The sequence below is a fragment of the Peromyscus eremicus genome, chromosome 15 (genome assembly GCF_949786415.1).
Source record: "Peromyscus eremicus chromosome 15, PerEre_H2_v1, whole genome shotgun sequence".
Taxonomy (NCBI): Eukaryota; Metazoa; Chordata; class Mammalia; order Rodentia; family Cricetidae; genus Peromyscus; species Peromyscus eremicus.
In genome coordinates this window covers 15,163,552-15,451,909 of record NC_081431.1, presented here as the reverse complement: position 1 = coordinate 15,451,909, position 288,358 = coordinate 15,163,552, and the positions used below count along the sequence as shown (strand labels likewise).

Sequence of the window (288,358 nt, the reverse complement as noted above, 5' to 3'; positions counted from 1 at the left end):
ACTTCGCTTTTAATGACAATATACCACAAGGATAAAATGGGATTCTCCATGCTTCCGCTTGAAACACTGCAAAAGGTCCACAGGAAATACATTTTGTTTTATTGAGACAGGTTCTCCTGTATCCAAGGCTGGCCTTGAACTTGCTGTGAGTAGAGGCTGGCTGGCTGGAACTTCATCCGGCTGCCTCCACCTGGGATTACAGGAATGTGCTACCATGCTTGGCTAGGGGACAATTTTAATAGGAAAAGAAGTAGCAATCTGTACGTTACTCAATTAAGATGCACAAAGTTTATCTCTTTGCAGGACTTCTTTCATTAGTGTGATCAATTTTTTATTGTTTTCAGATGTGGTATGACCAACTGTCCTGCTCCCTATGGCCACATTCCTGTTCCTGAAGGACATCTGCCTGAATCTTCTGGATCCCCCACAGGCCTGCTAGATTTAAGGAACTTGTGATGGGTGCCGGGATTTGTACTAGGCATGCCAGTCCACTTTGAGGATCTGGTCTCATCACATTCTTCTGCAGACCAGAAAGAGCTGTAGCAAACAAAAGTCGGAGATGAACTAATTGGTCTACGGTAGACTTAGACTCCACCTAACGTGTTTCCATAGGGAAAGGCAAGCTGGAGACACCCACATAAGCATGCTGCCTGCCTTTCTTTCCTGGAAATTTTCAGTTTTCTTACCTGGCCATTTTCAACTAAATCTCCAGGTTATGGAAAAATAAAGATCTTCCCTGGCAGAAACTCATTTGAATGGAGGAAGCCTCCTAATGAGCACATGTAAATCAGGGTTTGAGATGTTTGAATAACCAGATGGTGGAAACAAGGACGCCGGCATTTCCTGATAAACACAGGTGGTCCGCTGCTAGCAGAGGCCGTTTGGAATTTGGACATGGATGTGACCATGGCACTTGGGCACAACTTGGTATCCCCTAGTTGGCAAGTCCCTAAGAGAAAGGAGGATGGGATATGTGGAGTCCTTGTCCTGGACTAGGATGCTGCGCCTGTGCATAGAGCTTAATATTTTAATGTTTTCAATGGTTGAGGTTGTTGTTCCCTATGAACACACTGATGTGGATTTCCACAGTGTCATCTCCCAAAGAAGAGGGGCACGATGGCCCTATGAGTCTTTCTGTTAGAAAAGCCACAGATGGGCAAGAGAGACTGGCATGGTAAGGATGGACCAGCAGTGAATAGAGAGCCACACAGATGGGCATCAAAGAACCAGAGTTTTCATTTCTGGAATGGCAAATCCAAAAGGGTTGGTCCAGAGCTTCTGCAACGTCCCTCCGTCCCTCTGTGTGTGCCAGCAGTCTGAGGAGCTCAGTGTGCGGCAGGGGAGGTGAAGTGGGTTTTGTTATTCGCCTTGTAACTGAAGCCGGCCACACCCGCTGGCATCTGACTGAGTAGGAAAAAGGCCTCAGGGTGTCCTGTGCTGGGGACACCAGGTGACTGTACAGAGTCCATGCCAGCTAGGAGATCCCAGCAGGTGCAGGGCTGACGAAATGCGCAAGCGTGGAGGGTTTTCCTGCCTGGGTGGGGCTTCCAGGTGAGTCACCTCTCCCTTGGCAGGGAGGAGAGCTACGTGTTCTCCTCCACTCCTGCTGTTTTGCTGGCTATTTCTGGCTTCCTCTAGGATAGCTAACTAACTGTACCGGGAAACCTTGCCTTTGCTCTTATTCTTCTTACAGATTCCAGATCTAAAAATAATGGCCAAATGGCAAACAGACTGTGTCCCCACCAGCAGGCTACTACTATTTACTAACCCAAGCTACTAGTCAAGGATTTTTAAAACCAAAACACAAGGAGGGGTGTAGGAGTCCAGGGCCAGTGCGGTTACAGAGCTTCTCTACGTTTAGTACTTTTGCTGGCTGAGAAATGATATGCCTTAACGATGACCTTCAAACAGATCTTCAGACATGTTCAGAAATCATTCTCAAATTGTTATCCATATCTCATTTGTATGTCACCTCAGTTCAGGTGGGGATGGAACAAGGCCCCAATAATAACAAGTGCTTGTGTTTATTTTGCTTTCACGGACATTGTGTCTTTGTCTTCTTGCAGGTTACTGAGCTGGTAGGGTCTTGAGGTGGGGGACTTCTGTTTTGGGGGACTTGTATGAATCTGCAAGGTCAGTTTGGACATGTGTATCATCATCAAAGGGGCAGGTGGGTGTGCCTGGCCTGGCCTGCAGATGTCTGGCTGACTCTGTTGGTGGATATCTTCTGATGAGACTTTAGGGAAACCATATTCAACTTCAAGCACCAGAAATGCAGCTTTGGTGGCTAGGGATATTTTTCAGGTCACTATGAAGGTGAAGTTTTCTTTTGAACTCTTTCTTACAGTCACAAGCCACAGACACCTCTTAATGGACTCAAGTAGATGTGACATCACATCGGGAGGCTCTGGTGTCTCAGGGAACCCAAGGGCCAAGGGGCACTGAAGTGAGCAAGGCTCATACAAACACACATATCAAAGGCATGTCACATTTCTGGATCTGAGCAGGGACTCCTGTGACCAGCAGCAGTGGCAAGGGTCTGCCCTGTCCAGTCAAATGGCGCAGCCCCAACTTGAAAGGCACTTGGAAACCAGAAAAACAGCCTTTTAAGAATTGAACGTGCAACCAAGAAAACGTAATACACGGCACAATGGTCAATCGATGCTGCCAATACCCTTTTTATTCAACATGCCAAAGTAATGCCAATCTAACCAAAAGACGAGCGTTTGCATTTTTAAATGGTTTTTAAAAGTATACCCTAAAAACTAAACCAGACTATAATATTAAGGGTCTGGCAAACAGAAGGGAGTAACTTCTAGGTCCAGAGAACATAGGAGAAAACATCAAGAAAACACTGAATGAGTTTGCTCCTTAAAAAAAACGACAAAAACAACAACAACAAAAAAAACCAAACTGTGTTTGTTTCTGTGTATGAAGATGCACACACGTGTGCAGGTACCTGAATAGGCCAGAAGAGGGTGTGGATCACTTGGAGCTGGAGTTGGAGATGGTTGTGAGCAGTCCGATGTCGGTGCTGAGAATTGAACTCTGGTCAATCAACAAGAGTGGATCCATCTAGCCAGCTTTCCAGGCCTGAGTTTGTGTCTTTTTTATTTTATTTTTATTTTTATTTTTATTTTTTGGTTTTTCGAGACAGGGTTTCTCTGTGTAGCTTTGCACCGTTCCTGGAGCTCGCTCTGTAGACCAGGCTGGCCTCGAACTCACAAAGATCCGCCTGCCTCTGCTTCCCAAGTGCTGGGATTAAAGGTGTGCGCCACCACCGCCCGGCCGAGTTTGTGTCTTTAAACTTTGACATACTATATCATGAACTTTGCTCATACTATCTAAAGCATCTTCCAAACTTATGAAGATGGTACTATTCTCTCTCTCTCTCTCTCTCTCTCTCTCTCTCGCTCGCTCTCGCTCTCTCTCCTCTCTCTTCCCTTCTCTCTCTCCTCTTTCTCTCTTCTCTCCCCTGAACCAGGCTTTTTCTTTTAGGCCACCAACCAGCTCTCAAATCATGACACAGAGACTTATTATTAGTTATAAATGCTTGCTTGGCCTTGTCTTATGCTCGTTCCACTGTTTTTATAACTTAACCTGTTTTTCTTCATCTGTATTTTGCCTCAGGGCCTTTCACCTTTCTGTCTGTATACCTGAATTTTACTGCTTCTCGTGTCTGGCTGGCTGGTGGCCGCCTGGCTTCTGGCCCCGGTGTGACCCTCTCTTTCTCCCTTGTTCTCTCCTCCTTCTTCTCTCTCAGCCTAGATCTCTCCTCCTGCTTATTCTCTCTGCCTGGCAGCCCTGCCTATCCCTCTCCTGCCTCGCTATTGGCTGTTCAGCTTCTCATTAGACCAATCAGGTGCCTTAAGCAGGCAAGGTGGAAATAAATGCCACACATCCTTACATTATTAAACAAATGCAGCATAAACAACTGTAACACACCTTTACATAGTTACAGTAATATTCCACACCATAAACAAGTATAACATATCTTTACATAGTTAAAACAATATTCCACAACACTCCCCTCCTCTCCCCACTCTCCCCCCCCCCCACTTTCTCTCTCTGCACAGGGGATACGATTTAATCTAGAGCCTTGTGGATGCTAGGTAAGCACTACCCTGCTGGACCATCCCTCGGCACTGTTCTCACCGATAAAAGCACGGGGCTGTCAAATGACTTGGCAGATCCAACAGGAAATGGTAGAGCCCTCGTGCTCCCTAAGACCATGGATTCCCCAAGCCCTGCTCTTGCCTTCTGTACCGCTCACCTCCCATTGGCAAACTTAAGTTAACGCTGGCAGTGGTGGCGCACGCCTTTAATCTCAGCACTCGGGAGACAAAGGCAGGCGGATCTCTGTGAGTTCAAGGCCAGCCTGGTCTACAGAGCTAGTTCCAGAACAACTAGGGCTGTTACACAGAGAAACTCTGTCTTGAAAAACTAAAACGAACAAACAAACAAACAAATAAATAAATAAACTTAGGTTAAAAGGGGGGAAAGTATTCTGGGCAGTGGTAGCTCACACCTTTAAGACCAGCACTCAGGAGGCAGAGGCAAGCAAATCATTGAGTTCAAGGCCAGCCTGGTCCAGGATGGCCAGAGCTACACAGAGAAACCCTGTCTCAAAAAACCAAAAGAAAAAAACAAAACAAAAAAACCCAACATGTTTAACCAAAAAACAGGGGGTGGGGGCAGTCCATCCACTCACTCCTGAGCGTGTGCAGATGATCCTGGGCTTGATGTTCAATACTGTAATAATAAAAATAAAGAAATGATGATGATCGTAATAATAATAAATATTGTAGAGCCAGATGAAACAGGTACCCTTATGCACTGAAGACATTATAAAATGACATAAATACTTTGGGAAGTAATTTGGCATGTATCATAAACTTTTATCATGCTTGACCTACTTTTTTGACTTTGAAACTTCGAGTATCAGAAAAAGATACTGTGTGACCTTGATGTTTACTCAGGGTGCACCAATGTTGAGATTTAAAGAAGCAGTGGTAAGTAGCCGGACATGGTGGCACACACCTTTAATCTCAGTACTTAGGAGGCAGAGGTAGGTGGATCTCTGTGAGTTCGGGGTCCAGCCTGGTCTACATAGCCAACACAGCAGAGTTAGATAGTGAGATCCTGTCTCAAAACAAACTAACAAACAATGAAATAAAAATTTAGAAATAAGAAAAAGAACAGAGTGACCAGGGAAGTGGTCACATACATATCGATAACATCAGTTCCAATCAAATGTCATGTGGTCACATCACCTACGATGACTTTTTTACCCCCAGTAACTACCTAGGTTCTAGACTATTCTATCCCCAGCCCCCAGCAGAGTGTCTAGATTGGTCCTAATGGGAGCTGAGGGGCTCGAGGAAGAGCCTGTCTCCAGTCTCTTACAGAATTCAGGCCTGGCTGAGGGGACAGGTCAAGCTTTGTCCCCTGAGGAAGGAAGTATGGCGGCCCTTGGCACTAACTGGAGTCTCTGAGATGCTCTGGTAAGTTGAGGAGGGAAAGTCCTGACTTTACCTTAAGCTGTGGGATTTCTGACTGTGACCCTTGTGGGCCATACTGGCCTCTCTGACATCTGGAGCCTGTGCGGCCTCCGTAGGGAGCAAGGCAGTGGCCAGGAAGTGGCGCCCCCTGCTGCTGACCTTGTCCCACTGTTCGTTTCTCTTAACATCTGCTTGGCGAGGATTTTCTCTTCAAAGCATCTGAAATCACAAGCCAAGTGGCTCAAGGTCATCATCTCCAATCCCCACTCAGCTGCTTCGGGAGTATTCAAATGAAGGGTGCTCAGGGAAGGGCACGGTCAGGCAGCTGCCCGTTACCAAGCAATTTCTGTGACTGCGCTAAAGCCGGCTTGGAATGCACGCCGTCTTCGGCGGTTAGCTGGGATCAGCCGCCTTCACAGAGGGGTATTTTGTGGAGTCAAATGACCTCCTAGATTTTCCATCTGTGTAAGCAGGAGTGAGCTCAGCCACCTCCCCAACCGCCTTTGTTAGCACAGCCTCAGGACCCCTTGGGGCCGCGCTAGCCAGGCCCTTCGGTGAGGCCAAGGGAACAGAGGCAACTCCAGAGAGTACTTCCACCACACCACGGAAAATCAGAGATCCCAGACTCATTTCACACTCCTGCTGTGACTCCCCCCGGAGAGACTACTGTATCCAAATACAACAGCAGTAGCGTACCTCCCTGGGTCCGGACCAGGGTGAAGCTGCATTCCTGGGGCGCCAGCAGCCCGGCCACGCCTGTCTCCCTGCGCACCAGGCCACAGTAAGCAGTCCTCTGCCCTCCGTCCTGGGCTAGGGCAGTGCGAGCAAGACCTCCATCCTCGGTTTCCTCCTGACTTCTTGCTAACAGCCTTCACACTCCAGGTAGCCACACATCTGCAGCCATCTGCCTGGCACGATGTAGAGACTGGGCACTTGACCCAAAACTCTGGGCGAGTCTCTGATCCGTAAATACGACAGCCCCCAAACCCACACCCAACCCAATGAAAGAATTTTAAATATATCTGGTGTGTTAGTCTCTTCACCTTAAGCGCCCACCACGGGGCCACCTGTGGAGTCCTTGTGGGAGTACACTATCATGTCCACGGCTCTGCTAAGGGGGATCTGCCCCCCACGAACCCTCCTACAGGGACTGGACAAGAAGAGGGAGGAGGAGAAACAAGCAAGGAAGAGAAAATATGGAAGTATGGGCAAGGCAAGCTGGTGGAAGACAACGAAGGAGATGGGCAGGGCGGGTGAAGGTTCTCTACCAACCAAGAAAGAAAGAGGGAGGGAGAGGGGGAGGGAAGAGGGGGGAGAGGAAGGGGAGAGGGAGAGAGAGAATTTGTGTTTTGAGGCTGGGCTCTGGAGCTCTTCCTGTGTTTGGGTTCCCATAAAATCCCCATAATGGCTCCTGTTTCTGGAACCAATCAGACTTGAGCGGGACGGTTCCCAGCCGCTCCGAATGCCATCTCCAGATGCGACTCAGTCTTTCCGCCGGCCAGGAGCGTCCTTCCTCACCTGCGTTATCTGAAGAGCCGGCATGGGTTTCCCTGATTTGTTCAGGAAGAACATCAACCAGCTGTTAGCTCTGCAAGGGAGCTGACAGGGCCCCGACCTGCTGATCCTCGGACAGCAGGAGCAGTGCCTGGTCCCTCCCGAGAGCCCCTCATTCCTGGGGAGCAGCACGCAGGCCTGCAGTGGGAACACAGCTATGCCCAGAGGTGCTCCCTCATGGGGAGGACCATCCTGAAAAGCTGGGCTCTGGGAGGGCTGTGAGTCACCTGGGTACCAGGAAGGCTGCCAAAAGGGCAACAGTGCTGCCCTGGGACGCAGAAGGAAGCAGCTGTTTTCCAGGCAAATCAGTGGTCAGCCAGGGGGAGGAGAAGCCCTTTTGGAAGTGTTTTGAAGTGACCGGGTCCTTGCAGTTCACAATGCACTCTTTCCCAAGGCTCCGGACAAAAGGGTATCCCAGCCAGAGAACCTTTCACCTAGACAGATGGATCCCATGGGCCCCTAGGCTCCTGGAGATGCAGCTCAGGAACAGCCCCACGGGTGGGCCTGGCTTTTTTTCAGACCCCAGGAAGAGGAGGTGGAGCTTCCTGTTATTCATTCTTGGTCTCTGTCAGGTCCGGGATTGCCCACTGGACCTTCTCCAAGGGGAACAACCACCGCCATGCCATGCTGAGGCCTCTGCTGAAAAACCAAAGGGAGACCCCCAAATAAGATGCCTTAAGACAGCCACGGAAGCCTGATTCTTCAGGCCCATCACAAGCATAGGTGGAGGTGAGGACAGGGAATTCTGGTATTTATTTAGCCATTGCTGGGAGCTGAGCCCAGGGCACATCCCATTTATCCCTTCCTCTATGGAGATAAAAATATAAACATGTTTTATTTAATTGTTGTTTATTGTGATATTGGAGATGGAACCCGGGGACCCACTCATGCTAGGCAAGCACTTTACTGAGCCACACCCCAGCACTTTACATTTTTAAGATTACATTTATTTATTTATGTGTGTCTGCGTGCGAATGCATGCATGCATGCATGCCATGGTGTGCCTTTGGAACCCAGAGGACAACTTGCAAAAGTTGGTTCTCTCCTTCTACCACATGCGTTCAGGTTGTCAGGCTTGGCAACAGCCTTTACTCATGGGACCGACCATCTTGTCTGTTTCTTAGCCCCTTTATGTGGGCAACACACACACACACACACACACACACACACACACACACACACACTCGCAGGCACACATTCTAAAAAGCTTTTTACTAGGGAATAGGGAAGACAGAAAATATACTGCTTAGAATTTTCCTTCTTGGTTAACAGACAAGAGCCTATTGAGAGATTCTTGGTTCTCTCTTGACACACCCCTCCCCCTCCCCCCTACAAGGCAAAGACAGCTACACAGACGAAAAGTGTCCATTGAGAGAAGAACTTAAATAACTTGGCAACTATAAAATCTGGCATTGGACACAGTGAATATACACAGTTCAACCTCCCAGTTAAACATGTATTGTGTGCATGGGAGAGGAGACGTTGGTGTGGAGGCCAGAGGACAAGCTCAGTCTTGATCCTCAGGCACCTTTTATAAAGACAGGCCCTTTCATTGGACTGGAAGTGACCAAGTATGCTAGGCTGGCTGACCAGCAAGCCCCAGGGACCCACCTGCCTCCTCCTCCCAAGCTGGGATTGCAAGTGTAAGTTACCGCATTCGGTTTGTACATGGGTCCTGGGGATCAGGTGTAAGTTATCGCATTCGGTTTGTACATGGGTCCTGGGGATCAGGTGTAAGTTATCGCATTCGGTTTGTACATGGGTCCTGGGGATCAGGTGTAAGTTACCGCATTCGGTTTGTACATGGGTCCTGGGGATCAGGTGTAAGTTATCGCATTCGGTTTGTACATGGGTCCTGGGGATCAGGTGTAAGTTACCGCATTCGGTTTGTACATGGGTCCTGGGGATCAGGTGTAAGTTACCGCATTCGGTTTGTACATGGGTCCTGGGGATCTAGCTCAGGTCCATGTGCCCACAGAGCAAGCACTTAACTTACTGAGCCGTCTCCCAGCCCTAAACATATTTTTAAAAGACGAACAGCTTATTTTACCCCCAGCCCCTGAATGGAATAACACACAGAACAAAACTGGACGGTCCTGGTGAACTCCCAAGGACAGAGTCAGGTCTCCTTGTTTACCGCTTTGTGAGTACCGTTGTCAGGTGTACGCTGGCACTCACTAAATATTGGCAAACAAATCAAACCCAGAGCTGCCTATGGTGCCTATCAACCTGGTTTCAAATCATCGACCCTCTTGGCCTCTGAATTTCTGGGGTCCTGTGAAGCAGGAGGGTCCCCGGGAGACCCTGTAAGAGCCTGCCTGGGTCGATACTGTTTGCTGCCGATTTCCACCTTCTCTTGCTCTACATGAGAAGGGCTGTCACCACTGCCCATTCCAGGGACAGAGGAGGGGACAGAACGCACAGCTGCAGACCATGCCTGCCTGCCTTCTGTGCACTCCTCAGCTCTCTCACGAGCAGCCTCAGTGACTGCTCACTCCTCCTGCCTCTGCCAGCCCCCTCACAGGGTGACGGAGTTCACTGCTTTCTGCTGTCCAGTCCCCTCCTCGGGATGCGGACCTCAGCCTGAGGGGTGTAAAGTCAACTGTCTCTAATGATGGATGGTTCTCAGGTGGAAAACCAGAGCGAGAAGAGAATAATGACGCCAGCTATTCCAAAACCTCCTCCGCTTTTTTCATTTTGGGGAAATGTCATATGTACAACAGAAGGAAGCAAGATTTCACCATAAAACGCATTTTCCCAAGCAGCTGTTCTGTGGAGTGGTCAAGGCCTGGACTGCCGAGCTAGATAGAAACTGAGTAGATAGACAGTTGACAATGAAGAAGAGAATCCATTCCTCACCTTAGAGTCCTCTACGAAACCTATAAGGATGTTCTGAGGTGAGGCATGGATCCTTCAGATGGAGTGGGTGGCCAACAGGAGCTTCTCTCAGCAGGAAGTTCCAGTTGGAAGGGACTAGCCTGATCAGCTGGTCTTCAAAGGGGACATGGGACAGCCAATTGTTCTTAGGTAGGACTCTGGCCGCTGAGGTCAAGGTCCTGTCTTTGGATCTCTGAGAATAATGCTGAGCTCTATCCTGTGGTCCCAGGTAAGAACTGTGTCTGGTCACCTGCTGTGGTCCTGATACAGGTGGAAGGGAGCATCTGCTGTTGCCGGCAAGTGGCTGGCTTTTGCTCCCAGATCTCACACCAGCTCAACCCTCCACAGCTCCAGATGGGGTCAACCAATGCTGACCTTGATAAGAGACTGAGAAGCTAAATGGGGTAAGAGACAAAAAATGACCAGCATAGTATCTAAAATGTGCTAGACATTTGGTAATTGCTGGAGCAGTAGCTGAGGTTCATACCTTCATCCATAAGCATGAGGCAGAGAGAGCTAACTGGGAATGGTGTAAACTTTTGAAGCCTCAAAGCTTACCCCAGTGACATGCCTCCTCCTCCAACAAGGCCACACCTCCTAATCCTTCCCAAACAGTTCCACCCAATGGGGACCAAGTATTAAAAACATGCGCCTATGGGACCATTCTCATTCAACAGTGTGTGAGATGGGTATGCTTCTACTTTGACATCTACCCACTGAGTCTGAAGCTGAAGTTTTCCTGGTCCTACCCAGCTCCTGCAGCCCCACGGTCCTGCTCAGACCCAAATAAACACACAGAGGCTTATATTCATTAAAACTGCTCAGCCATTAGCTCAGGCCTACTGCCGACTAGCTCCTACACTTAAACTCAGCCCATTTCTGTTAATCTATATATTGCCACATATTCTGTGGCTTTACCTGCATCCCATTACATGTGGCTCCTTGGGTGGCTCCTTGGTGTCTCCCGACTCAGCCTTCTTCTTCCTGGAATTCTCCTTGTCTGTTTATCCCACCCATACTTCCTGCCTGGCTACTGGCCAATCAGCTTTTTATTTATCAACCAATCAGAGCAACACATTCACAGCATACAGAACATCCCACATCATGAGTCTGGTGTCCTGGGATGAGTATTTAGGAGAATAAGTAAGGATGGCACCAATGGGGGAAGCAGACATACAGACAGGCTGCCAAAGCCTTGAAAGATCCACTGACTAGACTTCTGTCTTAGTTAGGGTTTCAATTGCTATAAAGAGACACCATGACTACGGCAACTCTTATGAAGGAAAACATTTATTTGGGTTGGCTTGTTTACAGTTTCAGAAGTTCAGTTCATTATCATTATGGTGGGACATGGCAGTGTGCAAGCAGACATGGTGCTGGAGAAGGAGCGGCAGGACATTTCACCTCCCTGGATCTGTTTTCCCCTCTGGAAAGCCGATCACGGTGAGCCACGAAGCTGTTTATAAAATAATCATACAGGCTGTGTAGAGGTGGTGCACGCCTTTAATCCCAGCACTCGGGAGGCAGAGCCAGGCAGATCTCTGTGAGTTCGAGGCCAGCCTGGGCTACAGAGCGAGATCCAGGACAGGCACCAAAAACCACACAGAGAAACCCTGTCTCGAAAAACCAAAATAATAACAATAATAATAATAATCATAATCATACAGGATTATGTATGCTACAAACTGTATGGCCTATGGCTCTGGCTTATATTAGCTAGCTCGGGTGGGAGAGATTCGTCTGGACTGTGGGGCTAGGTGGGACCGAGAAACTTCCCCTACACACCTGTCCCTTCAAGGGATTCAGGATCAACAACAATTGCGTCACACTCCATGCTGGTGTCACTACAGCCACACTCCATCTTGCCTCTTCTCACCTACTCCATGCCAAGCCAAGGAGGGGCCTCTGCTGGCCTGCCTGCTCTCAGCCCATGCCCGAAAGCCACCCGAGGGTAGGGTGGACATTGCAAACTCCGAGCATCCCTCACCCCTTAGGGCCCTAAAGAATTATATGATGAGCAGCAGGGCCCTGTGAACTGTCTACCAACCAAAGGTCCAAAGAGTGCTGCTGCAGTGTGAGTGACAGGCCTGGGAATGGCCGCCAGGGCTGAGTGCTAGGGAAACTGAGGCAGAGCAGACAGATAATCTCGGATTGCTGCAGGTCAGAGTGGGCAGCCTGAGTGCTGGTACAGACCAGGCACATGTAAAGTATCCACTCTGACTCTCCACAGGGACCCAGCATCTATAAAGTGATCATGTTTGGTGACCCAAACTGAAACACATAGTTAAACAGATCTTGTGTAGACAAAGGAATCCAAATCAAAACTGCCCTAGGAAACCCGGGGCCTGCTGCAGGGGAGCAGGCTTTGGGCCAAACTCCACCTAACAGTCACTCAGGCGGCAGACGGAGCCCAGGAAGGATGCCACGCTTGGGAAAGGGTGCAATCAGAGCAGCGGGCCCCAGACCCTCACATTTCCGGTGGTGAACCTGGACTCAGAATGAAGATCTACCACCTTCTCCTCCTCCTTGCTCTCCAGTATTGGCTTTATCCTCACCACTGAAGTGCCAAGGGACCTGGCTGGTGCTCTCTCTCTCCCCTGCTCCCCTGTGAACACACAAGCACGAGCATCTCCCACCCCAGCGCGCAGCTGCTGGAGCAATAGAGGCATTGGGGGCTGGGAAAGATTCTACCGTTTAAATACAGGTCACCTGGATGTATCAATCCCCACAGAGTTGAGCGCAGGGTCCACAAAACTGCAAAAAGGTGCCAATTACTGGGCAAGAGGCATGGAGTCGTCACGTGAAGTGAAGCAGGAGCACGAAGAGAGGGTCTGAAATGCAGGGCTCTGTCCTGTGCTCAGGTGGTTGGTTAGAAGCCCCCTTTTGAAAACTCACAGTAAAGGGGCTGTGTGGGCTAGCGGGGAACCAGGAAGTCCCCCAGAATGTCAAGCTACACAAAGCACTTCATGTTGAGAAAATCCTCAATAGGGAATGCCATGGAGCTCCTGAGTACAGAAGGCAGCCTCCCCAAGGTAGCCGGGATTGGGGGAGATGCTGAGGGATGAACCGGGAGCTCCCCAAGGGTAGCTGGGGTATGGTGGACCCCTATCCAGTCGCAGCCAGTGCAGAGACAATGGGAGTGGCCCAGAGCTGATTGACTGGTCTGAAGTCACCTCTTTACCCAACCAGGCAATCAGCGCCACTGCGCCCCCACTGCGCCCCCACAGCTGTCCTTCAGCACAGGGCTGGGTTGTGACCACTGGCATGGTCACCTGGCAAATGTCGGCCTCTGCAGAAATGACTGAGGGAAGAAAGGAAGGATGGTGAGAAGGCAGGGGAGGGACCTCGGTGAGCTTTTGGCAGTAGTGGGAATTGAACCCAGGGCTCTGGGGCTGGCCCCGTTGGATACTCACTTCCACTTTCCAGTTCCTGTGCAAAGGTAGAATTTGTTTCCTTTCCCTCCCCCAGTGGTAAAGATTAGAGTAAGCATGTCACCCAATGAGCAGATTGTAGGGCTGGGCTGGGACTTGCTGGAAATCCACCTGCCTCACTCTAGATTCCATGTTCAGGTCTGAAAAAAGAAAGGAAGAAGAAAAAAAAAAGACTAGAAAAGAAAAAACTCTTTCCTCCTTTTCTTTCTTCTGTTCTTCCTTCCTTCCTTCTCTCCCCCCTCTCTCTTCCCGCTGTCTTTCCCTCTCTTCCCCTCTTTCCCTGCCCTTTTCACTTTCCTTTCACATAATGGATTTCTGCTGAAAAGCTGAGTAAGGATCAAAGTCAAATAATACATGCTAAAGTGGATCATTAGAGCTGGATGTGATGGCACGCCTGTAATCCTAGCACTCGGGAGGCAGAGGCAGGGGGATTGCTACAAGTTCCTGGACAACATAGCAGAGCTTCATCTCAAACATTTTAATTAACAGTAAATGGGTAATAAAGTATGTGTTATTTTAGGCGTTACCCCCATGTGGGGAAGGGACAAAATGGCTGTTAGCACAGTGCCCGAGACTGTCAAATTAAAAAGAAGAAAGGTCTATTGAGGTCATGGTTTAGGGCCTTTCGGGTCATGGTTAGTCAGTCCTGTTGGTTTGGAGTCTGTGGTGTGGCAGCATATTATGGTGGCAGTCTGTGGCAGAGGAAACTGCTTACCTCCTGGTGGCCAGGAAGCGTCCCCAACACCCAGGGTGTTGGTCATGCAAAGATCAACCTTTTGTATTAAAAATACATATTGTGGGTTTTTAAATATATACATGCTCATAAAAATATACATTCGCGCCCAAGGAGAAATGTCCAATGTTAATGGGGCAGGTAACCTAATAACTCCATTGAGGATCCTTTTCCAACAGCCCAACTTCCTCCTACTAGAGCCTACCTCCAAAAGATTCTGCCCTCTTCCAGAAGTGCTGGGATGAAAGTCTAGCCTTCAACTAATGTGCTTTGGGGAACATCATTGCCCATGGCAACTGCTCACCTTCATCAGCTGAACGGCCTCCATTTTAAGTGGTGAGTGTATGAAGGCCCCTCTTTATCAGACCAATTAGAGAACCGTTTGAGAGGCAGGAGCTTATCTCTTCCTGCATCTGTCATAACCCACCGCACAGAGGTGGGTTCCAACAGGCATTCAGTGATTGCTCAGTGGGTGAATAAAACCGTAATGACGTGGCTCTTTCTTCTGTGTGTGTGTGTGTGTTCCTGTTTGTGTGTATGTACGTGCACACAGAGGTCAAAAGTCATGGATGTCTTCCTCAGCCTCTCTCCACTTTATATTCTAAGGATCTCTTTGCTGAGTCTGGAATTCATTGTTTTAGCAAGAGGTGACCCAAGTGTTCCATGGATCCCTTGCCCAGCTTTTTATGTGGGTCCTGGGAACCCAAACTCAGCCCTCCTGCTGGTGTGGCCTGCAGGTTTCTAACTGAGCCATCTCCCCAGCCCCTGAGAGGTTTTGCTATGTCAAGCTTCAGGGGCTGATAATCGTCCTCCTGCTTCTAGACAATTCAAGGAATTCTTGACGTTGGGTATTCAAACCTCAAAGCCTTTGGCACTACAACCAGACCCATATTTCAATATGATCCGGTTGCCTTGCAGTCTCATGCACTTTATTTTATTGATTTCAGAACTTCACTCTGAGAGAGAGATGCTGGGGACATTGGTGCCCAAAACTCATGAAGACGGGAGTTCCCAGGCCCTCCTGACACGTGTAGGTGTATAGAAGTGACTGTCTCATCAGAGAGGCCTCACAAAGAGGCAGGCTCTCTCTCTCGTTTGTCCTTTCTGCTTCCTGGACTACAGATGTGATGGCTGGAATGTCACCGCTCTTTGGGGCCTTAGAAATGGAAAGCACAGTATAACGAGATCGTAGCTGTGGCTTCTGGCTGGCGGGGTGATGCCCAGCCCTGAGCTGACCACTTCCAAACTCCCAACGCAGAGGAGGAAACACACTCGCAGCTTGCTGGGGCCACGGCTGCCTCTCTGAGCTTCTCCAGGGCTTGCTGTCAGGCCGAAAGCAGCCAGATGTTCTGAAGACCAGCTGAAAACAGGGTTAATAAGCCAGGCATGGTGGCGCACGCCTTTTATCCCAGAACTAGAGGCAGAGGCAGGTGGATCTCTGTGTGTTCGAGGCCAGCCTGGTCTACAGAGTGAGTTCTAGGACAGCCAGGGCTACACAGAGAAACCCTGTCTCAAACAAATGAAAGGAAGGAAGGAAGGAAGGAAAGAAGGAAGGAAGGAAGGAAGGAAGAGAAGGATGAAAGAAAGAAAATGGTGTTATTCAAAGAGTCTTCTGAACCCACCCTTCATTCTCTAGAAAAAAAAATATATGTATATACATATATATATATGTATATGTATATACATATATATCATCTCCAACCTAGAAACTGGATTTTTCAGTGCCCGGCCTTGTACCTACTATTTAAACAGAAGTGAATTATGTGGTACATATTTTATTCTGCTTCCATTTTTGATACAACACATGAACTTGATGTCTCTGCAAGTTTCAGTGTGTGTGTGTTTGTGTGTGTATGTGTGTGTATGTGTGCCCACGCGCCTTTGGTCTTCCTCGTGTGTGAATCTCCTGGCTGTGTAACCACCACCCCCAATTTATAACAGTGACTCTGTTAAGAAAGCATCTTAAAAATTTTTAAATTAAGTCGTAAAGACTATCCTGACAGACCCATTATAGAACCAATGGATTCAATATATGAAATCATAATCATCAATAACACATCTTTTAAATGTTTTGAAACAGTCGTGTTTTGTCACCTAGACTGGCCTCAAACTTGATTCTTCTACTTTGGTGATCTGGTGCCGGGATTACAGGTATGTGCCAACATTCCTGGCTGACATCACTTTTTAATTTTATTTGCTTATTTTTAATTTTAAAACCATATTTTACGCCGGGCGGTGGTGGCACACGCCTTTAATCCCAGCACTCGGGAGGCAGAGCCAGGCGGATCCCTGTGAGTTTGAGGCCAGCCTAGGCTACCAAGTGAGTTCCAGGAAAGGCACAAAGCTACACAGAGAAACCCTGTCTCTGGGCTGGAGAGATGGCTCAGCCGTTAAAGGCTAGGCTCACAACCAAAAATATAAGAAACCCTGTCTCAAAAAAACCAAAAAAAAAAAAAAAAACAAAAAAAAAATCATACTTTACATGCAGCAATACCATTTATACATTTAAAATAATATAATAGAATGATTATATATTGTTTTAAACAGAAGAAAAGGGGGAATTATAGAAATTGGACTCTATTTAATTCTGTTGACTATCCAGTGCACTGAATATATTTGTCACATTGACTCACTTACACAAAGTGGGTTTTTTTGTTGTTGTTTTTTGTTTTTTAGTTTTTGTTTTTTGTTTTTTTGAGACAGGTTTTCCCTGTGTAGCTTTGGAACATTTCCCGGAACTCACTCTGCAGCCCAGGCTGGCGTCGAACTCACAGAGATCCACCTGCCTCTGCCTCCGAGTGCTGGGATTAAAGGTGTGCACCACCACTGCCCGGCCACAAAGTGTTTTTTTATTTTTTATTTATTTATTTTTGTTTTTAGGGAGGGGCTTTGTCTTAGTTACTTTTCTACTGCTGTGATAAAATACCACAACCAAGGCAACATATAAAAGAAAATGTGTAATGTGTGGTTTCAGATGGTGGATTGAAGGACCAGCTGAGAGCTTACATCTTGAGCCACAACTCCCAGGCAGAGAGAGCACTGGGAATCACAGGAATCTTTCGAAACCACCAGACCCTGTGACATACCTCCTCGATCAAGGCCACACCTCCCAATCCTTCCCAAACAGTTCCACCAACTAGTGAACAACTATTTAAAAATCTGAGCCTGGGTTGGGGGAGAATTCTCATTCAAACCACCACAGGTCTGTAACTTAAGATAATATCACCTTTTAGATGCCATTCTAGCTGTGCTCGATGGTGCATGCCTTTAATCCCAGCACTCGGGAGGCAGAGTCAGGCAGATCTCTGTGAATTCGAGGACAGCCTGGACTACAGAGTAAGTTCTAGGACAGCCAGAGCTGCATAGTGAGACCCTGTCTCAAAAAAATAACAAAACAACAACAACAAAAAAGTCAAAGATGCCATGCTTACTGCAGCTATAGCACAGCAGCTATTGTCCTTAGGCAAGACTCAGCTCTTCGCTGAGGGTGGTCTATGTGTGGAAGGGTTTGTAGCATCCAACACAGAGCACAGAAACAATGTCGTTAGCAGATGACATGAGATTCGTAAGAAGGAACCATCAGGTCCTTGGTAGGGAGGACAGGACTGTGATGAACAGCTCTTCTTCAGTGAAGGAGCCACAGCGAGACTGGAGGACCAATATGAGCTTGGCTGGTGTCTTCAGTAAAATTCTTCCTGGTTCCTCAAGGTGGCATCCAGACAGCCCTCCCTCATGCTTTCATACAGCTTTGTGACAGCTTCTAACGCTCCATGTGTCCCAGGAGAGGTCACTTCCTCCCATGAGGGCAGGGCCATCCTCCATTTTGTGTCCCTCATAGTTAGTTACCAGAGTCCCAGAAAGGATGATTCCTGGGCTACTCAAGCTCCCTTGGATGGAAATTATTTCTTGCTTGTGTCTGTTATCCCCAAGCAAGCTACCTTCACCTGGCATTTCTTTAAATTGACGTGAAGAGGACCAGAGCATAGCTCAGTTGGTAGAGTGCCTAGAGCTCAGGGATCCCTGGGTTTGATCCCCAGCACCACGTGAAACAGCATGGTGGTGCAGATCTATAATTCTAGGGGAAGTAGAGGCAGGAGGATCACAAAGTCAAGGTCATCCTACATAGTCAGTGTGTGGTGTTCTTGGGCTAGACCCTGGAATACATAAATCATTCTGGTCCATTTTCAGTATGAGGTGCACTTAGAGTTCAGCAGAGTCACCGGTAAGCAGGAGGCACTAGACTCCTGTCTTCCCCAGGAGGCAGCTAGTGCCTGCTTGTCCACACTAGTCATAGGGCTGAAAAGTTACAGGCAGCCTCTATGAGACTGAGCCCAGCACCAGGAAGGGAGGGGATCTCAAGCCCCAGACTAGACATTAGATAAGGCTTTGCACCTTGAACCAATAGCATAGGGAACCTGGGGAGAGGCAATGTTCAGAAGATTGTATCATCTCCCTGAAGAACCCAGCCGAGGAGGACCAGAAGGCAGAGAAATGCAACTAGGAATATAAAAATATGTGTTTTGCACCAAACTGACACTTTTGGGGATTTTGTCTTTTCTATAGGCTGATTCTCAACTTTGTAAGGCTTTAAAATAAATTGCCTTAATTTTAATACTCTAGTTTCCAGTTCTCTTATAAAGCTGTGAAGAATATGTGCTGTATTGTTTCTCACATCCCTGTTCGAAGATTCAGAGATAGATAGACAAAGATAGATAGAATTCCATACGTAAAAGCCAAGTGTAGGGTCTCACTTTTTTTTTAATCCTAGCATTTAGGAGGAGGGGGGTCTATCAAAAGTTCAGGGCTGCCTGGTTTACATAGTGAGTTCCTGACCACCAGAGCTACATAATGAGATTTTGTCTCGAAACCACAAAATAAATAAATAGGTTTACCTAAAGGGCTTGGTAAAGAATATGTGCTATGCATGCATGAGGCCTTGGGATCCATCAGCAAAATTAAAATCATATGAAAATCACATTTATTGTGGAGTGGTTTTTAAATACCAGGCAAACATTTACAAAGAAAGCTAATTTATCATCACTAATACCACCATCCAAAAGTCCTGGACATTTCAGTGTGCATCCTCATAAAGACACATACAAGTGCTATGTTTTTTGAGTCTTGAAAAGCTGTATTTAAAGCTGGGCATGTTGGTCCATGCCTTTAATACAGTGGTTCTCAACCTGTGGGTCATGACCCCATCGGGGTGAATGACTCTTTCACAGGAGTCGCTTAGGACCACGGAAAAACACAGACATTTACATTATGATTCATAACAGTAGCAAAATTATAGTTATGAAGTAGCAATGAAAATAATTTTATGGTCAGGGGTCACCACAGCAGGGGGAAGAACTGTATTAAAAGGGGGTTGGAGATTTAGCTCAGTGGTAGAGCACTTGCTAGGCAAGGCCCTGGGTTCGGTCCTCAGCTCTGAAAAAAAAAAAAAAGAACTGTATTAAAGGGTCGCAGCATTAGGAAGGCTGAGAACCACTGCTTTAATCCCAGCACTTGGGAGGCAGAGGCAAGTAGATCTCTGTAAGTTCAAAGCCAGCCTGGTCTACAGAGTGAGTTCCAGGACATCCAGGGCTACATAGAGAAACCTTGTCTCAAAAAACAAAAAAACAAACAAACAAAAAAAAAAAGAAAGAAAGAAAAAAGAAAAATAAAAGAAAACTTGTATTTAAGTGGCTAGCTTCTCATCCATAGGAGGCAGCGTGTGTGTGTGTGTGTGTGTGTGTGTGTGTGTGTGTGTGTGTGTATGTGTGTGTGTGTATGTATGTGTGTGTGTGTGTGTGTGTAATATACATACAGATATGTGTATATACACCTATCTGTACTTCAGTGCTTGGACTTATAAGCTGAGGCAGGCATCAGTGGGTGACACTGGTCGAGTTCTAGGTGGATAGAAGTAATGATGGCCACAAGAGTAGCTAGTACTTTACAAGCAGTTGGAGGGCCCTAAGTAGAAGAGTGAGAATGTTTCGGAACCCAAAACTCATGGTGGGACTCCCTGGCAGCCAAGCTCGAGTATACTTAAAACAATACTGTTCAGTTGACTCCCTTTATCTAGTCACATTTTACTCTGTGTGTGTGTGTGTGTGTGTGTGTGTGTGTGTGTGTGTGTGAGAGAGAGAGAGAGAGAGAGAGAGAGAGAGAGAGAGAGAGAGAGAGAGAGAGAGAGAAGCATGGGTATGAAAGTCAGATGGGAATCCTCAGGAATCTGTTCTCTTTTCCACAAGTCCTGGAAATTGAGCTCAGGTTGTCAGCTTGGCAGCAAGCATTTTTATGCACTGAGCCATCTTGCTTATCCCAATTTTCTTTATTTTAAAGAAAAAAAATTAAGGTGAAATTCACATAACATAAAATTATTTTTTTCACTTTATTTTTTTTCATTTTATTTCTTTCTATGGAGTTGAGGACCAAACTCAGGCCCTTGCACATAGGCAAGCAAGCCCCCACTCTTGACCTACATGCACAGCCCCAAATGACCATTTTGGAGTGAGTGCCTTAATGCTCTCTAGTAGTTCATGATGCTGTGCAAACATTGGCTATACTTAATTTCTGAATTTATTGACCACTTCACAGCAACACCGAGTCCCTATTAAATCACGTCTTAATTCCCTGTGTCTGCAGCCTCTGGCACCCATTCATCTGAGTTATGCCTCTATGGATTTACCTTTAAATATTTCCTGTAAAAGATGCAGCCTTTTGTGTCTGGCTTTTTTTTTTTTAATGTGGCATGTTTTAAAGATCAGTCCATGTTACAGCATGTATCAGATCTTCCATTTTTAAGATCAGCATATATTCCACCATGTGAAGCACACTCCTGGGTGTGTCTGTGAGGGTGTGTCCATGACATCAGATCTGCAGAGCTCATCGGTGGTCTCAACTATTGACAGATTCAGAATTTGAATAGACAGTTGGTGGGTGCTGGAACTGTGGAAGGTAGGGGTGTGGGTCACGGGGTCTTTGAAGAATGTTAACTTGCTGGCCCCTTCCTCTTCGCTCACCTGGAGGTGAGCAGCTCCACTCTAGGATAATTGTCTACCATGATCCTCTGTCTTACACAGGCCCAGGAACAATGGTGGCAGCTTCCACGGACTGAGACTTCTAAAACTGAGAGTCTGTGGTAATTTGAATGAGAATGGCATACCATTGAATGGTATGTTTGAATGTTGGTCCCTCACTAGTGGAACTGTTTGGGAAGAATTAGGAGGCGTGTCCTTGTTGAAGGAGGTATGTCCCTGTTGGTGGAGGTGTGTCACTGGGAGTAGACTTTAAGGTTTCAAAGGCCCATGCCAGCCCAGTCAGTGTCTCTCTCTTCCTGCTGCCTGAGGATCAGGATGTAAAGCTCTCAGCTACTGCTCTAGCACCATGCCTGTCTGCTCCTGTCATGATGATCATGGACTAACCCTCTAAAACTGTAAACAAGCCCCTAATTAATGCTTCCTTTTATAAGAGCTGCCTTGTCTCTTCATAGCAATAGAACAGTAACTGAGACAGAGCCCTAATAAATCTTCCTCTCTTTACATTGCTTCTCTCAGGTATTCAAGTGAGGAAAGAGGTGACTAATATACCACATATGTATAATATACCTTGTCCTTTCATCATGTCCTGATGAATATTTGGGCTAACTCTGTACTTCTAGTAAGAGCTCTGTAAAGGAAATATGAAAAGATCTGGACTTTTATTGAAAAGGTCTCACGGTTAGAGGCAGAGGTTCACCTGAGCTTATACTATTAGGCTACATCACCCTCAGTTAGGGAGTACCTAGTACCTTCAAGTGCCCCACATTATAAATGTTACCACCGGGGACAGCTGGTTATAATTACACTCCACAGAGTCAGGCATAGGGGTGCAATGCCAGCACTTGGGAGGCAGAGGCAGGAAGATCACTCACAAGTTCAAGATCACCCTGGACTACATAGTGAGTTCCAAGTCAGCCAGGACCACATAGTAAGACCCTGTTGCAAAAAAACAAAACAATTACACTTTGCTTTCCAGTCTCACATAGTAAGACAGAGAGTTGGGGGTGTAACTCAGTGGAAGGGCCCTTGCCTTGTGTGCATCATACCCTAGGAAACACACACACACACACACACACACACACACACACACACACACACACCAAACTATACAGCCAATTAGAACAGGAGACAGGCCCATGTTTCAGAATTGTTCTGAATGCCAGTGATCAGAAGTCACATGCTCTGGGCAGGAGAAGAGAAGATTCTGGAAGCACATCCCACACATTACAAATCTAGCCCTGCCTCTTTTAGACAGCCATTACTGACAAGACCTCAGGGAAAGAGGGACTGTGATAAACAGCTGCAAGTTTGTGTCCACAGGAACAAGCCTGGTCCTCGGGCTTGTTTTCACTCTCAAACTCCACTGTCACTGTTCCCAGACCATGCCTACGCTACAGAGCATCTGACTAACCATTCCAGTGTCTTCTCTGTGGAGCCTGTGTCCTGCAAGGTGGCTTTCCTGGCCATGGCGGGCATGGAATGTTTGCCGGGGAAGGCTGGCAGCCTTCTGCACCACGGAGCCACTTTGGCAAGGACTAAAGGAGAATGTAACAAGAAGGCTGTCCTATTCACACCCAGAGCCCAGGCAAAGGCTCCCTGCTGTGATCCTCTGTCTTTGCTGCCTCTGCTCCAGGAGAGGAAGAGGAGGCTTACTTCCTGCCTTCCTCACACCCAGAAGTGAGACCACATTTCTCTCAGTCATACCTACAGTTCCAGTGATTCTAAAGACCAACCCTAGAGATCAGAGCCTCTTCAGGACTTCGAAGTCCCACAGAGGGGGCTCCTGACTCCTGCACTTCACCTCAGCGGCTCAGCAGCCCCCACAGCGGGGATTTTGACTGCGTTCCATGTAGTTCCCTGTTCATCTCATCCCTAAGAAGGGAGCGGCTTATCTCAACATCCTCAAGATGGGAAATACATTCTTTTTGTGCAAGCCAAGACCAAAAGCACAGGGGCTCGGGTGGGGCTGGGGCTGTGGAGAGAAGGGGGAAATGGGAAGTCCGAAGCTGACACACTGCAGGCCAGAGAAACAGCTTTAGCTCTTTTCCGGCCCTAAGAATAAAAACGCGCTGATAGGACTGCGTTCTTCTTCCCTATTATGGACATGTGGTTTGGACCCGGAGAACAATTGCTCCCTATAAACAGAGGTGGGCAGCCCAGCTTTCTTTTCCTTTTCCTTTGAGAGTCATAGAGGCTGATGTGGCCCTAGACACCCTCCAACTGCAGATTACACTTTGTTTGCATTAATAAAACCTTGTTGGGTTTATTGCTGGTTTTAGGGCTCAGTCCCTTATTTGGCTTTGGTAAAGGACGTGTCTCTGCTGATTCACAGCTCCCCTATTGTACTGGGCACATGGAGGAGATAAGGACACCCGGAGGCTGGCAGTGAGGGGACAGAAGACTCAAACAACAAGGTGAAAACGTGGGAGCCACTTGACGCTACCCTACCCCTGTCCCGGGTGCCTAAGTACAAACGCTTATTGATTGACACTTTGACAAGCAGGAGCTCCTGGGGACTGTGAGATTATCCAGGTAGATGTTGCTAACATACAGAGAGGTCCGGAATGTAGGGCTTGGTGGTCGCATAATGGTGGGCTCAACCGCTGGCTCTTTGTACCCCAGGGCATGACTGTCCCCTCCGAACCCGAGTTTTCTCACTTGCAAAGCCAGATGAAGAACACAGAGGCAGGGGATGGTCGGTGGAACACAGCAATACAGAGAGGGGGTCCTTGAGGGAGGCTGGCTGGGTGGCCAGCAAGGGGTCTGTCCCTCAGGGTCACAGTTAACCCGGCAAGAGACACCACGGGTTAGATGCAGTCACACAGGCTTCGTAATCCGATTTTACACCCTCTCAGGACACTTAGCCTTTTTCAAAGGTCAATTAATGTTAGCCCGCTTCACAGATGTGAGTATGTCCCACCACTGATGCAAAAATGAGACATTTCAGCCACTTGAGGACCACGGGCTTTGAGTGCTCTTAGTTGAAGGGTGAGTATGTGGGAGATGTGGTTGGGGAACAATGGGAAGAGATGGTACTAACGAAACTAAATGATCTGGTAGCTGCTTTCTCCACAGTCCTCTTCAGTCATACTGAGCAGCTTTGCTTTCCTGTGGCTGACACTTGGTGACACTCTTCCCTCCTGACCGAGCTTCTTAACAATGCTCAAATTTTTTATCCAAGAATCTTAGGCACACTCACTCACCCAGGAGTGTCTGTGAGACTAACCCCACCTGCAGCTCTGTTCTACTCCAACCATAGTTGACCACACACACACACACACACACACACACACACACACACACACATGCACACACACACACACACACACACACACACACACACACACACACACACCAATAATTATCCCAGAACCCAGGCAAACCACCAGTTAGGGCAGATATGTGACTTCATCTGACCCAGCTGGATCTCAGAAATCTCGCTGGAAGTATACAGGCACCATGTTTTCCTTCTGTCAGGCCTCTGTGTCTGAACCTGGTCTACGGTTAGCAACCAGCTTGCCTCCCTGACGATGTAGCTGATACTCGGAGGAAGGCAGAGCCCAGAAAACCATGGGCAATGGGCCTGGAGTCCTGGTCAAGGTGTCTCTGATGTCAGCTTCCTCTACAGCAGTGGTTCTCAACCTTCGTAATGCTTGGACCCTTTCATCCAGTTCCTCATGCTGTGTTCACCCCAAACCATAAAACTATTTTCACTGCTGCCTCATAACTGTAATTTTGCTACTGTTATGAATCATAGTACAAATATCTGATACACAGGAGATTGCCTCCAAGGGGGTCGCAACCCACAGGTTGAGAACCACTTATCTAGACAAATCCCAAAGAGGGACAGAGTGGGGTGAAATCTGCTACCCACCCCTGTCTTCAACCCTGTGGACTTAGCCTAGGTGTGGACCTCAAACCCTGCTTCTTCAGCTTGATAGAATTTGCCCACTCTGCCCTCCCAGGGCCACCTGCTTCACTTCAGGTCTTAGGGCTTCTGGACCTTTGTGGTCATGAGAACTAAGCCCTGATAATAAGTCTGTGCCTCCCTAAAGATCTGCCTCCCTGCCGCTGAGCTTATATGGACAGCTGTCCTCTGGAGAACTCTGACCCACACAGGATGGGGCGGGGAAGGAGAAAGGTTGCTAGCTGCTGGGACTCTGTCCCCTGGAGAGAGGAGGCAGTGGCATTTCTCCACAGCTCCTGTGGGCTGTGTATGTGCTGGTCAGTGAGCTCCACGGGCTTCCAGACTAGGAAAAGCCCAGGATTCATAACCAAGATGTCTGGACTGTGCTTGAAAGGGCAGAGAGGAGTTGGAATCACTTTGTATCAACAGCTGAACATAGGGTCTGGTAGGCAAAAGATTATAGCCTGGAGGGCATCCAGGTCCTTATTCCCACCCAGCCTGGAGGGTATCCATGGCCTATCCCAGACCCTGGCTGTGTTTGTCAGCTTTCTATTGCTGTGTCAAAATACCTGAGAAGATCAATTAGAGGAAGAAGTGTAGGCAGACTTTTCTGTGTCCCACCAGTCAGCTCTGTCCTGCCAGCAACCTCCCAAATAATCATAAAGAGACTTATTATTAATTATAAATGTTTGGTTGACAGCTTAGGCTTGTTACTAACTAGCCTTTACAACTTAAATTAACCCATATTTCTTATCTATGCTCTACCACGTGGCAGTATCCTTTTTCAGCATGGCATGCTCATCTCCTGCTTCCTCTGCATCTTGCTGGTGACTCCCCCTGACTCTGCCCTTCTCCTTCCCATTGTCCTCTTAGTTTGACTCTGCCGCCTAACCTCTTTCTGCCTAGCTGTTGGCCAGTCAGCCTTTTATTAAACCAATCAGAAGGCGCCTTGGCAAAGACACATCTTCACAGTGTACAAAAAGATTATTCCATAACAAAGAAGGGTTTATTTAGACTCACAGTTTCAAAAGTTTTAGTTTGTGGCCTTGTTGCTTTGGGCCTATGGTGAGGGAGAATATCACAGCAAAATCCAGCAATTGAAGTATCCTGCTTACCTCATGACAGCCAAAGAAAGAAGCAAAGAATGTCATCCTATACTAAAAATACACTGTAGGCTTAAAAAAAAAATACACTAGGCAACTGAGGAGAACTGTCTTTGGCTAAAAAGGACAGGTATCTCAAGGGATGTGCCCTGTAGTGGCCCAACTTCTTCCTACTGAGTAAAAGTTTTCACTTCTTCCCCAGAGTGCCATAGGTTAAACACAAAATCCTCACTAAGACAGCTTTAGGGAGTCAGTCGAGATCCAAACTACAGTAACAGCAGGAGGGCTTTGCAGGCGTGCTTAAGGGGTTTGAGACACAGATGGCCCCAGATTATTTACTCGGGCCAGACATAATCACAGGTCTTACAAAAGGGATCAGAGTCAGGGTCAGAGAAGGGGGTGTGATGGAAGTGGGGGAGCACAGAAGAGGCCACAGGCCAAGGGTGGCCTGAGATCAGGAAGTGGATCATCGCCTCCCAGCCCCTGCAAGGAGGCCTCCGAGAGACCACTGAGCCCAGAAACAAAGCTCTCAGAAATGTGTTTGTAGTGTTGTAAGCTGCTCAGTTGTGTGGAATTCCATGAGGGGGCCACAGGCGACTAACACACAAAGGTATGCCTGAAGGAATGTGAGGCAGCTGGGACACATGACTTTCATTAACAGAGGCTGGACCCTAACTCCATCACACCCACACACCCACAGTGTTTTTTCCCTAAAGAAGCCATGTTTTCTAGGGAAGACTGGGCTTCATTACAAGTCCTTCTCACTTCAGAAACTCGCCCAGACTGTGGCAGAACCTCAGTGTGTTCCTCAAGCCGCCATCAGTATGTCTGTGCTAGCCTGTGTTATCACCGCCGTGTTTAAAGGGATTCTTCTTATGGACGGCACCATCTCACCCCTTAAGATGTCTCCTAGGGCAGCTATGCCCAGGGATTCCATAGTGGTCAGTCAGCTGTCACAAAGCACTTAAGATAAGCAGCCCAAGGGAGGGAAGAGTTGTTAGGGCCCCTGGTGTCAGAGGTCTGAGTCCAGGGCCACTTGGCCCTGTTACCTTGGGTCTATGACAGCATGGGAATGTCTTGTCAGGAGTACCTACTGGGGGACGAGACTGCTCAATTCATGGGACACCACATGGCAGGTGTCCCACAAGCCCTTCAATGGCACACCTCCAGTGCCCTAACTGCCACTCCCCTGATAGACAGGCTGGACACATGTGGGACACTGAAGATCCAAACTACAACACATCAAGATATTTTTTTTTTCATTTTTATTGCCTCTATCTGACCTCTACTGACCTAACTAGCCCTTCATATTGCTCTTCTAGGGGGTGAAATCTCTGTGCATGTGGGTTATATCATGCACTAAAGGAAACATAAACTATTAGTTAGAGAAAGGAACCTTAGATTCACAGCTTTTAATCATTGTCCGTATGAGTATGTGTTGTCTATCTATGGGGCTACATCTTCCCTGAAGACTGTCACTCTTGCCTCTAAGGTGGGGATGGTGGGCAGGTACAGCCTATCCAACCAGGCCCACCCCTCACCTACAGACATTGTGAGTTCCATATGGCTCCATTGCGTTCTGTGCTGTGACTTAGTCAATGGAGGGCCCTCAGTGCGATAACCATGGACTGGAATCAGTGTGTCAAGCCAGAGGGCCAGATCTTTATGTACAGTGTCCTTGTCTTCTCCAGGCCAGGAGGCACTCCCTTAGACTCCTCCGTGTGCATTGCGTGGGTGGCAGATCCCACACTCTCTTCCTGCAGCTGCTGTCCAATTTTATTTGTGGTTTGTTTTGTTTTTGTTGAGACAGGGTCTCTCTCTGTGTAGTCCTGGCTGTCCTGGAGCTCAGTATGTAGACCAGGTTGGCCATGACTTTGCAGAGATCTGCTTGCTTCTGCCCCCAGTGCTGGGATGAAAGGCATGCACCACCACCGCCCGGCATCTGTTTAGTTTTTTTTAAATGTCTCTTTGCTTCTCCCACTACAGCACTTCTCTGTGAGCGCAGGGGCTCTGGCGAGGCCCCAGGGCTCCATGTGGAGTCTGGAAGGTAGTGGGAGCACAGTCATTTTCTATGAAAGTCAGTAGACAGAGGGACACACTGACAACTGCCCTCCCTCACCATTTAGGTGTGTTAGTGAGGGTGTCCGTCTGCAGGGGGTGGAAGTCTCGCAGTGAATATGTATTCCTTTGGCGGCCATGCTGCTGGAGGAGTCCCAGGACAGATGGGAAGAGGGAGAGCTGACAGGAGGGAGAACCCAGGAAAAGCTCTTACCCAGGATTTCAGATCTAGAGGAAAAGACCCACAAATATCCTAAGAAGGTAAGGAGGTGTCAGAGGACAGTGTGACAGTCATGAATGTGCAGGGTGACCTCACAGATGTCCCTAGAGAAGGGAGTCTTGACTAAGCCATGTCTTCTCTGGGCTAGTCTGAGCCTGATTCTTCAGTTCCTGAGAACCCATGTCCCTTTCCGAGGAATCTCATCCTGCCAACTACCTCACTTTCTGCCCCTTTCTGGAATCTCACGGCCTCCTGCTCTGTTCTTCCCTAACCCTCCCCTCCCTGCCCACCCTCCCCACCCTCCCCAGCACTCTGCAGGCATCCTCCATGACATCCTCTAGAAGTCCCATACTTCTAGACTTCTGAGCCACAGCCGTGACCCTGAACCTCCACTCCACGGACAGCACTGTTCAGACCCCAGGGAACTGTTTCTCCCTTTCTCTTCCTTGTGTCTTCAAAACCCAAAGTGACCGCTTCTGGTTATCACAAAATTTGCACGTGGTATCCATGCCAGCATTGGGAACCACAAGGTTTTTGGAGAGCTGGGAGATCTGATCAGTGGAAGAACTAAGACGAAAACAGGAAAACCCAAGCTGAGCCCAGGGCTGTCATCTCAGCTACTCTGGAGGCCGAGGCAGGACGATGGAAGGTTCCGGGGAGGGAGGCCTGGGCCACAGAGGGAGTTCAAGGCTAGTCTGGACAGTTGAGTGAGATTGTGTCTCAGAGTCAAAAAGTGAGAAAAGGCTTAGTGGTATAGCTCGGTGCTGGAGTGCTTGCTTAGCATGAAGGAGGCCCTGAGTTCCAGACCCATGACGGTGTGAGAACAAGTACATGAACTTGCTAAGTCCCGCGTAGCGTGGATGTAGCAGATACTGGCAGAGCGAGTCACTTGTCTCTGGACTCCCACCGACATCCCAGAGGCCCTCCTCACCAGCACAGCCGCAGTGCCGACCTTGGAATAGCTAGCAATATTACACATCACTCTTAAGTTCGTATATACTCCAGCTCTCATTCTTCACCGTAGTTAGGTTCTATGGAGAGCCACCAGAAGCCTTGTATGAGTGACTACGGAACCATTGTTTGGGGGTGGGGTGTGGTGGGGAGGGGGAGTATGGGCCTTCCTGTGAACCACAGGTCCCGTTTTATCAGCTGTGTGGACCTGCTTAGTCGCCTTTCAAATACATGTTATTGGTTCAGCATTATAACCCAGGTCTGAATGAGGCTGACCAAAAGCTCAATCATTTCTCTAGGACACACCTCTCAACATTAGCCTATGCTTTGAACCATTGTAATAAGAAAAAAGGAGGCGGGCAAGAGAAAACCATGTCTCTAAGTAGGTTGCTGAGTAGAGGAAAGGAAACTGTGTGGGGCAGGAGTTGAGTCAGGAAAGCTGGTTTCCTTCCAGCTGGGAATGGACGACGGTCCACAGTTTCCACTGCATCGGATCCGACTGAGGTGGCAAAGGGCAGTGAGCAGCCACATTCCCCAACATGTCCTTGCTGAATAGCAAGGTCAATGGTGTACGGCTCCAGATGTAGCCGGTGTGAGGTGCAATACTCATGTTTTATGTTATAGTAACTATTGGGGAGTGAAATGCTGAAATTGTCATTAACTTGATATTTTAGAAGCTGCAATAAGATTTAACTGTCTCTTCAATAAAGTAGACAATTTTGATCTAAAATGTTCACATTCTTTAATCATATGTAACTTAGAATTGAGCTTTTAGTTTTAACGTGCAGGTCTAGGGGCTGGGGGCACAGCTCAGTGCTAGTGTACACCTTTTAGTAGTTACCAGATTCCAGGTTCAATCCTCAGTACCACCATAACTAAATAATGAACTTGTTAGAAGGAATTACTTTTTTAAAATAGGATTTAAATTTTAGCATTTCCTTTATAAATTCTATAAAAAACATATTGTCAGGTTCTTTGTATATTGCTGCTTTGGGTATTTTAATTACTTAGATTGTTACTGTAATGGGAAACAAATTATGTGACCATCTGTACTATAATCATATAATAAGAAAAATTGCTAAAGTGAATTCAGGAAAATTAGCTTTATAGATGTGTCTATATATGAATTATTAATGCCTTTTTAACATGTGTAGCTATTTGAATTAATATTTAACTGGTAAGTAAAATGTAAAAATTGTATATACCAGTGGGGTACTACACAAATAGTTCAGAACATGTATGAAATTCTAAATCTGAGTATGGAAACACATACCTGCCAGCCCAGTATTTGGGAGGCAGAGGCAGGAGGATCTCCGTGAGTTCAAAAACAGCCTGGCCTACAGATTGAGCTCAAGGTCACCCAGGATCACATAGCAAGATTCTGCCTCAGAAACAACGTAAAACAAAACAAAGCCAGCACAGATAGCTTGTACAATGTTTGAAACAGTTTAAACATATTTGCGCCCTCGCTTTCAAAGATCTTTTCATGAGACGGCTCAGCAGGTGAAGGGTCCTTCCTTGGCACTGAAACGATGTCTTGAATTCAATCCCCGGGACCCACGTGGTGGAGAAAGAGAGTGGACTTCTGTAAACAGCGGAGCAGAGTCGCCAGGCTGATAAGGTCAAGTCGTTTGTTTGCCGAACAGAAGCAGCTTTCAGCATGCTTTACTACCCACTCTGGGGGAAACGCAAGGAGCCTCTCCAGCGGGAACCCATCCATATCAGGGCGCCACACTCTGCTGGCATCATTTTGAGCATGGAATGTTCTAGAAAAGACAGCACATGTCCATTCTGAAGCTCTTACCTTTGACTGACCCCCAAACCAAGGCTAAAGACAAACACTGGGGCCAACCTGCTGGAGTCGAGCCCTCCCACCTTTGGAAGCTGGAGTGGGAAGTTATGCTGAGCAGGGGCGAAGCCTCAGCCATGTGAGCAGGGAGGGACCCAGGTCTGCACGAGCTATCAACTCCCTGTGACCTTGCACCGTTTCCCTCACCTCTAAGGCCTCGGTTTCCTCCTGTCGGAGACAAAAGCCATCTCAGGTGATTCTCTCAGGTTCCTCTTGCTCTGCAACTCTGTGACGACTCACCCACCAGAGGGATTCCTTCTGTGTGTCTTGGAAGACATCCAAATCAGGATTACTTACTCTGAAAGGCAACCATTCCTTTGTTTGCTGGCCTGGAGGAACCCAGACGTTTTATGATGTTATGGGAGGGGGTGGCAGGGAGTGCCTGGCAGGGGTGTCCTCTGCCTCCGGCTCTGTCACTGGCAGTAGTTCAGCCTCTTCAGTGGAGGTCATCCCACCCTTGTTATGTGGTCAGATCTGCTACCTTCAGGGAAGTACGCGCTAGACAATAGCTCCCTTTGACAGGGAAAGGGCCTTTCAGCCGTGGTAGGCAGCCCCCGAGCTCTATTGCGGAGTTCTGCTAGTGATTGCTTTAAACCCTGGCTCATTTTCACTAACTCAATCCACACATGTTTAAATGGAGGGTTGTGTTAGCCTTTTGTTGCTGTAACAAATAGCTGAGGTACTCAACTTATGAAGAGAGAAGGCTTATTTAGGCATATAATTTCAGAGATTCCATGCTATGCTCCAGCATACCCATGCCTCCCAGATTTTTTTTTTTTTTTTCGTTTTCGAGACAGGGTTTCTCTGTGTAGTTTTGGTGCCTTTCCTGGAACTCATTTTGGAGACCAGGCTGGCCTCGAACTCACAGAGATCTGCCTGGCTCTGCCTCCCGAGTGCTGGAATCAAAGGCATGCACCACCACTGCCCGGCTGCCTCCCAGATTTTTGTGGGAAACAATGGCAGAGCAAAACTGCACACTTCGCCAGGCAGTGGTGGCGCATGCCTTTGATCCCAGCACTCCGGAGGCAGAGCCAGGCGGATCTCTGTGAGTTCGAGGCCAGCCTGGTCTACAGAGCGAGATTCAGGACAGGCACCAAAACTACACAGAGAAACCCTGTCTCGAAAATCAAAAAACAAAAAAACAAAAAAACCCCACAAAACAAAAGAGGAAAGTAGCTCCTACAGAACTTGGAAAAACGTCTGATACATAATAATTTCCGATAAATGCGTGCTCTCAAATACTATATCGGTTGCTTTTTTCACTGCTATGAAAGTATCTGACAGAAGAACTGAAGGAGGGACCTATTTTAGCTCACAGTTTGAGGATACAGCTCATCATGGGGGGGGGGGGATCATGGCCGCAGGAGCTGGAGGTGGCTGGTCACACTGTGCTCACAACCAGGAAGCTGAGAGGTGGACGCTAGCACCCCTCTCTCACTTTCTCCTTTACATGTAGTCTTAGACCCCAGGCAGTGGGGCCACAGGCGGTAGGGCCGTGTTGCCTAGATCCATCAGGCTGTCCTCCCTGCTCTTTCTCTTACCTTCTAGAAACACCCAGAGGCGATCCAGGCTGGTTCTCCACCCCATGTAGAACGCCATCCCAAGAAAGTGAAGCGAGTTCCAGTTGCTCCCTCCTACCTGACGTCTCTCCCTTCCTTCTCCAGGCAGGCCCCACCTTTCCCTGATCTTAAAGGTCACAGTCTTGTGATACATGTAGTCAGTTCTTAGAAAATGAGTCTCAACCTATTTCATTCAGCTTGAAATTACATTTAGTTATCATTTGCTCATTTATACATTTATATCATTTATACATTTGCTCAAACTGGCTGGTGTGGAGGAATTCACCACCTGGTTTTCACCAGACAATTATTGTTACATTGGGCAAATGTTGTTTTTCTTTTATGCTAGCCCCACATTGGTACTCTAAATGTTTGGTTTTGCTCTTTTTTGGGGGGCCCACCACCCAGCTCCCAAATAAATCACACATAGAGTCTTATTACTTATGAATGCCCGGCATTAGCTTGGCATTTCCTTAACTTTAAATTAGCCCCGTCTATCTTTTCCCTCTAGGCTTTTCCCATTCTCTTGCTTCTGTGAATCTTACTCTTACTCCCTGGCTGGCTGTGTAGCTGGGTGTCTGGCCCCTGGAGTCCTCCTCCTTCTCTCTCTTTCCTTGATCTTTCCCCTTCTATATCTTCTCTCTGCCTGCCAGCCCCGCCTATCCTTTCTCCTGCCTTGCTATTGGCCGTTCAGCTCTTTATTAGACCATCAGGTGTTTTAGACAGGCACAGTAACACAGCTTCACAGAGTTAAACAAATGCAACATAAACAAAAGTAACATACCTTAAAATAATATTCTACAACAGGCAAATTCATATCATGTATGTTGTGATGATAATTCTATTCTTTCCTCTTAAGATAGTTCTCTATAAAAATGAATGTAATCATCTCTGAAAATTTTATAATGTACTCCTCCATCCTTGACTTACTGTAACCTTGATTATTTCCTTTGATTTACTCTCCTATAAGATAAGATTTTGTAATGAGCAGGATATCTATTGATTTCTGTGTTTTCTGAGAAGGACTCGTGGGCCTTAGAGTCTCTGAGCAGTTTCTAATTTGAGATTTTCTGCTAACAGGGCAGTTTATCAGTGGCAGAGTGCTTGCCTAGCATGAACAAGACTGTAAGTGCCAGAGAGAGAGAGAGGAGAGAGAGCCTTGTCTGGTTATCATTCTCAAAGTCAAGTTTGTCTTTATTATAGACCACACTCTGTTGTCTCCTTAATTATTTTTCTAGTGACAAAAATATTTTCAGAAAGGTTTAGAACAATTTTCTTTATTCTTATGGAGCATCAGTATACGTACAAAAGAACAGAGAGACTTGCATGTTATGAGTCATCATAATAAAATGGCTGGGTGCAGTAATGCTTAGTAATGCCAGCACTCGGGAGCTGGAGGCAGGAGGATTAGGAGTTCAAGGCCAGCCTGGTATATACGAGCAATACAAATGCTAAGTGGACTGCAAGCCACCATCCCTCCTGAGAACTAGCACTGGGTGCTATGTGACCATCTCTGAGTTTCTGCCTCAACCCACCTCCCAGGCGAATTTTTCCCAGGAACTGCCATCCTAACTTCCCTTCATTGATTCTGTATGCCCTCCCCCTTGAACGATATATTTAGGTGTTAGTGAGTGGGGCATGTTTGTTTATTTTCCTTTTTTGAGACAAGGTCTTATTGCATAGCCCAGGCTGGTCACAAACATGGGATCCTCCTGCTTCAGCTCCCAGGTACTGAGATCATAGGGGTACACCACCACACCTCGGTTATGTTTTGTTTGGTTTGTTTGTCTAACACAACAGATGGTCTGTTTCCCTTGGTTCCCAGCACACTGAGGACCAGAGTGCTTATGACAATTGTCATTGAGGACTCAATTTGATGAATCCTAACCGGGATTCCTTGTGCACCTATTACTCAGCCTGCCCTTCGAGTGATTTTTTTTTTTTTTAAACAGAAGTGATACTGTCTCTCAAGCACACACCTGTGTTGTCTGCTGGTTGTGTTGCAAGACTGGAATTGGTGGAGCTGTAGGGTGTGTGCATAATTAGCTTGACAAGCTGATGCCAAGTATTTTTGTGTGTGTGGTGGGATGCCTGTAGCCGGGTTCCTGGGCTCTGCTTGGTCTTGTATGTGGCTGTGAAGAAAGCTGGACCCTGCCTGTCCTGGCTCCTCTGGTGTGGTATGCCTTTTCTGTGAAGATGTTTAAAGAATTTCTTTTTAAAGATTTGTTTTCTTCCTTTTAATTATGCGTAGCTGTTTGTGTCTGCTTGTGGGTGTGGGCAGATGAGTACAGGTACTGTGGGAGCCACAGGCATCGACCCGTGGAGCTGGAATTATAGATGGGTGTCAGCCACCTGCCGTGCATGCGAGGAAGTGAACCCAGGTCCTCCGAAGAACAGGAAGAGCTCTTAACCACTGAGCCGTGGCTCCAAACCCTTCAAGAGCCTCTTCATCAAAGTTTGCATTAATTCTTACTCTGACCTGCAACATACTTCATTCTGCATTTAACATTCTACATCACATTTTCTTATACCACAGTAATCTGTCTATTTCTATAATTCAGTTCCATATCTCAGGGAAATACACTTAATCATACTTCACAACATTTTTAAAAAATTATATTTATTTGTGTGCACATGCATACTATGATGTGCATGAGGTCAGAGGACAAATATAAGTGTCAGTTCTGTCTTTCCGACATGCTGGTCCTGGGGATCAAACTCAGGTTTTTGGGCTTGGTGGCAGGTGTCTTTAACTGCTGAGCCGTCTCCGTAGCCCTGACCATGCTTTTGAGTGTATCTTTTATTCCCTGTGCTGGGCTCCCTCACTCTCTGGCATCTAGTTGTCTTTGTATTAACCATGTTTTTCTCTTTTTCTTATCCATGCCTTGCTGTCTATAGTCACCGATTATCTGCACCTTTTCCTGTGGGTTGTAGCTCAGATCTCAATGGCATTGTTGCTTCTTGCTTCTAATTTCTATTTTAAGTCTATAATGATGACATTCTGTGTTTTCTTAAATCCAAAGTCACTTTGTCCTTTCGACTTCCGTTGTCTTACCGCCTGTAAGAGTGACTTTTTTTTTTTTTTAATGTCTATTGCAAAATACCTGACAGAAGCCGCTTAAGGGAGGAAGGGTGTGGTCCTGTTCATGGCTTGGGACGGGGGAGGGGGGATAGGCCCTCATGGCCAGAGAACAGCACAGCAGCTCAAGCAGAGGGAGCTTGGAATGTGGGCCAGGAAGTAGGGAGCCCAGGCAAGAAAGGAGGCCATTATAACCCCAAAGCCCATCTCCTAGGGATGCACTCCCCCAGCTAGTTCCTACCTCTTTAAGGTCTCATAGCCTCCCCAAACAATACCACCATCTGGGGACCAAGTAGCCAAACACATGAGCCTATGGTGAACATCTTGCTTTCAAACTACACCACCATCCATCTTTGGGTTCTCGTTCTATTTAATGGGTTCACATTCTATTAAGCTGCATAGCATTGAGAACAGGGAGAGGTGGCCGTCTACTGCTGGTTCCCTCTCACATGGCCCCTGATCAATTCTTGGCATGCCACATTCATCCCCCCTTTCTCTTCACACTGTGGTTTCATGTTGCTATGTTTTATTTTTCCTTTTGCTCATGTTTGGGCAATGTCACCCACTTGCAATTGTTCGAATCTCACGTCTTCCTAGACTCATTTCCCTCCCTTGGTTTCCTGAGGAGAACGGTGAGGCAGGGAAGGCTAGAGGGCAGAGCAACAGGGCTCTGTGTGCTGTGACTCTGGAGCTGTGTCAGGAGTCAGTCCTCAGGTCTGGACAGCACACACAGTTCCTGTGGGGAGGCAGAACCTTCACATTGTTGACCAAATCTAGCTTGTTGCCCTGGAGCCTTCACTCCGGCCAAAATCACCCATTCACTTCCCTCATTTTCCCCCTTTCCTCCACAATAGCTGTTTCTATGACTTTTCAGCCACGGTGGGAAAGTCAGAAAAAAACCAAAAACCAAAAACCCTACATTTAAAGCTGGGAAGAGATCAGAAACAAAGAGTCATTAAACTCCAAGTTCTAGAAAATGTTTCTAGGAATAAGAAAAGAAAAGCAATACAGATGCATATCACATGTGTCACCAACTTGACTCTCCTCCACGTCCCAGCATCTCAACTCTTTCATCGAGTGTTTCCAGGGTGCAAAAAGAAAAATCAAGATCTACATGCAGCTGCCTTTGAAAACGCAACAGCAGCTGCCTTAAGCCTGGGAATGGTGTGGTTCTTTTTGCATCCACTCAAGAGCACAGCGTGAGTCATTTGAGGTTCAAAAACCTGGCAGGACCCAGGTATATTCATGCCCAAACTGGTGGGGCAGAGTGGGGTAGGGCGTAGACATGTACCAGTGTGAGTGTCAGACAGGAGGTCTGGGGGAAAGCCTGTGAAGGTTTACCTTGGATGATGACTCAGAGTCTGGAAACAGTGACTTCAGCACAAACCGTGACCTGGAAATCAATCTAGTCAGCTGTCTGGGTTGGAACAGAGATCCCGATCCAGGGAAGCAGTCCAGTAGCTCCCATCCTGCCCCTCCCCCAACACACTTGGATTTGTTTGAGGGCTGGGGTGATGATATCATTCTGAATCCGAGTTCAGTCTCAGGGGCTGCTTCAGTGGCCACAATCTCTGGGTTGAACAACGAGGAAATCAAGCTGACGAGTCGCTTTGGACCTCAAGGGACTGTAGTGACTAAATTGACATGCAGGTCTGAGGCAGAAAGGATTGTCTCCAGTGGGCAGATATGAGTCTGTGTTTTATGAGCTTCCTTTCTTCATTTAACTAGCAGAGATTTCAAAGTAAGGTCCATTGTCCATGGTCATAAACATACGATTATAATTATTAGTGACATGCTGTCTATTGCTAAATGAACACTAATTTTACTATAGCTAATAAATTTTTTAATTATTTGCTTACAGTGTGCTGGGCACAGTCCTCTCTCACTCATCCTATCTCATCCACTCTTCCTAATGACCCCTTAGTTACATACTATCATTTTCATTTGATCACTGAGTAAATACGTCTCTCCATGGTGGGGTATGTCTTGTGAACTTGTGGCGTCTCCTTATGTACTCCCACCTCAGATCCCTTCATGAGGTGGGTGACCTCATCTCCCAGTGGCTATGACCTTGGCTGCTAATGTTTTCTATCTACCCCTATTTCAGAGAAGTGCTCTCCGCTAAATGGGAACAATTTTGCCCTGGAGGTAATTCCCTCTCTTCCCTGAAAGCTGAGCCTAGGGTTAGAAATACTCAGAGGCCTAAGAACCTAACTCCATGAGGCTGGGAGAGGGTTTAGTGGGTAGAGCGTCTCCCGTACAACAGCGAGGACCTGTGTTTGAAGCCCCGGAACCCATGGGAAGTTGGGCGCGGGGGGGGGGGGGGGGGGGGGGAGTGCGCAGGTCTGTAATCCCCGTGCTCTCATAGGATGATAAGAGACAGAGACTGGAGAATCCCTGGAAGCTCATTGGCCAGCTAGCTTGGCATCCACAACAGAGAAGAAGAGACACGTGCGGCTCCTTCCTGCCTCCTGGTCGGACAAACAGGTGGTGAAATTTATGCCCCAGATAGCCCTTGGCTCCGACTTTGTCTCCAGCTAAGAACGCATCCTCACACCCTTCCGTTGTTTCGTCTGCCCCCTCTCATGTTATTTCTCAGAAGTCCCTGTTTTTAAGTGATGTACTTCAGTTCTACTTCCTGTGAACTCTACCCACAACAGTTGAGGAGTGGCGTGCACATGGCTTTAATTCCAGGCCGATTGAGTTCAAACAAGTCTCCATAACTGTGTGTCAGTTCGTCGCTCTAACTGTTCTCATCAGTTTTAAAACACTGAAATAATCTTACACAATAGCTTTCATCCCTTCTTTTCAATAAACTTTTGCATTTGTCTCTTTTGGGACGATAGACTCCGAAGGCAAAGTGTTTGCTTCCAGTATATGGCACTTCCCAGGCTGAGGCTAGAAGGTGGCAAAACCAACCTCAGAGGATTGGAGCGGCCTTTGGGGGGGGGGGGCGGGGAATTAGAATGGAGCAGCCATGCACCATGGAGTGCATTACACTTAATACTTAGTTACGTTTGTGTTGTGACAACATCTGACAGAAACAAGGTCATGAGCCTTATTTTAGCCCATGGTTTCAGTTCTGGTGGAGGAAGAAGCTGAAAGCAGCTCAGATTATGATAGCGGCTTGTCTTCTGAAATCTATTCATGTCAAGGCAAACCAGGATCCCAGATCAAGAAGAATCTGGACCAACCATAACCTTCAAGTGACCTCTTCAGTGACCTACTTCCACCAGCTAGACTCTACCTCCAAAAAGCTTCCAGAACCTCTCAGAACGATGGACAGTTCCGACTCCCTTCGTTCCTCCCTCCTTCCCTCCCTCCCTCCCACCCTCTCTCCCTCCCTCCCATGCTAGAAATGGAGCCCAGGGCCTCATGCATTCTTGCTAGACCGGAGTTCTACCACTGAGCTATACCTCAGTCCCAAACCTTTCTATCTATACAGAGAACCTACTTCATGTCTGTCTCCACAGAGACTAGATAGGAAACTCGTGGATATGCTGAGTAATGGTGTAAAAATGTCTTCCTGACTAGCTGCCAATTAAAAAGAGCTTAAAGGCTATTTATTTGTCTGTGGGAGTAGGAGGTGGTAGTAGGGTCTTCTTTTATAATTTATTTTGGTTTTGTACTTGCAGAAGACTTCTCATGATATAGAATTTATTTACAGTTACACTTGTGTTCATTTAAGTAACTTTAAAATAAAAATGGATTTGTGAGTACTAGGATGCCATTGAGAATACTTTTCCTTTAAAGGTGGGATAAAGAGTTGGCAAACCTTATGTTCTAGTTATAAAACTACTACAAGCTTCAGATTTAAATTTCAGAGAAGTTAAAAAGCTTTGCCCCAAATGGTACAGCTTTAGCCTAGCACACCATAGGGCACAAAACAGATACAGTTAAAGTTTATTTATTTTGCTTTTGTTTTTCTTCTCTTTGAGACAGGGTCTGATAACCCAAACTAGTCTCCCACTCACAGTTCTCCTGCCTCTACCTCCTAAATTCTGGGATTCCAGGTCTGTACCACTATACTAGGCACTTTAACATCTACCCAAGACCTCCTCTCCTGCTGGGCTAAGGACTGGAAATAATGATAAAGGGAAAGAGGTCTGAGTAGGTAATAAGTAAACCAGTTCATCTCAGTACTTGAAAGGCAGAAGCAGGTGGATTTCTGTGAGTTCTGGGCCAGCCAGGGCTACATAGTGAGTGAGACCCTGTAGAAAAAGGAGGAGCAGGAGAAGGAGGAAGAAGAGGAAGAGAAAAGGAGGAAGAAGAGGAAGAGGAGGAGGCATCCATATAGAAGTCAGGACCACTTGGCTTTTGTTGTGGTGTTTATCATGGCAAAGAAAAGCAAGCTGGAACACACAGCAATCAGTGAACTTCCCTGTAAGCGGAGAATGTCATTTTACGCTCTCCTCCCTGCCTTCTCAGCCCCTCTCGTCCTATACTCCAGCCTCACCAGGTCCCTGCTTCTCAGATCTGCTCTTCCCTGTGTAAACACCCTTGCACGAAATGCACTCTTGCTTAGGAGACTTTCTTCGTTGCCTGCCAAATGTCTATTCAACCTTATGGCCCAGTGAAATACTACCCTCCCCTGATGTATTTTCACCCCTTCTCTTAGGGGTGAAATGCCAAGGTCAGCCCACACCTGCCATTCCCTGGCACTTAGACAGCTACGAGACCACATATCACACTGAATGGCAATTCCTTTTAAACTCAGCTCCCTTCTGAGTCTGTGAGCTCTCTGAAGACAAAGGCCATCTCTCCTCATTGCCTTCCCTTTCTTTTTATGTTGCCTGGAAAACTGAGTAATGGTTTAATGGCTAGGTGAACGGCATTAATAATACTGCCCAGAGCTCAAAGCAAGACACTCATAAATTGGGAAGCAGCTACTTGGGCTATGCTGGTGGAAGCCCTGTGGGCACCCGAAGCATTGCTGGAGGATGGTTTGCAAGCAGTAGAGATATAATCTCTGCCTTCCCTCCACTGTAAGGGAAAGGAGAAATGGCAACATGAGAGACTTCCTCTTTCCGCCAGAGACAGCTTCTGTATTGTGTTAGGATGTTGCAAGGTGACATACTTCAAACGTCTGTCCTTAAAGACTGGGGATGGAAACAACCCTCTTCCCATTCCTAAAGCCTTAAAGGAGCTGAGTGTGGCAGCACCTACCCCTAACCCCAGCACTTGGGAGGTAGAAGCAAGAGGATCTGGAGTTGAAGACTCGCAGCCACCCAGGAGCACATGAAAACCTGCCTCAAAAAACAAAACCAACAACAAAACCCTGAAATGATAGAATCTGCTTTCCTTTTCCCTTCCTGGGCTCCCTGTTGGAGCCCCTTCAAAAATCAGGTCCACTGTATCAAAACCTCAATGTAGCATGAATTCTAATTGGTCTTAATAAAAACCCAAAGTCAGATATTAGGATGAAAACTGAAAGATCAGAGAAACAGAGCAGCCAGCCACTAGTTCTTACCTCTACAAAATCCTCAGCTGAAAAGGGTCTTAGCTCCTGTCTCCTCCTGCCTTGTATTCCTCTCTCCGCCCAGCCATATCACTTCCTGTCTCCACCTCCCTAGTGCTGGGATTAAAGGTATGTGTGCCTCCCAAGTACTAGGAGCAAAGACATTCAGATCCCAAGTGCTGGGATCCAAGGTGTGTGCCACCACTGCCTGGCCTCTATGGCTAAGTAGTGGCTGGCTGTGCCCTCTGATCTTCAGGCAAGATTTATTTATTAGAGCATACACAAAATATCACCACACCTCAAGGAAAACGCTGCACAGAAACTTCATGGACATCACACACTCATGATCTTGTTCTCGTCATTTTGTCCTCCTCCAGGGTTCCCGGATGTCACACAAGTACAGCTGTGCAGAAAAAAGGCGCCAAGGCTGCTTCTCACACCACCAGCATTTAAGATTTCTGTCAGTGACAGGGTGTCTTAGTCAGGGTCTCTATTGCTGCGATGAAACACCATGACCAAAGCAACTCGGGGAGGAAAGAGCTTTATAAAGGGCTTACACTTCCCTATCCCTTTTCATCAGTGAAGGAAGTCAGGGCAGGAACCTGGAGGCAGGAGCTGATGCGGAGGCCATGGAGGGGCTGGTTGCTTACTGGCTTGCTCCTCATGGCTTGCTCAGCCTGCTTTCTTATAGAACCCAGGACCAGCACACCCCCAATAGCCTGGGTCCTCCCCGACCAATCATTGATTAAGAAAATTCCCTACAGGCTTGTTTACAGCCCAACCTTATGGAGGCATTTTCTCAATTGAGGCTCCCTCCTCTCTGGTGACTCTAGCCTGTGTCAAGTTGACATAAAGGTAGCCAGTATACAGGGGATGGGGATATCAGTGAAAGAATGCCTGTGGGGTTTTTTGTTTGTTTGTTTGTTTGTTTGTTTGTTTAGTTTTTCGAGACAGGGTTTCTCTGTGTAGTTTTGGTACCTGTCCTGGATCTCACTCTGTAGCCCATGCTGGCCTCAAACTCACACAGATCCGCCTGCCTCTGCCTCCCAAGTGCTGGGATTAAAGGCATGCGCCACCACCGACTGGCAGGAAGGCCTCTCTTGCATACATAAAGTCCTGGGTTCAACCCTAGCTGCCCTCCATATCCCAAACAAACAAAACAAAAAAACAGTCTTTTCAGTCACAGACCCAATTGTGGTTTTAACCTAAAATGTCCTCCACAGGCCTCTGTCTTGAATCTGTGTTCCCTAGCTGGTGATGCTATTGAGGGAGGCTGGGGATGCTTGAAGAAGTTGGTACTTGCTGGAGGGAAATGGGTTCATGGGAGTGGGGGTTAGGAGTTACCCTAACCTGTCTGCTTCCAGGTCTGACATAATGTGAACAGCTTCAGCCACAGGCTCCTGCTGCCCTGAAGTGGGCTGTCCCACCACGCCTCACTATGGTGGACTGAATGCTCTGCAACCAGATCCCAGGCAGATCTTTCTTCTCCCAAGTTGTTTTTGTCAGGACTTGTCCCAGTGGCATAAAAGTAATATATGGGGAAAGGCATAGTATAAGATGGAGGGGTCAGGTTCTTCAAACAACAGCAGATGATGTGGTTTTAACTAAAATATATTCTGTGTGTGTGTGTGTGTGTGTGTGTGTGTGTGTGTGTGTGTGTGTGTGTTCAGCTGTGGGAGTCAGGGGACAGTCTTGGAATTCTCAGGTGCTTTCCATCTTTTTTTGTTTGTTTTGAGAGGGAGAAAGTCTCTCTCAGGCCCGGAACTCACAATACGCTATGCTGACTGGCCAACAAGCCCCAGAGATCTGCCTGTCCCTGCCTTCCCTGTGCTGGGATCACAAGTGAGAAGAACCATTGTGTCTGTCAGTTTTGTTTTACGTGAGTTCTGGGTTCAAACTAACATCCTCACACCTGGGAGGTGAGCACGTAATGGGCTGAGCTATCTCCCTTAGGGCTACAGTACGGTCCTGACGTGACCTTTCAGCGGGGGCGTTTAAGTGTATAAGTTCACATTTAGATCTACAGAGTGGGGTCTCATTGTCTCAGTCCATCTATCTCTTTATAGCTGTTTCTAGACAGTGAAAAGGTAATGTATTTTTTACCACCGACTCCAAGAATGGCTGTCCCCAGGTTTTAGACCTCTGTGCCTGACTTGCCACAAGTGAAGCCACCTAAATAACATTGTTCAGATGTTTGGGAAAGTCAGTTGGAAACAGGATAACTGTCAATGTCTCCACTGAAGTGGAGCATTCCTATAGTCACGTTGGCCTCACTGCAAAAACATTTCCAACCAGCTTGAGTTTCTCTTTCCAGCACCACAGAACCCCTGGAGGCTCCTTTCCCAGGTCATTCTACATAGTGTCAAGTCCACAGTCAAAATTAACCATCACACTTGGGTACCAGCCTGCTGTTACTGGGACACAGTCGAACCTTTAGGAGGAGAGGCTGTGTCTGAGGAAGTTGGGTCCTTGGGACCCTAGCTCCTTCCTTAATCCTTTGCTCCCTGGCTACCACAGGTAAGCAGCCTCTCTCACACATCCACGTTACCATAACGATGAACCATGCCACCGCCATGTTAGGCTCAGAGCCACAGCGCCAAGAGGCCATGGACTGAAACATTGAACAAACCAACCTTCCGTTTTACATGTTGATCAGTTTAGGTCTTTTGTCACAGTGATGGGAAGCTGAGAATACAACCATAAAATGCCCTTTGAAAGAGGAGCCCACAGGAAACCCATCTGCTCTGGCCTTGTAGTCGGCCAGGCAGACATTGGTCCTTCAGCAGGTCCTTAAGGACCTTCTCTATCAAAGGCATTGCAGATGCAAATGGTATAGCATCAAAAAGGAGGGAGACAAAGGTCTGCAGCATGCCAGGGGTGTGTTTAGTAAATATTGAATGAGTGCATGAATAAAGAATGAGCTATTATAACGTAGGGTTTGCTCAGAAAGGTATCTCACTAGGAATGGGGGCAGGGCAGGGGACGTGAGTGTTCTCTTCCTCATATCAACCTCGAATCATAACATTTGCTGTTTGCCTTTGCCCTCCTGCATTCTGTCACCCCATGACAGCAGCAAAGGGCAACAAGACTGTGTGTGTGTGCGTAAGCGTGTGTGTTTAAATAAATGTTTTTCTGTGTGTGTGCATTGTGGGTGTGTGGGTGTGGGTGTGTGCGCGCATGCACGTGTGTACATGTACACATGAAGTCCAAAGTGGACCTTTCTTGTAGGAATTCTCCTTGGATTGGAAGGAACAGAGGTGTTTTCAGCCAGCACAAGTAGGTGCAGGTTTGTGGGTGGGAATCCCTGAACTCACGTACTTAAGGATGGACACAGACCTATGCGAGGCCACACAGGTCCATGATCTGGGACACCACCAGTTCATGGGGGGACTTTCTGTTTTTCTCTCTCCATGGTTTGCACCAGGCAGGTTTTTTCCACTCAGCATGTCTGTTCCACATTTTCCTCTCTCTGTTGTGGAATATTATTTTAACTGGGTAAAGATGTGTTACATTCATTTATGCTGCAGAATATCACTTTAACTGTGTAAAGATGTGTTACTTTTGTTTATGCTGCATTTGTTTAGTGATGTAAAGATGTGTTGCATTTGTCTCACTTTGCCTGCCTAAGGCACCTGATTGGTCTAATAAAGAACTGAACAGCCAATAGCTAGGCAGAGAAGGGATAGGCGGGGCTGGTGGGCAGAACTCTAGGAGGAGAACTGTTGCAGGAATCTCAGAATCTTATTAATAAAATCAAACCTGAGGCCAGTTATTGGGGTGAAATGCTGGAAGATCAGAGAGACAGAACAAGCCACAGCTTCCTCACCTGGCCAATTACTCAGCTGATCCTGTTTCCTTTGACTGGAGGCCTCTGAGTCCTCATCCAGAATGGGTCTCAGCTGAACTGTGCTGCTAGAAGCCTGAAAGCTTAACCAGCCAAATGCTTAACCAGGCCAAATGCTGCTAGTTTCTGGTCCTCACGCCTTATATACCTTTCTGCTTTCTGCCTCACTCCCTGGGATTAAAGGCTTGCTTTCTGGGATTAAAGGCATGAGTCACCATGCTTGGCTGTATCCTTGAACACTTGGATTTCTGCCTCTGGAATGCTAGGATTAAAGGCGTGTGCTACCACTGCCTAACCTCTATGTTTAATATTGTGGCTGTTCTGTCTCTGACCCCAGATAAGTTTTTTAGGGTGCACAATATTTTGGGGAACACAATACTACCTCAGAGAACTCTAGGTTCAATAGAGGAGAGAAGAACAAGAGGAGAAGAGAACGAGGAGAAAGAGGGGGAAATGCCCAGGGCCAGAACCTAGGCAGCTGACAGACAGACAGACAGACAGACATGAGAAGCAGTGAAAGTAGGACATACAGAAGGAAAGGAAGGTAAAAAGCGCCAAGGCCAAAGGTAGATAGAGAAACAGGTTAAGTTAAAAGAGCTAGCCAGAGCCGGGTGGTGGTGGCGCACGCCTTTAATCCCAGCACTCGGGAGGCAGAGCCAGGCGGATCTTTGTGAGTTTGAGGCTAGCCTGGGCTACCAAGTGAGTCCCAGGAAAGGTGCAAAGCTACACAGAGAAACCCTGTCTCGAAAAATTAAAAAAAAAAGAGCTAGCCAGAAACGAGCCTAGGCCAAGCATTCATAACTAATAAAACTTCTGTCATGATTTGGGAGCTGGTTGGTGGCCCCCCAAAGAAGAAAGCCCAGTATATCTCTCTCCACACATTCTTTGTTCATTCTTGGCCTCTCCCTTAGAGCTCTCTCTCAGGCCTCGTGGGCCCCAAGTTTTCCTCACTCGGTCTCTATGACAAGGATTCTGAAGTTCCACTAGAAAAGTCCAACTGTACTTCTTGTGTGTTCATGCCAAGGCACCAGCCAGCCTGTAGGTGAGACTCTCGTTCACCTTGGTCTGGTCAACTATGGGCTCAGGATGGTACACTGGTACTGAGCATCTCCATGCAGGGAGCCTGGCCCACAGATTCTCTTGGCAGGGCTTATGGGCTGCCAAGCAGCATCTATGATCTAGCTGTATGTGCCTGAATATGTGCATAACTGTGTGGGGGTTGTTACACTTGGGAGTTTCTGAAGACAGAACAGAGCAGAATGGCTAGGTAGGCTCGGGGGTCACCTCCCTCAACCCATGCTGTCCACCTGGAGTCAAAGCGGTGTCAGCCTACAGCTAAGAGTCCTTATGAGCCCCAGAGACTCGTCCTAGAAGCAACCTCCAACTGAGCGCTTGCTGTGTGCGAGGCAGCCTTTGTACTGGCCATACCGCTTGTATCTTTTTTTGGAACTAAGTGATAGAGGGTTGAGAGTCTACTTCTTAAGAAAGCATAACTTCCGGAGGGTTTAACATGCCTTATTTAATAGCGCTTCATAAAACTGCTCTGAAAAAGGATTTTAATGTGTTCTGTTTGACAGACCTAAAGCTGAGTTCCAGTCACACAGCTAGACCAAGTGGAAGAGCCCGTGGTATCCTCTGTGTAAGCTATGTCCCCTTCTACCTGCTCAGTACTGGCTGAAAAGTGGGCCCCGGTAGGTTCTGGATGTGCTGGTGCCCCACTAGACCGGAGGGCAGAGACTGCCCCACCACCGCTGATCCTGGTATCGACCATGGGCCTGACACACAGTTCTCACTCATCATCAACAGTGCGTCACTCAAACGAATGCTTTCTCGAAGTCCCCAGATAAAGGGGAAGGTGAGTCAAAACGAGAGAAGGGACCTGGGGACAGAACTGAGGCAAAGGACAAAGCCAAGCTGCTCTTCTGTTTCTGGTCTAGGCCTGGGAGTAGATGGGTTGACCTCTCTTAGGGACAAAGCTTGGCTTCAGTCATGCTGGGGCCCTTGGGGTTTTGGAAAGCGAGGAGTGTGGTGTGAGGGAAAGCCTGAGGAGACCTTTGCCCCAGCCAAGCTCAATAGTGGAACATTCTTCCTGTTCTCCCAGGAGCCGGCTCCTTTCCTGGTGCCCTGGTTCCTTGGTTCTTTTGCATAGCCATGGCCTGATTCGGTACTGAAGATTCTCAATTTAATCAGCGTGTGTTGATCTAGTCAATGTGGAGTTAAAAGGTAGGAAGGTAATTAAACTAGGATCCTAGCCTTTGAAAAGCCCTTGTAGAGGACAAAGATGAGGACATCACCTGTTACTATATAGTACCACAAGTAATTTAGCAACTTACAAAGTGGAATCATGACATGGTGTTAGTCCATGAAATACACTGTGAATGTGTCAATAAATGACTCAGCATTTGTGATGGCTAATCTCGATTGTCAACTTGGAACACTGGGAAGAAAAACTTTGCCTCTATCAGATTGGCCTGTGGGCATGTATGGGAGGCATTTTCTTGATTGCTAATGGATGTGGGAGGACCCAGCCCACTATGGGCAGTACCATCCCTAGATAGGTGGGCCTGCACTGTGTAAGAAAGGTAGTTGACTGGGATCCTGAGGGCAAACCAGTAATCTGAGTTTCTCCTTGTTTCTACTCCTTCCTTGAGGTCCTGCCTCAGCTTCCCTGGATGATGTTCTATAATTTATAAGCAAAATTAACCCTTTCCTCCCTCAAGTTCTTTTGGTCAATGTTTTATCACAGCAACAGAAAGCAAACTAAGATAACATTTTACCAAGAAGGTAAATAAGAATGTCAGGTGTGGGGCCAATAGCAACCTCTTCAAAGGCTGTATCTGCCCATAGCTCTATGAGGGTTTTTTGGTGGTTGGTTGGTTGGTTGGTTTTTTGAGGCAGGGTTTCTCTGTGTAACAGCCCTGGAATTCATCCTGTAGACCAGGCTGGCCTTGAACTCACAGAGATTGTCCTGCCTCTACCTCCCAAATGCTGGAATTAAAGGCATATAAATGCCACCCCTGCCCAGCTTGTTCTATGAGTTTTTTAGCTGCTTGTTTTTTTGGCTTGTTTTTAAACAGGGTCTTGCTATATTGCTCCAGCTGGTCTTGAACCCCTGATCTTCCTGCCTCAGTCTCCTGAGTACCAGGATGATAAGTGTGTATCACTATGCCTAGTTTTTAAAAAAGGTATCTTGTTGTTATTGATATTAAATAAGCTGTTCATATTTGACAACTTATTCCTTAAACGAACTTTTAATTCATTAAAGAACATTAAATGAATTCATTAAATAGAATGGATTTATTATTCATTTTTCCATTTGATAAGTTTTCACATAGGCGGATCCTTATGAAGTCATCTCTATACCAGGAGAGTGAACATGGGGCTGTGGAGACAGTCCGGCAGTTAAAGTCACTCACTACTCTTCCGGAGGACATGGTTCCCAGCACCTGCGTCAGGGGGCTCACTACCAAGTGTAACTCCAGAGGCAGGGTATCTAACACACTCTTCTGGCCTTCGTGTGTACCCACACACGTGTGACATACATTCACACAAGTACGTACACATAAATAAAAATAGAAGTAAATATTTTTGCAAAGATGGTGTAGTGTGGGCCGGGTGGTGGTGCTCGCCTTTAGTCCCAGCACTCAGGAGGCGGAGGCAGGCAGATCTCTGTGAGTTCGAGGCCACCCTGGTCTACAGAGTGAGTTCCAGGACAGCCAGGGCTACACAGGGAAATCCTGTCTCGAAAAACAGAAACAAAAGATAGTGATGTGCTCATCACGTTAAAAATGTCCCCGTGTCTCTTTTTCCCCCCTTTTCCCTCCCCTCCCCCCAGACAGATATTTCCCGACAATTACCCATCTGCTTTCTGTCTCTATAGTTTGTGGTTTTTTAAAAAAGGATTTTCTATCAATTAAATCACATAGCAAATACTCTTTTTAGTCTGATTTCTTCCCCTACGTTGTGATGGTCAAGAGTCCATTCTCCCTCGTGAGCAGTTTCCAGTGTGTACACAGCAGCACCCGGCACTTATCCAGTCACGTCCATGGATAGTACAGTCCTTTTCTCAATTCAAATAAAGCTGCTATGCATATTTTTGCATATGTTTTTTACCAGTCCTGGAGAGTGAGCCTAGAACCTTTCCCATGCTAAGAGCTTACACTGAGCTATATTCCCCAGACACTTTTCATTTTTTTCAGTAACACTTAAAGATTATTCTTATTCTTTTTTTGTGTGTGTGTTTTGTTTAAGACAGTGATTTGCTATGTAGTCCAGGCTGGCCTTGAACTTGAGATCCTCTTGCCTCTGCCTTCTGAGTGCTGAGATTATAACTATGTACCACCGTGCCTACTTCTGTGAGTTTTGACCTTTTATATTCTGGTGTAGTACAATTAATTTGTACGTAGCTAAGAAGCATTTTTTTTTTGGGGGGGGGGACTGGCGAGATGGCTTAGTTGGCAAAGTGCTTGCCACACAAGCTAGCCTAAGGACCTGAGTTCAGATCCCCAGCAGCACTCCCACAAAACCCAGGAGTGGTGGCATGAACCTGTAATCCCAGTACTGGAGGTGGGGGCTATGGAGACGGGTAGATACCTGAAACTCACTGACCAGCCAGGCTAGCCATATCAGTATAGAGAGAACTTGCCGGAAAAAAAAAAAGAAAGTAAGTAGACCTATATTGACCTTTGACCTCTACATGCACATGTATACATGCACACATCCACAAGGACATGTACATACTACAGAGAGAGAGAGAGAGAGAGAGAGAGAGAGAGATTTGTTTACCCCAAAGTCTGAGATGTTCTGTTTTTCTTTTTGAGACAAGGCCTTATGTATAAGAGGCTGGCCTTGAACTTGCTATGTAGTAGAGTGTGATCTTGAACTTCTGATCCTGCTGCCTCCACCTCCAGTGTACCACATGACACCACACCTAGTTTATGTGGCACTAGGGCTCGAACCCAGGCCTTTGTGCATGCTAGGCAAGCACTTTACCAGCTGAGCAACATCCCAGCCCTCCTACAAATGCCTATAAAAGTTTTATGTTTTTATATGTATAAGCGTGGATTCTGTGATCGGTCTGCACTTGAACTGATCAAGCCTTACCCGCTGTGGTATTGGGGGTGCCTGTTGCCCAAATGTCTTGCCTCTAATATCTTGTGTAAATTTGAAAAATGTGTAAATTGTGTTTTTCTTTTGTGTGTGTGTGTGTGTGTGTGTGTGTGTGTGTGTGTGTGTGTTAGGGGCAGGGAGGGATTGCTGAGACAGGGTCTCAGGTAGCTCAAGATGGCTTCAAACTCTGTAGTTGACAGTGACTCTGAACTTCTTATCATCCTGCCTCCGCCTCTGGAGTGCTGGGATTATAGGTATGTGTCACCATGGCAACATGCCTGTTTTATGTGGTGCTGAGGATAAAATGCAGGGCATGGTGCGTGCTAGGAAGGCATTCCTTCACCCAGTCCTGTGTAAACATTCATACTGTGCCTAAAACAGTGTCTGGCAAATAGCAAATACTACATGTTACATTTGTTTAAAATTGTGGAAACCAGCTAGACTCTGTGGTACGATGTAAAGCCTACCACGTTGACTTCCAAGTTCGGGACTTTCGCCCAACCAAACCCACTCAGTGTCACGGTTTGAATTATCACCTCGTCTTCCTTACATCGAAGCCAGAAGACCCGTCTGCATGTCATATTTGACAGCTGCTAAGGGGCCAAGGATTACTCAGACTAAGTGCACATTCAGGAAGCCTTCATTTCTCAGCTAGGGAAGGCTGACTGAACCGCCTGAGTGAGATGGTAGCGACTGGGAACAGCTTCTCCCGGGCTGGAGAGGGTGCGCTTTGCTGTGTTCTTCAGCTGCTGCTGTGACACTTGTCATGGTTCTTGGCATCTCCTAGGGCAATCACCTCTCAGACTTTAGGGCATCAGTCTTCTGGGTTGGACAACTCCTCTTCTTGCCACTAGGGACCAAATAAGGAGCATGGAGGTGGCTTCTTTGTCTCAGGAACCACCTAGAGCCTGAGTTAGCCCTTCAGCAAACACTGGGCTCTCTTTATTCAGCCCCATGGAGGGTGGGAGATTCAGTCTTTTCATGACATTTTTTTTCCTGTTTTGTTTTGGATTTTGCTTTTTTTTTTTTTTTTTTAAATTCATAAAGGACTTGTCTGATTCCAGGAATTCTTGGCTGGAAGAGCTCTTGGTTTCGGATTTGCTTGAGTCTTTTCCTGACCAAGCAGCAGGTTGCCTTGCTCACTTTCAACGGTATTGTTACATAAACAAGTAAGCCGTCTGTTTGCTACAGGCAAAGTCAGAGTTTCCATCTGAATTTTGGCTAATCAGGATGTAAGGGTGGATTCAAGCCTTGGATTCTTAAACCTCCTAAGCCTCACAGCTGTGTTTGCCTGTTCCCACTGAATGCTAGGGTTAAGATTTAGGGAATTATGCAAAAACACATTGGCGGTGCCCAGGCTCAAGTGTGTATGTGTGTGTGTGTGTGGGGGGGTGTTCCCCTGCCCTGTAATGTTGACTGGTGGCCCCCCATTTTTTTTTTAGGGTGGAGTAGAACACTTGAAAACCCAGGAGAGTAAGTTCACAGGATACTGAGCGAGTGATTTCAGACCTTGATCAGGCCTGAGATCCGGGACTATGCTTTTTCTTAAAATAACTTTAAGAATTGAGTGCAAAAATATGCGAATGGCACAGTTGCTGTGTGCATTTATAGATAAATATATAAGCTCAAGTTCCTTCACACATCTAGCAGTCACACTGCACACCCTTCAGCAGCTCACAGCCCAGCCGGCCTTCCAAAATACTACCCCGATGCGTTTAAAATCTGCCACTGTGCAAGGAAATGCCCTACACTATACCTTTCAAAATTTGCCTCTTGTGTACAAGCACACCAGCCGTTTGTGCAGAATTTTAGCCCGTTTTAAATGCTAAAAGATCCCCCACTAGCGGCTTTGTTTAGCACAAACACTCAAAACTTCATTAAAAACAGTTTTCAAAAGTATCTTCATAAAACTGTAGACACCAGCAAACCTTGGTCGAGGGGTGGAAAATAAATCGTATTATCTTTAACCCGCAAAAGTTAAAAGCCTCTTTTTTTTTCTTTTTTGTTAGCTAACAATGGAAACTTTTTTTTTTTAAAGTGTTTCCCTCCCTCGGTCTTGCCAAGCAATAGAAAAAAAAAAAAAAAAAAAAAAAAGAAAAGAAAAACTTGTTCCGCTGAGTTCAACCCCAGACAGGCTCACAACTTCCTTCCTGCCTTCCTCCCCCAAGCCCCCGCCTTTCTGCCTCCTCCCCCAACCCCCAACTTTTTTTTTTAATCTTACATTGAACAAACACTGAAGTAGCCGGGAGCAGACGCTGACAGCGGTAGTGTCTCCTACCCAGCAAGGAGCTGCTCAGGGTCGGCCTGGCGTTGCCCCCTCCGGGATCGCCTGGCCCCTTTCCGGGCACATTCCCCGTCTTTGCACCCCACTTTTTTCGTCTTCCATAAGTTGTTGCAGAAATCCTTTGGGAGCGTTTTCTACTTGAAGCCACCTGGTCTGCCCAAGCCCTGAGTCCCCGGGGCATGTCGCCTGCACGGGACCTGGGAGTTTGAGCAATTGCAGGTAAGCGTGGCGGCTCCTTCCTGGCTCTTGCCTCTGAACCCTCTTTCCGCTCCATCTGTGCTGGGGCTCCTCTGGGTGTTCCGGGGTCCGAACACAGCACAGAGGGGGAAGGCTGAGGAGCCTGAGAAGGGAGTCTGATTCGGGAGGGCGGCGTGGAGTGGCGTTGGGAACAGAAGAGGCGATTCGGCTTTCCCACCCGCTTCCAGGCCCTTTGCGCCACCGCCTCCCCGGCGCGCTGCGGGCGTCTGGGGCTCGGACTGCCGGGCGGCTCGGTTGGCGCCAGGCGAGGCTGCCCGGGATGCTCAAGGCCCTGCCCTCCGCCGCACCGCTCCAGGCTTAGCATGCAGATCTCCGAAGGGCTGCAGATTCTCCGGCCTGCACACTTAGAAGGCCTCCGGGCTGCAGCCGTGCAAGCAAGTCTAGAGTTCCTCCGAGGGGTGCGGGTCCCGGAGCCTACCGGGACAGCTGGGAGCTCGATAACAGGATGAGCGTAGGAATGAGGGGCTGCGGGCTCGCACCGCTCCCACCCCCCAACACACACACACACACACACACACACACACACACACACACGCTGCAGGGTGTGAGGGGACAGTAGGGGGCCTCCACTATTGACTCCTGTACTGGATACTGCAGAGTTTTGTTCCCAGGCGCGCACGCGTGCCCACATTCACAAAACACACTTCTCTGGAGACAGGCATCAAGGCTAGGAGTGAAAAGTGCTTCGCCTGCGCCCCCTGCGCTCTCCCAGGCCTTTCACAGGCCGAGAGACATAGCCCCAAGTCCAGGATCAGGAAAGAAAACGGCCCAGGTCTGGGCTCAGGCAGCGGTTTGGGGAAGGCAGGTCCGGGTCAGGTTCCCTGTGACTTGGTCTCTGATGTCTTGAGAGGGTGGAGCAGGGCTGCCTGTCATCCTCGACAGCCGGTGTTTGCTCTGGCCAAGGGAACCTGGTCAGCCTCGCCTAGGGACTCAGCAGTTGTACCTCCTCCCTCGGCCATCCGCGTGGTTACCAAGACTAATCTTAGACTTTGGGGATTCTAAGTGTCCTTAGAGCGTATCTCAAGCTGGGGGAGGTGGACCTCTGCCGGAAAACACGAGCAGAGGCCATCGAGGCAGCCCGGCATGCCTCCTCACAGAGCATCACGGCCCCTGTAGACCGGGCATCCAGGGGCACCCTGTCCCCAGCATATTGGGGTCCCGGGGCTCCCTCTGGCCTCTGCGGGTGGGCTCTCACCACCCTCCCCTGGATGCCTTGTGGAATTCTGACTTTTCTCCTTGTGTCTCGACAGCCGCGAGATCGTTTATGGAGCTTGGGGCGGGGGCCGAGCCCGCGACTGTGCCCGGTGCCCGCCGCCTAGGCCATGCTGCTCCATCGGCGTGCGGAGCGGCGGCGGCCGGGCCTCCAGGACTAAGCCGGGAGCCGCGGGAGGAGGAGGCGCCGGCGGTGCAGCGGGACCAGGAGCCGCGGCGGCGGCAGACCCAGTACTATGGCTGTGTACTGCTATGCCCTCAATAGCCTGGTGATCATGAACAGCACCAACGAGGTGAAGAGTGGCGGCCCCCGGCCCAGCGGCAGCGAGACACCTCAGCCCTCCGGGAGGGCCGCACTGAGCCCCGGCAGCGTCTTCAGCCCTGGGAGAGGCGCCTCTTTCCTCTTCCCCCCAGCGGAGTCACTGTCGCTGGAGGAGCCCCCGAGCCCTGGGGGTTGGCGCAGCGGCCGGCGCCGGCTGAATAGTAGCAGCGGCAGCGGTGGCGGCGGCGGCAGCAGCAGCAGCAGCAGCAGCAGCAGCGGCGGCGGCGGCAGCAGTGGCGTGGGCAGTCCGAGTTGGGCTGGCCGCCTGCGAGGGGACGCGCAGCAGGTGGTGGCGGCCCGCACCCTCTCCCCACCCGGGCCGGAGGAGGCCCAGAGGAAGCTGCGGATTCTGCAGCGCGAATTGCAAAATGTGCAGGTGAACCAGAAAGTGGGCATGTTCGAGGCGCAAATCCAGGCACAGAGCTCTGCCATCCAAGCGCCCCGAAGCCCGCGTTTGGGAAGGGATCGTTCGCCCTCCCCGTGTCCCTTCCGAAGCAGCAGCCAGCCCCCTGGAAGGGTCTTGGCCCCGTGCTCCCCGAGTGTGGAACGGAGGACAAAGTCCTGGGGAGAGCAATGTACAGAGACCCCAGACGCCAACTCCGGGAGGAGAAGCAGGCTCAGCCCACACCCCTCGAAGGACAAGGAGGGAGTGGCCCCTCTTTTAGGCCCCTCCAGCCCGACCAGGTTAGGGACTCAGAGTCCATCTGCTTCAGTGAGGATGGAGAGTGGCACCCCGGCCAGTCTCCGCTGTGGCTCACCTACAGCCATGGGAATTGACAAGAGGGTTGCTCCCTCATCGGAGCACTTTGGAACTAGCTTAGCATTGGCCACTAAAGTGGCAGCTTCAGCCGCATCCGCTGGACCACACCCTGGACATGATTCTGCTCTTATGGAGGCAGCCTGCGAGCTCGGGGGCGTGTGCCCCTGGGAGGCCCAGATGGAGAGACCGGGGCAGTTTCTGGGTAGGGAGACAGACTCAGCCCCAGAGCCTGGCGGGACCCACATTAGAGAACCCCCTGGGAGGGTGGGGAGAGGAATTCATCCTATTGGTAGGCAGGGTTCCTGGACACCTGAAGTCACCAAAACGCCAGAAGAGAGGACTGTGAATGCCCAAAGCTCAGAGGCCTCAGACGACCCGAGATCGTCTAGACTGCCAGGAGACCTGGGCTCTCTAGGACTTGAGGAGACAGGAAGTAGGATCCCAGGGATCCGAGGACCCGAGCAGACCCTGGACATTGTGAGAGAAGGGTCTCCAGCACTGGGATTGCTTGGGGGCAGCCAGGCAGCACATCCAGGGACCAGAAATGTGGAGGCAGGAACCCTTTGTGGCAGAATGCTGGAGCCTTTACCACCTGGGGAAGTGGCCACAGATTTGAAAGAACCCCAGTGCCTCCCTGGGGGCAGGATGGGTATGCAGCCTGGGAGTTCCAGGGTTTGGCTGAGTGCCATGGAGGAAGGTCCCCTGATCTGGACGCGTGACACGGGGGTACAGTTGATGGAAACGTGGGGAAGCCAGCTGCAGGACAGAGATGCTCACCCTAGCTGCCCAGAGATGCCCCCAGACCAGAAGGACAAGGCCTACAGCCCCAGCAGCATCCCGGCAGTCATCATCACAGACATGGGTGCTCAGGAGGATGGGGCCTTAGAGGAGATACAAGGAAGCCCTCGGGGTCCCCTGCCTCTGAGGAAGCTGTCATCCTCCTCCGCCTCCTCCACTGGCTTCTCCTCTTCCTATGAGGACTCAGAGGAGGACATCTCCAGTGACCCTGAGCGGACGCTGGACCCTAACTCAGCCTTTTTGCATACCCTGGACCAGCAGAAGCCCAGAGTGGTGAGTGTTGCCGAACATTTTTTTTTTCTTTTTAGAATTCATGTTTTCAGCAGACCTTGGATGCTTCATGTACTCTCCTGGTTTCCTTAGTTTCTGCTGAGCGGTAAGGACGCTGAGCAGGGCTCTGGTGGAATCACAACTGATATTTCTCTGCAGGCGGGTTTGCTGTGGGGCACAGAGGTACCAACCAAGTACTTTATAGGCTGGACAGTTGAATTTGAGTCATTCCTACCGTATACATCTTTAAAAAACGGGTTAGGAGGAACATACTATGCGTGAACGTCAACAATAACAAACCTTCCTGATTTCCAAAGATAGTGAGCAGAGCTGCTGTATGTGGCTTTCACTTGCTGAAGCGAAACACTTAATTTCGTGATTCATTCAGGCTGACAAGGATATCTATCGGCTCCACTCAGCCTCTACTACCAGGCAGAAATGTGAGTTGTTATGATTCTGTGACAGGATCCTGACCTCTGCAGCTGTGGTTGTGTGGTTGATCTATGGGATGAGCAACTACTGAGCCTCACTCAGTAAGTTAGGCAGAGCTCGGCAATGTCAGCGTAGCTGGCGTAACTAACATGCAGTATGACATGTGAATTCAAAGGAAAACTACCTTTTGGGTCCAGTAGATATTTCCTTTCGTAGCAGAATGCTGTTTGGATTGAGTTGTCTGAGTTAGGCCCATGATGTCTCCTAAGGGGTGTAAGTTGTGACAGGTCCATTCCAGGTACATTTTCACACGTGTGCTTGGGTTCATTCCACCAACTCTTGGTCTGTGTGTGGCAGGGACAGATGTTTGTTCCTCCTACACGGTTAATCTCAGCTTTGGGCTGAGGTCAGCCTCTTTTAGAAGATACAAATGTTGCAGCTAGCTTTTGTCAAATGGGATGGCCTTTCTCTTGCCTCTGCGAGGAGGATGGGGGAATTTCCTTACCTGGCATGCAAGAGGTTGTAGGCTACCTTGTGGGAAAAGCTGCATGGTATTTTAGTGGGCAGCCTTCTGGTTCCATCTTGAATGTGAGATTCCACGCATTTGTACCCCAATAACTTTCTCTATCCTTAGTGGATGCGTTACAGTTCGGCTCAGCACGCCTTCCTAAGAAATTTTGAATTCTAAAACAGGATTCTTTTCAGCTTGCACTTGAGCAATCACAGTCTAGTTTTGAGGATCAGCGATTGCCTTCCCTGAAACTCTTCTGCTAGTGGTCTAGAGGCAAATTCGTATGCAAAGCCAAGTCCTAATCAGCCTGGCATTTTGTGGCCAGGACAAGAGCTCCCCAGGCATCCCGCACCTGCCGCTGGGCACAGGAATACTGTACCACCTTTAGGGGTGGGCAGCCAGCCTGGTGCAGACAGTAGTCACCGGGCAGATGGGAAATGCTTCTCTTTGAAGGTGACACCCAATGTCTCTGCCCTCTGCTCAGCAGTTAGAGGCCTAGGAAGTAAGAGAGGGTCTTCTGCCCATTACTCCCATTTGTTTTGAAACCCTGAAGTATGGCTGGCACACCCAAAAAGCTTTTTTTGTTATCAAATTTCCATTTGCTCTTTCTTGTAGTGGCTGATCAGCTTTTACCTACTGCTTATCAAAACAGTCCCTACATCCAAGTGTTGTCTGGAAAAAAAGGGATATAAATAATGACAAGTGAACAACTTCTCCTCCTCCTTCTTCTCCTTTTCTTCTTCTTCTTCTTCATTTGTCAGAGTAAAACCAAATGTGTAACCAGGGAGGTAACTGGTGTTTTCAAGTTAGGTTAGAGGTCCAGAGGTAGAAGTGAGCTGCTGTCCCACCGACCTCCTGTCTTTGAACAGGTTTTTAACAGGTTTTTATAGACATCCACAGAGTGGAGTCAGGGGAAAAAGAAATCCCCTGCCAGCTTTGCTCTCTGAAGCATGTGAGGCAGAGAGAGAGAGAGAGAGAGAGAGAGAGAGAGAGAGAGAGAGAGAGAGAGAGAGAGAGGATATGAACACGTGTGTTGTGGTCAGAGGAGTGTGGGTAACCAACTGGAAATGATGGGATCCTAGGGACTTTTGTGCTCTGGTTGAGAGCTTGCACTATGAGCAGAGGTCTCCTCTTAGACTAATTGTGATGCTAGAGCTTATCTGGAATGCCAAACTATCTGCTCATTGGGTCAAACATCACTCATTACCCAGGACTGCTCTTTTGTCTGCAGGAGGCCAGACATCTTGATTGACCTGGGGGCTGTCCTTTGGATATTTGAAGCTAAATTGGTCCTGCTTGTGCCTCTTGCACTCGCTTCTGTGTGTACAGCATTACTACCCTACAGCTGGGCACATTCACACTTGCCCACTTTCCCTCACACATGCTCACTCGTGCTCACCCTCACCTTCACCACATTGCTCACACACACTAACACATACCCACACATGTTCACACTCAACTCCTGCCTACACTCACACCCATTCACTCATACTCATGAGTTTGAAATGGCATGTTCACACAACTAACCCTGGCCCCCAGACCCGTACTGGACCCCAAGGATTTTTACCACGGCCCCTTTCCCCACATGCCCTGGGTTGCACTTTGACTCACGTGTGATTGGATGCGCAGGTTGGGTGTGACAACATATCTACATCTTAAGGATCAGACACTTGGGATTTGCTTGCAAGTAACCATCATGAATATGTCGGCAGCAGCTTAAATTTAGGCCCATTCACACTTCCTGTTCCCTGAATCTGGACAGAACCAAATGGCATTGAGCATGGATGGTGCTCTCTTTCTTCTTTCCCATATTACAAACCATTTATTTTTTACCCTCCTATATCATTCTATTCAGGAGTATCTGGGGTATTGAGAGTCCAGCAGAGAATATGACATTATAATACAGAAGCATCTTACCTTAGAAAATAGATTGGATTGACTTGTTCCAAAAGTCTACTGTCAATAATGTGTATATACAAAAATGTATATACTTGGGGTCAGCAAGATGGCTCAGCAGGTAAAGGTGCTTTCTAATTGGCTGACGACCCGAGTTTGATAGCCAGAACCTACATGCTAGGAGAGAATTCACACATACACACACACACACACACACACACACACACACACACACACACAAAAGCGCGCATGCATGCAAAAATTCATAAGTCAAATGTAAAAAAGTATAAAAAAATCCAAAACTGTGGCCTAGTACCTGTAGACTATATGAGGAACTAAAATATCACAGATCCTCTGCCTTGTTGGTGTTTACTACTTTTAAGGACCACTGGAATTTTGTTTCTTTAGCCTTTTTTTGGGGGGAGAGGGGTAGGTATTGAGTAATTTTGTTTCTTTCTAGTGAAAAATGAACTTGTACGTATAGCAAATTTTAACCTGTTTGAGATGGTTGTGTGTGGTTTTAAAAAGTGTGTAACAATTTTATGTTTGGTTATCTAGTGGTGAGCACTTTTAAGTGGAAACTTTAAGAAAGAGGTTTATTTTCTTTTTATGTGTGTATGTGTGTATGTGTGTGTGTAAACACAAGTTGTGGAGGTGCTTCCAGAGGCCAGAGGAGTGTGTAGGGTCCCCTGGAGCTGGGGTTACAGGAAGTTGTGAGTTGCCTGATGTGGGTGTTGAGAATGGCACTCAGTCCCACAAGAGCAGCAAGCTCTCTTAACTGCTGAGGCATCTCTCTAGCCCCTGGAAACTTCAGATGAGGTTATGGGGATATGAGTTTAGATGGCATGTTCTGTTTTCTGAAGATGGGTGGTCCTCCTCTCTCTCAGGGACGCAGCTTCTAGATCTGGGGTCCCCGGAGTCTTTTATCTGAGATTCTGAGGGTTGCTCTGATTAAAAATAAAACAAACAAACAAAAACAAGATTTAAAGGTAACAGGACCTGCGGCACCCACTGAGGGGCCCCAGCTCTCTGGTAGAGTTTTCTCTTTCTACATTGTGTATAATTCAAGGGTGACTCAAGGGGGTCTATCTCATTCCAACTCTGCAAATACTTAATTCTAGACATTCAGCTCCAAACTTGGTGGGTGTGAAGCATGTGTCAGGACTTCTGGAAGTGTGACAAAGATCCTTTGGCATGGACCTGGGCACTGAGGTCCAAACCAGGCACCTATAAATGTGTGCTTTTATGAAAGCCAGGAGACTGCTCAGCATGTCTTCCTTCCTCCCTCTACCGAAAGATGGGCTCTTTGTGACTTCACTTTGGGGAAAACAAACAAACAAACAAACAAACAAAAAAAAACAAAAAAAAAACCAACAACCAGAGTGAAAAATGTTGATCAGAGCAAAGCATCAGGCCATGACTGAGGTTTTCCTTTCCTTTCCTTTCTTTCTTTTTTGTTTTGTTTGTTTTTGGTTCTTGGAGACAGGGTTTCTTTGTATAGCCCTGGGTGTCCTGAAACTCTCTCTGTGGACCAGGCTGGCCTCGAACTCACCGAGATCCGACTGCCTCTGCCTCCCCAAGTGCTGGGATTAAAGGTGTGGGCCACCACCTCCCACCCAGAGGTTTTTATTAGTAGTCATGCAGATCTTAGGTACTGTGCTGATGGGATGCCATAGGATGCGTTCTGACTACAGATAAAGAGAAACTTTGCCCCTCAGACGTGAAGTTTCAAAACTGAGGCTTTACTGACCGGGAGCCAAGAAGTCCCTTCAAAGTGCTGTCTTATCAGAGACGACAGTGTTCAGCCAGCTTTTCATAGATCAGGTGGGAAAAGGTAGAGATCCCGCACTCCCTTTGGGAGAACGTTTAAGGTCTGCAAAAATACATTTCGAGACATACCTTGCCTTTAAGTTTTCATAAGAATAGTAAGTCTGTCAGCCTTTGGTTGCAGAGAACTGGGCTTCGAGTGTGACATGCATCACCCTCAGAGCTCTGTTTGCAAGAGCTGAATTGCTACCAAGCTACTCTTCTGGCTTTCTCCGCACACGCTTGCCGAATGTAGTTACAGATTAGATTCAGTTTATACAGTTTATTTAAATTCCCGTGAGTATTGATAACATTGTTTAGCCTTGTTTTATTTTGTCTGGTTCCAACTTAGTCACCTAAAGGTAGATTTTTTTTTTAAATTTTTTAAAAATTTAATGGAAAGAATTTTATCTTGTGGAAAAACCTCTGTAGATTTCAGATAATCAATAGGCGATTCAAAAAATTAACTCAGGGATTCTTTTAAATTACCTTGTGAAGCCAGGTGTTATGGAGTGTGTCTGTAATCTCAGCACACCCCCTCAGAAGGATTTCTAGTAGGAAGCCAGCCTGGACTGCATAGCAAGCCCCTATCTCAAAAACAAGCAAATACACTAATTGTATTGTGGTCACATTATCAGTGTGGAGGGATCTATGTGTTTGAATAGGAGAGGACAGCTTGGCATTGAAGATATGTACATTGCACTCTTCAGCCCCATGACAAATATGGTTTGTTGTGATGTGTGTGTGTGTGTGTGTGTGTGTGTGTGTGTGTGTGTCCTTTCTTTTCTCATGAATCAGGAGAAGGCATTGCTTCCTACCAACTATAAACTCTTTGGATTTATTAAAAGTTCTCTAGAGTGCCACCTGCCCTTTGGGGATTTTACAGGACCTTGAGAGTGTCATATGGTCATGTACTCTCTACTCACTGAACTAACTAGTGATGAGTCTACAGGAGGTCTCAACAGCATGGGTAGAACACTCAACCTTTCCTGAAGAACAATAGTGGGACACCCTTCTGACTGTGGACAGCCACCTTGGAGGTCTGGAAGATTCGGCTACCTTGGTCTCATGGGCCCAGCCATCAGCCTTGACTGGTGTAGTTCTCAGCTTCAACCTGAGATCTTCCCATCATCTTGTCTTCTTCTCCCTGAGCCTCCTCCTTCCATTCCATGTGCCTCCCTCCCCCATGCCATCTTTCTGCTGGGCACAGTAGCTCTAACCCATCTTCCAGGTGAAATGTTAACTGTAACTATTAATATAACAGCTTAAGTCTCCTTGGCTGGAAGACAAGGCACATAAGCACATGTCATTCCATTTTATATATATATATATATATTTATTTATTTTGGTTTTTCGAGACAGGGTTTCTCTGTGTAGCTTTGTGCCTTTCCTGGAACTCACTTGGTAGTCCAGGCTGGCCTCAAACTCACATTCGCCTGCCTCTGCCTCCCGAGTGCTGGGATTAAAGGCGTGCGCCACCACCGCCCAGCTCCATTTTATATTTTTATATTAAAAAAAGCAAAATATAAAAAAAATTAAAAAAAATTTTAAAAAAAGCAAAATATTTTCTCCTGGTTCTGCAATGAACATTGCCTACATATCCAGAGCACTGCACATTTGAAGAGGCTGTAGAGTTCACTTTCTCCAAGGGTCCCATCTTAGAGATGACAAAGCATGGCTGGTACATGTTCAGTATTGTCATAGGACCCATGTTCACATTCTTCTCTCATAGCTTAAGTGGGTAGGTTCCTTACTCACCTTCAGAGATCCAACCGAGCTCTAAAGATATTTGTGAAGGACCACTGAGATGGGTAAAGGCACTTGCTGTGTGAACCCGATGACCTGAGTCCCATCCCTGGACCCTTCACAAAGCTGGAAGGAGAGAACTGACTGTACCCAGTCATCATCTGGACTCTACACACATGCTGTGCCACACACGCACACTCATACACATCACACACATGCACACAACAATAAAAATAATAGAATATTTGTTAAATGAGGGAGGGAGAGAGAAGAAAGGTGTCTAATATTATCTATCCAGAGAAGAAGTGTTGGACGGCCTTAAAAGTGCATGAAGAGAGAACAAGCACATTGCTGATCGCCCTGACCTTGATGCTTCAGGCATAGGCAGGCTAGACTTGGGTTTAGGAGGCCTGGATCGAAATCCCAGCCCATCCACGGTCTGTAAACCACAGAACTAGTGAGGGTCAGTGTGGCTTCATGGAGTGGCGAGAGTTCCATGCTACGGTACCAATAAAGTGCCTTGTCTAGCATCACAGAGCAGTGGCTCAGTCAGTCAGTGACAGCATTGTTGGAAGATTGTGAGCACTGGGGATGCAGGGGAGAGCCCTGGGTTCTGTGGAAGAAAGTGTCTGCAGCATAGCATCTTCAAGTCCACTCTCTACCCAACACTGATCTGCCTCCACTCGAAAGGCTGCAAATTTGTTTTTCAGAGACCGGCATCCCCCGGCTGCCCTGTGATTGGTGTCCCAACCTATTGTTTCTCTGACTGCTTAGGAAAAGGCTGGTCTTAGCTTCCACCTCAGTCTCTAGTGCTCGTGAGCAAGCTTGGAAATTTCTTTTAAGGGTTGTGCTCAAAGAGTAGAGCTGTAGAGCTTGGTCCACAGAAGTGCCTGCTCTGCATGGGTGTCAAGGAACGAGGTTGGCTTGCCACATTTGTGTAAAGGACTGCTCAGGGGAGACTCCCCTGACATTTCCTACGTAAAGGCAGGCACTTCCAGAGTTTGTGCAGTGAAAACTGGTTTCGGATACCCATTTCCTTAGTCAGCAACACTCTGAAATGTTTCACAATAATTCTAAGAAGAATTCACCAGCAGAAATTTTATCTTTTCCCCCTTATTGAGATTTGTTGGGATAGTTGGTTAATTTGGTATCATGTGATAGAAACCCACTCTACAGAAGGACACTAGCCAACACAGCCTAAATTTTTATTTCTCTCATTTTAGAGCAGCTGTTAAGTTTTCTAAGTAACTGTGGCAGGGGATGCAGCTCACTGAGAGTGCTTGCCTAACATGCTAAAAGTCCTGGGTTCCATTCCTAATACCACAAAAAAAGAAAGAAAAGAAAAGAAAAAAGAAAGAAAAGAGGAGCTGGTGAGGTAGGTCAGCCGGTAAAGGCACTTGCCTCCTGACAATGCCAACCTGCCTCCCTGGGTTTAATCCCTGGAACCCACGGGAAGGTCTGAGAGAGAGAGAGAGAGAGAGAGAGAGAGAGAGAGAGAGAGAGAGAGAGAGAGCTGACTCCACAGAGTCATTCTCTGACTTCTGCTTGCGTGCCGTGACACATGTGCATATATACACAATAAAGTGAAAACAAGAAAAGGAAGTTTTAGAAATAACCCAGAAGTAGGTGCTATGGAAGAGATTAGCAGCAGGATCAGTCTGTGATGTCCCCACTCTGGTACCAGGAGGAAACTTAGGACTTCAAGCACGCTAGGCAAGAACTCAACTGCTGGGCTAGACCTGCAGACCCTCAAATTATTAAAAAAAAAAAAAAAAAAAAAAAAAAAAAAAAAAAAAAAAAAAAATTGAGGCAAAGTCTCACTAAGTTGCCCAGGCTGGCTTTGGACTCACTTTATAGTCCAAGCAGATCTTCAATTTGAGATCCTATCTGTTTCCTGAGTAGCTGGGATTATAGGCCTTAACTATAATGCATTATATATGGCCAGCGCTAGTGAGGCCTGGCTAGTCACTCTTGTGTATGATGTCATCTGGTGTGGGAGGAGGATGTGTTTTTATTTCCCCATCTCTGAATGAGTCGGAACTGGTTCAGGCATGCTGGGTGGTAGAGGTTAACTGTCATCACCCTCCTGGAAGCTAGTGAAGCTCGCTGTTAGCCTGTTAATCTTTCGTTTTACTTTTGTGGGAAGATTTGGATAGAAAGGGAAAATGAAATGATACAGAATGACAAGCACAGACGTGGAGATTATTTCCGCTGACCTCGGACCAAGATTAGGGCTGGCCTAACCCCGAGAGGATACGTGTGGATGCAATGCAGGGAGCTGGCCCTCCTCTGAGAGGATAGTCCCTTGTTTACTTTGTAAAGTTGGTCCTAAGGCATCATGGGAGGGTATACATGAGGTGCTTTGAGTGTAGTTCCCTGTCATTAACTATCTTGTTTTTTTTTTTTTTTTTTTTTTTTTTTTTTTTTTTTTTGGTTTTTCAAGACAGGGTTTCTCTGTGTCATTAACTATCTTAAAGGTTCCCTGCAGCCTGCTCCCTCTTCCCCGACCACATTGAAGCAGAATGAATAAATGATTGTACTGCTCCCCAGCCGGCTATACAGCATTGTGTACGGCTAGTGCTTAGCATTTTGTGCACCAGTGAGGGATGTACAGCCTGCTTCAGTGGTGATGGGGGATGTATGTGGGTGTGTGGCTGCGTGGGTGTGGGTATAGAGGGGTGTGAGTGATTCCCTGCTGCCTGGCGGCCGTCAACCCAACTTGATCTACAGCCTCTCTTGGTATACTGTGAGCTAGTTAGTGGGACCTGGGCAATCACAAGGGAGGTCACTGCACCCCCCAGGCAGTTCTCAGCAAGGGTTTTTCCAATTTCTGCTGACATTCTTTCCAGGCTCAGTTCAATTTGTTTTCCTCCTTGCTATGGCGATTGATGACGGGGGTTGTGAAAGGTATAATTGGGCAGGATCGCCTCTAAGTGTTTCTCCCCCAGTTCTGTGGGAGCTGTTGTTTGTCTAATCCCCTGCTGATGCCCACGTGGGGACTCGCTTCTCATGAGCTAGACATCCAAGTGGCAGATTTAGTAACACAGGCCTCCCCAACTGTGGAGACAGGGTGCTGGCCCGGCGGAGAGGGACATGGGAGTATCACTTTTGTAATCCTTATCTCACCTGAATCTGGTAGCAGGAAGCTGGAGAAAGGCCCGTGTGGGACTGTGACTTACACAGCTTAATCTCTTAACAATGCCGAATGGAAAATCCAGCTGCCTGCCAGTGCTTTAAGAAATGGCCAGGAGATTTTGTCAGGGTCAGATAATCCTGCGCCACAGATCACCGAGCCGAGGGTAGGGAAAGCAAAGCACACCGGGGGTTGTGTGGAACGGCTGGAAGGATGAGAGGGCACCGTTAAGGTTTGAGAAACTGTTACAGAGCCCTTTATAGGTAGTAGCACAGTGTGACTACAAGAGCTTCATCTGTAGGAGGTGATGGAAACATTCCCCCTTTCTTGTGTTTGTTTGGATTTGAGATGGTGTCTTATAGCCCTGGCTGGTCCTCCTTCCTCTACCTCCTAAGTGCTGGGATTACAGGCGTGAATCACAGCGCCGCCGCTGCTTCTGCTTCTTCTTCTTCTTCTTCTTCTTCTTCTTCTTCTTCTTCTTCTTCTTCTTCTTCTTCTCATCATCATCATCCTTCTCTTCCTCCTCCTCTTCTCTTCTTCATTCTCTTCCTCCCCCTCCTTCTCTTCAGTGATCTTCTAAGACCTTTTCTGAGCCTGCCCTAGGACTCATTTGGTAAACTGGAAGCATTAGTGACTCTTGGCTTCAAGGAGAGTATATATTTTTTCCTTCCTAAATTAATTTTTTTTTTTTTTGTTTTTTTCGAGACAGGGTTTCTCTGTGTAGCTTTGCGCCTTTCCTGGAACTCGCTTTGGAGACCAGGCTGGCCTCGAACTCACAAAGATCCGCCTGCCTCTGCCTCCCGAGTGCTGGGATTAAAGGCGTGCGCCACCACCGCCCGGCTTCCCTAAATTAATTTTAATTTTGAACACTGTAGCACTACTTTTAAAGTGGCTCAAAAGAGGGATGGACCAAAAAAGAAAAAAGATAAAGAAGCTGAGTGTGGTGGTGACACATGCCTTTAATCTCAGCACTTGGGAGGCAGACACAGGTGGATCTCTGTGTGTGAGATGCTCTTACGTCTGTGTTACTTCATGAGAATTTGCAAGGCTGTGACAGAGACAGTCCTGTCCACAGCAGGCTGGTTCTGACAGGGACATAGTAGGGAGCAAGGACTATGGAATGAGTAGATGTTCTGGGTGACACTCCATCTCCCCTTCAGCTGGATTATCGTCTCCTTCTGCCTGAGTGGCCGTGCTGTCCAGAATCATCAGGGTACACTGCCTCCTCAGGCTATGGTTGGCTCATCAGTGGGCCATGAGCATCACGGGCACAGCAGAAGAAGGCTGTAGCAAGTGAGATATCACAAAGCCAGGGCTCTACCATTCCCAGAACTGGACTGAATGGATGAGGTGAGACTGCACACTATTTAGGATCGGAGGGTGTGGTGGTGTTGTGTTCCCCAAAATATTGTATACCCTAATAAACTTATCTGGGGTCAGAGACAGAACAGCCACTAGATACAAAGGCTAGAAAATGGTGGCACTCACACCTTTAATCCTAGCATTCCAGAGATAGAAATCCCTCTGGATCTCTGTGAGTTCAAGGCCACATTGGAAACAGCCAAGCATGGTGACTCACGCCTTTAATCCCAGAAAGCCAGCCTTTAATCCCAGGGAGTGATGGTAGAAGGCAGAAAGATATATAAGGCGTGAGGACCAGGAACTAGAAGCATTTGGCCTGATTAAGCATTTGGCTGGTTAAGCTTTCAGGCTTCTAGCAGCAGTTCAGTTGAGACCCATTCGGGATGAGGACTCAGAGGCTTCCAGTCTGAGGAAACAGGATCAGCTGAGGAACTGGCGAGGTGAGGTGGCTGTGGCTTGTTCTATCTCTCTGACCTTCCAGCATTCACCCCAATAACTGGCCTCAGGTTTGATTTTATTAATAAGAACTTTGAATTCATGCTACAGGAGGGTGCTTAGGTAGCATCCCTTGTAGCATGAATCTTAAAAGTTCTGGCCAACTTCTCAGCTGGTCTTGTTTCCTCAGACTGGAGGCCTCTGAATCCAGAATGGGTCTCAGCTGAATTGCTGCTCGAAAGTCTGAATGCTTAACCAGGCCAAACGCTTAACCAGCCAAAAACTTCTAGTTTCTGGTCCTCACGCCTTATATACCTTTCTGTTTTCTACCATCACTCCCTGGGATTAAAGGCGTGAGTCACCATGCTTGGCTGTATCCTTGAACACATGGATTTCTGCCTCTGGAATGCTAGGATTAAAGGCATGTGCTACCACTGCCTATCCTCATGTTTAATATTGTGGCTGCTCTGTCTCTGACCCCAGATAAGTTTATTAGCATGCACAATATTTGAGGGAATACAATACCACAATCCCTGTTTCAGCCTTCTCTTGGTTGACTTGGCGATGGTCTAAAAACTGAAAGACAGAAATTCAGGCTTGAGTTTTAATTTTGGTTTTTCGAGACAGAATTTCTCTGTGTAACAGTCCTGGCTCTCCTGGAACTCACTCTGTAGACTAGGCTGCCCTTGAACTCAGATATGCTTGCCTCTGCCTTCCAAGTACTGGGATTCAAAGTGTGGCTTGAGTTTTCACAGTGGTTATTTGGTACTGTGCTGGGAGCCTCTTCTGAATGGCCCAGTCTTAGGACAGATCTGGCAACTTCTGCCTTCTCTTCATGGAGCTGGGCCTCCGGTGAGTGGCTACCCAAACAGCTGGCATTTACGTGGCATTCCTGCCTCCTGGCACCTATGTTGAAGAGAATGTTTTGGTTGATGCTGCCTCTGTCCTTGGGGATCTGCCCTCTGATACCCAGGGATGCCAACAGACATGCCTGTGATTTGCAAAACTCAAGTACAAGTTGTATTGCCATTGGCCAAGCACATTCATTAAGTATGAGTTAATAAATAATGAATCAGTGTGGGTGTGTGAAACTCAGGAAGTTTGGTATGTGGTGTGGAACGGGGAGTCGAGGAGTTGGATTTGGGCAGCCGCCATTGGGTACAGAGCATGCGGTAAAGGGCTGATGAGTTTGCTGCCTCTGTTGGAAGTCTCAAGCAGAGACTGTCCAGGATCCAAAGGCTCTGTGAGGCCCGAGTGAAAGATGGCCACCTTCCGCAGCCCAAGACTGGCTGGGTGTGTGTAACTCCACAGAAACTGGCCCCCAGTTAATGGAAGGTGAAGGCTTGGACAATTGTCTTATACCCTGGGAGGCTAACGTGGGGTCCCGGGCTTTCTGTACCTTATCTCAGTTGATCAAAGGGACACAGTCTGGAAGGGTAGGGGGTGCTTCTGTTCAACAAATATTACAAAGAAACCTGAGGGAGGTGGCTGTGCTGAGTGATGCCAGGTAGGAAGCCTGAGTATGGAGACAGGCCGTTCTCTGGGTTGAGGCTAACCAAACCTTGTCACTTCCTTATTGTGTGATCTCTGAGAAATGTCTTAACTTTTCAATATCAGTTTCATCATCCATAAAATGGGACGGGCAAGTCCCAAGTACGGTTCTCGAGTCTTCTGTGAGGGTCTGTTTGCAGCGCCCAGCAGACCATCTGGACACAAAATGCTCAGTAAATGGCGACTGTGTACCGCCCTCGGCTTCTTACCCTGGGCCCGCAACCTCCACCATCTTCTTTTCTTTGAAAGTGAAGCAAGATGCCCAGGGATCATTTCTAATTTGGACGCTTCTCCCCCTCCAAGAAATAAATGGTCAGGAGCTCTGATGCTGAGGTTTATCAGATGTCTGAGCTGGAGCAGATAGGCTCCGTGGTGCGGAGAAGTGAAGTGGTCTCCCGGAGAACGCCCAGTTTGAGCCAGCCAGACCCGAATTCACGCTCTTGCTCTGTCTCAGGCTTTGCCGAGACTTTGGGGGTCTGATTGTTTTCTTACCTCTAACATGAGGACAATGGCCTTCTCACGGGATGTAAAATGAGATAATGGGACTCAAAGACTGGATGCAGAATGGGTCTGAGGAGAGAGGGATTCCTTCTGCCACCCCCACCACGTAGAGCGGGTCTCTACCTTGCCATCTCCAATGGTCCTGAACCACAGCTGCTCCTCTCAAGTGCAGGACAAAATAGACGGCAGAGTTTACGTTGTCAAGGAGGTCCCTGCCTCGTGGGAGAGGCCTCCTTTTCTCACTAGGACTCCGAAGGTTTCACAAACAGTCCTCTGTATTCAGCTGCCGGCACGGGGTATCTGGTTACTGGCCCTGGGAACTAACCTCTTTATTCGGTTGTGGAGGTGAAAAGTGGCTGAAGCCACTCTGGCACAGAAAGGCCCAGAGTTTGGGGGTGTGGGAGCCCCCCCTTCCTTTCCCCTCATCCTCTGCTTTCTTCAAGTGTCTTTTAGAGTCTCCATAGCTCCTGAATGACTGGGACGTGTGTGTGGTGCGTGTGTGTGTGCGCGTGCATCTCTGTGTGATGGGTGCAGATTTACTGGCTGCGTCACGTTTGTTAAAACAGGGACCTTCTGAGAGCAGCCGCTTTCTCTGATTAACGACTAATGATGCCCAGCACCTGTACGTTTCACAAGGCCTTGGGACCAGGAAGCTATGGTCTGTATAGCCCACTTTGCACCCCCACCCCCACCCCCCAGCTTCTGCCTTCCCCAGGACTCTGTGAATTCCAGGGCTGCTTTTTGCCATCAGCCACAGGCTGGGATGGTGGAGTGGGATCGAAACCCAGCTGAGTGACTGGAGAGAAACTGACTAAACTGGAGGCTGCCAGCTCACTTCTGAGTCACAGGCAGGCCTGCAGGTGTGGTGCAGGTCCTTGAAGACCACTGAAGGAGCCTAGGTTGTGTGGTGGCAAGTTCTAGCCCAGCCGCACAGGCTAATGGGTGCCCCCGCTACACTCCTGCTATGCCTGGGATATGCATGGTGTGGCAGTTTTTCTTTTCCTCTTGGCTGTGACATGGGACAGACACTTGTGATGTTAACCCTTAGAAGGTCAATAGCACCTTGGAAAGTCTTACTAAATCCCTGGCTACTCGGGGCATTGTTGGGGCGCAGCATGTCTCAGATCTGCCTTGCATGCACATCTCTGCAGTCTCCAGGTTCCTTCTGTCATGGACGGACAGGATGGAGGGACTGATGTCCTGGAGGAAGGAGACCATGAAAGAGCTGGTTAGCATTACAGGAAGGTAATTAGTTTTAATTTTAAGTGAAAGCCTTATGGAGCAGCATCTGGGATACTGTTTACCTTGCGGTATTACACAGTACATTAACAGTCTGCTCTGTCAACTTCCTGCCCCCTGTAGTTCGCTGGTTTCTCTGAGAAGCTACACTAAGGCCCACAGGGCTGGGGCTCGGAATGTGGCTCAACAGCCCAGTGCTTGCTTCCCGCTGATGTCCCAGCCTGATGACATTTCCTGGTCTGTAACTAACCCCAGATACCAAGGTGGTTTGGGACGGCAGGAAGGTCTTCCAGAGCATGAACCCCAAGGACTCATGGGTTAACTGGAAGGGGCAGGGCCCTGAATGCTCCAGGTGGTGGGTTGATGGAGGCCATTCTAGCTGTAATTTGGGAACATGAAACACTGATTTTGGAAAGATTTTAGGAACCTTAGAAAAGAATTCACTGTGACCTTGGAATGTGAGCCCTGAATATAGGTTTAAAAAGCCAGTGGTGGGCTGGGGAGATGGCTCTGATGCTGAGATGCTCTCCTTATGAGCATACGTACAAGACTTTGATCCCCAGCACTCAGTCCAGAAGCCAGGCATGATGATGAACGCCTGGAATCCCAGTGCTGGGGAGGCAGAGACAGGTAGATCTCTGGGGATTGTTGGCCATGCAATCTAGCCAAATTGGTGAGCACCAAACCAAGTGACGTACCCTGTCTCAAACAAGGCGTATGGCACCTGGGGATGATGCCCAAGGTTGTCCTCTGGCCTCCACATGTGTGCGTGTGCACACACACACACACACACACACACACACACACACTGACACATGGAGATGGGATGGAGGCAACTTGGATTTGTAGTATTTCTTTTTTTAATTATTTATTTGTATTTTATGTGCTTTGTTGTTTGCCTGCATTTATGTCTGTGTGAGGGGGTCAGGTCCCCTGGAGTAGGAGTTACAGATGGTTGTGAGCTGCCATGTGGGTGCTGGGAGTTGAACCCTGGTCCTCTGGAAGAGCAGCCAGTGCTCTTAACCCCTGAGCCATCTCTCCAGCCCCAGTATTTCTTATGAAACTCACTGGAAGTCATAATTTAATGTGAAATAACCATGTCAGGAGCTGCTAAAGGTGCAGAACGGCCTTAGTATGCACGCTGACAATAAAGGTGATAGGAGTAGCTGTGGTTCTAGGAATGGTTTTGTATGCCAACATATTACATAAATTGCTTCGCTTGATTTTTTGTAAGGTATGATGTACCCTTCTTCCTTCTGGGCAAGGAGATTGAGGATCAGACAGATGCAGCTGTCAGTCCCAAGCTCGTAGCTACGGTTTGAGCTCATTTGTATCTCCTGAATATTTGCCGTTGTCTTCTCTGCTGTCCACAGGCAGTAACCTGGAGATTGGAGGAAAGGCGCAGGGCTCTGTGCAGAAGAGCCCCGAGTTACTTTTAGGCGGTGGGCTTTGGGAGGACTCAGTCTCAAGTATGCTGGATACAGGGGGAGATGGGCGGAGTGCTGGGAGATGGTTGAGAGAACCCGAGCTGATTGTTGCTTAGGTAATACTATATCCAAGGAAAGAAAAACAGTGTGTTTCCATGGCTGTTCCCAGCACCATCTGAGTCTGGTTCAGGATCAGTTTTCTATTCCTGGAGGTGGAACTGAGGAGGACTTTTCCTTCCAAATGAATGTGTCTTTGTTTAACAGTATGAACTCAGTGGATGCAACTGTATCCAAGGTGAGCTAGTGAGGCCGCCTGGCAGACCCCAGGTGATGGGAGGAAAGGATGTCAGGAACAGGTCATAGCTCCTGGCTGATCAGACAAAGCCGGGCTTGGAGGGGTTGACAGTGGCATCCTCAGGTACTCACTCAGTAGCTTCATCCCCAGGGACTCTGCCTGCTGCAAAGAGAGAGGACAGAAGATAGCAGTGTGTGTGTGTGTGTGTGTGTGTGTGTGTGTGTGTGTGTGTGTGTGTAGGCTTTCCACAGGTATAGAGCACAGACCTGTGAAGACATGGTACGTCATGGGCCTCTTTATTGCATAAGACTTCCTGGACACTGTCAAATGCAGGACCCGGGCATTCTGGAGCAAGGGGACCCTTGACACTGACCCTTTTGAGTGAGTCGGATGAGCACTGCTGGGGGACTGGAAGCATAGTAGCAATTCGATTAGAATTGAAGGCAGTCCAAATAGGTTACTTGCCTACAGACCTCACCTTAAATTAAGATACTATTCTTACTTGGGTGAGAAAAAGGAGAATGCTTTATTTCTGAGGGGCCGTGGATAGGGGCCCAGGCTTCTGTAGCTGATTGCCTTGGGGTTCCTTACTCACAAGAGGAGATGTTCACACTGAGATGTGAATTCCAGGGACACCCTGACTCCTCCTAAAGACAAAGGAGAATAGCAGTTGCTTCCGTGTGAGCATTGGAAAGGCCATTTGAGACTGTGGGTGACCAGTCCTGGGGTACAGTCGGTCTGGGTGGAGTGGCAGCAGCCTCTTGGGGATTCCTCAGTCTGAAGTTGGCTTATTCGAGCTCTGTCTTTATTCTTCTGAGGCTTTAGGAGGGGACACCTGTGTGCTTCCCAGGGTTGGACTATTTCCAAATAAAAAACCCCAGTGAACATTTGTATACACACTTTTGTGTAAGCATGGACTCGTTTCTCCACAATAAAATGCCCTGAAGTGCAATTGCTGGAGTCCATGTGTGGTATTTACTTAAGTTTGGTTTTTAAAAATTATTTTGTATTTTTTGGCTTACTTATTTAATTTCAAGAAACTGCCCGACTGCCTTCCAGAAGGGCTATCTCACTTTACACTCTCTCAACAATGTGAGTGATGGAGTTTCTCCACATCCTTCCCTGCATTTGGCATTGTTACTCTTTTAAATATTAGCCACTCTGACGCTCAGGCCAAAAGGCCACCCTTTTGTTTGTTAACATTTACTTATTTAGGGGTGTTGAGGATTAAACTTAGGATCCATGCATGCTAGGTAGCTGCTCTACCCTTGAGCTACCACACCCATAGCCCTCTATTTTGCGTTTAATTTGTTTAACCCTAATGGCTCATGGTGGTAAAATACCCTTTTAAACATCCTTCTATTAAATAATCTGGCTTTTTAAAAAAAAAGAAAAGGAGGAGTTTAGCTCAGTGATCAAATGCTTGCCTGGCACTTGCCTGGCCCTGGGCTTCATATAGAGCACCAGGGGAAAAACGCACAGGAGTGCTTCTGAAGCAGAGCAGTGTGTCCAGAGTCTGGGGCCCCTCTCAGGGGTAGCTGAGGGTGCCTCTCTGCTCTGACCATCTTCTAACTCCAAAATAGAACGCTGCTGATTGGTGGGCACCCTCGGCGGTAGCTGTAATGTGCAGGCAGCCGGGGGTGGCACTCGAGCCCACGAATCCATCCTGTCCCACCCTGTCTCCACAGGACCCCTCCCAGGCTGACTCGGGTGTTGTATTTAAGGAAAGTTGTCTGTGGATTGTTGGGCCTGAAAATAAAGACAAACAAAGAAGCAGATGTTGAATTGTCTCCTCGTGGCCACCATTGTCTTGGGCGCCTTCTGGGTCTCTCTGGAAAAACAAAGTCTCTCCCTCCCTGCCCCCCCCCCCCAGAAAAACAGCAAAGGAAAGGGGACCCAGGGTCTAGAACAGAATCCTGGTGAGTGTTCCCCAAACCATCTCGCTTCCACATGCCTTCACATTGTATATACCAGCCCTTCTTTTCTACAGCTATTTCCTCTGCTCTGACAGGGTGAGTGCGTTCACAACCCAGCTCAGGTGTGGAGGAGCAGGCCCCACTCTGGGTGAAGCCCATTTCTGCCAAGGTTCTTCCCTTTGGGTCTCTACAGCCTAGGCCTGCTCTCTAGATACAGTTTTGTGATTTAATTGTGCTAAAGGCTCTAGAAATGCTTCTCTTTTATTTTAATGTTATGAAGAAAAAAATGGGTATGTAATTTAGGAGTATTAACCATACCAGTCACAGGTAAGGAAAGTAATTCTCTTTAAAAAGCAGCAGTGAATCTCAGGATGCCACCTTATTCTTCGGATTCTGCCAGCCTGAGCAACATCTGGAGGGCTTGCCTCCACTGGGAAGCAGGGGAAATGCCGTGTGTGTGTGTGTGTGTGTGTGTGTGTGTGTGTGTGTGTGTGTGTTGCACATGCACACTCGAGCACTTAAGAATGTGTTTGTCTTTGTGTGGTGAGTGATGTAGTGGGGCTTTGAGTGTGTGAGATAAAGCAAGCACCCTTAGACTAGATTCCAATGAGTCCTGAGAGATGAAAAGGTGTGTTGTTCATTCCTTAGTATAGGATTTGAAAAGTCTCCTTTGGTGAGTTTATGTCCAGCTGTTTGTCACAAAGAAAAGATTGTGTTCTATGTGAGCTTAAGGGTTTTTGGAAAATGAGCAGAGGGTTCTCATCCGTATTTTCAGAGTCTTGGAGGGAGAGCTTCAGGAAGATGGACGCCCACTGGCCATCCACGCACTCCCAAAGGTCCACGAGAATGGCCTAGCACGTTTCAGTGGTCAGGGGGTTGGTTCCAAGCCCAACTGTGTAAGTGAAACAAATGATGGTCTGGTTCTGAGTATTTTTCTGATTTGATACATTTGGAGACGCTTGGAGCTGGTTTGAAGTTGCCCCACAGATTTTTTTCTTTAATTAAAAACCTTTCCTGCTTTATTTGTGATTCAAATTAAAATTCCAGTTTGTGCTGTTTTAATCCTAAGACCGCAGCACAGCTACTGCAAGCACTCTGACTCAAATCCCTTCTTCTAGACGGCCTTGGTATTTGCAGACCTTGAATTCTTCTAGATGGCTGAGTGTGTTTATCTTCTGTTGTCCTCAGGGATCCAACCCAGGGCCCTGTGCATGCCAGACCAGCACTCGTCCCAATGAGCTCTCCTCACCCAGCTTCGGGTCTTAAAAATGTTCTGGCTCAGGGTTTTCAGTGCTCTGGTTTGTACCAGTAAGAAATGTACCAAAAGCAGCAGAGATTGTATTAACTAGAATGGGCTCGCTCGCTCTCTCTCTCTCTCTCTCTCTCTCTCTCTCTCTCTCTCTCTCTCTCCTCCTCCTCCTCCTCCTCCCCTCCTCCTCCTCCTCTCTCTCTCCCTCCCTCCTTTCCCCCTCTCTCTCTCTCTCTCTCTCTCTCTCTCTCTCTCTCTCTCTCTCCCTCCCTCCCTCCCTCCCTCTCCCCCACCCCACAGGGTTTTATCTACTTGTTACAAGGAGCTAGCTCTCAGAAGGTGGTAAAGTAGTTGAACTAACACTTGGTCTACACAAGCCCAGACCTAACACTGGGAGTTAGGGCTAGTTACACAGGAATGTGCATGTCGGTGGCAGGGGCACATTACCATACCTGACACCTATTAGGCATCTATCACGTGGCGGGTGGTGCATGAGAAGTTAAGTGACATGCCTAAAATGACATCGATATGAGAGTCAGGGCATGACCTCAAACATTCTCGTTCTAGAACCAAGTTTCTCAGCCTTGGTGCTATTGGTGTTTGGGGCCAGTTAATTTGTTGTTGTTGTTGTTGTTGTGAGAGACACTGTAGGATATTTAGCAGCACTCTTGGCAGAGAATGTTTCCTCAACCAAAAAGCTCCCCGTGGCTGGGTGCCATGGCACTCACCTGTCATCCGAGCACCTCAGGAGCCTGAAGCAGGAGGACTGTTGGAGCCCACAAGTTCACCCTGGGTGGCGCAGTAAGACCTTGTCTCTACAACCAAAGGCTCAGGTATTTCTAGGTATCTCTGAAGGGCTAGTGCCCCTTGGTCAAGAGACGCAATTGTAAAGCTTCCTCATACAACCATTACTTCATCCAGGTTTCCCAGAGAAGGGAGCATCCATTTCATAAGTGTGTTTCTGGAGCTATGGCCAGATGTCGGATGGAAGCGGAGGACAGATGCCAACACTGTCTAAGGCCCTGAGAAGGAGAAATATTCTCAGAGACGGTGCTGATTGGTTTGAATTTTGAAGGCATTAACCTGGTCATAGACAAGGGGGTGGGTATGCAGAATAGAAGGACTCACGTGCAGGAAAATATTGCAAACATGAGAAAACCAGGCAGGCTTGTGTGTGTGGGGGGGATGTCTTGTGTGTGATAGGGAGTTGTCCTTGGACGCTTCTTTCCCCCTCTGTTACTGCTTTCTTGTTCTCTTCTCTCGGCAACGTGATTCCCACCTAAGATCAGGGTGAGTTAAGTATGTCGCAGTAACAAACGACTCCCCATTAAGCTGCTGGAAGCGGGAAAGCTTTCTTCCTTGCTGGGCTACAAACCCGATCCGTGCATGCATGGGCTCTGCTACCTCTTGTCCTGGCCTAGGCTTGGGTTGACGATGCCGAGCGCTGTGGCAAGGGGAACGAGCATGGCGCGTTACCCACCGAGTTGTGAAGCTGCAGCTCAGAGACGTGACACGTCACATCTGCTCACATTCAGTTGGCCAGACAAGTCTCCTGTAGTCACCAAACTGAGGAACCAGGGAAGAGAGCCCTACCGTGTGCCCAGAAGAACAGAAAATGTTTGAGAATTAAAGTGGGTGCCTAGAACTTGGGGGTGGATGTTTGTTTGTATATTTGTTTTTGTAAATACAGCCTATGGGCGGTAGATTAGTTGATGGCGTAGGTAGTTGCTCAGGACATTAGTAGTGAACTAAACACCAGGGTACATCCTTTGGCTATTCATGTGGTAGAAAGGGCAGCCTGAAAGCCCGAACCCAGTGTCATGGGAATGACGCCCCCTTCAAGTGTAGCTTTACGGTGCTGTGTCTCAGAAGACATGCCACAGCAGTCACTGAGAAGAGTCTGGAAAACCCAGACACAGTCCTCTGTCCTTGCTAGAAGCTCCTTCAGGCCACAGCTTTGCCCCAAGCCCTGGGGTGCGGAGATAGGAAACCGACTGCGGTGGGTCTAAAATGGGATGGGACCGGAAACCTATGACCAGGGCAAAGTCCTTGTCACGCCTGACAGAGGGGCACGGAGGTCTTAGAAAAACAGATAAAAATAGCAGTTGATTGCCACTTCCCTCCCCCGAAGTGTTTTCTCCAGACCTGATTCCACTCTGTTTCTGAACCATGAAGTGGACATTAAGTGTGGGGTTGGGGTGGGCACCGGCGCCCGCTGACCAGACAAAAGCAGTCAGTCTGGAGATGGGGGCGGGGACGGGACGGAGGGAAGACAGCTTCGAAGAGCTAGCTTGGTCAGGACCCGCTCACCTCTGCGTCTTATCAGAGCCTCTGTGCATATGAGCTGTTTGTTACATATGTGCATGTATGTGCACGTGCAGTTTATAAATATATGTGGCCCATATGAATATATGTATCTATATGTATACGTGTGTTGTATATATTCACGTGTATATGTATGGGTGTGTGTATATATGAATGTGGGTATATGTATGTATGTCTACATATGTATGTCTACATATGTATAGTATGTGTCATTTGTATGTTTCAGTGTGAGGGCGTGTATATATATATGTATGTGTATATATATACATGGATATATATTTATATATGGTATGTATTTTGTATGTCAAAGATAACTTTTTCTTTGGGTATGGCATGATAAGCATGCAGTTTATAAATATATGCAGCACATATGAATATATGTGTATATGAGCCGTGCTGGGGTGAACCTGCAGAGTGCTTGGTCTGTGACCCGTGGCCACGGCAGTGAACTGATGCTATTGATAGAGGGACCATTAACACTCAGTAGCAGAAGGAGGGGAGAGAGACCCCAGACTCACGGGGGATTTTAGTTCTCACTCACCGCACTGCCACACACGGTCTGGGAGGTGCTCGGCATACAGGAGGTGTGCGATTAACTGAAGATGAACGCAGCAGCCTTGGTGAGGTTGTCACCCACCCGTGCCGAAATGAGGCTTTTCTGTAGGGCGGGTACTTGAGTCTCGCACGTTGTTCCTGTAAGTGACCCCTCATCCACGCTCCTGAAAGAAGCCTGACAATCTCAATAGTCCACAGTAGCTTGGGTGGCATCGTTACTTTGGTCTGTTGTTGGTTCCCTGACTGGGGTAAATACACCCCAGGAAAAGTCACACAGGGGCATGCCGGTGTATACACGTGTTATAGCTGTGTGTACATGTACGTGTGTGTGTGTGTGTGTGTGTGTGTGTGTGTGTGTGTGTGTGTGGTGTGTGTGTGTGTGTGTGTGTGGTGTGTGTGTGTGTGTGCTGCTTTGCTTTGTCTATGTGTGTGCCTGTGGTTGTGTATATACCAACTTTGTATACGTTTATGTGTGCGTGAGTGTGTGCATTCAGCTGTGTGTAGGTGTGGGGTGTGCTCACTTAAGCACCCAGGGGAGGGTGTGATGGGGACCGAGCTAGATGGGCATCACTGTCCTGAGTGACAGCTGCCTGACTTGGGTCACCTACAACTTCCTCTTCCTCTGGCAGATGCTCCTGGGCACTCAGTGGCGGCTCTGGCCCTCTGACATTTTCATACTCTGACCCAAATTGTTCTTTTCTCACCCAGAGGGCAGTGAGGCTTCCAGAAGCAGGCCCTCCTGAGCAGGCACCCGTGGCCTGGCTATTCCAGGGCTGACAGGAGCCCAAGAGCTCAGAGCCCAGGACAGACGGGTGGGCTTGAGTAAGGCACAGTCTGAGGAGGGTAGGGCCAGGCCAGGCACAGCTCCCCGCCTCCCAGTGGGTGCTCCCTACCCCATGACCGCCATGCCTTCCGCACTTCCGCACTTCGGGTTTTCTGAGTGTGAGATGTGCATACTGCATGCAGCTCAGCGGACTGTGTTTGCAAATGTCTGGGCTCTGGAGATTTGAGCATAGGAAGCCTGGCAGGAAGACACAGGCTTTCTTTGCCTTTTTCAGTTTGCCTGCCTTGGGGGAGTGCTTGCCAACACCTGCTCCCTCTTCACTCTGCTTCGGATTAAGGCTGAGTATGACAAGAAAGGCAAGAGCCAGAAGGCTGTGGGCCTGGATGGGGCCGGGAAGCCCTGGAAAAGGAACCAGGCTGCTGAGGTAGCAGGCGTTGAGAAAGGCTTGTCTTCGGAGCGGGCCTTACTGTGATGGGAGGGAGCTGGTTAAGCCTGTTGCCCATGCCCTGAGGTTTCCGGAAGACGCAGGTGCTATGTATAAAACCACAGAGTTACCTCTGCCTTGCGAAGTTTCCATTTCCACCCTCTGGCTTGCTGCATGGTGCTGGGGAGGAGGCTTCCTGAGTCTCCCCTGGAGCTTGGGGGCCAGACCAGGGATGCATTCTGTGAGGAGAAAACCTTTCCCCAAGGAGACCCCTGTGGAACTGGCTGCAGAGGAGGGAGAGCAGAGGGGTGCACGAAAACTCCGCCTCTCTCCTTCACACAGCTCACGGCTGGAGCAGTGGACCTCTGAGAAGGACGTGGGCAGCACTCTGAGGAATTCTGCCCAGCCTTTGGCATCTCCGGGACAAAATGATGGGAGGGCCAGATGGGTAGGTTAATAGTTAAGCTTCCTTTACCTGAAGTTTCCTTGGGTGGTTTTGCCAAAGGGAGCTTGACTGACATTTTGGGTAGAATAGGTCTCATTGTGTGGTCACTTAGTGTCTTTGGCCCTTAAGTAACCCTTTCAAGTCTTTCACTTCTCTCTCTCTCTCTCTCTCTCTCTCTCTCTCTCTCTCTCTCTCTCTCTCTCTCTTCCTCCTCCTCCTCCTCCTCCTCCTCCTCCTTCCTGTCCCTCTCCCTCTCTTTCTCTTTCTACACACGCACACCAGGACTGGGGACTGGTTAACTCCCATTGCCAGGAATTAGCTCCCTTTGGTAAAATCTCACGCGGACACACCAGAGTGGAAGGACCTGGGGAAGGAAGCGGGCCGCGGGCAGACGACAAAATGTCTTGAGCAGGCACTGTGCAGGGCATCGGCCTAATGAAGTGATAAAGCTGCTCTTTAACCCTCAATGAATTGGAGAACCTTCACGTTTCTTTCTTTTCCTTTTTTTTTTTTTTTTCCTTTCCTCATCTTAACAAGCCGTATTCCCTCTGGCATGGTCTTCCTGGCTGTGTGATGGAGTTGTCCAGGCCCCATGCTCTCAGGAGCCTCGCTCACCTTTGGGGCTGTGCCCACTCTATTTGTCGTCAGGAACTTCTTAATAATCGGTCTTTAAGTTTGGGCTTCATCAATGAAGCAGGAGCCCCCTCGGGTGGGAAACCTGCCTTCCCTCTGGCTTCTGCTGGTAATTGTTGGCACCCTGAACTCAAAAGACGTCTGGACAAGGGGTCAAGGTGGGACGTGGCCAGTGCCCTTGGTATACCAGGGTAGGGTTTAGTGGCCACCTCCACCCTGAGCTGGCAGAGCCGCAAAGAGGGCAATTCAGTGAGGTCGGGCCTCCAACTCACTCCAGATCCAGATGCCAAGCAGATCTGGGTGTGAGGGTGCAGTGGCTTTGGGTACCACCTATCCTCTGGTGAGTTAATGGGCAGCAAAGACCTGTCCCTGGCTGGCGCTTGGTGGGAAAGGATTGTATGGAGACTTTGAGTCAAGGGGCTTTCTCTGCTTGGGGTGTGATGAGTATCTGTACTGTCAGAGAGCATCCGAGGATGATGATGAGCAGCAAAAAAGAAGCTGTACGATAATGAGGGGGTGGGGAGGAAGGGAGGGAGACTGTGAGAGAGAGAGACTGTGAGAGAGAGAGAGACTGTGAGAGAAAGGAGACGTTTGACATTTTGGAACATCTTGTAGCACTTTCTCCTGCTTCTTAGTTAGGAGGTGCTTTCTCTTTGCACTGGGACCTGAAAATTATATAGACACCCCAGCTTGATTCCTTCTGGACAGCAGCTTCTGGACAGTCTCCCCTCCTGTTTCTCAGCTGTTGCTGAGATCAAGGACGCTCCATTTCTTGTCTCTTTTCTGTCCTTCTGAAAGTCCCTGTGACCAGCTCCACCCCAAACTTTAGAAGTTATCCAGTCTGAGGAAAGGAAACAAACACTTCTGTCACTGGCTTGTGAGTCAATTTTGTGGCTCGTTGGTCGTGAATCTTCCTGCCGGGGAGCTATTTCTTTGCAGACACTTACTATGTCCCCAGTTCTGGGCTAGTGTTGGCTCTGGGCAGGACCAATTAGAGATGCAACACAGGAACCATAAAGCCAAGTTCCAGGAAATGAGGCTCCAGGCTCACAGTCAGCTGCTTTATTTAAGGACTTGTTTGCAAGCACAGGGACAGGGCTGCACCAGGCAAGTTAAACATTGTCCCTGGCCCCAAGGGGATCAGGCTGTAGGACATGGCCCGGCGCAGGAAGCCTCTGAGGACATGACCACAGATAAGGTAAGTCTACAGATAGTTGTCACAATCCTGACACTCTGTTCACTGTTCCTTTCCACCCTTGGTCCAGAGTCATGGGTGTTTCACACTAGACAATCAGGCTGGGGGGTTTCTGCTGCGTCTTGTTCATTGCAAGCTCTCACGGAAGAAGGATGGAAGTCAGAAGCCACGGTGCCCTTCCCCACCCCACCCTCAGGTCTCTCCTGGAGTCTACCTCATAGTTTCCAAACCTGTCAAGACCATGGTAACGCCCTCCCTACCCGTACAGTTTGAGCCCGGACACTTTTTGTTTGTTACTATAAAATTCGAATCAGACATTCCCAGACTGACGAGAGACCCCAAGAGGCCAGACAGACACTGGCTGTCCTCCTGTGGTCAGGCTAGACACACCCAGGACAACCCAGACAGTCACTGGGCCAGGGAGACCATTTCTGTGTCTGATGTGTGGCAGAGGTCTTTGTCCCTAGCCTGGCGGGTGGAGGAAGTATCCTGTACGGGACATACCTGCTTTTCATCAGTTATCTGAAATTCAAGTGTAGCTGGACGTCCTGTACTTTCTCAGCAGCTTTTGTGAAATGGGTGAATTTCAGAGAGGACAGAGCTAGTGGCCCAGAGGATTCTGAAGGTCCCTGGGAAAGGGTCAGATGTGGCTGCTAACTGCTAGTTGTAATGTCTGGTGGCGTACCCAGACCTGGGCATAGCTCCTGTGTACATGGGGATGGATATTCCAGGGCCTTTTCTTCCTCTCCGGCACTTGGCTCGCCCCAGGATGGTACATAGTGAGGGTCCTGTCATAACCTCGGCCTGGGGCTGAATAGGCCCACCAGGCCTCCATCAGGAGGCTCTTTCTGTTTCCTCATTGACTAGTGGCGAATTGCAACGCTCTTGGCTCAAACAGTATAGAAAATGTCTCGTCTCATTTAGTCCCAGCACAGGCAGCTCCAGTATTGGCTAATCCACTAACAAAGTTTGTGATTCAACTCTTTATTGTACCCAAGGCGTGTTGTCTTATGTTCTTCAGGGGTCGTAGGATGGCTGCTGCGAGTCCTGATGTCTGATTGGGGACATGGTAGCATCCCCCCAAGGAAGAAGAAAGCGTGGCTCACCCTGATGTTTAAGCCCAGGATGTCATTATCAAGAACTCCCTCCTATGTATGCCTTCCAGCTGAACATGTCACATGCTTGTGTGCAAGTCGGTCTACGCCACAGTAATGGCCTATAGCGGTCAATGGTTATTGCGAGAGTGTTCCTCGGGTGCAGAGTGCTTAGATGGGAGATGTACACCCCTGAACTACACCAGGTCCCACCACTCCCTACATCATTCCACAAAGACTTCGAGGTTGTTGTTTCAAATGAAAAACTAAACATTACAGAGAACCATATCTAAAACACTAATTTAACTCATTCTAATCATACTTGGGCCTATGATAAATTACCCAATTTTGTTTCATGCAATTGTAATCGGATTTTAGTATTTTAAAATTTCTTTCTCTTTTCCTTATTTTGGGCTTTTGAGATGAGGGTCTCATAATGTAGGTAGCCCTGTCCGGCCTGGAACTCACTACCGTAGACCAGGCAGGCTGGACTCAAGCTTGTGGTGCTCCTCCTGCCTCTTCCTTCGGAATATTGGGATTACGGGCCTGACCACATGGGCAGCTTATCTCTTATTTCATCATTTTGATACCATTTCCCACTTTTCCTTTTCACATATTGGCATAGACCATCTATTTGCCATTTTAAATGGATGTACAACAGCAATCATGAATCACTTTAGTCAAGTTCTTGGGTGGCAGGTGCAGTTCTGAAGTCTTCCATGGACTGTCTCATTCAGTGCTTATAACAACCACATTCTTCATGGTTAGCGAACTGCCGTGAGTATATTATGCTGATGAACCACAAACTGGTGTGTGTGTGTGTGTGTGTGTGTGTGTGTGTGTGTGGTGTGCATGTGTGCGCAAGTATGTAGGCGTGCGCATGCCATGCTGTGCACATGGAGGTCAGAGGACAACTTTGGGGAGCTGGTTCTCATCTTCCACTCGGTTTGAGGTGGGGTCTCTTGGGTTGTCTCTGTTGCTGTGTCCATCAGGCTTACCAGCTCATGAGCTTCTGGGTGACTGTCTTGTCCACGACTCCCGTCTTGCTGTAGAAGTGCCGTTACAGATGTAGAAGTGGGATTCCAGATACAAGCTACTGCAGTCAGGCTTTTCGTGTGAGTCCTGGGCATCTCCAGTCGCCATGCTTCTGTAGAGAGTGTTTTTACCTGGCGAGCCATCTCCCTGCTCCGGGTCACAGCTTGAACCCAACATGATCATCTTCCTTTTCCTATGGAGAGCTGCCATGCCTGGTGACCGTGGTCACCACATATGCAGTAGCATACTCATAAAATGTGTCCTCTTCCCTCTCACTTTTGTTACTTCGTTGGGCAATGTTGCCCTGGGGATGATATGGGGTCAGAGGTTAAGAGAAAGTACAGCTGAAAACGAACCCATTATAGCATTACCTGCAAGGTCTAAATATTGCCTTTTCCCCATCACAAGTTTTTGTTGTTGTTTTTAAGACAGCCTCCTTATGCCTCCGCCTCTTTGAATGCAGGAATTATAGACGCCTTCCTTTACATTTGATTCTGCCAGTTACTTTTTTAGATTTATTTTTAACTATGTGTATTAGGGAGAGGTATGTGCACATGGGTAAAGGTGGCCTCAGAGGTCAGAGGGCATTGGATCCCCTGGACCTGAAGTGACAGCTCCTTATAAGCTGCCTGACATGGGTGTTGGGAACCAAATTCTAGCCTATACAGGAGCATCCGTGCTCCTAACCACTGAGCCATCTCCCCAGCCCCTCTGCCACTGAGTTTTACTGGTGGTAGTTTGAATTATCTGCTTGTCTCATATCTTTTTAATTCAAAATCCTTCAATTTTCAAGAGGGACTCTGTTTTCAGGTCCTGGTGGCCTTTAGTTACCCGCATGCACACATTGTTTGTGACTGCAAAGCAGCCACTGACCACAGTTCAGTGTCTTTATGTCCTACACTTTCAGTTGTGGTATTTACAAATGTTTTCTATCCCATGGCAGTCTCTGACACACACACACACACACACACTGGAAACTGTCTAATTGGCCTGGGAATGGAGACCTTCTTGGGCAATGTTTTTTTTACTGATTTTTTTTTCCCCCTATGTAACCAGCTTTTGTGATTGGTCTGTGGAGCGTGGACATGCACCTAACCCTGTGATGACTAGGCTTTGGGTATCCTTCTTGAGCCCACACTGACAGTTTAGCTGAGGGCTGGTTCCTGGGTGTGCTAGTTGGCTGCTGGTGACCGTATCCAGCCACCCTAGTCCTCTGGCCATCTGTCCACCTCAGCAACAGAGTGGCAACTGTCACGCCCAGGCCCAGAAAGCCAGACAGAGTGGCGGCTGGAGACTTCACAGAATCCTTGTAATTTAAAATGGAAAAGATCTGTTGGCTGGTGTGCATCTTCCTCCCACGGGGCCCCAACCAGCTTTAGAAGGTGACATATAATTTGCCCTGTCACCCAAAGCACTCAATTGACTTTTCTGGGCCTTACCCATGAATTCAAGAGCTGGTCCAGCTTGGAGAGTTCAGCGTGGGTCTAGCACCATTTTAGGATGTCACTAAAGGCCAGACACTCTGTTTTGGAGAAAGGCACTCTTCACAGGCTGTTCTGCCTTCCAGGGTGTCTACAACCAAAGACTGTTTCCATGCTGGTCTGCAGGTTTGGAACCCAAAGACTTCTTGGTCTGTGAGAACCCTCCAAACTTTCTAGAAGGTTTCTTGTCAGAGAACCCAGGGATGGACGTGGTAAGGGGGCATCTCCTGTACTGATCTTGGAGGGAAACACTACCTAGTCCAAAGCGTTTCATGGTGTTTTTATCTATTGTTTTCTTGATTATTTTTATTACTATTGTGTGTTTCTCATGTGTGTTGAGTTCGGTTTTGTGATACTGTGTTCTTTTACTTCAAGTTACTCCTTTAAAATTTTGTTCTGTTTTTTACTGAAACCCTGAAATCTGCTAGTTTTGTGAGACGGGGATGGACCTGGTGAGCTCTCTGACCTTTGCTGCACGGAAGGGGAAACCATCTCTCATGTGCTTCTGGCAAAGCCAGAGACAAGCTCCACCAGATAACTCTTACCCTTCTCCTCAAAGCCCCTTAGTAGGTTGGGACAGAGGGAACAGGCTGGTTGAGTTGACGTTTGTGTGAGCATATGAGTGCTTGGGAGTTGGAGGGCAGAAGAAGAATCCCTCCTGATTGCTCCATCATTACTCTCCCGGCACCCTGGGCTGGCCGTTTTAAGACACTTCAGTGCTCCAGTACTTGGAGATGTCATCCCTCAAGTGACCTGCCTGGCTGGTGACAGAGGGATGTCCTCATGTATGACTCCAGTGACGGAGATCTGTTTTCAGAGATGGGGAGGAGACCCCCCCCCCCAAGCACTCCCACCTGGAACAGTATTGGCAGTCACAAACAGGAATCTTTCTCACGGGGTGGGGGTGGGGGGGTGGTTAGGGGACGTGGGCCTGGAAGTCTACACTGGTGTTTTGCATATTTGGGATTGACCCAGGAAGTTGGTAGGGTGTGGGGCAAAGGGAATCAGAACCTTTGACTCGAGTTTTGTGTTTCTGGAATCTCGTCCCTCCGTCTGGCCACCAGAAGGTTACTGGAAAATGTGAGCTTTGTGATAAGGGAATTAGCTCCTAAATATTTTCAAAATTGTAGGATGTGTTGGCCGTATCAGAGAGGAGCCTCAAGGATGAAGTCATTCAGCTACTAACCTTGAGTTGTTCTTAGATTCTCTGGTTGACCATGGTTACCAAATGTTGCCTTTATTTGCCACCCATTTGGGAATTCATCTCCAAACATTTAACACCTTGGCCAGGCAAGAGCAACAGCATGATAGTTTTTAATTCCTGAAGTACTTGTGTGCTAACTCTCAAAGCATGAGTTTGGGGAGGAGTTTGTTCCACAGTGGGAAGAAAAAAAAAAAAAAAACCTTAGTATAAAAGAAAGGTTATTCCAGTTCAAGATTTTAGATGACCCTGAAGCCGGGTGACCTTTACAGGCTCTCTCTTCTAAATGACTCAGTACACTGGGTACAGCGGTGTGGAGCACCCACCCCTTACTGTGTAAGAAGTTGGCGATCTCGGGAAAGGGCCTGGCTGTCAGCCTGCCAAAATGATGTGCTGCTTAGTCTCCAGCCACACAAACCTCCTTCCCTGTCGCTTTTATCTGCAGAGCCTTGTCACATCAGTTTGCTCATTCCCTTAGTGAGAAAATGTGACACTCTCCAGAAAGGCAGTGTCCACGGTTGCCTGTCCAGTTTTTCATGGTATCCAGAAGGTGAGTGGAGTTCTTGTCCAGCCTCATTCATCTTCACCAGCAGCATCCGCATATACAAGAAACTGTCAGTGACCAGTTATATTGGCAGTGGCTAGCCTAGATTATACAATGCTTAAAGAGATAAGTCACGTTAGTACTTTTGTGGTCATGTATAATGACATTGGAGACCTAATTTAATAAGTTAATAATTTGTAATAGGATTTTATGGCATGCTAAACATTCTGAAGTACTTGTACTAGTTAACATTTATTACTAATTAGTATAGTGGCCCCATTTTTTTATGCTGAGAAGGAACGCTGAATTTAGTAAGACCGAGTTATTAAATTTTCCAGATACATTCAAACAATACTTAGACGCGGGCCCTCTGAAATCTGGAGAAGCAGAAGTTTCAGGGCTAAGGCACTGGATGCAGAACCCATGCCCTTTGCAAGCTGCCAATGGTGACGGACATTGTAGCACCCCAAGAAATGAAGATTTTATAAATCAGCCGTCCTGGCCCCAAAGGTTGTTGCGTCTGGGCAGTTAAAAAGCACACAGAAGATGTAAGTCTTTGGAAATCATGGACTTACAGTCTCCCTTGCAATTCTCCCAAAAGCCCTATGGTGAGGCACATCTATAATCCATTGCAGCCCTTGGGTAAAAGCAGGAGGCTAGCCAGTTTGAGACCAGCGTGGGCTACACAGTAGAACCACGGTGTTTCATAAAACCCAAGGAATGGGTGTAGCTCAGTGATAGCGCACTTGCCTAGTAAGTACAAGGCCCCTTGGTTCAATCCCCAGCCCCTCAAAAAACAATACAAAGTTCTGCCCCGATTCTATAAATAGGGACATCCAAACATGCGCACACCCATTCTCCCAACACCAGCGGAAGTAGCAGCCATGGGACAGTTGGTTCCCACAACATGGTGCAAGGGCTATGCTCTGTTCCTCCTCCGGAGAGAGCAGGCACCCACAGTGCCTCGGAGCAGGTCAGGCCCCCTGTTGCCTAGGTAACGGGCCGGGCCCTCTCTGCGTCACGTGACCGCTGCCAACTGCTGCGCATGCGAAGCGGTGGCAGCCCTCCTCCCCTTCCCTTCCCTCCCCTCCCGGGCTGGCGAGCTTGCGGCTGCACTGCTGGCAGATGGTATCTGCCCGCGCCAACCCTGGACGAGGGTATCTCGGGCTTGACTCTTTGGGCCTGAAAGCTCTGCCGCTCAAACCGGCCGAGGCTAGGGTGGAAGGACCTCGGATCTATGGGTTAACGTATGGATGGCTGTGAATATGGAGAGAGAAATGCGGGCCTGTCTCCAGGGCCCGTGTGCAGAGCGCCTTTGTTTTTGCGAAGCTCAGCACTTCACCCCAGGATGCTGGCACTCCGCCCTTCTCGTGCGTGGGCGCCAGGACTATGAGCGCAGTCAGATTTTCTAGCAATATCCCTACGGTTTTTTTCGTTCACCCACTCAGACATTCCCCGTTTTCCGTCGTAATCACTTTCTCTCACTTAAACATACACACTTAGCCTTTGGCAGGCAAAGTGGAATCTTAGTCCCTGTCAGACCTCAGTGTTTAAGCTACTGAAACACGGGGCACATTTGGTGTAGATATTTTACTGTTATGGAAATAAATCACCACCTGCAGTTATACCAGCTCAGAGTATAGATTATCTATTGCAGGAAAAAAAAATGTATAATTAAGAGAGGAATAAAATTCGAATTTCTAGTTCCTTGAGGTTGGGGGCAAGAAACGGGAAAGTACCAGAAGGGGGACGGGGCGGAGGGCAGAGAAACTACTGATGAGATGTAGCCTCAGTTGGGGACATTCTTTAAACTATTTTAGTCTTGGCACACACCATCAGGTTTTCTAGTTCTAACTAGTGGTGGAGGGGGGTGTTCTAGACTGTCGAAGTGGGGCAGGCACATGTGAATGGGCCCTTGTTACCACCTGCCCGATGCTTCAGTGGTTCTTGGAGCTGAATGACTGAATTGTGTGATTAAGTGATTGAATTAGGTCTAGGCTTTTACTATGCCGGTTTGGTCCACGCCAGCCCTCTCTGAAGGCATAGTGTCAGAGCTTCGTGACAGTCATGAGGTCCCATGAGGAATATGGGCAGCCCAGCAGAAAGGAATTGTCTGTACCCCACAGCCATACAGCAGGAGCAGCCATCAAGCCGACCCTTGTCTTGAGAGAGCCATTGCCCTGCTCAACATGGAGCCAATGTTACCTCTCTGTCTCTGCCCCCTTTCAGCCCGGCATTTCCTGCCTTTGCCGGTCCACTCTCCATATGTGCATGAGACTTAGAAGCAGAAGCGTGGGGGGCCGGGGGGACCACGGGGGACTGGTCCTTCTGATCAGGGAGTCATTGGCAAGCAGGAAATGGCTGTTGCTTCTGACTTCTGCAGAATTAGGATACCCTGATGTGGTAAGGAGGCAGGAGGAGGTTTCTGTTGCTCTGCTCACAATCAGGTGGGTGGGTGAGTATCCCCGAGGTGTGCTTTTTTTTTTTTTTCAAGCCTGCTCAGTGGTGGGCTTTAGGAACACGTTTTTTTCCACCCCTCCTTGCCTTACTCTCAGTTTGCTGAGTGCTGTGGATCTTCGGAGTGTAAGAGTTGAGGCGGTCCTTGGAGAAGATGAGGAAAGTCAAGTTTTCAAAGTAGGTCCCTTAGCAAGAAGCTTAAACACAGAGAGCCTGGCAGGTGTTCTTCTTTGGGGGTTTTGTAGATGGGATATGCTTTCCAGGATGATCTGACCTTACATGGCAGGGAGTCTCCCTGTAGGTACACAGTCCAGCTAGCTTTCGATCATGGCACCCAAAGCATTTTTACGTTCCTGGGCACGGAGTAACATGAGCATTCAGTATCGTTAGACAGCTGGGACACAGAGAGAAGTTTTGTCTGCGCTTAGATCCACACGAACCATTTTGGACTGCCTGCTGGCTGGTCTCCCGTTGCGGGGTACCCTTAGTGCCCTCAGTTAGAGTCTGAAGGAGGAAAGCTGCAAGCACCAGAAGCCCACAGGCCTTGGCAAGGTGCCCCTGTCTCCTTTGCATGATCTGTCTCTATCGTTTTGGTTCTGGGCTACTGCACCAGCCTGCAGGAGCCCAAGCTGGTGTTCCTCGGGCAGCGGTGCATTGATGGGAAGAAGAAGGCTAAGGTCACAGGTCACAGTTTCCATCCCAGCCTAGCCAATCAGTTAATAGCATTTTAGGCAAGAGAATTATCTTCTGTGAAAGTTCCTCCCATGGGGTCTGGGTGATACATGTGGCCTTGCATGTGCCATACAAGTCCCTGGAGACTTTCCCAGCGAGGCCTCTAAGCAAAGGCTGGCGGGAAAGATGATGATGACTAACTAAGAAATATGACGGTGTTTTAAATGCTGTGGATAGTTTAGCTTATTTAAGTCACAAAATGGCCCCATGACGTAAGTGCTTATTAACATCTCTCTCTTGCTTGCCGACGAGGAAAGTGAGACACAGAGAGGCTAAATAATGTAAGTGTCAGAGAAAGCTCTGGTTTGAGCCCAGGCTGCCTGGAGGCAAGCTGATCTTGTAGCCGTTCCACATGCCTTTGGTATAGGTGATTGGGTAAAGGTGTCAGGGTCTCAGCGGCCTGGGGTTGGGAGAGGGTGCTGCTGCGAACACCCCCAGAGATGATCTCTGAGCCACAGCCTGAGCTGCCCCAAGCTCAGACGCTCCCTTTCTCTGCCACAATGGTGTGGCAGGGGGCTGCTGTTTCTACTATCCTGCCAACTAAGCAAATGGCCACTGAGTACTTTCCTCTTGGCTGGCACTGTCTCCTCCTCCTTGGCCTAACAGGCCCTTATTATCAGCATGTTAAAAAGCCAGGGCTGTTTCCTTATGGGAGGCAGTGGGGGTAGGAGGAGGCCAGAGGGCCACGGAGAGTTCAAGGCACCAGGAGAAAAACTTATAGCATTGTGCTTCCCTGGCAGCTCTTTCCTGGGCCTTCCCAGCAGTCCTCAGTGTCCAGGGAGACGCATTTGATTCTCTGTCCTGAGATGCCGAGCTCAGCTCTCCTCATTTTCGGCGTATAGAAACAGTGGGTTGGAGAAGGTCCAGCCTGGGAGATGAACAGAGTGACGACAGCATTGGCCCTGCTTAGGGCCCTTCCTGGAGCCCCAACACACCTGTGAGTATGCCAGGTTTGGGAGCAGGTCAGGTGGGATGAGCAGCCGATGGGGAGCAGGGACCTCTATAGGGTCATCTTGGATGCTAGGACCTTTACAGGCCAAGCCTACCTTCTTCCCACTTGGAGTTCGGCAGCAGCCCTTCCTCTGCACCCCCATGCTGCTCTCTAAATGCATCTTCGACTTTCCTCTAGCCTCTCGGGACTGAGTAACTCATATACGAGACAACTGTCACCTGGCCTCTGACTTCCCCAGGGAAGGGTTGATGATGAAACCCGAGGTACGAAATGAAGGGAAATGTGGAGTTGTGTTTCCCAGCCTTAGGGTCCCAGCCCCTCCGCTTTCTGCCCTAGCACAGGTTCCGAAGGTATGTGTCTCATCTCAGTGCCTCCAGCAGCCTCCCCTCCCCCTGACTCCTGAGGTCAGCCCTGTTTCCTCTGGGAATGTTTGGTGGTCTCAGAGATCTTCAGGAGTCAGTGAACATCTTTCACATCCACAGGAATTTCCCAGACAGCTGATCCATGCCAGGCATCGTGCTGAGCGCTGTAGAAACACAGATTAAACCAGGCAGATCTCGTGCCCCTACGGAACCGTCCAGTCTGGGTGATTCCTCTTGACTCCTGACGTTAAACCAACGACATTTAGGGAACAAAAAACAAGATTGATTCAGGCAGAGCTGTCTTGCAGTCCACAGTGCTATCAACCCCGGCGCGGTGATGTCTCTCTAGCTACCTAGGCAGCAGTCTCTGGGCCTGGGGAAAGCCAGTTGTGACCAGGACCAAGGCTGTGCTCGGAGGGCGTGGCTTCTCTTGGGGACCCCTGTGAAGTCAGAGAACTGTGGTGTTCTGGAGCAGTTCTTACAGACATCCTTTTGAATTCTGTGCCCCAAATACTGGAAGTTTTCCCTCCTGCATTAATGCTGTGTGGAGCGGGTGGTGCTTGACCCCATCACCTGCCTTCTCTGGCTCCTGCAGCTGAGGTGTGGAAAAGTGGCACTAAAGCTCATTTAGAGCCGAGGAAAGCATAAAGCCCCGTCCACATGTGAGGAAGCCCCAGACTCAGTTGCTTCCTGAGTGGAAGTAGTCGGCCATCGCTGGCAGTTAGAAAATTAGAGCCAGAGAGACACCTCTCCTGACTCCCAGTCACTCCTCCCACGGTTCCGTGAGTGATATTAAGAGATCCAGGCCTTGGGTTGATTATGCAGAGCCACACCCACTTCAAAGTGACCTCTCCCCCCCCCCCAAGGGTAGTTTTGGACCATAGGACCCCTGTGGCTGCTCGGCTCCAAAATGCTAGGACTAGCTGAGCAGTGGTGACGCCCAGCATTTGGCAGGTCTCTGTGAGTTTGAGACCAGCCTGGTCTACATAGTGAGTTCCAGGACAGCCAGGGCTATTTAAAGAGACCCTGTCTCACGGGGGTGGGGGGGGGAGGATTTGGGGGCGGGGGAGGGGAGTGATAAGGCAATTAGAAAACATTCAGAGCACTAGCTGGATAAAAAGGTGGTATACTTTTTCCTCCCATTACTAATGTCAGGTATGAATTCTTTTGGGGTTTGGGGAATGTCAAACATCCTTAGTGGTCACTTTGTCCCTAAATGGACCCTGGGAAATAGTACTAGCTTAAAGCTACTCTAGAATAGTGATGTTCCAGTCAGAAAACTTTTCAAGAGACTGGTGTCCTCAGGCCGGTTGCTTCCTCTCTGAACCTTGGCTTTTTTTGTTGTTGTTGTTGTTGTTGTTGTTTTCTCTCTTTCTTTTGTAGCTTTTTGAGACAGGGTTTCTCTGTGCAGCCCTGGCTATCCTGGAACTCACTCTGTAGACGACCAGGCTGGTCTTGAACTCACAGAGATCTGCCTGCCTCTGCCTCCCGAGTGCTGGGATTAAAGGCGTGGGCCACCATCACCCTGCTGAACCTTGTCTTTATATGAGGTAGAAACCTATTCTATGTAATAAATTATGGTTACTGTCTGCCTGCCAAGGTTATACGTCATAACCAATAGTAGATACCAGTAAGCACTTTCCATGTGCCAAGTCCTGTGGGGTTTTTTTTATGTGTATGTAATAGCCCAATAATTATGTATAATTTAACTTTTTTATAATTTAACTTTCACTTCATCAGAGGCCCAAAACACGATCAGCATAGTTATCCCAGTCTTTCAGATGTGGAAACAAAGCCCTAGAAAGATTGAAAAAGCTAATCTAGATTCACACTGCTCGTAATGGGCAGAGCCAAGATTTTAACCCAGGGTATTGAATTCCCTAGACTGGCAGATAAGGGCATTAGTGACAAGGTAATGAGCAATCCAGGAGCAGGAAGGACACGATGGAGAAGGAAAATGCAAAGTGGGAATCCTGGGAGCTGAGTGTGTTAACCACCCCCTTCTGCTCCACCTTGATCTCTGCATGCCTCTCCTTCTATCCCCATCTTCTCTCTTTCCCTCTCCCTGCCCTCCTCCTCCTCCTGCTGCTGCTGCCACCACCGCTGTCCCCAGAAGGGAGGTGGGGGGCTCCTGGTGAAACAGGGCCTGCCTGGGGGTGGGGGCAAGATACCTGGATGCCTCCTGCCTCAGACGGGCATCTTCAGAGTTGCACAAGACTGTTCTTCATGGGGTGGGCTCCTCCCCACCCCAGGAACAGATGCACTGACTGCTGTCAAGCTAATGCCAGCCTCGCTTTGCCCAGTCCATTTCCAAAATATGGACCTTTCTATTCTTTTGCTATTGGCATTGGCTTAGCATTTTGTCTGATACAATATCGATGCTTGGTCTCTGTGATTTATTGCATCTACTGTCCCTCCCAGCTGTTAGAAAGGGTAGGACGAATAAAGGAACCTGTAGTGAAATATCGCCCTGGGGACCTCTTAACCCTGACCTTGAATAAACCAGATCAAAGGCTTGATTAACTCAGTGGCCTCACTCGATTAAAGCAATGATTAGCCTAGTGGTTTTCAACATGCTCACATACACATGAGTGTGTGTGTATGTGTATGTGAGTGTGTGTGTGAGTGTGTGTGAGTGTGTGTGTGTGTGTGTGTGTGTGTGTGTGTGTGTGTGTGTGAATGTCTAGAGATATTTTCATTGTCACACTGTCAAGGTGGTACTCCTGGCCTTTAGCAGGGAGTGGCCAGGAGGAATACTGCTACCCACTACACAGGACAGCAGAGATGACCATTTCCTAAGTGTAAAGACTGCTCACATTTATACGCTGGTGGAGGACACTTGCCTTCTTGACTCTGGAGGCCTAATCAAGCTAGGATGTGAAAACTTGTAAAGTGCCGCGTGGGTGTGGTCACCTACTGTTGGGAGTATTGTGCTGCACCCCTGCCGTTGCCCCTTCACACTAGAGGAGCTGTGGAGAGGTCACTAGAAGTGGACTTAGAAGGGGTTCCAGGGAGGCACCAAGTGGAGCAGCCTTCTAGGTTCTCAGGACCCATTTCAGCAGCTTCCGTTATATAATTATTTGATCTTAAAATTACCCAGCCCCACTTCAGTGTGGGGTTATTTCACTCTCTTTCTGTATCTAAACACCTTTCTGTAGCAGAAATCTTAGATGGTCTTATTAATAAAAATCAAACCTGAGCCAGGTATTGGGGTGAACACTGGAAGCTTCTGTGTCCTCATCCCAAATGGCTCTCATGAACTGTGCTGCTCAAAACCTAAAAGCTTAACCAGCCAAATGCTTAACCAGGCCAAATGCTTAACCAGCTAAATGCTTCTAGTTCCTGGTCCTCACGCCTTATATACCTTTCTGCTTTCTGCCACCACTCCCTGGGATTAAAGGCTGCTTTCTGGGATTAAAGGCGTGAGTCACCATGCTTGGCTGTTTCCAATGTGGCCTTGAACTCACAGAGATCCAGAGGGATTTCTGTCTCTGGAATGCTAGGATTAAAGGTGTGAGTGCCACCATTTTCTAGCCTTTGTATGTAGTGGCTGTTCTGTCTCTGACCCCAGATAAGTTTATTAGGGTGCACAATATTTTGGGGAACACAATACCACCACACCTTTCCCACAATTTCCTTCCTGGTCTGGTAGCTGCATTAGAAGAGGAATGATTTTAGTCCACTCAGACTTTATCTTAGGGAGACCATGTCTACTTTTCCTCTACTTTCCCCTGAAAATGTCACAAATCACTTGCGTAATCTTGCCCTTAGTTGGACAAAACACTGGGCAAATATTTCCCCACTTTTAGTCCATATTCTCTATGGTATCCAAACTTAAAGATTGTTAGCCATGATTCTGTGAGCACACAGCGGGTTCTTTAGGGCTCTCCTTGGTGGGCCCCACTGTGCCTAGGGCCATTGGATAATTTGAATTTTCCTAAGAGCACTGGCATGGGGTGTTTTGGATATACTCGAGTTATCCAGGCCAAGAGAAAATGGCAATCGGTGTTCTGTGTGGACTTTAACTCTAAGGTGGCACTGGCTCCTGTGGACCTAGGGGTCCACAGTCATGACCTTCAGATGGGGAGCTGCCTTGGGTGGTCACCTTAGTCCATTTTCTGTCCCTGTAACAAGATGCCCTAGGCTGGATAACTAAGAGAGAAGAGTATATCATTTGCCTCATGCTTCTGGTGATCAGGGAACACTAGAGCATTCTGCTGAGTATTTCTTGCCCCACCAGGCAGTGGGTTCCATAGACCCATACAGAAGGTGATGCTAAAATCTAGAGAGTATCCAAAGATGAGAAGAACAGAGACACTAGCCACGGTGTCCTCTGGGCGCCATCACTGGGACGCTACCTTCATGGCTCATACAATCCTAACTCACTCCCAATGGTCTTACCTTCACATGTGTGAAGATTTGGAGATTCTCTTTCCAACTCATTACCTGCTGAGGGACCCATTCAACCCACAGCACAACTGACATGTCTTCATGAAATAAGATAGCTTAGGACAGACAGGGCAGACAGCAACAGGGCCCATGGCACAGAGCAATCCTTTGTCCACTCGGCTTTCAGTTTTATGTCTTTCAGTTTTATATTCTAGAAGTGCTGTCATTAGACTGTTTACAGTGGATGGCAATTGAACACTGTCAGAGAGGGCAGGTCAGTGGTCTCTACAGAACCCGTACAGTAAGTGATTCTGAAGTCTAGAAGTTAGGTATTAGAACATCACTGTTTCCTCTAATGTCCATGTAGAAAGGGGGGACTTGACATGCCTTAACAGTAGGCCAGACGTGGAAGGCGGAGGTGACGGAGGCTCTGACTACTTCTAGGAGGCTGAGGTGATCTTAAAGCAGTCACGTGTTCTGTTCTGGACTCCGGGCCTTCTCCTTGTCCACAGGAGCCACAGCTCTGCTTTTGAGAAAACAGCGCTCTGCTCTGTTCGTAAGAGGTCACCAGAAGTGACTCTTGTGTTGGTGCGTGGGTTCTATAAGAAAGCAGGCTGAGCAAGCCATGGAGAGTAAGCCAGTCAGCCTCATTGTTCCATGGCTTCTGCATCAGCTCCTGCCTCCAGGTTCCTGCCCTGTTTGAGTTCCTACCACTGAAGGAAGCTTCAGTGATGGACTATGATATGAAGTGTAAGCCCAATAAACCCTTTCCTCCCCAGCTTGCTTTCAGTCACGGTGTTTCATCACAGCAATAGAAACCCTGACTAGGACAGTGCTGCCTCCAGAACCTCTGGATCCCTGGAGGAAAGCATTGTCCTAACCAGGGCTCACATGTCTGCTAATTCCTTGGCCAACACAGTCATCAGCGTGAGGCTTATTGCTCTGCATCTGAGATTTCAGCCGAAGCCAGAACCCCATCCCAGGAGGCTGACAGCCACTGGCTTAGGTGAGATTCCGTGTTGTCGTATGGGACAGCTCTCCTCTCCTTCTCCTCCTTGCCCCACAATCCTGAGTGTACTTTGGATATTAAGGAGCCTACATTTGAAGACTGAATCCCTTGAATGACATGATACCTCAAGCACGGGGCCCCTGGAGTAAGCCGGTGGGGGTGGCTTGTGTGACTGTCTTACAGAAATAGCCAGCACACTATTACCTAGGCCATGAGGCTCTGGGGAGTGGGGCATGGCCGCTGGAGCCTAAGCTTAGCTTCTCAGTGGCAGTGCAGGGTGAGGACAGGAAGTGGCTGATGGGAAGGTGCCCAGGGCCACAGCTTAGGAGGGCTTTCTTTAGACACTCCTCCATTACAGATGATACACTTTGCTGTCTATTTAAGGAGGCTTTGGGACTCGTGTTTACGGGTCTCATCCCGCCACTTCGTGTGACTTGGGTCACAGCAGCTGGGATGAAGCTCTTTTTACTCAAATGGAAAATTGGGCTGGGCCGGGGCCTGTGGAAAACTCAGGGAAGTTGAGAAACCAGGCAAACAGGATTGAAAAAAAAAAAATCATTCTAGTGTAATGGAAAGAGTGCAAACGTTGATTCTCAGCCCTGCTCCTTGAGCATGTTGCCAAGTTCTTCCATTTTCTCATTTAAAAGGACATCTAAACATTACCGGGTTTTGAAGGCCTGTTGAAAAGTAGGGGGATGGCATGCATGACGTAGTAGCCGCTCACTAAATACTTTTTTAATACTTGTTTCTCCGGGGCTGTTAGTTTTCATTAGTAACCCTGTGGGTTCCCCAGTTAAGTCTCAGCACGTATCTTGAAGCCCAGAGCCCAAAAGCGTACTTTGTAGACTGCTGGGGAGTGTGTGGTGGGGGTCGCTGGGGACCCCTGAAACCTGCCTTTCCCATTCATGTTGCTTCCTGGACTCTTCCTGATTTATTGTTGGTTTGGGGCAGTTAAAAACCCAGTGCATCAGGCTGGTGAGGTGAAGCGGTGGGGAAAGGTATTTGCTGCCAAGCCTGACAACCCGAGTTCGATTCCTGGCTCTTCCCTTATAAAAGGAGAGAATTGACTCCTATTAGTTGTCCTGTTACCGCCATACCCATGCTGTGACACATACATGCACATGTATCAATAAGTAAATAAATAAAGTGTTAAAAAATACGATGGGGTGGGAGTGGCGCATGGTAACACCCACAGCAGCTCCGAGGAGAGCAGTCTCTGAGATGGCGCTAACCGGCTACGTGGCATCATGACATTCCTTCTTATTAGGAAAAGTTGAAATTTGTCAGAGAACAAAGTTTTCCTGAAGGCTTTAGCCTTAGGACTCGTCACAGTCTGTCTTCAGTATTCCCCTATAAAAGTTTTATCGCCGCCTCTGTGCTATATTGAGCCAACTGAACTAGCCAAAGTAGTATTTTGCAAATTTCAGGGTATAGGGGGTGTCTGCTAATTCTAGAGCCTCTCCTTCCTGCTTCTGATTCAGGCTCCGGCTAAGGTGTTCACAGGTAGTGGAGGGACTTTCTGAGGCTGAATTTAGAAAAGCTGCTTACTCACTGCACACGCTCCCAGAGTCTGCTCTGGCTCGCCTCCACCCAGCCCGCCTCCGAGCTTTCTCATCTGAAGCCTCTGACCTGGGGCTGGGATGGGAATAGAAGACATTGACCACCCAGACATCACACAGGCTTGCCCACGGCCCCTTTGAGGAAGATTACTACTGTGTGTCCTACCTCCAAAGAGAAGAAACCCAAGTTCCTTAACTGGGAAAAAATAAGCATAGGGAAAAAATGTACTGTTTCTAACTGTATAGTTCAGTAGCATCAAATACACTTACATTGTAGTGCATCCATCTCCACTGTCCATTTCCAAACTAAATCTTGTAGGGCCAACTCTGGGGGTCTGAGGTGTAGCTCAGTGTCAAGAGTGCTTGTCTAGTGTGTACAAGGTCCTGGGTTCTACCCTAGCACCACATCAAACTAGCAAAATTGTATCCTTAGATAAGAACTTCCCATTCTTTTTCCTCAGCCCCAGCCAGCTACATTCCACTTTCTGTTTGTAAAGTTTACCTCTCCAGACAGGAGTGGAATGCCACAATATTTCCCTTTTGCCTCCAGCTTTTTTTACTTAGCGTTATATCCTCAAGGCTCATCCATGTTGTGGCATGTGTCACGATTCCTTCCTTCCTTCCTTCCTTCCTTCCTTCCTTCCTTCCTTCCTTCCTTCCTTCCCTCCCTCCCTCCCTCCCTCCTTCCTTCCTTCCTTCTCTCCCTCCTTCCTTCCTTCATTTATTTTCAGTTCTAGCCATTGAACCTAGAACCTTGTAGGTGCCAAGAAAACCCTCTACTCCCGAGCTAGCCATTCCCTTGGGTCTCTTTTATTTACTTTTATTTTTTTATTTTTTTTTAAATTTATTTATTATGTATACAGAAGAGGGCACCAGATCTCATTACAGATGGTTGTGAGCCACCATGTGGTTGCTGGGAATTGAACTCAGGACCTCTGGAAGTATAGTCAGTGCTCTTAACCTCTGAGCCATCTCTCCAGCCCTCTTTTATTTACTATTTGAGACAGAGTCATGATAATTTTCCTAGGCTGGCCTTGAACTCACTTTACAGCCTTGAATTTGTAATCTTTCTTCCTAAACCTCTTAAGTAGTTGGGATTACAGGCTTGAGCCCCCAGGTCTGGCTCCAAATCCTTCCTTTTTAGGAGGGCTGAGTCGTATCTCCTTGTATGTGTGTGCTGCGTTTCACTCATCCAGTCTTCTGTCAGTGGACTCTTGTTCTGCTTTGTATTTGGACCATTGTCAGGAGCAAGTCTGGACGTGTTGAAATGAAGACCCGACATCCCTGCCTCCCGCGAGGTGGACGAGTTGAATAGACAGATGGCCCTCTGTGCGAGTGAGCACGGTGTGCGAACGTGCCTGAGCATCTGTCTTCCTCAGCTGACGTAAATAGTTGGAGTGTGAAAGCCCTGTTTTATATCTGAAGAAAGGCTCCTTAGCCACTGTGCTGTCAGGGACTTGATGCAAAGGTAAACAGGAGGCGCGTGCTTGACGTAGCATGGGACATGGCCAGCTCCGGGTCAGGTTTCCCACTGGGGCCTCTTCTGAGTCAGTCAGCCTCTCCTCCTGGATCATCAGCTTGCTTCAGGATGCTGCCCTGGTGTGGTGAGCACCAGCACGGGCACTTTATATCCCCAGCCCAAAAGGATCCCCACAATCTCCTGCTTGTGTGATTCGGGCCAAGTCACTTTACCTTCTCTCGCTCCTCGGTCTTTGCATTTTAAGAAGGTTTGAGGGGTGTATATTAAATGTAACATACCAAAATGTATCGCTTAGTACCTGGCTTACGATATGTGTTCTCTTTTCCCTCCCTCGCCTTGCCAGGAAAGACCTTGTTCAGTTACTACGGGAGCCCTCCACCCGGCCTACCACAGTGCCTGGCACACAGAGGCAGCTGCCAGCTGAATGCTTATTAACTTTATCCTGCCCAGCACTAAGCGGGGCAAAGACTGTCCTGTGGCAGCGCTTTCCAGAGAGGTTTTAAGCAAACACAACACCCTGGAAGAAATGCAGAGCTGGGGGTGGGAGGTACTTTGAAGAGAATCTTGTTTGGATGGGTAAATTCTGGCTTTTTCTTTCTTTCTTTCTTTTTAAACAAAACCCTAATACTGGCCTCATTACTTTTTTGGTCACTCATTGCCTGTGTCTGTGTGTAGAGTACTTTTAAGAGGTTATTGGCTGGGACTTTAAAAATAGGCCAGTTGTCAGATGTCTTGGCAACAGAACGTATCTCAAAGGCATTAGGATTTTTTGTGAGGTTAAACATCTCTCCTTGGAGAGGTTGTTTTTATCAACAGCTGCTAAAAATTCTGAGGAGGTCACAGAACAAACTCAGTTCCAAGCAAGGGACTTGGAACCTACTAGATTGAAGTAAAGTGTTGGTGGTGGTGGTAGTGGGGGGGGGGGGCTTATATATTGTTAGAGGGTGGCCGAATGGTTGTGGATGGGACTAAAGAGATGCTGGAGCCGTTCCTCTGGGTCCCTCACTGTCATCTCTTCCCCGTCCTCCTGTATTTGGGTTGAGCAAGGGACGTCATACGGGCCTCTCAGTAGCTTGTGGCTCTGACAGGGAGAAGTAGGCAGGGGTTCTTGATGGATGCCAAAGGACACGTAGATGGTGAAGAACATTCTGGCTCCGTCAGTGCCCTGCCTTGGACTAGCAAGCAGCTGAAGTACGTCCGAGCGTCTCAGCAGCCCTGTGGCCGCAGCTGCCCCCTGAGCATCTGCTACTTGTGATGAGCCTCATTAGCATCAAGCGGGACTGGTCAGGTCACGCATGGCTGCCATGGTGAGGCCAGGGGAAGACACCTGGCATTGACCCCTGACCTCCATGTGTACCTGCACACATGCACGTCACCCACTCACACATGTGCACGTACACACATATACGAAAACAGGGAAACTTAGGGGTGACGACAGTGTACTGTACATTTCAGAAAGGTAGTAGAATGGATTCTGAAAAAGAAATTACTCTAAGGAAGTACTTAACATTTGGGAAATACAGTTAACCCAATTTAAATATTGTATTACATATACATGTGTCAAAATATCGCAAAGTCTCCAATGAAAACAGTTTTTATGTACCAGTTTAAAACAGTTTAAAAACAAGGAAGGAGTGGCGTGACAGATCAGTCAGTAAAGGTGATTGCCACTAAGCCTGACGACCCGAGTTTGATCCCTTGAATCCGTGTGGCAGAGTGGGAGACAGCTCCGACATGCCGCCTCAGGCTTCCCCACATGCCAACACCCACACACGTACGTACACAGATAAAACAAACATTAAGAAATTATTGAGAACTCACAGAAACCTATTCTCTGTGAATACCTCTCGCATGTTACTTATGCCTCACAAAACGTGAATAAATAATACATACAAAAAGTGAGTTTGGGGAAAAAGCTGTTGAAAAGATCCAGCCGAGAACCCCAGATGGGGTTTGATGCGCCTCGGATGTCTATGGAGGCCATGGACACCCCAGAGCTCAGGGCCATTTTTTAAATCCATGTCCCCCTTGCCTTGAGCAGCAGACCACACAGAAATGGGTTCTTGGGAATGAGGAGCAGTTGTAGTGGGGCCCAGACAAGGAAGCTGCCCATGTCTGGCGTCTGTGTAGTCCCTCTGTGGCATGTGAGTCCCAGGGAGGATGGGAGGGCAGGAGTTTCCTCCACATGAGCACTGGCACACTGGAGCTGCTGGGCCTGAACACTCTCACCGACCTCCTCAGCTTCCCTGCTCCAGGCTGGCAAAGGCAGGGCCAGATCCCGTTACAAGGCTTGCTTGGGTTCTTTGCTGGTGGGTAACACCATGGTTTTCATGGATAGAGGGCAGAATCTAACTGTCCACTAGCATCGAAGTTGAGGGTTCAGTACAAGGAATCTGAGTGTGCCATGGGTCCTTGGCAGAGGGCAAGCCCAGCCCCAGGCCTACGTGCCATCCTTGAGGAGCTCAGTGTGGACGGTGGGAAGAGTCTTCACATGAGAAGGGAGCCATGGAGCCGGAGCCTGACAGAGCTTTGCTTTGCTTCTATGGTTCCTATCTCACGGTGTGGCCACACTCAGCACTCACTATTGCTGGTTTCTCTTCTGGACCAGAGCTTATTTTGGTTCACGCTGAACTTCTTTGAGCCGAAGTGTTGATGACGTTACAGAAAGTTTCCTTTTTTTCGGTATTCCTTTTTGCTCACTGTCTACAAATACACTAGAAACCCAAGAAAACAGATGACTTGCCTCCTCCGTGAGTCAGGGAACTGGTCCAAGGTGACTTCACTGCCTCAAATTTTCAGACTGTGGTTTCCCTATCCCAGCAGGCTTTGGTTCGAATCTTCCAGAATTGCCCGCCCCCCATGTGACTCTGGGCACCTTGTACATTGATTACCCTTCCCCCATTCCCATCTAAGCCAGTGAGAAGGAGTCCTCAGAGCCATGTGGCAAACGCACATTACCACCTGGATTAGTGACTTTTCCTTACTGCTGTGAGAAGATATGGAGAGAGCAGTACCTTAAGGAGGAAGGACTTGCCTTGCTCAGGATTGGAGAGGGTACAGCCCATGGCAGAGAAGGCATATAGGACTTCTCAATGTTAGGACTACGTGACTGGGACGCCTCCCATCTCAGTAGACATGGAAGCAGAGGGGGACTCAGGGAGGAACCAGGCCAGGCTATGCAACCCATAAACCCAGCTCTACAGCCTTATATATAACCCTGTGTCTGCCAGCTGGGCCCTGTGTCCAAACGGTTCTACAGCCTGCCAAAAATGGCACCACCAACCGAGGACCAAATATTCCAACACACAAGCCTGTAGGGGTGTCTTCTCACATCGAACCCTTAACACCAACACAAGACAACTCTTAGGAGAAACAGACACATATTCAGACTGTGGAAGAGCTTTTTCTGATGTTATGCATAGCTACCCATTTTATTTTACAAAAGATTCCTGGTTGGGTCGGAGGCTCATGGGCAGGTGTACCTTGAACACTGAATAGTGGAGGGCCCAGAGTCTGGCTGGCTGTACTGGGGCCTATGTTGCACTATGTTTGGACTGCATGGAGCATATATTACTTGTGGTTGGAAGAGGTCTGGGCCCCAGAGAGTGGGAAGAACAATGCAGGACCTTTGGGGTTTTCCACTGAGCTTAGAAATACTTGAGTGGTTTGGTCCTCTTGAATTTCCCTCATTTCCTTGAAGGCCAAGATGGAACCTAGCTCTTTTACTACTGCAAAACCTTCGAGAGGATCCAAGTCCTCTAATAGCATCTCCGTGAACCCCGTGGTGTTTCCCCACTTTGATACTCACTAAGACACCCCCCCCCTTTCTAATCCATACCAGGCTTGTCTAGAATTGGCAATCGGTCTGATAAGTAGTTAAGATGCCAGAGCCATTCTCTGGCCAGCCAGATGCAGGGACAGGGGTGCTCTTGTGGCCTGCCCCCGGCCCCCTACCTCTAGTACATTATGACAGGACACAAAACTGGTTTGGGCATGTGCAGGCTCACATGGCTCTTCCTGGGGTTGTCTTCCAGTACCCTAGTAAGTCGTGTGTGTGTGTGTGTGTGTGTGTGTGTGTGTGTGTGTGTGTGTGTGTGTGTTGGGTGGGGTCTGTGAGTTTATCTCCTCTGCTGAGTGGGCCGGTCTCTTTCATGCAGCAACTTGCCTTGTCAACGTGGGCTTGGTTTCTGCAGTCTCCCGTCGGTATCTCTGTCCTCGCCCTGCTCTTCCTGCTCTCCTTCCACCCCGTTCCACCATCAGCAGCTCCTTGTGTGGCTCCTCACTGCTCTGCCTGAAGAACAGCCTTCTCTACCCGTGAGCCGCGGCCCCTGAGCCTTCCACTTTCCACTTCCGCTCGCGAGTTTCATGACCGAGGAACTGGAATTCTCTCTCTTGCACACAGGTCGAGGGTCCCAACTCTCCAAACATTCAAAAATCCAAAACTTGGACACTGAAGAGACCAATGCCACAAGTGGAAAATTCCACACCTGACCTCATATGATGGATGATAGTCCAAACATAGTCTCACTAAAATATGCTGTATAGAATTACCTTCGGGCTGTGTGCATAAGGCATCCATGAAACAAAAATTAATTTCATGTTAAGACTTGAGTTCTATTTCTAAGATCTATCATTGTGCTTATGCAAATATTCAAAAAAATCAGAAAACAAAGAGAAAGAAATCCAACCTACTTCTGGGCCCACACATTTTGCATCAGGGATACTCAGTCTCGTGTAGTGTCTTCAGGTTTTTAATCAGTTAACCTGTGTGTTCGTTTCATAAACACTGAGCTAAACACCTGTTACATGCTAAACATTCCTGCTGGGCGAGATCCATGCCTGTTGGAGGTGGAGTGGAGGTGTCGCTGGTCAGATCACAGAGCGCAGAGACTGTAGGGAGGCCCTGGAGGGCAGGGCCATGGTGTCATGGGCAGGTAGGGAGGGGTATGCCTGCCCCAGGACTTCTCAGCCAAGGCTCATCTGTGAGGGCTCCGTGGAAGAGGGGAGCTTTGGGCCAGATCTTCACCACTGAGTTGGACTTCAGTAGCTGGCCGCCGAAGGAACAAAAATTCAAACTTGAAACCTGTGTTATCAATGGCCAAGAGACCCGAGAGGACGAGGCAGGACTGGGAAATGGTGAGTGGGTCTGTGTCACCAGCACCTGGGGGCAGGGCTGGCAGTGTGCTATAGAGCAGGCATTGAACATTCAGGCCAGCACAGACCAAATTTTGCGGTGAGACATTCCAAGGCTATTAAAATAGCCTGTGGATGACAAGAGACCTTGCCAGACCAGACCTTTTGAAGGGAACATTAACAGATCTAGGTATCAAGACATAGCCCCCATGACAAGGACCCATTGTGTCTCTCCTGCTGAAGGGCTCTTTCCCTCCCTGTACCTGGAAGGTCACCTCCTTGTCTGTCACCTTGCTTTCAGCATCTACACAGGCTTTGTTTATGTGTTTGTTTGGGACGTGGTCTCAATATGAAGTAGCTTTGCCTGGCCTGGGAAGCTTAGAGCTCCACCTGCCTCTGCCTCCCAAGTACTGGGATTAAAGGCAAGCCACCTGCTGGGCTCAGCACAGCCTTTAAAAGGGAAATGAAGCAGCTCACAGAGGCGCAGGTGTAGTCTTGGTAACTCAGAAAGCTGATGTGAGAGACTGAACTAAGACCGTATAGTTCCACACCATAGTAAGATCTGGTCTGTTACAAAAAAAATCTGAAAAGAAAAAATAAATGAAGTGGAGGAAGAAATTTCACCAGTTTCTACCCTTCCCCGCGCGGAGGACCTGAACACCAGCTGACTGTGAGTTCAGTGTTCTGCGCCCTGGGAAATGCTGGCCTGAGGGTATGGACAGTGGAGGTTGGGTGGAGGGATGTGCCAGGATCAGTGGGACAGCAGCATGGCCCTGACAGATCTAGACTTGGTTCCTACCTCCGGGCCTCCAGGAAGTCTTGGGGGATCTGGTGCTTGGCTTTCTGATCTGTCAAGTTTGCGGTGAGGACTCACGACATCTCCAGGAAAACAAATGAAACCATTGGCCAGGATTTCATCTCCAAAGAGTCAGACCTGAGAGCCCGTGATGTGGCTGCTTTTCCCCACGGACTCATTCTCCTGTCCTCCGCTGTGGAAGGAGCTCCTGCCTCCGACATGGGTTTTCAGATCCCAGGGCACATCTGTAATGTCCTGCAGCTGCAGGTGATCCCCCTCCTCCACACAGAGCGAAGGGTGCTTTTTGAACAGGAATGTAGGCGAGTCAGTGGAGCCCGCTAGCCTGCTGTGGCTTATAGACCAGTATTTCCCTCCTGGGAGCCTCAGGCAAGCTGGCTGGTAAGGGTTTGGCAAAATGAGTCACAGCGGGCAGGAGCATTTGTTTCTCTCTCTCGGAGGACCCACATTCAATTCTCAGCACCCACTTGGAGAATCACAACCACTTACAACTCCAGTCCCAGGGGGTCTGACGCCCTCTTCTGACTTCCTTTTAAAACAAAGGAGTTCAGGGAGATGGAGGCGATGTTGGGAACATAGATGTTGTAAAGATGCTCGGTGCTTGATTTTTATGACTGCTGGTCCTCCTTCATCCTGTCCTTGGGCAGGTGGCCTTGGCATTTTCTCAGATGGAGAAAAGAATGCGGGTGTGATGTGTTGCCCAACTCGGCTTTAGAATTGGGACTCTAAACCAGCTAGAGCTTGGATTAGTTCCATACCCACGTACCCTCCAACCACTCCCCCCCACGCGCCCCCTCCCCCAACCCCCATTTCAGATGATTCACTACACAGCTGCCAGAGGGCCTCTGAAGTCACAGGCAAGGCGCATAGTAGGGTGGAGCAAACGGGTTCTTGTTACACGGACATGGGTTCAAATCTTAGTTCCGCCCCTGATGAGTCTGTGGCCCCCTTGAGCTTTTACTGTTTCCTTAGTGAATTGGACTGGTTTTAATCCTTTGCCATCACCACTTTATTGGGCTGTTCTGAGCACTGAGGGAAATTACATCTGCAAAAAAGCGCTTCCTCGGTGCTGTAGACGTTAACGGGGAGTGGAGAGGTGAGGAGAGGCCGGCTGCAGGATCGGGACTCCTTCCCCCTCCTCTCTGCCTGTCTCTTCTTCCAGCCAGCGTTGCAGTGTGTAAGGAACACATGACAGCTGGCAGGGCTAGCTGCTCCTCTGGGGCCTGGCTTGCCTCAGAGTCCCACAGTAGGGTGGGGGAAGAAGGTAGGCAGGAGGGCTGGGGCCGACAGACCTGTCTTCTGCAGAACTGTTTGCGATAGCATAATGTGTCAGCCACCCACTGTGGGAGGTGGCAGTGAGGTCAGACACCGTCAGGCTGTCCTTGTAAATATACACCCTCTCCTGAGGCGGAACTTACAAGTGACCTGAGGTGGGGGAACAAAAGTGAGAGGCGTCTTGACGCTTGGGTGCTGCCCTGCCTGCTTCCCACTCCACTTTTTAGTTTTCACAACTGCTCCCAAGGGAGAGTCGGGCTTTATAAAGGGGTCCCTCCGAAGGGGATGGTCCGCCTACAGCATCTCTACATAGTAAACACATTGAATTCCATGGAAACTGATTTGCTAACAATGTAATGACTACTATAGCTAATTCTTCTTCTACCCTGCACTGGAAGTATTATTATTACTGCCATGCCCACTGTACACATGACATAACTAAAGCTCACAGTAATTAGGTGGCTTGGCCCAAGGCACGCCGCAGAGGACAGGAAGTGCTGGGGCTTAGATACAAATTTCTGTCCGCATGGTTCCCAACCCTCCCCTGGCCTTGCCATGATAAGCTTCACTGTGAGTGCACACAAGTGTCTTTGAGTTGTCCCTGTTTCCAAGAACCAGACCTGCTCGCTGACTGATCCGCACGCTTTCCTAGCCCTCTTGGACCACTTCGATTAAACACTCGCCAGGTGGATCCGGTCTGAGCTGCACTTTGGAAAAAACGTTGGAGGCTTTACTGAATCTCTGCCAGATTTCACTCCTAAGCTGCTTAGGTCAGAAACCCTGGGAGAGGGACACAGCAACAAGTCCCAGGTGATGCTGATGCGTGGCCAAGGTTAGGAACCACCTCTCTGCCCATCTCATTGGAGCTTGCTCATGGACATGGGCGCTACCTGGGGTCCCTAAGGAAGCTGAGATGTTTTTCAGCCCACTGTGTCCAGAGAACCCTGCATCTGACTTTTCATTTACGAGCATCATTCATTCTATACGCAACATAGAATCCTAGCATGGGTGTCTAAGATGGACTCTTGAATACAGACATTTATCTGTTTTTGAGACAATCTCCTGAAGGCCCAGGGACAGGCTCTGCTGTGTCTGGAGGGCTTCAAGGCAGTGGGGCGGCCTGGCCTCAAACTCGGTGTGTAGCTAAGGATAATCTTCAGCTGCCTCCATCTCCTGAACGCTAAGATTAGGTGCATGCTACCATGCCCTGCTACCATGCATTTATGGAGATGGGACAAATGCCCGAGAGTTGCAAATTATGTTCTTCAGATCGCTAAAATGATGGGCAAATGGACCTGTATCGCTCACTTTCAGTGCTCAGGCCGAGGTATGTAAATGTGGTAGATGGAAAAGGAGAAAGCCCAACTCCCCAATCCATACCATGCAAAAATATGTAAACTGGTTTTTCTCTTTATTTATATTTAATATTGGAATCAAACCTTTTACCTTGATGCAGGTGTTTTTCTATAGGCTGTAGGCAGTTACAGAAAGCAGCCCAGCATCTGGCTAGCCTGGGCTGGATTTGGGGTGTGGTTGTACTAGAGTTTCTAGACTTCCCAACTCTGTCCCAGCTCAGGAAATGGATGGGAAGCTCTTTTGTGTAATGACAGGTATGGAGTGTGTACCCTAAGTATCAATTCCTTTCTCTTTCTTCTTTGAACCTTTTGAAGGATGGTAATGTCTGTAGTAGACGACTAGTTGGCTGGTGTGCAAGTAATGAGGTGCCTACCGCTCCTTAGGGTAGAAGGCTGAGTCAGGTGGGACAGTGGGGGTCTCTCCAGGAACCTGCCGCAGTGCCTGTGGGCTGGGTGCCCGGTACCGGTGTCTGAGACATTGACACGATGAGGGGAGGTGAGCTCAGCAAAGCCCTCAGCTAAATGTCCACACGGTGTGGGTGGAGATTTCACCAGTTCTCAAGAATCTGGCAGGCACAGGGAGTTGACCTCAGAGGCTGACCACTTGGTTATCTGGGGACTTTTTTGGCACTATGAAACAATACAGCTGCACCTGCACAAGGCCTGAGCACCCTGGGGGGGGTGGGGGGGGAATGGGGGGGTGGAGATGTCTTGCATTCACATCGAACTGTTTCACTTGCTCACCCCAGGGACAGGCTCTGCTGTATCTAGAGGTTTCGAGGCAAGGGGGCGGATAGATTCTCCCGGTGGACGACGAAGTCGCTTTACATTGTGTCTGGGCCAGCAGAAGTACGTAGGCTCAGTTCCACAGTCTGGACTTGGCTTTGGCTTCAGCTAAACTGCGTCCCGACTCTTGACAAATTCCTGTGACAGCCGTCTGTCTCTGTGCGCCTGCCCTTGCTGGGAAAGGCGGGTCCTCTTCATTCCTTCCTCTCTGTCCTGTGGAGCCATTGCTCTCCTGAAGTCCCCCGACTGTTTAGCATTCACTCTCCTGTTCGTAAAAGGGATTTCTGTTCCTTCTATTTGTGGCCACAGACATTCCTACCTCCCACCTCTCCCTCCAAACCGAGTTAGACTCGGTGCTGCCTTTCAGGAAGGCAGACTGGCTTCAGGAAGCCTAGCGCTATCTCAGGGTCTCAGGAACTCAGGCCTCCAGCTAACTCTGCTCTGGCCCTCCCTCCTCGGCGATGCCCTCCCTCCTTCCTGCCCACCCCTTAGTGCTGGCCCCGCCTTCTGCCCCGCCCCTCACGCGCTTGGCCCTTCCCGCGGAGCACGGCGTCATGGAAAGGCAGGGTGGAGCCACGTCCTGGGCACCCTGGGCTCTCAGCTCCCGCCCTCCCTCCGTGAGGATGGGATGTGCCACCCTGGAGCGGTCCCTAGCGGCCTGAGGGCTCTGCTGACTCTGGGGCTGATGGCCTCTGTGAACAGGTCCAAGGCGCAGACATCAGTTAAGAGGCCACAGAGGTGTTCCCCTCTTCTTCCCTGCACGGCGTTCTCAGGATCCTTCTCATATTTTCTCTCTGGCTGAGAAGGAGGCCTTTAACACTGGTAAAAAGGGGCTTTCAGAAGTCGGACACTTTCTTGGCTCTTCCCTGTGAAATGCAATTTAAAACAGTAACCTTTAGCTCCTATTTTTTTTAAACATTCATGTTTGTTGTGGATTAATTCAGAAAATGAAATAAAATCCCCTCGTAGTTGCCTTGTTAGGCTTTTTTCCTAAGCATCGCTTGCTTTTATTACTATTCCAATGCAGTTTTGAGTATAGCCTTGAGTTAATCTGATAAAGAAATATGTCCATCTCTTATCCCCCTCCCCCCAAAAAAAAACCACCAATTGAAAGGAGACATAGAACACTAAGGTTATTCCTCACAAATCATCCCAACCGCTGGATCTCAGAGACCCTCGGTGTCTTTGCTTTTTTTTTTTTTTTTTTTTTGGTTTTTTGAGACAGGGTTTCTCTGTGTAGCTTTGCGCCTTTCCTGGAACTCACTTGGTAGCCCAGGCTGGCCTTGAACTCACAGAGATCCGCCTGGCTCTGCCTCCCGAGTGCTGGGATTAAAGGCGTGCGCCACCACCGCCCGGCCCGGTGTCTTTGCTTTTGTGTGGTGATTCTGTAATCTTCCCCGGTTCTGCGTGGAGGCTGAGATCCAGGACACTGTGAGACCAGGTTAGCTCCCCTGCAAACTCCAAGAGCATAAACCACCAGACTTGAAGGAGGTCAAAGGCAGCAAGGGCATGAGGTGCACAGGAGACAGCTGGCACTCTGGGAAAGAGAGAGTCTTCTTTGGAGTTTGCAGACATTTTAATTTCCACAAATGGAGAGGTCACCCCTGGAGCAAACAACATGAAGATAAGATGTTGAGAGGAATGATCACGGCTTTGGAAAGGGACCGAGGCAGCAATCTCTGGAGAAAGTGGCTGGGGACTCCCACAGGCAGCCTTTCCCATGCTGGCTTACCCTCGAAGTAATGTTTGCTAGGGCTAGGTCCCTGTGATGCCCCTCTTCCTGCAGCCTGGCTGAGAGTGTGTTGATTGACACCTGTGGGTGCTTCTGGGGAGGCCTCACTCTACACACAGGAAACCACCTTCTGGGTAACAGAAGGGCTTAGAATGAGTCTCCTGAGCACAGGCCTCACCAAAGCCCTAGGGTTTTTTGTTTGGTTGGTTGGTTTTTTTTTTTTTTTTACAAATAGGCAAAGAATGGAGCTAGGCTGGTGGCTCATGTCTGTAAACCCAACACTTGGGATGCTGAAGCAGAAGGATTGTCTGTGCTATGGAGTAAGTTTTGGGCTAGCCCGGGCTACAGAGTGAGCCGGTTTCAAAAACATAATACCCAAATAACAACAACAAAAGTATAAGTAAATGGAACTGGAGCTGGGGGGTGGATCTCAGTGGTAGAATGCTTGCCTAGCATGCGTCAGTCCTTGGGTTGGCCCCCAACACCACCACCACCTCCCACGTATTGAATCCACTGTTTGTCTCCCAGACCAAGATTGGTCATGATAATAATAATAATAATGAACATTTTTGTGTCATGGACTGCTAGACACTTTTCCTATTAATTGTCCATGTCCCAAGCTCATGTTACAGATGTAGAAACCCATAGGGGGTACACACAGGTTGGCTTGGAGTTGCACAGGACTAGGGAAGGCATGGCCAGAATGAATATGACGCTGTAGTGTAGAGACCAGTCCCTAGCCTTTCTTCTGCTTTGGGCTACTCCGCTTCCTGCTGGGACTCAGGCCTTGCCCTGGGTTGGGCAGCGCACTGTGAGGCCTGCAGCCCTCTGTAATAAATGTGATTCTCTTCCCCACGGAGTCGGAGGCCAGTGTCTCCAAACACTGAATAGAACAGTATCCTTGATTCTGTCTTACCCGCTCCTGGTAGCTGACTTCTGTGGAATCTTATTTGACTTTCTCTGGGCCACTCTGTCCTAGTTAGTGAATAAATGTCGCTTACTTGTTGGTTCCTTTGCAGAATCTTTTCATACCGTAAGATGTGTGACCAGCGGGCATGTTCTGGAGTTGAACAAATCTTCCTAAATCTAGACTCTACTACTGACCAGCAATATTTTTTTTAAAGAATTCCTTCTTCTTTTTTTATATATAAAAGGTGTTATATTAAAAAAAAAACATAGGTGTTGCATAGTATCTCATAGATTGCATATCTGTTATAGCAGGGGTGTGTGTGTGTGTGTGTGTGTGTGTGTGTGCATGTGTGTGTGTGTGTGTGTAGAGGTGACAGTCCTCTGCCTTCCATCCTTATCCACTGAATCAGCATATGCCACGCTCTTCCGTTGGACAAATTACTTCGGCTCTCCATTGCTTCTCACCTGTAACACAAGGATGTCCCCCTACTTTTCACGGGAATGCGTGGAACAGGACTGCATCAATGGTAGCCGTCCTTTGGAGGGAGTTAAGCGCATTGGGACTGCAGTCCAGGGCTACGGTAAATTGCATCTTTGTCACAGAAGGAGGGAGGGGGGAGGAAGGGAGGGCTTCTCCAGTTTTCTACTTACTCTGTTTCTCTAGGCCGCTCCAGCTTTGCTGCTGCGGTTCCACACCCAGAGGCCTCGGGTGACTGAGCTGGGCCTAGCTGTGCAGGGGTACACCTCGAGCCACATACAGGGTGAACTTTGAAGTTTAGGTGTGTCTGAGGTTAGCAAGCTGAGGGGAAAGGCTGTTGGAAACCGTCCCCTGCTCTCTTTTCTCTAGAGGAAACCTCAGGTAGTTCCACCTGCCTCTTTCTCCCGCACATGCTCCTCCTCCTCCTGCCTCCTTCCCCCTTGACACAAAGGGGTGTCCCCAAGCTGATGGCATCTTGCCTGGGTTGCTAATAATAGAGAAGGGTGCATCTGCCAGGAGCTGAAGCAGAGCTGTCCCAACTCTGCTCTTTCACGCCAATCCTGGCACAGTCTAGTAGGCTGGGCTGGTAAATACCCTTGTGAGCAGAATAAGTCTTTGTGTGTCCTGGAAACTCTTTTCTGTCTCCTTCCTGGGGGGTCACGCCATCTGAGGGAAGGTTGATGGCGATGTCTTTGTCCTTAAGATCTTGGCTAAACAGCATTTGACGTAGCTCTAGGCTTCCACCCCAGCACCCAGCTGGAGTGGGCATGTTGCTGACTACAGAGCCAGTTGCCAGGGTGGGAAGAGGATTCTAGGAGATGACCTTTTAATTCTCAACTAAAAGGCAGCATGGTAAGGTTGTCTATGTTCTTTTCAGGGCTCAAAACCCAAAATAAGCGAAAAGAGACAAGGGAAAGAGTTCTCTCTTCATGTTAAGCTTAAGGCTGCCTGAATCAACAGGTTATTTATGTGCCTTGCTTGGAGATGCTGGTTTAGAAATCGAGGACACTTCTGGGTACCTACACTGGCTTCTCCACCCCTCCCCTTTGGCTTTTTCTGAGATGGAGTCTCACTGTAGACCAAGCTGGCCTCTATCCACCATCTTCCTTTATCAGCTTTCTGAATGCCAAGATTACAGATGCACGCCCAGTACCCCAAATTCCTTTTAAGTCAAGGTCTGTTATAAATCCCTTAACAAATCAGAATAAAATACTCCCGGGTTTCTGGACTCTTCTCAAGGCTATTTTCTAGATCGTGGGGACGTGAACTTGGAGGATGTCTTGTGGTTTGTAAAGCACTTTCACGTCTGTTTCCTCGCTCCGTTACCATAATAACCTGGGACTGGGGCAGGGCTTGTCTGTTATCCCTCTTTTGCAGATGAGGAAGCCCAGGTTGTCTGAAGGCTGAGCTGTTTCTCAGGTCACCAAGCAGGGGGAGCATGTGGGAAGGGCCATAGTGCCCCACCTCCAACTGAAGCAGCAGGGTGGTGGCCCAGACCTAAGATCCCTTTGAACCATTGTATTAAAAGAACTTAGAAGCATCCTGTGAGTATCAGGGCCTGTGGGCAGTGGTTTATACAAACTGCCACTCTTTGTTTCCCTAGAATTATCAAGTAATATTGAAACCAAGATGGCTGGCTCGCTGTGCCATTGCCTAGCCTGTACAGTGCTAAAGGGAAATGAGGTAGGATGGGGTGTCTGTGATTATGCTTTTGGATTGCTTTAACCGTCGGAATCACCCTGCAGGGAATTCTGAGTTAGAAGGCTCTGCATAAGGCACCACACTGCAACCAGATGTTCATTTTACTACATGGAAAATTGGGGCCACTCTGACCCTTTGAGCAGGCAAATTAGTCGTTGAGGATGCAGACTGCCTTTGGATGTAGAGAATGTGGGAGTGGAGCGCTGGGGCTCAGGCTCCTCCCACCTCTGATACTGGACTTGCTGTTCCGTCTTGACACAGTAGGATACTCTAGCAAAACTCTGCAGAAGCGTGGGTACCACTGCAGATGGGGCTCGGGGTGACTGAGGCTGGAGTGGAGAGGAGCTGAGGGCAAGAGTTTGGGAGCCACGTCAGGACTTGGACAGATTTTAAGGTGTGAGAGTTGACACCTAGTAGGTTTAGGCTCCAAGAGCTCCATCTGTTTGCCGCCCTGTAGGATTCTCACAGCAACATGAGCATATAAGCCCACCAGTGATGATTCCCCTCAGTACAGAGGAAGCGGGTGCCAAGAACAACTAGTTCTCCCAGAGTTCCGTGGTTGGGGATGGCCAGGCAGGCACTGGAGCTCAGCTTACCTACCTCTTGTTCAGTGTTCCCTCAAGGACACCACCCGGCCTCCTCCCTTCCTCCTCCCCACAGTTCCCCAGAGGCTCCTGGCCATTCTTTGCCAATGGTAAGGGAAGTCACAATGAGCGCTCTCCCAGAGCTGAAGTGTTTTTGAAAGAGAAAAAAAAAAAAAAAAAAGAAGTGAACTTGTATGTGTCTGTAATCCAGTCCATGCCTGGGGTTGGGGTGACTGGGGCGCAGGGGGGGGGGGGCGGGGGGGGAGCTCTGGTGCAAGTCTTTCCAGGTGTGGCTGCTGCTCTCAGGCTGCTGATGGAAAGTGCTAAGCGTTCCATTTTCCTGTGTCAAGCAAGTATTTCCCCTTGGGGTTACAGCAGCCACTTCCTCCTCAGCACCCAGGGGGCGGGTGGAGCATGAGGTGCTGCAGAGAGCTCCCCGGCTTCCTTTTTTTTTTTTTTTTAAGCTTGTGTCACTAAGCATATACATATCAGGTTCTCTAAAGGACAAGGCTCCTTCCTTCTGGCATAGAGTTTTGACAGTCCCCATCCGTGGCCTTGGAGACAGCAAACCCGAAATGCAGTTCTGAGCTGCCTTGTCCTCTGCTCTGTAGAGAGGGAACAAGCGGGAGTCACCACAGTGGTGACAGTCCTCAGCTATTGAGGGACGCTGCAGCCACGCGCATGTGGGTAAATAGGAAGGTCACAGGCCTGGCGCATCGTCAGGAACGAACCGGAACAGACACTACAATGGCTGTTCTGAATGCGGAATGGGAGCAGAGCCCCACTCAGCGGGCAGGTACTGAGCAAAAGGAGACAAGGAAGGATGGCAAGGAGGTGGGATGCCAGGAGAGGGCGGCTGAGAGACTGAAGGGGTCAAGTTAGTTTTAGATACTTGAAAAACACATCCCTGCTTTCTTTTTTTCTTTTTTTTTGTTTGTTTGTTTTTGTTTTTGTTTTTCGAGACAAGGTTTCTCGCCGCCGCCGCCGCCGCCGCCCGGCACCACATCCCTGCTTTCAAAGAGTCACTTGCTGGTGTGGGACGATGAGAGCCTCTCTGAAACCCACCCTAGTTTCTTAGAGCCTTCAAGCCTGAGGGATTCTGTCACCTGAAAACAGCTGTGGGGTGAAGCTAATCACCCCTGGACAGCTGAAATCAAGTGGAAAATGAAGGAGCTGGGGGCATATATGGCTATAAAGCATCCCCAGCCCCAGCCCCTAAACATGCTGTCACTGAGCCAAAAAAGAGGAAACACGTCAAGACACCCTTTGTGTTTTGCCTTTATTAACCTTTATTCACTGTTCAGTAGAACAATGAACATGAGGGGCAAGAAGCCTCGTCGGCCAAGATCTCTCTGAGGAATAGGTGGGAGTTTCCTCTAGCTCTCTGCTGTCAGAGACATTTGCAAGACATTCAGATATAGACATCTACGCTCATCATGCTTCCTACTCTGTCTGGGTAGATAATAAAGCAGAAAGGCCAAGAAATGTAAATATCATGTGTGTGTGTGTGTGTGTGTGTGTGTGTGTGTGTGTGTGTGTGTGTGTGTGTTGATCAGCACAATAGTGTATGCACCTATACTATAGATACATGTACATGCTCCGTACGATATCTGTTCTGCAGCATGCATCTATACTGATAGTGGATACTAGTAGTGGATTAGCTACTTTCTCATTGGTGTGGCAAAATGCATCATGAAAGCAGCTTAAGGAAGAGAAGGTTTTCTTTGGCTCACAGTTCAAGGGGAGGGGGAGGTCATGGCAGCCGGAGAGGGAGACAGTTGGTCACCTTGCAGCCACAGTCACAAAGCAGAAGGAGGTGAATGCTAGTGCTCATCTGTCCTTCTTTTTATTCAGTATGGAACCCCAGCCCATGGTGTGGTGTGCTCCCCACATTTGGGATGGGACTTCTCACTTCAGTTAACCCAGTTTATGAGCTTCCTCATAGACACGCCCAGAGGTTTGTCTCTTCGGTTAAGTTGATAATCAATATTTACCATCACAAAAAGATACTATGTCTGACCCTGCATCATTCTTACATGTAAGTGTGTATTTCATGTTGATGCTGCTCAGTCTTCAGAATGCATCGATACTGTGTCTGTTTCATACACTCTACTCTGTATCCAGAGGCTTCCATACAGTTACAGAATTTCCAAGGATCTCATTATAGGTGAGAGCACAAATAATTGTGTACAAGTCCACTTTTCCTCAGAAACTTCTCGACATTGTATAGTTTCTCAATATCACTCTTACCATAGGTTAGTGCTTGGCTAGGCTAGTTTTTGGTCTTTAGCCCAACAGGTTCCTTGTACTAACTCTCTTTAAATCGTCTCCACTCCTAAGCAGGATAGAACTTTTGAACCATGATCCAGTTCGTCTGTTATAGACTGGACTTGGTAGAAGAATGTCATTGTGTGCTTGATACAATGTAAAACATGCTAACGGATGACGGCTTTGAAGGGCCACAATTCTTGGTGTGGCAGGCTTTTTAAAATTTTGTTTCTAATGACTAGAATTGGGGTATAGGAGCCAAGTACAGGTCCTCTCCATCTAGGCCCTGCAGATCTGCTCAAGGTCACAGCTGTCTTGGGGGCTGCTGTCAGGAAACGATGAGGTTGTCACACCAGCCAGGTGAGCCCGGGACCCATCATTGAGGTCCCCTCTCCTAAGGCAAGACCCAGACTCATCCCTGCATCTGGTGTGGTGTCGCCATGCTGTCGATTCTTATTTCTAGTGCAAAGAGGTATGTCCCTTTCCCTGCTGATGGCAGGAACCTTGTCTCAGTAGAGACCGTATGTACCTCCTTGTTGGAGTGGAACTTCAAAGGAGCTGTGGCCCTTCACACACACTGAAAGACATTCTTAGCTTAAAGTGGAGAAAGGGAGGTCTCAAAAAATATGTGTATGTATGTGTATATGCATATGTATATGTATATGCATATGTATATGTGCATGTATATGTACATGTGTATGTATATGTATGTGTATATATTCCCCTCTCTCTTGGACAATTACAGCCCCCTCAAATTTGATCTTTGTTACCTTCACCCTTTCTCATCTGCTTTTCCCAGGTCCACTCTACAAAAACCAGTGCAGTTTAGAACACCCCTTGCTTAAAATGTGTGGAGGCTTCCCACCCTGTATAAAACCCACATCTTAAGAATAGCCTGGCCAGGGCGGTGGTGGTGCACGCCTTTAATCCTAGCACTTGAGAGGAAGAGCCAGGCGGATCTTTGTGAGTTCAAGGCCAGCCTGGTCTCCAAAGCGAGTTCCAGGAAAGGTGCAAAGCTACACAGAGAAACCCTGTCTCGAAAAACCAAAAAAAAAAAAGAAGAAGAAGAAGAAGAAGAAGAAGAAGAAGAAGAAGAAGAAGAAGAAGAAGAAGAAGAAGAAGAAGAATAGCCTGGCCGGGCAGTGGTAGGGCACACCTTTAATCCCAGCACTCCTGGGAGGCAGAGGCAAGCGGATCTCTGTGAGTTCAAGGCCAGCCTGGTCTACAGAGTGAGATCCAGGACAGGCACCAAAACTACACAGAGAAACCCTGTCTCAAAAACAAACAAACAAACAAACAAACAAACAAACAAAACCAGCCTGAAAATCTCTGTAGGGACCGACCTGGTTCCGTTCACTCTCCACACACTGTCCCAGCATGCCCAGCTTCAGGACCTCTGCTCACACCCACTGCCTCTGCCTACAGTGTCTTCCCTTCCGCCCAGGCATGGCCCAGCCCCACGATCCCGGCAGAAAAGGGGCTGCAAAGATCACTCCTTCCGCCTTCTGGCCAACCCTGTCCCCATACCTGCCTTCAGCAATCTTCAGAACGCTCGCCACCACCCGACGCGATATTTATCTCTTTCCACCTAGAATGGAAGCTGCTTCAAGGTAGGGACTTTGCTGTGCCCCACACCTAGAACATTAGCACACTCTGAGTATTTTTTTTTTCAACAATAAATGAACGAATCTGTTAGCAATGACTTGTATTGAGGGCTGTTATGAGGCATCATATCTGTAGCACGTGTGAGATCATGGTCCCCGCTCCCAGCGGGTTCATCTGCTCTTCGTGGAGGGTTCTCCTCAATAGGTGTTATCTCCACTACTGTTCTCACTGATTTTGGGTTTTGTTTGTTTTTTAAGATTTATTTTTTAATGTCTATGAGGGTTTTGCCTGCGTGTATGTCTGTGCACAATGTCTGTGTGTCTGGCGCCCTCAGAGGTGGAAAGGGAGCATCAGAGTCCCTGGAACTGGGATTACAGATGGTGTGAGTCTCCATGTGGGAGCTGGGAACTGAACCCAAGTCCTCTGCAAGAGCAACAAGCACTCTTAACTGCTCAGCCATTTCTCTATCCTCCTGGCTCGGTTTTTAATACTAGGAAGGCCCCCACCAAACTATTATATCCATCTGCCATCAGATTGGCCCCTCATTAATGTTCCTAGGTTTCTGTAGTTCCCTGGAGTTCTCACAGAACCATCATCCTATGCAGGGAACAGGGTTGGTCTTGACCTTGTGGGACCAAGACAGAGGGAAAGGAAATCCTGTGTGTCTCTCAGACGAGAAAAAACTAGGTGGGTAAACTAGTGCTGCAGCCCGCTCCTGTGACCTCTCTCTCTCTCTCTCTCTCTCTCTCTCTCTCTCTCTCTCTCTCTCTCTCTCTCTTTCTCTCTCTCTCCCTCTCTCTCTGTCTCTCTCTCTCTCTTTTTCTCTCTGTGTGTGTCTCTGTCTCTCTGTCTCTCTGTCTCTCTCTCTCTCTCTCTCTCTCTCTCTCTCTCTCTCTCTCTCTCGTGTGTGTGTGTGTGTGTGTGTGTGTGTGTAAACATACATATATACATATATATTTAATTGTAAAAAAAATTAGCTGTATAGAAACTTCAAATAAATTAAAAGAAAGTAGGGGCAGAGAGATGGCTTACTGGTTAAGAGCACTTTCTGTTTTTGCTGAGGACCCAGGCTCAGTTCTCAGCACCAACATGACAGCTCATAACTGTATGTAACTCCAGTTCCAAGGAACCTAGTACCTTCTGACTTCCAAGAGCACCAGGAAGGCACACAGTGTGCATACATACACACAGGAAAAACATCCGTACACATGAATAAAAATAAAGTCTGTCATTGTAATGCTGCCATCATAAATGAACACAGACTCTGTTGATGATGATGATGATGATGATGATTTGAGGCAGGGTCTCACTATGGCACCCTGGCTGCCTGCAACTCATTGTCTAGACCAGGCTGCCCTCAAACTTACAGTGTTGCCATACCTGGCTTCTGTTACTTATTAATCTGTCGGTTTATATTCCATCTTACTCAGGAATGGTATGAGGAAGACTGACAGCTTATTTGCATGCAGTACAATAGAATATAAGAAATAGAAATCAGAGCAAAGAGTCAGAGTTTATTGGGGTCAGTGTAAGATCACAGTGCAGAAATGTGTACTTACCATAACCACTCTTACCAATGGCTGTATTTCTTTGCAGCTTTTTAAAGTAGGTCCATTTGGGGATAGGGCATGTAGTTCAGTGGTAGAGCATGCCTCTAACATAACTAAGACCCTAGATGTGAATGCCAACGCTGCAAAAAGAAACATTGTGCACAGTTTTATGGCTTGGCCTCCTTCCTGCCTCCCACCAGCTTAGTATTATAGGAAGAACTTTCATGTAGCTTTTTTGTCTTTATAGTTGAGGACCAAATGATCAATTAGGTCAGTGATCAATTAAATCCTGTGCGGATGTACCCCACAGTTATTTAATCATTCCTCCATTGTTGGATGCTGGGTTATTTTCAATACTATTGTTACTAGAAACAATGGCTTCATTAACATTTTTGTGCTTGTAACTTTTTCCATATTTTAGAGTGTTTCCTTAAGTAGATTTCCAGAGGTAAAAATAAGTGAATGAAAGGTTGAGACATTTTTAGAGCCCTAGAAACATATTCCTGGTCTGTTTTTTCCAGAAGATCACATGCATTTTGGGAGCACATCTCAACAGTGTGTCGGCCTGTGTTCCTCTATAGTCTTGTTCGCAGAGTTCATCTTCATTATTTTTTAACCTTTTCACGATTTGATAGACAGATGGTATATTATTTTCATTATGTGTGTGTGTGTATATGTGTGTATGTGTGTGTGTGTATGTGTGTGTGTATATATGTGTGTGTGTGTGTGTGTGTGTGTTGTGTTATACATATGTTGCTAGGTTGTCTGTTAGCACCCTGCAGTTTTGTTTGAGTCCTTTATATTCAAAATCTGTTGCCTTCAACCATAATGTGTTTTATACAAGTTTTTCTCCAACTTATTTGACTTATCCTTTTGACACTTGGGCAGTTTTACATTTTAAATAGTCAGAGTTCTTGGCCATTTTCTTTTTTTTTTTTTTTTTGGTTTTTTGAGAAAGGGTTTCTGAGTAGCTTTGCGCCTCTCCTGGAACTCACTTGGTAGCCCAGGCTGGCCTCGAACTCACAGAGATCCACCTGGCTCTGCCTCCTGAGTGCTGGGATTAAAGGCGTGCGCCACCACCGCCCGGCGGCCATTTTCTGTGTCACTTACAGACAGTAGTCCAAGTTCCTTAGCATGGTGGTGGGGCCTTGGATGATTTTTGCTTAGCTATTCCAGACGATTTGCCTCTTTCCCTAACTTTCTTGTCAGAAGTGGCCAGCGGTGTTCCTAGCCTATCTGGCTCTAGAGGCAGATTAAAAAAGAACAACAGAGCCAGGCAGTGGTAGCGCACACCTTTAATCCCAGCACTCGGGAGGCAGAGGCAGGCAGATCTCTGTGAGTTGAGGCAGTGAGTTCTAGGACAACCAGGCAGATCTCTGTGAGTTGAGGCAGTGAGTTCTAGGACAACCAGGACTACACACAGAAACCCTGTCTCAAAAAAACAACAACAATAAAAAGCACTCAGAAATTCCTTATCTCTGTAATGACAAAAATTATCTTCAGTAATTAAAGAATGAATAAATTGTAAGAGGAAAGGATTAGAGAAAGTGAAGCTTCTGCTAGTGAATTTTATGTATATGATCATGCACATTTTTAGAAGGCAGAGTTATTAATGGGTCAAACACTTGCTAATTACATTACCTTACTTTGGATACTTGATTACATATTGGTTCTGCTTACATATTGGTTTGTAGCAGTAACAAAAGGAACACTATAGATTTTGTTTCTGAGACTTTTGTAAATTTATCAGATTTCACAAAAATAGATATTCTTTGTATATTGTTGATCTTGCTTTTCTCCGAGTTAGTCAATAGCACTTTTTATTCAGATGCCTGACTAGATGAGAAAAGCTTAGCCTAAAGTCACGAAAATCCCATCACAGTGAATTCCAAAAACTGGAGTACCTTCCTTGTCCTCAGTTCATCAGGATGATCGAATGTCTATGCTATTGATATGGTTTTTGTTTGCTCTGTGTGCCTGTGGATGTGGGGTGTGTGCCAGTGTGTGCATGGGTGGAAGCAAGAAGCTGAAGTTGGGGTGTCTTCTCCATTGGCTTTTCCACCTTAGTCTTTGAGACAGGATCTCAGTGAATCTGGGGTGTGCTGTTTTGGCTGGACTGACTGACCACTGAGCTCTGGGTGTCTGCTGCTGTCCCTCAGCATGTGCTTCTGCCCCTGACTTTTACATGGGGCCCAGAGATCCAAACCCAGAATCTCACGCCTGCATCGCAAACATTTTACCCACTCAGACATGTCCCTAACCACCGTGACCACGCTTTAAACACAAATCAAGACCCTGGGTGGTTCCCCTCAAATGGCGGGATGGAGGCAGTGGGGCTCTGTGTCCATGCCTTTACAACAACTGTGCTTCCAGACTTACAGACTGGGCACTAAGCTCAGGAACATGCAATCACACAGGGTCTGGGGACAAGCTGGCTCACAGTGCGCTCAGCTGATGGAGAATGCTGGTAAGTCTCTCGTGAAACCTGGGGAGTTCCCTCTGTGTAAGTCTGGGGCTGGCTTTATAACCAGAGTTCTCTGAACGAGCGTCCATGTAGAACATGATACTTGTGAGGGACGAGAGGCGTCTCTGTGTGCATTCGATGCTTGTGTGCGTTATTAAAAGTCTGGGGTTAGGGGTGTAGAGCTCAGTTGTAGATATGTGCCACACAGCACTAGGTTTGATCCCTGGTGTTGGGAAGAAAAAAAAAAAAAAGTTAAGCCTGACACAGTGTTTGAGAGTTGGACCAAAGGTTGGGATGTGGGTTGGAATCTGTTGAATTCGGCGTTTTACAGTCCCTGCGGTTTAACCCTCTCTGTCCCGCGGCGCTGTACTGTTTGTGGTTCTGTGTGTGCTCTTCTGTTTCTCCGCTTTTGCTCACGTTTTCTGCAAGCCTGACACCTCCCTTCCTCCTTCCCTCTGACCCATGTTCTGCTCTCCTTCCGCGGCTCTTAAAGATGCAGCAGAAATGCCATCTTTCCCGGAAACTTCCTTTATTTATTCCCCCGCCCTCCGAGAGGAATGCCTCCCTTATCGGCAGCCTGTGACTGTGCTTTCCTTTATAAAGCTGCTTGACATCCTCTGCTGCTTGGGTTACCAGGCCCATGCTTATCCCCTCTCGGCTTCATACTCCCTGGGCTTGAGCCTGAAGCCACAACACAGCAGGGCACCCACAGTGGATATGGTATTGGCTATGCTGGGTAAAATAAGAGCAAACAGAAGGGAGATGACAAACCAGGGCCACTGGACTCCCAGGACAGCAGGGAGGTAGCAAGGCTGTCACTGCCAGAAAGGGGCTGGTGGGACATGGAGAAAGCCCGGTAGCATCAGCTTATTCTCACTTGGCATGGATCTTTCTAAAACCTCGTAGAGGAAGATAGTGCAGGCTAAGAGTAGCTGGCATGGGGGACGAGTGTCTAAACAGGTCCTGCTGTGGAGCTGTGTCTCTAGAAATAAGCCCCTTCCTAGCCTGGGATGCCTTTCTGTCTAGCTCTGCCTGCCCTGATGTTCGTCTTATATCCGGCAGAGCTTGGCGGATCCGGATCCGCCTTTCTCATTTGCCTGGCCCTGGCCTGCCCTGCCCTGGGTCTGTGGGAGAAAGTAGCCCCAGCCTTGATGTCTGCAGCCAGGGACAACACCGAGGTCAGAAAATGCAGATGGTCTGATGGGGCTTGGGACTTCCAGATTAATCCTGGGCTTTTGTCCACCGCTGCCCCTAGGGGCTAGGCTGGTGTCTTAATCTCTACGCCCATGTGGCCATCTCATGCCACATGAGTGGAGATGGAGATGGAGTAGAGTGGAGTTGGAAGCTCTTCCTCTTGTTCTTGGCTCCCAGGAGTGCAGGAGGCATCTTTCTGGTCTAGAAATCTCAGTTTGCATCCAGCCAGACATTTTCAGTCATGGCTGTAGAAACTGAGCAAGGTTCCCTTTCTGTCTTCTCAGCCAGGAGCTAGGGCTCGGGAGGCCCATGGCTACTTAGTTCAACATGTATCATTAGCTCCCAGCTCTGGGAAGGAAGTGTGCTACTAGGGTCTGGGGTCCTGCCCTCAGGAATAGTTGTTGTAGGGAGTGATACTCAGAATATAACCAGACCTCTAAGCAAGCAGAAAAAAAAAGGATGTGGACTATGTGAGGCATGGAGGAATAATCCTGCAAAGGAGAAGCCATTCAGGGGGCACAGTGGGGAATGGACAGGGCCTGGGAAAGTGCGAAGAGCAGGAGTTGAGAAGCATCATTTAACTGATAAATCATTGTCCTCTAGGTGAGGCAGGTGATTGCCAGCAGACGGGCTAGTGTCTTAATCTCTATGCCCAGCCCAGCAGGCAAACGCGAACAGGTCAGTTTTGCAGGGAGAGGGGGTATGGAGGGGAGGAACCCAGGAGAGTCCCCAGACAGAGCTTGGTCTCTGTCTGTGAGGGTTTGGCGAGGCTGGGCTTCATGTAAGACATAGACACACACAGAATGAGTGGGATCCGGTGTCATGGCCCCAGGCCCGGGACAGCAGTGGCACTGGGTGCCTAACCCGGGCACTAGGTGTGCTTGGTAAGCTCCAAAACCACTTTCTGCCCTCCTAGGTGACCTCTGAGGCTTCTGGTGTGTTTCTTCCCCTGCCCCTCCCTGGCTCTGTGTGTGTCTTACTCTCTGTACCCATGTGGCCACATGTCACCCAGCTCACGACACATTCTCAGTTCCTGTAACCCTTCTTTGTCTGTCCCTTCCTCATCCTCCCTATGGAACGAGAGCCACACGTGGTCCATCATTTTCATCTGTTTGCAGATGGAGAAAGAGCCTATGACCATGTTTGAGGTCTGGGGCTTTGTGCTTTCTTTGGGGCATTCATGTTCGGTTGTCTCTTAACACAGATGCTGCCGGGGACCAGGCTGGTGACTGGCAGGTTAAAACTAGGACCTCATCCCAAGCAGCCACTCTTCGGTCCCAGGCTGCCAGGACTGCAGATTCAGTGTGTCTAAGAGGTCATTGGACTTTCATATGAAATGTGATTTTCAAATTTTGGCAACTAATTTAGGAAAAAGGGAAAATTATAGCTGAACAAGGTTAAGTCTGATGGCCACTAGTGAGGAAGCTCTGTCTCATATCACCTGGTTGATTGTCACTAAAGGATCTTCTCCCAGATCTTTGAGCTTCAGGGAGAGTGGCTAGCTGGCTGGCCGGCCTTCATATTAGGGAGAGGGAAGCGGAAGCAGCTTGTGCATATAGCTCAGCTGCCCCCCGTTCCCAGAACACATGCTTTCCATTTTCCTCTTTGGTCATCCTGAATTCTGGAATCCTCTGGCAGTTAGTTTATCCACTTGCTTCCTTTTCCGAAGATTGAAGTGACCTACTACTTGAAAATATTTTCCTCTGCTTGGGTTTTTCCTTGGTGACTTCACTCGGAGACAGATGTGCCTAATAATAACATCAAAAGTTAAGAGGAATAAATCAACCAGCTGGTCTGTTCCCTAGAAGAGATGCTACAGTTCCTAAATATGGGCTCTCCCCAGAGACCTTGAGGGGGCCCAGCTTACCAGACAGGGCTCTGGCCACTGAGAGAGGATGGACGTCCTGGGACACTGTGTTCATCCCTGTGCCATTCTCAGGCTCCATCCAGACTAAAGTTCATAAGCTGTGGCACACACCAACCCCGCCCCGCCCTGGGACAAGCACACTGTCCAGAAAGGCAGCGGGAACACGCTGGCAAGGGCAACCCTCTCTGCCTAGACCCTCAAAGGCAACGTGCCTTTCAGTCCTGACTCAGGGGGCTACACCCAGTCTGCAAAGAACAGTGAGGTCTTTGGTTTGAGATCCTTGACTAGGAGGAGTCCCAGGTCCGCTATCATTCCTTGTCCTCTGGCATTCCAGATGTTTCTAATGACTCACTCACACCCCTCAGTGTTTCAGTCCCCTCGTCGAAGAGAACCAGGAACCTTCTGTAAGCTGTGCAGTCAAGAAGGGGACTCTCGCGTGGGCCAAGTGCAAAGGTCCTTTGGGTAGAAAAATGTAGAGACGCACACGGACATTGCTGCTGTATTTATCGGTTTTGTTCCCTGTCCGTGTCATGGTCTTGAGATGCCTCGTGGTATCTCAACAAACAGATGTTAAGTCTGTAGCCTAAGGGGAAAAGTGATGGAAAGACTGTGGGTGTTCCTGCTCGACTGAGTGGGACACCCCCTCCTTACTTCAGTGGGCAAACAGGTTGCCAGGGTGATGGTTTGAGCCTGATCCCCAGTTACGTCCCCTCGGGGACTCTAACACAGACAGAATACGTCCCTGTTTGCTCCTCTGAAAGAGTGAGGCAAGTATGTTATCTCTGAGATGGCCCTGCGGGATCCTCGCACCACAGGGGAGAGAGGGCTAAGTGAGCACCCACTGCCACCAGCAGGGCCCCAAGTTGACAGATGCAGGAGGAACAGCGGTGAGTCAGACTGTTGATGAAAGTCACACATCCCCATAGACGTCAGGATGACCCGGGCCTCATGTTCTGAGGGTGACGTATCCTGCTCATGCTTGGGGGTTCACTGGTGTGCCTTCGGCAACCCATTTCCTGTGCCTGCAGCAGTCTACACGTGAACAGAAGCATGGCTGCTGAGCTGAGACCGGGAACAGCCAGTCAGGAGAGGGAAACTGGGTGACTCATGGCCCAGTTTGGGAGCTGCAAATCAGCTTCATCGTGCGGGGACAGGCTGCTGAAGTGTCTTCGGAAGGCAGCCGGGGATGGATTTCTGGTTCTCAGCAAGTCTGCGCTACGTTACAGAGTGTCCTTAGCCACAGGCACCTCGGCGCTATCTCTCAGAAATATGAATTGCTTCAGCGTGTCTTGCTTGGAAATAATTTTCTAAATATAGCCCTGTGATCCGCCTGTAAGCCCTTCCTCAAAAGTTTCCTTGTTAGAAATTCCTTAGGTGGGAGTTCCCAGCGCTCAGCCTTTGAGTTAGAATTCTCGTCCTTTCTGCGGGGTCCACCTGTGTCTTCGGGCTTTTGAACTCGTAACCCGAAGGAGTCTCCGTCTCGAGGCTCTGAGTGGTGCAGGAGTGCTGCAGAGGCCGCGGTTCAGGATGAGATTTCCTTCTGCAAGCTGCTTGTGAAAGCAGAGCGAAGGTGACATTTGAGCTCCTTCCGCCTTCTGGGGCGCGCTTCCTTTCAGATGCCTGGCTCTCTAAATGTCATCTTCCAGCCAGGATGAGGCAGCCTGCGTGCACGCACATGCGGCCACCCCAAGAACGTGTGTCCCGCCGCCATGTGGCCTTTTGCGTCAGGAACAGCATAGGTGATCAGAGCAGCCCAGGGGCCCTGGCTTGGGATGGGACTGGACTGCCCGCTTGTGGCCTCTCTGCCCGGCTCCTGGATCTAAATACCCTGTGAATACTCACACGTGCTCTGACATGGCTTAGGTGTCTAGGGCAAAGCCGTTCCTCTGGCAGGGAGGCCTTCCCTCCTACCCCCACCCCCACCCCCATCTCCCTTCCTGGAAAGGTGGGCCTGGTAACGGGGTGGATGAGAAGGATGGCAGGCCTTGCTGCCAACACCTGCCAAAAGCCAGCCTTGAGCTGCCTCTCCTGGGTTTCGTCTCCTGCAGGCCTGTGCTGCTGGGAGCTCAGAGAGCAAACAGAACTTTCGAGAGGCTGAGTGTTCCTGCCTGTAGCAGGCCCCACACAGGCAAAGTTCTATTTTAACTTTGAGAACAAAGTTGTTCTATTGTTGGCTGATGGTATAGCCCAAGTGGTATTTCCACTTTACGGAGATGGAGAAAACTGAAGCTCAGAAAGGTCTGGAGACTTGCCCAGGACCATCAGCTAGGACTAACAGGAGCTGAGTCCAAGTTCATCTGGCTATAAAGTTACATGTTACAAATGACAAAGGAGGCAGCCAGCAGAATGATGCAGACCTGGGACTCTCCACAGGCTTGGCTCTAGAACCTTGGGCAAATTGACTAATCTCTTTGTCTCAGTGTTCACATCTGTTAAATGGGATCATGAGAGCACCTCCGTGACAAGTTGAGATAACCTTAGCATATATTCATTGTACGTATCAAATACTCATTGTTGCATCTGCCTGTCAAAGGCCCTTAATGCACATGAGCTGGTTATTATTGTTTTGCGGCTCTGCCCTACCTTTTCGGAGCCTTAGGCAGAAAAGGAAGAATTGATCACTCTGGCCCCTAAGCCTGTGAAATTCTTCTTAAGAGGTGTGTTAGGAGTGCACCCCACTCACCCTTCTTGGCCGAGAGATCAACCCCTAAGACTGCAGGGTACTCAGCGCAGTGAGGGCCCTCAGTAAATTTCCACCCTCCATGGCTAAGCCTTGTTTTTTTGCATTTAGCAAAGTAAAAATAAAATCTCTGGGGAGACAGAGAGGGAGGGGGCTGGGGAGGGTTGTGGGGACAGCCACAGTGCCTGACTCCCTTTCCCAGACGAAAGCTGAATGTCCTCTGCCTTTTTCCATGAGGAAGTGTCCGGGAGAGGACTGAGCCCCTTTGCTCTTCCTGGCGGCCACTCCCAGGTTCCGACAATTGTTACTTCCCTCTCAGGCCTGATGCAGCCTTTAGAGAGGCCGAGGGGAGCCAGCTCCTGGTGCAGGCCCAGGCTCTGTGTGGTCAGGCATTTCCCCATCTGCTGCCTCCTCCTCTTCACTGCCATTATTTTTAGTTCTGGGAGGAGGAGGAGGAAGAGGAGGAGGAGGAGGAGGAGGAGGAGGAAGAGGAGGAGGAGGAAAAGGAGGGAAAAAGCCAAGTGGTGACCTTCACACCAGAGACGGCAATTGCTGGGTCCGCCTGTCGAGGAGGCCTGGGAACATGGAGGGGACCTCAGTTCTTGGGTGGCAACAACACAGATTGGTTTGCAAGGATCGAAGGCTCCCTTGGCGGCAGATCGGGAAAAGTCAGGCTCGGGGAGAAGAGTGACCTGAAGCACGGTCTCTAGTGGGTGCTCTCTCTGCCGCTGTCCCATGTGTCCTGGATGCACGTGATGGCTGCCAGGGAAGACATCCCAGAGTCCCAGAGCAGGATGGGAAGGGAAGAAAATAGCCGGAAATCAAAAACCTTTCCGGTCTCAAGCATTTTAGATAAGGGGGCTGCGCAACCTGGAGAGAGACAGGTTGGAGACCGGAGGATGGTATGCCCTGCAGGGTCTCAGGCATGCAGGAGAGTGGGGGTGTGGAGTAACTGTAGGGGAGTATCCACAGTGGTCCTGTCTCTACAGTGGGACCCTCTCCCTCTGTGGGTGGGTAGGGAGCCGTGATGGCACTCCTCAGGGTAAGCCTGCCCTGGCCAGCTGTGTCCAAGGCCTTTTCCCAGGGTTCTGGATGATAGGGAGGGCGGGAGAGAGGCTGGTGGAACATCCCGGGCAGTGTTCTGGTTACTGCCTTTGGTCTAGAAACTCAGCCTTGAGTTGCAACAGAAAAAGGCAACTGAGCAGGAGGGGCCTGCTGGAGAGCTACGCACATGCTTCCTACCTCTGCCCCAGTGCGCTGCCAGGAGTACCCTGACCAAGTAGCTGCCCCTCAGCCAAGTGATGCCTTCCACGCCCACAGCAGCCGGGGATTGACGCAAGTGAAGGCTAACCGTCATTGTTCCCTGTCCCAGGCCAGCAAGAGATTCTGAAGGAGATACAGGATGAGTGTTCCTAATCCCAAATGTTCCAAATTCTGAAATGTTCTAAACATCCACAGGGGCACAACACCGGGGAAATTGTATGCCTAGGTCACACTCCAAATACAGGTGCACTAAAAATGTTGTGTAAGGTCACCTTCGGGCTATGAGCATGGGGTGTGTACGAAACAAAAGGAGTTGCATGTTTAGACTTGGGTCCCATCTTCAAGATACAGCATGATGTATGCGCACGTCCTCTTAAGACCCGAAAAAGGTCATCCCAGAGATTCACCTAAGGCATGCTCAGCCTTCCCCGGGCTCACCTCAGCTCTCTGGGTCGGTCCCACCCTGTGCCTGTTGTCTGTAAAGACAGAACCGTTCTGAAAATGGCACCAAGCTGCCCCCTTGTGGGGCAGTGCAAGATCTGGGCTGGGTGGGCAGCGAAGAAGTATTGTTTGTTAAAGGCGGAGGCGGTCAGTCTCCAGCGCAGACTCCCGGAGCTACCTACCTGCCTTCCCAACGCCCGCCCGCGGCTTGCTTTCTCAAACCCTCCGTCCTCTCCGGCCTTTGCTGCACGGTTTTTAAGCGGGCTCCAGAAAGGGACATTGAGTGCCCTACCTGCCTGGGCCTGCACCCCACCTGGGCCTGCACCCCACCACCCTCCTGGGGCCTCTGCCAGGAGATCACAATGAACAAAGTTGGCCCCGAGGCCTGGGAGAAGCACCAGGCTTTTCCCCAGAGAGGGCGGACACCGATCACTAGGGAAACCCTAGCTGCTTTTATGGAAAGCCCGAAAGAAAGAGAAGGGGGGAAATGGCATTTTTCCCAAACATGGAGAACTCAATGCGTTTGTCTGTGACTTCTGCAAGAGCGGAGCAGACCGTCTAACAGAATGAACCCTTCCTGGTCCACTTTGTCAAGTGCGCCTTCCCCAAGTGTGCGTCGGCCAGGGCTTTCTGGGAAAAGCCTCAGACACGGAGGGAGAGGAGGGCAGGTCTCTCCAGGCCTCCCCCATCTGAAAGGTCAGTCTTGTGACAAAGTGACAAAGTGCTCGCTGTCTATGGGAGGCTGTTTTATAACTAGGAGAGAGACAAGGGGGGCCCGGGCATCCTGTTGGCTGAAACGAAATCTTCAGAATTAAATGGCAAAGAACTGGAAGCTCTGATGCCCCTGAGCAAAATGGAAACAACTATGTCAGTGCTGTGAGGCTTCCATTGATGTCAGCCCCGAACCTAGCAACGCCACAGACCCTGAACACGTGATCTCCCTGCGTGCACACACGTATTCTCATGCATGCATGGTCGAACATGAGTCTGGCAGGATTTTTAGGAGAGTCAAGGTGCAGTGATATTTTAGATATTTCCCCCTCATCTCTTTTACCCTAAAAAGGGGGAGCAGGGGAGATAATTTTCCTTTAAAGGTGTCTAAAAATAAAAGCCGAGTTATTAAACTATTGAAATGAAAAGAGACCTACTGGAGGGAAAGAAGTGAGCATGAACAGGTCAGGTGGGAAGGGGCTTTCTCAGAGAGTCTCACCTCCTTATGGACTGGATTTTGTAGACCCACAAAATATGCCCCCCCCAAGGTGATGTCAGTCATTTGGGGATCCAGTGTCATAGAGCCTCTAGACCAGTGGTTCTCAATCTGTAGGTCATGACCCCTGGGGGGGGGGTGTCAAAAGACCCTTTCAGAGGAGTTGCCTAAGACCATCCTGCATATCAGATATATTTATATTATGATTCATAACAGCAGCAAAATTACAGTTATGAAGTAGCAATGGAAATAGCTTCATGGTTGGGGGTCACCACAACACGGGGAGCTGCATTAAAGGGTTGCAGCATCAGGAAGGCAGAGAACCACTGCTCTAGACAGCAGCAGAATGGAGACACTGGGCTCCCGAGCTCTGACTGTGTGGTCTGGGTCTAGCCCTGCGGGCCTGGGGGTGGGGATCCATAAATGATCGGTCACACGTTGGCTCACCTCACGGCCACCCCACTTGCCCTCCGGCCCTTTGGAAGTGCCTGGTAGATTATTGCCAGCACACTGTGTCTCGGAGGAAAAACAAAGCAAACAGGGAGAATCGGAAATCAAGACAAAGTGGATCCTATGGCTTGCCTGGACTTGGCCATGTGCAGAGCAGAGCACTGGTAGGAGAGAGGTCTGTATCACCAGGGACTCCAAGGGACCACAGGGGTACCCAGGTGGGAACACTGAGGTCTCCACTTGTCCATCTGAGGACAGTAGGACCTGGAAGAACAGAGGGTCCTTCCCACTCCAAGGCCCAGTGGCGCGCAGCTCCACCACCCTGCCTCTATAAACAGCCCAGCACCATAGGATTTAGGCAGTGTTCAGACAGTATCTGATGGTGAGGACAGCTTGCCACTTCAGCAGAGGACTCATCAATCAGGCACTGAAGGAGAGTAGACAGACAGACAAGCATCCACCAGGGACAGACAGCAGTGGCTGTCTCCAGGAGGTTTGCTTCCCTGCAACAGCCTAGGCATGGGTATACTGAGGCTCTTGATAGCCCTGGGGAGCCGCACAGCAGAGCCCATACTTACCTTGGAAAGGTCACATTCCACTGCCTTCCCTGCCTGGACAGCCCTGTCACATTTTGGACACGGGGCCTTCCATTTCCATTTTGTGCCAAGCCCTTGCTGATAGCTCCATTGAAGGAGGTAGGCGAGAGGCCCCACGTCCCCACAGCCAGTGCTGGGAGCTCCGTGCTTTATCTCACCCGCGATCCCACCATTCCTGTTCTGACTGCTTTGCAGAAGACACTGGCCACTCTTAGAGACGATTCCTTCCTGTTCATTTAAGGCATTACATCCCCATAGCCTGTCTGCAGATGCCTGAGGGAAAGGCAGCCAGAGGGTGGCATGCCCCGGAAACTGTCCCCTCCCCTGAAGCCTACGCAAACGTACAGAGTCAGATCCTGCCCAGGCTTTCTCCTGTGGCCTCCGTACAGTGGGTCCTTTCTACCAAAAGACAGAGGTGCCAGAGTAGGGAGTGGCGAGACCCAGGGTGGCTTTGGGTTTCGGAAGTAGAAGAAGCTCATGGGAAAGAGGAAAAAGGACAGTGTGAGTCAGGTTCTGGCTGCCCTGAGCTCGCTAAGCTGCCCTTCTCCTGCTGGCTGATCCAGTGGCCTGTAGCTCAGCATGGTGTGGAACTAACTGCTCTGCTGATGGCACTGTGCTGCTGCTGGTGGCCTGCCTGTTCTCTCTCCCTCCGTCTCCCTTTTCCCCTCCCCCTCCCCCTCCCTCTCCCTCTCCCTGTGACACCCCCACACCTCAGGTGTGAAGAGGGCTAAGGTTTGTGGGCCTCCTGTACTTTTATTATTGTGCTTGTTTCTTTGGTTTTGGGGTTTTTGTTTGTTTGGTTTTCTTCCCGCTACAAATCCCTCTTCAGGTTCTCTGGATATTTTCGCAGCTTTAAAAGTTAGGTGCAAGCTGTGGAGCTGTCCAGACTGATTTCAGTTACTTCAGCATTTTCAAGTCTCAGAGGCTGCCCACAGCTCTTGTGCATCTTGGGGGTTTTAAAAACTGCATTTCCTGCCGGGCGGTGGTGGCACACGCCTTTAATCCCAGCACTTGGGAGGCAGAGGCAGGCGGATCTCTGTGAGTTCGAGGCCAGCCTGGTCTCCAAAGCGAGTTCCAGGAAAGGCGCAAAGCTACACAGAGAAACCCTGTCTCGAAAAACCAAAAAAAAAAAAAACAAAAAACAAAAAAACAAACAAAAAAAAAAAACTGCATTTCCTAACCTGGCTGTTTTCTGATCCTTTTGATCCGAATTTAACTGAACAAGTCAGGACCTTCCTATTCCTTGTACAACCCGAGGTCTGGTTGAGTAAGAAATGATCCTGCCCACATGTGGATACAGAGCAAGGACCGGCCAGGGCTGGTTCGACCAAGAGGACAACGATCCAGGGATTGGTTCAGCTCAAGTAGCTTAAAGAATTGCTGAAGGCTTCATGCCTGTGACTTAGCTGGCTTAGTTTCCCACGTCCCCTCACTTGTTGGTGAACATACCAGCTTCCTCTGTGGCACCCTCCTCACTGTCCACAGTGAGCTCCCGTGCACACTGTACGGACACAAACCTTCCGGAGCCCACAAGCACACACCAGCTCTGCTCATACCCCGCAGATGTAAACTTTATGTCACTTGGTGACTGTGCTGGAAGTGTACCAGCCCCAGAGCAGGACATCACCAAGGTTTGGTGGCAACTGAAGCCACGTTACAAAGGCTCCGGGATCCCCTACTGAGGGAGCAGACAGAATCCCCTCCTTGTATTTGTCTCCTGTCCCCAATGTTAGCTGTCACCGTGGACAGAAGATGGATTGCAGGTTTTCAGTGTGGCCTGATTCTTACCAGCAAGGGAGAGAATGGACTAGACCCTCGGTTCTCCACCTTCCTAACGCTGCGACCCTTTAATCCAGTCCCTCATGTGTGGTGACCCCAACCATAAAATTATTTTCATTGCTACTTCCTAACTGAAATTTGGCTACTGTTACGAATAGTAATGTAAATATCTGATATACAGAATGGTCTTAGGGAACCCCTGTGAACAGGTCATTTGGCCCTCCAAAGGGGTCGTGACCTATAGGTTCAGAACTGCCAGACCAGGGGAAATGACTTGCTGAAGCTGGGGTGCTTCATCTGTGACACAGATAAAGATGTTCCTGTCACCACCAGACGTCGTGAAGGTCAGCACAAGGCCACAGGACCCCAGCCTGTCACAAGCACCCACACAGCAGCCCTGTGTTTGCATGTCTGCTGACGTGAGTCCTGCCATCCGCCACTGGTTGGGTGGGGGAGTGAGTGTGTGTGACAGAAGCCACGCTAGCTGGCAGTGGGTCCCCTGCGCTGTCATACTCGGCATCCCCAGTGACACCGTTAGGCTCATCATCCTGACTCAGGCCAGTGAGTGAGGCCGTAGAGCTGACCACCGTCAGCCCAGCCAGCTTCCTCGGAGTCACATGGGAGGACCTGATGTGCATAGAGGTCAGAAGGACCTGTCATGCATTGGAGCTCTGAGGGACACTCAGGGAGGGTCCACGGAGGCTGTGTAGGTGCTGTGGTGATTAGGAGGTGACAAAAGACAGACCTGGGAAACACTCTCCCACTCAGGGAGAGGCGTCTGAAGCCACGTGGGAAGGTCAAAGCCTGGGTTGGTGGTCTGAGTTCAGCTAGAGTCTCTGCTGGGAGAGAACCAGGGCTAAGCAGTCCAGTCCCTTGATGGAACCTGTCCAGGTTGTGGATGCCCTTCCTCTCCTCCCTGTCACCTGTCCTAGCAGGGACAAGAGGTCTGGAACCTTTCTCCTGGTACAACGGCTTCCCGCACGAAAGTGCTTGGAGGGGAGGCTGCCCCAGGCCTGGAAAGCTGCTTCTCCTGGGAGTGGATCGGGCTGCTGATGGGCTGCTGTGCTTCCCAGGATGTTCGTGAGGTCCTGAGTGTCTGTCCCCTGCCCTGCCATCTGTCTCTACTCCTACAAGCAAGAAGGATGTACAGACTCCTTATAGCCTCTTCCCTTGCCCGGCCCCAGCCAAGGAGACTGCCTTTTCTGATGCTGCCTAGCACAGCTGCTGCTTAAAAACTCGAGGTCAGCCCTGAATGTCAGGGTCTCTGGGACAAATGCGCAACACTCCTTCCAAGTGGAATATTCCACCAGCCTGCAACTGGTCTCGCTATGCTAGGACCCCCTGGCCTTGGCCATACGGTCCTTGCTCTTGGTGCTTCCCAGTGGAGGCTACTGGTCCTCTCATCTCAGATGTGGAAAGACTCTGGAACCCCCGGAACTTGGGGGTTCACTTTTCTGATCACACTCACCTGCCCGTGCTCGCTCCCTGCTCCTGGTCACCTCCTGCACACACTTGCCTCCCACTGTCTCCAGGCTCCATGCCAGCCGGCTGGTTCCAGTTGTGCCACATCTGGCTGTCATTATCTTCTCCAGAGTCTGTCCTCAGCTGGGCAGCCTCCAGACCCTTACTTCCCCAGAAGGTGATTTGGGGTGTGTGTGTGTGTGTGTGTGTGTGTGTGTGTGTGTGTGTGTGTGTATGCACGTGTGTGCTCACGTGTATTGAGTTGGGGGAATCTCACTGTATCATCTAGTCTAGACTCAAGCTTTGGGGCTTGGTGAGCCTCCTGTCTTGGCCTCCTGAATGGACGGGACTCCAGGTGTATGTACCATCCCACCTGGTACTCGGCAGTATCTATGAATGGCCCCTCTGTGGAATGCTTCTTCATTAGTGCTAATTTACCACAGCATCCACAGATAAACACCTAGCTGCTGGTGACAGTGACCCCTCTAGTCTGAGATCACTGAATTTGGTGCAACGAGGTCATTTTCCAGAGTCCTGGTATCTAAGAGTCCCGAGAACCTGGTGGACCAGCTGTCTGCCCCTCACTAGATAGATGAAAAAAGCCAAAGCACCGGGGGCAGTGGGTCCGTGAAAAGGAGTGATATGGATTTAATTGTTCCCTGCTGAGGAAGGGTCTAGGTTAAAGAGCCCTGAATTGGGAGCTTTGCCTGCCTCCTTCACCTACCTCTGAACAGCCCCTAAGAAATCCCTCAAGCTCCTTGTTCAACCTGTTTGCAAACTGTGGCAAAGCTACTTGTGACTGACTGTGCCTGCTACATAGCCAACAAGGTGTCTGGAGCCCACCTATGGGTGCCCGAGGTGTGCGTGCGGCCCCTCAGGTGCAGTGGCCATGGGCGTCGAGTCGCCCTGCTTTAAATTCATTCTGACCAGAGCGCAGTGGCGGCGGCGTCTCACCCAGAGCTCTCTGTTTGCTGCTTTTCCAGAGCAAGTCATGGAGGAAGATAAAGAACATGGTGCAGTGGTCCCCCTTTGTCATGTCCTTCAAGAAGAAGTACCCCTGGATCCAGCTGGCAGGACATGCAGGTAGTAGACTCGGCTCTCCTGGGGAGGCCCTGGGTGCACGTGGAAGGGGAAGGCAGGTGTAGGGTGACCCAGGAGCCGGCAGCCCTAGAGCAGACCTTGGCCGAAGGTGTGGCCTTTCCAATGCCTTGTAAGTGCCCGAGGACAACAGAACTTTCCAAAGTTCTTGTCACTCTGTCCCCAAGAACATATCCGTCCCACCTGTCTCGTCCCTGATTCTCCCACTCTCTGTCTCCCAGCCTCTCCTCTAGTTTCCCTCACTAACACGGTCTCAGATCAGTTCTTTATAGTTTGTTTACCCTCTGTAATCCTGGACAAAGAGGCGAAGCTAAACCACTTCAGTGAGCAGCCGCGGGGTGTGCCTGCATCACCGTGTTCTAGCGGCTCCAGGATCAGTGGAGGGAGAGTCTCTACCAGGAGGGAACTTGAATTGGTGGGAGACGCCGCCAAGTCACCCTACAGCCAGCCACCCAGGTGCTAGCAGTCAGCTAGGCCCCAGATGGAGCCCTTTATCATGTATTGCCCTCTGGGGACACCTCCCTGGCCACACAGCTCTCATGACTTCATGGCCCTGCTGCAGGTTCTCTTCAGGCCAACACAGGCTTAGACCAAGACATAGATGGACACCCTTTGTAAATACTCCCTGAGGGTGTGGCTCCGAAGGAGCACTGTCCAGACGGCCTGTGCCCACTCTGTCCCCTGTCCAGGCACTGAGCTTTTTCTCCCAAGACTCAGGGACACCTGCTTGGTTAAGAAGTAGGGCTGAGGTGGGGGTGGGGTGCTCATAGTAATACTGAGGAGTGGGTAGAACTATGCACAGTCCTGTTGATAACTTTGGTTGTGGGGAGCTTGGAGCCAGATCGGGAGCAGCCAGAGTTGCAGTCAGTGACTAGGTGACCAGGACGCAAAGCCGTTTGCCTTAAGGCACTTGTCTACAAATGGCCACACCATCAACCCCCAGCTTGGCCAGGGTTGTAGTATCTTGCAGCGGGAGGGGGATGGTCCTGATGCAGCTTCCAAGGGGTTGTTGCAAGAGATGGAGATGGGTGGGGCAATCCCAGATAGCCCTGGTTTCCACTGAGACTAGAGGCCCTCTTCCGACTTATTCTGCAGGGAGCTTCAAGGCAGCTGCCAATGGCCGCATCCTAAAGAAGCACTGTGAATCTGAGCAGCGCTGCCTGGACCGGCTGATGGCTGATGTGCTGAGACCCTTCGTGCCAGCCTACCATGGGGACGTGGTGAAGGATGGGGAACGCTACAACCAGATGGATGACCTGCTGGCTGACTTCGATTCGCCCTGCGTGATGGACTGCAAGATGGGCATCAGGTGAGCCAGGCTTGCTGCCCTATGCCCCTCCCCGTCCGTCATGCCTGGCTGTGCAGAGGACACGGGGATTCTGGCGCTGCCATGCTGAGAGCATCTCTTCTCTATTGAGCTGGAGAAGACAGGGCAGGGGCCCTGGCTGGGTGCCGAGCCTCTTGGGGAGCAGGCAGAAGGGGTCTAGTCAGGTGGGGTCCTCAAGTGAAGTGAGTAGTCAGCAGGGAGGAAGCAAGACAATGACCTCCTGTTAAGTGAACTACAGGGGAGACAGGGATGGAGAGGGACCACAGAGCTGGCTTGTAGCACATGCTGGTTTAAAAAAAAAAGACCTGTCACCAGGATGCAACTCTAGATGGAGTCTGGGAGCTTCAGAGGTCCCTGTGGCAGGTGGTGGGTGGGCCTGAGGTGACTTGCAGAAAGCTCCAGAGCCTGGAGGGCCATAAAGCCTCCGGCAGAAGTGGACATTTCCCCTACCTCCTGGCTGTCAGCTCTGAAGTTTCCAGTACTACATGTCCACCCCAGGGAGCCTGATTTGGGCTGCAGATATCCATGCTGGACAGTGGACCGAGCTCAGCGCTGAAGCTTGTATCTGATTTGAATAGTCCAGCTGATCTATTTCTTTAGCACATGGGTGGGTGTGTAATGTGTGGTTTTGTGTACGCATGTGCATATGGAAGCTAGAGGTCAGCCTCGGGTCTTGTTCCTCGGGAATTGTCCAGCTTCTTTTTAAAGACGTCTCTCACGGCCTCAGCTTCTCTGATTTGGTGGGCTGGGTGGCCATCCAGCCCCGGGGATCCACCTGTCTTCACCTGTCCCCATCCGCCCAGCACTGGGATAACACGTGCTTACATACCACCAAACTTTACTTTTTTATGTGGGTTCCGGGGATCGAACTCAGGTCCTCGTGTTTGTGTGGCAAGCACTTTACCAACTGAGCCATCTCCTCAGCCCATCAAATGCTGTTTCTTATGGGATGATATCGAGAAGGAGGCAGGAAGAGCTCAGTGTACTCGGGTTAACCCAATCACAGCTCGTTTCTTTCCTTCTCCTTCCTCCTGGGAGTTCTGCCCTAAAATCAGCCCCTGCCAGCTGACCATGACATGTCCCTTTCCTTTGTCTCTGGGGTAGAGATGGGGTCATGGAGAAATACAGGCCCTGCTATTAGTTCCTCTCCATCACTAGCTACCTCCTCCTCCATTCCAACGCTCTAGATGTTTTGGCCCACAAGGAGCTAGGGTGGGTGAGGGAGAAAGCAGAATGTCCCTGCAGCCACCACCCAGCCTCAGATCTCTGCTGTCTTATTTCTGTCTCCAGAAAATTCTTTCCACGAGGCACTAGTATATGACCACTCAAGCAGAGGCCCTGCCCTTCCTTCCCACACGGGAAGACCAGGGCTCAGTCTGCCTGCCAGAGAGGGGAGTGGGCACATGCACAGTCCCGCTAGGCATTCTTGCAGGTGCCCAGACATGTCCAACTGTACCTGATTAGCACTGCCTGTGCCTTCTGCTTTGCATGGCTGGCTGCTCCCTGGGAAACTGCAGGGACGGGGGACCCATCCCCTCAGGCTTCCCTTGTCTCCTACCCTAGTAGCTTCTCTCTCTTCATACCTCAGAGCTCTGCTATCCAAAAGGGCTTAGTTAACCCCACCCTTCATGGGGTTAAGGAAGGGGAGGTCTCCCCAGAAGCAGCACTCACCCCAGCCCTCCCCCCCCCCAGACCCTAAGGGCCTTCCGTGCTCTGAGCATAGTATTAGATGTACTCTGTCCCAGCATGTCCCACAGCCAGCCACACTGGGAGTCCAGGAGGCTATGGTATCATTTGAGCAGGAGTCTCCAGGGATAACTTCCTAGGTAGCAACATAGTACAGATGTACCCAGGCCTATGGCCTGCACACCAGGACCTCAACCATGGCTTGCCTTCTATGGAGATGCCAGGAGTCCAGTTTCCACAGAGCTCCCTGGAGTGGCAGACTAGTCCTCTCTGGTCCATAACTTGTGGCTTTCTCCCAAACGCGGTAGCACAGAAACACAGCCCTCTGTGCTTACATTGAGATAAGCAGTCCACGGTTGTCACCAGAGCATGGATTTTCCCTGCTTCAGGAAGAGGTTGGGACATGGGTCTTGTCAAGCACCAAGTCTCAGGGCGTGAGGCAGAGGCTTGCAAAATTGGTAGGAAAGCCCATCAGCAGGGCCAGACTTAGTCATGTTGGGTTAGAGGTGGTGGTACTGAGGGAAGCCATGTGGACCCTGGAGGCACCTTAAACCAGGGTGTTTCTAGGGACCTGGCTCCAAGTGAACAGGTGCTCACCCCGCTCGTAGGTATCCTTGCACTGATAACTTCCCATTCACTGTGGGTGTCTTCTGTCATCCAGACCTAGGCCTGACTTCCAGCCCCTGGGCCCTGGAAAAGCTGTTCTCGCCTTTACCTGACACCTGTTGGTTTCCCGGGGACTTACCACCTCCCTTTCTGCCTCTGGAACAGGTCTCTGTGACCCCAGATCCATTCTATGGGCTCCAGAAGTTGATGAGCAGGGCTCCACTCCCCTACAAGGGATAGAGCTCAAGCATTCCCTCCTCAGCAGGGCAGTGATAGGTACCAATGGTTCCTCTAATACACTTATTACCCAGCTAGGATCCATGGGAACATCCCCCTCCAAGCCCCCTTCTGTGCCTCAGAACAACTGACTCTGCCTAATTGGAGCTGTGGGGGCCCCTTTGAAGAAAGGTCCATGTGGACAGGCCTGTGACTTTGGTGTCTGCTTCCTGTTTAAGAAACTACTGAGGACTCTTTGCAGAAGTGTGGCTACTGCCTGCCCGGCAGGCCTGCATTGCACCCTCAGGAGTGTGAGGCATGAGTTCCTCCCCCACGGTACACAGGTCCACTGATAACTTGGTATCTGCATGCACCGTGGTGTGCTGTGTGCATGAGTATGCATAAGTACATGGGATGTGTATGCATGCGAGGACCCAACCAGAGCTAATGCCCTCCCCTTACAGTCTTCCCAAATAACCAGGACCTGTTTACACACGTATATCCCAGGGAATTGGGAATTTTCTCTCAGTACAAATACCAATGCATGAAATCTGAAATCCTCTCCTCTGTAAGATGTAGATTTTTGTTCTGTCTGCTCTGGGACCCAGACTGGCATTCTGGGAAAGATGTGGAGAGGGGTATTGGGACAGTGCCGGGGCGGGGTCGGGGGGGGGCAGGGGGAAGGGAGGGTACCTCTGAGGGCAGCTCACACCCACGCAGGGCTCCAGGGGCCCACTTCCCCATCCTGCAGCTGACTGCTGCCTCATGAGGGCCCTGGGCAGCATGCACACAGCTGGAAGGGCTGTCACGGGGGAGAGGGCTGGGGTGAGTCACGTTTCCAGTTGGAGGTGGTGGTGGGAGTTTGTGAGGGCGGTGCTGGGGCCAGGATTGGTCCCCAGAGTTCTGGACCAAGGACTCCACTCTAGGCTGCTCTGAGCCTGGCCTGTCTCTGCCTGTCACCTCCCCCAGGAGATAGTGTCTCACCCATTAGCCTGCAGACTACTTACGGCAAAGGGAAGAGCATGAGGCAATTCATGTTTTCATAGGTCATCACAGCTCCCTCTCCATCACAGGTCACACAGCTCCCTCTCCATCATAGGTCACAGAGCTCTCTCTCCAGCATAGGTCATCATAGCTCCCTCTCCATCATAGGTCACACAGCTCCCTCTCCATCATAGATCACACAGCTCCCTCTCCATCATAGATCACACAGCTCCCTCTCCATCATAGATCACACAGCTCCTCCTCCATCATAGGTCATCACAGCTCCCTCTCCATCATAGGTCACACAGCTCCTTCTCCATCATAGGTCACACAGCTCCTTCTCCATCATAGGTCACACAGCTCCCTCTCCATCATAGGTCACACAGCTCCCTCTCCATCATAGATCACACAGTTCCTTCTCCATCATAGGTCACGGAGCTCCTTCTCCATCATAGGTCACACAGTTCCCTCTCCATCATAGATCACACAGTTCCTTCTCCATCATAGGTCACGGAGCTCCTTCTCCATCATAGGTCACACAGTTCCCTCTCCATCATAGATCACACAGTTCCTTCTCCATCATAGGTCACGGAGCTCCTTCTCCATCATAGGTCACACAGTTCCCTCTCCATCATAGGTCATGGAGCTCTCTCTCCAGCATAGGTCACTGCTGCTTCCACTTTATGCTGCCTTTGGTGCTTAGGAGAATCCTGCTGCCAAAAGCCAGAGATGCAGCTCAGCCTCGGGCTGCATGAGGACAGGGAGACAGGTTGAAAGGACAGAATGTGCTTTCCAAGCAGCCAGAGCACAGCAGAGTTCCAAGGGGAACCCCGACCTCTGTCTCCTTTCCACAAACTGTGCATTGTTCTGACATCTTCCTTCTGCTGACCCTAGAAAAGGCTCCTTGGAGGGGGCTCCTGAGCTTATCAGGCCTTCACAGTGCCAGCATCAAGGTGCTCTGGGAGCACTGGGGACACCCTTCCTCAATCAGCTCAAACAGTGCATGGCTCTCCAATAGATATACCTCATCTTAGATGTTGCTGTGTTGACCATTGTCCTGGGACCAGACACAGCCAGCTCAGGGTCCTCATTCACCAGACAGTTCATGGCTACAGGGAGCTGTGACCCAGCCCTCAAGTCCTTCATCTCCCATGCAGGACATACCTGGAGGAAGAACTCACCAAGGCCCGGAAGAAGCCCAGCTTGCGGAAGGACATGTACCAGAAGATGGTTGAGGTGGACCCCGAGGCCCCCACCGAGGAGGAGAAAGCCCAGCGTGCTGTGACCAAGCCGCGTTACATGCAGTGGCGAGAAACTATCAGTTCCACGGCTACCCTGGGCTTCAGGATCGAGGGCATTAAGGTGAGAGCTGAGGTGTGGCCTGAGGATGCTGAGGCCTCTCGGTTCTCAGTGGTGATGAGGGCCTCGGGATGCTGGAGTCTGTGAGGCTCACCTCTGCAGGCCTAAGTGTGGACAGCTAGCCTCAGGGGTGTTGGTCCGTTCTGCAGCTGGAGGTGCAGGTGGCCTGGCTGTGAAAGGTCACCGGACCTTGGGGTGGAGCTGGCTTATTTGTAGGGCTGTACAGAGAACCTTACATAGGAGCTAGCTTATACACCCGCCACAGGAAAGATACTGGTTCACTGCCAGTGAAGTTCCAGTAAGGAGAGGTTTGTGGCCACCTGGGATTGCCTTGAAAACTCACCTTCCATCCTTTCCTCTGGGGTGCCCTGAAAAGGATCTCAGAAGATTGTCCTTGTCCCTGTGTTCCGGCCCATGTCCCTAACTACTAGATCTGCAAGACCTAGCTGGAGCAGACTCCTTATTGTGTCAGATGGCAGTCCCGTCAAGGGCCGTCCCTTTCTTGGCCCAGGCTCGGTCTGCCTGGCCCCCTCTCCAGCATGGAGTCAGAGTTGGGTAAAACTGAACTGAAATGAGGGGCAGCCCCTACAGCCTTCTCTCACAGAGTGTGGAGATGTGATCTCCTGTGATCACCAGTGCCTCACTGGCTTCTAGAGCTGGGGACGGAGAAAGTCACTTGTCCTTCCTTATCTTCTGAAACCATCTTTCCTTCTTGGCAGTATCCAGCTCTCAGACTGGATGCAAATTATATACGCACACGTCCTCTCCATCGGTGGTCTGTCAGCATCCCAGGCACCTCTCACCCAGGCACGATGTGCCCCTGGCCGTGGCATCATACAGCCAGCAGCATCCACGGGCTGAGAGAGGCTGACTGCACGCACCGTCATCTTGCTGACCTCCCCTGCCTTGGTTAGCAGGGAGGTCCTGTGAGGAAGGCTCCCCTGAGGTGCCATCCCCTCCACGGCTCCCTCAGACCCAGCTGCTCGCTGTTTTCCTGCAGGGAGCCTCCCTGAAGGGATAGCTGTCACCTGTTCCCAACTGGAGGTGGACAGGTGCAAATGTCAGGACTCCTGCTGGACCCGCCCTTTCTCCCGCTTTTGTCTCAGAAGAACAGAGCTCTGTGTACTTGCCCAGGCTTCCTGAGCAGAAGGCGTGCTGAGCTCAGAACATGGAGATGGTGGGTGAGGAAGTAGGGATGCAGCCACACAGGCTTCAGCCTTGGCTTTAGGGGAGTCTGCATAGTGTTCCCTCGACCTGCTGTGCATTACAAGACCCAAAGTAAATGTCTGGAAACTATAGAACTAATATGAATGTGTGTGTATACAAATATATATGCGCGCGCGCGCGCGCGCACACACACACACACACACACACACACACACACATTTCTTTTTTGTCTTTTCCCTTAGAGACACTTTACAGCTTCTGTTTGCCATACCATAAAAATGGCCAGCACCATGACTCTCACACTTTGGGTCACTCTTAAATGGGAGTCACTTGAACACAAGCCTATGATAGGGTGACTGTTAGCCTGATCATCCAGATGGCTACTAGCACACTAATGGGATGCACTGAGGCACTGGTCCAGGGACCAAGCTTCTGAGCAGGAAGTGGAGCTCTCAGTCATCCTGGGCCCCTGCTGCCCTTGCTTAGAACGGGTACTTCTCCACTGTTGGTTCAGATACCCTCACACCATTAAGACTTCCTAAAGTAGTGTGTGGCCAGGGATCTGGTGCCACTCTGTGAATGCTCTGTTGGGGCCCAGGACAGGCTCTCCTGTGCCAGGTGACAATCGCCTGGTTGCACCTGCCTCCCTGTACCATCCCTGAGCGCCTGACACCTCCACAGAGCAGCGTGAGGGTCATGATCATGAGCTGTCCGTCCCATGGGCCTTCTGCTGACTCCCTCTGGGTGACTCCCTCCTCAGAAGGAAGACGGCTCTGTGAACCGTGACTTCAAGAAGACCAAAACAAGAGAGCAGGTCACTGAGGCCTTCAGAGAATTCACTAAAGGAAACCAGAACATCCTGGTGAGTCAGGGTTTGGGGTCCAAACCTAGCTAAGCCAGGAGTGTTGCTGAAACCCTAGCCCCAGACTTCTGTATGAAGGTGATGTGGCTGGCCCCAGAATCCATGGGTGCTCAGGGAAGCGTGGGGAACACTGACTCACTCTCCTGCGCTGTCAGTCACTCTGTCCCAGCACACTGCCCTTCCCTGTCAGAGAACTATGGCAGGAGTTCTTTAGCACATATGCTGCTAGCTGAGGGTTGAACTGAGCGTTCTTCAAATCCCCTCAGAAGCCCTCTGATGAGGACAAGCAAGCAGACATTCTTGTCTCTATTTGACAGTCAAGGAGACTTGGGAGGTCAAGGACACACAGGTAGAGAAAGGCAAAGCTAGAGGTCACACCTAAGATGGCCTGACACAGAAGAAGGTCCCTTGCAATTTCCTGCTTTCTGCAGGCCCAGACCTCTAAGGCTGGAATGCACACAGCATGCAGGTCTGCAGCACCAGCCCTCTGGTTCCTGGGCATCTGTCCGGAGCATTTCAGACCCTCAGAGTCATGCCACAGACTGCATTTCCAAGAAGGGTTGATTGCTGTTGCTGGGGACTCCAGGGAAGGGTTGATTGCTGTTGCTGGGGACTCCAGGGAAGGGTTGATTGCTGTTGCTAGGGACTCCAGGGAAGGGTTGATTGCTGTTGCTAGGGACTCCAGGGTACTGCTGACTTGTCCTGCCTACCTGTGTCACCACTGGAACCCTGTGATATGGGCTTCCCTAGTGGCCCTGTAGTTGTGGGTGATGAGACTCACAGAGTTGGCCCTTTGGGGATGATCAGGCACCCTGTTGCTAACACAGGAAGATCTGTAAGGCTCTGTGGAGGGGACTCTTCTGGAGATACTGTAGCTTTTCCCTTACCCTGTCTTTAGTCAGGGGCACAGCACTTTGTGGTCAGGAAGTTACCATGGCAACCAGTTCTGGGCTCTGACGGTTGACTGGCATGCTGGGATTGACTGCCCCCTCATGGAGGAGGCTGAGGGGCACATAGACTTCTGGGAAAGGCATAACTCTGAGCTCAGCTCGGGTAGGTGAGGTTGGAGTAAGTGTTCAGTACAAGGTCATTGCTGCTTGCAATTCAGTGACCCTGATGAACTAAATCAATCGGACGCCACGGCCCCACCCCCCAACACAGAGTGTGTGAAACTGTGACCATCTCTGTCCTCAGATCGCCTACCGGGACCGGCTGAAGGCCATTCGAGAAACCCTGCAAGTCTCTCCGTTCTTCAAGTGCCATGAGGTGGGGTACTGAGCCTTCAACCTGACGGCCACGCCTTGCCTGCTTGACTGACACCCCTCACCATCACACCCAGTTCCAGTAGGAAGTGAAATTGTTGATCCAAGTCTCCCTCAGGATGATATAGCCCCAGGCTTTTCTTAGTCTCTCACGTACCCCAGCTGTGTGTCCTCCTAGCCCTGCTCCCCCTCCAAGCCCTACTCCTCTCCCTCCTCCTGGCCCTAGCATGTTCGTCCACCTCATCTCCTCCCAATCCTGCCCCACCCCGGTCCTGGCTCCGATTCCCGGCTTCCTTTCTCACAGTCCTATTTCCCTCCAGGTCATTGGCAGCTCACTCCTCTTCATCCATGACAAGAAGGAGCAAGCCAAGGTGTGGATGATCGACTTTGGGAAAACCACACCCCTCCCGGAAGGCCAGACCCTCCAACATGACATCCCCTGGCAGGAGGGAAACCGGGAGGATGGCTACCTCTCAGGGCTGAACAACCTCATTGACATCCTGACAGAAATGTCCCAGGGTAGCCCACTCACCTGAGGCCCCCACCACCTTGCCTACCCATGCTGCCTTGCCTGCTGCCTCTGCCTCTCCCGTCTCCCTGATTCCTCCTTCATTCCTCTCTGAGCGCCCACCTAGAACAGAGCCTCCCATCTGCACTACAGGACACTTTGGAGAAGAAAAGAGATTTTCTAGGTCTTTTTTTTTTTTTTTTCCTTCCCACACAAGGGCCTGGAGGTGGCGTTTCTAATTCTCTCTAAATAGAACTACCTTCTGGAAGAGAATTACCCAAAGCTAGGCCCCACATCCTGTGCAGTCCGTTGTACTTAGAGCTGGCGTGGGTCTAAGAGGCCATGGGCTCTCTGGCTGCTGAGGTCTTGAGAGATTGAGCCTCCCTCTGGAAGACCCCTTCGATAAGTTCAGGCCCAGACTGGCTACCTGTGGAGTCCTTCTGCCCCCTGGTGGCTGGTGCCATCAGTATACACAGCCCCATGGGTGCCTCCCACCATGGGTCCCCTGAAGCCAGGCCAGGGTCCTGATTTCTGGGAGTAAGGGAACACAACCTCTGGAGATCTGCATGTGACTTATGAGCAAAGAATCCTCCAGTGAGGGGTCCCAGCTTCCAGGAACACTGTGTGGCTTTTCTAGAGTTTCTAGAGCTAAATCAGGACCCCACCTCGCTTGCATTAAGCTCTTGGGGTTCAGGCCAGGCTAGGAGCCGGGAGTATGGGGAGCAGCTTGACTGTTTCTAAAGAACTTTGCTCTTCCGTCTGGGACCACTGCCCGTGAATTCAGAGGGGTCGTTCTGCAAAGCTGAGCTCCAGGGATGACACCACCTCCTAGAGCCACTGCTTAATGCTCTAGATCGGCCCTGCTACGGAAAAGTCCAGACCTGGGTAGAATACTCAAGGCCCACACCCGCCTCCAGGGATCGGCAACAGCTTGGGAGCCTGCCACACCTAGGAGCAGAGACTACTCTCATACCTTCAAATCCCTGGTAGTCAGGCACCCCTACCTCCAGACCCCAAGTCCCTCCATGGGGGAACCTCTAACAATCTGGGCTGTACCAGGCCTTAGGGAAACAGGATCTGGGCTTCCTGCAGTGATTTCTAAATTTCCCTTGAAGTCCCTTGCTCTTCCAACTTGAAGGGCTTAGACCAATGTTTCTCTGTGTCATGTAGGTAGTTTCCAGAGTTCATAGGGGTGCCCAGGGCTGTCCCAAGCCTTCTCCTTCCTGGAGTCCTGAGCTGCTTGAAGGGCCATGGGGGGCGTGAGGTGGGACCATTGTTAATCAACACGTCAACTGTGAGGCAAGTGACCTGATTGAAAAGAGTGTACAACTTGTGTGACTTTTAAAAGACCAAACTCCAGCTCTGCTGCCATTTGGGGCTGTCCTCTGCTCCTCTGGGCTTGTCACCGCCTCTTTTACTGAGAGACCCTGGATCACATGTACAGGTGCTCTTCTGGGTCCCAGGCCAGCAGGCACTGCTTGGGGACATGACTGGGAAATGGGCTAGATCAATGTGGACACACTTGTCAAGATAGCTTCGGGCAGGGGTGGTCGTCTGGGCCGCCTACCCTAGCTCCCTGGGGTTCTAGAAGAACTGTTGGCCCATGTGACACATGTGTTTCCCCTTTCATGCTGGTGGGTGAGTGACAGTTGGTGGGGGCGGGAGGTGGGACCCACGAGGATGTATAAGTACAGATTTTAAAAAAGGAACCCATTTAAACTTCCTGGCTCCTATTCAGATGGGGTGAGCTCCTGTGTGGGCTGACTTTCTAAAGGTCACACCCCCACCCCCACCCCGCACCCCCATCCGTGAGCCCAGACCTTGTGACTGCACATGATTGGGAAGACAGGCAGCCTGGAGTGGGGGAGGGTAGGGCAGTAGCAACCGGGCAGCGATCTCTGGGACTCTGCAGCTGTAGTTGCCCCCCGGGGGCTTGAGGGGACCCTGAGGTCTGTACATGCTGGGAAGGGGCATCATGAATTCCAAGAGACTGTAGCTATGATCTGGCCAAAACTCCCCTCCTGCCATCTCAGAAAAACGTTTGCTAAAGCAAACTATGCTATGAACAAAAATGCCGGGAACCAGTTTAACGTATGTAAGAGAACATAGTTCACCGAGCACTTTAAGAAGGAGTCACTTGTCAACAATAATGTGCTCAGGTACTGTGACTGGCTGCCGGTCAGCAAGAGCTTAGGACAGTCCTGGACAGCGCTTAGCGCTGAATTGTAAAGTAGCGTGGAAAGGCATCTCTCTAGGGTTATTCTGTTACCAAGGGTGTTTTGCTTCGTTGGGGTTCTGTGTTTACCATGCTAGCACCCACACTGTGTCTCCCAAACCATCGTCCCCCTTCCTTCCTGCCCCCCTGGAATGGAGAGAGCGCAGATGGAATTTCCCAGAGCCTCTAGCAGTCTGGTAAACCATGTTCACAGTCCTGGTGGAGACCCCCAAGGTCCTGGCTACGCAAGTGCTGGGACACGGGACAGGCTACATGCACCAATGTACAGATGTGGGTCCACGGAGCCCTCCTGCTCTTGGGCCACCAGATTTCTTGGTGGTCAGCCCTGCTTTGCACTCTCCGAAGGTTTTGCTTCAGCCAATTTCCCCAGACTAGACTTTAGTGCCCTTTAAGAAGTGTGTGTAAGTTATATTTATTTTGTTTTTGTTTTAATTGCACAAAACACTAAGATGAAAGGCTGGGCTGCTCCTCCTAAGTTCTGCCTGCCTTCAGGGGGCCTTTCCTTCATGTCTGTGGGAGCCCTCGCAGCTGTGGCCTCAACGATGCTGTTCACCCCTGGCTGGCTGTATCTAGCTTCGAGACCGCCTGTGTTCTGCCAACCCTGTGTGTATAGGCCCCACCCCCTGCTCCAGGGTGCTCACCCATCAGTGCCTTTTTGGGGAGGAGAGGGCCCTTCCTGCACCCTGACTGGCTCCCCTCCTCTGTATTCCTCTCCCCTTGGGACTGTTACATCCCTTGCCCAGTGCCCATCAGTCAACTGTAGATGCTCTCCCCCTTCCCAATAAAGGCCTTGGAGACCATTACTAGCATGATATGATCCTTCTGCCTTCACCCTACACACACACACACACACACACACACACACACACACACACACACACCCTTCAACTACCACGGAAGAGTTAGGATGACCTGGTGGCTGTCAGAATAGGGTAACACTCTAATCTGCAAACAATGTGAAACACTCTTTCTAAGGAGTCTTTTCTATATATGCTGCTACACCTTTAAACAGTGGCTGGAGAATGTCAACCAGTGACAGAAGGTTCCCCTGCTCATGGTGGGCTCTGTGCTGCGTACATTCCTTCACTCACAGTGCATCACCTTCAGTAATGAAACCATATAGTCCTCACTGATCAGACGGGGAAACTGAGGCTTAGAAAGTCAAATAATGCCAGGTGGTGGTGGTGGCGGCGGCGGCGGCAGCAGCAGCGGCGCACGCCTTTAGTCCCAGCACTAAGGAGGCAGAGGCAGGCAGATCTCTGTGATTTCGAGGCCAGCCTGGTCTACAGAGTGAGTTACAGGACAGCTAGGGCTGTTATACAGAGAAACCCTGTCTCCAAAAACCATTAAAAAAAAAAAAAGTCTAACAACTTGGGCTGGGTAATGGGTCAGGAGAAAAGATTTAGACTCAGATCTTGCTACCCTTTTATACTGGAGGAGTGTTGGAAGCAGAGCGCTGAGCTCCAGACCCCATAGTGGCTCAATTGGGAGCTATGGCTGCGTCTTAGGGGAACCCTTGAGAGTAAAACCCTGGTCTTATATTAAGGGCCATGGAACTTCTCTCCAGCTCTGCCATAAGCCACAGCCACCAAAGGATAGTGGTGTTCGCATTTTAGAAGGCTGCCCAGCTCAGCCCCCAGAAGACTGATTGTAGCCACTGCTGTGTGCGAAGCTGCAGACCCTTCCAAGCAAAGTCATCGCACAGCCCCAAGGCACTTGCTAAAGGAGAGCAAGCCAATGGGAGAAGCCCGCGAGCCATCTGCCAGTGGGTCAAATCAGTGCCCTCCCGGCTAGCCCCAGGGAACCTGTGGTCATGGCCTGTGTCGAACCCTGGGCCCTGGAGAAGGAGGCGGTCCCTCGAGAACGCTCAGTAGCAACTTACGTTGGCTGAGTGGCCCTGAACCATCCACATTCTTCATGCATGCTGTCCAGAGCCTATTGGTGAAATTATTAAGGCCACTCCACGTAGTTAAAAGGGAGGTTTATTTTGTGCGGTAACTTACAAGCAAAGGGGACGGGAACAGGGTCTGGGGAAGGTGTGGCGCAATCCAGCGGTGCTTGGTCTGCCTCCAGCATCCAGGGTCCAGGAACCAAGAGAGCCGGAGCATCCGGATCTCGGGTCTTCAGGGTCCTCAGGCCTGCCATTGCTCCTTGTCTAATGGGCCCCAGTACTACACCTGCCACCTGTCCTCCAGACCACCCGCAGGACACCATGGTCACCCAGTCACAGAGCCCTCAGCCCCCTTCACCTGAGGTCTTTCCAGCAGACCCTGGAGCATTGAAGGAAGTGGGTGGCCCACTGCCTAAGCCTGGGCTCACAAGAAACTGGCTGGTATATGGGGTAACAATTATGACCAACTTCGTGTCGTGGAACATCTTCAGGGAGTGGATGCTCTGCCTGACTGGGGACAGAACCCCTTAGGGAGGCAGGGAAGGAATCTGTATCCAGCTCAAATCCTGCTGCATCAGCCCCTCGAGAGGAGTCTCTGTAACAGCCTGGCCATGTCTGTCAGCACAGGACTCTGCCTACTTAGACACTCGTCCCAGGAGGTGGGGAGGGCAAGCTCTGTCCCGGGAGCCCCGTGCTCCATGGCCACACCCTCTGGCTAGTCTTCCCCCTGCCCCTGGCCAGGGAACCAGGCTGGTGGGACTCCCACTGAGCCTTCAAGCTCAGAGGGAGGAGGAAGCTGAAAACGAGGATGTCCCAAAGGCTACACAGGCAGCAGCCTGGAGAGCTCTGTGGGGTTTGAGCGACCAGAAGGAACCAGGGGGCCGCTCTGAATCTGTGATTGTGCAGGAGATGCCTGGGGACTTGAACACATTTCAGCATCTGCCAGCTTCCTTAGCCCTCCTACACCCCCTCCACTTCTGTGCAGGCTCCTCGGGGGACCCATCTTCACTGATGCGCGAGGGAGCCCAGCCTAGCAGAGTGCCCATTGGCTCATATACAGCAATGTTATGGACATGTGAGGAACGCAGGACAGATATCTGCTCCCGTACATCCCGGCAGGACAGATACCTGCTCCCGTACATCCCGGCAGGACAGATACCTGCTCCCGTACATCCCGGCAGGACAGATACCTGCTCCCGTACATCCCGGCAGGGTAGATACCTGCTCCTGTACATCCCAACAGGACAGATATCTGCTCCCGTACATCCCGGCAGGACAGATATCTGCTCCCGTACATCCCGGCAGGACAGATATCTGCTCCCGTACATCCCGGCAGGACAGATATCTGCTCCCGTACATCCCAACAGGACAGATATCTGCTCCCGTACATCCCGGCAGGACAGATATCTGCTCCCGTACATCCCGGCAGGACAGATATCTGCTCCCGTACATCCCGGCAGGACAGATATCTGCTCCCGTACATCCCGGCGGGACAGATATCTGCTCCCGTACATCCCGGCGGGACAGATATCTGCTCCCGTACATCCCGGCGGGACAGATATCTGCTCCCGTACATCCCGGCGGGACAGATATCTGCTCCTGTACATCCCGGCAGGACAGATATCTGCTCCCATACATCCCAAGGTGGAGTATGAGCCCGTCCTAAGAGGCTGTACCAACCCTTCTGAATTCTACAGGAGGACATCCGTCTCCTTCCCTCCCCACACTACACATCTGACTCTGCTTTCTTGGCCCCCTTTCCCACCCCTTAACTATGCGGCCACCTGAGCAGACATCCTCTTAGAAATGAGACCTTATAAATAAAGTTTTGTTAGAAACAACCCGGCCACTGCTTTATGTAGCATCTAGGGCCTCTTCTGCACCACAACCACAGATGAGACGCGTACTCTGCCACCTATACGGGCTGCAGGACTAGAAATGTTTATTATCTCGCTCCTTACAAGGGCTGCCACATCCTGCTTGAAAGTGGTTGTGACCAGTGGTTAGGAATTGCTAAGTGTCAGGTGATTGAAAACGAAGTAGTTGAATACTCATAAAAACTCTGTGAGGCCAGGCAGTGGTGGCGCACGCCTTTAATCCCAGCACTTGGGAGGCAGAGCCAGGCGGATCTCTGAGTTTGAGGCTAGCCTGGACTACAGAGTGAGTTCCAGGAAAAGGCACAAAGCTACACAGAAAAACCCTGTCTCAAAAAACCAAAAAACAAAACAAAACAAAAACAAAAAAAGCCCTCTGTGAGATGAACCTCGTCAGCCCGATGTTCTACATGAGAAAGTAGAAGGACAGAGAGGAAGAGTAGGTTACCATGATCACATGACTAGGAAACCTGCCTGTGATTCTGCATGTCTGCGTCCCTGGTACCTGGCTGTGCCACAGGATTGCTAGGACAGCCCATGAATGCTGGAGCCTGGGGTCCATGGGGGCTGAGCTACCAAAGGCCAGGCAGGGTCAAGGCACCTGGTGGGCCCTGCAGGCCTGGAGATGGGGCTGGGGACCTGGGGCTGCTACAGTGAGGGGATGTTTGTTCTAGGCTTGGGGTGGCCCTCCCAGAGGCTCAGTGTTAGCATCTATGACACCCAGTGCCCTCTCCCTGCAGACTGAGGGTGCAGAACCAAGTCTGCTTGCCGCTCACGGGCTGGCTCACATGCCCTTCCACAGAAAAGCAGAAGACACATCCAGTTCCTGAGAACGCCAAGAAACAGCATGTGTGTGTCATTTTTCTCAATTTCAGTTTTCACTGTGACAGCTGTGGCCCAGCTCCTGGAATTTGGTGCACCATGCACAGGCCAGAGATGACACATTCGATAGAGAAGTGAGACCGACCGGGAAGCAAACAGAGCTCGGAGAAGAGGCGTTTCCGCGCCTTGCAGAAGATGTGGGGAGGCTCAAAGGGGGGCTTTACAGAACCAGGAGACACCTTAGGTGACAGTCACAACCCATGACAGATCCCAATAAAAAGTTCACAAGAAAAAAAAATATCCACCAGGCATTGGGGGTCCTACCCTGTGGTCCCCTTACTCTGCACACATGGTCCTGAGGACCAGGGCTATCGTGGACACTTAGAGGCCACAGAGTTCAGGTCACAAAGGTGGGCCCCTTTCAACCAGCATCATTATCTGTCACGGTGTTTTCTCCCTGTACCTTTCCAAACTTGTGAATGAGCAGAGCAGGATTTAAAGTGAGGGCAGGAAAGAACATCCCACATGAACGTCTGTGCTTTTCAGCGCGGTAGCACGTGCCATTTTTAAAATAGTTTCTGCACATTGTGGACAAACAGGATCTGCGACAGCCCCCAACAACAGCAGCCCTGCTCTATTTCAATGAGGAAAAAAAAAATCCCAATTCCAGTCACGCTTCTTTCTGAGAATTCATGCTGGAGTGCACTCAAGACAGCTGAGAAACAGCAAGGCCCCACCAGGGAGCCTGCCCCCTTGTGGACATCAAGATGCATTGCAAGACCACCCTAGGACAAGGAGGCTGGTCAAGGAATGCATTTAATTAACAAATGATAGCCTGCTTTGATAAATAACAATGCCCAGGTTTAAGGCACAGCGGAGGCCATGGGCAGGTAACAGTATGTGTGGTACAGTATAAAGAGCAGAGAAAACAAGGGGTCCCATAGGGGGAAGAAGAGGCCTGACCTAAGACAGGGACACGAAGGAAACTCGAGAAAGGCTTTGCAAAAGAAGTGCCACCAGAGTGAGTGTAGAAGCTGAGTGTGAACCATCCAGAGGGTTGGAGGATGGAGGAAGCGGAACACATGGGACACATGGAAGGACACTGTAGGCGGAGCGGAGTGGCCAGAGCAGAGGATCCACGCGGAGCTAGCAATGCGGGCCCAGTCAGACCTCAAGCCTGGGGAAAGGATGGAGGAAGAGCATGGGGCACGTGGAGTTTCTCCCAGTGACAGACAGGTGTCCCTGGAGGCTCCTAAGCGGCGGCATTTCCTCCTGCATGGAGGAAATGCTGCAGAGCCGGTGAAGGGATGCCAGGCCCCATTATGAGGTCAAGACCAAAGCTAGAGGGAAATTAGCGTGTGGATGCCGCTGCCATGTTGAAGAGTGCCTCTGGGGCCCACAGCGTAGAGAGCCCAGCTTGGCAGGCCAGCCGCCCTCACTCCCGTCAAGCCAGAAAGCCCCGCTACCCTTTCTTAAGGCTTGGCTTGTCATCGTCTTCCAAGGGTGTCTCCTCTTCCTGGCCAGCTTCTTTCAGGTTCACATGAAACTCTCCGAGCCTCTGCTCCTGCAGGCTTGTGGTTAATTGCATCTCCAAATAGCTAACGCTTCAAAGAGGCAGCAAGCCAGGGAAAACAAATTTTGCTTCTACATTAGATGCAGAGGACTCTTTGCATAAAAGGTTTTCCATTTGGGGGAGGAAATGGGAAGGGGTGATATATGCAAGTGTGCTTCTCGTCACCCAGCAGCCAGGCACTTCTAATTCCACCCACTAGTTAAGTGTACCTGGCTCAGGGACGTGGCCGGCAGGAGAAAAATAAACATGTTCAGAAGTCAGCGCTATTTCAGTGGCTTGCTTGTGTCTGAGACACCCAGCCCTCTCTCTAAGGTGATGTGCACCCCAGGCCCTGCTCTGTGGAGGACGCAGTGGGAATGGCTGACAGACTGGTGTCTTAGGGAACACTCAAGGCCACCTGCTGCCCTCTGCACCGGTTTCCTCGGGGCTCAAAAGGTGAAGGCTTAGACAACGTTGAAGCGACTCGCGTTCCAGTTCATCGGCCCTCACTCACTGGTCAGTGACTCCCAGTGTGCCTGAGATGCCTCGCCAGTGCTGAGAACGTGCACTGCGCTGCTTTGAACTCCGTAGTAATAAACTCAGGATCACCAATAATGCATCCAAGTCACGTTAAGGAAAAGCAACGAAAAGCACTTTCCCTTGGAGTAATTTACCCGAGAGCTCAGGCTCGAGTCCTTTGCTTCTCTTCCCGGTGTCTTCCACTGTTCCCTGGCTGTTGTATGAGCTCATACTTTAGAACCCTTGTTCTCAGGCAAGAAGGGAACAGGGAAGACATTGAGCCAAAGGAGGATGTTCACACACACACACACACACACACACACACACACACACACACACACTATGGAGAGAAAACTTGAATAAAGGGAAAGAGGGGGATGAAGAAAGAAGGTAAGAAAGAAGGAACCAATGGAGGAAAGGTACAAGTAATAAAGGAAGGGGGAGGGGCAGAGGGATCGGGGAGGGAGGGAGGAGGCCCACATGGCTGGCCCAGGCTAGACAGAGCCAGCATTGGCACTGGCTAGCTCCCTGCCCCTCTCCTTTTTGCCCTGCTTTGCATGTTGGCATCTTGCTCCAAGGAGTAGGAACTTTAGCCACAAGTAGCTTCAGACTCATAAACTCCAGCCTAAGGACCAAGGCGGGAAACTTGCTCAGGTAGAGAGACTCAAGGAAGATCCTGGGCTACCCCGGTAAGTGCAGCAGGAGGGGGCTTGCACGCTAGCATTGCAGACCCACTCACTCTTGCTCAGAAGTGGGTGGCTTCTGGGATTGCCAGTCTCCCCAGCATCACATGGGTGTGAGTAAAGCAGGAGTTTGCCCCCTGGTGGAGCAAAGGCCGCTTGTGTCACACTGGTGAATGTGACTCTCAGGTGACTGCTAGCCAAGGAAGACTTGGGTGTCAGCAGCGAGGAGGGCTGTGTCTGTGCAGAGAGCAGCAGGTACAGATTGTGGGGGCCCCCGTGCTGGAGGAGACCCTTATATCTCCACTTCTGCTTTTCCAAAGGACTATGGATATGTGCCCAGCTTCCCTAGAAGCCAACACAGAGGTGGCTCCCCTGTTCTCTGGCTTCCAGACTCCCCTGCTGGCCTGGGCACTCAGAAGCCCAGGATGGCTCCCAGATGAAACTTACCTCCTCCATAGTGTAGAAGTTTCTTTGCCATACAGCATCTTTGCTTCCAGGCATTGCTATATTCGATGAGAACACACACGCACACCCCTGCCTAGGAAGCAGCTGTGGACCTCTGCTGAGCACAGGCCTCCTCTCATGGTTCTCTCCAGATCAGGGACACTTTGGTGGCGGTGGCGGTAGGGCTCAAACTCAGAGAGGGCAAAGAAGGCACTAGCTCACGGTATCCAAGTCCCTAGAAGGAACCCAGCCTCAAACTAATATTTGCATCCCTAGGTTTAACCCAGGGGGTACCCAAGGCCCAGCTGAGCCCTCCAGACTCTGGGGAAGGCTGGACCCTAGGACTATCCAAGGTCTCCTGGGCCCAGGGCTGTTCATGAAAGTGCTGCCCCATCCAAGTGACCTACCTGTCTTTCTTTGGGACATTTCCCTTCTACTGTACTGTTAGACACATGACCATCTCTGTCATTTGTGGTTTGTGGCATAACGCTAGTTGGCTCCGCTTCGGTCACAGAGAATCACAGGCCTTGGAGTCCAGCAACAGCAAGCTCCCAGTGCCAGAGGCTGGAGTCCAAGGTCAAGGTTCCCTCGTGGCTTCCCTTCTTGACTTGCAAATGGCTGCCTTCCTGCCCTGTCTAGGAGGATGTTCCATGGGCTGCTGAGAAGAACGTGTATTCGGCAGCATTTGAGTGGAATGTTCTGTAGATCTCTGTTCAGTCCATTTGATGTACAATGTCATCTGATTTGAACCTTTCCCTTCCCTTCTCCCTTCGCATGTGTCTGTGTCCCGGTTTCCTCCCCCTCTTCTTCTGGTTTATTTATTTTTATTTTGTGTGCTCCAGTGTTTTTCCTGCATATGTGTCTGTGTGAGGGTGCCCCTGGAGCTGGAGTTACGGACGGTTGTGAGCTGCACGTGGGTGCTGGGAGTTGAACCCAGGTCCTCTGGAAGAACAGCCAGCCCCTGGTTTCATCTTCTTAGAAGAACGCTAGTCATTATAGAGTGGGACCACCCTAACGACCTCATTACCTTTTCAATATCCTGTCCCCAGACACAATTACATCGTGGATGTTGGGAGTTAAGCTCGTGGATGTGGGCTGCAGGAAGGGATGTGGTCTGGCCCATGGTATCACTGTGAGAGGCTCTTTGTGACCAGCTGCAGCCATCTTCCTCCCAGGCAGTTTCCTTCTTTCTTTTAGATTCAATTATTTTACTTTACGTGTGCGGATGTTTTGCCTGCATGCATGTATGTTCACCATGTACCTTCTTGTTGGATCCCCTGGAACTGGGTTTATGGATGATTGTGAGCCACGGTGTGGGCAATGGGAATTGAGCCCAGGTTCAGCAAGAACAGGCACTTTTTTTTTTGTTTGTTTGTTTTTGTTTTTTTCGAGACAGGGTTTCTCTGTGTAGCTTTGCGCCTTTCCTGGAACTCGCTTTGGAGACCAGGCCTGCCTCTGCCTCCCAAGTGCTGGGATTAAAGGCGTGCGCCGCCACCACCCGGCCCAAGAACAGGCACTCTTAACTGCTGATCCATCTCTCCACCCACCTTCATGAGTCAGCATTGGCTGCAAGTTGGGGAACAGATGTCCACCATGGGTCGGAGAAAGGGGCCGCATGCATGGGGCACACCACCACGGCCAGAGACGGCCCAACCATAGTGCTGTTGGGTCTGTAGTGTTTCCCACTGAGGCTCGCCATTTCCTCAGTCTAGCAGCACTGTGAAGAACACAGTGTGGTCATACTCTCAGTGCCCTCCTTTCTGTCCTTGATTTTGAAAAGTTGGACCTGATTGGAGAAAGTGTGTCACTGGGAGTGTGTTCTTAGGAGTGTTATCTTGCCCTGGCCCCTTCCTGTTAATGTTCTTCTTCTTCCTGCTTGCCATGATGTGAAATTCTCTGCTCACCACCGTGTTCCCCAACGTAGATTAAAATCCCTGAAATGATGTGGGAAACGGGTCTCCTTCTTCCTCCTAGTCGCTTACGTTAGACATAAACAGTTACGGGAAAGCTAACACGGGCTGCTCTGAGGAACAGGAGGAGGTCGAACGTTTCCCTTAGCATAGGAGGAGTCGAGCACTGGTCCCTGACTGCCCCACCCCGACAGGACCCCTGCAGGCATGTCTCATGCCATCCCCCAGCCTGCTGCTCCCGAAGCAACCACAGTCGATGACGTACTTTGTCAACCCACCAGGATGCTCGTGAACCCCGAGATGCCCTAGGGCATTCCAAAGCAGCACGGAAAGCACAGAGTCTAATTACTCCCCAAGCACTAATCTTTTGCTACCCCAAGTGGGTTCCATCTTATTAGATTTTTTCCTTTTCAGCCTGTCCAGAACTTTCTAGATTCTTCATGAATCTGTATGTGTCATGGAGTTTCTCTTGCTGTTGATTTGTGGTCTTAATACTACTATTGTGACGAGTCAGGATAGAGAAATTATTTTAATTTTTCTTGTCTTTGTTGAGGCTGGGTTTGTGCCCTGTATAGGAGGATGTTCCATGGGCTGCTGAGAAGAACGTGCACTCGGCAGCATTTGAGTGGAATGTTCTGTAGATCTCTGTTCAGTCCATTTGATGTACAGTGTCATTTGATTTGAACCTTTCTGTTTATTTTTGTGTGGAGGGATGGCCCATGGGTGAGTATGTGGTATTGAAGTCACCCACTAATATCAGGCTAAGGTAACCTGTGGCTTTCCATCCAATAGTGTGTTTCATGAGATTGTATGTACCAGTATTCAGGGCAGATACATTTAGAATCCTAATGTCCCCTTGATGGATTATTGCTTTAATTTGAAGTCTGTTTTGTCAGATTTTAGAAGACCTTTTGCATTCTTCTATGTTCGTCTATGATGTATTTATTTCCTTTCATCAGTAAACGTGGTAAGTTCCCTAGGTCTCCGTGCATTGACCAATGAAGATGTTGACTGGGCTGTAGATGACACTCTGCCAGCCCCTCCTTGTTTTAGAAGATCCCTCATGATGGCCAACAGCCAGCTCTAAGTCCTGACGGCTCACACCCAGATGCACATTTATGGAAGACATCATTTCAACATGTATCTCACACACATTTCCCTTGCCAGCCAGTCCAGCTGTCAAGAAAGCAAATGGGTTCCCACTGTGCACCATTTGGGTCCCAGGACTCTGCTGAGAGTACACATCCCTGGCTCCAAGGGACCCGGTGAGCAGAGAGAACTTTGGATCAGCCCCCTAGGAGATGGGAAGATGGCCTTCAGAATGGAAAGATCAGCAGCCGAGGTTGGAGGGAGAGAAGGATGGAAGTGTTTAGAGCAGTTGGAGATCTGTCTAGTTACAGAAATGGAACACATGGGAACTTGAGAAGCCACCAGAAAGGTCACATGAATGTTTATTACATAGAAAAGAGGAAAAAGAAGATTTCCAAAACCGTATTTCCAAGAATTAAAAAAAAAAACAAACAACAAAAACAAAACACAAATTAGAATGCCAAAGAAATGCCATGCTTTGTATATTTATAACAGGATTGCATGTGTATGTACACATATGTATATGGAGATATGTACACGGGCTTTGTTGTTGTGGGTGGTTCTCCATCACATGGACAGTAGCATTGCTGGAAGGAAGGGGTTCAAAGCCGGCAGGAAGCTGGAGAAGCAGGAGCTCTGCTCAGCTCTGTGGAATCCTGTGGACCCCGGACCGAGACTTGCGGGGGGGGGGGGGGGGGGGGGGAGTGGTGTCAAGCCTGAGAACACTGGGAAAATTTAGCCAAAGTCAGACCTGGGCCCCAGTTTCAGCCAGGCAAGTCTAGAATCTTCCCTAGGGCTGAGATATTCCAAGTAGTCTCCAATCTTTGGAATGGGCTGGCAATGCCCCCCTGGCTGGAGCGAGGCATGTGGGCTGGCTCCCTGTGAGTAGGGGTGAGAGAAGAAAGCCCTGGATATCGTCAGAGAACAGGAAAAATGTACAGTGGTTAATTTAACAGAGACAAGAGACCCAAACGAAGCCAACGGCGACACCAAAACAGTAATTCACAACCCAGCACTTGCCGTAATTCAGCGACAGTGCCAGGGTCTCCCTTTTGTGTGTCGTTGAAACCAAAACAGCAGCCTGTGCCACGGTATCCAGCTGTGCCTGTGAGAAGGCCAGCCACAGCTCCACAAAAGCCTGCAGAAGTTTGTCACAAGCCCATCATCTCTCTCTGCTCAGATCTTCCCTCCTCCTCTGCTCCTCGCCGGCTCCTTCAGAAAATGAAAGTCCTGTCTGAAGTCCCAGAAAAGCCTCAGGAATTGGTCACCGCCTCTTCTCACCTCTCGCACATCAGACCACCCTGCAGCCCCCGGACTTCAGTGGATCTGGATTTGGTGCCATGGGGATACCGAGCCCAGAAGAGAGAGGAACCCGGTGTGCGTAGGGGATGGAGTTGGGGGGAGGGGCGGGGGGGGGGGGCTGACTGGGGTGAGGACAGCAATGATACAGCTTTTCTGAGTTGTCACCCATGCTGGGGTGGGGCTTTTCTGTGACATAGCTTACCAAGAGTCACCCATGCTCCTGTAAGTAACCCCATAAACTCACTGGGTCCCAGATTTAACTTTGGTGGAATCCTTTCTTTAGACCTTTGGTAACCTATCTGGGGCAAAGAGACACTTCTCTGTGTTTCCCCAGGAAAGGTCACTTGCCCTGCAGGGAGGAGGGTTGTGGCATGTTGGACTAGTGTTTGTTTTGCCAAGAAGAGTCTGGGCTCTCCCAGCTCTGGGGCTGCCAGCCTTTGTGAGTAGTAAGGTCAACATGCCTCCCCTGCCTGGGTGGGCCTGGGTTCTCTAAACCCTTGGCTTTGGCAGGATTGGGGAAATAAAGGGCTGGCTTTATTCCTATACTGTAGAGAACAAGGCAGATAGAGGGACATGGGTGACGCTAGACCATAGTCACCCCGAGACATGAAGGGTACTCGGGACCACCATGGTTGGGATACATTCTGTCATGGTGCATCATGGGATTGAGGCTGGGTTGTGCTCTGAGTGGAATCATACCCTGCCTCTGTGAAGCCAGTAACATTCAAAAGCTTTCAAAAGCCGACAGGAAGAGGAGGAAGACTGTAGACCCTGAGCCTCCCCTCACCACTCACCTATTCACAACACTATGTCACTGCCGCTACCCAAGATGACCTCCATGTCCCCGACAACCTAGGCACAGAACTCTCTGGAAGGATACAGAGCAGCTGGTCCTTGAAGAAAGGGTCTCCCCAGCCTTGCTGTCACTGGTGGAAGCTGGGTACTGCAGGGATGTGGAGTGAAGGGTATCTTTCATCTGAGCTCAGGACCTGAGCACTTTTAGCACTGAAGGAACATTTGCTAACTGCAGAACCCCACAGCTGGGCCAGTGGACCCCACCCCCGGCCCACAAATGGTGTCCTGGCTTCCTGCCTCCACTAGGGGGAGACCTTGGTCTGCATTGGGCACACTTCTGCCCTGGAGTAAGTGATGGCGGTGTTCTCTAAGCCCAAAGCCTCCCAAACCACAGAGGAGGCCAGCCTCTGGGAAGCCATGACTAGGGAGGCTGGGGGGTTCCCAAAGCTCCCCTCGGATCCCTACAGTGGAGCTAGAACATGATCCAGAGGGTGTGAGAAAGACCTGCCGGGAGCGTTACCACTAACAGAGCACTACATTTCTGCATCCCCAGCATGCTGTACATGGCCCCAGCTTTCTTCACGTGGGTCCTTAAGAAGGACGCACATCACTAAGGACTGGATGGCCCACTCCCACCTCATGTAAGCTGGAGGCATGTGTTAAGGTGGCCCACCCGCCCAGCCAGGAAGAGACCAGCTAAAGAGAAAGACGGCTGTGTTTTGCATCTTAAGGAAAAAGGACCAGCCATTCAGCTTCACTTTGCCCCTTCAGAAACCTTAGACCTTTGGGGGGGATTTTTTTGGTCTTGGGGTTTCAGCCACTGTATGTTGGCCTTAGACCCAGTGTTTGAGATGTAAAGATGGTTTTTCTTTTGCACATCTTGATCCTTTTCTGTTTGGGGGACATGCTGGGTCTCCTTTAGCTGAGCTCTCCTCTCTGCTCCCCAGCCCCCAGCATCCTACACCCCACGATTTTATCATGCATCAGTGCAGCATTGGTCCTGTGAGGGAACGCAGGGACTGGATCCCATGAGCTAGGCAGCTCTCAGTACCAACTGTCTCCAGCTGCCATCTGCTCCCACCCTCCATCAGGGGCCCGCAGAAGCCAGGGGGTATGGCTTTGAGGGCAGATGAGGTCAAGGACCCAGGAAGGCAGGGGGAAAACCCTGCCCCATCCATCTGAAGAGGTTCACTATCCCTCCCTGTGACTCCTGAGGGGTGTGTGTCTGGGGGAGATGCCTCCACTCTCCATGGGAAAGCTTAGCTAACCCCCTCTCCACAGGCTGTTCACAGAACCCAGGAGATGAACTGCTCTGGGCAATAGCTGGGCCAGGCCTTCTGTGGGGTTGTGTTCTGGAGGTGGACACAGGTCTGGGGCCTGGAGGCAGGGAGCAGACCATGTCCTTGTCACTTCCTTCTCATCTCTCCAGGGCAGCTGGAGACTTGAACCAGGGCAGCAGCTTGGTCAGACTGAGGCTGGGGGTGGGTGATACCCTTGTGGCCACAGTCCACAATCCACAGGACCCCTGGCCACGGTCCGGAGTCCCCAGTGGTCTCCACAATACACTACATACTGCTGCTTAGTTTTAGCTTGGCAAAACCTAGAACCACATGGGGAATGTCTTAATGAGGAGTTATTCAGATCAGATTGACCGGTGGGCATGTCTGTGGAGGGTTATCTTAATTGTTCATTGAACAATTGTTCATTGAAGTTAGTGGTCCACTCTGATTGTGGGCGGCACCGTTTCACAGTCCTGGACTTAGTGTACATAAAACTAGCTGAGGCGCCAAAGAGCACACGGCACGGACGCATTTGTTTCTCTTGCTCTTGACTGCGCATGTACGACTAGCCGCTTTGAGTCCCCGCATCATGACTCCTCTGCACATCACCTGGATTAGAAGAAGCAAAAATGCAAACAGAAACAAAAGCCCCCTCCCTCCCGCATGCTGCTCTTTGGTCAGCACATTGTATCATGGCGACAGAAAGGAAACCAGGGCTCGGGCTACCCGGCGCCTCTCTGTTGCTCCGGGGTCCCACTGTGGTGGAAAAATGGCCCCTCAGACCACGACGCCACGTCAGTTCCCGGCAGAGTCTCTTTCACCAGGATGCTCTCTGTGTGCCTTTGGTCTCTGCCCCTGCCACTCCTAGCCAGAGAATATTCTTCTGAATTCTTTTTCCAAGGTTGGGACAGCGGCCCTGAGCTATGCCATCCAGGCAGACTCGTCACTGAAGGCCCCTGTAGCCACAAAGCGCTTTCTGGCTGCATGGCCCTGCTTTCTAGATGGCTGGTGTTTAGTAAATGAACTCTGGTCACCTAGATCCAATGGCCAGGCTGGACTATGTGGAGTAATTTAGCCACTGTCCATCATCTGAGAATATACTATATATATACTAAAGCTATTCTAATGGCAATCCTCAGACTCACTATTCTGGGGGACTCCTAAGTCTACCCACATCGGCCGCCTGGAGTGTGGGGGAGTGCCAGGGAGACAGCTTTCCAAGATCACAAACCCCTGTATTAAGTCATCCCACACTGGAACTCACGGTGACACTTGTCACTCTGAAAAGTCCCACTCGAGTCTGGCTCACGTCACGAAACAAGCAATACAAATTGCTGTCTCCTTTTAACGCCCCCAGGAGCCACCCCCAGCCCAAGCCCGGCACATAGACGCCTCCCTCACTCTGGGGGCTGCCCTTGCCAAGGCCTTGTCATCACTGGCTATGTGGAGTAAAGGGCCGTGGGATGGCAGCATAGGAGGGCATTGACCCATCGTTTCCCTGTGCCGTGGCTGTCTGGTACAGCTTTGGTACCTGATGTGGCTTCCTTGAGGGCAGTGATCTGCCAGAGTGGTGTCCCAACACAGGAGCTGTAGACACACAGAAGCAACAGAAGGAAACGCAGGAAGAGACAGGACCCTGGTGTTTGAGGTGCAACTTGATCGCACACGGCCCTGGAAGAAACTAATGGGTAGACACAGGGTAGGACAGGCAAACTAGTCCAGAGTCAGAGCCAGGAGGGAGTAGTCACAGGACTACATCTCTTCATGATGGCGTCAGGGGCCGTCCAGTTTGGGGGCCTGCTCCCAAAGACTGCGATTAAGAAGCCTGGCAGGGGGCTGGAACCCCAGGGCCATGGGAGCTGCTTCCCAAGAGCCTCCATCCACCAAGGCAGTGGGTGGACAGCTCCTTTCCTTAGCCCTGGCCAGGCTGTGACAGAGCCTCTGTTAGATAAGGAAAGATTCTCCAAGAGGGACCCAATGATGGCTCAGGGCCAGTGTGGCTGGGAACTGAGCTCTGGGCCTGTCCCACATGTTAGCGCTTCCTACGTTAGAACGAGGATGAAGGGGGATGCAAACAGCCACACCATCGCTGTAACTTCGGGCCGCCTTTCTCTTCATCAGACTGGTGCCCGCAAACCTTCAGTTGGTCTCCCCTACTAACGATCTAGCTCTGTACTGGTACATCACTCCCAGGTTTGCCGCTTAAAGGGCCACCAAGGTCCACACGTCGTGACACCAACTCCAGCCTCGCAACGCATCCTCTTGCAGCCCGTATGAATTCCAGGTCGAAGTCCTCAACCTCACGAGGTTGCTCTTCTCACACTTCAAATGCAGACGAGTCTCCAATGTCCCCCAGGACTTGCTCGGGAGACCAGAGCGGGCAAGGCTATTTACATTTCGTGGGTCCCAAGCCATCTGACTATTCACGGGACTCTCTAGAGATAGTCGCATGCTCGGCAGTGGGTGGGAAGCCCAGACTCAGCTCGGGTGTTAGGAAATAGCAATGAATGGATGCCGTCACCTTCCTCAAACTGAACCATCTGGATTCGGAAACACGTGGATGTCAGAAGGAGAGGGGACCAGAAACAATAGTAAATACATCCAAGAAGGCTGTTGGTCTGCAGCCACTGACAACTCAGTCTGGTCATTTTGCATATAAACATCTGGAATTCTAGCAACACCATCTCAGAGGTGGAGCCAGTGCCACCCTTGCCTCTGGGAAGCAAAGGTCACACGCACACACCCAGCGACTAAAAGGCTAGGGCGTCATCAGACACCTGTGGGGACCCAAGGGCCTTTCTACACTGGGCTACCACCTGGCTACCTTGCAACCTCCACCCTGATACTGCCCCCAGGAGACCACAGAGCAGATACAGGGAACCACACGGTTGAGTGAGGGGGTGAGGGCCCAGGAGAAATGTTCCATGAAGTCCTAATGCCTGGAAGAGTGCCTGATCACCTGCACGGGGTCTACAGCAGCCCACCCTGGCAGGCCGGGGTGAGTGGGCAGTTGGAGTAGCGTGCCCAGCATCCCTGGTGCTTGGTCAATTTCCTGCCTCTAGCCCAGTCCTGAAGTTCTGGCCCTGTTCTTCCTGTGCCCTCTGGAGCAGAGGGAGAAGTTGGCCTCAGAGCCTGCTGAGAAAAGCAGGTGTGTTTTTCAAAATAAATAATATGTTTTGAAATACTCCCTTTCTACCCCAATCTGAGAGGTGGCAGAAGAGAACATGGGAAGGTCCTTGTGCCCGGAGTCACCTGGTGCGGCCCTCACAGGACCCTGGACTTCCCTGGCAGGTCCTGGAGGCTCACAGCTGCTGTGGGATACCCTGATCCTTGTACCCTGTGAGGAAGGAGAAGAGGAGAGGCAGTTAGGGGACACCCCCTTTGGGATTTGTCTAACATGGCCCCGGACCAGAATATACTAACGGGACCTTGTTTACAATATGAGGACCTTATTTGTACAGTGAGCAGCAAAAACCTATTTACAGGCAAGGCTACATAGGAGGGAAGAGGGAAGAGGGAAGGAGAGATGGAGGAAAGAAGGGAAGAAAGGATGAGGTTGGCCATCCAAGAAGGGAACGACTGTCTGACATTTGTTCAACCAGCTGCATGGCTGGGACAGGAACGGGGCCGGAGCACACTGCGTCTTCAGAGCATTGTTGCTAATCGTGAGATTTTTGTTTTCCCGTATCAGAGATGAAACCCAGGCCCTCATAGGCACTGACTAGTGCTTCTCCCCTGGCTGTATCCACATCCCTCCCTGGGAAAGTTGGAGCACTGATGATGTGAGGGAATTGTTGCTAATCTGATCGGGTGAGATTACAGGAGCTGAGGCAGCAGGGAAGGGGGTGCTAGGCTGTGACTCTGCCAGCCAGTTACCTCGGTCTAAGAAGGAATGCCAGGAGCCCAAGCTGGGTCTCTCTCTGTGTAGTGGGTCTCCTGTCAATCTTAGGTGTTAACAATCCAGTGATGGTTAGGGGCCTGGGGGAAGCAGAGGTGATGAGCGTGGTCCTGAGTGGCCAAAGATGGTGGAGACGTTAGGGACCTGTTATGCTAGGCACTCTCCTTCCCAAAGAAAGGCTACAAACGCAACTAACCATTCACCTATAAAAGGCTGGGTATCTGCAGGAGAGAGGGTGCGCATCTACCAACAGACTCACCTTGGGAGACTGCAGCCGCAGAGAGGCAAGGCAGCAGAGGGAAGAGGAGAGAGAAAGAGAAACAGTCTGAACACAGAAGCCAAAGCACTGGCAATGTAAGGTGAGGGGGGTACTCTACCAAAGACCCCGCCAAGACAGGGCTTCAGCCAACGTGGGCTTGGTCCTTCCAGTGAGCAGCCACTGTGGCCAGCTCTGCCGGTTGACTGCACCACATTGTCCTGCCCCCGGCTGCCTAGTGCCGCCTCCAGCCATTCTCACACCTCTGCTCACCGCCTGACTTTCTGCCTTCTTCACTCCCCCGCTCCCAGCCCATGCTCTCAGGGTGCATTCTGGGCGGTTTAGAAGAGGGACAGGTACAGAGAAGGCAGATGTGACCGACAAACTAAAGAGGCCGCAGTGACCTGCCCTGGTCCCAGCCCCGCTCTGTCTGGGCTACACTATTAGTCCTTTCCACGGACCGGACCCACAGTATAACGCCTGCTGCTTTGGGAAAGACCTGAGAATGGAAAACATCTTGGAGACATCTCAGATCGATTGGTAATGACTGCCCAGAGCCTTATGCCGAGACAAATGTCACAAATGATTATCAGTGTCTGATGTGGACGTAGCCATAGAAAGAGCAGCCAGGAGAGCTACCAGAAAGTAGTGACTAGCAATCAAAACAGGCTGCTATGACTGTTGCCGCTCGCTGTTAACATAGACGGAGCATCGATGTTCAGCCGACTCTGATTCTTCTCAGAAGTTTTTATTTGATACTGTGTTTGCTGGTGGCCAAGGTGCCATGGAAACCCAACCTGTGTTCATATGTGAGTGATGCCAGAGGAACAACCCTCTAGCCAGCTGTTCCTGGGACAAAGTCAGTTGCAGCTGTTCCCTTCTAAGGGGCTATTCCAAGACCCCCTCCTCAAACATGGCTGCTTAGTGCAAGACCAGCCCATCTCATGGGAGGGGGGCATCCACCTTTTGAGAAGAAGTGAAAAGGCCGTGGCTGTTGAGATCGGTGGGTGCATCTGGCAGTCTGCAAAGAGAAGGCAGGAACCGATTTTCTTCTGCAGCCCCCCCAAATCATGGTGAAAATTTGGTGCCAAGACAAAATCCCTGGATACATCTCAGATACCCAAGGGGCCGACAAACCCACAAGGGAGCCAAGAGGGTGAGAAGGGAGAGCTGGGCTGGAGGCCCTGACATCTGTACGTCCTGCAGCCAGATTATACACCAGCCCACAGAGTTCCAGCCAAGCCAGCAGCAGCCTGAGAGACAGGCAGGCAAGGAGGGCCTGGACCCCCATCAACACATCTTGGGGTCTATGTTATCTCATCTAGGGCTAACAAGAGTGCTCTTAAACTTATGGTTTTGGTCTAGACCCCTGTTCCTGGGGATTAAGGAGGACCAGAGACAAGCATGAAAGATTACTGACTTACAGTGGTTCAACTCACGGCATTTCAAGTTTAAGATGTGTTACTTGGGGTCCTGAACTCATTTTGACATGGTAGTCCTGGCATGTGATGGGTTCAATGGGCAGTAATCAGAGGCAGGCCAAAGAGCATCTTGGATGCAGGAAGCTCTGGGGCTAAGATTTGGCATCAACACACATTTATGGAGACCTCGTCTGGCACATATTCCTTACTGCCATGGCAGACCTGGAATATCCCCCGAAGGCCCAGATATGAAGGTCGGCCCCCTAATGGGAAGTCTTTGGCTTACTTGATGCATTCCCTTGAAGGGGATCTGGAGACTCTCATTTCTTCTCTTTCTTTCCCCTCCCAAGGTATGAAGTGAGTGGCTTTTGTCCTGCCATGAAGAGCTATCTGGTCACAACTCAGAGTAACAAGGCCAACCAAGCCTCGATCGAGTCTTCTAAAACTCAGGGTGATGGAACTCATTTTCTCGATAGGTTGACTTATCCCAGGTGTGTTAGGATAACAGGAAGCTGACTAACACTCTTATTGGAGTCCCAACACTGCTGACCGATGCCTGTTTAAGAAGCAGACAAGCCAGTGGTGTGAGGCTGATATAGGCTTCCCAGGTCTTCTAGAGTAGCCATACTACCTAGGGTCTAACTGGGAATGGGATCTGGGGCCTGCAGACGTCCCACGAGTCCCTGGGGAAGTGGCCTAGTGGCCCCTGGGAAGTCAACAGTGGGAGTGAGACTCAGTGGAGGGGTCATCAGATTCGGGGGGAGCGGTACAGTTCACCTCGATGAGGCTCTTCCCAGCAGAAAGGGGTGTTCCCCTCACTGCCGCCTGGTGCGCCTCCCCTGGCTCCACCTACGGGACATCCAGATGGTCCAGCCCACTGACTTCCTCTCTCAATTCTGGGAAGACCTGCTATTAAATCTGGCACCCTGGGTACACTGAGCCCCACTAGGCTCTGACACTTGAACCTTCTCTGGTGGGGTGATATAATTAGCTACTGACTCTGGTCCTAGCGTTGTGTGTGCCTGAGTTTCCTGTGTCGTCCAAAGAATTGCTGAGGCTAAGTAAGTTCTGGATCGTTCTAGACTATTCTAGGTCATTCTATGGCCTCTGGTCTTGGCTTCTCCTCCTGCCTCTAGGGTCCTCCCCTGGCACAGCTCCACTACGCTGGCAATTCAACCTGTGAACCAGAGAGGAGCAGCCTGTGGGGAGAGGGTACAAAGAACAAAGCGGCTGAGGAGATGTGGCCCCAGTCACTGAGGCCCTCCGCCCCGTGGGGTAGGAACAGGAGTGGAGGTACAGGGAAGCAGCTGTTCAGGGAGGTGATGTCTGATTGAAGAGTCTGCCAGGTTATTTTTAAAATGATCATTTGTCTTTGGTAAAATTTGATTTTGAAACTTCATATATTTCCACAAAATGCTTTCATGCCTAAACCGATTTTGCATTAATGATGGATGAATCACTAACGCCTTCAAAGACAGTGAGAAGTTTTGCATCAACCAACCTAGTGAGGAGTCGTTTAGGTCCATGTGTAACACAGTTACGCAGCTTCCTGCGGGTGAAGGCAGTGTGTGGCCTTGCTCTTCCCCTGGAAACTGTGATGCAGACACACAACCATGGGCCAGGAGGCTGACCTCATTCTGAATCCATCAGCTTACCCAGGTTCAGTGGGAGAGCTGCTTCCTTGACAAATGCTGGAGAGGGCCCTCCCTTGGAGACCCCCCTGCAGGGCTGGTGTGGTAGAGAGAGGCCTCTGGCACAGGTGGCCAGGGCACTAGGGTAGAGGAACAGGTGTGCCCTTGGAAGCTGCATCCAAGGATACAGGTGTCTTGGGGGTGAGAGGTCCTGGCCCAAGTGTAGTCATCCTATTCCTCCTAGGCTCCTCCTCACTTCTGGCACCCTGGCCAGACCCCGCCCCGCTCTGCCCTCAACACACCAGCCATTACTCACTGGCAAGGATGACCATGTCCATGCCCCAGAAGATGCTCATGATCCAGCCCACCATAACGATGGCCGTGAGCACCTGAATTAGGGCCGCAGCGATATTCAGCCAGAAGACGCAGCACACGTGCCTGTCTGGGAGGTCAGTGCGGGCCCCACACAGCACGGTGAAGGCCGAGACGAAGGTACCTGGGAGAGGCCAGAGGGACAGCTTCAGGGGAGACTGCAAAGCTACCAACCTACCCCCCACTGCTCAGCCTCCAGTGCTCCAGGAGAAGCGGGGGATTTCCCACACTCTGTCCTCTGGGGCTCTGTCCTGCTCAGGTCCTAGCCACTGTGTGTCTCCAAAGAGATTAGGAGGCGGTATGACTTGGGGGGGGGGGGGCACTAGGGCCCAGGGCCAAGCTTGTGGCTTCTGGAAAGCAGGAGTCATTGGGTGACCCAGAAGTCAGTCTCAGAGAGATGGAGATGGAGAGCCAGGAAGTAACCTCAGCCCACGAGATGATTGCTAGGAGACAGGACGGGGACCTGGGACCTGGTGTGCAGGACTGCAGCCTGTCTCAGAGCGTCCCTGTTGTTCCCACAACCACTCCAGCCCACAGGGGAGGGGTGTAGGAGGAAGGGCCACCTGGGGGTTTATTCCCTTCCTTTCCCTCTTCCTGTTCCCCTTCCTGCTTCCCCTCCCCATCTCTCCCCTCCTCTTCCCTTCCTTTCCCTCCCCTCCCCTTCCCTTCCTTTCCCTCTTCCTGTTCCCCTTCCCGTTTCCCCTCCCCTTCCCTCCCCTCCCCTCTCCTTCCCTTCCTTCCCCTTCCCCCTCCCGTCTCCTCCCCTTCCCTTCCCCCTTTCCAGCTCCCTCTCACCCCTGTAGAAGACATTGCTGCTTACTGAGCTTTGCTTGGCTGTAGATCTTCACTGATGTGACCTCTGAGCTCCCCTCACCCCACCCCCCACCCCCCCCCCCCGCCCCCCTGCCAGAGGACTCTGCCTGTTCTCCCTATAACTGTTCCCTGGGGGCTCTCACAACAATTACCACAGGCTTAGAGGCTTCCACAACACAAAAGCATCCTTCCTCTGCTTTGGAGGTCAGGACAGTCTGAATGGGCCTTCGGGGCTAGTGTGGGGATACCATTTCCTGTTGCCCCAGCTTCTAGAAGCTGCCTGTGGTCTTGGCTCATGGCCCCTTGCTCCGTGGCTAGAGCTGGCGGCTTAGTGCCCTTTCCTTGATCTGCTCTGTCCTCTCATCCCTGAATGCTGGTCCTGCTGCCTGCCTTCTGTGAGGACACACTTGGATAATCACATCTCTGGAGACCCCCTGCTTCATCTTGCCTCAGAGTCCCTTTCATCACGTAAGTTCACATAGTCACAGGTGTAGGGATTAGGACACAAACATCTTTGGGGGCAGGTATTCAGCTTTCCACTTTATCTTACTTATGGAGACTCAGGAATTAAGTATGTTACTCAAGGTCACAATCACAAGCTGACCCCACACTGACCCCAAGGGTCCATGACCTGTCAAAAGCAGGCCAGGATCTAAATTAAGACATTTGGGAAATTGGCCCATTGACTGGTGACCATTCTCATGACCCCAATTCTCTCTGTTCCTGCCCTGGAGGACACTGAGAGAGTCCATCCACTTCCTGCTGAACTTGGTTTCTAGCCCCCCTTTCCAGCTTGCTGGCTCGTACTCGTTTTGGGACACAGGCTTTACTCTGGCCTGCCCTGATGCCTAAGATCAAGGCTATGGGCAACTGAGTCCTGCTGCTGATTTCTCATCCTGACCCTCTCCATACTCCTCCTCACCTGAACGGCCTCCCCAACGAAGGCCCCGTCCCATCTCACCATCTCCTTTACTTTCAGATCTCCAACAAGGGAGTACCTCTCACCCAGTAGGTGGTCTGTGGGGGCCACAGAAGAAACCTTGCACTGAGTATCTTCAAACTCTAGCACCGCCTTTAGCACTTGTTACAGACACGGTACCCAGGCTCCCCAACACCCCTGAATACCTGAAGTGCTCAGGGCTCTGCATTTCCAAACAACTCCCTCTACCCCATCCTGAGGAAGGATGGAGGAGCTCAGAACAGCATGACAATCAGGAAGCCAACCTCTCACCAGCCACATGGGCCTAGCCCAGACCATGGCAGTCCCATGGGAGCTGCAAAACCAAGCTCTTGTCTTCACCGAATGGACAGTCCAGCGGGGACACCCAGCAGCTGAGGGCTCTCCCTTCCGGGTGATGAGGCGAGGTTACCCCTTGCAAGTCTGTGTAGGCTGCCTCTAGTACTAACTCCGTCCTGCCCCTGTAGTCTGTAGGGCCTCAGAGATTCATACTCCCCTGGGGAGATTGGTGGCCTGTGCAGAGTTACAGAAGGGAAGGTGAGCACCTTGGTAGAGAGAGGAAGGTGAGTTTAGACAGCACTGGAGCAGCAGTGGCGACATGGGCTGAGATGAAGGTGAGGACTAGCTGGGTCACTGTGGAGGACTCTGAATTTGGGGATAAGTTCTACCCAGCCTGCAGAAAGCAGAGCTCCGGGGACCTGTGAGCAGAAGAGGGATGTGGTGGGAATGGAGCCTTAAGGGAGAGAATCTGACTGCAGGTGCTGGTGGGTTTGAATGTCCCTGGAAGGAGAATGCAACCTCTGAGAAGTGACAGGCACATGGGGGACTTAAGAAGTACATGGCACCATCCCTTGCTGCTGCGGGAGGAGCATGTGGGGGGGGGGGACTGGAGTCGAACACAAGCTGACAGCATTGCACAAGAGAACCTGCAGATGTAAAAAGATGGTGGGAGGGGAACTCAAATGCGTGGGGGAAATATTAAGTGAAAATAACACAGATGCCATTACTTGCAGAGCTAGAGGGCTGAGCACACGCTACCCCCTCTCTACCTACGCTGCTGCTGCTTTTTTTTTTTTTTTTAACATTTATTTATTTATTAGAGGGAGACACACATGCCACTGCATGTGTTTAGAGATCAGAGGACAATGTGCAAGAATCAGTTCTCTCCTTGTACCATGTCAATTCCAGGGATCGAACTCAGGCCTACAGGCTTCATGACAGGCACCTCCGCACACACACAAACATGAAAGCATGTATATGTACACACACACAAAATGGAGAAGGCTTTTTTTTTTACACAGAGTCTCATGTAGTGAGGCTGCCCCTGAAACCCTGGCCACCCAGTCTACTTCACAAGTGCTGGGATTACAGGTATGTGTTACCATGCCCAGCTAAAAACTTTATCCATAATGATATTCATAGATCCACGAGTCACCCCACCCATTGTCGCTCACTGTGGGCTTTTGCCAAGGCGTTCTGACCCTCTGTCCCTGTAACTATGGCCTCCCTTCTCTCTTCCTGCCAAGGAAAACATCTCTAAAACAGGAATTCTTCCCCCCACAGGATATAATATATAGCCCAGGCTACCAATTCGAAATCTTGGCCTCAGTCTCCCACGTGCTGGGATTTCAGATTTGTCCCATCATGCCCAGCTCTAGTTAGGTATCTGTCATCACTGACAGTAGATGGTAGCTCATCGGAACTGACAGACCACAGGTCTCTGGGAATGCCTGTGGAGTATTATCTTGATTATGTTAGATGATATGGGGAGAGTCATGGTAACTGTGGGTGGGACCATTCCCTGAGCAGAAGGTCTTGGGCTGAATAAAATGGAGAAAGAGTTCAGCAGTAGTTGAGCATGCGCTCATCACTCTGCTTTTGGGCTGCACACGCAATGCTGACCAGCTGCCTCAAGCTCCCGCTGCCTGACTTCACCACCATGAATGTGAGCTAAAATAAGTTCTCTCTCCCTTGAGTTGCTTTGGCCAGGGTATTTTATCACACCAACAGAAAAAGAAACAGAGACAGAATCCAAAGCCGTTTGCACATGAGAACCCTTTGATAAAGGCTCCTGAAGACATGGATTCTGGAGTTCCAGCTCGAGCCCTCGAAGGCACAAGGATGGCTCTGGAAACTACTTCTCTAAAAACATGGAACAGAAGCTAAAATGTAGCTCACTATCATGTGTGAAGTCTTGAGTCCCATCCTCAGCATCAAAATAAACAGAACACAAACATTCCCGCAGCTGACACAGATGGGCAGCTAGGTTTGAGAACACTCACTCTGAGGGATACAGAGATTTGCCTCATAGACATAGCATCAGAAAACTACCCCACCAGACTGTGGAGATGGCTCAGTGGGTAAGAGCATATGCTGTGCAAGCAAGAGGACCTGAGTTTGAATCCCTAGCACCCACAATTCCAGAGTTGGGGGTGGGGTAGGGTGGGAGTGACCAGGATGAAGACAAGCAGACCCCAAGAGCTCTCCAGCCAGCCAGCCTAGAAATGTTGAGTTTCAAGTTCAGTGAGGAACCCAGCTTCAAAAACTAAGATGGAGCCGGGCAGTGTGACATACACCTTTAATCTCAGCACTTGGGAGGCAGAGCCAGGCAGATCTCTGTGAGTTCAAGGCCAGCCTGGTCTACAGAGCAAGCTCCAGGACAGGCACCAAAATTGCACGGAGAAACTCTGTCTGGAAAAAACAAAACAAAACAAAAACAAAAAACAAATGAACAAAAAAACTAAGATGGAGAACAATAGAGGATACCTATCATTTTCCTCTGACCTCTATGTGTACAAGCACCTGCACATATATTTGTGTACACACACACACACACCCCAAAAAAGGAGAAAGAGAGACTCAATCTTATCAATAACTCAAGTGTCAATGGTTTTGCCCTTTTGATCAGTGTGGTAGCCTCTCCATGTCGCAGGGCAGGGCTGCTCTGGGGCCTGGGCCCTGGGCGTGCTGCTTCTGAGGTGACCATGGCACCAACCGGCCCAGAGAAATGATGATAACACACTACCATCCAACACAGGAATCTGTGCTCCGTAGCACCTGGCCTGCAGGCCTCGGCGTGCGTTCCACACACCCTCCCATGGCTGTAATAGTGTTTAGCAGGCAGGCACAGCCCGAGGAAGGCCTTCCCACAGAGTCACAGCAAACACACGGCATGCCAGTTTACTACCATGGTCCCTCGGGCCACCATTCCACCTGGTGAGGTGTCTGTGCCCAGCTTCCCCAGGGAACTCAGGATGCAGGTTGAGCCAGGAAGTGGGAGGGGAAAGAGCCCACGACTCCCCTCTCCCACCCCGTGGGAGTCCCCGAAGGGCTTGCCTGGGGTGGAACACTGGGCAGGGTTCCCAGAACTCGCCTTCCATTCCCTCCCCCACTGCTGCCAGGAATAAAAAGTGAGCCATGGAGTCACCCCTCTAAGAGCGGGGGTGTCTCTGCTTACAAGAATAGAGCCCGGGGCTGGAAAAGTCCATCCTTCACACTCTGGTGGGGTTCAGCTTCTCCTCTGCATCACAAGGGAGCTGTAGACGGTGGTGGGTTTGGGTTGAGAGAGATCTTACTGACCCTTGGAGCTTGGAGAAGGGCAGGACTGCCCCTCTGCCCTTCAGTGAAGCTGCAGAAGTAGTAAAACATGCCCCTGGGCACCAGGCGGTGAGTCAGACCCCAGATGTGGTCCACAGCTGCCTCTACAGTTGTTAAGTTGTGTTGGTGGTAGTGAAGGACAGCTAAATACCTCCATCACTCAGCTGAACACAGTCATCCATCTTCAGGGCCTGACTGAAAATAAGCTTTGGGGAACAGGAAGACAATGGCAAGGGAGCCCCAACCCTACAGCCAGTTGGAAGTTCAAGCCACACCCCTAGAAACAGGCCCCACTGAGGACAGCCTGGTTCATGGCAGATGAGGTAAAGACAGATTGCATTAGGGCTAAACTCAACCCCAGGAAGTCTGAGGGAAAGTGAATTAGAGGGCCACAAACATCTCTGGATAAAAATCCCAAGGACAGCATTTAGTGCAGCCTTGAAAGTAAACAGGCTCGCTCTCTCCGGCCACAGCCTGTTGGCTTGTCAGCATGGGCACCCTCAAGCAGTCTGAGGAGAAAGCTGTGCTAGACAGGGCAGAGAGGTAGAACTGGAGGGCCCAACTGGGGTTGCCGTGTGACTTGGTAGTGGAATGCCTGCTTAGCACGGTCAAGACCCTGGGTTCCAAGGCCAGCACCGGCCTAAAGGACAGCTGTGTCTTCCTATGGAACTGCATTGAGTCATTCATCCAGAGAGAGCATCTCATAGATCCAGCCTGGGTCCACAGTTTCCCATCCTGGCTGGCAAGAGACATGCAAGACCATCTCATACCCAGGGTGTGATTCGTGAGGAAAGCATGGGCAGGTCTCATGTTTTCATCATCTTGACACCCTCAAAGTTCTTCAGAACAAACTCACCTGTGAATGTGATACCTACACCCTGGACCAGTGGTAGGAAGGGTCAATGGATAGCTTTCAACTTTGCAAAGAGCCCAGATGTCTTCGTAAAGATATCACACCATTCATGCGGACACCAGCGAGCCACGGACATCATTCATCTCGGTGGACCTATTGGAGCTCTCTCCTGAAGTCAGCAGCTCCTACTGACCTTCCTTCTGAGGATGAGGACTGTGGAAATGAGACCAGCCCCACCTCCACCCTTCTCAATGCCTCCACCTTGACCTGGGTTTGATTGTCCCGCTGGAGGCCAAGTCAGCTGGAACCGGTCATTAATTTTAATGGCACTGGGCATTGCATCAGCTGCCCTGGGCTTGTTAGCAAATCTCTGCCCTCTGCCTCCCTTCTTCCTCCATCTCTGGACCTGGGGGGACTGTGGGGTCCTGGAGAAGCTGCGGAGCAGAGCCAGACACCTGAGTTGTCCCTGCGGGTCTCCCTGAGACGCTAAGCGTGAGCAGAAGCTCAACCTCACAGGATGCTCTGCGTCTCATCACAGATCCTGGGCTTCACTCCCACAGGACACCCCTAGGAGAGGGCATGGGATGTGGGCTGGAGCACCAGAGCAGTGGGAAGGCCCTAAAGCACTCTGCTTTGTTCTTACCCCCATCTGGCCTGTGCCTCACTGAGGACGGTCGTGTAGGTGAGAGAGTGGGGGACAGATCAGCGGTGACGTTTGCTGAAGAGGACGAGGCAGCTTCCACTGCCTAAGAATTTACAACCTGGCCAGATGACATTTCCACGGATGGAGAGGCACCGAGATTAAAAGCAGAGAGGGGCCCTACCCAAGCTGGCAGCTGCCGGGAGCCTGTCTGTGATCAAGGACATGGCGGATGCTGATGAAGCCCAGAGGCTCTTCTCCCAGGGTACTTTAGATGCTGAGGAAGGAGCCTAGGCGTGTCTTCTTCCTTAATGGTGTCATTGACACAGGGGCTAGGCTGAGATACCTGGGCTCACGGCTGAGCCCCATTCAATCACCTGATGAGTAACATGATAAAAACACCTATTATGTGTTAAAGTCACCCTTCGCTTATCAACTCTACAGGGAGCAGGGGTCCTGGGTCCCCACCCCTGGAGTGTGTGGCAGCCAGGGTTGTCAGACACCATGGGAAGTTCAAGGGTAGGTGTGGTGTGTGTGTGTGTGTGTGTGTGTGTGTGTGTGTAGGGGGGCGGTCACCAGGAATGCTAGAAGCAGCTGCCTTCAGGTGTCTAAAATCATGGTCATATACTCCAAGAAGAAAGAATACCAGTGTGCCTTGCAGACTTTCTTTTGGTCACAGTGGAGGCCTCAGAGGACGGTTAACACATGTGACATGTCACAGCAGAACATCTCAGACTTTAACACCAGACCTGGAAGTTGCGTTCCCATGGATGAATGCTTGGGCCTTTGTCTCCAAGACCACATGTTGAGACCTTGATCTCTAATAGGATGGTATTCTCAGGCCTTTAGGGGATGGTTGGGCTGGGGTCCTGGGATTGGTCTCTGTGGTGGAACCAGGCCCTCACAGGGGACACACACACACACACACACACACACACACACACACACACACACAAGCTCCTAGCATCCTCTGAGTGTCCCTTCTATGAACAGAAGCAGGATGGGTCCTCATGAGCTCCTAGCCACTCTAGCTGGTTGCTCTCTGACTTGCAGCCACCAAAGCTGTGAGAGGCAAATGTTGGTAGTTTATAGCTGCCCAAACTAGGACTCCCCCTTCCTAAAAGACATACTCAGTTCATGCCAGCCCCCACACGGGTTCAGCTAGCATTCATGTAGCACCTGCTGGGGACCAAGAAAAGGGCAACACTATGGATGCCATCACAGAAGGCCAGCATCCTGGCTATCAGGAGTCTCACAGGGTACCAGGAGATCAAGCCCGCAGAATGCAATTCTGCAGAGCCTGTCACTGGGGAGGTAGAGGCAGGGGAAGCAGGATTGGCACTGTGAGCTCAGCAGGACTCTGGCACTGAATGCCAGGGTCCAAATCCCACAGATGGCCTGTGAGACATCTAGGTTCCTCATCTACATAAGGTAATGCTCAGTGTCTGCTGGATGGACAGGAAGGCAAGGGAATGTGTGACATGCTCAGAATGCAAACTAATGAGGACTGATGAGTGAGGGCCATCGAAAGTGACTGGTGGGGGACAGTCCTCCTGAGTAGTCTGGGCTGGAGCAGAATCTTGGCAAGTGAGCTTATTAACTATAAATATGAAAGTGAAATTGAAATCAGAAAAGCCTAGAATTGTAATCACAGTAACTGATGACACTATTATTCATTCTACTTTTTAAGAATATGTTTTACATGGCGTACGTCTGTGTAGGTGTGACGGGGTGCACTCACATGTTTGTGCATGTGTGTGGCTGGAGGATAACTCTGAGTGTCTCCCTCTGTCACTCATCATCTCATCTTTTCAGGCGGGGGCTCTTACTGAATCTGGAGCCAGACCAGTTAGCTAATAGCCCCCAGAATCCCTCTGTCTTTGCCCAATCCTGGGGTTGAAGGGGTGGGCTGCTGCACCTGGCTTCCCTGTGAGTGTGATATTGAAGAAACAAACACAGGTCCTCACGCATGCACAACAAGCATTTTACCCATGACGTCATCTTCCTAGCCCTTTTACCTTTTAAAAAAATTATACTGCACTCAGGAGGCAGAGCCAGGCGGATCTCTGTGAGTTCGAGGCCAGCCTGGGCTACCAAGTGAGTTCCAGGAGAGGCACAAAGCTACACAGAGAAACCCTGTCTCGAAAAACAAACAAACAAAAAAAATTATACTGTAACTGCTAAATTCACCGTGTCGGTTTCATGAAGTCTGAGGCTTGGTTTCATCCGTAAGTCGACGTGTAATGCAGCCAGGAAAAATCTGACCAATGGCTACACAAAGAGATGGGAAAGTTCTCTAAAGTGAGATTACAAAAATAGTATGCATATTGTGCAAGGAGATTATTTAAAAATATTTACATGTGTGGACAAGGACAGGCACGTATTAATGAAAAATAATTATTAATGAAAAATTGTCTTTACCTTGGCTGAACTGCTGGTAGCTTTTCCTCTTTTTTCAAAAACAAATACTTTTTTCAGTTGAAGAAAAAAAAGTCACAATCACCTGTTGAGATTCCGCTTTCCGAAGATGTCCCCCAGTGGCGTCTTTCTGGCTACAGAGAAGGTGATGTAACAGTCAAGCAAGCGAGGGGACAGATGACACACAGACGTCTGACAGAAGTGACTGGTGCCGTGGAACTGGCTCAGGGTTGCCCGTAAGAACCTTGAACTTTCAGGAACATCCCCCGCCCTGGGGCACCCAGCGCTGGTAAAAGAAAGACCTGGGGTATCTGAGGAGTCCCTTCCCAAGAGAGCTTGACTAGCTGTCCTGGGTTTATTCAGGTGACCACTTAACAATGGAAGGGTTGGAAGGGTTAAGTGAGCTGAGCTGGCTCCTCAGCCTCCCGAGGACCAGGGAGAGAAAGCAGAAGCAGTGTGGCCCAGGCTCAGGTGTTCTTTGTCTGGCTGATGACTCCCCACAGGCCTTTCATGCACCCCCCAGACACCATACCCTACAGGGTAGGCCATGGGCCCATGTGTACACCCTCAGTGCCAAGGGTCGTGTCCTGCCAGGGCTCACAGGACAGACTCAGGAATGGCTTCTTCCATATCAGGATGATGTTGCTGCTCGCAACACTGGAGTATTCCATACTATAGGGAAGGGTTCCCCTAAAGGGTCAGCCTGCTGAGTGTTACTGCTGACTTCAGGGTTCACAGACTGTGTGAGCCTAGGCAAGTCCCTGCATCTGCAGGCCTCACTCCACCAAATCTTAAAAGGCCAGTGTCCTCCCTGGAAAGATGTGAGGTAGAACAATGTCCAAGTACATACAGCAAGGAACTTAATAGGGATCACACATTTAAAGCACCTGGAGCAAGCTAAATTCTTAGTAATGGATTGTTGTTGTTGTTGTTGTTGTTGTTGTTGTTAATAGTCATTCAGGGCTGGTTTGATTTCTTGGTCCAATCATTCACTATAACCCAGGGTTTTCCATCTCCCCGCTCTGTATTCCACGACAGGAGTTTTTCACAAGGCCAACATCCCTCATGGTGACAAAACTGTAGCAGTTCCAGTTTTCACACCCAAATACCACATGTCCAGAGAAGAAAGAGCATTTCTGTCCCAGAATTCCCACCAGGAGTCCTGAGATTTGCCCTGCCTGGACTTCGTAAGTCACATGCACACTTAATCAACCCTTGGCACGGACAGAATGTGACCACTGTCTTAAGTAATGAAGTCTGCTCTGGCTCAGCTTTACCCACAATGCCCTGGCTACACAAAGGAAGCGTGGGTCCCTGAGAGAAACCTAAGTCATCTCGGTATATAGAAAGAGGGTTAAATGATGCGGCATAAACAAGTCTGCAAAGTTCATGCTCAGAGGCGAAGCCTGTTAGAAACACAAGCAGAGGAACCATTCAGGTTTTGTTTACAACTTTTTTTCCAAGTAGAGTATCGTTTTCTTAAAACATGGTCCCAGATTCATTGACACTTCTTGTCAATAGTCAGTCATGGTCAGAAAGGTTATTAGCCATGAACACGGACACTCTTCTTAGAGCTATCCTCTGATGGACACGGACAAAAAAGGATAGAAAAGACGGGACTATTTTCCTGGCTCAGGACACCGGTGCCCTTTACAGCCCTGCTGCCACGCTATGAGGATGCCACACCAGCCAGCATGAGACATGCTTGGGAAAGGCCGTATGACAACCCTCATCCGTGTCAGCCAGCAGATCTGGAAGAGATGAGACTTTGTGATGATTCTCTCCCCTGCCACCAAGTCACCCTGAGACAGAGACCAGATATCCCACTGTGCCTTCCTGTCCAAATTTCTGACACTCAGCATTTGATGAGCATAGGAAAATGTTCACTCCATGGAATTCGGGGATGGTTTAGCAGGGCAGCAATAGATAGCTACTATCAGAGTGTCTCTAGGCAGATGTTGGCAGTGAGGAAGGAAGAGAACAGGAAATGGGTCGGGCCGTATGGCAGTCCAGCAGTTGTGTGGCATCTGACTGGAGTCCTGGAGGCCTTCTGTGCTCTGCTTTTGGACCCAGATGTGTTTCTTCCCACCTCCCTCCTAGAGCCCTGCCCAGAGGAGAGATGCACCCTTACTTCCCACTGACTCTGTCCCAGCCAAGTGTGGCTTCTTCAGGAGATCCTCAATGGTTCCCCGGCTGACAGTTCCTGTTGCCTACCCAGAACTCCACATTACTTAAGTTTCACCCTACAGATAGCTTATCTAACTGCCTACCGGTCTCCCCGCCACCCCCTGTCAAGAGAGGCACATAAGTTCCTGTTGATACCTTTGTGTCCTCTGCACCCAGCCTAACACAGAACAGCGTTTCCATGTCTGGAGTTGGTGGCCCCAACTGTGATGACATGTGTGTTAGATTAAAGTGGGCTGACAAAGAGAGAGGTTTATTTCAGTTCATGGCTTCAGAGATTTGAGTCCACAGCTTCTTGGCCTCATTGCTGTAGGTTCATTATAAAGCATCATGGTAGGAGGGGAGTTAGGGGAGCAGGGCTGCTCCTCTCATGGTATCCAGGAAGCTGTGGGTAGAGACAAAATTTCCTTCCAGGAAATGCCCCTAGTGGCCTACTTCCTCTGATTGGTACACACACACACACACACACACACACACACACACACACACACCCCTCAGGTTTCTACCACCTTTCAATGATGGCATTGTCATAGAACACTGTCCTGGCATGGCATGGCCATTACAACCTTGAAATCAGAGGGGCTGTGATTACCCACAGACACTTTCCCAAAACTGGACTTGTTCCCAGTCCCATGGGAACAGGGCTGGCATCAGACCCTCACCTGAGAGTCCAGCCATGCCCACCTACACTCTGCCACCTGCGCTTGGGAGATGCCAGAGCAAACAGGGGGTAGAAGGGTGCCTGTAGGGACAACTCCATCCATGTGGCTTGCAAGTGACTGTCACCCATGCCAGCGGGGGTTTCCAGTGTTACAACATTTTTGTACCACCTCACCCACGTGCCTGCAGGGAAGCCTAACAAACCCATTGCTTCACAAACGGGGCTTGGGTGAAGTTGTTTCTTTGGCCTGTCTTCAGTGCAGTATCTAGGGTGAGTAGGTATCTGTCCGTATGTCCCTAGGAAAAGTCATACAAAAGCCACCAAATGACTCCTTTAAGACAAGTCCTCCAAACCCAGTAACTTCCCCAAAGCCCGTCAGCAACCAGGCTTTCCATGCCTGAGCCTTCTGGGGCGTTTTAGATTGAGCCTTTATCAGCTAGTCCAGCATCCTGCTCCCCAGTCATCTCCTTACGGCGCTGGACTGGTGTCTCATGCCGTCTTTTTTTCAACCTGTTACCAAGACATTTCACAAGTCGTTTGAGAGAGGATGGGATAATGAGATTAGGACCAGAACCTTTAGCAAGTGTGGCATAGGCTTCATGTCCAGACCACAAAGCGGTGCACTGTGATGGGCCGGGGGAACACACTAGCAAGGTGATAGTACTCTGGGTGTGCTGTGGGATGTTCTGTATGGCAAATGTGTTGCTAATTAGTCAATAAATAAAACACTGATTGGCCATTGGCTAGGCAGGAAGTGTAGGCGGGACAAGGAGGAGAATAAAGCTGGGAAGTGGAAGGCTGAGTCAGAGAGACACTGCCAGCCGCCATGATGACAAACAGCATGTGAAGATGCCGGTAAGCCACGAGCCATGTGGCAAGGTATAGATTAATGGAAATGGATTAATTTAAGCTGTAAGAAAAGTTAGCAAGAAGCCTGCCATGGCCATACAGTTTGTAAGCAATATAAGTCTCTGTGTTTACTTGGTCGGATCTGAGGGGCTGTGGGACTGGCAGGTGAGAGAGATTTGTCCTGACTGTGGGCCAGGCAGGAAAACTCAAGCTACAGGGGTGTGCAGAAAGAACAGATGTGTGTCCACTGGACCGGAAACCAAGCTCTGGGGCCAACACATGGCTCAGCAGGCAAGGTGCTTATCATGCAAGGCTGGTGACTTAAGTTCCCATCTTATCCCAGAGCTCATGGAAGGGTGGAAGGAGAGAATTGACTTCACAAAATTAACCCCTGGCTTCCACATAAGTGCTGCGACAATCACACACACACACACGTATCTGAATCTTACACACACACACACACACACACACACACACACACTGATAATAATGGTAATTTTTTAAAGCCAGCTGTAAGCCCAGCTTGGTGGTGCAGACCTGTAATCCTAGGTACCTGGGAGGCTAAGGTAAGGATATGATACATTCAAAGTGAGCCTGAGCTACAAAGTGAGTTCAAGGCCAGCCTGGGTAACTAACTGAGACTCTGTCTCAAAATACAAAATAAATAATGGGCTGGGTACGTAGCTCAGTTGAGTGGTTGCCCAGTATGCACAAGGCCCTGGGTTCAACCCACAGGCAGTAGGGAGCGATAGGGACCAGACACCTGACTCAGCTGTAGCGCCTACTTCTTGTCAGTGTTTGTCTTTAGGTCCCTAAGAGTCTCTTTCAAAATGCAACTTTACTTTCAGTTAAGTCCCCATTTGATTTCATTGTTTGGAAGGGAGCTCAAAAGAGAAAACCCTGATGCTGGAGGGACAGCTGAGCAAGACTCAGAAGGTCGGGGAGAGTGGCCTTCAAGGACCAGCCGTGTGCACATCCCCCCAGAAGCACAGCAGCAGGAGGCCAGGCTGCAGGCTTCCCCCATGGCCCTCACTTCCGGTGGGCTCCTCCTCTCTGGACAGGCAGACTGGCTTCATCACCCAGTCCAATCAGCACCTGCGACCACGAGACGCAGAGGGAGGAAATCTACCCTGACTTCAAGGGCAGAGTCCCCGAGCAGTTGTGTCTCCGCCATTCTACACTCACCCAACAAAGCCACCCCCTCGGCCACTGCAAGGCCAGCAGGTAGAGTCCCCAGCACTCCTCAGAGAGAACTGCCTGTTTGAACGGGGACTAAATTGGTAGGAGAGCGTTTAAGGCTATCGTTGGTAAAGAGAATTAAGAGTGGAACTGGGTAAGAAAGCACTCCGTGAGCAAGTGTAAATAAAGCCCCGGGTTCCGTCCCAGGCACCACCAAAAGAAAGACACTTGAGGAAGCACGTGACAGCAAGATGCTAACACATGCTGAAGACGTTGAGGCATGCCGGGAAGCTGGCAAACAGTCATGACCTTGCTGTCCTCCACTGCCCAAGGCCCAGCTCTGTCTGGTCCCTTGTTCCCTGGGACCAGTGCCTCCTGGCACGTCTCGTCAGCTGAGTGGTATAGCCTAGACTCGGAACAATAAACTGACAAGTCGCTTCTGAGAGGAGGCTTCTGGGAGCAGTCGGAACCACGGGTGCTATGCAAGAAGTAACCCAGGCCCTTGCACCCACCTGGGGCAGCACGGGGGGGGGGGCAGGGGATGATTGGGAATTTGATACCCACTCCCTGCCACCCATGCTCTCCTCTACGTAGCCTGTCCATGCAGTTAGTGGCATTTCCTCTGGAGTGGTTCTACCCCTATAAACCGTGGAGTCACATCTGACCCAGACAGGGGTTGAAGCCTCTGAAGGCAATGGCTGCTCCTACCACAGATGGAGCTGCCTATAAGCCTCCTGTCCTTTGTGATTGTTCTTACTCCGTTGGTGACAAACTGCCCTGGGCTCCAGTGGCACCTTCAGTTTCTTCCCCTGCCCCAGAAGCTAGGGAAGTTTTTCATTAAGATCATCTAGCTAGCCTGGACTTGGTGCGTATCTTCAATCTCAGCACTCGGAAGACAGAGGCAGCCAGATCTCTTGTGAGTTTGAGGCCAGCCTGGTCTACAGAGAGAGTTCCAGGACAGCCAGGGCTGTGTAGAGAAATCAAAACAAAAAACACACACAAAAGAAAAGAAAGAATAAAAGGTTGTCTAGCCATAAGTAATTCTTGGTGTGTACCTGTCTGTGTATGTGTGTACCTATGGTGATATTTTATTTGTACTAAAATGTTATTTGTATGTTAATAAATAAAGTTGCCCGGGGTCAGAGCTATTAGCAAGCCATAGGAAAGCAGGACAGTGGTGGCGTACGCTTGTAATCCCAGCACTTGGTAGGCAGAGCTAGGTAAGTCTCTGTGTGTTCAGAGATACAGCCAGTATTGGATACACATGCCTTTAATCTCAATACCAATCATGGAAAACCTGGAGGCCTATACAGACAGGCCGTGACGAGGCGGTCATGTGATTGGGTTTACAACCAATGAGAAGACAGAACAGAAACTCTATATAAAGACTTTAACACAGAAAGTAGCTCTGGTTCGGAGAGGTAGGACCACCACAGGAGGAAGGGTAAGGTTTTAGCTCTTAGCTCTGACCTCTTGGCTTTCTTCTTTGCATTAGTTCTGTGTTTCTTACTTAAAAAGACAGTTGGTTACATCTACATGTACCTGTATGTATATGCATGTGCTTGTATGTGTTAACATTGGTAGTGTGGAGCTGAAGGCTGATGGAGACATTTCTGTCCAAGAGACTCCTTTCATAAAACATGTACAGTCCATACAACAGCCTCCATCAGATGAAATTCATGTCAGTGCAACTTTGAGCACACAAGAAGTCCTTTCCTGATATGAGTGGCAGGCTGATTACAGAGCCCCAGCCCCTGGGAAGGGATTGTATGGACACCAAAAACAGGGCTGCCGGCCTGCTACATGTCTCCGGCCTGGGAGCCCAGAATTCCTGCCCCAGCTGTGTCCCACAAACACATGGATTCCCCCCAGCTCCTGCAGTTTCCAGCCATCACCTCCATGGATTGCCATCTCCTTTCTTCTGAGACCTGGAGTAAGTAAGATAGCTTATCAATCTACCTGCTGAGGAATCCCTGAAAGAACAGCCATGTTCCTGCCCACTGTGTGATTAAAGGAATCACCAGCCAGAGCGGGGAACTCTGCCACTGATATCGTCCCAAAGTAGAACTTCCTAGGAAAAGACAGTATCAAGGGACTCCATAAGGCAGCCCAGGGGCTCCTCTTTCCAGCAATCTAAACAAGCAGAGAAGGGGTGGAGGAAGCAGCCCAAGATGGGAGTCAGGGTTCAGCCCAGCCAGATGCCAAAGCAGGCCCTGGGGAGAACTGGCTGAGACGTTTCCTATTAGGGCAAGAAGCAGCAGACGAGAGGGCGGAGCCTGGACCCAGCACAATCGCCTTCAACATCAGAGACCTAAGGAGCCACTGGGGCTAAAAAGGACTGGAACACAGAGGCCAGCACAGCACGCAGTTGCTGTAGAAATGGCTGGTGGGTTTGTGTTTTGTTTTGTTGGTTTCTTAAAAATATTCTCTCTCTCTCTCTCTCTCTCTCTCTCTCTCTCTCTCTCTCTCTCTCTCTCTCTCTCTCACACACACACACACACACACACACACACACACACACACACACACACCTTGGAAATGGCACAATGGGGAATCTGGTCCTCTGACTGACACCAAAAGCTGTCTCGTGTCTCCCTGGCAGGCACTGTAGAAGCAAGGGCTGGCTGGCTGCCAACCCCCTCACCCTCTCTGTCCAAACTCTTTATGGCCACTCAGCCACCTCATCCTGCTCGCCAGCACCCAGTGATCCGCTGGGAGCTGTCCAGCCTAGAGCCTGGCCTGTGTCTCCTGCCTACACTCTCTGTTTCACCAGCCCCAGAGGCTCCAATGGTGTGGAGGTGGGCAGCAGCCCGGCGGAACCCCAACTCAGGTCAATCTGTCTTTCTGGAACCCTTAACCTTCAGCTCAAGGTGCTCCCCAGTTCTCCTACACTACTGTGTCCCCCATCTTATCTGATGACAGAGTGACAGGGTAGCACGACACTCGTCTTTACTAGGGGGTCACTGTTCCGGCCCACTCCATGCAGGCCTTACGGTCCCTTGAGATCAATACGATTTGCAAAGGAGCGGGTATCGGGCAGAGGCTAAGGGCTGGCTCCCAGTGCTAGGCTACCAGGTTTCCTGCGGTCATGCCTCAGTATCTCCTCCTGCCAGGTAGGGTAACAGTCATAGCACCCACTTCAGAGGCCTGGTGTGAGGAGTGCCATAATACACAGAGCCCCTGAGCAGCCTGGCAGCCCATGGTGGGGAGCCCAGGTACCTGCAGAGTCACCCTGGTGCTGTCATAACTGTCACTGGGGGGGGGGAGGTTAATCCACACCTGCTTGTCCCCCTGTGCCTCACTCCCACAGTCTACTTGCTCACTGAGAGAGCTCACTTCCCAGCTCAGATGCTGCCCCAGGACATTCAGATGCCCTGGCTCCTCAGCAGATTTTAAAAAGGCTCCAGGCCGAAAGATGTTAACTAATGTGAATAGTTCCCCTGAGAAATTTGTCAGTCCCACCTCAGTGTCCATATCTATGAAATGAGAGGCTTCTCACAGGTCCCTTCAGCATGAGCATCTGTGGCCGTGGTCCAGTTCTCCAGGCTAGCTAAGCACCGGGAGGCCCACGAGTTTCCTACACATGCCTTGGTAGAGCCTCTTAGGGCACTGAGGTCTTTGCTCAGAGCTTGGGGTAGCTTCTCTGAGACCAAGCAGTCAGACTACCTGGGTCCCAGGAAGACATCCCTAAGCCAGCACAGGGTCTCTGGAAACCTAACTAAGATGCCCCACCTCCTAAAAGGAGCCTGCACAAACCATGAGCATCCCCAGCCCAGAGTACTCGTGGTGAAATGTAGCAGTGACACTCTCTCATCTTAGGGTTCCTGGTGTCCACTGAAGGGCAGGTTCCTAAGAATATCCCTGTAGACCCCAGATGTAGCTGAGTATCTCCTACATCTCAGGCACTTAATACACGCTTAACAAAATGAATAAATAAATGAGGTAGACTTGAGGGGGGAAACAGACTGAAAAATGTTCCAAGAATAACAAAGAGCTCTCTGCGCAAGTTCAAACGACTTTTCAGTGGCCTTGACCCGAGAAAACCTGTGCTGTGAATTCTGCATTATGAAGAAAGGTAACACTGGGGGATTACTGAATGGCACAGTGACAAGTTCTTACAGCGCCGAAATCATATTCCATCTCTTCACCTGCTTTCAACCATTACGTCTGTCTCGCTGCTCCTTTCTGTCTTTGCACACCAGGCAGTGTGGGTATTGAAGAAGCATGGGCTTCCAGGACATGGGAGGAAGAGGATGGAGACCGGAAATGGCCATAAGGGGGTAGCCTGGTGCACACAGCCAGGATCTACAATGTGACACTGAAAAAAATAATCTCATCACAATTTTTGCCCACCTCTACCTTGACGGAAGCATCTCTTTTTCTTGAGAGGGCAGGCACCAAGCTGGACTTCTACCTGGACAGAAGTTTCTGCACCGCCATGCAGCAGTGAAGCCACGTTCTCAAATGACCCTCCACGCCACTCCTTCAAGGCTACAGTTGTCCAAACTCCGGGGACTGGAGCTTCCTGTTTGCCGATACCACTAGGGTGTTTTGAGAAGACACCCTATTAGATACACTTTAAAAAGTACTTTAAAATAATGGTGTTCTCATGAGGAGTCTAGACGGTAAAGGGGTCTGATGGTATGAAATGGGGCTAAGAAACTCTGACTTTAGGTCTCTAACTGCTTCCCCGACACGTCACCCCCCCACTCTTCAGGCTAACAGGCTCAAAGGTCCTTAGATTGGACTTTGGGTCACTAGGGCTGGGAAGGATGGAGGCTGGAGGAGGGGCAGGCTTAGTGATGTTCACCAGGGGAAGGAAGTTCTCATGGGAGGGAGGGAGAAGGGGGGAGGGAAGGAGGGATAGAGGGAGGGAGAAATAGAGGGAGGGAAGGATGGTGGGAGGAAGGGAAGGAAGGGAGGGAGAAGGGGGGAGGAAAGGAGGAATAGAGGGAGGGAGGGAGGGAGGGAGGGAAGAAGGAATACGGGGAGGGAGGGATAGAAGGAGGGAGGCAGAGTGTGGCCTGGCCCCAGTGCCCACCCTAGTGCCCTAGACTCACCCCACAGCATCTACATCTGTCTGCGGTTCTGAGTTTTTCCACCTGTTGGAGGAGTTGTGCCCGGCTCCTGGCTCCCACTCAGTACGTTTTTATTTTATTTCACATGGTGCTTGTGGGCATTGAGCATTGCCGGGTGTTCTGACACTGCCAGTGTGCTTTGGATGAGCCCTGTTGCTAAGAAACAAATCCCAGCTGTATCTTTAAACACAGCTCTAGAAAAGCACATTCTTCCTCACTCAACTCCACGGTGTCTTTTCTTGGGCCTGTTTAGTTTATGTGAACAGTTACTTGCCAAAGGCCACATTTTGAACCTCAAGGAAAATCCAATGAATGCTCCATTTACTCAGAGGAACCACTTTCAGAGCATGGAGCAATGGCTTGGGGTAGAGAAGAAGATTCCTAGCAGCCACAGTCACCCGCAAACCTCAAGCAGGGACTTGGGAAGGAGGACCTTCACGGAGGAGGAGTGAGCAGTGTGGGCCAGCCCAGCCTGGAGCTCTAGCACCGTCTTACTGGGCAGACTCTCTGAAGGACCAGTTGAGCCATGGCTCTGTTGTGCCAGCAGCTTCTTGCATTTCTAAGATGCCCGACTTTACCACTCCTTGCCAAGCAGTTCCATGTTCAGTTTGATTTAAACCACATGCACTTACATCCCCAGTGCCCCTGTCCCTGAAGACTGGGATTTTCTGGGTTGACTGTAACAGGCACAAGGGCTCCCATGTGGGTTCCCACTCCCCCATGCATTCCTGAACACAGACATAAACAGGAGCTACAAAGGCAAGCTGCTGTCAGAAGCAGTCACTGTGGGACTTCCTTTCTCCAAGCCCAGGCTTCGGGGTCACCTTGCACTGAGGCCTCCCAGAAGTGCTTTCTAAACTGTGCAGACCACAGCCCACTCCACTCCTGCTCTGGCTACATCAGACTCTTTGCCAGACTTCCCAAGGGATTCTGATGTACCTGAGGTCAGGGGTCAGCAGTATAGGATTAGGTATCAGCTCTATTCCTCCAAATTAACTAAGCATGTGTTTCAGGCCAGGCAGGGCACCAAGCTCAGAAACACAGTCTGAGTGAGAACCTCTCCTCCACTGGACCAGCCCATGGTCTAGTGGTCCTACTGAGTCACACAGCATTAGGGCCCGTGGAGCTAGACCAGAGAGACTGAGGTGACTTTACCACAGTGACGTTCCATTGGGCAATAATCACACTTAATCCCCACTGTATGCAAAGTACTGTGTATTCTAGGACTGTATATGTAATAACTCGACTAGCTCTCTTTAAGAGAGTCTGAAGAAATAGGAATTATTCTCCCCATTTTGCAGATCAAGCAACTGAGGCACACGTAGAAACAGTGTAAAGCCTAAAATTATCAAACTTCCAGAAGACTCAGGAGGCAAACTTTGTAACCTGGAGGCAGGAAAGATTACTAGAATAGAAAAACTTTAAAAGGAAAAAAAAACTGAAATGCAAAAGAGGTAGGTCACTTGACCAAGCTCACACAGCTGTCTCGTGGTAGAGTGCAAGCCAGTGAGCGCTCTTTCAGCCGAAAAGAAAGTATCCAGGAGAAGATCACCGGGGTTGGGGAAGGACACACATAATTTTTCACACACGACAGATCCGCTTCAGTGAGCTGGGCCCCTGACTGACGGCCATCAACTATGCCCTCACTGGGGGCCTGCTAAGGGTGCCCCCTAGCAGACGTTCCTCTGGGCAGCAGTTGGGTGGCATTGTTTCTGTTTCTTGCTTCTCAGAGAATGAACCAGCTGGCTTTCTTTCCCAAGGCATTTTGTACCTTAAAGTCCAGGCTCCTGCCCACAGCTCGGCCCAAACAGTGGTCATCAGAGTGGGCAACAGGAAGCAACCTGTGCAGGGCGACGCTTTCCTCATTCAGCAGGCTCCTCTCTCTCCTGGCCACCCACCAGTCCCTGCCAAGCTGCCAGCTCTGGATGCTTTAAAACATTTTCAATTAAATGTGTTGTGGGTAGAGTCTGGAGCAGCATGGCAGGCGATGTACCGGTTCCCACTTCCACCGTGGACGGGGTGGTGGTGAGCCACGTTCCTGCAGCTGTCCCTGCCAAACTACTCTGGGCTATTTTAGAGCACAGACCAAATGCCTGGGAAGTCCCCTAAGCAGCCCTGGCAGGCCCTCAACGAGTCATTGCTAGAGCTGACAGCTGGACAGGTGGGTAAGCAGGAGAGGAAGCCATCTCTCCCTGAGCTTAGAGTGTGACCCACAGTCCAGAGCAACCCAGACATAAGCCCTGTCCAGACCTCACTACTGTTATGGAAGCACAAAATCCTACCTAACACCTCTCATTCATCATTTTTATTTAAAAAAAAAAAACACAACAAATCGCACGTCACCAGCAGCTGCCAGCTGTCTGGGCCATTTGCACAAGGGATAGTTACGGGTATGAAAGGTGAGACTATGTGTCACAGGACTGAAGCGATGCATCTTTTTAACGTGTACAAACTTCCCGACACACACTTGTCCTAAGCACACATAGAACAATGGCAATCTATGCTCACACCTGCACACATCTGGCTCACACACCACCTTATGTTTGGCCAGAGACGACATGGAGTACCTCCTCTTCTGGATGGCCTTCTTTGTGTTTCCGGAACTACATAAATAATAACAGTCAACACAATGGCTTTCTAGTAATTCATAATTCCTTATGAGTCATACTTCTGTATGATTCAAACCCCTTGGCTCTGCCCAGGTGCTCAGTTAGGCAGTGCTGAGTCAAATCCTGACCCATTCTCTTGAGAGCCCTGGTGGCCTGAGCCCCCACACAGCCACTTCCAGTCCTATGGCCTTTCCAGTCCTTCCTTATTGCCCCACTCTTCCCTCTACCTCTCTGAATAGTCCACTCCTGGGACACACTTCCTCTGCGAGTCAGCACTGATGGTTGGCACTACTGACAAGATGATACCACTCAGGGCCATTGGTATAGCTGGAGTTCCAAGAGCAAAAGCCTCAGTTCTGGCAGCCCCAACAGGCTGGGCTTGGCCACCTATCCCAGTATGCCAATTAAAGACATGAACATCAAACAAATAAACAAACAAATCAAAAAATAAAATAAAATAAAAAAAACCAGAGAGAGGAGGTTTAGTCCAAGGTGGACACGCTGAGAAGAGAGACAGCGAGAAGGTGCGTGCTTAAGCAGTCCTGGTCGAGTGTGGTCCTGCCCTGTCCTTTCAGCACAAGCCCCCAGGGTAGTCGAATGCTGGTGCTCTGGGGGTACAGCCTCATCGCTGTAGGTAACACCCTGGTACAAGGTGGGGGCCTGTCCCAGGAGGCTTTGCTCTTCCTGGAATCCAAAGTGACCAGACCAGTTAGGTAGCCAGGCACTCTTGGGGGGATCACCATGTCTACAGTGGTCAAGCAGGAGTCTAAACCAGAGTAAGGGAGACATAATAAATGAAGGCAGGGGAGCCGGGCTTCTGCTCCGCTTTCCCTTATATTGGGCACAAGTGAGGGCTTTTTGCTTTTTAGCACAAGCAACTTCTGAGTGCCTGCTTCGCCGAGACCATCTACCTTTTGGGACAAACTTTCCTTAACCCTGGGCATTCCGGGTGAGAAACTATTTCTTAGTCGATGCTTTCTTGTTTAGCCGCTCTGTTAACCCTCATCTACATTTGCAAGTCTTCTGCACCTCGGCAGTACAATACACTCTGCGGAAGTTTGGGAAAGCATGGTTAAAGAGAAAAGAAGCCCTCACTCCTGGGGTGGCTATCTAGTCCCCAAAGGCTTTTTGATGCCTAGTGGTTTGGGGGAAGGCCTTGGGTCCTTCTGACCTGGACAGGTTAAGCAGCCAGCAAAGAGCCTGTGACCTTTCATCCTGCCTTTCTAACCTGACTATGTCCTGAAGGTGTCAGTGGTATTTGTGGAGACCCAGGACCCGGCTGTGGCATGGTTCTTGGAATGTATTTGCAGCATTTGAGGGAAACAGTCCCGGGTAGCTGCCAAATTCACCACCTACTTCCCCCCAACACTGCATATCAACCTCATCCTTCAATGTGCAAAACTCCCCACAAAAATCATGTTTATGGAAATCATATCACCATGGCAACAGTAAAGGTCTCACAAGTATTTTTAAAATAGCAAATTAACAAAAACCCACTTATAAAAAAAAAACCTAAAATCTGTTCCTTTATGGGCATTAACGAACGCAGGGATTTGAACAAAACACACAATGTGTTTGATGGCAAAGAGTCAGCAGAAAGGGCTCTTGACTCCGGATTAATTAGGAGCAGAGGGCTAACTCCATGAAAGCGAAGTTTGGCTTCTCCAATAAGAGGTCGCTCTTGGGATTTATTCTGGAAAATGACACCAAACTCTTTCCGGTGCCGAAGAAATGTGGCTAAGAGACTCAAATTGCTGAAATACTCATTTCTAACTTTCTATTTTCACATCACTGATATTATTACCTTCCCCACTCTGCAAGACTATTCCATTTTTAACTCATAGGTTTTTAGCAGTTGCATAAGCCTCCGCCACTGTGATTTAGCCTGGCTGAATCTCTATTATAAAACCTGTTCACTCAGAAGTCTGCACACAACTCACACGGGAAGGGAAAAAAGCCAGATTCACAGGAACCCAGTCAGAACCTCTTTGCTTTTTAAGTATGCAATTGATGTGGCTAGGAAAGGGGGGTGCTTTTAAATAGAAGATGCACTAATTTTTGGTGTCTTTTGTAAGATTTAAAGCACAATAGGCGTGTTGTGATGACTTGGCTCATAACAAGGGATCCCTGCGAGCTAGAACGGTGCAAACACTGGCGGCTTTTTCTGTGAGTGCAGGGAAGAAAATCAAGCCTTGCAACGGATGGTTTCCTTCTACACAGGGTCTCCAGCACCACGGGAGGGGAACCAGAAGCAGGGCAAGCAAAGTGATGGGTCCTCAGCGTGGGAGGTACACTGTTTGGAGTGAGGATTCGCTTCCCTCAGCCTCTCTTGCCACAGGAAAACCAAAGAGCAACAGCCGTGCAGCATCAGCACCACCAGCAGCACCACCACAGGCTGGGCAGATGTTGTACCTTCCAAAACGAGGGCTCCGGGCCAAGGAAGGGACCGGCATTCCCCTGGAGATCAAGTAGAACCTGAGTCTTGTTGCTGGAAGTGCTGGAGTCAAGAGCAGGTGGCACAGAGCTCTGAAAGCCAAGCAACCAGGCTCCAGGACTGCCCGGGAGGAGGCAGGTTGGGGAGTCCTGTGCTGCACCCTCTAAAGCTGTCTGCCATCCCCCCCCCCCCCCCAGCGTCAGTCTCTTCCCAGCCCACCTGGGATCATGGCATCTCCTGCGCACCAAGAGCCATCTGGAAGCCGGACACCCACGCTCTTCAGACAGAAGGATGCTCAGGCTCTGGAGCAGGCTCTTGCCGCAGCTTCCAGGAGGAGGAAAGTAGAAACCAACTTCTTCATGAAAAGCAGAGGGAGGTGGAGTGCAGTGTGAGCCAGGGCTGGCAGCCCAGGGTTCCATGGTCCAGTTGGGGCACTTGAGATGCAAACTCCAAATCGGAGAAGCTTGGAACAGAAAGCAGAAGCTTGCATACCTAGGCCTGAAGGGGTGGCCAGAAGGCTGGGTCGGAGAGCGGAGCTGCAGGCTGGAGGCCATGGCCATAGCCTGGTAGCCAGAGGGAACAGAGAAGCCCCAACCTCTCCCCTCTTCTCCTCCACCTTGCCAGAACCTTCCTTGGAAGGCACAGGACCAGGGAGTGGCGATGCAGGCGCCAGAGGACAGCCTTCAGGTGCAGAGCAGATCATAAGAGGGTAGAAATAGATGAAGGGACAGAGAAGGCAGTAGGAGCCCATTCCCCAGCGGGGGTTGAACTTCTCATGCATTCAGAAGTTGAAAGCATGAGAGAGGCCGAGATGGGGAGCTGGGCTCCCACAGGACTGGCGCAGAGCTAGGCACCCCTGGGCCTGATTTTATTTCCTTAACTATCTCACCACAAACAAGAAAGCAGGACTAATAACCTGCCCTACCCCAAATGGGTACAAAGTAGGGCCAGGCAGAAGCAGTGGGCATCGTCACAGCAAGAGTACAGTTATTACAGAGTTGGAACAGGAAGTCTCCCGGGAATGCAGGCCTCAGCCCCGGAGGCACATTGCCCAGCTCATCGCGGCAGCAGGAATGGCTGGAATTCTATTTGGGGCTGTGCCCTGGGCCACATGCTGGAGGAGACACAGAGAAGGTGCAAAAAGACCAGACTAATCCACATGCTACATCAGAATACGCCGAGTTAGAGCTGTAAGCAGACCAGACACTGGGAAGAGTGGGTTCCTGGTTTCAATACATACTGGGTTCTCACTCTCCTACCATCTTCAGAGCATCGCCCTTCACAGTGGGTGGCAGCCCCCAGAAGCCCCCTAAGAACTGAAACAAGGAACTGGAAACAGTCCTGGAGAAACACACCATCCACTCCTCCCTTCCCTGTGTCTACTTCCCCAGAAGACCTCCATCCTGAGTCTGCTCTCCGGCCTGAGCAGAACCCACCATGGTGTTCTAGAGAACCACAGGAAAAATAAAGCATGCAGTGGCCCAGCCAATCATGGGCCTGAGCAATTCAGTATCAATACCCGACAAACCCATGACTCTGCTGTGTCCCCTTACCCTCCAGCCCACATCAGTCTCCAAGCTCTATAAGCCTGTTAAGACCCATGAGACTCAATCTAGCCATAGGCAGCAGACCCAGAACCACAGAGGCCAAACCTCTGAGTTTGGGGCACGAGGCCACCGCCCTTTCTGTAGAAGAGTCCAGAAGCCCAGCAGTTTGGTCCTAAGATGGTCATGTTTACTCTTTCTCTTCTGAGTCAGGCCACATGATGATTCCTGAACCAATTCCTCTTGTGCGCTAACCCACATGGCCTCTCTCAGCAGCCAAGGCCAAGGCTCATGACATCTGAGCTCGGTCTGGCATGGGCAGTGACTACTGGTTTGAGTTGGTTTCTCTGAGACCCATGAATGATTCCTGGACTCCAAATGAAATGGAGAATAACCAAGAAAAGAAAGACATCCTAACAATGTTGTGCTTCTGACATCTGGTCCAGTTCTGGTTGACGAATTCAGATTCTTGATTGGTCCCAAAGGACCTGTCAGGCCACCAAGGGGAATCTGGCCTTGTGCACTGACTTTGCATGATGGGGAAACTTGCCAGAGTGACAAGCCATTGCTGATGGGCCGAGGGGCACCTCAGACTTCCAAACAGTGGCAATACACTTCTTATGCCCTTAGAGTTTTAATGGTTCCCCAGGGAAATCTCCTTGGGAAACCCAGGTAAACGCTACCACAAGCATGCTAAGAAAGAAGGCATGACTACCTCAGGGACAGTATTTGAGGTTTAGGTACAATTTCTGTCTGAACCACTTGGCTATATCTGGCCTTTAGCTATGTGACTTTTTAAACTTTTCATTTTAAAATACTTTTAAACTGGCAAAAAAAAAAAATCAAGGATTTCTCAGAGAACCCCAGTCTACTCTTATCAGATTACCAATATCTAATATTTCTCTGTTTGCCTATGTTTTTCTCTCCTTCCTTTGTCCTTTCTCTTCTTTCCTCCCTCCCTCCCTCCCTCCCTCCCTCCCTCCCTCCCTCCCTCCCTCCCTCCCTCCCTTCCTTCCTTCCTCAAGAGCTGAGGATGTACTTGAACCCCTGTTCCTCTCGCCTCTGCCTTCTGAGTGCTGACATCACAGGTACTTACCACCACAATGGGTTTAGGTTTCAGGTGGTGCTGAGGATCATTCCCAGGGATGGGAGCCAGCTAGGCAAGCGCTTTACCAACTAAGCTACATTCCCAGTCCATCCTTTTTTTTTTTTTTTTTTTTTAACCACTTGTGAATAGGCTGCTGATTTCATGGTATGCCTTCATACACTGGTGTGAGTTTCCAGAGAACAGAGATATTCTTTCAAATATTTATAGCACAATTATAAAACTTAGGATGCTAAGTATTAATAGACTGTCTTATCAAGTCTGCAGCCATGGCCCTGTTTTGTCAGCTCTCTCAGTGTCCATGCTGGTATTCTATTCTTCTTCAGCACAGGATCTAGTCCAAGGCCACAGTTGCTTATCACTGAGTAGACCAGGATAGACTTAAACTTGCAGTCTTCTTATCTGCCTCCTGAGTGCTGGGATTACATGTGTGTGCCACCTTACCTGGCTAATGTCTTTAAACTGCCTTAGTATTTTTGTGGTGGTTTGAAAGAAAATGGCCCCCAAAGGGAGTGGCTCTAATGGGAAGTGTGGCCTTGTTGGAGGAAGTGTGTCACTGTGGAGGTGGGCTTTGAGGTCTCATATATGCTCAAGCCACTCCCAGTGAGGCACACCACTTCCTGTTGCCTACAAGATGTAGGACTCTCAGGTCCTTCTCCAGCACCATGTCTGCCTGCATGCTGCCATGTTCCACCATGATGACAATGGACTAATCCTCTAAACTGTAAGCCAGCCACCACAGTTAGATGCTTTCCATGGTCATGGTGTCCCTTCACAGCAAAAGAAACCCCAACTAAGACAACTTTCATGACAACTTTCATGATTCAATTTGAGTTTTTCTGATGTTTCCTCATGAATAAATTGAGGTTACTCAAATCATATTCCTCAGGAACTCACATCAGGAGGTACAGGAGGTCTGTATGCCGCTTTTTGGTGACATTAACCTTTAAGCAGCTTTAGTTATCTTTCACATATTAATAATTCAGCATCTTTTAGTATACTCACAGGGTTGGACAACCACCACCACTGTCATTTTCAGAATATTGGGGGGTGTTTCATTACCACCACGGTTGTTAGTGGTCAGTCGCCATTTCCCACAAGCTCAGTACCGTTCCCCAACCTCTGTTTCTCCAGTCCTTATTAAGATTGATCGGCTAGGGCTGGAAAGATGATTCAGTGGTTAAGAACACTTGTTGTTCTTCTAGAGGTGTTAGTCCCAGCACCCATGTGGCAGCTCACAATAATCTGTAACTCCATTTTCAGGGGACACAACGCCCTCTTCTGACCTCCACAAGCACCAGGCATTCAGTGTGGTACACAGGCATATGTTCAGTTGAAATACCCACACACATAATATAGTAATAGTAGTAGTAGTAAAAGGACTGATCAACTCCACTTCCTAAACACTTATCAGTAGTTAGAAATACAGCTTCAAAGGAGAGGGTTGATGATGGCTAGTGTGTGATCTTCCAGTGAGCCCCCCACAGATCAAGTCACGTGGACCTTAGCTCTACATTCCTCTTTTGATAGTTGAGACTCCAAAAGCTCATCAGAGATACACATACTGTCTCACACCACTCCCCATCACCCTCATCCTACTCGGAGCCTTGAGAATGCCACCTGCCTCTAACTCAGGGAGACTGAGAAGTGAGTGGAAACTTGTGCGCCCTGTATAAGGGCATCCTAGGTTCAAAGAGTAAGGACGATGTTTTTGTCAGCCTTCCATTACTACAGCAAACTACCCAAGAAAATGAAAGCAGGGAAGGTTTATCTTCGCTCACGGTTTCAGAGGCTTCTGCTCATGGTTGTTTGGCTCTGTCTGTTGCTCTTAGGCCTGCGGCAGGTGAGGCAACACGTAGTGGTGGGAGTCTGGGGTGAATGAAAGCTGCTCATCCCTTGGCAGCCAGGAAACAAAGAGACAGGAAATGGTTGGGATCCCAGCATCTCTTTCAAGGGCATGCCCCCAGTGACTTAACTTCCTTCCACTAAGTCCCACCTCTTAAAGTTTCCATGGCCTCCTAAAACTACCACAGGTTGGGGACCAAGCCTCTGACCTCTGAGGGGCACCCATTCCAAACTATAGCAGGCCTATTTTACCCACTATACAGTCAGAATGTAAATGTATCTCTACTCCAGCAAACACCTGTGGTGATATATTGTTTGTAATCTAAGGAATAAAACTTGCCTGAAGATCAGAGGACAGAGCCAGCCACCGAATTAGCCACAGAGGTCAGGCAACAGTGGCACACACCTTTAATTCTAGTACTTGGGATCACACATCTTTAATCCCAGCACTAGGAAGGTTGAGACAGGAAGTGATATGGCTGGGTAGAGAAAGGAATATAAGGCAGGAGGAGAGAGGAACAAGATGTTTCAGGCTGAGGAGTTGGTGAGGTAAGAGGCGGTGGCTGTGGCTTGCTCTGCTTCTCTGATCTTTCAGCTTTCACCCTGATACCGGGCTCCGGGTTTTCATTATAAGACTAATTAGGATTTGTGCAACCATCACCCCTTGGAAGAGCAGAAAGTGCCACAGGAGGTAGAGGGTGAGTGGAGCGCGTTTCCACCCTCTAGGATATGATTTCACAGGAGCGGGTTAAGGTGGTCACAAAAGAACCAGAGTCTGAGCCAGAGAATGGATTGATCCACTGGAGGAAAGAAGAGCTGACCTCCCTGGAGTGGTGATGCTGTCTTTCAGAGGAGGCTGTTGAGGTGGGACTTGGAGGCTGTGCAAGGGCTGGACAGTGAGGCAGAGGCAGAAAACACAACTATGGCTCCCTAGACCTTTGAAATGCAACGTGGCCTGTAAACTTAGTTCAGTGAATGATGGGGAGTGACTGAGGACTTCGGGATGGGAGATAGAATGACCAGAACTGAGACATGGGCAGACATGTGCCTAACCTGCAACACAGAAAGTCTACTGTAGTAGGGAGCACCACAGACACACTGCAAGGAGACCTGGGAAGTCCTGAGCTGCTGTTGGTCCTCCCTCCCACAGCTTGCCCTCATGGTGTCACTCTGCATGACAATATCATCCGCCTGACCAGTGCCAAGGGCAGGGTCAGAGAGAGACCCTGTCATGTTCACTTGTCATGTTCAATGTGTGTTCAATGTGTGCCCATGGCACGGTGTCATTCTGCCCCATTGAGAAGAGGTCCCACTTGGGAACATGCTTCTTTTGAAAAGAAAACGTGCCAGCAACCTTCCAGACAATGGCCTTTCGCCTCTAAACTGTGGCGCTAAGGTGGCTTCACTCGTGTCCTTGCCTGGCTCTGAGACAACAAGACGTGGGGCCCTTACCCGTTGCTCTGACACCAGGGCACCTGGACAAAACTTCCAAACTTTCATCAGCAGACTGGTATGGCATTGTGTAGTCATGGATATAAGCACCTGTGTTGATACACCAACTCTAGCAACTACGGCTGAATACAGTGAATTGAGATACAGAGGTATAATCGGAGGGTGCTTAGCCATCCTCTGTCAGTCCAATGGCTGTGTAGCTGTCCACAGTGCTTCTCCTCCTACAGTCCCTTAATTTAACACATATTTAGTGACCAAGAAGGAAAAGCATGAGGCCACGGTGATGGATGGTGAAATGGGATGAGTGCTGGGGAGAAAGGAGGACCCCTCCTCATCTGTAAATGGAAGAGGTTAGAAGGCCCTCTACTTCCATCATCCTAGAAAAGTTGGGCTGTTTTGTCTGTGCGAGTTTCTGGAATGTTCTCCACTCAGATCAAACTCATCTTTGCTTCAAGGTCAAACTTCTCAGTCAACAAAGCTGATGGAATGCTCAGCTCAAAAGAGGACCCTGGCCATAGCCCACACCCATTCATGTTCAAAGACCACTCTGGTCATGGCCCCCACCCATTCATGTTCAAAGACCACTCTGGTCATGACCCACACCCATTCATGTTCAAGGACCTCTCTGGTCATGGTCCCCACCCATTCATGTTCAAGGATCACCTTGCTCTTTTGTCTTTTTAGTCTTTTCAAGAAGAATTGCTTCTTCTGTGTAACATGATTTTTCATAAAACAAATGTATAATTAATCCTTATATTCAGCCTCTAATTAGGAAAATATTGTTCCCATCCCATTTGAGACAAAGCCCTCTGTCCAGGCCAGGTGACACCAGCATTCAGTTCTCATAGGGATTTTCCCATGCTGAAGATCCACCTACTACCCCACCTAACCCCAACTGAAGCTTCAAGACGCTAAGTTGCCAACATCATGCATGCCTCAAGGATGTATCAACAAACTGGTCTTAGAAGGCTGGAAGTTTCAAACACAAACAGGAACTTCCAGTGTCCTTAGCAAAAGTAGCCATAGGCAAAGTCTCAGAGGTAGGAGTGTGTGTTGGGGTGTGTGTGTGTGTGTGTGTGTGTGTGTGTGTGTGTGTGTGTGTGTGTGTTTATGTCTGTGTACGTATGTATGCTCTCCCCACCACACACATACACCCCCATTCACCACTTTACTGTTTCCATGGCCTTTTGACAAATTCTAAAGTTAGCCTCAGGACACACTCCTTGAACATGGGGCGTGCCACACAGATGCCTTCTTCTTGGTGTGTTGAATCGATCTTAGAGTCCCTATGCTTTTCCTCTTCCCTGGCATATTGAATGTGGGCAGTCTGGTCAGGTGCTGCTATAGTTTGGATCTTGCTCTAAAGGCCCAAGTGTTGAAAGTGTGGCCCTCACTGGGGCCCTATTCCAAGCACTATGAACCTTTAGCCTAGTGAGAGGATCTTATATCACTGAGAGCATGCCCTCGGAGAGGACAGGAAGACTCTAGTCCCTTCTTTTTTCTCTCTCTTTTGAGCAGCTTTTCTCTCCAGGTGAGAGCTTGGCTCCACCACACGTTCCTGCCATGATGAGGCACTTCACCACAGTCCCAAAGCATGCTATGAAAACTCCAAGACTGTGAGCCGAAATCAAGCTTTTCTCCTTGTAAGCTGGTCATCCCAGACACACTGTTATTGTGGCGGAAGGCTGGCCAGCATGGATATCCAGATGGAACTCCCAGGTCTTGGCTCCATAAGACTCATGGGAGGACCGTGCTGGGCAGGTACAACTGTCAGTTACACACTAAGTCCAGTTCTGGTGTCAGTCTGAGGAAGATCCCTTCAGTGACCTTGGGAACGGAAGACATGCTGGCACATTCATGGATAATGACATTTCCACCCATTGAGTATTTTTGGTTAACAAAGCATAATGACCTATGGGGAGGTCAGGCAGGAAGACCAGCTCAGGAGAGGCTAAGTGAGCTGCTCACAGGTCCCTGCCTCCCAGGAGCCACATGAGGGGCCACACTCAGGTCTGAAGCCTTCTGGTTCACACCCTGCCCATGATGCTTTGCAGCAATGTGAGTCTAACAGAGATCAGGGAACATCTTGCTCAGCACCCTCCCTGTCATTCTACTGAACTTGTTGCATTTCCCGTTTCCCTCCTTTTCTCTTTCCTCCTTTGCTTTGTCTTGTTTTCTTTTGCTCTGTTTCCTTGAGATGGGGTCTCACTATGCAGCCCAGGCTGGCCTCAAACTTGCGATCCACTTGTCTCTGCATCCCCAGTACTGGGATCCCAGACACAGGCAACCACCCCAGGCTCTCTGATGCTCATTTTCCAAGTTCTCGAGTTTCCCAGGAAAAGCATCCCCTCACTGCAGCCGACTGCATCAAATAGGCTACAGCCATCCTCAAGAAGAAAGCACACACCTCATTCTGTATCTACTGGCCTTCCTTTCTGGGGAGACCATCAGCTCCTGCATGCTGGGACCCATTATTGTGTCTTTGTATTCTAGCTCCAAAGCAGAGCTGTCACACAGTAGGTGTGCAGCACAGGTCTGTCAAAAGGCAGTCACAAATCATCTCCTCTGCTCAGCAGGTTGCCTGCTCATCCCTGAAAGGCCCCCTCCTCCCACAGTGTCTGCTCCTGGCTGCGGCTAGTTTCCAAGTCACATCTCAGAAGAAACATGAGCGTAGCTTACACAACCACTTGAAATTCTGCAGGTGTAAAGCACATGCTGGATTTTGTCAGGTTTTGGAAACTCATGACACACCAAAAGAAACACCAAAGTCTCATTGATAATTTAGTGTTGGTTATACATTGAAACGCTAATACCTTGGAGATAGATATAGATATAGATAGTGAAATATATTGTTAGATTAATTTCCCCTGTATCTTTTTTTTTTTACTTTTCATAATTTAGGTACCAGAAATTGTTGAAGACTTATAAAATTTATAAAATTCCTATATGACCTTTATAATGTCCCACTGAAAAATTCTGACCTAGGGTTGTATAAGTCATAACAAGACTTGAGATTTTACCCTGAGCTTCTGAATTCTCCTGTCTCCACCTCTCACCTCCCGACAGGGGTCCTGGGTTACAGATCTCATGCAAACTCCCACTGTGCCCTTGGCTTTTACATGAATTCTGGGGATTCAAACTCTTGTACAGCAAGTGTTTTAATCCACTGAACCATCTCTCTGGCCTGTTGGATTTTGAGGTAGGGCCTCACTCTGTAGTCCAGGCAGGCTTCCTGAGCCACAACACTCGTCTCTGATAGCTTCTTTATGAAACGTTTCCTTCATTTGGTGTGTCCGTGCCCCTGGCATGCAGTGCCTGTACAGCCAGAAGAGGGCAGTAGAGCACCTGGGGCTGGAGTTACAGATGGGTTTGGACCCCAAGTGGCTGCTGAGAATCGAACCTGGGTCCTCCAGAAGCCATCTCTCCAGTTCTGTGGTGGCTTCTTAGATGGCCTTCATGCCTTCACTGTATGCCCTTTACAGGTGTCTCTTACAGTCTGTTCTCAACATGTCGGCTAGATCAATCTTTTTAAAATGTGACCAAGTTAGATCATTTCACTTTTGTTTTAAACTCTCAAAAACAAACAAGAACAAAACAAAACAACAACAACAAAACTAAACCAAACCAACCCCCTCAAATAGCTCCCACAGTCCAATAGAGACCTTGTTTCAAATAAGGTGGAAGGTGAGGACAGATGCCTGAGTGGTTCTCTGATTTCTACATGCATGTTGTGGCATGTGCACCCCATATCATGCACATGTTTGTGCACATAAACATAGGCTTTATACACACACACACACACACACACACAGAGCACTCCCACATCATACACACACACACACACACACACACACACAAAATGTGTTCACACACACACACAGACTGTATACACAATACACATAGCACCCCCACATCATACACACATACATGTGTACACAAACACAGATTGTACAGACACACACACAGCATCCCCCCACATCACACACATAAATGTGTGCGCACATAAACACAAACTGTACACACTCACACATACACACAGAGCTGTCGCAATAATTTGAAGAAAGGTAGAGGTTTAGGCTAGAGAGTGGCAAGAAGCTGTCGGGTACTGAGTGGAGTGTGACAACAGAGACAAGAGTATCTCTCTCAGGGATGTGTGTGAATGAGGATGAGTCAAGGGTGAGTCTCGGTTTCCAGCCAGAGACTTTCACTGAGCTGGAGAGAAGTAAGAGAAAGGCAGGTTTGGGGAAAAGCCGGCATTTGCTTCTGGAAAGGTCGAGCCTGGGATACCTTGTGGTTTGGGAGGGAGGTGCCAGGTTGGATGTAAGGCTCTACAGTTTGAGGGCAGAGCCAAGGATCTGCGCTTGGGAGTCATCCTCATGGAGCTGAGATTTAAAGCCTAGGCAGCAAGTGTAGGCAGAAGAGAGAAGATCAAAGTCAAGATCGAGGCCCTGGGGAACTCCCACGTCTAGGGGTTGCTGAGAGCAGGGAAGGAAAGGAAGGCATGGGGGATAAGGAACAGGAAGCCAAGCGAAGAAAGGTTTCAAGGAGTCCAGTGCAGGAAGGAGGGACGGGGACTGCCCCCTGGATTTAGCGACCTGGAGGAGAATGGTGACCCTGACAAGTACAAGTTAGGTGTGTGGCCGAGGTGAAGACCTTAGAAAGAGGGAAAACATGCTGGAGACCACAGACAAGGACACTGCCAGAGAGAGCTTTATTACAAACGGGAGTATAGAACTGTAAAATGTCCAGAGGCGGACGCATGATCAAGAGAGGCTGTCTTTAGAGCTAGGTGGTGGCACAGGCCTTTAATCCCAGCACTTAAAGGCAGAGGCAGGCAGATCTCTGTGAGTTCGAGGCCAGCCTGGTCTACAGAGCGACTTCTAGGACAGCCAGGGATACACAAAGAAACCCTGGCTAGGAGAGAGAGAGAGAGAGAGAGAGAGAGAGAGAGAGAGAGAGAGAGAGAGAGAGAGAGAGAGAGAGAGAGAGAGGGAGAGAGGGAGAGAGAGGCTGTCTTTGAAAGATGAGACACAATTTCTGCATATATATATGCTACTGGGATGAGCCACTGGACAGGAAACAAACTGATACCAATTCTTCATTCTCCCAATCTTCAGAGAGCATGTGTGTATCGCTGCTTCCTGATTTATCACCTTTGGATGCCACTGACTTTATTGACTTCCTGCTATGAAATATCAAAATCAGCTTGGTCCATCATCTCCCTTTAATCTTGTCTGACTTCATCCATCATGCCACTATTGTCCCATTATCCCAATATGCTACTCACACAGTGGACCTATTGGTCACCCTGGTACCCTCTACTAACCTATCAACTATAAAGAGCATCTCTTCCCTCCCCACCTTATATAATTAGGGTATTAACACCTCTCCCCATAAGTCAGCTTTGGTGAATACTCCAGGACAACAGCAATGAAAACTAACAGCAAAATCTTAACAATTCCAACTCAGGTCTCCCATGGCATGTCATACCCTGCTTCTGATGCGCCAGGATTCAGGCTTTGCTACAGAGAGAGGGCAGAACCTCCCAGCACCTCTTACAGAATCTGTTCAGCATGAACAGATCATCCATCATGTGCCAGGCCTGATGTCAAAGGGCAGAGGAGGAAGTACTCTCCTCCATGAGAGGCGGATAAGCCTTACGGTGTCAGGGGAGAGTGCGCATCCTTCCTTCATAAAGGATAAGGAAGAATCGGGAACAACAGTTTAGTCCCTCACCTTCCCACTTATTTCCTCTTGTGTTGTCCGCCTTCTCTAGGCTGGTCTTCATTTTATATTGTAAAGATGGGAAGTCTTTACATGTTCCTCTGTAGCGATTCTCAAGCGGTCTGCAGTGTTTTGTTGATTTTAGAAGGTGAAACCCACAAGGCAGCATTTACATCATTTTAACTAAGCAAAACAAACAAACAAAACCCTCCCACTGAAGAGCCAAAGGGCCCATACTCTTCCTGTACCACGGCACCAAGGACACACACCACACAGACTTCAAAGATGCTTTTTTTACATCCTATCCCTTACATTATTCACAACTGGGCCACGCTTTAAATGGCCTCCTGTTTGGGCTCATATACGCCATTCATGAAACTGTTTGGTTTGTTAACATGGAGTTTCTGACTGCCTTTATTTTTTTTTTCTTGTTGATAGGAGAAACATCCCACAATAACGGCCTCAAAATTCTTTCCCAGCCATTATTTGAAATCTTCCTCCTCTGGCTTTGAAGTCTGATGGCTTCTGATCTAACTGGGCTGTTTCACACTTGGCTCTTAATGCTTTTGCATGGTCTTTTTATTTTCTGGGTACAGTTCTCTTTTCTCTCCCTTCCTTCCTTCCTTCCTTCCTTCCTTCCTGTTTTTATACAGAGTCTTATTTGCTAACATGGCTCAGCCTTAACTTTGGAATTCCCCTGCACTAGCCTCCTGAGTGCAGGGATTGAAGGTGTAAACCACCAAGCTGAGCCCACGAATTACCTCCGGTTTTTATTGTTTGCGTTCTTTTTTTCCCATTAAGATCTTAATTTCTTGTGCTTTCCCCAGCCAATACTCTCTACTGTGTGGAATGTCCTGGTTTCCTGTCACCCTCAGAGACCTCTTTAATGGGGCCCTCCACCTCTCCTATGCTAATGAAGACTGGCTGTCTTCTAGGCTGCTAAGCAAGCTCGTCTCTCGGCTGCTTTTCCTGGCTGGCCTGAGTAGTGTTGCCAGTCAGCTGGATGGTATTTTTGCTCTACCCAGGTAGAAGCCGCGAGTAGGCAAGAAGTTCTTGAACCCTGGCCAATGGCAGCTTTTATTTCCCACTCAGTGTTTGGCAGCAGACAATGACAGATAGCACCTTTCCATTGAGTTTTCTTTCAGGCCTCCAGTACCAAGATCCTTAGCCCTCTAGTGTTGCAGCCCTTGTAATGCCTTGTATATTGTACAGGTAACAGTATTGTTGTTTTGTTATTGTTTTAGACCTAGGAAGTTGGGTTATTTAGCCTTTAACACCAGCCAGTGTCAGAGCTCTTGGCTCAGGGCCTGAGACCTTTGGCCCCAAAGACCTTACAACTCTCCGAAACTTCTGTGGTGTCTCTCCTCTGGCCCTCCGCAGTCTTTCATCATTCTTCAGCCTCAGCTTGCTGCCCTCCCTCACCTTCTCCCTGCCTTAGCTGCCTTCTTCTGATGCTCTCTTTCTTCTTCAGCTGTCCAGCAGCCAGCTTCCTTATCATTAAAACCAATTGTGATCTTAACAGATTTTTAGCCATGCTTAGCACTAGCCCAGTGCCCCAGGGAGAAATAGGCCCCATTTCCCTGTCTTAGTATTCCTGGAGCTCATGGTTTCCTACAGATACTCCTTCACTCTGCTGAAGAAGCATTTTCAAGTAACCCCCTTAAGAGATCTGAGTAGAAGATAAACCCCCCAGGTTCTTGCTTCCTCCAACCTATTTCATGAATGTATTTAAAAAAGGTGCTGGGCCAGGTGCTCTTAACATCTATTCCAAGAGTATAGTGCTGTCAATATGTGTCCATTTATAGCTTCTGAGTTCAAAGAGAAAATTTTAAATAGTTGCTACTCTCGAGGGGTTTGAGGTTCCTTTAGATGAACACATATAAACTCTCAAACTAGTAACAGAAAGTCATCAATACAAAAGGCGCTGCAAGGTAGGGGCTGACTGCTTATCAATTTGATCCTTGGGCTAAAGGAAAGAACTAGAAGCTGATCCCGCCTGAGGCATCCCTGCTGAACTAAGACCTCTCTCCTGTCAGAGTATAAGCGGTGAGTTAGGGGAGGGATAAATGTTGATGTGACAGTCAGCAGTAGACTGACGGCCAACATTAGGTCTGATGGAGTAGTCAACGCTCAGTGGACGAGGCCTCCATGTTAACCTGCCCTTTCTCTCTGAGTCATCAACAGTTTTATTTCACCAAATCACAGCAGGCAATAACTTTTAAATATGGCAGCATAACGATGCCCTTCATCAAAAGACATGTTTCAGACCATTTTAGGGCACAACAATTAACTTTCACACACACACACACACACACACACACACACACACACACACACCACTTGGCAATTGCCTTTATCAGTAGTTTATCTGGATCGGGATGAAGATGTCTCTCCTCACCATCACGTCACCATCTGACAAAATTATTTTTCAGCCTGGATGTGAAGCTCAGTGGTAGAGTGCTTGTCTGGCACGTTGCAGAGCCCTGGATTTGATCCCCAACACCACAAAAATAAATGGATAAACATTTTCACTGTGACAATGGGAAGTGATTATAAATCATCTCTCCTCCCCAAGCCTGCCCCAGGCGGGGAGCATCACTCTCATGGCTAGACCTTTTTAGCAGAGGAACACCATTGCACGGATGGAGAGGAGCCTGGGGGATTTAAAGGATATGGCTCCTCCAGGGTGGGTCGCATGGACTGATGGGCCTGAGTAACCAGCAACACCGGGTGGTGGGTAGTTTTCATTCAGCCAATGCCAGCTCCCATTTTTGTGGCAAAAAAAAAAAAAGAAAGAAAGAACTCGTAAAAAAGGAAATTCCCAGAAGAAAGGAAGAACCTTTGTGTCAGTGGTCTGAGCAGTTTCTAGAGAGTGGGTGCTATCGAAAGCAGTGTGTGGGGCCACAGGATGTTTTCCTACAACGGTCTCTCTGGAAAGGATCCTCTAACAGCCCCACTCCACCTCTAGGGAGATTGAACTGCTGCTAAAAAACCCTCTGTTCCTGCTGCCCTCCTAACACTGAGCAAATTCAAAGTTGATATGAATTCTCCAGCACAGGCCTTGGTCTTGGCGGCTTTATTCATCCCCACATCCCCAGTGCCTGACATATGGTGATGCCTGTGTTGGCCCAATGAATGGGTAGATGGATTAGAAGCTGCATTTCATCAAAGAGTAGAAGAAGCAGCCTGAGTATTCAGTTGTCTCTGGAGCTTTGAACAAGCCAGAAGGATTAGCAGAAGCAGACCTGAGCCAAGAGGAGGACTTCCAAGAGTTGAGACCATCCAAACCACTCCCCAACCAGGGCAGTGGAGGGAGCAGGAAGGCAGGGGGAAGAATGCCTTCCAGGTCTGTGTTCTGGGGTTCAGGACACCATGCAGGTGCAGAGGAATACAGACAGATGAGGAGCGCTCAGAAGCAGAGCTGCCACTGGACCAGCTACCCTACCCAGAGATGAGACAAGCAGGGGTAAAGCAGAGGGTGGCAGTGTGCAAGCCTATAATAATCCCAGCACATGGAAATCTGAGGCAGGAGGATTGCTTTGAGCTTGTGGCCAACCTGGGCTGCCTAGCAAGTACCAGGACAGCCAGGAATATATGGCAAGAACTTATCTGAAAAAGAAAAAGGAGAGAGAGAGAGAGAGAGAGAGAGAGAGAGAGAGAGAGAGAGAGAGTTTTTATAGTAAGCCTTCAGCTTTAACCTCTCACGTTTCATTAATCCAGTCTCCTAGAGAACCATGCATCTCAAACTTACAGATCAGAAGCCCTACCTACCAAGGGCTTGAGATCTCCCATTCCTTGTGGCTAGGTGCCAAGGCCTGCACACCCAGAAAAACTATGTAGTAGCCTGGGTTAACTTGCTGAAAATTCAAGTCTATGAACCACATTTTGCCTGTTCTTTCTTTGTAGTTTACTTATTTCTTATTTCTTTTTTTTATCCAGGTTTCTTAGAAAGATGTGTGTGTGTGTGTGTGTGTGTGTGTGTGTGTGTGTGTGTGTGTTTCGTGTGTAAAACTCCCTCAAGATTCTGACTTTACAAAGGGAACTGTGAAGGAGAGAAAGGTAGATCCCTGGAGTAAGGTTTTAGAGGTGAGTGGAAAGGATGCTATCACTGCAGTAAGGCTTAGTGTAGGAAGATCCCTAGTGCTTCCCACCAGAAGGACGTACATTGGTACATCACGAGCAGGTGGACCCTGCCACCTCCGAGGGCCGGTTTCCTCTCCAGCAGCAGCTCAGTGCAGCCCTGCCCACCTGACTCCACAACATGTGTTTTCTCAAAAGCCTACAACATGTTCATTTCAACACTTAGAAAAAGATTCTGTCAAGATGCACCTTGCCTTGTGATCTTGGTGTGTTAGAGAGACCGGCAAGAGGTTTCTCTTTACTGCAGTAGGTGGACGTTTCTGATGGGTGGAAATTAACACTAGCTTGACCCCCCCCCCCCAGCAGTATCATTTAGAATTGGCCTGATGACATCAAACGTGGGGCTACAAGCATCTTTCAAGGGAGAAGCCCAGCTAAAGGCTCTGACTTTCTGCTCAGATAGGACTCCTAGCCACAGCATCCCTCAGGGACAGAAAGACTTAAGCATCATAGAGGCAAAACCAACAGGTTAGGCTGAGTGGGTGTGGCCTTTAAAGTCACCACAGAAGAGGTCCCTGCTGAGCCTGCTAGGAGGCCGTGAGAAAGGCCAGAGTGAAGCAAAAGGCCACTTCTCGCTGACCTCTGCTTTTGGGAACTTGCAGCCATGCGCAGGCAACTGGCTGGCTGGCAGAGGTAGGCTCTCTGGAGAACGCATAGGATGCCTGCTTTGCCAGACCAGCACGCTGCTGCTGAGGGTATCTCCTCCGTGTGCAGGGTCCACTGGTGGCAAGCAATCAAGTTGGGGGTGGGGGAGGGGCATGCAGTCAGAGATTGGGGTCTGGCGAGAAGAGATCCCTCCGGAAAGCTCTCCTTCTCTACCTCTACTCACCCTTAGGCACTATTTTGGGATAGCGATGCCACTAGGGTGTGTCCAGACAGCCAGAGCCCCACAGATTACTGCGGAGCGCTCTCCGCTTTCTTACAGACTCACTTCTGGCCACATGCAGTCCAAATCCACAAGCGTGTAAACTAAATAATAAAATCATCCCCCCCCTTTCCCTCGGTGCACAGCGGGGGTTCTGGCAAAAAATGCAGGCACCTGAAAAAGACTGGCCAAAGAGCTGTCACCCCCACAGACTCCGCACCGTATGAAAGTATGACCTGGTACAGTATGTCTCCTAAGCCTGTGTGTCCCCTTCCCCGCAGCTCAGTCGACTTCTCAGACTCCCTGGAGCCTGGTCAACCCCAACCACAGCCATGAGTTCCTCCTGTCCTGCCTCCTTTCTTCCTGAAGTAGTGGGATCACAGAGAGATGCGCTTGATAGGGAAGAAGAATCAAGATCCCACTCGCTTGGACCGCAGCCTAGCCTGGAACCAGGGAGCCGTCGGGTTCCTGCCTGAGATTCCAAGATTCTCCTCCAGGTTTCTAGCTCTTCTCTACCTGGCCACCTCGCTTGCGGGTCAGAGACCCCCAACGTGGCACCTCTCCTTCAGGATGCCCTCTCCACAGGCATCAGCCACCTGCCAGAAGACCTATGGTGGGAGCACAGCCTGAGGCCGGTGGGCACACCCACGGGTCCCTGCCCTGCTCACTTCCCAGCAGGCAGCCCAGGTCATAGGGGCCGCGGGGGTTACAAGGGTCACAAGGGTCGCCCCCTGCCCCCCACTTCTTACCCAATCCCGGCACGAAAGTGTTGAGGAAGAGACAGATGACAGCCACCGGGAAGGGCATGTAGGGGATGGCGGCGCGCAAGGGGCCCTTCTTCTCGCGAACCTGCACGACCACCCCGCTGGACGACGACGCCCCCCGGGGGTCAGCCGCTGCCACAGCCGCCGCCGCTGCCGCCGTCTCGGCGTCTTTGTGCAAAGGCTCCATGGCTGGACGCGCTCTCCAGGAACCCGACAGCCGCCCAGGACACGAGGGCAGGCAACAGCCGGCTGCCGGCTCTGGGCTGCGCGCTCCGCGCCCTGTTCAGGAGGCCAGCGCGCCCCGGGTGCTGCGAGGCGGGCGGAGAAGCCCGCCCTCCCGCGCTCCACGCCCCCACCCCGGGTGGAGGGCGGGAGGGGCAGCGTGACACTCGGTGACAGCGCTCCCTCGCCCCTCCCCTCCGGGCCCCTTCCCCGCCCCCTCCACACCTCTCCGCTACATCATTCACCAGCAATGGAGACCCAGGCGAGCGGAGAAAGTGCGAGGAGAGCGCAAGGGTGCTGGGGGTCCGGGTACCTGGAGGGGTGGACGTGCCTCACCCTCCCACCACTGGTGAACTGAGAACCTCACTCAAGGTCCCCGAGAGCTGGGCGTGCACTAGACTGATCCAGTTGGAAAAACCTCAAGATTCAGTCTCTCTTCTGGAGTGTGCGTTTAATGCTAGGGAGATGGGGGATAGGGACGCGTGGAGCCTGAAATCTAGGAAGTCTTCAGCTCACTCTGCATTTCGAGTCACGGAGAAAAAGCAACGTGCTTCAAGTCACAGATGATGATAGGACTGGGAGCGAGAAATGTAGCTTGCAGCTTTATAAACCCATGCATGTCTGCAAGAGATGTTCCCTTCACGCACCCCCCACCCCCCACCTCCATATCTCTCTCTCTCTCTCTCTCTCTCTCTCTCTCTCTCTCTCACACACACACACACACACACACACACACACACACACACACACACACACGCTGTCTCACGTACAGATTCACGCGGAGAACTCTTGAGGGAGCGGATAATGGGAGTCATGCCCTGACCCGGTGTTGCGGGCCATTTGGGCCGTTTATGACTGACTACCTGGTGATTAAAAACCAGTGCGACCACAGCGCCTCCTGGTGTTGAAAATGCACCAGTGGGAATAAACGAAAGGACTTGGCAGAGTCCAAGTCAACCAATTCGTATAGAATTCGGTCTTCCTGGTAAGACTCTTCATCTACCCCTTGAATAAGTGAATCGATGAAAAGTAATCTCCTCTAACTGGACATGGTGCTTCGTGTCTGCAATCCCACCCCTTGTGAGGTAGAGGCAGGAGGTGCTCTTCCTATCAAGTTCAAGACCAGCCTGAGCGAGACTACACTTCTAAATAGATAAATACGTTTAAAGTTCACTAGGTGAACTGCAGGATTATCGTGATTACAGTGGTAGCACCACAGAGCCAGTGACAAATATGGCGGCTGGGATGTGCGGAAGGTGTCGAAGGTGCTGTGGCTGAGACCCTCCTATGGAGCCAGCTGTAGGGGAGCTATCAACTTCTAAGACTTCTCCAAGAAAGTAACACACGTCAAGATTTAATGAGTAAAGGAAACTACCTGCAGGCGTGTTTTATTTTAACATTTATCAAAACATCCTCTGCTGGGCACCATCCTGAACTCTTATCCACATGTAAGGCCTGCCTTAACTCTATGAAGTATTACATATGACCCTCTTTTATAAGTGAAGCAAGTGATGGTAGAGAGATTAAGTAACTGCACGAAGCCATCCATGAAAATGTGAATGCAGGTGATCTCAGTCTAGAACCCCTTGCACACACAAATGTCATTTCATCTAAAGATCCAGAAACTAACCTCCATTCTGTGAATACTATACTCCGTCACAGAATACCTGGACCTGCTTTTAGGTCTCTCTACCATTATTAGTCCTGAGGAAAAAGAACCCAGAGAGGGAAATAGATCTTCATTCCCCCAGTTTCCTCTGGCTGTCTCCCTCACACCCAGGCAGAGTCACTGTGGGGGCCAACACACGGGAGCCTAGGGAAGCAGGGAACATCCAGATATTCGGTAAAGCTGGGGGCCTGGAGCGCTAAGGTGGACAGGAAGCTGGCTAATGCTGAAGGGCAGGGGAGTGGGGACTTTATTCTATTGTCTTGGAATCACTGACGTTTTAAGTAGGCATAGAGCATCATGAGAGTTCTATGTATTCCTACTGTGTGACACGTGACCCTCAAACTGAGCAGCTTGTCATGGCCATTTTTTAAATGACCACACCCTATAGTGCGAACATAGCAGAGGCAGCTCCCCCACCCCACCCCATTGTGTCCACATCTGCGCCTGAGCAACTCAAATGGCTGATGGCTGTAACTGCTGGGACCGTAAGATCCACTCCTAAAAATATTCTCAGGTCAGTGGCTTCAGTGAGAGAGCTTGAAAGCTGGATCCTCTGGGGTGGTCCTTCAGGTCACCTCCATTCAGTGTCCCTATGACCTGGACTTTTTACAATAAAATATGGTAGCCTGTTTCTAAAATGGAACTTGTGAGAGGAGCCCTCCTGAGAATGGAGACTTCAGAGCCAAAAGAGGTACGTATGACACCCTCTCCTCCAGAAGTCACATCGTTCCACAGAACTCTGTTAGGGACTCAACCACCTACCCAGACTTAAATACAGGGCAGCCCACCTCTTCGCGGAAGAACGAGGGCCCAGGCTTTAAAACTGACGTTATGACTGTGTCGGCTGGGGAGAGCACTCAGCCAGCAGTGAGGATGACTGGAGAGGATGAGATTGGGCCACATGCCCACAAGGACTGAGGGTAGATGAGGAGGAGGACTCTTCCTGACCTATAAAGACAGAGAAGGGGAGAGACAGTTCCCAAATGATAGTCAGGCAGAATTAGCTGGCAGGAAGGAGCTGCTGTGTTTGGGGGCACATTGGTCACTTTTCTCATTGCCATGATCAAATACCTGACGAAAAGCAGCTACAGTGAGGAAGGCCGTCTTTTGCTTTGCAGTGGGAGGAGAAACCACCTACAGTCCACCGTGGCAAAGGGAAGGCAGGAGGATCAGGAAGCAGCTCATTGCCTTGTTTAGCTCCTAAGACTTGCTGGGAAATGATTCCCCCGAAGCTTTTTCCTTAGGACCACACAATTCCACTTGCTCATTTCACTCCGCATGTCCCAGCCCTCTTTCCCACTCTCCTTGGCGTCTCTCCCCAGCACCCCCTGATCCATTTCCCCCCTAGCATTTAGCTTTTGCTCCTTTTCTATAACAAGCCAGCCTCACTTAGCCAATTACTTGCTGGCCTATTTAGCTCCTAATAAATCCATTAAGCTGTAATCAATCCTCTGAGCGTCCTTATGATCAACTCTCTTGATTAAAGCTGGCGGTGATTAAGTCTGAGGATCTTTGTAATCACCGCTGAAAACCTGAACAATAAGTCAACTTGATTGGCAGGAGAAGAAAACAAAAACAAACCAACATTTCATCTAGCCAGGCCCTGACCATGCCAACCTTCTCCTCCACCCCGAAGGTTGAGGGTCAGGAGCCCAGCAGCCTCAGAGGAAGCAGTCTTTGAGGTGGGCAAGAAGCCTGCAGAATTCTAACCTCCTGGCTGGTGAGGATGTCCTTCTTCCAGATCTTGCCTGATCAGTTTCTCTCTATCTACTCCCTAGATCTCTTCCCTACCACAGAGACACAACTAGGGCAGGGCTTTCTGGGAGATGTCAGTCTCCGAACTGGTCTGGAAATCCCCTGTGACGCGGGGCTATTCCTGACGGAAGCAGAAGGACTACAGGCTCCAGTGACCTGACCGGAGCGGGCATGTGTGGAGAGGGGTTGCTAGGAAGCACAGATGATGAGTATACCCCAGAAACTGAAGGTCGGGCTCACTCTCCTCCCTCTCACCAAAGCACCGAGTGGAGAGGGAACGAGGACACTTTACGGAGACAGAGACACCAACCATCCACCTCTCTCTGCTCTGAGCATCCTTAAGATCAAGCCTGGTTTCTACAGTTGTACCGCCTGGAGCTCCACCTCCCCAGCCCACAGCTGGCAGAGGCTGGCCCATCCCAGACAATCAATATGGACTGAATCTGCCCACTCATCCAGGTGCCAACCAATACAACACCCTGGTGCCCCACAATTCACTGATGTCTTCTCAGAAGTAGTAGGAAATCCCAGAATTGAAGACTCTCTCCAAACTGAGAAAAGACAGGGGAAGTCAAGAGGGAGGGAAGGAGAGAGAGAGAGAAAGGTTGGGGACGGGAAGAAGGGACACAAAGACAGGGAGTCTTGCCTTTGACCTTGAAGGTCATCTTCTCCACACCCCAAGGGTGGGGTGTTGTTCAATTTTCTATCTCTGTAACAAAACACCTGAGATAGTAAGTTTGTAAACAGGTTTATTTTGGCCCAGTCCATGATCAGTCCATCCTGACATTCCATCTCGTGGTCGGAACGTGTGGTGGGGCAGACTGGCTAAAGAGAACAGAGAAGGTGGAGTCTCACAGCCCTCTTTGAGAACATATCCCCAGTAACCTAACAACTCTTCCTAGAGTCTGCCTCCTAAAGGTCCACTCCCTCCCCATAGTGCCAAGCTAGGGACCAAGCCTTTGGCACATGGGCATTTAGGGAAGACTCTAAATCCAACAGACAGTGAGTCATGTGCAGTCATACTCACCACCATGGCATTTCATTAAACAAGCAATATCCTACAAAACAAAGGAAGAACTTGACTGAGTGTTTGCCTGGCGTGCATAAAGCCAGGAGTTGACCCTAGTACCGCATAAACCCAGCATGGTAGCATATACCCATAACCCCAGCACTTGGGAGGTTGTGAGAGAAAAGGATTGGGAGTTCAGGATTATCTTCTCCAATGTAGGGAGTTCGAGGCTTGCCGGGGATACCTGAGATCCTGTCTGCAAAGAAGAAAATTAAGAAAAGAAAGCAAGGCAAAGCCAACTGAGACAACAGGGGCTGTTTTCTTCCTCATCCACATGTCACCAAGGATGGGTCAGCAGAGACCGGTGTCCTCTTAGCCAGCTCCTTCGAGTCTGTCCCTGCAGCCCCTGGCCTTTGAGCCCCTAACCAGCCTCCCTGACCAGCAGCTTGAGCTGCCCAGCTCAGCCTGCCAGCCCTTCTCCTGCTTCACGAGGCGGCACACTGGCCCCAGCTGCTTTGGCACGGGTTGCGTGGTCCCCTGCTTCCTGTGATGACACATGGGGACATGAAGCTCTGTTATTCTGGCAGGCACCACAGACTGGTCCCTCTCAGCATCTAGTTCCTGGCGTAGGTTGGTTTGTTTCTCTCTTAACCACCCGGCACGTATGTCAGTACCTCTGAGGCTTGGTGAGGTGGGGGAGGGGTGCTGCTCTGCAGCAAAAGGGAACCAGAACGCCCAGGGGCAGCCCTTTCTGCCCTGTCCCCAGCATCCTTAACACCCCTCAGGACACTTGGGACAGCCCCAGGAACCCCAGCCGTGGCTAGTCTCAATCATGACAGTGTCCTGGACACGTACAGGGCACATGAGACCTACCACTGATGACGGACGGGGTGGTTTGAGTCTGTAAGAGAGAGCATCACACAGGTTTGGTGTCCTGACATTCTGGGGAGGAAAACCTACCTCTGCCACTCACCAACTTTATAATCTTAGGCCCAAGCTTAGAAGCTCAGAGATTTGGTTTCTGTATTTCCAAAATAGGGCAATAGTAGTACCTGCCCCTAAAGCACACTGGAGAAGCTGGACACCATGCTGGCCCCTAGGCAGTGCTCAGCTAGCGGGTCTATGACCATAATCATCATTACTAACCCTCTACAGAGGAGACAGGACAAGTCCCTTAGGACCAGACATCTACAAAACACCATCATATAAGTGCAGGTGATTTGTCAGGCCAGTCACCCTCTGAGGTGGCAGGAGGTGAAGGGATGGCCCTAAGACCACAAGAGATGGTCCTGTGGGGCAAAACGGATGTTCTGAAGAGAGGAAGAGTGGCCTATCCGACACCCAACTACACCAGTTATTTGACTAACTAGTCATGGCCGTCTCTGTCCACCACAGTCACTTCTTCAGGATAAGGCCCCTGATGGTACTCACACACTGGCCCCTTTGGGTGATTCAGTTCTTACTCTGGTTGCTTCCACCTTGCCCAACAGCTAGGAGGAAACTGTGTTGGGGTAGGATGACAAACTGAGTCTTCATTGCAATGAACATTTGCCATTAAAGCCATTTGGGCAAAAGGGTATGCTGTGAGACCTACTGAGACACACTGCAGCTACCGTGGCGAGATTGTTTTTTAATTCTTATTTTTATATTTTATTTTTTGTTTTCTTTGGGGGGGTTACAAGGGCAGAGGGTGGATATAGAGGGACGAGGAGATGAATAGGATTGGGGTGCATGATGTGAAATTCACAAAGAATTGTTAAGAAGTTAAAGAAAGAAAGAAAGAAAGAAAGAAAGAAAGAAAGAAAGAAAGAAAGAAAGAAAGAAAGGAAGAAAGTCTTAGGTTACCACAGGGCCAACGGGTGTCTTAGTTAGGGTTTCTATTGCTGTGAAGAAATACTATGACCATGCCAACTCTTTTTTTTTTCTTTCACTTTTTACTGTCGACAACTCTTATAAAGGAAACATTTGATTGAGTGGCTTAAAGTTTCAGAGGTTTAGTCCATTATCATCATGTCCAGACACAGCAGCATGCAGGCAGACATGGTGCTGGAGAAGGAGCTGAGAGTTAATACTCCTTGATCTTCATGCAACAGGACATGGTCTGAGACAGTGGGCATGGCTTGAGCATATATGAGATCTCAAGCCTGCTTCCACAGTGACACACTTCCTCCAACAATACCATACCTACTCCAACAAGACCACACCTCCTAATAGTGCCACTCCCTATGAGCTTATGGGGCCAGTTACATTCAAACTACTACAGTGGGTCAGGAGAGGAACAAAAGGTCACAGATGGCCAAGAGGGGTTAGGGCATTAGTGTCTGGAGTCTCCACAACAGAGGTATAGAAAATATACCCCAGGATGGCTCAGGACTCCCACATCCTAACATCTACACCCTGTATCACCTCCTCTGAGCTGGACAGGTGCCTGTAACTTGTACAATATGGCAAAGGAGGTATCACTGAGGTCACAAATCTACTCATTTGAATCCTTCTCAAGGAGATTTCCCTTGCTGGACCTGTCAGTCAGATGGCTACCCTCAAAGAGGAGCTGGGAGCTCCTGAAGTAAGGACTCTCTGAGGGACACACCATAGCCGTGTTGAGGTAGGGCACTGGTGGGTTTAGCCTCCAGTTGAAGCAGCAAAAGCAAGGATCCTGGTGGTCTGGCTGCTCAGATACGAGCTCCGTCAACAGCTGGAGGGGGCGTGGAAGTCGTCTCTTCCCAAAGAGGAGTGCAGTGGCTGCTAACCCTTAGTGGCAATCCAGGAGACACCAAGAGGGATGGAGTAAAAACCTAAGAGATCCCCAGACACCAAGTTCAGGCTCTGGGCCTACAAAGCCAGCCATAAGACAATCTGTGTCGCTTCCAGTGGCTAAATCGATGACAGTAAGAACTGATATGGGACATCCTGGTACGTAGTAGGGCACAGAAGACAGGTGCACCTTAGCATGTGGCTTCTCACTGGGAGGTGTTCCTCCCATGGACCGGCATCAGCCCTGACCACTGCCCATCCGTTTCATTTCCAGGTGGATAGGAGTGGATCTGCTGCCCTGGGACCACTTGCCTGAACCTGAGACCAGACAGAGTTCTTCCTGAATCTCACTGACAAATACCCAAGGACCAGTAGGGCTCTGGAGCAGAGGGACCAGTCTGCTCATGTAGACAGGGGCTGGCTGTTGGCACTGGATGGTATAGACTCTCTAGTCAGATCTCCTGTAGGACTTCACTCAGACTCCTAAGGAAGAGCCATCCCAGCATTGGGCTCCAGGCCTTTTAACATCTTTATTTGGATGGAACTCAGGGCCTCACACACACCAAGTTCTACCCCAGCCATGCCCCGGCTTCTCTCACTACCACATGTAGACCAATGCCACCCTGGGCAGAAGCACCACACTCCCCAAGACCATACCAAGCCAAAGTGTAGACTGAGGCCTGTGCCTAACTGACTCAGGACCCACCCTACCTGCCCCTACTTACCTCAGCTGCCTTCCCCAGACACCAAAGGTGTATGGAGCTGTGTCCCTAACCCCTGTGTGCTCACATATAGCAGTAGGCATGAGGACTAGCAGTGTTTTTCTGGGTTGAATCTCTAGGTGGCTTCTAAGTCATTGATAGTCAACCCTGGAATCCTCTCTTAAAATAATAGTGTACACAAAGACTCAAGTCATCAAAAACTCATGTTATCTCAAGAACACAAGGGTGGAGCTCTGTCAGACCAGATCCCTCAAGGAGGGGTGGAAGGTAGCCTTACCTCTGCCTCCTAACCAGTGATGGCAGCCCCTGGAGGGACTTGGTGGGGCCTGCCTGTTTCTTGCAAGTTTGGACACTCCTGTTCAAGGCCAAAGAGGCCTTCCTGATTGCTTTTTGGCAAGATAGGAAGTCCCACCTTCTCACCTTAATGCAGCTGTCAATAAGAGCTCAAAGCTGACTCCCAACCCAAGGAAGCTAAGTAAGACCCTAAATCCTCCCCTCTGAGACATTTCCCACCTGGAAGACTACAATCCCTATGCTCAGCCCCTGGCAAGTGGTCTAACATGTGAATTTGCTATCTGTGAGACAAATATTCTTGGCCTGCCAGGGAGGCTTAAAATAGACTTAGAGTTGAAAGGAAGCTTATCCATTATTTAGTTCAGCTCCCTTTGCAAGTGAGAATCCTCTGCACCCTCAAGAGGTGGTCTTTAAAACAAATAAAAAGAATCTTTTCAAGGAGTGAGATGATGCATTCATATTTCATTTTATTTCTTGAGACAGAGTCTTACTATGTCACAGCCCAAGCTGATCTTGAACTCATAATCCTCCTGCCTCAACTTCCTGAGTGATGGGATTGACACCATGCCTGGAAAGAGATATTGAACACACTGCACGATGAGGAACTCACTACCTCAGAAAGCAGATGTTTCCCTCTTGGGCAGTGCTCATCATAGTCCTCACCCCCCTCTCCCATTGCCCTCACCCACTCTGCCTCTGCAGCTTAAAGACCAGGAGGCTATGCCAGGAAGGTCTGCTCCTCCCTTGCTCAGCTCTAAAGTGGAGAATGTTGCATATGTGGTTAAAATGGTGGCCCAAGGGACCACATCTTTAGGCATCCGTGCCCATCTCCTGGATTCTCAGGCTGGTCCTGTGACTTACTGTAGCCAACAGAATACTAGTAAACATTAGGGGTTTTCTTGTTTGTTTGTTTTCAGAGTGGTTTTCAAGGAGTGAGATGATGTATTCATATTTCATTTTATTTCTTGAGGCAGTCTTGCTATGTCACAGCCCAAGCTGATCTTGAACTCACAATCCTCCTGCCTCAACTTCCTGAGTGATGTGATACCCAAACCCTTATTGGGGTTTGAGGTTTTTGTTGTTGTGGTTTATTTGTTTGCTTATTGAGATGGTGTCACATTGTGTATCTCTAACTGGCCTGGAACTCACTCTGTAGACCAAGCTGGCCTCAAACTCACAGAGTTACGCCTGCCTCTGCCTCCTGCGTACTGGGATTAAAAGCATGTGCCACCATGGTCAGTCCAAGCATTAGGTTTTAGACACACTTGCAAATTAGGGTTTACTTGCTCAGAAACCCCTACAGGGTTCAGTTGCTATGCCCAAGGACCCTTTCATAGGCTGCCAAATGATTTAAGACAATGAGGAAAGAGGCCCTGAGGAGGACAGGTTGTGTGCCCCAACCTCTGACGACCTCCCAGCTGAAGGCAGCCACTCACAGACCTGCCCCTCAATCCCATCCAGACCACAGAACCTTAAATAATAAAACATTCTTTCAAGCCACTCCAGGTTGGGATGGGATGGACTGTAGTAGCAGGTAACTGAAAACTGTTCATCAAATGTTCCTGGGATAACATGGGCACGATGTTTTCATCCTGGGACAACCAGCTTGCAAAGAGCATAGAGCAGCTGCCTCAGTGGGGAGCTAAACAACACCCCAGGCACCCACTTAGAGCCCTGCCACTCAGAACACAACTAGACAACGGAGAGTGAGGCAAGGCAGGGCGCCCTGGTTCAGACAGGGTAAGAGGATCAGCTCTGCCTTCAGCACCAGTAGAAGGATGCTTCACTTCCGATCTTTGTCTTAGACCCATTGCTCTTTGTTTTGTTACCTGTCAGCAGTCACCTGGGTACATACCAAGTGGATGGTGCCCTGGGAACCACATCGAAACTGTCCCCAAACTCAATGAAATCTCTAAGGTGCCAATGAGTCCAGTCTACCCTGTCTGGGGAAAGGCTGAGCTAGAGAGAAGCAGAGCTGTGGGAACTGTTCTTCTGGCTCTCCTCAAGGGGCAATCCATCCCTGAGGTGCCTTTTGCCCAGGATTCGTGGTCTGTAGGTAGCCTTATTTCTGCCCAACGAAGCCTGGAACAAGGATGCCCCCTTGAGAAGCCAAGTTCATGACTGCCCATGAAGGGGTCTCCTGCAACCATGGCCCCTGCAGAGTTCTAGCAGTTCTTCCCAGAATCCCCAGGGAGCATGAGCCCCAACCCCCACCCTGCCCTCCTCAGCCTTGGCCTTCTTTTGAGTTGAATGTGCCCAGTAACATTGCATAATGAGTCAACTTCAGTTGACTCTTCCAACTCCATCCTAGGCAGATACTGCCCAGCACAGCTCAATCCAAAGGAACTGAGTTCATACTCTCAGAGTAAGCCAGACACAGAGAAGAGATTTCCTCCCCATCTTCCCACTCCTCCCTGCCAGAGATGCTGGCGGGCCACCACTCTTCCGTACCTCTGCTAGACCCTCTCCCACCCACTGTGGGAAGCATGCAGCCTGGAGTTACACCAGCCTCTGCAGCAAGAGGTGACTAGGGTCAGTCAGGTCCACGGGACAAAGAGCCCCTCACCAGCTAGGGGTGTGACAATGGGAGCTTAGTGGTGATACCGAAAGATAGAAATGGGTCAAATGGGTTACACTCAGGAGACTGATAACTAAAAGCCGTTCACTGGGATCTACTGAGGATGCTGACAAACTAATTCATTGTTTTGACAACTAGCATGTAAAAGAGAAAATTAAGCAACAGAAAGAAGCCACTTTGGTCAAGAGTAAAAACAAACAGCAAATCCCAGAAGAGTTTGGTCTAGACTGAGCCCAAAGTGTGGGAAAATAGCAGAGCTCTCTACTAATGCTCTGGGGATGGGAATGGGGGTGCCCTCACCCTAAGCATGGTGACAGCAGGGGGGTCCTAGGGTCAGGTCCTCCTGATAAAATGTTCTGCTACAAAACACTCAGTGATTTGGGGTGGGATAGCAGGGCAGAATGTTCCAGAAAGCCTCTGAGGCATTTTCTCAGAGTTCAATAAAGTAGCTTACACAGTGGTGGGGGGGAGAAAGGGGGACATGGACATATGGACATGAGACAGGAGGGCTGGAGCAGGAGTGAAGACCCCGAGTTACTGGGCACATTCTGCATAGCCTTCCAGAGAGTCGATGACAGAAAGTTGTGGGCTTCACATCCAACCTCAGAGTCCGGAAGAGGGAAGTCAGGGCCGGCTGCTGGAAAACTGAGGGACCTGCCAGAGCAGGAAAGTTGAGGCTGAGGCCCTGGGCTCCATCTCCAGGAGGGGGACGAATGAAAGAAAACAGGAGGAGGAAGCAGAGAAGGGAGATTCTGACCCTGACATTTTTTCTTAAAGGGTGAATACTCCTAATCTGAAAATTCCAAATACCTCAAACTAAAATGTTTTGAGCACCACATGACACTACATATGGAAAATACCATGTCTGGCCTAAAATGATAAGCCAGTCAAAACAGGTGCACTAAAAATACTGTACAAAATTAACTGCAAGTTCTCTGTGTGTGTGTGTGTGTGTGTGTGTGTGTGTGTGTGTGTGTGTGTGTGTGTAAGGTGTACTTGAGATAGATGTGACTTTTATGGTTACATTTGGGTTCCAAGCTACCTCATTATGCATGTACAAATATCCCCTCCTCCCCAAAAAAACCCAAATCTGCAACACCCTCACATTTGGAATAGGAACGCTCAACCTGTGTGGGTGAAATCCTGCAGTGCTTAAAGACATCCATTCCAGAGTCGGACCACATCTGTCTGAATCTCAACCCCGCCAGTCTAGTGGCTGTGTGACGTTGGCCAAGTGACTTAATTTCCTTGTGTCTCCACTTCCTGTCTATAAAATAATATAAAGAGGAAAAGGCAGCTGAGCATCCTGAGAATGCCAAGCCATGAAGGTCCAAGATGGCGGCTTCCCTTGTCCTACAGGGTGTCTACTCTGGCTGTGGAGCTCCAGAGCAGTAGAAACTCCTAAACGCCTGAAAGCATCCCTAGCTATCTCATCTCTGAACTCTTCTCTCCTGGAGAATAAACTTAACCACTGGTCTAGATGTTTCCTCGGTCATCTGGTCAACCTGTGAAACGGATATTATTTGTCATAGGCCTCCTAGAGCAAGAGCCAGCAGATGAAGGTGATATAGACTAAACACGCATTGTCCCTGGCCCAGAGGGCCCCAGGGACCCTCACCTCTCCACTGGCCTCCAGGCAAAATAGTCTCCCAGGGCACCTCCCAGTTGCCTTACAAACCTGCCTGAGGAGACAGGGTAACCTGAAGCCTGGAGAAAGTGACTCCTTCCTTCAAGTTCGAACCTCCCATACAGAGAACACCAAATGGTACCACCTGCTGCCCTTCGAGTGTGAGGCTCAGTCTATGAACCCTGAGCTGGTGGCTGTGACCAGTTTGACCTGGAGAAAATGCCAGGATGGAGATGGGATGGGAGGGAAGAGTGGTAGGGGAAGGGTTAACTGGGGGAGAAATGAGGTGGGGAAACAAATAAAAACCCTGTTTAGAACAGCTTCCTCATGCTGGGTGAGCCCCAATTCAGGTGAGGACGCTGACTGAGAAAAGCCTGTTCTCGGCTACAAAGCTGAGCTCTAGCCCAGAGGAGTATGGCAGAGAAGAAACACTCAAAAAACTATCTCTCAGAGACTTCTCTCAGAACGAAGAGGCTGGAACACCTGCCCTAGAGCTCAAGGGACTTCAAAAGTGGGTCAGCATCTCAGTGTGATGGGACAGACCTGCCCAACCTCTCCCCTCTACAGAAAAGCATGGCTCGGCTGATACAAGGGACGGGAGTGGGAAGGGACGTGTAGCCCTGTTCCTCTGATAATGGGAGAGCACATGGAGAGGGTGTCTCATATGTGATGTGAGGGGGAAATTGGACTTGGCCCTGAGAGCCAGGCTGCCCCACCCAGGCCTTGGGCACGGTCACCATGGAAACCTTACTGTAAAGGACCAAATGACCTCAGATTTTGCCTTTCATCTCTCAGATTGGGTTTTGAAATGCAGACAGTGGCTGCTGGACTCTATTTCTGTGGTAGCTGAGCAGCGCATGGGTCCTGAGGGCTGTGCTGAAGTACCACAGGCTCACCCAAATGCATGATAAGGCATCTCTCTGAGCTGCCATTCACCCCTGGTTGGCCACATCCCCTGTTGGCCCACTGTGACCTGGTAGTAATACCGTAACAACAGTGGTGAACAGTGGAAGACACCAGGCGCTTGGCCAGGCACCAGGGATACAAAGAGACCCTGACTCAAGAACACAGACAAGTCAGGGAAATACATAAATCATGATGGTGGACCCTATCACTGGCTTTACCTGCCTTGATTTCAGTTCCCAGTGGTCATTCCTGTCTGAAAATATTAAATGAAACAGAAATAAACAATTCATAATTTTTATACTGTATACTTTCCTGAGTAGCATATGAGACCTTGTCCCATCCTACTCTGTCTACCCAAGACACAAACCATTCCTTTGTCCAACCCATCCAAGCTGTGGATGCTATCTACCCACAGTCGCTCAGTAGCCATCTTGGTTACCAAGGTACCATGGTATCACAGTATTTGTGTTCAAATAACTCCTATTTTACTTAATAATGGTCCCAAATTACAATCTTTTATTATAATATATTACTATAGGTGTTTAGTTTGGTTTGGTTTTTCGAGACAGGGTTTCTCTGTGTAGTTTTGGTGCCTGTCCTGGATCTTGCTCTGTAGACCAGGCTGGCCTTGAACTCACAGAGATTTGCCTGGCTCTGCCTCCTGAGTGCTGGGATTAAAGGTATGTACCACCACCGCCCAGCCAGGTATTTTAGATTATTATTAATTGTTAATATTTTACTGTGGCTAATTTATACATTAAACTTCTTTGTAGGTATGTATGTGTAGGGAAAAAAACACACCACATGCACAGAGTTCAGTATCTGTGGTTTCAAGGCACTGAGTGCTGAAAGATCCCAGCTGGAGGAACAGCTACTGTTCAAGCCCAGGATATCATGTGACTTGATAAGGGAGAGGTGGTGAGGTAAAGGGTGTGATGACAGTGGTAGAGGTTTAGCTATCCATGAAGGGGGCTCAGAGGACCAGGCCAAGGAGCTGCTAGGTGGCACTGAATGGCCCCTGAAGCTGTCGTGCAGGCCGAGCTTTAGAACCCGGGGCTTTTTTTCCAGCAGGGCTCAGCCAGGAAGGCACGAGTGGGGCCTGTGGTCAAACAGGGAAGTGCTAAGAAGACTCTAGAAGAAGCAGATCCGGGAACAAAGGCAGGTGCAGGGCATGCTGGGGCCAGGACAGAGGGCAGGCGTGAAGGCAAGAGTCCTGGGAGGTAGAGAGGGACAGGATGCCATCCCACGGGGATGTTAGGAAAGACTGGCTCTGCTAGGAGGTAGAGAGGGACAGGGATGCCATCCCATGGGGATGTTAGGCAAGGGATTTGCCAACAGGCCCCTTCCAGATAGGACAGAAAAGTAATAGGTGGTGATGTTTACCTCAACTGGGCCCTGAAACAGGACGTAAAGAGAACAGCAGTGGTCAACTTTGCCCAGGATATAAAGATATGGGCCACCAAGACAGCTCAGCAGGTAAGGGCACTTGTACAAGCCTGGCAACCTGAGTTTAATCCCTGGAACCCACGTAAAGACACAAGGAGAGAATCGACTCCATGAGTTACCCTCTGATCTCTATACGCATGCTGTGATTCATGCACCCACCCACATTACGCATAAACAAACAACAATAAAAAGAATAAACAATTTAAAATGTATATAAATATAGTAGTAGTGGTTGACTCTAGATGAGCCAGCTCAGGATCCCCAAAATAGGATATAAAGAATAGATGGTGTGGTCAATGCTAGCTAGGTCATATCAAACAGACTTCAAGACTTCCTCACACTCAGCAGAGCATGCCCAGAATGCTGTTATCCAGTTTTTCCTAGTTTACTATTCTGCTTTAGAGGTACTTAAACCCCTCTATTTGTTTTTGCATCTTATATATTTTTCTAGATTAAAATTTAGGTACAACGGGCTTCTGAGCAGAGCATGGCCCTTTCTTGGAAACACCTACTCTGGAGATGGCGTGGGGGAAGGGACAATAGAAGTATAAGACCCCATGCCTTGGTTTGGCCTGCTCTATATCTAAAGGGTGTGTTCTCGCTTCCCTGCTTGCTCTTTTTAAACTCTTGGATGTTTGACCTATTACTGTGTTCTGCCTGAATGCTTTCCTTTGGGAACTCAAGAATCAAGAAGGCTGCTGGAGACCTGTTCATAACAGGGACAGGCAATGCCATCCCTAGGACTGGAGGGGTTAGATCAGGAATGGAAGAGAAGGCAAGAAACATCCCATAACCTCGGAGTCCCAGCATCTCGGAGTCCCAGAACCTTGGAGTCCCAGCACCTCAGAGTCCCAGCACTTTGAGATTTCAGCTCCTTGGGCTCTCATTACCTTGGAACTGGCAAGGCTCCATGAGACACGAAGGAAGGCTCTTCTCTCTACCCAGATCCCCTTGCAATGAAACACGGTATTTACTTCTGTCCCACCTTGCCTGGTTGACCTCTCAGGTCCGTTGGGAGAGCAGGAGTATCCCATGGATTGCAGAACCAACCCCTAGCTCTGCATCGTACCAGCCCCAAGTGAGGTGGACATTGATTTAAAATAGGACATGGGGTCAAGCAAATGCTCAGATGTAATGGTATTATCATAGCCTACTGAGATCATAGGAACCAAATGATAAGAACTCCCCCACACACTAGAGATGCAGAGCCAGGGGTGGGGGTGGGGTGGAGGGACCATCAGGCCCCTTCCTGCTGTGATGAATGATAAGCATCCAGAAGGTAAACTGAGGGATGCTCCAAAGTTCCTCCTTAAGGAGAGCCAGGCTAAGAAGCACTTGCTTGCCTCCTCCCTAATCCACGTCCTAGTTGATAACCTGGTTGGCCCTCTCGTCCTCCTTCACCTCTGTGGAGTCAGGCTCTTCAAAGCGGGATGCAACACTTGCTGACTTCCCATCCAGAAGTCAACCTAGGTTGAACCCCAACTCTAACACTATGTGCTGTGTGCCCTTGAGTGTCTGCTCATCCTCTCTGAGCCTCTTTTGTAATGGAAGTGGGGTAATTTGAATGAGAACGGCCCCCATAGGCTCATATATTTGCATGCTAAATCTCCAGTGGGTGGAGTGTTTGAGAAGGAGTAGAAGGATTAGGAGGTGTGGCCTTGTTGGAGGAAGTGTGTCATTGGGGGTAAACTCTGAAGTTTCAGAAGTCCTTGTCAGCACGGCCCCCCTCCCCATGTCTGTAGACCAGGATGTAGCTCTCAGCTACTTCTCCAGGACCATGCCCGCCTGCATGCTGCCATGTTCCTGTCATGATGATCTAACTCTCTGAAACTGTAAGCAAGCCCCAGTTAAAAGCTTTCTTTTAAAAGAGTTGACTTGGTCATGGTGTCTCTTCTCAGCAATAAGTAAGACAAGAGGTCAGACTAGAACTGTGGTTGAGAACCAAGTACTAGGAAGCTACTTTTTATCCTTATCGACTTATATCCTTATCCTTACATACTTATAGCCTCATCTTTATTTACTTATGTACTTATATCCTTATCTTTATATCCTTATCCTTATTTAAGGATAGGTAACCCTATCCTTACTATTACAAAGCCCACCATGGGGTTTCATGATCATTGGGCCACATGGTTTGTAAGTCATGAAACTAGCCACTTTGGGCCAATCTTAGATCAGCTGGCCACTATCTGCCTGGAAAGAGGTGCTACCTGTATGGGGGGCTATCCTGCTACTTGTCTTTTTTGGGGGCGGGTTGTTTGTTGATTGGTTGGTTGGTTTTTATTGTCAAGGAAATTGTCTTTGTGCCTAATGTTAAAAATTATGTTAGTGTAACTTTATTCAAACTCATCAAAGATACATTATATCTATTGAGATAATGAGGTGGATTTTCTGTTTTAGACTCCTAATATGGTGAGTGCATTTACAATTTTCCAGTATTAGACTTTCCAAATACCCAAGATAAATCTAATTTAAGTGTATGAAATGGTTTTAGAATCATTTTAGTATTTTATTTGCTGATGTTTAAATGTTTTTGCATCTGCCTCTGCCAGTGAAACAGATTTACACTTTTCCTTTTTCATGGAGTCCCTATTTTGATATCAGTTTTAAGGAAGGAAGATGATAGAACGCAACCCAAATATGTTGTTTTGCACAGAACTCCCTGGGGGCTCATTTTTAATAAGCAATCAATGACACCTCCTGAGGGCTGCCTTTTGCTTAAGTATTTAAAAATTAATAATTTTCATAACCTCTTCATGTAAGTTGACATCAGAGGGTAGATGATAAGATCCTTTTTTTTAAGAGCTGGGTAAGTTTATCCAGCTCCAATTTTCCCACACCTGTTTGCTGTAATTCCTTGAAATCTGTGCACGTGTTTACACACCTGCACACCCCCACCAGCCCTTCACAACCTAGGACTCAAAGCCGGGACAAATGGCTGAGGTGCCTATCAATGTGTCAAAGCAGACCTGGCAGCCAAGTTCTCCCAGCATCCCTCAGTCCCTACCAGTGAAGGGTCCTCCTGGCTGGCACACCCCACCCTCTACCCTGAACTCTCCAGCCCAGGGCCTGGGCTGCTCTTCCCCCGGCACTCTTCCCTATATAATCCAGCCATTTGAGCCATGTGGTCCCTCTTACCCTTTGGGCCTCCTGGCCTCCTGACTCTTCCCCCATCTTTGTCCTCCCCTCATATGGCCCCGCTCAGTCTGCTGATCGTGTCCACGCTGGACTCTCCCAGATGTCTCTGTCTCTCTCTACCCTTTTCTATGTCCTCCCCATATCCACAATAAACTCTCTCCTCCACCATACCTAGGAGCAGTCATGTCCTCCTTTTTATTCCTTTTTTTTCCCCACAAGAAATCCAAGAAACGTCTGCACACAGCATGTGTGATTCTGAATGTCTTAGAAGAAAAGTTTACAAGTGCTTAAGAACATGGCTGCTCTTCCAGAGGACCAGGGTTCGGTTCCCAGCACGCACATGGCAGCTCACAGTGGTCTGTCATTCCAGTACCAGAAGTTCTGATGCCTTCTTCTGGCCTCTAAGGAAACTGCACACAAATGGTGCACATAACGTACAGGCAGGCAAAACACTCATACACATAAAATAAAATAAGTCTTTTTAAAAACAGCTCATACCAAAGGTATCATTAGTTGAGGCTTCTGGGTAAAGGAGTGATCATAATCATCCTGATAGAACTTCTGGGACTGGGGATATATATAGAAAGAGACATAAATAAAATTCAGATACACCATGGGAAAGGACAAACACAATAAAGGCTTATAACTCCTCCCCCCCCCAAAAAAAAAATCTTTTTAGTATGAGAGCCTTTGGCTGCTACCCAGTGCCACTCAGGAGCAGGCGATGTTACCAATGTCAATGGAGTACCTTATGAACAGATTCTCCATCCAGCAGGCTTCGCTGTCCTCAGCATCCCTTTCACTCTCCCTGGGGCCTCTGACCGCTGGCTCTGGGAACCCTCAGAGCAGTGTCCAGCTGAGGCATTCACGAGCAGGAAGGCACCTGCGCCCAGCACCTTCGCACACAGCACTGCTAGTCCTCCTTCCTTTCATCTTCTGGCTGCTGGGGCTTGAGCCAGGCAGGCTGCCTAATCACCAGCTAGGACTCCGGCTTCCTCCTGAGCAGCTAACTACAAGACTCTTTCCACTGTCAAAGCCAAGCCGGTCTCCTCTTTGAAAAACTGGACCCAAGGAATTTCTGAGAGCTGATCCAAGGTTCATGAGATAAGAGAGTTACATAAAGGAGAAAGAGTTAGGGATTTTCTTTCTCTGACCCTTCTTTCCCCCACTGTGATGGTAATTTTATGTGTCAACTGGATTGGGTCATGGGTTGCTGTGGTGGTTTGAATAGGCACCCCCACACACACACACTCCCCCCCCCCAGACTCATGTGTTTAAAGGTTTGGCCCATAGGGAGTAGCACTATTAGGAGATGTGGCCTTGTTGGAGGAAGTGTGTCACTGTGGGGGTCGGCTTTGAGGTCTCATACATGCTCAAGCCATGCCCAGTGTGAAAGTTCACTTCCTGTTGCCTTTGGATCAAGATGTAGAACCCTCAGCTCCTTCTCCAGCACCAGGTCCACCTGCATGCTGCCATGCTTCTCACCATTCTGATAATGGACTAAACCTCTGAAACTGTAAGCCAGTCCCAATGAAATGTTTTCCTTATAAGAGTTGCCACGGTCATGGAGTCTCTTCACAGCAATAGAAACCCTGAGTCAGACACCCACCTACGTGGCTAAACATTATTTTGGGTGTGTCCATAGACTGGGCCCATCTGCTTCAGTCACAGCCAGATAGGATGCAAAGGCTGGGTAAGAGAGAACTCACTCTGTCTTCAAGTTGTGACGTCAGCCTTCTGCCTTTGGTCATAGAATCCCTCAGTTTCCACAGCCACATGAGCTAATGCCCTGTGTCATACGTGTTTCTCTGTTCACCCATCTATCTCCCATGGACTCACTAGCTGAGGAACGTGAGAACACTCCAGACAGTTCCAAGGGTGGGATACAAGCCAACTATGACGGTTGATGGCAGTACCATTTGGCAATAAAGAACTCTCCCCTTTCTAGGCAGGGACTGCCCTAAGCCACCAGCAAAGCAGGGCATCTTGTGCACTTGTCTGTGGCTGCATGAAGTCTCATTCTGTCTCAAGCCTGATAGCTGGACTAGCTCCTTTGATAGAAGTTTCTGTCATGGGCTGGGCTTCCTGTCACGATGCCCATCTCACCAACACACTCCACCATCAGTTTCTTGCACCTCCTGTGAGTCTATTTCCTGTCCAGAAGCAAGTGTTGGCCTCCTTAACCAGACTTCATCAGGTCAAAATGAAGGAGAGGGGAGGAGGACCCAGTCCAGCCCTCAACAGTCTGTGTGGCTTATCTTCTCATTATGAAGGAAATATATGCTCAGAAAATGAGAGCATGGAGAAAGACTGAAGTTTTAGAAGAGACAAATTACTCATAGCTTGTTGTAGACACAGTCCATGTTAGTAGTCTGGCCAACACCATGTCCTAGTCAACGCCCTGTAACTTTTCCCAAATTAATAAAATACAGGTAGAAGCCTATAGAGCAAAATGGCCATCACAGTCTAGAGGTGAGTGAGATGTTTTCTAAAACTCATTCTCTTGAAGTGATATAATGGAAGGAAGGGCTATGTTCTCTCTCCCCCCCCCTTTTTCTTGTTTTGGTTTTTGTTTGTTTGTTTTTTGTTTTGTTTTTCAAGATGGGACAGCCATAGCTGTCCTGGATTTTGCTTTGTAGACCAGGCTGGCCTTGAACTCACAGAGATTCCACCTGCCTCTGCCTCCCGAGCACTGGGATTAGAGTTGTGCGCCACCATGCCCTGCTCATTTAATTTTTTGGTCTAGGGGGCAGGTGCATGTCATAGTGCAGGCATGGAGATCAGAGAACAAATTACAGGACTTGGGGCTCTCCTTCCACCTGGTGGGCTACAGGGATCAAACTCAAGTTGTCAGGCTTGGCAGCAAGCACTTACCTGGAGAAACATCCACCTCTGGCCCCACCTCGCTCGCTCTTCTTATGCTTTCTGAACCGAGTTTTACTATTTGAATTCTTATCCATCTCATTCTTATTACTTTGGAGCCCAGTTTATAAGATTAAAAACGTATGCTCCACCATCACCAAGAGACCTTATGTGTGGGCACACATCCTATACACAGTCATGCAAACTGGAGATAGTCACAAATGTACATGAGCCCCAAAATTCATATGTAAAATCTACAACTGCCAGTACTTCAGAATATGGCTGCATTTGGAGACCCATTTTCTGTTTGGTTGGTTGGTTGGTTTTTTTATTGTTGTTGTTGTTGTTGTTGTTGTTGTTGTTTTAAGGGAAGACACATTTTTAAAAATAATTTATTTAACTTTATTTTCTGTGCATTGGTATAAAGGTGTCTGATCCCCTGGAACTAGAGTTACAAACAATTGTAAGCTACCGTGTGGGTGCTGGGAATTGAACCCAGGTCTTCTGGAAGAACAGCCAGTGTTCTTAACCACTGAGCCATCTCTCCAGCCCTGGAGACATAGATTTTAACAAGATGATTAAGTTAAAATATGGCTTCTTGGGAAGGGCCCTAATCAGTAGTCATAAGTTTTCCTGTGTCCCACCTGGTCCTGCAGCCGCTGAGACCCAAGTAAACACACAGAAGCTTATATTAATTACAAACTGTATGGTCTATGGCTCAAGCTTCTTGCTAGCTAGCTCTTTCATCTTAAATTAGCCCATTTCTATTAATCTATGTTTTGCCATGTGTTCTGTGGCTTTACCAGTCTGCTGGCATGTTGTTCCTTAGGCAGCAGGCTGGCATCTCTGCCTTCCTCCTGTCTCTCTGCCTGGATTTCCCGCCTGCCTCTAAGCTGCCTTGCCATAGGCCAAAAGAATTTTATTTACTAGCCAATGGGAGCAACACATATTCACAGCATACAGAAAGACATCCCACAGCACTAATCCAATACACTGGCATTCTTACAAGAAGACTAGGCCCCACAAAGAGACTCCATGGGTATCTGTGCACAAGGGGGTGGTTGTTCAAGAAGATGACATGTGCAAGCAAAGCTGAGGCCTCAAAGAACTCAACATGGCTGTATCCCTGATCTTGGGCTTCTAGCTTCCAGCACTTCAAGGAAATAAAATCCCATCATTTCAGCCAAGGTGTGAGGTACTCCATTATAGCAGCCCCAGCAGGCTTATGTTCTAGCTGTACAGCCTGGGCAAGCTGCTTTAGTTTTTACCCCTCAGGTCTTCACATATAACCTGGGTCATCATGAACTTAAGAATCAATGTACCTCAGGATATACCGAGTGAGCAAGATGAGGAGGTGTTGATAGAGCGTCCTGTGTAAGACGCCGGTTCCATTCTATAGGACTACAGAACAAACCATCCCAAAAGTCAGTGGTTTAAAACAGCAACAAGCATTCATTCATTCTGTGATTGTGTGGGTTGGCTGCGCAGTTCTGATTCCCACGGGAGTCCTTCATACCCCTGTGATCAGGTAACAGGCTGGAATGTCTGAGCTGAGTCCCTCAGGTACTGGGTGCCTTGGGAGCCTGGTAAGCACCAGGCCTTCCATGTCCACTGGCTAGCTTGAGGTTTGTCATTTGGCAGCTGAAACCTGAATCCCAAAGGAGAAAGAGGAACCAAAGAGGAGGCCAAGGGCCTGGAAACAAGATGGTATCACTTTTGCTACACTATCATCATGAAAACAACCATGGAGCTGGCCCAGTTCTAAGAGGAGAAAGAAACTCCATGTCTCACTGGGAAGAGCACCCCCACCACCAAAGAGCACCATCATTAATTATGATGCAGGAGAGGAGAATATGAATATATACACATTTGTTGTGGTTCTAAAGATTAATGAATGGACATCGAGTACTGATAAAAGCCACCTACACAGGGAGAAGGAATAGATGAAGGAGGAAGATAAGAACTAGGCAGCTTGGGCTGGAGAGATGCATCGCTCAGGGTAAAGTCAAGAGCACTTGCAGCTCTTGCAGAGGACCCTGGTCCAGTTCCCAGCACCCACGTGGAAGTTCATAATTGTCTATAACTCTAGTTCCAGGGGATTTAATGTCCTCTTCTGGCCTCCATGCATGCAGACAAACCCTCATACACATTAAAAACAAAGAACTAGGCAACTCAAAGTGCCTTTTGGTTTATCATTTTTTAACTTCAAATTTAGATTTTTTTAAAAAATATTCACAAAGCAATATGCAAATCTGAGACATTGAGAATAAGTGGAAAGAAATGTGCCTAACCGCGTAAAACAACACGGAGAAGATAATTGCTCCAGATGACTGTCCCATGGAGAACTGTGACAATACAGTCCTGGTGGGACATGTGTGAAGTGGAGGTCTCACTACGTTCAATAACGACATCATTAGGGGCCACATTCACAGCTATAGTGAAACCATTACAGTTACATGGTGGAATAGGCAAATAATTATCTCAAAGTCATCAAAACCAAGCATTTCAGCACAGACAAAAAGAAAAAGTATAAACCCAACCAACTGAAGTAGAAACCCTGTGATCTTAAATTTGAATTCAGGATAAAAAACCAGGGGTGTTTTCTCTCATCTTTAGGAGAGTGTATCCTGCACAGTCAAACACAAAAAGAAGTCAGTGTGCCCAAGTTGTGCTAAAAGCAGAACTCTCGGGGCCACCATTCAAGACTGCTCAGTTAAGTACCAGTTCCTCTGTAAGTAGACAAAGAAAAGGAGGGAGATCCGTCTCTACAGAAGATAGCTGGACAATAAATCAGAAGAAAGGGTGTGACTGAAAAGTCACGTGGCAGAGCTGGGCTACCAAGCTCTGGGCCCACTTTATAGAACAAGAGAGCAAGCTGGACAGTCTGGGCCTCTAGCAAGCAGACTGTTAGAAGGGCAAGTACTCTGAACTATTCCGGCCTGGAATGCCTCCAAACCCGGGGTACTTTGTAGGAAAGGTTGAACCGGCAATGAAAGGGGCTGTAAGTCTGTCTGCACGCACCAATGTCAGTGATAAAACATTCTCTCCCTCCAGGAGGGTGACCACAACCCTGATATACCACCCCCACCCCAGTCTACTGAAGCTCCTAGGCCTGAATGGGAGTGCACAGCCAAGAGCGTGAAAGGAGGCTAATGCTTCCCAGTCCAGAATGCTGTGAGCCCTCAACAAATCACTATGACAGAGTAAAGAAGGAGTCAAGAAATTTCAACAAATGAATGTGCAAACTTTGGTCCCTGATTTAGAAAAAACCAACTGGTAAAAGATAATCACATGAAGATAATTATATAGAGACAATTAAGTAAATTTATGTTAAGTGCGATAATGGCTTAGAGGGAGATGTATATACACACCTGACATTCATTATAAATTCAGAATGGGGGCTGGAGAGATGGCTTAGGAGTTGAGAACACTGGTTGCTCTTTCCAGAGGATGCCAACTCAATTCCCAGCACACACATGGCAGTTCATAACCATGTATAATTCCAGTTCCAGGAGATCTGATACCTTCCTCTGGCCTCCGTGAACACCAGGCACTCAAGTAATACATAGCCATATAGTCAGAAAAAACATCCATGTATACAAAATTTAAAATAAATAATGCTTTTAAAAAATAAAATAAATAAATTAGGTGGGTGGTGGTGGAACCTGCCTTTAGTCCCAGGACCAGGGAGGCAGAGGTGGGCAGATCTCTGTGAGTTCAAGGCTCGCCTGCTCTACAGAGCAAATTCCAGGACAGCCAGAGCTACACACAGAAAAACCCTGTCTTGAAAAAAAAAAAACATAAAGTAAAATAAATAAATTCAAAACGACTGCAGGCCGTGTATGCTTGTGACTAAAATAGCATCTGAGATTTGCTTTGAAATGCTCCAACAGACAAGAGCGTGAGCAGCCACGGTACAGAGAACAGAGAGAACAAGTCACAGGGGATGGAAAATGTTGACGTTGGCTGACATACGGGCTCCCTACTATTCTCCTTTTCTCATAATGTTTGAAAATTTTTATGAAAAAAAAGGAAGAGAGAGGCAGTTCAGGTACAGAGATGACTGTCACCTCCACCATCCCCCCCTCCCCTCCATCACCACTAACACCACCATCATCATCATCCTCACCATCATCAGCTTCCTCCCTATCACCATCATGACCATCATGATCACCATCACCACTGCCATCATCATGAGACCGTGGTCAGACTCAGAGTGAGGCAGGTACCACCCAAAGCTCCGAGAAGAAGAGATCAGCAAAGGTGAGGTCAGGTGCCAGTCCAGAGACCAGCTCCAGGCTTAGTGCCAGAACACGGGCAGAAGGACCACCTCGCCGCTGAGCTCAGGCGAAAGTCTAGCTAAACAGCTAGAGCCCAGAAGCTCAAAGTGATATCACTGCTCACAAGCCAGTGACCCAGGTATGGGGTTAGCATCAGGAGGTATGGGAGCTTCTAGAAAGAGGCAGAACCCCCCAACACAAAGCAACATTTAGAATCCCATGTTCTACCAGCCAAAGACACAGTCTTAAGTAGGAAGGGATGATTAGGGACATAATGGGAGCAACCTATCTAGCAGGATTTTCATTCCATCAGTCACAACAAAGCTCCATTCCTAAGTCAGGATACCAGACTCTAAGCTCAGCAATCACAGAATAGAGTCTACCTTCTGCTTCTGAACTGAAGAGGGCCTGGAGCCCTGGTGCCACAAGGGCTAGGTTATATACTCTGGACATCTCCTAAGTCAGGACAGGGTCAGCCAATCTTACATCTCACAACAGGCCTAAGAAATACCCAGAGGGAGGATTAAAATAAAGAAAATTAGTCACTCATGTGAACTTTTCTATTATAGTTCTTTAAGTTGTCTGTACCATTGAATATGCATTGGAGCAATTTGCTGTGTGTATTTATTGGGCTCACAGTCTGTACCCCTTACAATCTGTCGCCAAAGCTTTGAACACGCGTAGCACACTCTATCTCACATTTTTTAAAAGTCAGAATACCCCTGGAGCCTGCTACAGAGAGGAGAGGATGGCTCAATGCCCCTAATCTGACAAGAATGAGACACTGGTTTGGACCTGTTTCGTGTGCTGACAATATTACAAGATGAAGTAATTTGGAGAATTTGCTCCAAGATGACAGTCCTGGTAATTCTAAATAAGACAGTTCCTTTTCTTCACTCAAACCCAAGGCCACTCACCTTAGAGGTGATGAGAGAAATGATTAACCTAGTTCCTGCAGATCTTGGCCACGGGCCACACAGCTAGGGAGACGGTACAATCCAATCCCTACTAGCCAAAGGAAAACCCAAACCTCGACTTTTCTTCAGGTTTCAGTTGGAAAATAGATCTGTCCATGATTTAAAAAAAAAAAAAAAAACACGCGAAAATATTTAAATACAAACAGGTCCACAGTTTCTCAAAGCAAAACTTACATTCCGAGTCACATGTCAGATTCCCTGTAGATAGCCTGAGCACAGCTCTCTCCCAGGAGGCTTTGCAGATGCCCAAGGCTACCTTCCTTTCCCCAGCGCTCAGCAGAATCACCAGCATGTGGAGGACTGCTATAGTTTGGATCACCCGAGTAGTGCTATATTAAGAGGCGTTGGTACCTTTAAGAGGTGGAGTCTATTGGGAGGTCTTCAGGTCATTGAGGGCAAATCCTTGAAGGGGATTGTGGAACCACCTCTCTTCCATTCTTTGTTTTCCCCGCTTGCTCGATTCTTTTCTTCTTTCTTCATCTCTCCCTGGAGGCCATGAGGTGAGCAGCTCGTACCTCCAAGAGCTCCATACAAAGATGCCTTGCCATGAAAGCAACAGGGCCAGTCAGCCATGAACTCACAACCTCTAAAAACAGAAATCAAATCGACCATTTCTCTTGTTCAGTTGATTTAGTGGATGTTATTTCGTTGCTGCGGCAGAAAGCTGACCAAAACAAGGACTCCCCATGCTTGCCAACCATGATCCCAGACTTGCTCTGTTGTCCAAGCATACATGATCGTACAGCGAGTATTCACCCTGTCATTGGGCCTACTCCTGGCTCCTCTCGGCTCTCATTCCCTCCTGCATCAGGAAGTGCTTGTAAATCACGCGTGGGGGTGGGGGTTCAGCAAAAGAGGGGTGTTCATGCCCCACACACCTCGTTCTTTCCTCTCCCTGACCTTCCCTTCTTTCCACTCCCAACATCTCTCCCTTTAAACTACGTTAAAGAACACTCTGCCCCTCTCTCTACACTCTCTCCCAAATGACCTTTCTGGCCTGGCCTTTGCTGGGGACGCAGGGGACAGAATATCAGTCTACGTGCCACCCACAAGGATGGGGAAGGCTTCCTCAGGCTCCGGTCCTCAATTCCCAGCACATACCCTGTGTCTATGAGCCCATCCTAGGGCTGAGATAAGTGAAAGCGTGTGAACTGTCCAGTTTCCGACTGTCCTCCACAAGCTGAGCTCACTTGAGGCTTCACATGGCACCTGCTTCCCTGTGCTGGGCTGGCCAACTTGTCAGCAAGTCTATGGGCAGCTCAAGGGCTACTCATTGCTTCATGCCCAAGTGCCAAGACAGCTGCCTATGGGTGAAGAAAACCTACCTGGTGTCCTCTGTCTAGCCTCTGTTCACACACATCTATTCATACACATACACCATATAACTAAACTGGCTGATGGCATCCTCTTTGAGGGGACAGATGGTCAGTGTGACAGTACCACATACCTCAGAAGAACCAGATAAACTCACTAGGTACAATGCTTGGGAAAACCTTGGTGCCTCCAACATCTAAGTGCCTTCATTGGCCTTCCTCTGGGCTTCTGGAGTACGAAGATTGGGCATGGGGGGGAAGAGATGACCCAGGATTAAGGACAGATAGTCTTCTGTGATACCAGGAAAACCGGTGAACCCCCCACCACCCTTTCATGTTCATTGTTAACCTTTTGGTTGCTTTGATTAAGGGCAATAGCCTAAGTGTCATCTACCAGATGATTTACAGGCCTGGAGCTCACCCTGCTCTGAGTCAGGAGGGGCCTGTTTGGCAGTACCTGGGCTATTTTTAAAGCCTCCATAAGGAGAGGTGTTGGAGAAGTTATTGAATTGAGGATCATTCCAGCCAGCAGTTAGACTGCCAGAGTTGGCCTGCCTGTGGTCTGTGATGAGTTATAGGGACCTTTGGAAATAAAGCCAGTTCCCACCAGAACCTCCCTTTACCCCTTGCCCCTGTGAGCATGTAATACACAAGGAAAGCAATTCATGTACCTGGAAGGAGATGCACGCCCCTGACTCAAGGAGGACCCTCGCACTGAGCCTGAACTACTGCACACAGAGCCTACAGTCTTGCCCGCTGGGGCTCAGGCTCCTCCACGTACGCAGCTGAGATGACCATGCCCTGCAGACCTGTTCTCTGGTCATCACAGAACCAGAACCTCCGTTTCCATGCAGGGCCATCTAGGAACAAGTCCCACAGCTGCCCATCATGAGAGCTAGGTGGAAAAAAAAAACCAGGAAGGAGTGTAGAGGAAAGGGAAAGAGGACAAGCATTGAGGAAGGTAAACAGGAAACAGACAGGGCATGGGGAGTCAGCTCTGTGCTGTGGCCACATGACTCGGCCACAGGTAGCTCTGTCAGAGCCTGGCTCCTCCCTCCTCCCCAGGAGAGTGAACTTGGAGGAGTCATATCCTCTCTCCGGGCTCCATTCCCTCCTCTGTCAAATGGTGGCTGTGTCATGGGCTGGCCTTGTGTATGGACCTCAGGGCTGGCTGAAGGATTTGAGTAGAAAAGGGAATTCATTCCTTCTCAAGATCCAGGGCATAACACACACACGTCCAGCCATTCACTCCCCAACTGTGGGTGCTATCTATGTATATTTCCCCATCTCAACTCTCCATGATGTCCCCAGTGCCACACACCTGGTCCTACCAAGCCTTGATGGTCCCAAAGGGACCTCCTTCACATCTGCTGGTCTTCCTGCTCCCCTCTAAACTGACCTTCCCATCCAAATCAAACCCTCCCCCGCCTCTCAACTTGCTTCAGTTCTCTTCAAAGCCAATTTCACTGTCAGATATCATCAGTTACATAAGTTGGACTGTTGTCCACATCTCTCTCTCCAGCAACAAATGCAAGCTCTGCCCTGATGGATCACCGCTGGATACAGTAAGTGCTCAATAAATACTTGTTGAACACGGAAATATATGAGCGGGCTGCCTCCCCACCCCATTCCCCCACCTCCCCCCCACTCCCCACCCCCCACCCCCCGCCCACTCTCCTTCCTGCTGGTTCTGGCCATCATTGCTTTTCACTGTGACAGCAGAGAAACCCCAAGAGGATTCTGAGCAGGAGAGGAAGTGCTCTTCAGGGAAGCTTGCAGAGGCAGGCGAGGCGAGCCCTGAAAAGTGATGGTCACGCACAGTGTCCAGGCGAAAGAAAACAGCGCTGTGTGCATAACTGGTACAGAGGAAAGACATCTGTTCTCCAAGCTTCCAGCCCACAGAACGCTGCTCGTCCCTTCCGGATGCCACAGATGCTTGGTGACAGCTGAGATCTGTCTTGCAGAAGCAGAAACCGGGGAGTATTTCTGGCCCAATTAAGCTTTAGTGTTTGACAAGCAGGCCCTGCAGCCTCACCTCTTTACGTTCCTAATGTGAGAAACAGATGGCCTGGTGCGTGCTGCGCCATCTCCCGCACCTTCCAGCTGGTGCGCCACAGCGAGGGCATCGCATGTGAGCAGGTAACAGGTACAGGGCACAAGGAAGCAGCAGCTGTAGCGTGTGGTCGAGCCTCGTGCCCACTTGTGGCATCAGTCCTTCACAACACATACCTCAATCATCCTGCAGATCTTCATTTCAGAAAATCATAATGATCTCCGCTGCAGAGGTACGAGGACTCTGCTATTCTTGCCCACAGCTCTGCGTCCCTGTGGTGGTTTGCATAAGAATGACCCGCAGAAGCTCAGCTGTTTGAATGCTTGGTCCTCTATTAGTAGAACGGTTTAGGAAGGATTAGGAGGCGTGGCCTAACTGGAGGAGGCATGGTTTCGTTGGAGTGAGTTTCAAAAGCCACCAGGCCCAGTCTTCCTTCTGTTTGCAACTTGTGGATCAGATATGAGCTCTCAGCTCCAGCACCATGCTACCTGCCTGCCACCATGCTCCCTGCCAAGATGCTCAAGGACTAACCTGAAACTGTAAGCAAGCCTACAATTAAATTCTTTTTTTTCATAAGTTGCCTTGGATATGATGTCTCTTCACAGCAATAGAACACTAATTTAGGGAGATCCCAAGAGCAAACAATGCTGTGCGCAATAGCTCTCCATTCATCATTCTTCCAGCCACGGCAGCTTCTGAGTGGAGAAGAGATCTGAGATGTGATTCACGAATCCACACGAGATGGAAAGACGGCTGGATAGATGGGCTAGCTGACAGTCTGTGAGAGCGCTTGCTGTTGAAAGACTCTGAAAACAGCCTCTGCTACAGGCTCTTTGAAATAAGTCCTGCTCAGTGTGAACTGTCCTGGAGGGATAACTGCCCTAGAGGCCCCTAAAGGGGCCATCTAGCCTCCCTATCCACACTGGAACCTGCCCCAACCTATCCCTGGAAGGCCTGTCTCTGGCCTGGGATGGGGAGGTTCAGGACCCTGAATCAGGGGACCCTGTGGCCCCATCCCTCTGGGATTTGAACCCAAGGCCTCATGTTTGCTGGGCAAGGGCAGAATATGGAACTACATCCTCATCCCAGGTCTTAACTTCCCATGGACACGAACTATGGTGTGATCCAAGCCCACCTCCCGGTGGAAATTCAGGGAAATGGACTGTTAAAGCTAGAGATGCCCTGAGTGAGACAAATGAAGAGACAGTATTTGGGAAGTGGGCGGTATCAATCATCAAGTACCTTACACATACACCTTTTTAAAAAAATAATGTGTTCTATGTGCATTGGTGTGAAGGTGTCAGATCCTCTGGAACTGGAGTTACAGTCAGTGTGCATGGTCATGTGGGTGTTAGGAATTGAACCTGGGTCCTCTGGAAGAGCAGCCAGTGCTCTCAACAGCGGAGCCATCTCTCCAGCCCCACACATATACCTTTAAGCATACTGTGTAACATGGAGTTTCCCTCTGATGGCCCCTGCCTAGCAGTACATGACATGTGGTCTGATCCGAGGAGGAACTGTGGTCAGATCCAAGAACACACTGAAGCTGAATACAGACAGAGTCAGGTCATACGGGGGAAATGGCCACCTGGAGCCACCAGCGTGAATCTATGACAAGTGACATCAGCTGCCATCCATCAAGCTCTTCTTGTCTACTAAGCGTTTTGCACTTCGGGACCTCCACAGAAAGAAGCAGGATTAACTCCTTATTTCAGATGAGGAAACCAGCCTCAGAGAGGTTAAGCAACATCCCCAAAGCCACACGGCTTGTGACACAGCCAGGTGACAAACTCAGAAGAGCTTGGACCCAGAGCTTGAGTTCTTGACCGACATTATTCCCCGGCTTCCTCCTCTGTCCCTCCTAAGGACAGGACCTAGAGCCTGAGGTCAGCACCTAGACCAGCCCCTAAAAGTGGGCTTCCAGAGGGCCCCCAGTCAGGCAGCTCTAGAGTTCAGACTTGATTTTCTTCCTCTTTTTATTATTTTTAAAATTTGTGGGAGTGGGGTAATGTACCTGTGAGTTATTCATACATGTTCACAGAGGCCACAGGTGAAGGCCAGAGGCAGAGGCCAGAGAGGGCCTCATGGCCCCTGGAGTTGGAATTATAGATGATTGTAAGCTACCAGGCATGGTGCTAGGAATCGAATTTGGGTCCTCTGCAAGAACAGTACGTGCTCTTACCCACAAGCCACCTCGCCAGCCTCTAGAGCTGATTTTCCATCCAATGCTTGATGGGCAGGTTCAGCCAGGACTGTTGCTGCTCTGTGTGGCACAGAGCAATGGAACCTATGGTGAAGTGTTGAAACCTCCCGGTGACTCGGGACCGCCACTGGAACCCAGCAGTCCCTCCACGAGAATGACAGGGTCAGAACTAACCCTGCAGGGCATTGAGGATGCTTACTGCCCTGGCTGTAAGTTGCTTGATCAGGGCTTGCTCTATCCCTGGGCAGACTATGAAAGTGTTTACTCTTGAAATTCTTCGGATCTAAACCTCTTGTGGAAATTTCTGGTCTAAAAGAAGCAACTGGGGCTCAGATGGCCAGCCTCCTTGGCCTGACCCCAGTAGGAACCTATACTTGGTCTCAGCTTTGAGTCAGGCACAACTGTGAGTTGCCTGAAGTCAGTCCTGGGAACCACGCTGACTGAGTCCAAGTACTCGTAAATGCTGAGCCATCTCTCTAACTCTACTTAATTATTTTTGAGACAGGGTCTTGTGTAGCCCTCACGGGCCTCAAACTCATAATGTAGCCGAGGGTGACCTTGAACTTCTGATCCTCCTGTTTCCACCAACCAATTGCTGGAATTACAAGTGTGTACCACCACACCCAGTTTACGTATCGGCGAGGCTCGAACCCAGGGCCTCCTAGGTGCTAGGTGTCTTGGTTAGGGTTTCTATTGTTGTGATTAAACACCACGACCAAGAGCAACTTGGGAAGGAAAGGGTTTATTTCAGCTTATAATTCCACATCCCAGTCCTTCATCAAAGGGAAGCAGGAATCTGGAAGCAGGAACTGAAGCAGAGGCCCAGGCTTACTGGCTCGCCCCAGCTGCTTTCTTACAGCACCCAGGATCACCGGCCAAGGAGGGGCACCTCCCACAGCGAGCTGGACACTCCCACATCAAGGATCAATCGAGGAAATGCACCACATGCCAATCCGGTGGCGTTTTCTCAATTGAGGTTCCTTCTTCTAAAAAGCCTCTGGCTTGTGTCAAGTTGACATAAACTGGCCAGCATACCAGGTGAGCACTCGACCAGCTGGGCTTCCTCCCTGTGCCTGGGTTTTATAGCACACTATGGTGAGATCAAGGTGCTAGGCCTGAGAACAGGGAGACACAGAGAAAAGATGTGTACACTCTTACGTAGGGTAAAATGTGTTTGTGTTGACTTTGTAGGTTTCTGTAAAAGTACTTAAAAAAAAAAAAACCTCAAAGTAGAGGTTGTTCTAGACCTGGACAGTCGTCTCTCCTACAGAATGAGCTAGCTGGTCCAGAGGAGAGTTCTAGGGCAGCCAGAGAGAATCAAGACTCAGGTGTTAGAGCTGACTAGGGCTGAGGCGAGACCAGAGGGAAGGCAATGAGACTCCAACATAGAAACTAGAGAGGGAACGGTGGTGAGGACCTGTGGGCCTCGCCTCAGGAGGCTGAGGCAGAAAGAGTTCCAGACAAACCAGGCATACCCGCTCCCCCAAAGCAAGTAAGAAGAGTTTGGACAGTATGGTTGGAGTGGGGGTTGATGGGGCGATCAGAGCATGTGGTTTCAGTCTAAGACAAAACTTCTCTAAGTGCGCTGCCTCAAGCTGTCTCCCACGGGGTGCTGGGATATGGCCAGTACAACACAGTTTGCGGGGACACTCAGGACCCGGCACACACACACCCCAAAATTAAGTGGCTATGACTAAAGGAGACAACCCCTGCTATCAAGGCCAGCGTAAGTCTCTTCCCTGCCCTCCAAATCCCCTGGCATATGCTAAGTGCATCTCCCAGCCCTCAGCCTCAGTCGGGCATGCTCAGATGTAAGCGCAGGAGCTCCGGAAACGACAAAGCCCTGTGGGTTCCTACTGCTCCATCCTACCACCGCCCCCCTCCAGGCCTGCCGTTGGCTAGGCAGCCTCATAGTGCATTTCTGTGAAGTTCGATGCTTTTGTTTTGTTTTATTACAGTTAGAATTAAATAACTGAAGATGGATCCAGTGGGCTGAGGGAAAACAGAACCTTAATCAAAGGAAATGACAGAGCAGGTCTGGTTGTAGAGAGGCAGGATGTACGGCAGCCCCCAGCAAGGCCCAGTGATGGCATCCCCACTTCCCCAGCTTCCTTCCCACCATGTGCCCTCCAGGGTGTTCCCCTGGGGACAGACAATAGGCCCAGGGGAGGGTAGGTGGGAGTGGGCTGGGTCAGGGCCAGGTTCTGGGGGCGAGCCACCCTGGGGCTCAGGGGAGGTCAAGCCAGAATTCCACCACCACCCCTGCAAACAGCAGAACTACAGGGGACTGTACCATGAGTTTCCGGTTCCCCTCCCTTACTCTGAGATGTGAAGGGCCACTAAGTCTGCTGAAAGGGTTTCTGAGTTACAGCTTGGGTCCCAAGGTCTTTTAGCCAAGACTCGTGTGACATCAGAGCAGGTTATGTGATGAAGGGAGTAATTAATGTAATCTTGGGACCAGGAGCTGTCCCCAATAACCTGAGTGGGGTATGGAGGGTAACAGTGCCCTGGGAATACAATCGGGAGAAACAAGGTGCGGGTCCGCGTGCTCAGGGACTGAGCTGGGGTCGGTCAGAGGTCCAGCAGACAGCAACTGGCTAAGGAGGCCCCTGCCTCACTTCCAGTCTCCTTGTACCCCAGTCACCGTTCAGTTCACGGCGTTCCCAACTACAGCTTCTCTGTCATCGTCGTCCCTACCTTCTCTACTAAGAGCTCTGTGTCCCTTCTGTGCTCCTTCAGCTCCAGCCTCAGCAGCACTTCCTCGGGGGACATCTTCCCTGATCCTCTCAGACCTCCCTGGGCTCCTCAATGAAGCACTTGTGGCAAGAAGCATTTCCACGGGGTACCACGGACCACGTCAGCCCGCTACATCTGGAGCTACGCCTCCTGCCTGCACAGGTCCCACAAGACAGACCACAGAGCACATTGAATGAAGTGCTTTTGCAACTGACAGATGGGGAACAAGGGAGGGAGGAAACCCGGGGTGGATGGTGTCCCCGTGTCCTGTTGCTCGGGGAAAATGCCAGGATGGGTAGCGTCTCGTCCGCACGTGCCTCACTTGCATGGCGGCTGAGGGACCCGCAAAGCGGTCTGCCTGGGTGGCAGTTATTTTCAGGGTGCCTTTGCCCACAGATACTCTGCTGCTGTCTAGATATCTGTGCCTGTCTATGTCCCTATCCAGATCTGTCCTACAGCCATTCCCGCATCTCCCTCCAGACTTCTCTAACTGAGGCTATTTCTAGTTCTACTTTTACATCAGGACCTCTCCGTGTCTACGGCTTTCCCCTCTATCTGAATCTCTCTCAGAGCCAGGACAGCGGCTAGAAGTGGATTTGGATGTGAAACTTGGAACACAGAAGAACAGTCTACACTAGCCCCCTGGATGGGGTGAACTTCTCAGCTTAGCTTGCAGATTCCTCCAACCCAATTAACTGGGCGAACCTATAAGGCTCAAAAAAGGATTGAGGCCGGACAGTAGTGGTGCACACCTTTAATCCTAGCAATCAGGAGATAGACGTAGGCAGATCTCTAAGTTTGAGGCCAGTTCCAGGAGTGAGTTCCAGGTATATACAGAAAACTCCTGCCTTGACAAAAGAAGGAAGAGAGAGAGGAGGAGGAAGAGGAGGAGGGGCGGAAGGAAGGAAGGAAGAAGGAAGGAAGGATTGAAAATTCAGCCCTGAAAAATAAATAAAATTTGCTAGCTTTGATAGTGATATGATAATGCAAGGAAACAGTCTAAGTCTTTAAAGATGCATACTACAGCATTGAAGGGTGCCATGTCACACCTGTACTGTGTTTGGAATACTTTGAAATAATAAATGAAGCTGAGGGGTTGGGGATTTAGCTCAGTGGTAGAGTGCTTGCCTAGCAAGCACAAGGCCCTGGGTTCGGTTCTCAGCTCCAGAAAGTTAAAAAAATAAATAAATGAAGCTTGAAAAAAAAAAAAAAGAAAAAGAAAATTCAGCCCTGTCCCGATCTAGGACACTCCCCCATGTCCCCACCCCTAACACTGGTACTTAGCTGCCTCTGATACAAGGGTTGAGGTTAGGGGAGAAATCCTCAGGGAATGGAGCCACTGACTAATCCCTGGCTTTGCTTGGCTTCAATAGTAGCTCTGGAACTTTCACCAGAAGCACTGAAATCAGGGTGGCAAGCCACTCAGCTCTTGAAGGAACATGACTCCCGCCTTGGAGACGGTGAGGTAGAAGGGGAAAGATGGCCTTTGGCTTCAGGTCAGGACAGTTTGGATCCTGGATCAGTTATGTATGAGCTGCATGGGCCCTGCCAACCTGTCCAACCCCTGGGCTATGACCCACTGTCTGCTCATGGAGAGGTCTGACCATGGCAGCCTGTTGCTGGAAGGATTAAACGAGATCATTCCTGTGAAACGTCCCCTATGTAGATGTACATTAGCTCTCTCTTAGTCCAGCTCAGGGTTTCTGCAACCTGTCATGTTCCCAGTGCAAGACAACGCGTCGCCCTCCTGAACCTTACGCACCGAACTGGCAGGAAGCCCTGATCAATCCCCAGGTCTGTAATAGCCTTGGGACAGCAGTTCCCAAACATGGGTCCCAGGAGGTGATGTCATACGAACGCTAAGACATGGAGGAGACAAGTGTTACATGGGAGTCACATTGCAAGCTGGGACTTCTGCTCAAAGTCACAGAGACCTGGTTCCCTGACTTGCTACTGCAGGCCCTTCCCCATCCCCCTCTTCCTTCCTGTCCCTCTATCTCCATGTCAATAATTGTGATCAGTATTGTTCTACACTCCTGCCCTGAGCCAGGCCTGGAAATGAGTGCTCTCTCTTCCCTAAAATCAGGCCCAGGTACCTTCCTCAGGAGGCTAGACATCCCAAGACCAAGTGACTATCTGTCCAAACAACCGACTCTGGCCGTTGCCATAGGCACAGAGCCAGCACCACGTGCTACCCCTTGGGACCTCTGCCCCTCCCACAGTTGGGTGATTGATGCTCACTTGTCTCTGTTCTCCCAGCCACCACTGATCCTGCTGCCAGAACTCCTGAGTCCGGGCTAGCTTCTGCTGTCAGCTTCTACCACCAAGCCAGAACGGGACTGAGCGGGCTGGCCCCTAAAACAAATGACACCCTAGAAGTCATCCTCGCAGGCAAGGGTTCCCAGTGTCACAGTGTCCCCAGGTGGAGCCAGAGGTGATCACTCATTTCTCACTGGTTCTGACTCCTCAGCAGGAGACTCCAAAGACTGGACACTACCAGACATGCTGGAAAGCTATGACACCAGTGTTCAGCCTCTCCTAGAACATCAGGAGGAGGTCAGGAGCCATCAGGAGAAACACTGAGGCCTAGTAGACACAGCTGCCTATGTTTACCCTTTCACCCAAAATCCTACTAACAGGAAAGCAGGTGCATTTTTTGACAACATAAACTCAAAAAGTAGGAGAGTATAAAAGGAAATAATTATAGGCAGGTTTCCACCAAGTCTGGGAGACAGCAAGCAGATGGAGACGCAGGCTTGAAGTGTTCGGGAAGAAGGCTCCTCATGAGCAGAAAGCCCGAGGCGCCCAGAGCCTGGGGGCAGCAAGGAAAGCTGAGTTTACAGCTGAGAAGAGGATTTGGGTAGAAGATTACACACAAGCCTTCTCCAGGCAGCTGCTAGAGTTCGGTTCTGGAACGTTCCCCAAAAGGCCCATGTGTTGAAGGCTCAATCATCAGTCCATAGAGCTGTTGGAAAGAGGAGTGTGGAACCTTCAAGAGGGTGGGGCCTACTGGGAGGAAGTTGTGTCTTTGGGCTATGCCCTTGAAGAGGACTGTGAAACCCCGAAGTGAATGGTCCAACCTGTCCCCTTCCATGACGCGCTTCCTCATCGCAGGCCTAGGGCAGCATGGCTGTGAACAAAACCCTGTGAACCATTAGCTCACATGAACCTTCCCTCGGAAGGTGCTTGTGTCTGGCGTTCAGGGCAGAGATTGGTTCCAGGATCTTTTTCAAAGACAAAAGTCCTAATGCTTTTATATGGAATAGCACAGACTCTGTATAATCTATCCACATCCTCTTGTAGACTTAGGTCTCCTGTACATTATTTTTAATATGTGATACAATGAGAATGCTGTATAATTAACTGCTATACTCTATCACCCAGGGAATAATAATGAAGAGAAAGTCTGTGCTTATTCAGGAGACAGACAGCATTTTTTATATACACAGAAATTCCCAGCAAAATGTTCTCCCACCGGCATTTTCCTAGGGGCCTGTGGGAAGTAACCAATATGATCGAAATACAATAGATGAAAGTCTCAGACTTAATAAGAATATTAAGTAACAATAATAAAATTGTTTTTAAAAGAAAGAAAAAAATACTGAGTGTTCCAACAGAACTGCAAACCAAGGAAGACGTGATGGGGCTGAGGAGGGCAGGAATTCACAGAGCAGTAAACACGTCTCTAGACGGCAGTGGCGCACAGGCCTGTGGTACCAGACAGTCTGGAGCAGCGGGGACAGGGACAGGGATAAAGGAAACACACGTTCGCTAACACTGTCAAGAAGACCAACAGCCGTTTGCCAGAGCTTCAGGAACAGCTGGAGAAAAGGCCAGGCAAGGTTCCCAGAACACCAAGCAAGTGTTTGAATGAGGCCATTGCTAGCTCCGGGATAAACAAAGGAAGAGAGGAGACAGAACCCATGCACAGGACTTATTCTGTCATAAACAATACAGTCATCTACTGCATAAGGATGTTTCCATCAAGAGGGACAGCGCACATGATGGCCTGATAAGATTATAATGGAGCTGAAAACTTCCTATAGCCTAGCAATATCATAGTCATTGTAAGGGGCAACCATAATGCATTATTTATGTGCATGTAGGGATGCTTTATAAAAAATATGTATTTTGTTCTTATTTATATGTATATAGGGAGTGGGAGGTGCCTGTGGAGGCCAGAAGAGGACTTTAGATCCCTGGAGCTGGAGTTACAGGCAGTTGTGAGAAACTCACTGTGGGTTCTGGGAACCAAACTCAGGGCCTCTGTAAGAGAGCAAGTGCTCTTAACCACCAAGCCATCTCTCCAGGCCCCAGGATGTTCTTTTAATTAAACTTCTTGTCCTATCAGGATTAAAGCAATACACTTACAACTATGATTATGAAAAATGCCTCATACTTAATGGCTTTGATACTGTGTATTTTTCAATACTGTACTTTTTTTTAAAGATTTATTTATTTATTATGTATACAGAACAGGGTGCCAGATCTTATTACAGATGGTTGTGAGCTGCCGTGTGGTTGCTGGGAATTGAACTCAGGACCTCTGGAAGAGCAGTCGGTGCTCTTAACCTCTAAGCCATCTCTCCAGCCCTCAATACTGTACTTTTTATTTTGATTTTAGAATATAATCCTTCTACTTACATTGCAAAAATAGTTTATGGGGGCTGGGGTGTGGCTTTTAGGTTGAACATTTGCCTGGCATGCATCAGGCTCTGGGTTCAACTTTCAACTCTGAAAAACCAGCAACATGGGTTTACTATAAAAACGTGCTGTTTCTGCTGGCCGGAGTCTCTTACATCCTGTGTTTATGGTGGCCTTGGGTCACATCAGGAAATTAGGTCGTGGGGTCCAGGGGATGGCTCAGTGGGCATAGCACCTGTCACTCAGGTCTGATGACCTGAGTTTGATCCCCAGAATCTGGAGAAAACCAATCCCACAAAGTTGTCGTGGCCCCCACATATGGGCTGTGACACACACACACATCTGTGTACACACATCACACACATACACAGTAACAAATAAAACAATAATAAAATTAATTTGAAAACCAAAGGAAAAGAAGGAAATTCGGTCAAGTGATCACCTGAACCACCTCGGTTGATGTCATACACACTATGACTTTTGTACCATGGCAAAAATCACCCAAGAAAGTCTTTCTTACGTATTTCGTAGACTGTCTCCATCAGTGAGCAACACCTGACTGTACCTACAAAAAAAAAAAATAGTCCAATGAATCCCTCCCATCCTTGTTTCAAATCCAGCCTCTCTTCCCTGAGAGGCAACAAACTGAATGGGCTGGTTTCCTTGATGACTGAACACATGATTCTACATGTAGACCACATGTGCCCATACACACGGGCAACTCTGCCTGCCTTGGTTCTTTGCTCAAATGTGGCATTACCAGCTGGGTGTTCCCTGAGCATCTAGCATAACATTCATATCATGAACAACACACACACACACACACACACACACACACACGCACGCACGCACGCATGCACGCACGCACGCACGCACGCACATACCCTACTAAGAGCCTAAGACACACTACGCTAACTCATCTCGTTTCCTGTACTCCGTATGTCTTATTCTGTATGGACACATGAGGAGAGGCTTCATTGCTTCTCTTGCTGCAGGGCATTCGCTCACCTTGGGGTGGACATTTAGCCAATTTCCACCCTTTTTCTATTGCAAAAACCATCTGCAAGGGGAGGTCACTTTGTTAAGTGTGTGATTTCTGGGAGGTGGAACACAAAAGAGTAAAGATCCACTGTTGTCAGGAGAAGCCTTCTAACATCACCAAATGAAGGACAAGCATGCCCATGCTACTTTGATAACTAGGATACTGCTGGCTACCTGGGGGACCCCTCCTGACCTCTACCCCATTAGAATATGCTTCCAAGTCCCTTTGGAGATTCCAGGCCCTGTTCCCATCCTGGCTGCATTCTCTTCAACTCTTCAATACCGGTTGTGCATCTACAGCCAGACACTGGGAGGTTGGGGCCTCAGAGAAAAATGGCACTTCTTAGATAAAATGTTTCATTTATCCTTCCTAATAGTTAAACCCAAATGTGGACTTAGTTCTCCTGGACTTTTTAGAAGAGATTCATTGCTGCTCTCTCAGGTGGTCCCAGTGCCACCAAGAACAGGGAACATGGTCAGGGCAGGGCTGCAATGACCTGGGGTGGGAATTTGCATGAGGAGAAAGCCCTAAAACCTCCTCATGCCTTCTGGATAGAGTGCAGCTGGATCAGGTCCCCCATGTGTTAAATTAAGACACTCCCACAGAAAAATCCAAACTAGGAGCCTGAGATACTTAATCTTGTAAACTTTATTAGATTAACAAATACCCTCGAGAGTAGTAAGGTGTTTTACCTCTGCAAGGAAAAGAAGTAACTAATGCATAGTTCAAGGCTGATCAGGCTTCTTAAGACACTGTCTCAAAAAAATAAAACAAACCACCACTGGCAGAAAGAAAAAGAAGTCTGGGAATCCCCACCCCCACTACCCTCCCCCTCACTCCCTGCCACACACACTCCTCTCCCACTTCCTCTCTGCCCTGAAGAGTTACATCCCTCTAAGACTGTGACCCAACTTAAACGTTCCTCCTTTACCTGGCTCCAACCTCATGCTCAAAGGATGCCTTCCCCTCTTCCCCCTCAGCCAGCACCGTCCAGAGCTTCTCAAGAACAGTACCGCCTGGATGCCCAAACATCCCTAGTTAGCTGCCTTTCCCTGCTCCCACCTTTCAGTAATGCTCCCCCAAGATTCCTGCAGACTGCATACTTCTGTTTCCCCATGGGGCACTGCCTCACACTAGAGGGGTTCAGTTCCACAGGATGCACAAGAAGACCTGATACTGCAATATGGAATGGGGAGTGGAGCAGGTCAGAAGTGAGTCCTGTTCTGGCTTTGTGTCCTCACCCCTGTGTCCCCCTTCCATGTCCTTCTCAGGCGGTGTGGCTCCCAGAACCTTGCACGTATCCAAAATACATTTGTTGAATTGTGTGGAATAGAGAGCATCAACTGCTTTTCCTCTGCTTGCTGAAGACCGTTCATTGTTCCTGTGGATTTAGCTAATGCTCTTTCATGCCTCGTTTGAATCTTCAGTTGGGCCTCAGCCCAGAGAGTCAGTGCCCGTAGGAGGTGGCACAGAGCCCTCCCACAAAAATTACAGTCATCTTAGGAAAAAAAATCACAGTCCTTACCCAAACTGCTGGATTCAGGGCCGGCATGGATAATTTACATACATTTAGAGGACGAACTCAAAAACTGCTAAACCCAAGCCAGGGAAAAAGAAATAAGTACAATCGGCTGCAATTGTATTTCAACTCAACACGAAGGCCAAGTCGGGGAAGTGGCATTCTCTGTTCCCCACTCGTCATGCAGTTCCACCAGTGTTCTCATAGGCTGGTGGACTCAGGTCTGAGAAGACGACAGCCCAGCCAGCTGCCCCACCGCGTGCTGCTAACCCAGCCTGTGTGAGGCAGAGGTGTGGACAGCTGCCACCAAGCCCTGTTAGAGCAGCCCACCCGGCGGGGTGCACTTGGTTTCGTAGCGAGGGTGGAGTGAGAAGACAAAGCTAGGATGGCAAGCTGGGTTGACACCGAGGTTATCACGGAACTGAGGTGAGGGTTAAGAGCCTGGTATAGAGGTTTATACCTGTAAGCCCGACAAAGGGTCTTGTGCAGGAGGATTGCAGTTGGTTTGAGGCCAGCCTGGGCTACAGAGTGAGACCCTGTCTCAAAAAAAAACAAAATGTTAAAAGAAAGAAAAAGAAAATCAAATTAGGATTGGTGTCAGGGATGTGGTTACAGTGTAGGGTTGGAATCACAGCCAGGTTAGAGAGGTTCTTGATAACAGAAACACTGCTGTTCTTTTTAGGTTTTCCTTTGTCCCTTTTGGCCCCTGCCCCAAGGCTAGGCTCAACACAAGAGGCATAAGCAAGCTGAGGTAAAGGGCGACACTCAACACTTAGGCTTGAGAGTATCCTTATGGACACCATCTTCTCCAGTTTCCCCGGGGCCTGAAGCTGTCATCGAGAGTCCCCAACCTCAGTGAAGGGCCTGCACCTGACACCCAGAGCTAGGCTCTCTGCACTGTAGACAACTGATGAAGCATCCCCAGCAGCCGTGGTCAATGGCTCCGGGGAGAAGTGGCAGCCACAGCTGTTTGAGAGGGAGAGGCGGATGCCAGCCCCCAGGGGACAGCATCTGTACACATCAGCAGAGGGGCAGCTGTGGACCAACAGTGATGGCAGCATGAAGACTGTACCTCTGACCCAAGCTGCTCCTGGGATGGCATCCGGTCAGCCACAGGCCTGGAGAGGAAGGAGAGAGAGAGAGGGAAGGAGAAGCAGAACACAGCAGAAGAGATTTCCACCTTCCACCAGGTTGGTGAAAATCACCCCAGGGTAAGCTAGGAAGGTAAGAGGCTAGCCCACACACGCTAGTCCTCTGTCAGGTCCAAAGGCAACTCCAATTTCCCAAACTCCAAAAGGCACTCCATATATCCAGAATTGATCTCAAACCAGACTATAAGATTTCTGGTGGCTCAATAAAATCCAGCATTCCTCAGGAACTTGTGAAACTGGTTCCCATCTGCCAAAAAGAGGCATTTCCCTTACCTCTGACAGAAGGGGCATATGGCTACTTGGAGCACCTATCAGCATATCAAAGCTCATGCTGGCCTACAGGCTCCCTCAGTATCAAAAGTATCTGTTATACATTTCAAAGCCTCCACACCAGTCTCCTGGCGTGAGTCTCCCTGAGCCACTCACCCTCCTTATAATCCACTACACTCCAGCACTGACTCCCTCTTATTCTTTCTCTATCTCTATCTCTTGCTACCTCGCTATCTCCACTGTTCCTTCCACTCTCCCGCTTCCCTAGCCCTCGAATGCATCCTCCAGTCTTTAACCAGCTATGGAACCATGAGACAAAACAGAAAAGGGCTGGAGCTGCCCTGGAAACAGCACAGCATCCCCTTCCAGCCACAGTAACTAGAGCCCAACACACAGAAGTCCAGGATGGCCCCAAGATGGAGGAGGAGTCCAGAACAGCAACTTTGGGTCATGCAGGAAAGAGACCTACCAGGGATAATTCATTCTCTGAAGCCTTGAAACCAGAAGTCAGAGCAGAAAGCAGCTTCAAGAGAAGCAATCCTCAGGGAACTAAGTACCTCCGAGGCCACATTCCAGCTTTCTTAACTGTAATTTATGTAAAACGAAATAAAATCTCAGCCGGGCAGTGGTGGTGAACGCCTTAAATCCCAGCATTTGGAAGGCAGAGGCAGGTGCATCTCTTGTGAGTTCGAGGCCAGCCTGGTCTTCAGAGCAAGTTCCAGGACAGCCAGGGCTGCACAGAGAAACCCTGTCTCGAAACACCAAAATAAATAAATATAAATAAATAAATAAACTCTCGGAGTGTAGTGTTGACTTCTATTTGAAATTCCACAGCCCACAGACCAGTCTGAGAGCAAAGTGGACCTGTTAATATCAACTGCATTAGAGACCCCGGTATCCAGGTTTGTGGGGCCCCTCATACCCTCTCTCGACAGGGCCAGGTGAGTGCCCTGACCTCCGCTCCTTTCTAGCTTCAGGTCCCCAGGTGATGGCTGAAAGTCACGACCCACGTGCCTGCCCTGTCTCTCCTTCTTCCTCCCCTCCCTGAAAGTCCTAAAGCCAGACCTTCAGTCCAATCCATGGAAGAAGGCACAGACTGTTCCCTAAGGATGCTCAGGGCAAAAGGAAAGCTGAAGAGCGTTTGCTGGTAACTGGACAAGAAAGCATTGCTGCATTACTGCATTACTGCATTACTGCACAGTGTCCAACAGGGCAGCACTAGCTGCAAACAGCTGCCTAAATAGAAATTTTAATGAGTTGACATTAGATAAGAGTTTACAATTCAGTCCCTTCGTCACACTAGCCATAGGTATTTCCTTGTGTAAGAGCCACACGAGAGCTGGGAGATGGACCCGTCAGTAAGGCGCTTGCTGCACACACATGAGGCTCTGGGGATCTCCAGCACCCGTTTAAAAAGCTGAGCATGGTGGGATGCACCTGTAATCCTGGTGCTGGGAAAACTGTGCCCCTCAGAGAGCCAGCCCTTCAGTGAGACACTCTGACTCAGAAAATAAGGTGGAGAGAAATAGAAGAAAATACCGGGTGTTGCCCTGTGGCCTCCACACGGTGTGGACACACATGCACAAATGCATACACTACACACACACACACACACACACACACACACACACACACACACACACACACTTGCTTCCATGTGCAGAACACACAGCAACTGGATGGTATAAGATACTGAAAGGATATTTCCTTTATCATAGAAAGCACTACTCCAGTTCCAGGGATCCTCATTCTCTCTTCTGTCCTCTCTGGGCACCAGGCATGCACAAGGATATAGGCAGGAAAAGCCACTCATAAACATAAAATAAAAATAAAAGAATTTTAAAAGAGAAACTGTAGGTAGAGACAAGAGTCTACTTACATGCCTGGGTAAGGACTTATTTATTTATTTATATTTATTTTGGTGTCTGTTGGGTGTGAGTGCACATGTGTGCACATACGTGTGGAGACCAGAGGTTGACTTTCCATGTCTTCTTTGATCATTATTTATCTTTATTTGAGACAGAGTAGAAACTTAATCTGATTACGGTGCTCAGAAGAGGGCCTTTGGGAGTGTCTGGGGTCAGATAAGGTCATAAGAGCAGAGTCCCATGATTGGTTGCCCTCCAGTGGATTTTTATAAAAAGAAATCACAATATGCTCTCTCTCTCTCTCTCTCTCTCTCTCTCTCTCTCTCTCTCTCTCTCTCTCTCTCTCTCTCTCACTCTCGCTCTCACTCACTCGCGCGCGCGCTCATGTGTGTGTGTGTGTGTGTGTGTGTGTGTGTGTGTGCCTGTGCACCACATGATACCAATGGTAGTTGGATGTGAAACACACCCCATAGGCTCATACATTTGAAGGCTTGGTTCTCAGATGCTGATACTATGTACCATACACGTACACATATACATGCATGCACACACACAGGTGCACACCTTCTGTACACTTGGGGTTAGCCCATTTCTCTTTAGAGCAAATGTTGTACCATTGAGCTGCACCCTCAGCTCTCTTAGCACAAACTCTCAGCGGTTCCTCAAGCTGGCCTTGAACTCACTTTGTAGCCCAGGCAGGCCCTGACATTGCTAACCTCTGGAGTATCTGGAATTACAGACCTACGTCACCAGGCCTAGCTGGAATTGTCCTATTCCTTAAGCAAGGTTGAGACCAACATCAAAATGGCCTCACAGGGCTGGGGGCATGCCAGGCAAGTGTGAGCCCCGGGGTTCATCACCAACACACAAGTACAGCTCCTGAAATCGCTGTTGCCTGGACGGCCATGAAGATGCAGCTGTCTTCGCCTGAGGAATGCCTGGAGCATGCTTTTCCACTCATTCTTTCCTTTGGGCTTCTGCATGAGAGATGTATGACATAGACCTAGGCGGGAAGACTTCTGGTAAGTACAGGATTCTACATGCCAGGAACAAGGAGAGGAGAGGAAACAGGCTGGGAATGTTGAGGGAGGCATTCTCTCGGAAGTGTTCCAGAGAAAATTGACAGAATGAAACAATAAAAAATGCAGTGACTGATGATCCAGTGGGAAATTATAAATCGGAGCCTCCAGAGGTCCTGCAAAAGAGTTAAGAATTGAAAACACCCTTCGAGTACCTACCTGGTTTTGTCTGTCTTCCTCAGACACCCCAGGTTAGATAGTGCGGGTAGGGTCAGTGGCTTCTACCATTCGCTTACACCTGCCTCTTTGTGAAGGAAGGAGAAAGGGAAAGAAGGGAGGGAGGGAAAAAGGAGCGAGGGAAGGAGCTGAGGGGGCTTTGGCTCACAGTTCTTCCTTTTTAAAAAACTTGCTTTTGTTAGTGTGTGTGTGTGTGTGTGTGTGTGTGTGTGTGTGTGTGTGTGTGTCTCATGTGAAGGCCAGGACGCAACTTTGTGGAATCAGTTCTCTCCTTCCACCTTTACACGGGTCCCAGGAATTGGACTCGGGTATCAGGCAAGGCAAGCTCCTTTACCCACTGAGCCACCCGGCCAGCCCTGACTCTCATTTTCAACATCTGACAAATAAGGCTCCTGGTGTCAGGTACAAGGTATCCAGGGGTCCAGACGGGGGACCAGGTAGGTTCAAAAGGACCCAGTGTGGAGATCCAGCATTGCACCATGCTACAAACTCCAGAGCTCTCTGCTCCCTTCCCCGTGAACATTTGCCTCAGTTCGGCAGAATCATCTGTTTAAAATGAAATTACGGAGGCAGGAGAGCCCTGAAAGCAAAAACCCTCTCTGGGTACAGGTTATTACCACTGTCTTTATTAGTACTTGAAAGTGCTTTGCAGACACGAGATTGACAAAGGCAATGTAGTAATAGATTGTCCAGGAACTTCTTGGGTTCTTATGCCCAACTTGATACTCTAATGGCTGCGGAAAGAGGGGTGGGAGGGGGCAGGCAGGCAGGAGGCAGCGACAGTCCTCGTCCCTTCAAGGTGGTGACAGAGAAAAGGGGTGACTCACTGATCTCTCTCTAGTTGAGAGGTGGTGGCTCAGAGACTAGCTGAGTATATCAGGTCAGGCAAGACACCACCGTTACTGAGAACAGGGTGTCACTACAAATAGTGACAACAAGCTTTAGAGCCAAGCCCTGGCCTCCCATCCACAAGGGCTGCTCTGTCCTGTGGGGAAACAGAACAGAACTAAGATAGGCCTCACTGACTCCAAGAGAGAGTCTTCTGGAAAGCCAACTCAGCTCAGATGATGGCCCAGTTGTGGCTGCCAGTGGCAAATGACGGAGTTACCCATGATCCTTCAGTTGCCCTCCTCAGTTCTGCCAGACATCAGGGTGAGCTGGATCTTAATTTGACTCTCCCTGGTGTGATCATGTAGAAGGAAAACCCAATGTGAACTCAGGTTTCTCCCACCACACACTTCCCACCCAGATCCCTTCTGTGACCTCAGAAGGTTCAGGCATTGATTTCTTCCCACCAGCAGGCTCTACGTGGGCGTCCTCTAACCCAGTCTGGTTCTGACACACTATCTGCTTGGAAACAGTGTCAGATCCCACAAGTTGAGGGCTTGGCTCCCCAAACCGCCCCTCCCCACCTCAGATGTCAGTATTCTCCCCAAGTTATATTTTTAAATTTTTTAAACTTTCATTGCTTCTTTTATTTTTTGAGATTACAATATAATCATATTTCCCCCCCGTTTCCTTTCCTCCCTCCAGACCCTCCCATGGAGTCCTCCTCACTCTCCTTCAAATGTATAGCCTATCTTTGGACTGTTGTTGGACACACACATATGTATATTTTTGTGTGTTCTGTCTGCATGTATGTATGTACACCATGCATGTGCCTGATACCCATGGAGGCCAGAAGAGTATATCATTTTGCCTGGAATTATAGATGTAAGCTGCCATATGGGTGCAAGGAACCAAGCCCAGGTCCCCTGCAAGAGTAGCAAGTGTTCTCTGCTGAGCCATCTCTCCAGCCCCACTCCCCCGGTCATTTGATTTGTGCTTCTGACCAGATGGCTTTAAGTTAGGAACTGTAGTTTGGATCTTAAATATCCTTCAAAGGCTTGGTCCTGTTATGCTATTAGAAGGTAAAACTTGAAGAACTGGAACCTACTGGGAGATTTAAGGTCATTGAGGACACATCCCTGAAGGAGATATTTGCCCCCCACTCTCTTCTTGGTTTTTACTCTCACCATGATGTGTCCCAAAGCATGGGGACCAATCAACTGGTGATGGGCAGAAACTCCAAAACTGTGAAGCAAACTAAACCTTCTTTCTATATAGGTTGATATATCTGTTTCTATCTGTTACAGTAACAGAAGGCTAAGTAATACATCACATTCCTACAACCTACCCTCCGGGTTCAAACAATGGCTCATGTAAACACTCACTAGCAGTTCATTAGAGAGCACTTTTCAAAGGAGACCAGTGAACAGATCAACAGGGTGGGGTATGGGGCTGGGAGTGAAGCCCAGCGCTTCCATGGCTCTCCAGGTGCACCACCTTTTAGGACTACCCTTGTTGAGCTATCCGGAAGCTTTCCAAGCCTAATCTATTGGGGATTTTGTGGAGTTTTCACTGTATACACATAATTGCTAACGAACCTAGCACAGCCTGTCTACAGCATTCCTCCCTCCATCATGGAGGGCAAGACCCTTCTGGAATAAGAAGGTGTTATCAAACCGTTATCAGACAAGGTCCACCAGAATTATGAACCAGAACCTGTGGATGAAAACCAACAACTGTATATCATAATATCACACCCAGGACCATAGGGCAAGAGTAAATGAGGTCCCGGTTGGTTTGCATTTGTTTTGCATACAATTAGCATACTCCCGCATAGACTTTGAGACAGTCGTTTCTATTTATTCCTCACTTACCTTCAAATCCTGGCCCTCCTCACATCCCAGGGAAAGCAGGTTCTGTCTCCAGTGCTTGATGGTGCCTGAAAGGCCTTTTGGTAATTGCTGAGCACAAATCTCACTAGCACCAGGCAAATGCAGCCTCATTGTACGGTCATTGTCTCCCTTCCACCTGCATGCACTGCTTCCAAAATGTGTGTGCAGAGCTCCTCTGTGGACTTCCCTCAAACCTGCTCTTTGAACCTGCTTGACTTTTCCTTAACGCTTTAACTGGAGTGGGAGTGAGGACTGGGCTTGGGCTAGGCCCCTCAGTGTTCCAACACTGAGGAGATAGGTAGGGATGGATCGATGGATGGATGGATGGATGGATGGATGGATGGATGGATGGATGGATAGCACTGCCTGTTCCCCTCCTCATACCAGGGTCTGGGACAAACATGGAGTGAGCCCCAACCCCCATCTGAGGATTTCATGGCACTAGAAAGATTCTCTAGCTGGTTTGTTAAGCTGCCATCAACTTAGCCAGAGGCCCTGGGTTGAGCTGGAAAGTTCCAGAAAAGAATCTGTCCTTATCAAATTATACATTCTCCTAGGTGGCCTCCTCCATCCTCCAGACCTCAAAGAGCTGTCAAAAGGTTGACACTGGGCCCTTTAGGGAGGCTTCCAAGAGAATTACCGGGACTCCTAAAACGAATGAATGCAAACTGCTCTGAGAGACAGTACAGCCTGTCGGGCAGCTGTGGGCATGCGCATCGCTGCTACTATTATAAAGGTACGCGCTCTGCAAGCTCGGAAGCCAATGAGGGAAACAGAAATAGCCCAGCTAACGGGCCCCAAAGAGTGCTGGCCTCTTCAAAAGATCCCAATCCCGTGAAAAGACAGAAAGGGGAAGGGAATGTTGCAAACTAGAACCTCAGACCTCTTCCCTTCAAAACTGTGGCTGAGGTACAGGGCACAGAAGCACCACTAAAGTGGGTAGGAGGAGAGAGCATGACCAAGGAGAAAGGCTATTTTCTGCTCTCTAGAAGGAAGCTCCAGCTACTAAGACATTGCAAAAGGTCTGAGCCAAATTCTATTTCTCCCTCCCTCTCTCCCTCTCTCCCTCCCACCCTCCCTCCCTCCTACTCTCCTTCCCTCCCTCCCTCCCACCCCAGTTAAATGGTGATAAGCTTCCAGAGGCTGTGTGAGTGTGGCCCAGTCCCTTAACCTGAGTGCTCTAGTACCCTGGAATCTAAAATGGCAGCCCCTGTCCCTGTTCTAAAGCTTGACTTGAAGACGAACATGGCGGGCATTCTAAATGCATCTGTCTGTGATAAACAGCTTCTGCAGAAGATATTAGAATCAGTGAGAACAGTAGCTCAGCAGTTAGGAGCACCAGCTGCTCTTGCAGAGAACCAGGGTTCAGTTCCCAGCACCTAGTAATAGCTCACAACTATCCATAACTCTAGTTCCAAGGAATACAATGCTCCATGAGGTATGCACAAGGCGCAAATACATACAGAGAGGAAGAACATCCATACACATAAATCCAAAATGAGTATTTAAAACAAAACTGTGGGAGTTACAAACCTATATTAACCACTTGCATGGGAGCAAGTGAGGGGGTAAGAACTCTGTCCTCGACTCCCAGAGGCGCTGCACAAAGCCCTGGACTTCCTGTTGCTGGCTCCCTGGGAGGGCAGCACAGGCTCTGTGGTAGCACTCAGGATGAACCAGCTGGCCCCCTCTGAGTGGACCTTTGTTCTCTCCATGGCGTGCTTCTCATGTTCAAAGAGGGTCCTTTCACGGGACACAGTGCACAGTAGCATGGATCTCCAACTGAGAAGGAGAAGCTGTTAAAGCCCGGTGGGTCTCGAGAGGTCAACCCCCAGGGACCCCACTGCAGTCACTGGCTTAGACAATGCAAACTGTTTATCTGTTTTTAGATTGTCCAACATAACGAAGATTATCTAGTACAAAATTATCTTAGCAATCACTTTGTTTATAACACACTCACAGGGCTGGAGAGATGGTACAGAAGAGCACTTGGTGCTCTTCCAAGGGACCCCCAGGGTCAGTTCCTACCACCTACTTGAGATGGCTCACAAACACCTATGACTCTAGAGTCAGGGGATCCAGTACACTTTTCTGACTCTGTGGACACACACATACACATACTGACATAAACATAAATAATAATAAATAGTAGCAGGGCTCAGTGGTTAAGAGCAACTGTTGCTCTTGCTAAGGACCTTGCTGAGGTTTGGTTCCCAGCATCCACATGGAGGCTCACGACCATCTGTAACTCCAGTCCCAGGAGATCTGATACCTTTTTGATATATGTAAGCACCAGGCATGCCTGTGATGCACATACACACATATAGGCAAAACACACACATAAAATAATAAAATAATATAACCACTTACATGGACCAGCAAGACAGCTCAGTGGATAAAAGCATTTGCCATGCAAGCTTGGCAATCTGGATTCAGTCCCTGCAACCTACTATGGAAGGTAAGAATCAATTCCTAAAACTTGTTCTCTGACTTACACACACACACACACACACACACACACACACACACACACACACACACCAGTGATAATGTATATAAATAAAATTTTAAAATAAATAAATAAAACACACTCACATACATTCCCTTAGGATCTGAGTAAAGGGCCAACAGAGCCTTTACCAGTAAGCATCTGGGATGTGCTTTGTCACCTAGTAAGCAAGCTGACGTTCTCCCCCAAAGCAGCAGCCCATGCTCACTTGTGGGCTGGGTCCAAGGAGAACATATTGGCCAGAGTGAATGGAGAGGCTTGGTTGGTTTAGCCAACGCAGCACAAAGATGCCATGATCTTGCAATGGGAGCAAAGCCAGGGAACTTGCAAAGCTGCAGGTCCTATTATCGGCCATGGTGGGCAAGTCCCTTTCTGACTTTGGTGTCCATGGGGTATCGCTGTGATGGGTTATATGCAAAATGCAGAGCCTACATTAGATGATCATACCTGTTGGCTCTGTCATCCCTACCCACCTGGTTACGGGTTTGAGAGATAGACAAATTAGGCCACCATAATACACGGATGCAAAGAAAACGATGCAGATCAAGCTCTTGATGGGTGCTGAGTCATATAATCCATACATCTGCTACACCAACACGCTTGCGGTCTCTTTTAGAACAGCGAAAATTCAAAGCGTCAATCTCGTGTCTCTATTCTCAAACACCCCCATTCCCAACAAGCCCCTTTGAGACTGAGCAATGAAATCAGACCCTAATCAGCTTTCCCCCAGTCAAAGAGAGCCTGTACACACCTGGAGCACAAGAACCAGGTCTGCCTGGCTCCCTGCACCATACCTAGAATGGCATCTCCTGCATGTATCCGCACAGGGGTGCAAAACACCTTGAGTGGTAATAGCAGACCACGCCCATACATCTGGGTGAAAATAACGGGCCCATCAATGCCCTTTATCTTCCTACCCAAGTGACCTAGGAAAGGGCATGTAACTAACTACTGCCGGTCATAGCTGTCTTTGGGATTGGTTTATAAAGAGTGAACTAGACTTGCTCTCCTTCCCTGGAGCTGTCAAAGGGGTGTAGGTTGGGAGTGGGGGGACATATGCCTATATACCAATAATACAAGCAGGAGTGAGCTGGGCCACACGGAGAGAGAGACACCCTGAGGACCTTTTTTGAGCAGCTGGATCTAGCTGAACCTAAAGTGACAGCAGCTCTGTTATATAACCAAGTTGAATTTCTATTTACAAAACTAGGGGTTTTTTTTCTGTCAAACCCAGAAGTTCTAATAATATGATAGCACGCATTCATGAGGTTAGTTTCCTGTTTCTTCAAGGCATCCACGCGGGCAGTGATAAATAAACACTCTTTGGCTTCCTGAGTGACAGTGGCATGCCACTGCACCTTCAGGAGCCCTCTGAGGCAGCCAGGTCACAGGACAGACTTCCACAGGAGGTTACTGTAGATCTAGCCCCACCCCTTCGAAAGCTGTTTCAGTTCGAACATGAATTGCCCTCCACAGTCTCACCGTTTGAGTCTTGGTCCCCAGCTAGTGGTGCTATTTTGAAAGTGTAGAAACCTGAGGTGGGCCCTAGCTGGAGGCTAGGTCACTGGGGATGGGTCCTTGGGTGTTTGTTCCCCCTCCCTCCGTTCTTCCTATATGTACTCACTCACTCCATCTCTCCCCTTCCTTCCTTCCTCCCCTCTTCCTTTCTGTCACGGTATGAATGGTTTCTGACACATGTTCTCACTGCCATGATGTTCCCCCTCACTCCAGGCTCAGAAACACAGAGCAACCAATCACAAAGTGAGCCCTCTGAAACCATGATCTAAAATATATCTTTTCTCCCAGGAAGTTGTTTGTGTCCGGCATTCTATGGCAGCAACGAAAAGTGACACACACAAATGTGTGCCTGGACAATACCCAAGTGTCTCTTACAATCTCTCGAGACACTGATAGATACCTTGGTTAACCAGGTTGAACAGTCAGGATGGAGAAGAGCAGTTTTTAGGAAAGGTCCTCTTCTGTTGTGGTCATTGGAACCTCACACCATCGGTCACAATTGCAGTCAGGATAATGTTGTGTCCTTTCTTACCGATCTAGGTATGCGGATGTACTTTATCTCCTTGGTCTAATTTCTCAGCTTGAGGAATCCAAATGTCCTCAGCTCACAAGGACTGACCAGGCCTTGGCAAACTGATTTCACCAAAATTCCAAAGAAGTTGCTTCAGGAAACGGAATCACTAGTTATTCATTTACAACGAGAGAGATGACATTTTATATTTAATTGACATGAAGATTAGACTTAGGCAGTCTGAACATTATCTTCTTCATAAGAAAATCTACCATGGAAACTTAATTAAGGTAAATTGGATAAATATAAAATGAGACAAATGGTCCCGGAGAGTCATGTGGCTTATTTTCATGGAACTAGAACGGCCTTGATGACTCAGGTTCAGACGTGAAAGGGTCAGTTCAGCAGGTCACAGTACCCTCTCCAATACACAGCCACAGGCTTCAGAAACCCTTATCAGCTGGGCATAGTGGCACACACCTGAGATTCCAGCCTTCAAAACACTAAGAAAGTGTGGTCCAGAGGATTGAGAGTTTGAGGCCAGCTTGAGCTACGTAGTGAGACTCTGAGTAAATAAATGCCTATAATTCTGGGACCTCAGAGGTGAAGGCAGGAGCATTGTGAGCTCAAGGTCATCCTCAGCTACATCCTGAGCTGGAGGTCAGCCTAGACTACAAGAGACTCTGTTCCAAAAATGAAAAAAAGTTATAGAAAGAAATCCTTCCATACTTGCACAACCCGTACTTCCCACCTCCTCATGGATGTGCTCAAATTGCTTTCACTGTTCGGGTCAATGTCAACAAAAGACTCAGAAGACAGCCACCAAGAATGAGAAGAATCCAGAATCCGAGAACCAAATCCCTGTGAAGAAGCTCCATCTGCATGAAGAGAATGCGGCTGTAGAGAGATGGAGTCTGCAGGTCAGTTGGGTATCTTTAGTTCTTTTTAATGGTCATTTACTCAACTTCTGTCCCTGACCTCACATGTTAGATGTGACTAGCTAAAACTCAAGAGAATGAAATGACTAAGCATCGCAGATGTCCAGCCTTTACACATCCGAAAGCCCAGAATAGAATTCAGATAGTCTCTGGAACCCATAGAAGAGGTTGCAGCCTGCCTTCCCAGAACCCACCTGCCTGGAGCTCCCATCTATGTCATGGGTGAACCTGTTGATTATGACTTTATTCTGTGCCTGGGAAGGTTCACAGAACCTCTTCGCAGTGGAAGATGTCATTCAGGGATAATTTGAATCTATGTTCCCAGGCCATGGTCACTCATATTTGACTCAGAATAAACTATTCTCTTATTTCCCTTAAAGAAGAGCTGCTGCTTCACATCAACAAATCCATCTCTAGCTGCTCATTACCCACCCCACAGTCATTTCTTCTCTCTCCATCTTGACAGAATTCCGATTTAGTCCAAGTGTCCCCATGCTCCCCAAAGCCAGTAAACCATGTGTCTCTCGGGACATCAGCCTCACTTTCTTCCTGTGACCACCAGCTATGACGTCACATGTGGCTAGACTTGGATGGCTATCCTGCTTGAGCCGTGAACAGAGGAAGAGCTGGCTAGAAGCATCCTCAGGCTCTGCACACGGCCCCTCTGTCTTCATCCCATCTCAGAGCTTCCATGCCAGAACAGGAGCTCTCCTTACTGCTTAAGTAAGTGACTTTAATTCTGTTTTTGTCACTTGTAGCCGCCGGCTACCTGACGGGTGTCTTCTATCTGAGGACATTTGAAGAGACAGGCATGCTTGGTTCGCTGTCCTGGGGCAGAACACAAGATGCTCCTCTTCTTTAATAGAGTTATTCAGCTGGACTCTAAATGTAGGGAGGGAACAGGGATCCCAGCAAGGAAACCACGAAGAAGCTAGCTTGTAAGTTCATTTCTTCCTGTTCAAAAAGCTTCTCCAAAGCCAGAAGAAAGGGCAAAGGAAGAAAGGTGGGATGGTAAGCGCAGGGATGGGAAGTGGTTATGAGTGTCACGGAAGACAGCACACTCCAGGGCACGGAAAGGTAGCAGGGTTGGCTTGCTAGAGAGAGCAAGAATGATGTTATTCTGGGGCTGACGAGAGGGCTCAGCAAGCGCTTGCTGCCACAGCTAATGAGCTGAATTTGATTCCCAGGGCCCACATGGTGGGAAGAAAGAATGGATTCCTCAGCCGGGCAGCGCTGGCACACGCCTCTAGTCCCAGCACTCGGGAGGCAGAGCCAGGAGGATCTCTGTGAGTTCAAGGCCAGGCTGGTCTACAGAGTGAAATCCAAGACAGGCACCAAAACTACACAGAGAAATCCTGTCTCAAAAAAACAAAAACAAAAACAAAAAAGAATGGATTCCTCAAATCGTACACACACATACACACACATACACACACATGCACATGTATGTACACACACCACACACAAACAATTGTAAAAGAAAAACTCTGAAGTGTAATTATTATAAAACCAGAATCTCCCTCCCCCACGATCAAATCTTTTCCAATTAAAACTGCTACAACTAGGGCTGGAGAGATGGCTGAGCAGAGGATCTAGGTTTGATTTCAGCACCCACACGACAGCTCCTAACCATCTGTAACTCCATTCCCCAGGGATCTGACACTCTCTTTGGGCTTCTACAGGTACTAGGCAAGCACACGGTAAGCAGACATACATGTAGGCAAAATACCCATGCACATAAAATAGAATAATTTTTTAAAAAAGCTATTACAATCTTTCTTTAAAATGAAAAATGATAAGATACAAGTATTCCCCCCAAAATACCTTTAAAATACTTCAATAACTAAAACAGGAATAAAACAGGGGAACAGATTGGGTAAAACAGCTGATATAACAATGTATAGAAGCCAATTTTAGAAAGAAACTTAGATTTCATCTCTTAGATACATTAAATGAAAGACTTTGCCTAATGTTCAGCTGGAGGCTCCCCCAGATTCTTCTGTTCCATTTTGCCTAGTGAACAGAAGACATGCTTTCCTGTCTTTGAAGAGAGGTGGCCATGAGCTGCCTGATGTGAGCCCCACCAGAAGGCACAGCAGGTGTCCAGGTTAGGGTCCCCCCACCCCCACCCCCCCGGCCGTCTTCTCTCTGCTCTTGTCCCTTCCTGCAGGTCACTGCACAGCACTCCAGCTAGAAAAAGTTTCGTGATGATTGACACTCAAAGAGTAATGTTACTGGTTCACACAGGTGTCGAGCCACACTGCCCATCAGAGGTGACATGGTGACAGAAGCAGATCATAGCTGTAACATGAGAAGAGGAAGCTGGTTATCACTCAGGTAGTCAGGAAACAGAAAGCTTGGACTGGAAACAGGGCCAGGCTATTTATTCCCCATCCCCCTTTTTAGTTTTTTTTTTTTAAAGGTTAGCAATTTCTTATTTAACTAAGTAGTTCCCACCAGCTGGAAACTACTGTTCACACACAAGACAGTGGAGTCCACTTCACCTCTACATCATAAGAATACGTAGACAGAACAAGTGGATTCCAGAGCCAAGTCTGATATAGCCCGCTGCCCTTGACCTCTTGCCCTCAAGGGACATGGGGTTAGCCAAGCAAGGGGGTCCTCAAGATGGGATAGGAGACAAGTATTCTTACTCTTCCTTCCCCAGGAAAAGGCCTCTGCCACCGGTAGACACTACAGATGTTGTCCTGCAAATAATGTCAGGCTAGCGTGGACTCCCAAAGCAGCTAACAGCCAACAACTTTGCCCCTACTACATAGGCAGTTCTCAAGGGCCCACCTGGCCCTGGGCCAGATCCACCAATGGCCTCATCCACATTCTGAGGCCTCCAGAACTTAGCCTGTCTGTGTTAGAGGAGCACAAACTTTTTGGTTTGGGTTTTTAAGGGCTTTTATTCCCCATCCCCCTTTTTAGTTTTTTTTTTAAAGTTAGCAATTTTTTATTTAACTAAGTATATATTCTTGTGTAAATTTTTCTCATAACTGAAACATTTCCTCCTGGAGGAAAATCATGCATCCCAGAAAGTCAAGGAAACTTACAATGTTCAAAAACTTAACAAGACTCACAAGACCCCTGAGGTGGTTTGAAAGAAAATGTCATGGTGTCTCTTCACAGAAATAGAAACTCTAACTAAGACAGAAGTTGGTATCAGGAGTGGTATATTGCTGTGATAGGCCTGACCATGTTTTTGTTTGGAGAAGTATGGACTTTGGTACTTTGGGTTTGGAAAGCAGTGGAATACTTTAAGCACTGCTTAATGGGCCATACCAGTAGGAGCATGGAAGGCAGTAGTGCTGAGTGTGATTTGATGAACTGTGGAGGGCTACTGCAAGAGGTTTCAGAGGAGAAGAATTTTAGTATGTTACCAGAGATTGTTTTTGTGGTATTTTGGTGAAAAAAGTAGCTGCTTTTTGCCCTTGTCAAAAGTGTCTGCCTGCGGCTAAAGTAAAGAGTTTTGGATTAATTCCATTGGCAGAGGAATCTCAAAACAGCCTAGTATAGACTCTGTCATGTGGTTATTAGTGGTAACTCTAATGAAAATTTATAATTAAAAGGAGCAAGTTGAGCAGGATAAATTACATAATGTAAATTTTGAGGAGAAAAAAAGAACACCAGGAAATAGGATAGAGCTAAATCCTGTGTTCAAGGAGATAAGCAGATTAAGAAATGGAATAAAGGGAGTGGTGACCTCAGGCCAAGATCCCACCCAGCTAAGTTCCCTACTTGTAAAAAGGAACTAAAGAAAAGCTTAGAGCCAGGTGTGATGCACGTGTTTAATCCCAGTACTCATAAGGCAGAGGCAATCGGATCTCTGAGTCTGAGGCCAGCCTGGTCTACAGAGCAAGTTCAGGGACAGCCAAGCTTAGGCAGTAAAGGTAACAATCAAAAACAGAAAGTCAGTGAAGATGTGATTGAATGTTCCAGCCCCAACAAGCAGCAGAATTTGGCAGCTTCAGCTTTAGAGTTAAGAATAGAAGAAACAGGTTGTGGAATTGGCCTCCACACCTAAGGAAAGCCACTGAGGCCAAGCATGTGTCAAGGGTGTCTCTGAATGAAGGCCTAGGGAGGCCATTGTGTAAAGCTGTGAAGTTGATGTTAGAGATGCTGGAGTCATGGGACACCTGCCAAGGAGAGCTGCTAACAGGGAGTGGAACCAGCCCAAGAGAAAGAAGTGTTATAGTCAACAAAGCTGAACAGAGTTGGAGATCTAAAGAAGATTTTGACATCAGACATGGAGATGCAGAGTTTGGAGTTTGCCTGGCTGGTTTTCGGTCTTGTTTTGGTCCAGTATTTCCTCACTATGCTCCCTTCCCTGTGTTTTGGAATGGTAATGTATATCTTGTGCCATTATATGTTGGAAACATGTGACCTGCTTTTTGATTTTGATTTTATAGGGGGTTACAGTTAAGAGATTGCATGAGGCCGGGCGGTGGTGGCGCACGCCTTTAATCCCAGCACTCGGGAGGCAGAGGCAGGCAGATCTCTGTGAGTTCGAGGCCAGCCTGGGCTACCAAGTGAGTCCCAGGAAAGGCGCAAAGCTACACAGAGAAACCCTGTCTCGAAAAAAAAAAAAAAAAGAGAGATTGCATGAGTCTCAGAAGTGACTTTGGACTTTTAAACATTGTTGAGACTGTGATTGATAGACTGTAAGGACTTTTGAAATTGGAGTAAATGATATGGCTACAAGCCTGTGGGTACCAGGGAGTACAATGTGATAGTTTGAAGAAAAATGGTCCCCAAAGGGAGTGGCACTATTAGGAGGTGTAGCCTTGTTTAAGTAGGTGTGGCCTTGTTGGAAGAAGTGTATCACTGTGGGGGTGGGCTTTGAGATCTCCTATGCTCAATATACCACCCAGTGACACAGTCCATTTCCTGTTGCCTTCTGAAGATGTAGCCAGCACCATGGCTGCCTGCATGCCACCATGCTCCCCATCATGATAATAATGGATTGAACCTCTGAAACTGTAGGTGAGCCACCCAATTCAATGTTTTCCTTTATAAGAGTTGCTGTATGCCAAGTGGTGGTGGCTCATGCCTTTAATCCCAGCACTCAGGAGGCAGAGCCAAGAGTATCTCTGTGAGTTCAAGGCCAGCCTGATCTACAGAGCTAGATCCAGGACAGGCACCAAACTACACAGAGAAACCTTGTCTCAAAAAAAAAAAAAAAAAAAAAAAAAAGTTCAAGTCTTCCATCTGTGAGCTCCTCTACAAAGCAAAAATAAATTAAATACGTTCTTCAAGAGGGAAGAACCAGGACACCCACACAATCTAAACCAAGCAGAATCAAACTCCAACAATTACAAATAACTCAATGTCCAATTATCTGGGATCTACTCATGATCTTCTGGACTCCTCCAAAGGGCTTGGGTCACTTCTCCGGCTCTGCCCTCTGCAGCACACACAGCTTGTCTTCTAGGCTCCAGCTGGCTCCACTCCACTGCTGCTGCTGTTCCTGGTGGTCATCCCATGGTACCGGCATCTCCAAAATGCTGGAGTCCCTAGCTACAACTGGAACTACAACTGGACTGCACTTTGACCAATAGCCTTTCAGGGTTCTCTTCATGGTGCCAAGCCCCAACTTCTTTGCATAACCCCTTCAGTCTTAAGACTTCAACTACCACTGAGGCTGCACCTTCACCAATGGCCTCTTCTGGCCTCTCACAGTGCCAAGCCTCAGCTGCTCTCCATAACCCCTTCACGCCTTCAAAACCAGTACCACCTGGGTGACTCTTACACATTACCAAGTCCTGCTGCCAACAGGAGGTACAACCATGGTCACATCTGGAACACAGCTTCTCTGTGCTCTCAGAAACACTTCCCAGAAGATTTCACCCCAGTGATGCTGATCTCTTCTTAATCACCGCTAAGTTCTTAGCTCCAGATGACCATCATCAAGTATTCCAGTTACGTAAGGTTTCTCTTTAGTAGTTCTGGTATCTTGTTAATCACAGCTGATTCTTCAGCCCCAGCTAACCAGAACCACAGAATCTTGATTCAAAAATAACAAATGGCCCTGATAGGATCTTTAAACTTTCCTCTGAAACTTTACAAGACAGGCCTCCATCCTCTGCACTGCTCTCAAAATTCTTATCTTCCAAGCTCCCACAGAGCTCTTTACACTCGATGGCTCTTCTAGCCCAAAGTTCCAAAGTCCTTCCACAATCCTCTCAAAACATGGTCAGGTCTGTCACAGCAATACCACACTACACTGGTATCAGTTTGTCTCAGGGTTTCTATTGCTGTGAAGAAACACCATAACCAAAAAGCAAGTTGGGGAGGAAAGGGTTTATCTGGCTTAATCTCCAGCAGGAGTGTCAGAAGGGACAAACCACATCCAAACTGTCTTAGTTGGGGTTTCTATTGCTGTGACGAAACACCATGACCAGAAAGCAAATTGGGGAAGAAAGGGTTTACTTGGCTTATACTTCAGGATCATAGTCTATCATGGGAGGAAGCCAGAACAGGAACTCAAGCAGGGCAGAAACATGGAGGCAGGAGCTGATGCTGAGGCCATGGAGGGGTACTGTTTACTGGCTTGCTTCCCCTGGCTAGCTCGGCTTGCTGTTGTTTGTTTGTTTGTTTGTTTGAGATAGAGTTTCTCTGTGTATCCTTGGCTGTCCTGGAACTCATTCTGTAGACCAGACTGGCCTGGAACACAGAGATCTGCCTGCCTCTGCCTCTGCCTCTGCCTCTGCCTCTGCCTCTGCCTCTGCCTCTGCCTCTGCCTCAGCCTCTGCCTCAGCCTCTGCGTCTGCGTCTGTGTCTGCGTCTGCCTCCCGAGTGCTGGGATGAAAAGTGTGTGCCACCACCACCTCGCCTAACCTGCTTTCTTATAGAACCTAAGACCATCAGTCCAGGGATGGTACCACCCACCATGGGCTGGGCCCTCCCCATTAATTGAAAAAATGTCTTACAACTGGATCTCATGGAGGCATTTCCTCACCTGAGGCTCCTTCCTCTCTGGTGACTCTAGCTTGTGTCAAGTTGACACACAAAACCAGCCAGTACACAAACTACAGCATGGGAGGTAGAAATGTTCCACGACCTGACTGGGGTACTGGCCACGTGGGAACCTACATTTATCAATTCTTAAACCTACACAACTAGATGTGTGCATGTTGTTATTGTATAAAAAACGATGGCTCGGTGGGTAAGCACACTCGATGCATAAAGCATGAGGACTTGAGTTCGAATCCCAAAAACTAGTGTCCTAATGTGTTTTCCGTTGCTTTGGTAAAAGGACTAGGGAAGAAAGGTGAATTTGTTAGACTCACGCTTCCACGTCATGACCCATAGTTGAAGGAAGTCAAGGTAGGACAAGACTTGAACTTGGAAGCAGGAACTGACGCAGAGACCATGGAGGGGTGCTGCTTACTGGCTTGCCCAGCTTCCTTTCTTTATCCAGCACCTGCCCAGGGTGGCAGTGCCCACAATGCACTGGGCCATCTTATATCAATTAGCAATTAAGAAAATGCCCCTTCTGCTGGGTGGTGGTGGCACACACCTTTAATCGCAGCACTTGGGAGACAGAGCCAGGCGAATCTCTGTGAGTTCGTGGCCAGCCTGGTCTACAGAGCAAGATCCAAGATAGGCACCAAAACTACACAGAGAAACTCTATCTCAAAAAAATAAATAAATAAATAAATAAATAAATAAATAAATAAATAAATAAATAAATTAAAATAAAATAAAATAAAAATAAAAAAAAGAAAAGAAAAAAAAGAAAAAGAAAGAAAGAAAGAAAGAAAATGCCCCTTCAGATATGCCCACAGGCCAATCCAATGGAGCCAATTTCTCAACTGAGATTCCTTCTTTCCAGATACTGTCACTCCTCGGGGTTTTGCCTTTGACGTGTAAAGGATTTTCCCTGGAGACTTTCTGGAGACCTCTCTAGGACATGTCACCACAGGTCTGCTGACTAAATGGAGAACTGGATATTTCTGGTTACCCCTTCCTCCTGTAACTGCAAAGGGGCTCAGTTCTGTCTGAGGCTTGGTCAGCTCCCTATAGTGAAGTCTGGGTCACACTCATTCCAAAGGACAAGCCATCCTCAGTCCTCTTGCTTTGTCTGCTCATGAACAGATAGTGCAGCCCAGTCCCACTCCCTAGGACTCTGTGGAACCCTGCTCCCATGAGATCCAGCTATAAGACATTTTCTCAATTAGTGATTGATGGGGAGGGCCCAGCCCATTGTGGGTGGTACTATCCCTGAACTAGTGACCTTAGCTTCTATAAGAAAGCAAGCTAGACAAGGTGGTAGTGGCACACACTTTTCATCCCAGCTAAATAGGACATTATATTTTTAAAAGCTGGACATGGGGGACTGTAGCTGGACAGTTTTCTCTCCCATCCCGTCAAGCCCTGGCAGTTCCTTAGCCCATTTATAAAGTAAACATACAGACACTTATATTATTTAAACTGTTTGGCCTAATGGCTCAGGCTTCTAGCTATCTAGTTCTTACATCTTAAATTAATCCATTTCTATAAATCTATACCTTGCCACATGGCTCGTGGCTTACTGGCATCTTCACATGCTGCTTGTCATGGCGGCAGCTGGCAGTGTCTCCCTCCGCCTTCCTGTTCTCTCATTTCTCCTCTCTGTTAGTCCCGCCTATACTTCCTGCATGGCTACTGGCCAATCAGTGTTTTATTTATTGACCAATCAGAGCAACACATTTGACATACAGACCATCCCACAGCAGGGGACTACAGAGAAGAAAGGTGACCAAGGGCCCAACTCTGGTCCCCAAGTTCCATGTCAGGTGGGCCATAATTATGTAACTCCAGATCCAGGGGCTCCAATGCCCTCCTTTGACCTCTGCAGGCACCCCCACACGTGTGACATATATCCACACAAACACACATAAATATACACAATTAAATAAAAATAAATCTTTAAAAAAATCCGAACATGATCATAAATGCAGTGTTGAGGGCAGAGACAGGCAGATTTGAGATGCTCACTAGCCAGCCAGCCTAGCCAAAACAGGGAGCCTCAGGTTCAGGGAGAGACCCTGTGTCAAGGGTGAGGCAGCAAGCAACAGGGCAAGACATCTTATGCCTTCCTTTTGTCTTGACATGATGTGTGCATCTGCACATACAATGTGCAGACAGACAGACAGACAGACAAGACACACACACACACACACACACACACACACACACACACACACACACTGAAATACCCTTTATCAGAATGACAAAATTCTAGGTACTTGGTCACGTAGCCTGCTGGGAAAGTATGGGAAACAGCACTCTTAGAATCTGCTGGTGGCAGTACAAATAAGAACGACATTTATAGTGGACAATTTCCCAAATCAATCAAATTTGAAAGTATGTATTTCTGACTTAGCAATTACATTTCTGGAATATATGCTATAGGAATAGTGTTCACGTGCAGCATAATTTACGGACAAGGTTTGCCATTGCAATACAGCAGAGTTCTGGAAACGGCCTAAAGGCCCAGCAGTACCGTTCATTGTGTTCCTGTCGCTGTGATAAAATACCCTGACAAAAGCAGACTTAGGGGGAAAGGGCTGATTCTGGCTCATACTCTGATGTCACGATCTATCATGTAAATATCAAAGGATCAATTTAGTATATTCTTGGATTATACTTCGTTAGAATGTTTGACTTTTATAAAGGGGGTTTCATCTGAGGTTCCCTTCAAGATGGTTCCCCCAGGGTATTTCCCTGAAGGGCTCCCAGCCTGGGCTGCAGGTGCCTCGGAGCCTGGAAGCAGTCCAAGGAGAAGGTGAAGGAAAGAACAGGCGTGTGGCTCCCTGGGGAGACGCTTCCATTTTTCTTAGCAGATGTTTCCTTGGGTTTTATGAAAACTTGTCTGCATCTGACAGGCGAGTGCTGACCATGGGAAGCTGTCACTCCCTGGGGTTTTGCCTTTGACGTGTAAAAGATTCTCCCTGGGGACTTTCTGGAGACCTCTCTTGGGCATGTCTGCTGTCTAAATGGAGAACTGGATGTTTCTGGTTACCCCTTCCTCCTATTACCGCAAAGGGGCTCAGTTCTGTCTGAGGCTTGGTCAGCTCCCTGTAGTGAAGTCTGGGTCACACTCATTCCAAAGGACAAGCCATCCTCAGTCCTCTTGCTTTGTCTGCTCATGAACAGATAGTGAAGCCCAGTCCCACTCCCTAGGACCCTGTGGAACCCTGTTTCCTGCTCCAAGTCCAAGGGAGAACAAAGCCCTCGTCTCTGCCGGCTCCTGCTTGCCTCACCAAAATCTTAAGACTCATTTCCAGGGGTAAAACTCCCCATCCCAGCACCACAGCTCAAGGGAGGCTGTTGGACTACTCTACAAACCAGCATCCCATGCCCACCAGACATGAACCAATGGCTCCCAACCAAAGACTAATGTCCCTCCATGAGAAGAACCTAATTTGACTTCTCTTCTTGTCCAAAGCTGTCTCCAGCAGGGACTGTGCCTTCATTAATATGTGTAGTCTGGAGCCTGGAGCTGCCTGCCAAGCCTCCAGCTAATTGGAAATTGACAGTCTCTGCCTGAGGGGAGACTGGCTCTGCCCACAGTCTCTGGGCCTCAGATCCCACACAGGCTGGCCTTGGTTGGCCAAATGGGGAGCGTTTCAGTCAGGCATTCCGTTGCTACGACAGAGACCTGAGAAACGACTTAAGAAGAGGAAAAGGCTGCTGTGACTCACAGCTTTGGGGTTTAGTCCAGGTCTGATGGGCTCTGGGGATTCTGGGCCCTGAGGCAGAACATCCTGGCAGAAGGATTTGTAATGGAGCAGAGCAGCTTAGCTCACGGCTGAGAAGAAGCAGAAAGAGACAAGAAACATCTTCCCGAGGCATGCCCTCAGTGACTCACTTCCAGCCTCCTACTTTCTAACACCTCCCATTATGCCTCCATATTCTGAATCCATCAAGGGACTGATTGATTAGGTCAGAATCTTCGCTGTTCAATGGCTTCCCCAAAACCTGTCAGCCAGCAACCAACCAAGCCCCCACCCTGTAGGAGGCCCTCAAAACAACAGAGGGCACTCTCGCTGTAGCCATGGGCCACTGTGCGAAAGTCTAGACAGTTAAGGGTAACATTATTATTTTGAGCATTTTATTTATGGGGGTGGGGGGCATGCACTCACACAGAGGTCAGAGGACAACTTGTGGGAGTCATTTCTCTCCTTCCACCATGTGGATCCCAGGGATCAAACTCAAGTCATCGGTCTTAGTGGCAAGAACCTTCACTCCCTGAGCCATCTTGTCAGCAAAACACTAAATTCTTAACCAGGAGGCTGGAGTGGTGATCCAGTCAATAGAGTACCTGCCGTGCAAGCAGAAGGACCTGGGTTCAAATCCCTGGCACCCATATAAAAGCTGGGCACAGTGGCACAAATCTAAGCCTCTATCTCCAAAAAGCTATTTGCATTACCATTCACAACAGTAGCAAAAGTACAGCTACAAAGTAGCAACGAAGATTATTTTATAGTTGGGAGTCACCACAGCATGAGGAACTATATTAAGGGGTCACAGCATTAGGAAGGTTGAGAACCACTGGGCTAGTCGGTGAAAAAGGCCAAGGGTACCTGTTGACCAACCCATCATCATGGTCAAGGAACAAGTCAGACCCCACCTGTACCACCATGCCCAAGGCCTCGCTTACTGTCTCCACTCCTAATCAGCTCTCTCCTATAGCAGGTTTTCTTGTCAGACTATCTTTGCATCACCAGCCCCCAAATAACAACTCAGAGACTTAGTATTAAGTATGAAATCTTGGCCATAGCTTAGGCTTTTTTCCACTAGCTTATGACTTAAATTAACCCATATTTTTATCAATCTGTGTCCCACCATGGGGCTTTAACCTCTCTCCCATTCTGTGTGTCCAACTCATTCCACATCTCAATGGCATCTCCTGTACACCTCGATTTTCCTCTTCCTCTCTCTGCCTGGAAGTCCAGCCTATCTCTCCTGCCTAGCTATTGACTGTTCAGCTTTTTATTATACCAATCACAACAATACCTCTTCACAGTGTACAAATATCCCACAACATTTCTCCTTTTTGTCTAAATAAAAAGGAAAAGTTTTAACTCTAACATAGTAAAACTATATACAATAAAAACAATTATCAGGTAAGAATTACATTCACAATGTCCAGTCCATTTGCATTTGGCAAATTTAGAGAAAATACTCCATTATCTATCCTATATTCATGAGTCCAAAGTTTTGTACCTAATTCACTTTGTATCCTAACTTATATTACCAACCCAAAACTACCCTTTTAGATCTCAAAACATTTTCTTAGATAAACAATTTAAGCTTTTATGTCTCTCATCCTTATAGACTTTACATCCCTTTTGTGAGTTTCTTTTCTGAATTTGGTAACAAGGGAAACTGTAACTATAACAATCTAGTCTTCAACCCCATCAATGACCCAAGAAGGATATAATACCTGAGTAAACTGGAAGTGCAGAACAAGCAACTTCCAAAAGTATAGAAATGACAGAAACGGCTGGCTTCCTGGACAGTCACCCAAGGTTACTCTACAATGTTGGAGCATCCATCTTCAGCCTACAGACCTAGAATATCTGACAGACTTTTCTGTGAAGTAAGAATTTTGAAGGACTCTCCTACCTTGTCTTGGTAAAGTTCAGCAGTCACTTTCTTTTGTGTCCTGCTTATCCAATTTGGACAACATAGAGTCAGCAGTCAAGGCAAGGGCAGTTTCTTGTGCAGTGGCTAACTTTACCACAATAAAAGCAAACACCATATGGCGGTTTTTTTGATGCTCATCATCCTTTTTTTTTTTTTCAAGTAGATTGGTGCTGCCAGGAGCAGGCATATCTCACTGTCATGAAAAACCTTGTGTTATTAAAACATCTTAAATGCCATATTCTGTAGGTCTCTGAAATATTTCAAGATCATCTATCTATCTAAAATATATCTCCGTATGACCTTGAAAACATACCTAACATGACTAAAAGTTTGATTGTTATAGATGACTAACTACTAATTTGTTTAATTATCTTAAATGGTTTATAATAATAGCTTTCAAGGACTAGAACTTTTTAAATGATCTGCATAGGTACAATACCTTAAACAAGAGTAAAAACATATATACACATATATATAGCAAATTGTAACAAAAATAATCTTGAATTTGTATCAATATACAAAAACCGATATCAGCCGGGCGGTGGTGGCGCACGCCTTTAATCCCAGCACTCGGGAGGCAGAGCCAGGTGGATTTCTGTGAGTTCGAGGCCAGCCTGGGCTACCAAGTGAGTTCCAGGAAAAGGCGCAAAGCTACACAGAGAAACCCTGTCTCGAAAAACCAAAAAAAAAAACAAAAAAACAAAAAAACATACCAATCTAAAATATTTGAGATTAGTAGTTGCTTTTTAGTCTACAAGTAGATTCAATAATCTACCCGTTTATCCTATCATTCATATACCCCTCCTTTTTCCTTTCAGAAAGAGATCCTTGACTCTAACCTCCCTTACTTAGTTTTCTCCTTTACCATGACCAGTAACAATTTGTAACCAACTCCCCAAATGATGACAAACATCTATAACCACCAAATAGCCAAAAAATACCCACTTCACCTCTTGGGAATGAATGTGGGCTTTGTGTTCTTAAAATTACTTCCTGTTGCCTGGGAGTGACATCTTTAGAAGGCCCTGAGAAAATTGAGATAATGGCCAAGTCCTGAGAAAACTAGTTCTTACATTTATTGTCCAGTCTTTGTGTGATGGGAAAGTGCAGGGCTTATCTGAAGTCCTGGCTAGAGTAGTCTGTGAGGCTGGACCATCTCAGCTAGCAGCTTTGAAGTTGTTCTAGATGCAGAATTTTGAGGAAACTGCAACAGAGGCATTTTTGAGAGGCTGGATCACCTGGGCTACTTGTCTTCATTGGTGTCTGGTCCTTTTGTTCTGAAAACACACAAACTATTAAAGGAAACATATATATATATATATATATATATATATGCATTAACACAAGTATAGAATGTGCAAAGTGCACAAGTCAGCTAAAGATGATTTTCTGTTTTCTGTTTGAGCAGGTAAAAGTCATCTGTCAACTTTATAAGTCCGTTTGGACTGTATAACCAAACCTCTATCATGCCATTTGAAAGGATGGCATGTAATAATAAGTTATGAGGACTCTGTAGCCAATAAGATTTATCATGTTTCATCCAGTCTCAGAGCTTTCCCGTAGTAGAGGGATCTGCATATACGTCACCTATCCTGTTGTCTTTCTTGGTTTCTTTCTTTATGTCTGTAGCCAAGATTTTCAGGAGGTCTCCCTGGGTCAAATTTGATCTTTATTAATTTTGAGGAGAACCATAACTTTTTGTTTCCTATGGAAACAAAGGCATAACCCACTCTCCCAGTGCAACACATTTCCTGACGTCCATTCTGAAGCCAAGACATCTTTAAAGTATTCAGGCTGGTTTAATTCAGCAGTCCCTTTCATAATCCCATGTCTCTCAGCAGCCGCCATTTGCTCATCAGCATTCAAAAAATTCAAAGTCAACAAAGCACCATACAGGGTCCAATCAATGCCCTGTGTATTTACCATCCTCATGTGGCTTTTTGCTTTTATATTACTTTACTCTCTCTTTAAAGAGTGACCTTTTATTTTTAAACTATTTATTTTTTCTATGACTGTCTATACCCATTTCCTACTGTATCTTTTTAAAGGGTCTTTTTGGTCTGTACCACTGTACCATGGACCTGCCTTCTCTGACTGAGTGAGCCAAGCCTTAACCCACATGGCTCTGTACATGACATTAACTGGCTCAAGCCCACAGCTGGGATTCTGTATGCCCACCTGAGAGACTATGAGGCTAGAAAGCCGTGTTTGGCTCTGTGTTTATGGTTTTGGAAGTTTCTTTTAAAAACATTCTCGGGTCCTGTGTGGAAATATGTGCCCCCATGTTGGACATCATATGTAATGAGTCTTTTTCTGTCCCACCAGCCAGTTCACAAATAATGACACAGAGACTTCTTATTAATTGTGAAAGCTCAGCCTATAGCTTAGGTGCTGTGGGATGTTCTCTATGCTGTGAATGTGTTGCTCTGATTGGTTAATAAATAAAGTGCTGATTGGCCAGTAGCCAGGCAGGAAGTATAGGCAGGACAAAGAGAGAGGAGAATTCTGGGAACAGGAAGGCTGGGTCAGGAGACACTGCCAGCCAGCACCATGACAAGCAACATGTAAGATACTCGTAAGCCATGAGCAACGTGACAAGGTATAGATTTATAGAAATGGGTTAATTTAAGATATAAGAACTAGATAGCAAGAAGCCTGCCATGGCCATACAGTTTATAAGTAATATAAGCATCAGAGTGATCATTTTATAAGTGGGCTACGGGACTGTGGGGGATTGGCGGGACCCAGAGAGAAACTCTCCAGTTACACTTAGGCTTGTTCCCAACTAGCTCTTATAACTTAAATTGACCCATATTTTTATTAATCTACATTCTGCCATGTGGCTTTACCTCTCTTCCATCTTGCACCTCCTGTTACCCTCCAGGTCTCCTGGCATCTCCTCCATGCCTAGATTCCTCCTCTTCTCCCTTTCTCTCCTCAGAAATCTCCTGCTTAGCTATTGGCCGTTCAGTTTTTTATTACACCAATCACAGCAATACATCTTCACACAAATATCCCACAACACTCTCCCACCATGTGGTCAAAGAAACTCCACAGACAGCTCCATGTGGAATGGATCTATGGCCAGTTCCTGGCTTTTCCAGTGGCAGCTCCTGGATAAATTCCCAGGGACTTGCTCTAAGGATGTGTCCCAGTAAGAAGAGCGTGTTCCCACCAGGTTCCCTGCCCTCTCGGAGCGCTATGAGGACCTTATAGCTGTCAGGTCAGGGGGCTGTGACTCTGCCAGGCCAAGTGTGGTGGTTTGAGTGAGAATGGCCCCATAGGCTCATATGTTTCAACACGTAGTCTTTAGTTTTGGTGCCTGTTTGTGAAGGACTAAGAAGTATGGCCTTGCTGAAGGAAGTACGTCACTGGGGGCTGGCTTTGAGGTTTCAAAAGATTCTAGCCCAGTGGTTCCCAACCTTCCTAATGCTGTGATTTGTCATGTTGTGGTGACCCCCCAACCATAAAATTATTTTTGTTGCTACTTCATAACTGTAATTTTGCTACTGTTATGAACTGTAATGTAAACGTCTATGTTTTCTGATGGTCTCGGGTGAGCCCTGTGGAAGAGTCATTTGACACCCCCCCTCCCAATGGGTCACAAGCCACAAGCTGAGAATCACTGCTCTGGCCATTCGTGGTGTTCCCTCTCTCAGAGTTAGCTCTCTCTGCCTCCTGCCTGTGGATCAGGATGTGAGCTTTCAGCTCTTCCTGCCACCACACCTACCATCACAGACTCCCACCCTCCAAAACTAAACACTTTCTTTTATAAGTTGCTTTGGTCATGACGTTTTATGAGATAGGAAGGTAACTAAAACCTCAAGTATGTCCATTGAACCCCCAGCAGGGGCACTTGACTCCCCAGATAAGATGCTGAATCTTCCCACTCAGATCCCAGTCCTCTGCCCAGAGCTGGGGTGCTGATGGGTGTCATTTAGCACTGTATGAAAGTAAAGTTGATTGGTAAGCCTAAGGAGCCCTTGCCTATAGAAGTCCTAAATGTGCCGGGCGGTGGTGGCGCACGCCTTTAATCCCAGTCCTGGGGGGGGGGGGGGGGGGCAGAGGCAGGATCTCTGTGAGTTCAAGGCCAGCCTGGTCTCCAAAGCGAGTTCCAGGAAAGGCGCAAAGCTACACAGAGAAACCCTGTCTCGAAAAAACAAAAAACAAACAAACAAAAAAAAAAAAACAAAAACAAAAGAAAGAAAGAAGTCCTAAATCCTAAATGTCTAGTCCCAAGAGTGTGAGGAACACTGGGCTCAGGCCCCAAAGGGCTACACACTGGTGGTCTCAACCTGTAGGTTGTGACCCATTTGGGGATTCAAATGACCTTCTCACAGGAATCATATATCAGATATCCTGCAAATCAGGTATTTATATTACAATTCATAACAGTAGCAAAATTACAGTTATGAAATAGCAATGAAAATTATTTTATGGTTGGGATCACCACACCATGAGGAACTGTATTTAGGGGTCGCAGCATTAGGAAGACTGAGAACCACTGGGCTACAGCCAGGAAGGTAACATTCCTGACAGTCAAACCCAGAACTCACCAATATGACTAGTCTCCCTAGCCAATTTCCCCGGGAGAATCCAGTCTCAGCCTTCTGAGGCTGGGTTTACAGGTAGCTGCCTCATCCACTCAACATTTGCGAGGGTCCCAGGAATCTAAACTCCAGGCCTCACGCTTCACTTTAACTGCTGAGCCGTCTCTCCAACCCCCTGACACCCCACTTTTATCCGTCTAACATCATTCATGCCCGGTTGGCACAAGCACCAAACAGTGGGCATGCTGGACCCTTCTTGTCAGGAAGCTTCTGTCCTACCCTTCCTCAGAGGTGGTCATCAGGGAGGAGGACTGTGTAGTAATCTGTCTCATTGCCTCAACCACACACCTGACCATCTTTATGTGAGAAAAAGGAAGGTCTACCGGGCACAGAGGCAAATGCCTTTAATTCCAGAACTTGAGAGGCACAAGCAAGTGGATCTCTGAGTCACCTTTGAGGTCAGTCTATAGTGCGTTCCAGGTCAGCCAGGGCCATATAGTGAGACCCCCATCTGGGGGTTTAAAAAAAAAAAAAAAGTTTACTTGGCTGAATTCCAAGGAGTGAAGTTCCCTGGCAGGGAAGGTTTGGTAGCAGGTGCGGAAGCAGCTGTGACATTGTGTCCTGTCAGGAAGTAGAGAGGGCTAAATGCTGTTAACCCAGCCCGCTTTCTTCTTTCATTCAGTCTGGCAGTTAATTGACCTAATCTAGAAACTCCCTCATAAGCATGGCCAGAGACTTGTCTCCAGGGTGACTGTAGAGTCTGTCAGGTTGGCAATCGATAATAATCATTACTGGGACCCTTCCGTCAGGTCAGGTGACTCCCAGCATGCCCCCTGCGTTACTCCCTCCCTCTGCCTCAGTGGCTTTTTTCATAATCATCATCTCGGGATCCAGGCCCTCTCTCCCCTCTGGGCTCCCTCCCTAACCCCTCTCTGGAGGCGGAGGGGGATGGGGGTGGGGTGGGGCTGAGAGTCTCTCTAGCGCCGTTCTCTGTCTTGGCTGAATGATCGTTGTTCATTTATTTCCCAGGAGCTGTCTTTACGACTCTGCTCTCTGTAGTTCACACGACAATCGTCCGCCGGGACGTGTATAAAATCAGTGCTGCGAGAGCTCAGAGATGTGCGGAACACCAGCGAGCAGAGGGACATCAAGGAACCCAGGGACACTGCTGGGGAGAAAAGGGCCAGGGCTGCTGCTGGGAGCGGATCAAAGCGAGCTGAGTACCGGCTGCGGGGGCGGGAAGCCCTGTTCCAGACCGGGCTGCGGCTATCCTCAGAGAAGCTGGAGAAATGAGGCTGCCCCCAGCCCCTGCATTCTGGCCCGTTACATAAAAGCCTGGTATTTCTAAACAGCTCCCCTGATGATTCTAGAGGTTACTCGGGACCACAGACAGGCTCAGCTGCAGAGCTTTGGGGAGAGAAAGGACAGACAGTTCCCGGGCAAAGGACTGTGAGGTGACCACACCTCTCCCTTCAAGGCCATGCAAATAGCCCGTGCCAGAGAATGAGAAAACTGTGGTGTTCGCCCTGGCCGAGGTCACTTGGTTCTGAAGGAGTGGAGATGTCATGCCAACCTAGGATTCTGGGGGGCTGCTGCTCGTGGCCCCGCAGAGTACCCAGAGAGCAGGACACCTCCACAGGCTGGTGCTGTTACCATCTGCTTTCCTGGTGTCACCTCCATGATCCTAGCCCTCCAAGTCCCCCCTGATCACAAAGACCCTGCATGAGTGACAACTCCTAGTCATCCCACAGGCAAAAGCAGAGTGCCTGCTGTGTGCTCTCAGAAGAGGAGGTGAAGACCTCCAGGGTGCCAACCCCTCACTGCTCACAGAGGGTGAACCTGCAGTCATTCTCTTTATACAGTACGTGAAGTGACAGGGGGGAGCGAAAAGCCCAGCGATGATGCTTTTAATCAGCCCAGGGTCTACCTAAGAGGAACTCCCAGGTTGTCCAGAAGAAAGTGGCCTCTGAGCTGAGGTTCCCTGGAGCTCTCAGACTCTCACGGCCCTCCCTTCATCTCTTCAGTGTCCCTGAGTATACCTCAGCTCCTCTCTACAGGGGACTGTGCATCACTGCAAACAGGCAAGCCAGGGCCTAGGACAATGACCTATAAGCATAGATTCCCCCATAAGTGGTTGTTGAACAGAGTAAAATACAATGACATTTTGTGCTTTTGTTGGGGAAGAAACAGAAAAAGCAAAAGCCATGCTCAGAGCCCTGCACCTGCCATTGTGGTCTGGGCTCTACATCTGCATGTGTTCCTAGGCACTGATAGACAGAACAAAGGGGACTGAGACACCAACATCAGGTTGATGATTGCACAGCCATGAGCCCAGGATTTTGTGTGAGGTGAGACAAAGTCAAGGCACCAACCTCTCAAGGAGCGCTAGGAGCTGGAGCGCCTAGGATACCCTGAAAGACAGAGCTAGTGGACAGGATTCTGCGCATGAGGGACCAGCGCCACAGATGTACATCCCTGGAGACATGATGGATGCAGAGAGTGAATAAACAACGCTGGAGACATTCTGCAAAGAGAGGATGAGAAGCACGCTTCAATCCTGAAGCCATATGTCATGATTTCACTGTCAGGAACACAGATGAATACATTTGTGTCTTCCCACCATGTCGTAATAAACTCACAAGCTATGGCAGTTTGGTTGGCAGCAGTTTGCCGAGTAGCTCTTATTCCCTTGCAATCTAGCCATGGAAAGTACGGGTCCTTTTGTTCCGATCTTAGCCACTAATACTAACTCTCAGATCACACATTACACATCACACAATCAGTAGACAGACAGACAGACAAATGTTTAGGTTAAAGAATGGCTACGATGAATTGAAGGAGTCTCAGAGAGGCCAGACCAAGAGGCAGAAATGGGAAACTGACAAGGATGTAAAAGGAATCCCCGGGGTTGGGGATTTAGCTCAGTGGTAGAGCGCTTGCCTAGCAAGTGCAAGGCCCTGGGTTCGGTCCTCAGCTCTGGAAAAAAAAAATAATAATAAATAAATAAATAAATAAATAAATAAAAGGAATCTCCTTAGGAGGTCAAGATTTCTGCTAGAGATGTTGCTATAGCCTCAACTCTTAAGCTTAGCTGGAGACTGTAGAGGTGAAGGGCTGGACCAGATCCAGTCAAACAAAGGAATGAATGGGCAGACAGATGGGTGGGATGAAAGATTGGAAGGAAGGAAGAATGGGGGAATGGATGGGTGGATGGATGGATGGATGGATGGGTGGGTGGGTGGATGGATGGATAGATGGATGGATGGATGGATGGGTGGGTGGATGGATGGGTGGATGGATGAGTGGATGGATGCATGGATGGATGGCAATTCAAGCAGGCTTCATTAATAGTGGGGACTAAGGCGAGCTGAAGCCCCTAGACAGTTGGGAGATCTCTGCCTGTTGGTCCATTGACACACACAATAGTTGGTCAGATGACAAGTCAATAGACTATCACCACCATCTTCATCTTCATCTTCATGGGATCCAGGTGAGGGAGTTGCCCCCTTGCCTCAGTCTGGTGTCTCCAGTAAGTTCTCATGCCTGTTTTTCCTGATACAGTTTTAATAAGATATATGCTCTACAGTCCCAATTTATGTTGATAAATGTGTAGGGTGGTATCCTTTCTTCTTTTGTAAGTGAGTTACCGATCTGAGCCACATGGATGGTGCAGGACAGACGGAGCCATCTGTGTGTCCACCCAGGTACAGTCATCCTCTATCTTCAAAATGGAGTCAAATGCTGCTCGTATAATGGAGTCTCTTGGGGTAAAACCAGGCCTGAAAAGCCACTGTTTTACACAATTTGGAGTAGCTTAGAGGAGGGTACTTCTGATCTCAACTCTGCATAGATGGCCTGGGAGGAGTCTTCAAAGTGCCCTGGCTGAAATACATCTGTCCCAGGAATACTGACCAGGACAAAACCACAAATTAAGTATTTGGGAGTCACTACAGAAACGGACAGAAGCAAATCCAAGTACTTCAGAGTCTCACAGAAGAATTT

The 288,358-nt window shown here is 49.1% G+C and overlaps 2 protein-coding genes across 3 annotated transcripts; one reads left to right on the top strand and one right to left on the bottom strand.

Annotated features, from left to right (window-relative positions):
- The first annotated feature begins 52,487 nt into the window (after positions 1-52,487).
- Itpkb (inositol-trisphosphate 3-kinase B) lies at positions 52,488-148,293 on the top strand. The gene is made up of 8 exons (XM_059281228.1): positions 52,488-52,764; positions 54,054-56,168; positions 136,896-136,995; positions 138,106-138,319; positions 142,987-143,191; positions 145,116-145,217; positions 146,412-146,483; positions 146,800-148,293. The coding sequence occupies exons 2-8, from the start codon at positions 54,252-54,254 to the stop codon at positions 147,013-147,015; spliced, it is 2,826 nt and encodes a 941-aa protein (XP_059137211.1). The 5' UTR covers positions 52,488-52,764; positions 54,054-54,251; the 3' UTR covers positions 147,016-148,293.
- A 16,285-nt stretch (positions 148,294-164,578) lies between these two features.
- Stum (stum, mechanosensory transduction mediator homolog) lies at positions 164,579-212,956 on the bottom strand. 2 transcript variants are annotated; one of them, XM_059280875.1, is made up of 3 exons: positions 212,660-212,956; positions 170,907-171,086; positions 164,579-168,559 (listed from the first exon to the last, which is right to left on the bottom strand). In XM_059280875.1, exons 1-3 carry the CDS (start codon positions 212,859-212,861, stop codon positions 168,399-168,401), a joined length of 543 nt encoding a protein of 180 aa, XP_059136858.1. In that variant the 5' UTR covers positions 212,862-212,956; the 3' UTR covers positions 164,579-168,398. The 2 variants fall into 2 exon arrangements, with proteins under 2 accessions (XP_059136858.1, XP_059136860.1); XM_059280877.1 differs by having other exon boundaries at positions 164,579-166,721.
- Positions 212,957-288,358: the final 75,402 nt, after the last annotated feature.

Bases quoted from the DNA above. Each gene is read 5' to 3' on its own strand.
- Stum (XM_059280875.1), bottom strand. From the start codon at position 212,861: ATGGAGCCTTTGCACAAAGACGCCGAGACGGCGGCAGCGGCGGCGGCT. The intron at 171,087-212,659 runs GTAAGAAGTGGG...GGCCTCTCCCAG, and splicing joins CACTTTCGTGCCGGGATTGG to GTACCTTCGTCTCGGCCTTC. The intron at 168,560-170,906 runs GTGAGTAATGGC...TTCTCTTTGCAG, and splicing joins GGACATGGTCATCCTTGCCA to ACTGCCAGATGCACCCACCG.
- Itpkb (XM_059281228.1), top strand. From the start codon at position 54,252: ATGGCTGTGTACTGCTATGCCCTCAATAGCCTGGTGATCATGAACAGC. The intron at 56,169-136,895 runs GTGAGTGTTGCC...CTGCTTTTCCAG, and splicing joins ACCAGCAGAAGCCCAGAGTG to AGCAAGTCATGGAGGAAGAT. The intron at 145,218-146,411 runs GTGAGTCAGGGT...CTCTGTCCTCAG, and splicing joins AAGGAAACCAGAACATCCTG to ATCGCCTACCGGGACCGGCT.